Genomic DNA, 288,358 nt, shown 5'->3' with positions numbered 1-288,358 from the left:
GCATCTAATAGCCATAGTTCTTTTATGCACACATTACTAAAGAACACAGTTGTTTTGTGCTACACATTTATTTTTCGAATTGGCTGTACATGTTTTTTTTTTTTTTTTTTCTGCTGGGATTCAGACTGAACATTTCATACAAGGTCGAAAACCACTGTGTTCTGTTTTCTCACTAACGAATAGATATAATAAAGAAATCCAGCTGCTGTTTAGAACATGCAATTCTTATCATATAAGCTGGGACTTGCCTTTTTGAAAGAAGGAGAGGACACATTTTCCAAGAGCAAATGTCCAGAGACCAGATAGAGCACCTCCACCTGAGATGTAGAACAACTTCCCTTGTATGGCAGGTATGGAGTCCCTCGCTAATTGCAGAGATATATAATATAACACTGTGTTTTTCTATAATGAGGGTAGGTTTAGGCATATCTGTCTTTCAATATGACATGATTTTTCATTCTGTACAGTGTGTTGATTTTGATAATCAAATTTCTGACCTTTATATGTGTTTTAATTGCATCACTTTTATTAAAGAATAGAGCATGATAGTTGCAATAAATATTGTAAGTTCATGCGTGTTTTTTTTCTGTTTATTGTGAAAACGTATAAGCGAGAGAACAAAAGGTGATGGCCTGCTACAGCGATCCCTGAGAGGGTCTAGATCATGGATACTCACAAACTTTCTGCCGGGGGCCAAAATTACTGTGTGGTTTGTGGCCGAGGGGTGGGGTCAGCGCAGGGCGTGGAATTCCAACACAGTCTCTCTCTCTCTCTCTCTCTCTCTCTCTCTCTCTCTCTCTCTCTGAATCAGTCAGTCTCTCTCTCTTAGTCGGTCAGTCTTTCTCTCTCTTTCTCTTAGTCAGTCTCTCTGTCAGTCAGTCTCTCTCTCTCTCAGTCAGTCTCTCCCCGTCAGTCAGTCAGCCAGTCTCTCTCTCTGCAAGTCAGTCTTTCTTTCTCTGTAAGTCAGTCTCTCTGTCAGTCTCTCTCTGTCAGTCAGTCAGTCTCTCTCTCTTAGTCAGTCAGACCTCGAACAGCCTCGAACAATACGTGCACTAAATGGGAGAACAAAACAGGATAAGCCCGCCAACTGCACGTATATTTACTCCTGCTCAAGTTCGATCCTGGACTATACAATAGTTACTCACCCCCTTTTAGGGTAAATCAAGAGGTTTCAAATTAAATGCTCATCCGACAGTGAACATTCAGCCCAGCATATCAAACTAAAAGTAACACCATTAACCATCAAGAAGCCCCAATAATAGAGGGGGAAACATCAACAATCAATTTGAAATGTTTAAGGTGGACATGTACTACATTACCACAGATAGCTCAAAATGCTAAAAACTTAATGTTAACTTTCGAGTCAGAAAACCAAATGACTATAGAAACATGGACCACCGTCTTGGCAAAGCTACCCAATGCAGGAGCGTCCACCAAAAAGACAAATAACGGAGATAACAACAGCCATCTTAGTCGGGCATCTCAAAGCTTAAGAAGGCTCCTGAGAAAAACCCTCAGGAGGGCTCAAAATCATAGCCCACAGTCAAAAGTATGGGAGGAAATATGTTCTTTAAAGAAACAATACAAGAAACAAATTTGGATTGACAAAAAAATCGAGGAGAACAACTTCTGGACAAAAATAGTTCATAATGCAGAAAAAATCTGACCCCAGAGCATTCTGGGCTCAGGTGAACTCAATGAACAGAACCTCAAACATCATAAGCACGACCTGCGTTCCGGAGAATGCATGGGTACAGCATCTAATCGCCACATTTTCTATAAACAACTTGGAACAGCTGCCATCAGCTGCAACTTCCGTGCATGAAAGGAAAAATAAAGATTTTCCTCAACCTACTCTCGTCCACTCGGAAGTAGAAATCTTGCAAATTATAAGGAAAAGTCGGCTTGATAGTGCACCAGGACCGAATGGTGTCCCACAGGCAATTTACAAGCAATATCCCCACTACTCGACATGTAAGCTCAATAGTCTGTTTCAGATGATCAGCATCACCAGTCGCATTCCTGAAAGCTGGAGAGGCGCGATTATTAATGCGATATACAAGGGCAGGAATCGTACAGATCCAGGAAATTATCGCCTGATCGCGTTGATAGATGCGGAGACCAAATATTATGCATCGCTTATTCTAACCGATCTAGTAGATTGGTCCGATGAGAATAAAAAAATCCCCACAAACCAGTCAGGATTTCGGCGTGGCACGTGCACAATTGCGAACGTATTAGCAATAGGCTTAATTACAGAGAAAAGTCTACGACAGCGATAGGCACTTCATCTATGTTTCATGGTCTTTAAGGCGGCCTTTGACCGTGTCAGCCAACACACACTATTGGCTACATTAAAATTACAGGGCTTACCGGATACGGAGGGTTAAAGCAAAGCTGCGTCCTGGCCCCGCACCTGTTTAATCTATTCATGGCCGATTTGACACCAAGGCTAGACGGGGTCAATGCACACCCACCATGGCTAGGCACATTGCCTTTAACACACCTATCTTATGCAGATGATATTGTTCTTCTTAGTCAGACAAGAATAGGACTGCAACGTCTAATCCATGAGCTATCTGATTTCTCCAAAGAGAACCTGATGGAAATAAACATTAAAAAAGCAAAGGTCATAACCATAATACGCTGTCGCCCCAAACAGCCGAAATTCACAATCGACGACATCAGGTTGGAAGTAGTTGATAGCTACAAATATCTGGGGATACACGTGGATCGAAGGTTTTCATTCACCACGCATTTTGAAACAATTGAAAAGAAGGGAACTGCTTTACTGCATGCATTCTGCGGTATATCAAAACAGCTAAAAGGCCCTTTGTTTACCCCTGTTCTGGCAGTCATCAAAGCTAAATTACTTCCAACGATAGCCTATGGAAGTGTGGTTCATCATGGAAGAAGTGCTCCAATACTAGATAAAATTCAGACGCGAGTGTACAAACGAGTATTTGCTTACCGTATGATGCTTCACCAGCTCAGGTACGTCTCGAGTTTGGATTACAGAACCAAATACTCCACAAAAGGTACGAGTCAATCAAATTCTGGTACAATATATGACTAAATCGTTACTTAGAAATTAACTCGGCACTCTGGGCAGCCTTGCAAAATGATCCTAAATCACACTATGTGAAGTACCTAAACACCTCTCTGAAAATCACCGAGATGACAGATGTTTGGCAAAGGAAACTACCAGTATTATCATTCAAGCAGATTGTGAAAAAAGCGGCCAACTCGCACTCATTGATTGAAGACAAAACAACCTTAAGACAACGTGCACATGCATGGATGGTTTTACAATCCTATACAAGGCTGGAGTCAGCAGTTTATCTAGGCCTTGCATTCCCTCCCCATTTGAAATCAAAGTACTTGGAGCTGCGCATGGGGAAATTGCAAACAAATTCCGATCATCCTGACTTTAGGACCCCGGGCCCAAAGGATTGTAACCTCTGTGGAGCAGCAGTTCAAGATTTTATGCACCTGGTATGCATCTGCCTGGTGTTAGAGTGCGATCGCCGGAATTTACTTAGGAGGAAGTTCAATGAAAAAGGCATTTGCACCTGTCAATCAGCAATACTAACAACTCTGGACTCAGTAAATCCACAATTCATTTGTCAAATAATCAAATTTGTAACCAATTTTGAGAATTTATTGAAAGGAGAACATAGGTTACAGTTATAATTCAGCAATTTTTGCTTGGTTTTAAAAATATGTTTTAAAATGTATCAATAGCTTATATCTAATTTATTATAGCACGTGAAGGAAATGTATTTTATGTTTTGGAACATTGTAATGGTTTTAATTACCTAAACAATAAAAAACATTCCAGTCAGTAATTCAGTCTCTCTCTCAGTCAGTCTCAGTCAGTCAGTCTCTCTCTCTCTCTCTCAGTCAGTCTGTGTCAGTCAGTGAGTCAGTCTCTCTCTATCTCTGTCAGCCTCTCTCTCTGTCAGTCAGTCTCCCTCTGTCAGTCAGTCAGTCAGTCTCTCTCTCTCAGTCAGTCAGTCTCTCTCTAAGGCAGTCTCAGTCAGTCAGTCTCTCTCTCCCAGTCAGTCAGTCTATCTCTCAGTCAGTCTCTCTCTCTCTGTGTCAGTCAGTCTCTCTCTCTCAGTCAGTCACTTAGACTCTCTCTCTCCCTCTCTCTCTCTCTCTGTCAGTCTCTCTTTCAGTAAGTCAGTCTCTCTCTCCCTGTCAGTCTCTCTCTCTCTCTCACTCTCTCTCTCTCTCCGTGTCTCTCTCTCTCTCTATCTGTCAGTCTCTCTCTCTGTCAGTCAGTCTCTCTCTCTCAGTCAGTCAGCCTCTCTTTCCCTCAGTTAGTTTCTCTCTCTCTCTCTTTCAGTCTCTCTAGCCCTTTCAGTCTCTCTCTATCTCTCTCTCTCTCTGTCATTCTCTCTCTCTCACTCCCCCTCTGTCTTTCTCTCTCTCTCTGAGTCAGTCAGTCAGTCTCTCCCTCTCTCTCTCTCTCTCAAATAGTCTCTCTTTCCCTTAGTCAGTCAGTCTCTCTCTTTCTCTCTCTATCTCTTAGTCAGTCTCTCTCTCTCTTTATCAGTCAGTCAGTCTGTCTCTCTCTCAGTCAGCCTCTCTCTCTCTGTCAGTCTCTCTCTATCAGTCAGTCTCTCAACCAGTCAGTAACTCAGTCAATCAGTCTCTCTCTATATTCTCTTTCCACTCTCTCTCCACTCTCTCTCCACTGTCTGTCTCTCTTTACTCTCTCCCTCTTTCTCTCTCTCTCTCTAGGGCCCATGAGAACATTACCTGAAATGTCCGTGGGCCACCAAGTAAGGCCTGCCGGGCCGCTGGTGGCACGTGGGCCGTACTGTGAGTACCACGGGTCTAGAGTGTTATGTTCTGGAGTGCCAATTTACCTGTTTCTCTGGAAAGGTTAGGAGAGCAAGTAAGGCACTATGAACTGGTCTGGAATTGGTTGCATAGGTACTGATGTGGTATGGTGACTCAGTTCCACCCTACTGATGTTCTGTGGTTCCAGGCATAGTTCTGTTTCGAAGCAAAATACAGCAACAGCTGTAGAACTCTGGTCACCAAATCTGCAAAGTTTAATTAAACTATAGTTTTTAAATACCTCTGGATCATTTTCAGAGCAACAAGAAGAAATATAGCCAAAATATGTCCACATACGTAAGTAAAGTGATAAGTGCAGGTACCAGACGGTAAGGATATACCGCATGCCTATTGAGTAATTCCTTGGATCGGTGAAATAATTATAACAGCACATTTGAAAGAATAAGAACAGATCAATTAATTGAAAGGGAAAGTTGCCGTTATGCAAGAGTCCCATCTCCATTTTCAGTAAATGAGGATTCCCTCTTCAAATATGAAAAACAGATGACCATTTAGTTGGCACGTTTCTCTGCCTACATTTGATATGTTAATCCCACACAGGTCCTTTCTTTAGAATGTTTCCCGGTAACCATGACATTTTCACTGCAGGTTATAAGGCATTACACTGAGGTTGTTAATATTAAACTACAATAATATCAGACCTACTACGTCGACCTAAAACATCATTGTAAGATTTATATTTACTATTCTTAACTCCAGGCATTCATACCTGTGAGATAAGTAAATAGAGTATTATCAATTGACATGATATTTACCTTACAATGTAGTGGTAGGCCGATGTAGTGGGTGAAATATTATTGCAATGCAATATATTTCACAAGATACAGTTGCCCTACATGCCCATTCATTGCAACCCAGAGTTCAATATTACTAAGACAGATCCATCTGCAGCTCTACACCCTTAGCGTCCTGACGGAGCAGTATTCTTGGCCAACCCTTAGTGCAGGCAGTATTGTCCCATTAGTTCTAGCAGTCAGTATCTTATGGACTGATTTAGATGCTAACCATAAACAAAAAAGCCCTTTGCAGGGGTCAAATTAATATTATATGCATTTTTCAATCTACAATTCACAAAGCCACAAAAAATCTGAAGAACACCCTGAAAGAACCTACATGCCTTGTTAATACTTTCCTCGAGTTGAGTACTAAGGCTGTCCCTTCTTAACAGTGCTGAGTGGTGCCGCCATCTTACCCTGTAATTCAAATATTGGCTGAGAAGCAGCGTTATTGTATAAGGCTTATGTTTGCAAATTTGCACACTCCCGCGAAAACACTGTCAAGTTGAGGAAATCGCAATTTTATGCATTACATTTTGCAAAGGATTGAAAAGGATCTTCCTTCAATTGCGCAAAGTGTTAACTAAAGCCATGAGGGTTGATGAAGATCAATCATATGAATAACATTTATAACACATATTGGCCCTCATTACAAGTTTGTCTGAATAGGGTGGGGTATTTACTGTGCTTGGGCTCTCATTACAAATTGTTGGAATAGCAAGGAATATTCAACACATGTGGTAAATACCCTTACCCCTCGGTGAGTTATTCAGCACAGGTGGTAAATATCTCCTATTTCGAGCTTTCAATCAATTTTCTAACCTACCGAATTCTGCATACTTTCTTTTGTAGCCAAGCCTTTTACCAAGATAAATTGCACGAGGTTTAACCTACTGGAATTGATCAGGGAAAAACTGTGTAGGTGTATTAATTATCACACAATTCCTATTCACCCCCAGGGCCTACTTGTCCTCATCCCCTTCATCACTAATGAGGTGTATTCAACTCGCTAGACAAAACAATAAGACAAGAAGAATGTGCTAAGTGTGCCCATCCCTCCTAGAAGGGAGCCAATAAAAACTATACCTACCCATCATTCCTCCTGGTTTTTTTTCTGTCTCGCGTCAGAAGAGGACGCAGAGATGGCAGGTCCTGTGTGACTTGGTTCATGGTGTGGAGTGCTTCTTCTCCAGGGGGACAGGAGGGAAAGGGCGGATGGAGGTACTCTCTCTCCTTGCTGGGCTGGGATTCGGGAGAGTTGGAGATGCCGAAAAGAAATGGCCACGGGCTAGTTGAGCTACGTCTTTTCCGATGGAGCCACTTTTGGGTTAGAGGCCTGGGCTGGTGCATACTTGGGAAACTGTCTGAGCTATGAATCAGACCATACCAGACTTTGTGCCTACTGAGTCTTCTGTTGCTAGCCTGTCGGGCAGAGTCTCTTTAATGGAGGATGCCATTTTCAAGATGCTGTTGACAAAAACATTGATTCTGCACTGCAAAAGGTTTATTCAGAGACGCTTTTGGCTTTTCAAGCAGGGGTTTATGGTTTTTATGTTTCACAATCTCTCATAACAGACATCAAGAAGATGTTTAGTGCTACTGAGAATTTTTCAGACTGTGCTGCTTCATTGTAACATATTGATTGACTAGTAGAATTTGTGTCTGGTATTGTGTTTGATGTGGTCAGATCCACTGCTTTGTCATAATGAGCATGTTTTTACGACAAGGAGCAATCTGGTTTTGAGAGATTGGCGCACAGACACTGCACAGAAATAGTCTGTCTTACAACTACCTTTTCAAGGTTCTCAGTTGTTTGGTGCAGAGGTAGTGGAGAAACTGCATACGTTATTCAAAGAGAAAAGGCAGTCTTCCTCTTTCAAACAATCTGTTCCAGAGTAGCAGGGGGCACCAAATAAGTCCTCCTTTCACCAGCCTTCTAGGAGACATCAATAGCAGTTACAGAGCAAAGGTTGTTCCAAAAGAGGTGGGACAAGAAAGCCAGGTCTCCTCCATTGCCTACATCCTGACTATATATTCCTTCTCTCTGGATTTGTGGTTGGAGGTAGAATTCTGAATATTTCGAACATCTTGGAGGCATCTACTAAAGATGAGTGGGTGCTGCGAATCAACAGGAAAGGCTACAGATAGAATTTGAGACTCATCCGAGGGATTCCAGAGGGAGGCCAACTCCATGGCCTCTGAATAATGAAAAGAGGCTGGCATTGTCTCAGGGAATAGAGACTCTCCTCAACAAACATGCCATTGTGGATGTCCCTTCTTTAGAGAAGGGCAAGGGATTCTACTCCATAATATTTCTAGCGGAGAAGGCAACAGGAGGGTTCTAGGTAATGCTGGATTTAAAGGCACTCAACAAGTTTGTGAGGACTTTAGCATTGGAAATGGAGACCTTAAAAGGGTGACTCCTTTGGCGGCCAGGGATCATTCAATGTGCACTCTTGATTTGCAGGATGCATACTATCATGTGCTCATTCACACTTTTGACCAAAAGTATCTGAGATTTTGCCTCAAGAGGAGGCATTTTCAGTTTCTGGTGCTTCACTTTGGGCTGAAGATGCTGCCCAGAGTGTTTACTGAGGTGGTGGCTCCCTTGATAGCCTCTTTCCCTCTTCAGGGGATGCAAATATATCCTTACCTGGACAACTTGTTTCTCCTTGCCCCATCCTAGGAGCAGCTTTTGCGACAGATGGTGGTGGTGTGCAAAAACATTCGGGATCATGGTTTCCCACTCAATGTGGCCAAATGCAGGATGCTACCTACAAGTGAGTTGACATTCATTGGGTTTCAATTCCGTACGGATGTGAACAAAGCTTGCCTGTCAGAGCCGGAAGATCAGATATTGGGGAAACTGGCTCTTTGTGTGATCAACAGCCAGTATTTGCTTGTGAGTCAATGGTTGAATCTACAGGGGCATGTGGCGGCAGTGGTTTTCATGGTACATTGGGCCAGGGTTCATCTATGGCCCCTATGAACTCATTTTCATGCATTCTGACGTCCCTCCTAGGGGGGGTTCAAAATCAGGCTGCCAGTAACTCAGGACATAAGGAGAGAGTTACTCTGGTGGACTCTTGTGGACTATTTGCCAAAAGAAGTGTTTCTGTAGTCAGATCCCCCACAGGTTCTAGCAAAGAATACCAGCTACCTAGGTTTGGGAGCCACTCTAGGGTTGCTGTCAATTCAGCTGAAGTGGTCACTAGTGGAAAGCCAATGCTTCTCCAATTGGAGAGAAATCACTGTTGTCCTTCATGCAGTTATGAGGTTCCAACTGGAGTTAAAGGGATGTCATTTGCTGATTCAGACAGAGAATATGGTTGCATTAAATATCAAGAGTGAGAGAGATAGAAGTAGGTTCAGCAGGTTAACTTGGCCTCCCAACGTTGATACCTGTCATGAAAAAAATGAACTGCAATGTCAATGCTCTAAAGGTTCATAGAGGACTTTCTTGAAGACCCTCATCCATGAATTCATCCCCAATGTGGTATGTTATCTCCGCTGGGGTGATATCATGGGGAGAATCGTCATAGGGTCGCTTTCACTTGAGTGTCCCATTCTCCATGTTTCTCGTTTTTTAACAGGCCCTCTTTAAATATGTGGAAGCTACTGACAACACACAATTTCAGCCTTTCCACAACAAAGAAAGAACAACAAGCCCTCCGAGAACTGAAAGAAAACCCAAACCTAATCATAAAACTAGCCGATAAAGGTGGAGGGATTGTCCTGATAAACAACTTTGACTACCAAACACAATGTATCAAATCAAATCAAATCAGGAATATTTATTTAGCGCACATATCACCCAGAAGTCTCATGGTGCTTGCGGAATACTCAGGAGTTGGTTTGTACGCGGAGAGCCAATTAATTGTCAAACAGACATGTTTTTAGCTCCCTGCGAAAACGACTGTGGAGATAATACATAAGTGTAGAGGCAGTTTATTACAAAGAGCGGGAGCAAGAAAGGAAAAAAATCTTCCTCCCTTTCTTATGGCACGAATTTTGACGGGTATTAGAAGAGATTTGTTGCTGGATCTTAGAGCCCTGCAAGGCCGGTGCCAACTGAGCTTCTTTTTCCAGTAATCAAGACCACTGCCATACATGTTCTTATGCGTTAGGCAGAGAATCTTGAAACAAGTCCGGTTCCTAACAAGAAGCCAGTGAAGAAGTCTCAAGTTGGGTGCTGAAGGGGATCCCGACCTGAGATTCAAAGCTAGCCTGGCAGCAGTATTTTGCCGAACCTGGAGCCTAGTGAGAAGATCTACATTTATTGAAGAAAACAAAGCGTTTCCATAGTCTATGCGGTTGATAATCAGTCCCTGGACTAATGACTTCCTGGCTTCCATCAGGAGCCATTTAAAAACTTTGGGCAAATTTTGCATGATGCCAAAACAGGAGCCAATTAGGTGGTTGACCTGGTCTTTCATTGACAATTGATTGTCCATTTGAAGACCTAAGTTCCGAACTGACTGTCATGGCACTGGGAAAGGGCCGAGGATTTGAGGCCACCAGTCACTAGACCAGTGTTCATGTGCCTTGCCAAAGAGAACTATTTCAGTTTTTCCTCCGTTTAGTTGTAAGTGATTTGAGTTCATCCACCTATCAATATGGATCATGCAGTCTTTAAAATGTGATTTCGTGTCTGTTGGATCTGGGCCAAGGGTGATCAGAACCTGAGTATTATCGGCATATGACACTACATCGAAGCCATAGGATCTGATCATCTTTGCCAGTGGGGTCACGTATAGAATAAAGAGCGTCGGGCTCAAAATGGAGCCCTGCGGCACTCCCATCCTGACTGGCCTATTACAGGAAACGATGTCACCAATCTGAACAGTGGTGACTCGATCCGATAGATAGCTCCTGAGCCATTTTTGGGCCTTCCCTCAGACACCAATCTTCCAGAGCCTTAGTTCTAAAATGCTGTGGGAGATGGTGTTGAAAGCAGCAGATAGATCTAGCAGGACGAGAATAAATGATTGTCCTCTATCCAATGCTAGCCTGATGATGTCTGTGACCTCTACCAATGGTGTTTTGGTGCTATGGGTGGCCCTGAAAGCAGACTGTGATGGTTCCAGTAACCCATGGCTCTCCAGATGAGTGATGAGCTGTCTGTTGACCAATGATTTAAACATCTTCCCTAAGTAGGGGAGTAGTGAGATTGGGCAATAGTTAGTTAGATGTTTAAGGTTTGCAGTGGATTTTTTTAGGATGGGACTGACTCTAGCGGCCTTCCATATCATTGGGACGACAGATTGTGACAGTGAGCTATTAAATAGGTCTGGGAGATGATTAAGAAACACTGGCGCAATGGTTGAAAGAAAACACAATGGTACAGGATCCACAGGTGATCCGGATGTGATATTTAGCATACTCTGGCCACATCTTCCGAGTTGCACAAAGAGAATTCTTCTAGGATGGGAGGAGGGCCCGTGGAAACTGTGGAATGATTTTCCGGGATGTTTATGTCTTCTTGGGACGGAAAATAACTATGAATTACACTGATTTTGTCATCAAAATACTTGGAAAGGGAATCCGCCCAGTTCTGTGAGATTGGGCCGGAGGCGACGTGAATTCTTTTAAGATTTTATAAAGCTCCTTATTGGAGTTTGCTGCCTTTTCTATCTGATTTCGGAAAAACTATTTTTTTTAGCTTGTCTGATGTTCAGACAATGTACAGACTAACTTTCTGATATCAGATATTACAGACCCTTAACAGAGGACCCAACACAAAGACTACGAAGAATGATCAAAAACCTGGTAGAAGAAGCAGAAACCATCTGCAGGATATCACCAAAGTAAGCTGATTTTTTACTTACAAAGAATGCTAAAGCACCCTACTTTTATTCTCTTCCTAAAATGCAGAAAAACAGGATAGCACCACCAGGGCACCCCATCATCTCGGGTATTGGTTCAATTCTGGAACCCCTATCACAATTCATTGATTTATTTTTATGACCTATAGTTCAAAAAACCCTTACTTACTCGAAAGACACTAGAGACCTCCTAGTCCATCTAAAAGATCAAGAACATGACCAAAACAACAGTCCATTGGTCGCTCTTGATATTGAACGTCTGTACATAAGACTGCCACAAGATGCCACACTACAAACTATCAAAGAAATTCTATCCTAAGAAGACTGGCAATTCAACAATACCAGACAATTTGTGTTAGAATGCTGTAGAATCGCACTAACTGATTTTGTTTTTAGTTTCAGGGCATGCTATATCTTCAGAACCATGGGACATTAATGGACAGCACCTTTGCCCTGAGTCTGGCAGGCATTCATGCCAGCTCCTTCGAAGACACCCATGTGTTGGACACATCCAATCCATACAATCAGAGGATTTTACTTTGGAAACAATACATAGACGGTATTATGATTATCTGGAAGTGTGACACATATACATTACCAGAATTCCTTTAATGGTTAAACACTCCTGATAATCACCTCCGGTTCACATGCACCACGCACAAAACAACTTTGAATTTCCTTGACCTCACTATTTTTGCAGAAAACGTGACCCTAAAAATTAAGGGCCTCATTTATGAAGGCCTTGCTCCACCAGTTCGTCACTTTTTCCCATGTTAAAAGTGACGCACCGGTGGCGCAAGGCCTTCATAAATAAGGCCCGAATACTTTCTACAAACCAACAGCCATGAATAGTCAACTTCCATTTGACAGTTTTCATCTGTGTTCCTTGAAAGAGAATCTTCCTTACAGTTAATTTCTTAGGATTTGCTGGAATTACAGTAGCATTAAGGACTACAAGACACAGGCAATGGACCTCACCAAGAAACTCAGAGGGAGAAAATAACCCACAAACATCATTCAGAATGCTGTAAATGAGCAAGGAAGCAAACGAGGAACGCCTCTTAGAACCATTTCAAAGAGCAAAGGATGATAATATTCTCATGTATGTCACCACTTTTTGCCCAGCTACATCAAGAAAGCCATCAACAAATGCTGGAACATCTTAACATTAGGTCCACTGAACTGGTCTAAACCACGATTTGCCACAAAAGGAACAAAAACATACAACACAATCTTGTCCATACACACCCACATATGACCACCACTGTGCTATCCGCCTGAAGTTTGCAACCTGTTGTGTGCCATTATCCATGCGGGTCTTGCACTGTATGCATCTAAGAAAAGCAACAAAGGTTCTCCAACTGAATGGCCACCTAAGATGGACGTTGATGACACATACAAAATGCAATTCAATGCACATGATCTATATGATCACCTGCCCCAGCAACTCAATAGGCATGACATGCAGGAAAATAAAAATACGCATAGGTGAACATCATAGCAATTCCAGAAGCCAAAATATCACAACAAAAATGAGTAGCCACTATCTGTCAGCCAAATAAACAGAGAATTAACTTGAATGCATAGTCCTGGAGACACTGGATGATAAAAAAGATACAGACCACATTCTCTTTTACAAGGAACAACGATGGGTCTACTTCCTCTGAACCTTTGACAGGGGAGTTAATGATATTATTCCTTGGCAATCAGTTACTAACTAATAGCATACAATGTTTCTCCAGGATGCCCAAGTAGCCTCCAAAGACCCTTTTATTACTGCTATTCTGTTCCCTTATATCATCTATATGACAATATACATTTACAAAGAATAACCCCTCTTCTCTCCACCTATTTCCACTCCAAATGTTACCACTACTTATGATTCCTTTTGTGTCAAGACACATTTATGATATCTTTATCTATTTCATGAATATGAAAAAACAGACGTCTGTTTAAAATTCAATGTTTAAAATTCATACAATAAGAAATTTCCTTTTTCCTATGGAAAAAACCCAGTGACACAATATTTCGTTTAAAAGTCTTTCATCTATGAAGACACACGCCATACAATCTGCATTGTTTTATGATTGCGAGCTTACATTGAGCCAAAACACATTTTTACATGGTCCCTATATTTTTCTTACCTATGAGAAACAGTCGCTCCATACTTAACATCAGATCGATGACTGTCTAAAACTCACACAATAGTTTTTTCTTTTTTCGACGAAGAATATCCGAAGTGTGCTATTCTAGTAATGAAAGTATTTCCTCCATGAAATCACCCTCCTTGAAGGTACACTCAGTACTATTAGTGTCTTTTTTTGATGATGTGCTCACATTGAGTCTTCTTTATGTATCCTCTGGCACTTTCCAATCAGGAATGCCTACACGGGACAGACACCTGTGACAAGTCGAAGTGTGTGAATAAGTTTATATATATACCTCAGCTCTCCCATCTCCATTCCGAATTCGGGACGGGAGGGACACGGAGAACAACCCTTTGCGACCTTTTCACAAGTAAGTGAAATAATCTTTTTGACAGAAAGCTTGAAACTCCCCTTTCCTTTTCAGTTATCCTTGATCTGGTTCCTCTATTTTGTTTTTGTGTTTTTCCTCATTTTTATTTAGATGTGAACTGACCATATCTGGTTCTCCCAAACCCCATGAGGCAATACTCAACCCTACAATAAGCTATTTCTGTACCCGTACTTACTGTTTATTGCTTGTCCCTATTTTAAGAATACCCCTTTTCAAAGAATATCCTTTGGGTAAGAGATCACTGTACACTGCCTAAGTTTGTTGTCTCTAGTATTCTTCTTCTCCCCACTCTTTTTGCTTTCCTTATAGATTTTGATAAAGAGTATTTTCCAGTATGCATGCTTAGGAGGCTTTACTATTCCACATGTATGCACCTCAATAAAGTGTTTTTCAGCATGTTCAGCATCTTCTTAGATTTTGATAAAGAGTATTTTCCAATATGCATGTTTAGGAGGCTTTAATGTTCCACAGGTAAGAACCGAAATAAAGTGTTTTCACCATCTTCTCTCTGGGTCATTAAGGAGGAACCCATAACAAAGAAATGAAGGATGCTAATTATAATATTCCCTCTTTTCTCTTAAAGATCACTCTGTACTCTTTTCTTACATTTAGGCTACAAATTGTGCCTCTAACATTGATGTGTCCAGACAGAAACTGCTACCTGGACAAGGTACATGTAAGTTAGAAACTTACAGGGGTTCCCTCAAAAAAAGAGGTTAACCATCTCACTCGGTCCTGATGAAAGCCTTAGACTTGAATGGGCTGCATACAGCTGAAATATGTCGACCTGACCTTATCACCAGATGGGTAGGCCCAGTAAGTCTTCCTTACAACATGGCTTGAAAGAAACCATATGATGATGCTACCTACGATCTCACCCTAGTGGAGATTTGAAGCATTGCCATTGCAGTTCACGTTTTGTGATGATTAATATTGATGCAGTGGCATACCTGGGATGAACCAGTTCCCGGTCTCTGACTCAGATAGCAGCGCAGATTTTTCAATAGGATGAGAGTCATCTATTTTTTCTCCTGGCACTGCATATCAGGGGGATTGATAATGTGGTGGTGGTTTTTCCACCAGATAGTTTATTCCCGCTCAGGAAATGTCTCTCACCCATCCGGTAGTTCTTCAGATTTGGGGTCCCTACCCTGTATCTTTTTGCATCAAGGCACATTAATCAGCTCCCCAAAATTTGCTCCAGCGGTCCTTAGCAAGGTGCATGGGGAGTGGATGCATTGGCAATTCCTTGGCTTCCCCTCCTTCTTCATGTTTTTCCTCCAATATCTCTGATTCCCAAGCTGTTGGCCCGGTTATTGGGGGAGTGCAGGGAGATGATTGTAGTAGTTCCTTTTTGGAAAATATGGGCATTGTTTCCCCTTCCGAAGTCCTTGGGAATTCAAGGTCTGCGGTTCCTTCCACTGTGTCCCTCACCTCTGACAGTATCCAATGCTTTTTCTAAACGGAGTCTTCATCTGTCAGTGTGGAAATTGGTAGGTGGGGGTTACAGCAAAAAGACCTTCCTAGACATCTGACGGTTGCCATTCAGCAGTCCCGAAAGCCTTCTACCTTAAATTCCTATGGAAGGCACTAAGGTAGTTTTCAGAAATGGCGTACTCTTATCCAACTCCTGCCTCTGAAATGCAGTTTAAATAACGTTCATCAATTTCTTTGGGAAGTATTTGAGAAGCATCTCTCAGTGTCTAGCTGAGGTCAATGGGCAGCTATTAGAGCTTTTTGGACTCCTTTGGTAAATCTTTTAGACTCAGACGATCTGGCAGATTGATTGTGGAAGAGTTTTTCTATTTCCAGGCCTGTTTAGCCCCCTCTCTGTACTTTGTGGAACCTACCTTTGGTTCTGAAAGTGTTGATAGCTCACTCTTATGAGCCCTTGGAGTCTGTGGGTTCTAAATGTTTGACTCTCAAAGCAGTCTTCCTTGTGGCAATCACTTCAGAAAGGAACATCGGGGAATTGGATGTGTTGTTGGTTTCAGAGCCCTTTCTATTCATTGATGAGTATGGGGTGGTGCTCAAATGGGATCCTTCTTTTGTTTCAAAGGTAACTTCTCAATTTCACAAAGACCATGACATTATTCTCCCTTCTTTTTCAAATGAGATAGATTATCTTTCAGGTTCTCAGTGGCATTTATTGGATGTGAAGAAAGCTCTGTTGGTTTGTGTGGAAAAATGTAACATCTTTGTGTCCTTCAGGGCATCTAACAAAGGGGAAAAAGCTTCTTTGTTGTCCATCAATCGAAGGCTTAAACAAGCTATTTCTTTGGCTTATTCTTTAACAGGCACTTCCCCTCTGGCAGGAATTCAAGGTCATTCAACCAGGGGAATTCCCGCTACTTGGGCGGAGCTCAAGGGAGTGTCTAATGCCAAGATTTAGTTGCATGACAGTACTAACTTTGGAATGGGGAACAGAGTTTGGTTGTCTCATAAGCCAGTTGTGTTGTTCTTTATCAAAACACTATTTGGTGTTTCAGTCGATGGTGGTTTCATTTGATTTCTTTTCTGGGCCTGTTTTCCTATATAGGCCAATCTAGATGGCTTCAATATTCCTTATTAGTGAGGAAGGGGTCGAGGAAAAGGCGGATCTGGGCATAATGCCTCATTACTTACTGGTAATCTTCATTACCCCTGGTCCTGTAGTCTTAGTCCCATTTATCATGCCCCTCCCTCCCTCTCTGACTTTCAGCCTTCATGGAGGCTTGGTAATTCTGGAGGAAGGCTGGTTAAGTATAGCTTTTTTTTGGCTCCCTCCTAGGAGGAATGTGCATCCTAGGTCTGGGCGGAGGTTATAGAGTTTCACTCCCCTGAATTCCACGGAGTAACCAAAAAACTCCACCGAATTCCGTGGAGTTCAGTGAGCGGACAGAGAATTGCATTTTCTCTTCAATACACTAGCAGCAAGGGGTAATTGGGCATTTTTTTCTTTCAGCTTCAATGCAATACCAGTGTCGCATTGAACAATGAGAACTGCGTAGCCACGATAAATCATTATCAGCATCACCATGATGATCGTGTGCACAGTGCCAGCAGTACACAATGCAGTCACAAAAGGCAGCCCAAGAATGGATGAAGTAACAGCGCCACCCCCTACCTTTTGACTTCTAGGTCTGACTTCCCTTGAATAAGATTGGCTGGTTTATTAAAGTGAAGGACTTGAACAACGTGGTGGGAGTGTGGGGGAGTTCACTTTGAATATCTCATCAACCATGTATATAGCGCGTGCCGCAAAACAAGAGTGTGCCTCAGCCCTTTATTAATGTTATAACTTATTAACACCATGCAATGTAACATTTATCAGCATAAACAGGATGAAATGCCCTGTTAGAGGTTTAAACTTGTGACTTGATGCTTAAATGCTCATTTCTCTAAAGGGTGACAGACTGCCAGTTGATTCTCTGACTTGTCACACTGTTTGTGAGTACACTGGAGCACAGGTGACAACTCGCTGCTACATGCACAATAGCGTGAAGACAGTCTAGACTAGATAGATGAACATAATGGTACATGGAATTAGGGGAGTCTCCAGGAGGTCCACATATAAACAGTGTTATGTTACTGGGTGTCTTTATAGCGGAGCACTTGGCAATTACTTAGCCTCTTGGCGCTGTGTGTAGTCTGTGGTTTCAGTTCATCCAGTAGAGGCTCTCTCTTCATAGGAGCCTTGCAGTCTCATTCTCCAATGGTGAATCAATGAAGATGGATCAGAAGGTGTAAGTGAACACCTTCTGCATGAACAGCATGAATGTTGAGTGTGTAGTGGCTGGCTCTGGGTGCTATTATGCAGGGGTTCCAATCTGGTGCAAAGTTGAGATGGGACTGGGAGTCATGTGCTGCAGTGATATGGTGCCTTATATGGGACATATTCAGAGGAAGACCAATGACAGCCAGAGATCATGCTATCAGGATGAAGGGGGCACACAAGAAAGACACAGAAGAACAATAGTGAAAGCACAAGGATTAGGCTGGAGACGATGAGGGTATATATAAAGAGTGGACAAAGGAAGGACCAGTAATTAATTAATGTCTGTGTTTGGAGTTGTCATTGCATGGATAAATTCTGTTAACTGTGCACTCAAACACAGCTCAAATGCTGCTTGAATGTTGTTAGCTGTGCACTCAAACATAACTCAAATCACTGGACCATCCAGAAGGTCTCATTGCACCTCTTCTGCAGTCAGGAAGGCAGAGAGATTACTACTTCTTTTATCAGCATTCAATAGAAGCCCCATGTCCTAAGCTAGAATTACGACATGGCTTCTCTGTCTTTTATTCTTCTGAAGGTGATACGACCCGGAGGTGACTCTCTGCCTTTAATGCCTCCAGACACAGGTAGTCAGAACCACAGGGTGTCTCTGCCTCTCATGCTTCCAGAGGTGATCAAACCGGGCAGCAGGGTGCATCTTCCTCTAATGCTTCCAGAGATACTCAGATCCGGCAGGGTGTCTCTGCCTCTCATGCTTCCAGAGGTAATCAGGCTCCAGCCCCCTCTGGATTGACAACTTTGATAATCAGAGATCTGTCAGTTAACCTCGCTCTCTGGAGAGGGTGATGGATTCACTGAAAGTTCACAAAAAGGTGTCACCAATGGCGGTGTCTGAACTGCAGCACTGGACCATTCTTTGTAGGCTGTAAATCATGTTAAGAGCTGCTAAATACATTCCCGCTACATCATGGCGTGGTAACTGAATGAAGAGACACCAGATGAAAAGGATATGAGCCAGCATGCCACATCCTCACAAGATAATTCCATAAAACTATTGCCATCTCCAGCCCACCACGACACACATGTGCCGGATAATGAAATAGCTTGCATGCATAATATGTCCCGCAACTGCCTCACCAACAAGCAGCCTTAGCACTCCTGGGAGGCAAGCTGGCAGGGTGGGAGTAGGGGAGAGAGGACCAGCTATTGAACAATAGAAAAGGGGGAAGCATGCACTGCTTTATTAACTTAGGAGAAAGGATGAGCAAGGCAGGCACCACCCATAAGGAGCACACATGCTGGACAGGGAAGGGCATGTGCGGAGGGGTGGTGCCCCCGTGCCATGGGGCCACCAGGCACTAGCTAGGGAAAAAAACAGGCCAATGTCTTTTTATCAGCATTAATGTAGCACAAACACTAGGTGGTGCTGGATAGGGTATGAAACGTGCGGTAAGAGAGCAGCAGGCAAGGCTGGTGGATGTGGAAGGGCAAGAGCAAGATCAAGGCCTGGGCTGCACCGCAAAGAGGCCCGCAAGGGCAAAACGAGGGGGTGCATGCTGTAAACAGATCGTGCTATCAAACACGCACCTGCTTTGCTGCCAAAATGTAAGCATGTTAATTTCTGAATGTACCATTCCGCAGAACTAATGACAGAGGGAGTTTCTTGCTAATTTGCACAATTTCAGAGGTGGGCACCGGTTAAACTCCGCCAAGCGGAACGCAGAACAGCAAACATTGAGGAAATCCCACCAGCATAGCGGAGTTATGGTGGCAAAGTTAGACACCATCCTACAAGCCATTGCAGAAACCAGGTCTAGCCTTGGGTGCAGAGTTTACGCCGTGGCACTTGAGATGGGGCTCCTGCAGGAGGATCAACGCAAACCCTTAGAGAGAGTAAAATTATATGAGACTGCTAGCCATGAGTTACAACCCTTCACCAAAGCTCTCAGCAACCAGGTTGAGAAACTTACAACTATGGTGCAATGCTTGGAAAGGAAGCTGGATGACATGGCAAGTATTGAATTTATTGGTGGAGTGGACCAACGGTAATAATCCCAATATCTACTTTGAAAACTGGCTCTCCACAGGTATCTCAATGGGAGACCTTTAGCCACATGTTGTCCACAGAGTGCCATCCTGGAGGCCTCCACCTGGCAGTCCATTGAGGCTTGGTGTGGCCAGAATACTGATTTACAGAGGCAAACACAAATTTCTCCAAGCTACCAGGAGAATGGAATGCATCACCTTCGAAAATGCACAGATGCTAATCTTCCCAGATGACACCATTGCCGTGCATTAGAAAGGGGCATTTTTCATGGGAGTAAAACGCAATTCGCGTGAGGCAGGCCTTAAGTAATCACTGTTGTTCACCGCAAGGCTGAAGGTGATCGCCAATGAGAAATCTTCTTCTTCATGGAGCCTGGCGATGCATGGGACTGGTTCAAAAGTCAGAGACATGAATCGTCAGAATCAAATGGCTCAGAAACCTCCAAGTAGCGAAACGTGAGCCATGCAATGGATCCCTTACAACCTTAGAAACAACTAACGCAGATGTGTGCCAAAAAAAAGTGGAGGAGGAGCAAGATGGCGGCTGACACCGCCACGGAGCACACCGCATGAGGAAAGCCTCTCCACACTCGGCGGCGTATTGAACTGTGTTTAACCCGGAGTGGGGGAAATAGCTGCGGAGCAATGGATTAAAAACTGACTTCTTTACTTATCTGCTCCAAAAGCTCCGAAAGCTGACTTGACCGCAATATTCCGGGAACAGAGAAACCTTGAGGACTCGAGGACGTATGTAAGTGATTGGCGCTGCTAGAGGCAGACATGGGCTGCTGGCCTTCAGGCTGCTACGCTGGCTGTCTGGCTGCCGCTCGACACACAACTGGCCAGGGCTGCCTTTCGGCTTTCCAACAACGCTGCTTATGAAGTGGGACATGGCTCCTCCAAAGAATCCTCTGAGGGGAACTCGGGCTGGCCTTGCCCTTGCCAATACCAAAACAGGAGGGGATACAAGTGAGGCTGCTGCTGCTGGAAGTAAGGCTGGAGGCTTAGCTGTTGGTAAGCCAATACTGCGTCTATTACTAACAGGCAAAGCTGCTGAGCTGCTTGCAACCGGGTCGGTGAGTCAGATGGATAATAGCAACAAACTATCCGAGACATTGTTGGAGGCTATACCAATGTGTCAGAGTGTGATTAAAAATGTCTCACAGCAGGGATACAATGTAGCATGGAGACTGGTGCTGGGACTAAAAACGGGACACAAAGAGAAGCAGAGACTGATCTGTCTATAGAGGGTAGCCAGGCTACTCCGACGTCAGTGAGCTCGCCGAACATGGGTAATTTAATGAGTCAGTCCGTAATGGAGTTGAGAGGCGGAAATTCTGAGAACAATAATAAAATAAATAAATGCCGGCATTTGTAAAGCGCACAGCTACCTCCAACGGAAGTGTCCCGGCGCTGTCCGTATACCGCTTAGGAACCCTTCCTAGCTTTTTTCCTGTGAAATGTCCACTCCTGGGCACCCCCAAGGTGAAGCCAGGCATCCCAGCGCTGTTGGGGCCGTTGTGGAGATTAAGCAAGCTATTGCCCAGAGTTGCAGAGTGGGACATGATTAGAATAGGCACCGAGGCGAGAATTATCAGGTCCGAGGAAATTGAGCCCAAGACCCACCGAGGCGGGTATTGAACCCTGGTCCCGGACCAGACCTCTGCATCAGGGTTTGCCGCTCTAACCATTTGAGCCACACTTCTCCACTATACCAACAATCTGGGGCTTGCAACTAGTAACGTAATTAATAATGATGGTGTTGACAGTGGAGAGACACATGATAATGCCTTAGAGGAATGGGAAGAGCTGGCATCTTATAGCGATGATACTTTAGCAGCTACAGCAGCTTCAACAGTGGGAGTAGGAGCTGGTGACAGATTTATTAAGACTCCTCCTGGGAAGAAAACTAAGGTTAAAGTAAAAAATAAGAAGACACCCCAGAGGCAGGACAATTTACAGCAGAGCTTATCTCAAAATAACATGTATGGGAAATGTAACTCAGAAAATAGTTCTCTCCGCAAATGGGTTTAAGCAAAGGGAGGAGTGAAAAGTATGGTCTCCCGGATTACTGGCAATAGTCCTAATGAAGATAATACAGTAAGCAATACGGCAAACAATAATCTAGTTGGAAAACGAGTGGAGAAAGGGGACTGCTCCACTGAAAAACGAATGGAGACGGGTGCCAGTACTCAATTAGCATCTATCACAGCAGCAGTCACAGTAGCATCGCTTCCAGAAGAAACAACTCAGCAGATTTCAACCCGACACTTGCCTCGATAATGCAGTTCTTGAGAGATTAACAAACTGAAGCTCAAGATCACTATATACAGGCGAAATCAGATACAGATAAGGTGTCACAACTGCTGCAGGAGATGTCAGTAAAAGTTTATGGTCTTTCTAATGACGTATCGGATTTACAACAGAGAGTTGGAGAGACGGAACAAACTGTTAGTCTCACAGACACTACGGTACGGAAACAGGCCACCCAAATTTCAACCCTTCAGCTTAAGCTTCAGGATTTAGAAAACCACCAACGCCACCACAATCTGTGCATATTTGGTATTCCTGAAGGAGTGGAAGGGGCGGACCACAGGGCTTACCTTGTACAGCTTTTCCAGTGGGCTTTCCCTGAACTATCTGACTGGGACTGGGATTCTCAGCTGCGGAGAGTACATAGGCTCCCAACTGTTAAACGTAACCAGGAAAACAGAAACCCTCGTCTGTTCATATCCTTTTTCGGGAACTTTTTATTAAGGCAGACAGTTGCTCTTAAAGCTCGACCCAATACACCGGTTACTGTGGAATCTGTTACTTTTTTTGTTAGATCAGATCTCTGTAAAATCACTATGGACAGGCGTTTACAGCTCCGTCAGTCAATCGATCGACCCGCTTAAAGTTCTTGGGGCCCAAGTGTTTCTACAAGAACCGGCACGCCTGAAGGTCTTTGAAAATGGACGGTCTTAATTTTTTAATGGTGATCATGATGTTAAGTTGGCTGTTTTTAAATGGCAAATGGAAGCTGCTCAGATTTCTGATTTTTTTTTAAAATGATATATACTTCTTAATAGTAATATGGTAGCTAGTTTTTGGATTAGGGTAAATGATATTGCTCATCTTATGTTTCCTCTTTTCATTTGGGGTGCGTTCGGGTGTGGTGAGGCTAACTTTGCAGGGGTGGCTCTGGAGTGCTCCCCATTCTGCGACAGCTGATTAAAAGGAGGATTCCTCATTCAAGTAACAGGGAGGGGGTGGGGTTTTCCAGGGCCTCTCGGGTCAGAGGGAGGACTGGATGTGGTATGGGGGCGGGTGTGCAAAAATTAAAAAAGGACAATACTAAGGTGAAATGTAGTTATTACAAGAGATCACTAATGAGTCATCAGGTTTTGTTTTGTTTTAAATTTTACTTTAGGTTAATATTTCTTGAAGGGGAATATTGATAAGGAAATGTAATTCAGTATGGCTAAGATAAAATGTATGGTATGGAATGTGTCCAGACTTAATAGTGCTAATAAACGACAATTGCTGCAGGAAGAGTTAAAATTGCATCAACCGCATTTGGTTTTTATAACTGAAACTCATTTGACCTATAAAGACCATCATTTGTTTAAACATCTGGGATATGAAACAATTGTCTGTACTTCCCAAACAATAGCTATGAAAGGGACTGCTATATTAAGAGATAAAAGTTTTTTTGGTAAAATAACCAAGACAATGGCTGAGTCAAAAGGTCATTGGGCATTAGCTCAAATAGAAATTTGCGGCAAGAAATATGTATTTGGCTCAATATATGGACCAAATATTGACGACCCTGCTATATTTGATTTCCCTAATTTAGACTTGTTGAATTGGGATGGGGAACGTCTGATAATGGGTATTTTAACTGTGTCATTGATTACAACATCGGTTCTACTAAAAGAGGGGGTACAAGTAGCATGCGAAAAGTCAGGGCAGCTATGCTTGAAATGGCCCGATTACAATCTTTGCAGGATGCTTGGTGGCAGATATATCCAATTATTCCAGGTTATACTTATTACTCCGCCCGCTTAAATCTTATTTAAGAATTGATATGGCCTGGGTTTCTGATAGTCTGGTGTTAGGACTAGACATTGCAATATGTCCTCGAATGACACCAGACCATAACCCTATTCTGCTATCTTTTATAGTTCTCCTTGAAACTAAAAATGTAAGACCATTTTCTATTCCTGGATATTTGCTTACTGATGGGGAATATGTATCAAGCATGAGGCAACAACTTGAGATATTTTTTTTAGGAAAATGCAGGGACAGCTTTCCCTTGATCGTTAGAGGAATGATCCAACAGTACATTTGGCATCAGAATAAGCAAAGGAAAAGCAATATAGAGAAACTGATCATGGTCTTAAAAAATAGGGGAAAACAACACGTCGAGGCGGTAATACGAGGTCAACTAGACCAGGATCAGCTTTTTCTTCTTTTATTAGATGAAAAAAATGTTTAGGGGGAAAATAGCTGAGAGGTATAATAAACACCGTCAGGAGCAGTATGAATATGGTGAACATATTGATGAAGTGTTAGGTTTTCAATCCGCAGAAGCTAAGGCCCAAACTAAAATTAAGGCTATTATAAGTGCATATGGTACTTCACATAATCATACCTCAGCCATTTTGGAGCAGTTCTCACTTTTTTACCAGAAACTTTACTCGCCTTCTGCTATAGCTGATAAGGGGGACATTACACAATATATTGTAGAAAGTAATCTACCAGTTCTGAGCGCTGATGAGGTAGCATCATTAGATAATACTATTTTGTTGGAAGAAATAGGAACAGCTATTTCTGCACCACCTTCAGGCAAAGCTGCAGGGGTAGATTTACTACCAATTGAATTTTACAAGGTCTTCAAAAGCACTTTGCTTGTACCACTTAGTGCAGTTATTCAATATATTGGTATAGATAGCAAGATGCCGGAGTCATGGAATATGACCCAGGTTGTTTTTTTTCTTAAAAAGGGTAAAATACCTACTGATTGTGGATCATACCGACCCATCTCCCTCATAAATATAGACTCAAAGAGTTTTGGGGAAAATCCTCGCAAATCGTCTTGCCCCAATGATGTCAGGCTTGGTGTCCGATATCCAACATGGGTTTATACCTGTCAGAGATACTACATCTTATATCAAAATGGCGATTGGGGCATTCGATTATGGGAAGAAAGAGGGAGTGGGTCTGGGTATGATTCTTTTAGACGCTGAAAAAGCTTTTGACAAGGTCGGGTGGGAATTTTTATGGGCTACATTGAGTGCATTCAGCCTTAGGAGGCAGTTCAGACAGTGGGTGCATGCTTTATATTATAAATCCACAGCTAAGCTCTCATACTCTGGATCATATTCAGCGTCATTTGACATTTTGTGCGGGACAAGGCAGGGCTGACCTCTTTCCCCATTGCTATTCGCTCTTTATATAGAGCCGTTTATACATACCCTACAAGCTGACAAACATAGCAAACCATTAAGGAGTACTTCTAGCAGTCTGAAGATAACCGTATACGCGGATGATTTGGCAATTTTTTCTACTAATCCTGTAGAAGCTGTTCCAGTTATTGAGAGGGCTGCAATAAAATTTGGATTAACTTCGGGATATAAACTAAACATTGATAAAACTCAGGTGCTTATTAATTTTAAACCCAGCTCTCCAATTTTGAGGAGTTGTACTACTACAGCTACGTATTTGGGGGTCAAGGTTTCTGCTAAAGTAGGCCAAATAAGTTCTTTAAACTATACTCCTTTATTAGCCGAAACTATTAAAATTCTAAAAAAAATGGCATGAACTCCCTAAAGGGCTTTGGGAGATGCAATTTAGTGAAGATGAAAATACTCCCCAAACTCCTATATTTGTTTAGATCTATTCCCTTACGTCTTCCTAATATATATATTTTTTAATTAGATGGAGTCCTGAGTAGTTTTATCTGGGAGTTTAAGAAGGCTCGGCGGGCTTTTGACTTACTTAAATCACCCTATAAACAAGGTGGCCTTGGTTTATCAGACTTTAGATTTTATTTTTGGGTAGTGTTCGTCGGGCGCTTCCGTAGTCTTCTGGGGATCGATCAGAAAGACTCTCTATATAGACTGATCTTGTTTGAGGATAGTTTATTTCTTCTATATCACATCAACGATCCAAACTATTTGAAACGTGTGAAATTTAAGACAGTTAGAGACAGTGTTTTTATATGGCGGGCTATGGCTGCCAAAAGTAATCTGTCGTTAATCCACACCAAGTGCCCACTCTGGGGAAACCCAGTGCTTCCTGAAAGTTTTCAAGATTATAGAGGCAGATCGTGGTCTAAGTGTGGGATGCTATGTTTGGGCGATCTGTACGAGGCAAGAGGAATTAAATCATTTGAAGTTTTACAACTTCAATATAAATTGCCTACTAACCTCCTGTTCAACTACTTACAGGTAAGGGATTATTTACAGAAGAATGTGGACTCAAATATGATTACTCAATCTCATAGGTAACATGTATAAATTGCTGACTAGCTTCAAAGCAGATGGGTGCGTAAAATTAGCAGTACAATGGAGCCAAACATTGAATTTGGCGATAACACCTGGTATGACCACTCAGCTTTGGGCAATATTGGTGACTCAGTCCACTCTGTGAGTCTGCAATTATAACTATTTCGTACAATCGGTATGTTGTATTATACACATGAAAGGGTTAATAAATGGGCAGGAGGTAATAGTGGTGGGGAAAAGACTAAATCCCCTAAATGTGGGACTGAGGCTTCAAATCTTATTCATATGTTCATAGAATGTTCAAAATTGCAATCTTATTGGCAGAAGATCAGTCAAGTGTTTTATAGTAAACTTGGAGTGGGACCTACATTTACGGCTTTAGAAATTATGTTAGGTTATAAGGTAGATAAATCAGCTTAGAGACGGTCTTTTTCAATCATGATGGTAACAGCTCAGTTGGTTATCGCTCGGATGTGGGTCTCCACGCTGCCGCCAACTATCTGTGACTGATGGTCTATTATTAAAGGAACTTACGACATGGAATTCACCCTGGCCAAGGCTAGGGGTATAGGCTCTATGGTTAAGAATGAAAACATTTGGGGTCCTATGGATCTTGCGATATAGTCTACCCTAGATAAAGAAACTTATTTTTATTATTTAAATATTGGAATATCCCAGATCAGATACACCAGTCGATGATTATGATTATTTTTAAATACTTGGATATGTTTAATGTATTCTTATGATGACTATTTGTATGTATCTTGATTTATGTTATGTATCTTGATTTATGTTATAATCTGATGTATATTACCCTTATGTGATGTCGATAAAAAAATTTTTTTTAAATGAAACAATTAACACGCCATTGCAGGTGCAGGTTCAGCCCGTAAGATACTCAGCTCTTGCCATGGCGGATCCAGCTTTGACTGGGTCAGCAGAGAGCACAGATGATGCTTTCTCAGACAGGGGGTCAGATGACTCCCAGGTCAGCATGTCCTCAATCCTGACCCCCACCGTCTTGCCCCAGACAGTTGATGAAAAGCTGTGGCCACTTCCTGTGTCAATCAGGGGGCCTCCTGGACTTTGTGGCATCGCCTGGTGTGGCCGGCCTCAATGTCACTCCCACACATGCATGATGGACCACCTCTAGTTAGGATGTTCCGGACATTAACTACATATGTGATGCCCCCTCTCTGTGTGGCTCCACTTACCCGCACACACTAACATGGCTCTTTTCATCAGACCTTTCCGGCCCCATGATGATACACCTGAAGCATTGTTGTTATTTTAAGAAACTGTTTGTTCTAATTGTTTGGGCATCCATATGTTGCTCTGACGCTCTTGGGGTTTGGGAGTTGGGATATTTCAGTTGCTGAGCCTTTCAAGTCTTGTGATGTTTGGGATGTCTCAGGAGGGTATGGGCCATGCACTATTGATAGTTCTTCCCCTATTGCCCCCCTGACATTCCCAATGGCTGCATTATGTCACTTCATACAATGGGTAGATTAACACTACGGACATGGAATGTCCATGGTATGAACACAGCAAGGTAACAGTTCTCAGTTTACCAGTATTTGGAGTGGTGGGTTGCTTATAATGTATTCTTGCAAGAAACTCACCTTCCCGGGGGGGAGGACATGACACTCCAAACGTTTTAGAAGTATGGAGCTTATGTGCAGAGAGCGCTCTTATGGATCCAACTTGGGGTCTCATTCTGCCTCTTCGCAAAGCAGATGCTCCCATAGAGACGCTATGTTCTGGTGGAGGGACTGTTGGACAAAACAGCAATGCTGTTGGTTAGCTTGTATTCACTTAATACTGGTAAAGTTCAATTCTTAGCCACAACATTGGCCCAGCTAGAGCAATGATATCACTTACCCTGGATACTGGGGGCATATTTTAATTGTGTTCCAGACACCATGCTGGATCACTCGCGCCCCACTCCCGTGGGGTCTTCCAGGGCTTACCTGTAACAGTGGGTTGCCCAGTGGTCACTGGTCAACACCTGGAAAGTGATGCACCCTGAGGTTAGAGAACACTCCTTTTATTACCCTCTCCATGACCTCCACGTTCGTCTTGACCGTTTCTCTGTTACCCAACCATACAATTGATGATATTAGACTCTTAGTATTTGGGTAAAACCCATTCATACGACAATTACTTTGAATCCTTGAAAAGACCCTTTCGCATTGGCCCTACTCTGCCTCCCTGGTTCTGGGTCTTGAAAAAGCTTTTGTTATGCTAAATTGGGGCTATATATCTGTGTTACCATGTCGAAAGGGCATTGGGAACAAGATCACATGCCTGACTAACCTGCAATAATCAGAGCTGGTGGCAAGGGTTAAAGTTGTCCGGATGATATCCACCCTTTTCCCAGTAGGCTAGAAAACACGTCAGGGTTACTGACAATCACCACTCTTTTTTGCCCTGGCCATGAAAGCTTTGACACAACACCTGCACCACTACTTCAGGGTTTGGGGTATACCCCTATGGGGCAAAACTCATGTAGTGGTATTATACGCCGATGATGTGCTTTTATATAGCCAGGATGTCCATAACCTCGTGGATGATGTCACACGTGAACTGGGAGCTTTCAACACCCCGTCAGGTCTATGTCTCAACTGGTCTAAAACATGCTTGTTTAGAGAAAGAGTCCCCTGGCAACCTCATTTATAAAGTCAATCTCTTCTCAATCAATCACTCTAATACATGTGTGGGCAATACGAGAAAAAAGGATCAACCTTATGGTGAAGTATCTTTTTAGTATTAGTGGACACTGATATATTTATTGTTAAATTGTCTCCAAAGTTAAATATCACTCATAGTTTATTCCTAGTTCATTTTACTTCTACATATGAATCGAGATCCCTTGAACAACAAGCAGGCCATGTTTCTCCCCAGCACACCATTGCCTTGGGCCACCAATGCCCTACTCTGAGTGGTGCTCACCAGCTACCAGTGAGCTTTGTGTGCTTCTCCAGATTTGGTGCCCTGTATGCCAGAAATCCCCCTACAGTTGAAGCCAGACTTCCAGATAATGATGGGCTGGGAGGGAACGTAGTTGTGTGAGTCACTGGGATTTTTTGCAGTGGGTGACCTATTCCAAGAAGGCAACCTGATCCAGTTTGATCTATTGTTGGAGAAGACAGGCCTCTGGGCAGTACAGTTCTTAGCACAATGACGTGTGGTCTTCACACTGGACCACCTCTGGGGCTTCACAACAATAGAACCTCTTGCACACCCACTAACCCAAGTGCTCTACACGTTAGGCTCAGGGTAAAGACTCATATCCTGAATTGCAAATGCTAATCCTGACAAGACTACTGACTCCCTTGTTGGCTTCCGTTGGCAGTGGGAGCAAGAATAAACAGCCCCTGATTAATAAAGACTGGCAAAGAACACTGATATACCCATGTAAATTCTCTTCCCCTGCCCATTCTAGTATATACAGAATCACATTCTTCATAGGGTCTATCTGACCTCACCTTGACCCCACAGACTACACCCCACAGGTGATACCTGCATCCCCTCACTACCAAACTCCATAAGCTGTTCTCCTACACATATTCTGGAGTTGTCTACTTTCTAAAGACTTTTGCGATGCTGGAGTTTCTGTGAATTAAGATGATTACAGTTACACTTCATGTACATATGAGATGAATCATATGAAGAATGAAATTGATTGAAATTATACCATCGAAATATATGATGAATAAATTAGTTTTGAAAATCACCAAGTAAATTATAATTTTGTAGAAGCTACACGTTCCCAAGGAGTGCTAATTGAGAACGTACTTCCCTTGTTGGAGGACGCTTTCGAAAATTTACAGTACACACCTCAGGATCAGGAGGTGATAATCAACAGCACCCAAGAAGGAGTACTATCTTACAATTACTAAACTTTTTTGAATGAGGAGGGCGACCGCAATCTAGTTTGTTTAAAGTAATTCTTTGCTGATCAAATCAGCCTGCACCCAATTGGTTGAAAATGTCATATGAAGGTATTGCGAACTTAACTGCAAATAAAGCTGACACATTTGGCTTTTCATTGGAAGGCACATATAGAATTTACTCTTTAATCCAAGAACCTGGATGCATTACCTCAAGTACAGGATCAGTACAGTCCAAAATCAAGCAATTACTATTTGCAGCGAAAAGAGAAATTAATCAACAACTCCATGCCAGTACTCTATTATGATACCACAAAGTTCAACAGATACCAAGGGGTTTACGTATACCACTTAAGTCTCCCTTGTGCAAAAATAATACACAATTTACCGAATACTGGGATGCTATTTTAAACAAATGCTCACTTGATTTAATTCTTTTAATTGTGGAGGAATTGTCAAAATTATTGGAGGAAATCAATAAAGAGGTGATACAACTCAAACAAGAATTGAGTGAAAAAATGACCAGCAACAAATGGATTAAAAACACTTGAGGATATACATTCTCAGCTTGAGAAATATGCTAAAGAAATAAATGGAAGAAAATTGTGGAAATTTAATCGAGATACTGTGGACTATAAATTGGGAGAGGTCTACAGTTGGGCCAAGGTTTATGCCTCCCGGAGACAACAAAGACCCTTTGCTAATAGATCCACAGAGGGAGGAACATCCTCATCAGATGAGTCACAACAGAGAGGATTACCATCCAGAAATAGTAACCTTAACAAAGAAAGCAGACCTTCCACCTCGAGTGCAGCAAACACAGAAACCAGGATATACTTGCCGAACCAGGAGGGCAAAGTTCAATGGAAAAAGACATACCAGTGGCCAAAACCACCAGGAGCCAGAGAGTTTAGTCATCAACATTAAAAACCTGAGCTATCTCCTTTTCAAATCCAAACCCTACAAAAAGCCATGTCTTTCGTTTCCACCTATGAATCAAATGAACTGGAATCTCAAATTTGTTGGTTTAAATTTATGAGATTTATGAGAATTTTGCAGTTGAAGCATTTCTTCAGGAATATCATTGAACCTAAACCAAGAGAAGAAAAAGGAACTTTGCTAGACCTCAAACCCAAAAGTACATTTATGGCAACTTTGAGTCATAAAGTATTAGATTTATTTGAGACAGTAGTACAAAGAGAATTGCATGACATATTTAGAGAAAAAGAACGGAGAAGACCAAATTTAACGACACAGGAATGCAATACCATCTCACAATTGGCTGCTAACGACAAAATCATTTGTTGCAAGGCGGACAAAGGAGGAGCCTTGGGTATTTTAGATACATATTTTTACCTCCATAACGAGGAATAACATGTTACAGACAACACCATCTACATGGAACTGAGCTCAAACCAGACTAAAGCAGGGTATTGAATAGTAATATTGACACAGCGTTGAACATGGGAACCATCAATGAACAGGATAAAAAGTTTTTAAAATCAAGCACACCTTATCTATACATGATTCCCAAAATTCATAAAAGTCTAGAACAACCACCCTTCAGACCCATCGTCAGTACCCAGAATTCAATACATGAAGCCATAGGCAAATACATTGACCGACACCTACAACCCCGTGCTCAGAAAATGTCAGCATATTTGAAAGATACTACAGAATTTTTAGTCAAAATCAACAACATTAAGATTGATGAGAACATTCAACCGATACTGTGCACTATTGACGTGAAGTCGTTGTATACCTCCATTCCCCATGATTTTGGGCTTCAGGCAATGGAATCCTTCCTTATTGACAGTGACAAAAGAGAGATCTCTAAGTATTCTGGTTAGAACTAATGCATTTTACGATGTATCACAGCTATTTTACATGGCATGAGAGATATTAATCCCAACTGTAAGGGATGTCCATGGGAAATTGCGAAGCTACTGGGTATGCAAATCTTTTTATGCACTGGTTCGAATTGGATCACATTTTATCTAATACTATCTGGTAGGACAACCTGATTACCTATTACAGGTATATCAATGACTTTTTTCTAATTTGGAAAGGAGCACAAAGTAACATATTGTAGGTCAAAAGTCAGATGAATACAATTGATGAAAGAATCCAATTCACATACACCATTAGCATGGAAAGAATTTCCTTACTATATGTTAATATTATGCTACAAGATCAAAAATTGATCACCTCAGTGTTAACCAAGCCCACAGACCGTTAAACCTATTGCATTTTTTCAGTTTTCACCAAACAAGTCTGAAAAAACATCTCCCTTACTCGCAAATTCTTAGAGTGAAACACATCTCTTCACTGAGGAAATATACAGTGAGAACAGCAAAAAAATCATACTCAAATTCAAACAAAGAGCATATCCAGTACCTATCCTAGAGTAAGCGGAGGACAGAGTTAAACAGAAAGGGCACAGTTACTCAAACCCAAAATCCAAATTGCCACTAAGGAGGAGAGAATGTGTTTGTGTCAAAATTTTCCACAAAGAGCACTAAAATCAAACAAGTTAGTCGTAAATATTGGCTATTACTCCAAGCTGAAACAAATTTCAGGAGAATATTTCAACAACTTCCCATTTTTGCTTACCAACGCACTATTATTTGAAACACTTGCTCAATAATAATACCAACACATTCGACCAAAAGCATACAGGCACTGTTCCGGGTCACAATTGTGGAAATTGTAACAACATCATAAGAGGCACTACCGTCATGTATCCCACTCAAGGCACTCGAATTAAATTGAGGGTGACAGCAACCTGCGGCACCAGTAATGTTGTGTACCTTTTAAAGTGTCTGTGTGGACTACCTTACATAGGAAAGACTGAATGCAAAATTAAAACACTCCTGATTGAACACGAAGTAACATACGCACGCGATTTTTTTTGTTGCCAGAATTAGCGCTCCTGAGGCGGAAGCCGGGAGCTAGGGCACTTATTCTGAATTGTAGCTCCAGCTTTTTTAATATCGCCGCACTTTAAAAAATCACGTATTTTTTTTCTCTGTGCAACTGCTACACTCTTACTCGACTGCATTTATACCTTCTTGGTTGCTCTCCCCTCTTGGGACCTCTGCTATCATTTCTGAGCCGATTTAGGGCTCGATAGGCTGACGGTCCTCTCCCCCCCCAGGTGCAGACATCGGGCGCCATCTTGTGTGAGGAGCAGGGCAGCGCTCTAGTGCTACGGCCGATTTGGGGCTCTCGCACTATAAAATGAACGGCATTCCCCGTCCGCGCAGCAGGCGGGCGCACCAATGGCGCGCCGGAGGAGCGCCAGAGGCAAGCCCGTATGTGCCTGTCTGTGCCGAGCTGTGCCTTGGGCCAGAACTTATGCCCGTTTCTGCTGACGTTCATATCTGTTACTCACGGAAGGATCTTCTCCTACTGAGACCCCCCAAGAATACACTCTGTCACTATGTGCATAAGCAGGAAGACACATATACTCATTGTGGTCTCTGTAGCCCACATTCTTGGGGATTAAATCATAGTCCTCCAGCTCCCACTCATTTGCGCATGGCCCTATTGAACTGTAGGTCCCTCCACAAGCACTCTCTGGAGATCAATTTTATGCTACAGGACCACGACTTAGATATCTTGTTCCTTACGGAAACGTGGTTAACCTCTAACTCAGAGGCTGACATTGTCCGTGCACTCCCCCCCGGGGTTTTTAATTCATTCTCAGACCAGGCCCTCTGGTAGAGGGGGCGGCCTGGCCATACTGTACAGAGATTATTTCGTCTGTAGAGTGAAGAATGGCAGCATCGCGGAGTCTGAAAGCTGGCACTTCTACTTTCAATTATCTTCTACCACCTCTTTTATAGGCCTCTTAGTGTATCGCCCTCCAGGGAATTCCAGCCACTTTGTTAACTCTCTCCTGGAAACAGTTACTGTCCTGGCGTCCTCCGCCCCCAATTTTACCATTCTAGGGGATCTCAATCTCCACTTTACTGACCCCCTAGACATAGTGGCGGAGGACCTCCAACTCGATTTTAGATCATACGAGCTTCAATTAGTTAATACGGGTGCCACACATAATAAAGGCCACCTCCTTGACCCGGTTTTTACCAATATTCGGTCATTTCAGGCTAGCCCCCCCTTCCCCCTCCCCTGGTCAGATCATTTTTTGGTCCCTTTCTCCTGGCAGGGCGAGTTCGAAATACCACAAACCCCTAGTACTTGCACTTTTGAGAGGGCTTGGTCTAAGCTCTCCGTCAAAAATTGGACTCGCAGACTTGAACATTCCATCCATCCACATGACCCGGACCCCGTGGTAGCTGATACCAACCTTAAAAACTGGCTCACGAGCTCACTGGACCTAGTCTTGCCAAAAGAAATAAGACTGGGAAAAAAGATTGGGAGAGTAGGCTCTGCCCCCTGGTATACTCCCGAGCTCAGAATCTTAAGGAAAGGCTGTAAGAAGCTCGAGCGCACCTGGAGGAAAGACTGGAACAATGCAAATAAAGATACATGCCATGCCGCTATTAGAGCGTATAAAGTCGCCCTCAGAAACGCCAAGACAGTATTCTTTGACAAAAGAATTAAAAGTTCTTCTAATTCTACCAGAGAAACCTATCAGATTGTCAAAGAACTACTGAAGGTCCCTGATCCCCCATTGTCTCAAAACACGTCAGGAGCCAAATGTAATGAACTTGCCAACTATTTCGACTCAAAAATTAAAAATATATTAACTACCCTGCCTCAATCGGACAGCCATGCAAATGCCGGTTGCTCCCTGCCTTGGGCCCTTAGCTCAATGCTTTCAATCCAGTCTCAGTTGAGGAATTTCTTAAAGTCCTAGCCGTTATGAAAAGCGGTTCCCCTAGTGACCCGGTCCCTATGCGGTTTCTCAAACAGATTGCCACTACCATTGCTACACCGGCAACTGAGCTTATTAACACCTCACTTTCCCAGGGCATTGTTTCGGCCAGCTGGAAAGGGGCCATTGTGAAGGCCCTTTTAAAGAAACCGCATCTTGACCCACTGGAGATGGCAAATTTTAGGTCAATTTAACTACTCCCAGGACTCAGTAAGATCACAGAAAGACTGGTGAATTACCAACTCTCCCACTTTCTGGAGTCGAATGAGCTACTGCGGAGCTCTCAAACCGGATTCCGCCCAGGCCAGGGCACGGATACGGCCCTCCTCTCTGTCATCGAGGAGGCAAGGTGCATCTTGGATTCAGGAGGATCAGTGGCACTGATCCTCCTGGATCTGAGTGCAGCCTTTGATACGGTTAATCACCATGTCCTTATCCAGCACCTGGCTGAGGTGGGAGTAAGGGGGTCCTCCCTGGCATGGTTAACATCATATCTGAATAATCGCACCTTTCAAGTTTGGGAAGGCAATTCACAATCTGCCTCAATCCCCCTCCAGTGTGGCGTGCCGCAGGGCTCGTCTTTAAGCCCCACATTGTTTAATGTGTACATGGCCCCCCTGGAGGATGTGGTTGTCCCGTTTGGGATCAAAATTGTAAGTTACGCAGACGACACCCAACTGGTCGTCTCACTCTCCCAACTTGATCTACGCCCGGACAGTCTTCGTTCATGCTTGATGAAAATACATGCCTGGATGTGTGATTCCTCCCTCAAACTGAACGGGTCGAAAACCAAAATCATGTTACTAGGTCACAAGGGGACCTCAATACCCACCACCATCTGGCCTGCTTGTCTGGAGGATCTTCAAAGCCCAAAAAAAAGAAATTAAAAGCTTAGGGGTCAGGTTGGAACAGGATCTCTCGTTCAATACACAAGCAAAAAAACGGCAGGAATCTGTTTTGGCCTTCTTCGGTCTGCCCGGAAAGTCCTTCCCCTCCTCCCGCAGCATTCTAGGAAGCTGCTAGTACAAGGACTGGTTTTGTCCAGATTAGATTATAGCAATGCTATTTTTTTGGGGTCCCTGGAAGCCACAATTAATAAACTACAACAGACTCAAAATGCCGCAGCTAGGCTATTGATGGGTACCTCAGCTAGGACGTCAGTAAAACCAGCACTCAAATCGCTCCACTGGCTCCCCATACGTGAAAGGATTAAGTTTAAATCTTTATGTATCGCCCATAAACTTCTTCAAGGTAAGGGACCCTCTATTATGAAGAGTCTAGTTACGCCCTACAAGGCTAATAGGCCCCTGTGCTCCGATAATGAGTGCCTGGCGAGAGTGCCAAGATTCAAGAAGGCACGCACAGGAGGCCGCCGCTTCTCCGTGAATGCGGCCTCACGGTGGAACTCCCTCCCCTCGAAACTGCGTGCGGAACCCTGCCATTCGCGTTTCCGGAAGCTCCTGAAAACTTTCCTTTTCCCCAAGTGACCTTCTGTTTTCCTTTCTCCCTCGCGAGCCTGATTCTAGTGCAGCGCTGGGATGCCTCCGGGTAACCATGCGCTTTATAAAACCGGTTACATTACATTACATTACGTGAAACCAGAAATCGACAGTAGCTGCGCACTTTTCCAATATGAACCACAACATCAGAGAAGGAAGGAATAGATAATAAGAAATTTCTTCTTCAGAGTGAAACTTATTGGATCAACAGACTTGGGGCATATTATCAAGACAGGTGTTAAAATTATCGCCGCTTTGGCGGCAGAAAACTGCAGCTAAAACGGCGATGATGGGCTTGATAATATGCTCTATGGAATTCCAATTGAAATCCATGTTAGATGTCCTTCATATCTAACATGGGCTTCAATTGGAATTCCATAGAGCACTTTAACAAGCCCATTATCGACATTTTAGAAGCGGCGATAATTTTATCGCTTGTCTTGATAATATGCCCCCCAATTCTTTTCACCCGAAGGGGTTAAATGAACATTTAGAGTTCAGCTGTAGTTTGTAAATGACTTAATTGTACTGTGATGATGTTTACCATGTAAGCTTTGTTTTAAATATTTGCCTCACCGAATACCCTTTAGTTAGTTCACTTCACTATTATATGATACAATAAGATATATTTCTTATTATTTGTTTTTACACCACTTTACATAGGGAGGCGGGTTTTGATCCCCTTGGTTAAGTGTTACGAGTTCACTTATTTTTGCATTGGACACCTTTAATTATGCTTCTATATCAGAGCCAAGAATTTATTTTCCACCACCATGCTAGCCCGCAGCTGCGGCCCCTTATCTTTTTATTCTCTGTATTCTTTTTTACTCTCGGTATTCGTATTGTGACATATTGCGGATTTGGTTTTTTGAACGATAACACATGTGTTTATCATTGTCATGGCAACAGGGGAGTCTGTTGTCGCTGACTATGGATACGGGTGGTTTACTTCCTGATATTCAATATATTTACTTCTTTGGCACTAGTGCTCCCCGCATGAAAGCTTTTTCGAAGTGAAACACTGCGGCTTTCACATCGAGTTTGCAGGTCTAGAGATTATTTTTCACTAAGTCTGAACTGTAGATTTATTGTCTCGATTCACTTCTAGGTTACGTTGAATATCGTAATGTAACGGCTGGTGTATGCACTTTGGCGTACCCTTTTTCGTCACAAGTTATACCAGCACGGAATAGCGGGTTTACGCACTTTGCTCAATTCTTTTTTTTTTTAATTCATCACTTTCGCTGAACAACTGCATGTAACGGCGGGCGCACACACTTCTGTGTTCACTTTTCCGACACGGAATGGCGGGTGTACGCACTTTGGTTTACTCCTTTCTAATCGTCTCTATTGTGCACCAAATCACCAGTGGTCGGTTTAGACTTGGACATGATTTATCACAGGGTACCATCACTATCACAATGTACACTTTGTGTACAACCCCATGTTATTAGCAGGTCTTTTTTAAAATAGGCATTCATCAGTTCTTGGATTATAAAGTATGTATTATTTTCCCTGTAGGAATTACCCCCTGATGAAGGGCAGTGCCCAAAATGCATTGGGGTCCCTGGAGTTTCTGTGAATTAAGATGATTACAGTTACACTTCAAGTACATATGAGATGAATCATGTGAAGCATGAAATTGATTGAATTTATACCATCGAAATATATGATGAATAAATCAGTTTTAAAAATCACTAAATTTCAGAGAAGCGACACGTTCGCAAGGATTGCTAATTGAGTACTTCCTTCCCTTGTTGGTGGCCGTTTTCGCAAAACGTACAGTACACACCTCAGGATCAGGAGGTGATACTCAATAGCACCCAGTACTACCTTACAATCACTAAACTTTTTTGAATGAGGAATGCAACCGCAATCTAGGTTGTTTTAAGTTTGCAAGATACTCTCATGAGTCACTGGTCGACAAAACCAGAACAATGTATATAGCTGCCTCCTGGGTCTTTAGAGACGATGATTGATTGTTTTGGCCCTGATATTGGCTAGATGAGTAATTGCGATTAAGTGAGAAGGGTTGTCGCCCCCTGGAGTTCTACACTGGCAGGCTGTACTGCGTCAGTGGACTGAGGTGGAATCTGTGGCGCTGCGCAGAAAGGAATTTCTGTGTCTTCGCAAACGTGCAATGGCAGCTGCATGGGACGACCTTATTGATACAATCAAAATTAGCTTAATAATACCACAAGGGAAAGGTAGCTACTTTCAGGACCACTAAAATATCCGAAAATAGACTATAGTGCAGAGCATTCCTATGTCCCCAATACACTACTTTTAACACAACTAGCATGGGAAGAGCACTTCCAACCGGGACCCTGAACACACCACAGATCACAATTGATATCAACTAGCACATAAGATAAGGTATTGGCTTTGAGTATAGATCGTTGGCCAGTTTCGTTTTATTTGGGTTTTTAGGGTTTTACCTTTCTCTTTTTTCCTTCTAACTAGTGCTTTCCCGCAGATGTAGAATCCTGAGCAGTTTACTGCTTGCCATTGGTACTTAAGAGACACATGTGTGAATGATGACAAAGCAAATTAATGATGTTTTTATGGATGCATTAGTACTTTTTCATGCACAAATTACATACAAAGTACATCCTTGTATATCTCTATGATTACTTAAACGTACAATGTGCTAACGTTGTCGAGTGCAAAAATAAGCTTGCCATATTTTGCTCCGTTACATTTTTCAGTGTAAATCTGACTTTAAATAATATATGTTTAATAACTAAGTTTATGAAATGTAAAAAATATTATCTATCAAATAGCACTGTGTTTACCAAAATGCAATTATAATAGCCAGTGCACATTACCTTAGCTTCTATGAAGGGCATAAATAAGCATACAACATACAATCTGACTCCAAGATTTTAAAATATTTACGAATGAGAAGGAAATTTCAATAGCATAGAAGCCCATAGAAAGTTCAGAATGACTACAAACCTGACGATCCCTGTCTTACTCAGTTCACCCTAAGTGAGTGTTTTGACATTTAGGCTATTAATGGTAGAGACAAAAGGATGCTTTGATGCTATCAATCCATAAATCAACATTATCTGCAATGGCTTGAAATTGCAATCCTGACTGCAGATGAAACATGTCATGAGTAGGAGATAGTCATTTGAAAGAACCGTGCATCTTTGCCAACATGAATTATTGATCTCCGTCACATGGAAAAACCCTGGCCCTTATTTATGAAGGGCTTCCGCCGCCATTGCGTCACTTTTTTGTAGCGCTGCGGCGGCATAATCAATGCACCACAGTGCGCCCTATTTACAAAGTGACATATCTAGGCAGATGCATCACTTTGTAAAACTGTGCGCTACATTATACTTGAGCTAGGTAAACTGCATGGTGGGCATTTCCCCGTAAGAAAAGGCTCATTGAAGTGGTGCAAGGAAATCTATGCAATTAGAAAAGACTTTGTAGAAGGGGCGCAGTGAAATCTATAAGATTTCACTCCGCCACTTCTGCGACTTCACTGCTTCAAATCCTTATGTCTGCTTTAAGCCGGCATAAGGACTAATGCAGGGCCTTTCACATGGGACATAACCCATATGTAAGGACACATTGCTGTATTTGTGTATGTTTTTTGACACACTCCAGCAATGCGTGATCACTGCACCAACAGATACGTCAGGATACCTGACGTATCTGTTCAGTCCTTGTGACATGGAGCGCCATAGTGTAAACACAGTGCTTTCAATGTGTCTCAAGGAGGGTGCAATGAAAAGTGTTGCATCGCTGTTTTCTACCAGCAATGCGCCACTTTTCATAAATGAGGCCCCCTGAGTTTTCCTTGTTAGATGTGCGTGTATGTGTGTGCGTGTTTTTACAGTTATAGACTCCTCTAATTTCACTTTTGCTGGATCATGGTGGTGTGCAGTGTTTGGTACACCAAACGCGAGTTTCTTAAATCTTCCTACTGTTTGAATAGATTTACATAGGCTTGGTGCACATTTAAGTTAAGAGGACACAGGTGTTGGAAGGAGGTGGCTAAAGAGAGATGGCTAATTATTTTCATAATGAAGATAAATACCATTGAACACTTTTGATATAGAGGTTTGAGTCTAGAGTATTTCCTAATATCTTTGGTCTAGATGACTAATGTCCAGGGCAAAGACTCAAACAACGATAACTGCTACAAAAAGTAAAAGAGAACAAATAGCACACCATTACCCTATGTAACAAAGTAGCACCACTTTTGCTCTACTTTTTCTCATCCCTTTCTATTGTTGTGTGACATTCATACTTTTGATATATCTATGTAATCAGGCACCACTTTTGTCAAAGTCAGCTCATCATAAATATATTCTAAGTCATCTTTAAATAAATATATATGTGCCCTCTTTGTCACGTGGAGGATCATACTTATGCTCAGTGTTTGTGGTCTTCTGCTTGTGTGATATTTAAAGTAAAACAGGACATAGACTGAAAGTAAAAGTACATCGTTATGAAAGATATGTGATTCTGTAGTAATGAAGCCCATGCAAGTAGGATGTAGTTTAGGTAGATTTATTGAAGTAAGTTACATGTAGAAGAGTTCTAGTGTACCAGCCCCACCAGGAGCAGCCTGCCTGCTGCGCAGCCCGTTCTCCCAACTGTCACACTTCACCTTACAGGCACCCAACATTCCAATCCGCATCATCACTCCAACATTCCATGCAGCACGCAACACATTCACACTGGCTGAGCAGGTAGAGCGATAATGGCAGGACATTCACATGAACAGGGTACTACAGATTACTTCCTCCAGGTTCTAAGGGAAGATTTTCTATGGATTCACAAACAGTTTCCCATTATACCTTACAGGCCTCAACATACACGCAAATGTCGAACAGATCATTAGATTAGGTTCCCAACTGTCCATGCTGTTCACCAATAAAGCAGAACATGTGGTTGCTTGTCCTATGACTTCCACACTGCTCTTTGAAATTTCTAGCACCTAGTGTATAAAATACTGTGATGTGTTTGTAGCAGATTTATACATATACACATTTTTCCTTTAATAAAATGCAATGTGCTATTTGCATAAGACTAAGGGCAGGTCGTGTAATAAAACACTAAATAAGCATTGCCTTTCAGCAGAATTGAAATAGGAGATTAATGTATTTTCCAGGAAATATTAATCCATTTTCTATTATTGTTGTGGTGCCCTTTCCTTTCAGTGTCAATGACTGATACATACATGAAGTCAGACAAAGCAGTGATTCATGCACTGATCTTAGGATGGTCTAGTATTTCCTGTTCAAAAACAAAAACAGAAATGCGTTCAATGATTACGGCACTGACTGGTTTTCAAGCTGTCTTAAAATGTGTAGTGCGTGAAAGAAAATGGTTTATGTAAATAAAGCTATAAGAGACCTAAGATTTAATAACACTCAGTGTCAATACACACAGCATGATGTTTGAAAATCTGCATTAAAATATATTGTTGGAATATTACCAGTGGGGCTGCGCATATTTTTATGGTGATGAACATATGTTTTGAAATCATTCTAATACCTAGGAGAGATGTAAAAGAAAAATACACGTTATGTCTAATAGTTGTTCACATTCCTGGCAACAGGGTGTATGCTCATGTGCCACATGGTAATTCTATCCTTATTGGCATTCTAAACAAATCTAAATGCCAATAACAATATTTAGAAGCAATGTTTCTGCAATGCCAATTTCAGAAGATAGTATGAGAAATACTATTTTCAGGGAGTGTTTAGAAAATATTAAATTATACTCAGTGATGTGAAGCAGCAAATGCAGTGCAAAATTTGACAGGTCTGCTCACCTTTCTATTCCATGTCCATTCCTGTCAAACTGCCATGTTTTGCCCTATTTTGATTTCTCCTAACTGACATGTTTTAGAATGCCCCCAGAAACTTCTTCCAGGAGTATCTTGGTGCTCTATAAGATATCAAAATAACAATTCATGAAAGTATGGCTATTGGGTTATAGCACCTGCTTTTTGTGATGAATAAAATGAGTGTGTCACACTTTACCTTGGAGATTTTCTTGACATTTTCCAAACTTGCATCACTATTTTCCTACTTTTCTGCTCACCTGCTCAGTCTTACCAGCTCAAGAGTTGGATTCAGATTTGCTATCTGATCTCCTCTGAAGTATTACCTAGTCATTTTGAAAAACAAGCATCTGCAAAGAAATGTCTTTTCTTTAATATGTGTGATTTGTGTAGAAGGTGTGTAATTTTTTTAAAGCTAGTGTGGATATCATTTTTAAAGATCATGGTTACGGGTGTCATAAACGACCCCCCTCAGCTATGTGTCAGGTTAGGAAGTTTCCACATTAGGAGGGCAGACTTTGATTTTTGTATGTTGATTGCAAATACGTTGATAACACTGAGTTGTAAATCAGTCTCCTCTCTCAGGCATTTTTGGGTTAAAAAAGATGCATCAAGTTTTCAGCAACGTAGAACATTGTTTTAGATCTAAGAAACTGGCCAGTGATAGTTGCATCTGGACATGTCTTGATGCATTTATTAAATGATGTTTCATGCTTTTAAAAAGTGAACCATTTAGCATGAAATCTAATTACATGGTCACATGTATTTACAGTGCAATTACAGTGCAGGACGTGAGAGTGGGTGGGGTAAGCAACGACCTGGAGCTGGAGGGAGAGTGGGGTCAAACAACAAAACGGAGCGGGATGGTAGACTAGGTGGGGGCAAACAATGATGAACTAAGGAATGTGTGTGGGTGGTGGTAAACAACAACACAGAGCAGGATGGGAGGGTGAGGACAAGCAACAACGTGGAGCTGAGCAGGATAGGAGAGGAGGAATTGGTAAAGCAGTAACAAGGAATGGTGTGGCAAGGAGAGTGGGGAAATTAACAACATAAAGTAGGAAGGGACGGTGGGAGGGGCAAAAAACAACAATGAACAATGAGTGGGATAGGAGGAAAAATGGGGCATTCAACAACATGGAGTGAGATGCAAGCAACAACACCGAGCAAGATTGGAGGAAGGATGAGTAAACAACAACATGGATTGTTCGAGGAGTGTGGGTGGGGTTAAAAATAACATGGACAGGAGGGTGGGGCAAGCAATAACGTGCGAGGGTGGGAGCAAGCAACAACATGGAGGGGATTGGGAAGTTGGGTGGCAGCAAGCAGTGGAAAAGGGAAGCACATGGACAAGAAAGGGGACTATGAGTGCATGTGGGGAACAAAAGCATACAGGTGAGAGAGAGCTGCATGAGGAGTGGGCATATGAGGTAACATGCAGCAAACACATGCACTCGGAGGGATTGCTTCAACAAAAGTAAAAACAGCTCCCACGAGGCAGGTGAGGTTTAAGCAGATGAAGAGAAAGTGAAGCTGGCATGCGCTGGACAATGTGTGATGAAGAAGCCAACAAATGGTAAGCAATGGATTGGGCAGGCTCTAAACCCTTATAAGCTAACAAAATGTCTTGCACACGACTGGACAAATGCTTTCTAGTGACTTTAGCACTATGTCTTTTAATCACTTAAGATTTATTTAATAAAAGTATTCCCAGAGCTAAAGCAGACCAATAACTTTTTTCATTATGTGTTTAATTTCCCTTAATATATTATACAACAGTAAGATCCTATTTTCAGGGAGCATCACTGTTGACTGTTGACTAATGAATCTGATATTTAACAGTGGTTGGCATGTGCTTTCAGATTTCTTATTTACAGCATTAGCAACGTGTTCTGTATCAAGAATATTTCACGCTGGAAGCTTAAAAGTGCTCTGCAATCCCACGTTGCAGGGCACATCGGAAGCCTTCTTGGTGGTATACTACCCCACCTGACTTCAATGATCACTGGTGACTCACTTCCCCATCCAACAAGACGCCAGGAGTGCAGTCTCTCCTCCCATCACCGAGGGCTCACTCCCCCATTCAAAAATGCACCACGAGGTGCAACTGTAGTCTCTACTTCAAGGGGGCGGCCCCTCTATGTAGGAGAGTAGAATCTGCTTACTATGGTTACCCAACCTTTTTGCTGGTGTTCCACTGTTTTTCGACTTTAGTCTGGATGGGGCCCTGCTAACAAGGACCCCAGTCTAGCTGCTTCCTCTCTAAATTGATTGCATGTACTTTAGGTAAACTCCAGATTGGTTATTGGGTCACCCTTATGAGTCCCTAGTATATGGTACCTTAGGTACTAAGGGCATAGGTACCCCAGAGGCCTACCAGGGGCTGAAGCATGTATTATGCGCCATCCCTGGGACTCCTTCCAAAATGGCACCACAGGTCTGCCACTGCAGTCTGGGTAAGGTGGTGCATGCACCCCTTACTAAGATATAGGTTACCTATATCTACCCTAATCATTGACACATATAAACCTATCAGACACTCCTATGGCAGGCCTTATCAATCCCGAAGGCAGAGTGCTTGGTTTTGTGAGGGTTTTGAGAGGGTGCCATGAATCTCTTTTCTGTGACTGTCCTGTGGTGCAGCCAGACCATATACTCTTAAGTGCATTATAACTTTGTGGTTAATGCTAACTTTGGAATAGCTGCATGTAAACATGTCGTGTTTGGTGTCAAACACTATTGGAATCTTACCCCTGCCAGTCCTGGCGGCGGGGGTAGTATTCCACCCTTCTAGAGGGAGAAGACATGTACACACTTACCTTACCGGTGATAGTTTAAAAGGGCCCGAGCATCACAAAATGGATGCTACAGCCACAGACACAAGTCTGACCTCCTGCTGCTGGACGAAACCCCGGGCAGGAGAGGCCTGGACAATACGTTTCCTGTCACAGGGAGGTGTAACCACCTCCCAGACAGGTTTTAGTGTATTGAGGCTGGGTGGGTGCATTCAGAGAATGCTTTTCAGACAGTGCTTGGGGCACACTTGGTGTCCCTGTGCATATCCCAGTTCAAACCGGTTGCAGGGGCACTCAGCCCCTGCTTTGGCATGAAACTGGACAAAGGGAAAGGGGTGTAACCACCCCCTCCCTGGATCCACCCATAGGTGGGTCCCTAGAGTGAGTCCAACCCCCATCTTCGTATAAGTATAGTAACCCTGGGCCATATTATCAAGAATGGGAGATACATTATTGCCGCTTTTATGGGCAGGAAACTGCTGATAAAGCGGCGATAATGGTCTGGACAATATGCCCTTGTAAACCCCCATAGAAGCCCAGGTTAGCACCATAACCTGGGCTTCTATGGGAATTTACAAGGGCTTATTATCAAGCCCAATATTGCCGCTTTATCTGCAGTTTCCTGCTGATAAAAGCGGCGATAATGTATCGCCCTTTCTTGATAATATGGCCCCCAGTCCTTAGGACTTTAGATTACCCTGGACGAAACTCTGCAACATATATCCTGGAACTTTGACATTCTATTTCGACTAGAAGACAGAAGAATCTCCCTTGGGGTGAAGGAGTGACTCCCCTGTTCAAACAGGCACCAAAGAAGCATCTTGCCGGTCTACATTTCCAAGGCTGCCGCCGGATCCCAATGGATTTGCGACACAGAACATAGACTTTCAGACTTCTCAGAGGCCAACATGAGATTTCATCAAAGCTGAGAATCGCAGCCCTCACGAGTGGCATGGGACCGGAACTCCTGGACACTGTGCACATTTGCAAGTGCATCAACTTCTCTAGCTTTCCCGAAGTTGTGCATTGAGCTAATTGCAGTCCGAGCCCCGAGCATTATCTGCACCGAAGATTGTGTTCCTACACTCCACGAGTTTTCCGTGGGCCCTCTTCTAGCATTTCCACTTGAGGCTCCTTTGCGTTCCCTAGTCCATCAACTGCTGGGTCACTACAAAAGTAACTCTTCTGTTTCTTCGGCTTTCCTGGTTGCTCCAGATGTGCCCTGACTCCCCTCCAAAGGGTGCGTCTCTCAGACCTTGCTGGTCTGCACCGAAGACAATCTTTGCTTTCTGCATGGGTTGCTGTTGCCAAGGCTTGTTGGGTCCAATATGGATACCGACACCAGAGCACTTGACATCCTTTGTTTGACAGTTCGAATCCAGCTCCTGGTCATAGTCGACACCTCCTGGTCTTCGTAGCTGAAGAGTCACGCTACAGCTTCTTCACGTGAAATCACCCAACATCGGTTGGCATCTTCTGATCACCTTCCTGGTCACTGGCTAGTGACCCAGACTCTGTCCCCTCTGCTATCAGGTTGTTAAGATCTTCGATCCACCCTTGGATCCACCCAGACACTTTCGACTTGGTCGCCAGCAGCACTTTGCAGCAGGTCACCATTGAAAACGGCGACGAAACCCGACACCAAAAGACACCTATGCACCCGGCTTCCATGGGTGAGGTAATTCGAGTACTCCGGTGCTCCCGTGGGTGTTGACTCTTGAACCTCCTTCTTCTAAAGGGGTTTGCTCCAAGTCCTTTTCTAAGTGTCCTTAATCTGTAATTTTCCAACCGTGACTTTCCCCATAGATGTTAAGGGTGAGTTGTGGATGTGTTTAGACACCACACGTGTCCCCAGTGGGTTACCTGTGTCACTACCTTGGGTGGCTCCTGGTGGCCCCAGCGGTTCTAAAGGCTCTAAGCCTTGTATCTATGTCAGTCGTGGTTCTTATACCACTTTCTTAGTGTATGGATTGGTACGCCCCTAGGGATAACCATATATTGTGCTAATTTACTGTGTGCTAAATAGGTTTACTGAATGTACTTTTGCCTCTACCCTCATCAAGAGACTAGAGGGATGTGTTTAGAATAAATACATATATTTTATATATATATACCTGGTGTGCTTCTCCTTTCATTTGGTCATTCATGAGGTTAAAGAATGGTAAAACAAGCTGCTTTATATTCCTTCAAGACTTAGCCTAAAAGCTGCTCTCCACAGCTACCACTAGGATATCTTTTTATATAGGCTGTCTTTAAACCTACCATCAATAAGGGTAGTTTGGACTGGTGCAAGGTGCCCACTAGAATAGTGGGCAGCATATGTCAAGCCAACTTCTCACACTTTATCACTGTGCTTGAAAGTTCTCTGCAATCTGGCAGAGCCCGGGTCAAGAGCAGGCCCACCTTGTACCGGTCAGAGCTAGGAAGAGGCAGGGCTGGACCACCCCCCTTTGGATTTCCGCTTTTGAGACTTTAACCATTGTTTTATGCTGTGGTCATCGCTTTCTCCCTATCAAGGTACTTTCTTTTATCGCAGGTTCCATATTCTGTTTACATCCTTACAAGAGGAGAGTATGGGTGGAATGGTTCTCTTCAGAAGCCATTGACTTTTGACACTGGACAGATCAATATTGTCTTCCTCCACCCCCCATCTCATTCTTGTGTATTTGGGAGTGGAGATGATGGGAGGGAGTGGACCCTTGTGAGCTTTATCTCATTGTCTCAGTCTGGGAAATGATGAAAGTTTAGTGCACGCACAGGCCCCTAATTTTATCACAAGTTAAACCCTTGTCAGGGGTGGATACGGTTAATGTAATTGTTGTATATTAATCATGATTTTATTGTGTTTGTGCTATTGGTTGCCTACACCCCTCACTCTTATAATGGGTAAAAGGAATGCAGCGGAATGGGTTTCGGTATCCTTTAAAGCAAAAAAGAAGTATTTATCCTCGGCAGAAGGTAACTGCATAATGGACAGGAGGAAAGAACCTCTTATACGAATGTGAGTCCATTATTAATCCCAACCCTTCCTCTAGCAGTAATACTGCTAAACCCCTTACAGCGGTGTCTACTAAGAACATACCTCAAATGTTTAGTAAACCCCAGGTGTGTGTTGGAACACAGTCTGGGGGGAAATATTGAGCACTCCATGAAGGGTGTCAGTGAGAGGCCCTTTTCTGTTTGTAATAATGGAGTAATTAAGTGTCGTAATCGAAGAAGGCCTTGGAGAGCTATGAAGGGATGGAACGTGGGAAGCCAATCCCTAATGTTGCTAATTTCAACACAATTGAGGGAGGTGAAAGGGTGGGGAAACCTAGTGAAATGAGGAGCCCCACATTCCGACCCATACTGTCTAACACAACAGTCCCCATTGGGAAACACTCCCAAATTTCACCAGATCTCCTCTAAACCCTTCCCCAGTCAAAGTAACAGCTCTCTGTGTGTGTAGGATATCAGTCTGGTTTTCCCAGAATAGGACCTCTAAGGAAGGAGATGAGAGAAGGAGTAGATTGGAGACCAAGAGCTCTGGGTTTGAGTTAATGTCCCATGAAGAGCTTCCATATGGTGCAGTCCAGAGGGCTGGTGCAATATGAGTTCTATATTCTGAGGCAAAAAGAGTCTCATCAGGTTGCTATTTACCATACCCAGATTACCAAGTTGACTGCAGGAGCTGGGAAGATCATGATTCATTTACTAACAAAGTCACACATTGGCTCTAAGAGATCTGTCACTGCTTCTCTATTATCAGTGACATCGTGGGTATAGAAAGGCTCTCCAACCCAGAGGAATAATACAACAGGGTGAAGGTTTTCTTTTCTCATAAGACCATAGTTGCTGGTCCTATGGCTATAGATTCACGTACCATTTCCCAAGCTAATACCCGCACTTTGATCAAATATAGTGCCTTGGCAGTTGATGCTATTCTGGACATAGGTGGAGTCCCTCACCCAGCAGAGGATGTAGATAGTGGGACCCCTAAGGTGTTTCCTTGACTGAGCTCTGACAATAATTTTTTAACACCTCCTGGGCTGTCTGTTATGAATAGTGGACAGGATGTGCTCAAGAATACAATTCCTGTTGGTGAGGTCTTTTTACTATATCCTCTACCTGCCAGCCTTCGCTCAAACCTTTGTTGCAGAATGTAGCAGGAATCTCCAAGCTGCTCCCTGAGATGGATTGGGGCCACTCTATAGACTCCTAAGACATCTGACTCTCCCAAGAAATATATTGTCTAACCCCCTTTCACAGGAACAGGAGGGGATTCACTTCTTTTAGTGACAATGCGATTCAGCGTGGAAGGGGTAGACCCTCAGGGGGCAAGGGATTGGGATCAAGCAGCCCTGCAGTGTAAAATGAGGACAATTCCTATTGATTCCCTTGATGTTTTGTCAGTAAGTCTGGTGCACCGATCAGAGCTGTTCCAAAAAGTTTGTAATGTTTACAATACATTTGGAACAGGCAGTGTGGAGACCAGAAATATAATTGTATTAGAGCAATCTTTATTCGAACGCAGGGGAATGGTTCCCTTTTGATGGCTGGAGATTTAATCACCACATTTGAACCTTTAATAGGTACTCCCTCTGACCTGACATTGGTCTTGGGCAATCAGTGGTATGCTCTGCAATTATATGTGCCAAGTGTGAGATGGACATCCAGAGCAGCCCAGGCACTAGCACTAAGGCTTAACTATGAGCTAGAGCTACAAATGATAGGACTCCCTCAGGACAATTAAGTAAAATGACAGTTAACAGAACGGTCTGATGCAGTAGAATTGACTATTTCTTGGTTGATGTGAAGCTCCTGCCAGCTGATTCTGATATGATAGTAGTGGATAGATCTGATGGCAACCACCACGCCTTAACCTGACACTTTTCGACAACTCATGTCTAAAACCATCACTTTGGGGTAACACAGATATAGGTGGCCTTTCTCAAACCAACAATACGAAGACCGTTAGGTGGAATCTGGTGAAAAGAATCCTGCAGCCCTAGAGGCAGTCAAAGACAGAGTTGAGAAATGAGGTTTCACGCCTATACCAACCCAGGAGGGTAGAGGTAAGTTCTAGCCATGTCTCCCTATTTTCCGAAGTCAGGGATTTGTTAGAAAAGGACGCACAAGGGGGGGGGGGGGGAAGAAGGGGCTCAAGAAGATCAATGGTTGGTATAACCATGAATGTAGGCTAGCCAAAAGCAAGCTTTTAACTGCAGTAAAGACTAAGTAATATTCCAGATATATATTGAGGTGCAAGACCAGGTATAGGCAGGTTTTGGCTTCAGCTATAAAAGAGTTGGAGACTTCCTTGTGTACTTCTTTACATGTAGCCATGACTGTGACTGTTAAAGACAGCAAACATTTCTGGAAGACTGTATCAGTCTACCTAAATGGCCCTAAAACTGAGCTAGAGTTGTGTGTTTAACTCGACAAGTGGGTGGGCCACTTTAACTTGTATGCAAACAAGAGTATTGTCTAGGAAGACATTAGGGTGTCATTAGACAAGGATGGTTTAGATAGTTCAAACACCCTTGTGTTCACATTAAAAGAGACTTTGGCAGCATCTTGGATCTCTGCCTATGCCCCTGGTTGCGATAGGATTTCAAATGACTTGTAAAAGTGAACCCAGAAGTGTAGGACCCATATATAAATATCTCATCCAATGCCATCCTTTCCAGACTAGATATTTGCACTTAATAGTAACTAGAGGAGATTTTCCCAATATACAAGGAGTGGGATTGGGCAATTCCAAGGAACTACAGACCTATCAGCCTGAATGATTCCATAAAAAATCTTTTTGCAAACAAGTGCTCATACATCTGCCAGACTGGATAGTAGAAGAGGGTGTCCTGCCTAGTTACCAGCTGGGCTTTAGATTTAATGTTAGTTCCTCTGATCAGGTTTCCGTTTCTCTTGTTTCTCTTGCATTTACTGGAGAGAGGCACTAACCAATAAGGGCAAGCTTTTTGTTGCATTAGTAGACCTATGCACAAGCTTTAATTAGGCCCCCAGTGGGAAGTCCTGGAAAGTGTTGGAGAAAATGGGCATTTCTGCTCCCCTCTTGAACATCTTTGTAAGGTTGCATGTTGTTTATATAAGTTAGATGGGAGTGGGACAGGTAGGTGACCAAACCCTTCAAGATAGATCATGGAGTTAGGCAAGGGTTCATCCTCGACTCCACCCTCTTTTCCCTGAATATCAATGGGGTGATAAAGTAATTAAAGAAGGATGGGTGTGATGCATCCAAACTTGGGGGGAGGAGGTTCCTGGCCCTCCTTGTCCCTGGTTTCAAAATCCCGGCAAGGGAACCAGATGCTGCTTGACCTCTTTCACTCTTTTTGTGATGAGACGGCCTGGGTGCTCAATGGTGCCAAGACCAAGAGTATGTTCTTTTCCATTCGTAAGGTGCGCCACTGTCAAAGATGCATGCTAGTGGGTAAGACCCCCCTTCGACCAGGTAGTTGCTTCAATTACTTAGGAATCAAACTAACACCCAATCTGAGCTTGGCTCCCCAGTTGGAAAAGGTTCACATGTCCCCAATCCACCAGACCGTAAATATAGCCAAGATGCTCTGGAGAACTTCATCCAGAAGAATTGTCCCAGGACTGGAAATGTATAATGCAAAGGCAATAGGGGCTGTTTTATATGGGGCCAAAGTGTGGGGAAGTTCAGCAGTAGTGTAGATACTGTGGAGCGGATATTTTAAGATTATATTAAATCTTCCCCAAAGTACTCTGCTTTTGCCAGTATATTTAGCTCTAGCACAGAGAAAGATCTTGCATAGAATAAAATTTAGGCTTCCAACTGTCTGGCATTGGCCGTGGACTACTCCAGCTCTTGAATCGTATCAAGGGGGTATCAGAGATCTTATGGGCCAGCAGTGCGCAGAGAAGATCTCCTGTTTCCGAACCCTAAAGGCACTCTTAAAGAGACTGGGGCATGTTCACTATTGTTCCTCCCCAGAATTGATGAGCTTAATCCCACAAGATGCGATCAAAGGACACTACTCGGAGTTTGTAGCCATAGATATGGTGAAACAGGGCAAATGAACATTAACATTAGCTTTCATTGATTTAAAACCATATGCTCTATGAGCTGACAATTGATGCTACTGTTCCAACCCTAGCATTCAAGTTATACCGCCAATTTAGGTATTGCACCTTACCTATTAAAGTGTTTAGCTCCAAATGGTATGGAAGGGAAGGTTGATGATCAGTGTCCAATATATGCTACGGGGTACAGAATTGCTGGAACATATATTATTTTTTTCCTAACAAATATAACCTTGAGATCAAATGAGTTGTGCTCCTTTAAAAGAATTTGGGCACCAGGATGTATCTAGATGCTCTGAGAATCTTGAGAAGTGTCACAAGTAGGGTAATCATGTTAGGTATGGCCAAGCATCTCATGGCAATATATTTGAGGCGCACCAATCTAAAAGTTGGTGGGAGGTTGAGCACCTGAATTGTGCCTACGGTTTAACTACAATAATAATCCCAGAGCGATGGGGGGAGCGGATGGATGCTTTTTATCACAATAAATGCACCAGTCCACAAATATTCTACCTACTGTAATGTGTTTGTCTGTGCTGTTCAGTTTTTAACCCCTTCTCATTATGGAATTATCAAAGAGTCATTATTATTTTTAGCACATTCTGGGAAATCAGTTACTCTGTATTACTATAGCTTTTCAATGCTAGGAAATTTGGCTTTGCAGTGGACACTTTTTCTTATACAAAAACAGTGATCTGTTATTTACCAAAACTGGGTACTGAGCAAGAATTTGTCAAGAAACACTTTACCTTTTATATTGCATTTTGAGTCTCTTGATAATTAGACTTTTTATTATTTAAAACTGTGATTGTATTCTTTTGTGTTTTACGCTACTGTATTTCTACTTGTAGTTGATTGTGGGATATCTTATGGAAATGTAATATTATTTTTAAAGTTTGTACTTTTTATGATCCTAGTGATCGAAAATAAAGTTAAAATCAAAATGAATATTTCAATTTTTGAAAGCTATATTAGATTGCTCTGGAACTTCTATTTTCATGTTGAGGCAATGGTTGGATTAGGTACTCTTAGCCAATGCATGAGAATAATTTCCACAGATGTTGTTGTTTCTTTTAAGCCTGGATCTTTTAATCCATTAATGTATATTTGGGTTTTAGTTACATAGAGTACAGCAACACATTTGTAATCTAAATCAACACTTCATTCCAAAACTCTGGAAATTGTCAGGACATGATACAAGTTGTGCATTATCTTATAGAAAATGTCCTCATCTATGAAATACACAAAACATTTGTTATTGGTTCTCCACAATTGCGCCAATTCCTTTATTCTTGTGGAATGAGCATCATAGGTCCCCATGTTCTTGCGCGACATGTATATCTTTGAAATAAATACATACTAAAAAATCATGCTTGATGACTCATGATACTGAATATACTTTCATTCTTTTCTCAAGTGACAATTTTGATCTCTCGATGCCTATACAATGACAATGTAGATGTTCTCTTCTATCGTGCTTCTCTCTCTTTCTATCTCTATCTCTTCCTCTCTATTATCTGAAATGTTTGAAAATGTCAATGTATATTTTTGTTCCAACATTACCTCGAGCCTATTAAACCATTTGAAAAGATTTCTGTGGATGTAAAACCGTTCAACCAGCTCTTAAAGTCTAGATTGTGCAACAGGGGAAGATTATGGGTTATATTCAAACCCACTGAAAGTAAGTAATTCTGCAGCAGCAGCATTTTTCTCATAATTGTGGATTTGCAATACTTGCCACGTTATACAACGTGTTGCATAATTTGTAAATTTCAACTGTAAACATTTTTTAGTTAAAATGCACCAAAGTTCATTTAACATGCATAAGAGATGAGGCAATACAGTGCCAGATAGTGCAAAGGTTAACTTGTCACCTTTTAGCTGTTGACGGGCGAATTCAGAAATATTGTCACCTTTGCAAACGTCTAGCTTCTGCAGGGCTCTCTCCCTTTTCTTTCTGTGTTATTACCATTATGAGGTGCTTACTATTAAGCCAGTTAAATACACCTCTAGATACTGTACACATGTTTTGGGTCACCGGTATTGCTGTAATACCATAATTATTTTGACCTATTGTTACCGAGTGGTAAGTTTAAGATTCCTTAGGTCATTCATCTTAAAAGACGACCTCCTTTTCTGAAATGTTGGGGCATATTATCAAGGAACAGCGTTAAAATTATTGCCGCTTTAGCAGCAGGAAACTGCCGCAAAAACTGCGATAATGGGCTTCATAATATGCCATAGAGAATTCCAATAGAAGCCCATGTTAACACCAGAACATGGGCTTCTATTGGAATTATTAAGGGTATATTATCAAGCCCATTATTGCCGCTTGATAATATGGCCCTTAATTATTTTGTAATTTAAATTTTCAGAGTGAATATGAAACCTTTGTAGAAGAAGCCCTTTAAACTTTGTGTTATTAACGTGTTTATGGTTTGTTATAATTGTCTTGCGATTGGTTGATCTAATTGTTGCTTTTCCACTCTTTGATTATTAGTGGAATGTAGTTCGTCCAATAAATCTTTTAATTTGTGTGCTTCTTTATTATTTATGTATAACAATTTCTAAAGTGCATACATTTCATGCTTCTAGTACAAAGAGTTTTATTGGGTTTTATGCAAAGAAGCAGTAAATAAAAGATAACAGAAATATCAAACTAGATACATGGTAAAATAAACTGGTACAGTGCACATTCACTGGACAAGATTATTTAGCATAGTAAAGAAAAATCAACTAAGTCTTAAATAGGAACTAAAACACAAAAATTATAATGCTGGTCAAGAAGGTTACAATTGTAGGTATGACAGGTCTGTGGAACGAGGAAGAAATATACATATTCTAAGAAGGAGTTGTTCTGTCGATGTACAAGGAAAGTATACAGGGTAAGTAATGAGTATAAGGCCATATCATTGTATACGAAGAGGTTCATGGAGGTTTGTTAGTGGCATAGTTGTTGAGTGACTGCCAAACAGATATAATCTGTGATCTTCAGGGAGAGTTTTGGAGAGTTATATTATCGGCACCTAGTAGATACGAGACCCAGTTCAGCCAGGATCGAAAGTAGCACAGTGAGCACCGGACACATATTTGTGCATACCCTTGCCTCCTAGTGGGGTACATCAAATACACAAAAGATGATGGGAAGAATGCTTGCAATATATCTAACCACTGGAATCACTCAGTTAGCATTGCAACACATTGTTCCGTCTCCCACCGTACCATCTCAGTTTGGACCCAGCCATATGCAAATTAGTCTTGACCCTGGTCCATAAGGAACATTCCATCCCTGAACTGAAATACTGGTAACTCAAGACTGGTTTGATCTAACCCTGGACGTTGTTTGCATAGTAGCACTACACATAGCTTCACGTAGTATACTTTGAACTACATGTAACTGTGTAGCTGATAGCACTGTGTACTTGTCTGCACTGTGAAATAATTGCAAATGGCATCCTTCACAGTGCCAGTTATGATAAAATAAGTATCTCTCTCTTTATATGCCAAAGAGCATGTTGTACTTTCACAAAAGTGAAACTGAAAAATTAGCACGCAGTGAGAGAGATGATGATTTTGGGATCCTCCCTAACCTAGGGAGAGAACCAAGCAGATGCCTTGAAAACAAAAAGCACATCTTATTGAACGATTAGGTGGTGGTCCCATCCACTTAGGACCATCCCAAGTACAGTTATTGGCAAAAAAACAATCCAAACAAAAGGCCCTGAAAAGCAATATGAGATGAGATTTGCAGTGGGCAATGAATATTATGTAGTATCCAATATCAAAATAATTCTACAAAGAGCTGCAGTTCAACTGGTGGTTACTAGATGTCCCTCACGAGTCAAATGCAAATGCTTGATGAAAGGGTTTCAATGGTTTTGCATTTGACTCGTGAGGGACATCTAGTAATGACTAATAGAACTGCAGCTCTTTGTAGAATTATTTTGATATTGGATACTATAATATTCACTGCCCACTGCTAATCTCGTCCTACAACGCTTTGCAGGGCCTTTGGTTGGGATTGTTTTTTTTGCCAATAACTGTGCTTGGGGTGGTCCTAAGAGGATGGGACCACTAGCGAAGTTCAACAAGATGTTCTTTTTGTTTATGCTCTTTGTGTTCAAGGCATCTGCTTCGTCCTCCCCCTAGGTTAGGGGGGATCCCAAAATCATCACCTCTCTCATTGCCTAATGTTTTCGTTGAAAAAGTTCACTTTTGTGAATTGGGTATATGCTTTTTCGCATGTAAAATTACTTTATCAAAGCTTCTGATGATGTTGTTTATTTAGCTGCTATGCTAGGTGATTAAGCACAGTTTTTTACTGTGCTACGTGCAATTTGCGGAATGCGAACTAGTACAAACTACATATGCTCCGTTAGCGTAGTACTATGCCCAGGGTTAGTTTCACCCTGATTCTGCCTCGTCAGTTAGGTGTAGCTTGGTTCTTATGGCAGAGTAAGCACAGGACCCATGTCTAGGCATACCCTTTCCACCTAGTACGGTAAATCAAACACACAGACAATGATGAAAGGAATTCTTGCAGTAGGTTTGACCACTGGCAATCGCTCAATGTAGCATGTTTTAACCCATCATTCTCATGCCCAGCATACAACCATATTTTGGACCCAGTCATATGAAAATCAGTCTGCACCCTCCTCAGGGTTCTCCCTGAATAGGAACACAAAACCCAAGATCTGTTTCATCCTGATTTGGACTCTTCAGTCAGGTGTAGCTTCGTTCCAGTGGCACAGTGACCATAGGACACCGGTGTGAGCATTACATTTAGAGTTCTCAGGTTTTTTTACATAACATGGTGGCACCCTTGTTTTTTTTTTTTTTTTTAAGGAACAGAGCCACAAGAAAGATTTTTTTTTCTTCTGAAAACCGAAAAAGGGTTCCCGTGAACACACACAGTGTTATCCCAACATGAGGGAATGGTTATGTTATTTCCTTTCTTGATCTGACATGCCACAGATTTCTGATTTTCAGAAGCTGTTATCTCTTTGGTGAATGGGCCTACAGAAAGTGGCTACCTACAGCAAAGTCAATGGACGTTTTGTCATTGGTAACCTCATAGCTCTTTCGTCTCTGATTGAAGTGGGAGAATCACAACTCTAGTGAGGTGAAAATCAATTGGTTTCTAGTAATGTCCTACATCTCCCAGCCTTAAGAAAATCCCTTAAATGTTTTAAATCTTTAGCTACTTATGTTGCATTATTAGTGTTCAATTTGTAATGAAAGCGGACGCGCATGAGGTAGTGGTGCTGCTGCATTTTTCTATTCTGCCCAGCGCTAGTTGTTGACGCTCAGTACGCTTTTGGAAATAATTTTAAAAAACAAATTTTTACTCTTGGGGCACATTACTTTGTTGTGGTGTTTAAAATATGAGGAATCACTCACTTCCCTGCTGCTCGTCGCCTAGCTCCATCTCCGGCTCTCTTCCCCGGTCCACCGCGGGTCCTAATCCCATTTGGGTGGAGGGAAGCAGTCACTTCTAGTTGGTCGGCGGTCTAGTGCTCAGCCTGATTTAACCATGAATAACCCTGCAAAGTGGAGCGCGCAGCGGACGGGCATGAGCTAGTGGTGCTCCTGCATTTTACTTTTCGGCCCAGCGCTAGTTGTTGACGCTCAGTACGCTTTTGGAAATTATTAAAAAATGCTATTTTTTACTCTTGGAGCACATTACTTTGTTGTTGTGTTTAAAATATGAGGAATCACTCACTTCCCTGCTGCTCTTCGCCTAGCCCCACCTCCGGCTCTCTTCCCCGGTCCACCGCGGGTCCTAATCCCGTTTGAGTGGAGGGAAGCAGTCACTTCTTGTTGGTCGGCGGTCTAGTGCTCAGCCTGCTTTTACCATAAATTACCCTGCAAAGAGGAGCGCGCAGCGGGCACACCGGCAGCACGCCTAAGGCTAGCCAAAGGCAAGCCCGTCTGCGCCCGTCCGCGCCAGGACGTCGCCAGTAGCCAGAGATTCTGGCCAATTTTTCATAAACCATAGTTCCCCCATGCTATTAGGCTACACTAGACAAGAACTTCTTAAACTTCAGACCAAGGCACTCTGTCTGCCAACCGGAATCCTGGCCATGTATAGAAGGCCCGTTCTCTAGTTGAACATGCCGGTTTCAGGCATCCTCTATTCTTCCGGGTCGATCCATTAATTCTCCTGTGGACATCTTACAGAGAGGGTGGAAAAACATGTTATGCAACATTCGCTCCCTGCCCATACACTCCACAGAGGTATGGGACTTAGTGGCCTCAGCGCAGCCAGAGCTGGGATTTTTTACTGAAACCTGGCTAAAAACTCATTCGGTGCCGGCCATCACATTAGGTATTCCAGAAGGATACAAAATGATTAGATTGGATAGGCCCACTAAGACTGGGGGTGGTATTGCTATTGTTTACAAAGATGGAATTATCATCTCAGTCTTAGACCAACGTAGTGACGTCGCTATGGAAGTGCTAGTTTTTAGGATAGATGCTCCCTCACACGCTAGTTGGAAAGGGGCACTAATCTACCACCCCCCAGGACCCATAGCAAATTTTTACTTGCAACTGGTTGAACTGTTAGCCCCTCATAGGAGCACAGGCAATGATTTCCTATTGCTAGGAGATTTCAATGAAAGTGATGTCATTTCAGATGCTGAGACACTCTTGGCTGATTTATCTTTACTAGGTCTAACCCAGCTTAACGAAGGGCCAACACATGTAGCTGACCACACTTTGGACATTATATTCTCGAAGTCTTCTAATATTAAATGCGAACCTCCCAAACAAGTTAATTGGTCAGATCACTCAGTTATTGAATTTTATATTCAGGACCTCACAGATCCAAAAAAAACTCTAACTTTGCCACAGCCTATCTGCGTAGGCAATGGCAGAAAGTCTCTGCGGATAACTTTCAAAATGTCTTTATAAAAACCACCAATTTGCTGCATCTGACAATACTGAGGAGGCATTATTTAAGTACAACTCGGCTATTGACCATATTGCGCCTATTGAATCCTGTATGAGTCGCCCCAATCGCCCACAGGCAGCTTGGTTTATGGTTCATCTGCGAGCTCAAAAACAACTCTGTAGAAAGTTGGAAAGAGTTTGGCGTGCCTCACATAATGAGATGGACAGAAACCAATATTATTCCTCCTTGACAAGTTATCACAAAAACATAAAAATTGCACGCAAAATGCATATATCATCACAGTTAACACAGGCTGGGAACTCTTTAAAAACTTTATATCAAATTCTCCAGTCCTTTATTAGTCCAAAGGCATGTGAAAGCCTTGAGACCCCTTCCCAACAGCTGTGCGATGATATTTCCCTATATTTCTCTCAAAAGATATAGCTTATATATGGTAAAATCATGGCAGCAGGCAGTTTGCAGCAAAATCCTATTTTCCTGGATATACCCAAACCTGTGGCTGAGGTTGAAATACTGATCCATCAGATAAAGTCTGGATCCCCTTCCGATCACATTCCTGCCAAAGTTATTTAATCTCTGACTAAACAGCTTGCCCCCATGGTACAATCTCTTGTCAATCTCTCCATTACAGAGGGCCTAGTTCCGCAGGAGTGGAAGATTGCCCAGGTCAGACCCATCCATAAGAACTCTAAAATTCCGTGGACGGATTTTTCCCAACCTCCACCCCATCTCACTTATCCATTCTTGAGCAATCTAATGGGGAAACATGTTAACACCCATCTTTCTAACTTTGTCAAACTGACTGGATGTTTAGATCATTCCCATTCTGGTTTTAGGCCCAAATACATAACCAAATCTGCATTACTTGCAGTTACAGATAACATCAGAATGTCCCTAGCTAAGGGCCATTCTATGATTCTGGTGCTGTTGGACCTATCCGCAGTGTTCGACACAGTTTCTCATAGTGTCTTTCTCAGAAGATTGGAAGAGGTGGGGCTAAGAAAATCAGCCTTATCATGGATGAAGAGTTTTTTGTCTGATCGCTCCCAGAGTATTAATCTTGGCTTGTATTGTTTGGCTCCTATAGAATTGACCAAGGGAGTACCTCAGGGCTCATGCTTGAGCCCAACGTTATTTAACATATATGTTGCTGCCCTGGCCAACCTCCTAAGGACATATGGGTTTATTACCATATCATATGTCGACGATACGCAGCTCCTTTTTCCATTCAACAAATTTACAGTTGCAGTCCAGTCGGCCTTCTCCAATGGGATGAGGGCTATATCACAATGGATGGTAAATAATTTCGGCGTCCAACTTACGAGCACAACATTTTAAAACAGTCTTTAATCTGTACCACACACCGGCTAAATTATTTGCTTGGGGTGTTAGGAATGATGATTGCTGCCCGAGATGCAATAAGAGACAAGCTGACCTACTACATATGTTCTTTAGCTGTGAACGATTGACGCCCGCCCTGGATAGAATAACAAAATTCTGGGAGGGGCTGCTAGGTCATAAGATCGATCTATCCCCAACACTAATGTTATTTGGCTCAGACTCTAAATTGGTTTTAACAGATGACGAGGCTGCTTTGGTTTTTATGTCGGTCGCCGTGCTTAGAATCATGATTTCAGCCGGTTGGAAAGATGTAACAGCCCCGTCTTTTCAAATGTGGATGTCCAGATTCTTGGCCATTTACAATATTGAGTCTGGCCTCTATGAATTTAAAGGTGTTAAAAAACAAGAAATGGGAAGACGATTATGGGCCCCGGTTAAGAAATGGATGGACGATAGAATAAGAAATTGAAATGCACTGTATTGCTATATTTATTGACAGATCTTTATATAATTTTTTTACCCCCATATGAAATATTGTGTCCTTTAATGGTTTACATATGTATCAGATGTTTTTAAACCTTGCTTATGGTTATGTACTTATGTATTTTCTTATTGCACCATGAACTCCTATAAAAAAAAAAAAAAGTAAAAAAAAAGGATGGTAAATAATTTCTTACAATGCAACATGGAAAAAACAGAGGTAATGCTTTTTGGAGGGGCTCCCCTCTTATGGACTCCTGACTGGTGGCCATCTGATTTGGGCCCCTATCCTGTTCCCCAGCTTATAGTTAAAAATCTGGGCATTCGCTTAGATTGAGCCCTCAGCCTAAAGGAGCATGTTACCCAAACAGCTGGCTCTTGTTTCCATGTAATAGGCCTACTCCATTGAGTCTTCCTGTTACTTCCTGATTCTACTTGTAAAACTCTAGTCCAGGCTTTGGTACTAAGCCGCCTGGACTATTGTAACGGTCTGCTGATCTCGGCCAATGATACATTACGCAGCAGACTACAGGTAGTCCAAAACACAGCTGCACGGCTGGTCCTGAATGTTCCATCCAGGACTCTCTCCCATCCCCTCCTTGTAAAGCTCCATTGGCTTCCCATCCGCCAATGGATTACGTTTAAAACCTATTGCATTATCCCTAAGGCACTCCAGAACCTTGACCCTTCCTATCTTTTGGAGAAATTTCTACCTTATGCACCCTCTCGATCTCTCAGTTCCAGTGGTAAACATCTTCTGGCAGTACCTTGTATAAGGAAGGCTAGATTAGGAGGGAAAGCTCTTTCTTTCTTGGCCCGCGCCTTTGGAATGAGCTCCCCCTCTCTCTTAGACAGTGTTCAGAACATCTGATATTCAGGAAACTGCTTAAAACCTTCTTGTTCGGTATCTGTTAAACTTGCCAGGAACCACTGCCTCTCCTGACAGTCTAATTAAGCGCAGAGATACCCCTTTGGGGGTCGATTCTAGCGCTATACAAACAATTAAATAAATAAATGCTTTTATTCTGATGATTATTACTGTGAAACAAACCTAACTAAACTGAAGTTTGTGGTATCTACATAGTAGGTAGCTTCTTGCAAATATATAATTTGTCAGATTATACATTCAATATAAATCAATGAAGGATAAGTAGTTCCTCACTTTCAGGTGTTTCTCAGTTTACGTAATTTTGTATAAATGCCTTCCGTTAGTCAATCAATCAATCAATCAGGGATTTATGAAGCACGCTACTCAGCCACGAGGGTCTCAAGGGGCTGGGTGGGAGGTATGTCGGGCAGCTCTGAGTTATCCGAAGAGCCAAGTCTTGAGGCTCTTCCTGAATGCTTGCAGTGTGGGGTTATTTAACAACAAGGGGTGGTGATGGACAGAGTTTCTGAATTAAGCAGAATACTCTCACCCAGTCAAGAGATCAGGGCTAGATCCAACACCATTTTTTAGCTCACTGCACCATCCCAGTTCAGAACCTGGCTATATGCAAATTAGTCTGTTCCTGTCCCAGTGCATGATGGGAACAGGGCAAACCAAACTACCAAGCCAATTCTTACACTGGGAAGGAAACAAGCTTCCGGGGACCGGTTTCTGGTATTTCAGCCGTCGTCGGCCCGGCTTGCTTGAATCCTGATGGTGCAATGAGCAAGGGACTCACATCTGAGTATGCCCTTCCACGCTTAGGGTGGACAAAATATTTAACAACAAGGGGTGGTGATGGACAGAGTTTCTGAATTAAGCAGAATACTCTCACCCAGTCAAGAGATCAGGGCTAGATCCAACACCGTTTTTTAGCTCACTGCACCATCCCAGTTCAGAACCTGGCTATATGCAAATTAGTCTGTTCCTGTCCCAGTGCATGATGGGAACAGGGCAAACCAAACTACCAAGCCAATTCTTACACTGGGAAGGAAACAAGCTTCCGGGGACCGGTTTCTGGCATTTCAGCCGTCGTCGGCCCGGCTTGCTTGAATCCTGATGGTGCAATGAGCAAGGGACTCACATCTGAGTATGCCCTTCCACGCTTAGGGTGGACAAAATATTTAACAACAAGGGGTGGTGATGGACAGAGTTTCTGAATTAAGCAGAATACTCTCACCCAGTCAAGAGATCAGGGCTAGATCCAACACCGTTTTTTAGCTCACTGCACCATCCCAGTTCAGAACCTGGCTATATGCAAATTAGTCTGTTCCTGTCCCAGTGCATGATGGGAACAGGGCAAACCAAACTACCAAGCCAATTCTTACACTGGGAAGGAAACAAGCTTCCGGGGACCGGTTTCTGGTATTTCAGCCGTCGTCGGCCCGGCTTGCTTGAATCCTGATGGTGCAATGAGCAAGGGACTCACATCTGAGTATGCCCTTCCACGCTTAGGGTGGACAAAATATTTAACAACAAGGGGTGGTGATGGACAGAGTTTCTGAATTAAGCAGAATACTCTCACCCAGTCAAGAGATCAGGGCTAGATCCAACACCGTTTTTTAGCTCACTGCACCATCCCAGTTCAGAACCTGGCTATATGCAAATTAGTCTGTTCCTGTCCCAGTGCATGATGGGAACAGGGCAAACCAAACTACCAAGCCAATTCTTACACTGGGAAGGAAACAAGCTTCCGGGGACCGGTTTCTGGCATTTCAGCCGTCGTCGGCCCGGCTTGCTTGAATCCTGATGGTGCAATGAGCAAGGGACTCACATCTGAGTATGCTCTTCCACGCTTAGGGTGGACACAATATTTAACAACAAGGGGTGGTGATGGACAGAGTTTCTGAATTAAGCAGAATACTCTTCTTGTTCGGTATCTGTTAAACTTGCCAGGAACCACTGCCTCTCCTGACAGTCTAATTAAGCGCAGAGATACCCCTTTGGGGGTCGATTCTAGCGCTATACAAACAATTAAATAAATAAATGCTTTTATTCTGATGATTATTACTGTGAAACAAACCTAACTAAACTGAAGTTTGTGGTATCTACATAGTAGGTAGCTTCTTGCAAATATATAATTTGTCAGATTATACATTCAATATAAATCAATGAAGGATAAGTAGTTCCTCACTTTCAGGTGTTTCTCAGTTTACGTAATTTTGTATAAATGTCTTCCGTTAGTCAATCAATCAATCAATCAGGGATTTATGAAGCACGCTACTCACCCGCGAGGGTCTCAAGGGGCTGGGTGGGAGGGATGTTGGGCAGCTCTGAGTTATCCGAAAAGCCAAGTCTTGAGGCTCTTCCTGAATGCCTGCAGTGTGGGGTTAGGCCTGATGCTGAGGCGGAGTTCATTACAGGTCTTTTCCCCTCGTTCTGGCTCTCCGGATGTGCAGGATTTCAGCCAGGGTGAGGTCGGCGGAGTGAAGGTTTCTCTTGGGGGCGTGGAAGGAGATTCTTTCGTTGAGGTATTGGGGTCCAGTGTTGTGGAGGGATTTGTAAGTGTGAATGAGCAGCTTGAAGGTCACTCTCTTATTGACAAGGAGTCAGTGGAGGTCTCATAGGTGCTGGGTGATGTGGTCTTTTCGAGGGATGATGAGGACAAGTCTTGCTACATCATTTTGGACGGTCTGGAGTTTGTGGAGTAGAGATTTGTTGATTCAGGTGTAGAGGGCGTTCCCGTAGTCCAGTCTGCTGGTTATGAATGCATGGGGGACGGTCTTCCTGGATTCAGGGGGATCCACTTGAAGGTTTTGGCCACCCAATTTAATCTTTGGTGGAGGGTGGAGGTTACCTTGTAGCCTCTATTCAAGGTTTTGCTTCCCAGTTTCCAACTCAAAGATCTGAAAGGGGTGGCCATATCTCCACGCTCTCTCCATAGTCCTTTCAAACTCCTTTCTTAAATTAATTGGTTGACTATCCTCATCACACAATTTTACCATTACCTGGTTGACAGAAGGGTGGAGGTGGTTTTATTTTGGGGGAAAAGCTCACAGCTAGTAGTAGGCTGATTTCCTCCCTCTCTTTGGATCAGGCAACCTCTCGGAGTTTCCTGACCCCTAAGGTTTTGAAAGATGGCTCTGGCTACCCTTTGTACAAAGACACTAAAACAAATGTTAGCATTACATCCCTTGGGTTGTGCAAGAAACCCTGACAAAAGGAGACTAATGGAATTTCTTTTTATAATGTCACACATGCATATAAAACCAACAAGGGATTTTCTGGGATATTCTTTTGTAATGGAATGCTTGTGTGTGCCAGGAAAAGTAAGGCACATGAGAAGAGCAGGGTGGGGATCCTCAATATCCCCTTTCTCTCACAATAGTCATGTCTCCAATTTGATATAATGCAATTGTAAATGTTGGTGTGGTGACAGTTGGAATTAGGCTTCTCCAAGGTCTAAATTGATGTCTAATTTCATTTCCAGGTGAAGTGTTTTGAAATGACTCACTAATTAAATTGAAACCTTATGCCATCAAAGTGTTCCTTTACCCCACTCTTTAGGCATTTTTAAGAATTCTTCCTGGGAGGCCGTCAGGTCATATATTCAGGACTATATTTTCGATCCCTGTTCTGACCATTTTGTATTTGCATATTGAATGCTTGGATAAAGCAGAAGCCACCAGTTCAGCTGCCCCCCTAATGTGAGTATGCCTGCTTAACCCAGGCAAGATCTTTTTTCCCTGTTGCCCTTCGGATCAGAAAATAAACCTGTTCTCCCTAGATCGTGGAAGGTGGATTACATATATATATAAGTTAGCCGTGGTATGTGATATGTGTTGTCCAGAGTGCTTATATGCCGACTGTAAGCCTGTGTACCTCTGAATGTTTAGAATAAATTTCAAAAGGGAATTGCCCTCTTCCCTTCCTGAGTGAGCTCAATTATATGATATCTGGGGGATCCTTGGAGTGAAAAAGGGATGCCTGGAGTCAAGAGTCCACGGGCTTAGACCCCCCCCCCGGCTGATCTTATATATATATATATACGTGCAAAACTGAATATGCTGTCTACGTGCTTCAGTGTCCATGTGGCCTGAGGTACGTAGGCAGCACAATCAACCCTGCCTACATGAGGATCTTACAACATTTAAGGGCCATTAGGAATGCAGACCAGACATACCCTGTCGCCCGCCATTTTGAGATGAACACAACAGGATGACTCAGGACTGAGGTATTTTGTAATAGACCAGGTACCACAGAGTGTACGAGGCGGAGACAGGGAGAAAAAGCTTAGGCGCCTTGAATCACGCTATATTGTATAGCTAAACACTAAGGCACCAATGGGGTTGAATGTTGAAGAAGACCTTCTGACTCACTTGTAATACGCTGTAAGAAAATTGAGTTTTTTTTTTAAATAATGATGGTATATCAGTAAAATGAAGGGCAGGTCCGCATAAGTTCGGTTTTTAGAGTTTTAAGTAAGATATGTTTATTTTTTTATTTGATATATTGTAGCACTACACGATAGGGGTTATAGGGGATTTTTCACTTGAATAAGAAGACCTACTTGACAGGATAAATTTATTGAGCCTACTGGGGCAGGATATAAGGAACAGTAACAAGACACACAGCTCTGCATGAAATGGGGAGGAACTAATTTGGGTCTCCTGAGTAGGAGTGGAATAGGGTAAAAGCGCACTATGCGCAGTATTTAGCACCACCTAGGGCACCTGGACCACACCACAAGGAAGGCACACAAGCAGTCAATGCGAGCCTAGGATTGTCTCAATAAAGTTTTTAAAAAAACACGTAATACTGTAAAATGTTCGCAATGTGGTATATCAAACCTGTATTCCAAATGTAATGCAGTTTTTCAGTTTTTTGTTGAGACCCCAAAGAAGTCCTCATTTCACAAGAATTACAATGTTCAGATTGATTTTTAATGCGATGCGCTGTGGTAATGCACTGTGAACTACGAGTATTTTATCCATGTCTACGATTTTGTAGTTCTTGTGTCACGTGATGAGGTGTATGTTGCACTGCATTTTTAATGGCCGCGAACAAGCATAAAACTTCGGTGAGCAAGCCTGCGGGTCAGGCGAAACATGTCCGAGGGGCTGAATTGAAATAAAATCTTTTGGCCAGCACACGTATCGTCATTGCGTGGTAATTTACTGCGGAAGTGAGCTACATATATATATTTAAAATAAGCTTCCGTGTTTCACTGCGGTGAACACATTGATAAAGGGGTTTCCCGAAACGCGTCTGTGTGAAGCGTAAAATAAATTGAATCTTGTGAAAAACCACCCCGCGAGTGCCGCTTCCTTCCTTCCCGGCTGGGAGAGGGGGCGTTTTGGAGCGGAAAAAAAAAATATATATATATATATAAATATATTCACTGAAAAAACCATAGGTTATAGACCATATATAGTTAGGAATTAGCATTTACAAAACCTTGAAAATTCACAGAAAAAACCATAGGTTAGAGACCATATATAGTTAGGAATTAGCATTTAAGAAACCTTTTTTTACTCACACAAAACCATTGAAATTCCATATATAGTTAGTTGTACTAACTATATATCGCGCACCCGCAATCCACTGCTGATCATGTCACATATTACATCATTCATGACATGGTCAGTGACATCACTGATGACATCACTGATGACATCTCAAATGACATCACTGATGACATCACTGATGACATCTCAAATGACATCACTGATGACATCACTGATGACATCACTGATGACATCTCAAATGACATCACTGATGACATCTCATTTGACATTACTGATCACATCACTGATGATATCATTCATGTGATAATACGATGAACCTCTTCAGACTCTAATATAACCTTAGATACACTGAGTGTAAACAGACACTCACAGACTGTCACTCATCCATGGAGTTACTCACACACCTAGTCACTCATGCAAAGAATCAATCACACCTCCATTTCCTCAACTATACAGTTATACACACCTTACTTATTCAAACATATACTTACATATATTTACTCTCTTATACAATCCGTGATACAAGTTCACAATGATCCATACAGCCACTCACACATTCACTGGCTGTTATGCACAGTTATTTATATATGTCAACTCTCACATGTACTGTGTTTTACATATGTACTTACTTTGACATGTAGCACTGAGATATCCATTCACTCACCAATACACTCATGCACACAGTTAACCGCCCATACAGTTGTTTCCATATGCACTTTTGAACCCATACATCTAGTGAATCAACTGCTCACACATGTATGCACAGAGTCATACACCTCCCAGCCACCCACACACACACTCAGTCTCCCATACAAATACTTGGGCAAACAATCAATAATCCATATAGTTACTCATATAGCTAATGATCAACACATGCAGCAGATTACAGAACAACAGACACAATGATGCACAAATTAAGACAGTTTAGTCACTAACCCATGCACTCAGTAAGACACATTTAATCACTCACTCATACAGTCAGTCATGCACCTACTAAATCCTTCATCCAGACACTTATGCATCCACTCATTCTTCAATATGTAAGACATATTTTAACTTTACAGAATTATACAGTCACTGGATGTTGTCATCAGTGATGTCATCAGTGATGTCATTTGAGATGTCATCAGTGATGTCATCAGTGATGTCATTTGAGATGTCATCAGTGATGTCATCAGTGATGTCATTTGAGATGTCATCAGTGATGTCATCAGTGATGTCATTTGAGATGTCATCAGTGATGTCATCAGTGATGTCATTTGAGATGTCATCAGTGATGTCATCAGTGATGTCACTGACCATGTCATGAATGATGTAATATGTGACATGATCAGCAGTGGGTTGCGGGTGCGCGATATATAGTTAGTACAACTAACTATATATGGAATTTCAATGGTTTTGTGTGAGTAAAAAAAGGTTTCTTAAATGCTAATTCCTAACTATATATGGTCTCTAACCTATGGTTTTTTCTGTGAATTTTCAAGGTTTTGTAAATGCTAATTCCTAACTATATATGGTCTATAACCTATGGTTTTTTCAGTGAATTTCAATGGTTTTTTAATAGCAAATATCAAAAGGTTTAAAATGTATTCTTCTTTAAATCAAAAAATATATTTTATATGTTTTTAATAAAAAAAATGTATGTATATATATTTTTTTTTTATTTTTTTTTGTTTCGCTACCGGTCCGCGCACCGGGTAGCTTCCCGTTAGCTCAATTTGGTGCCGCGACCCGGTCCGCGAACCGGTAAAGTTCAGTTTGCGCAACTGCCGCGTAAGAAAACAACATCGTGACGCGTCACGTCAGCGTGACGTATCGCGTTGTCGCGTGATACGTCATATGACGTGCCGCGTTAGCGTACCCGGAAGTGAACCGGTACGCGAAGCGAGGCGCGAAGCGCAGCTTCCCGGAAGCGATCCGGGACGCGGCGCAAAGCGCGTAACGTAAACACAACAGGTCATGTGACTTGTTAATAACACTTTTCATTGGTTCATTTCACTTTTGGTTTCCTAATGATGTAAGACTAGGTCATGTGACCTAAAAGTAACACTTTTCATTGGTTTAGAACTATTGTTTTTCCCAAATGATGAAAACCCCTCCTTGTTTCCTCACTCTGACTTTCATCTTTGTGAGAGGAAGACCTTTTGTCATCACTGAGCAATGGCTTCATTAGTAGCTTCAGCTGGTGCTTCCCCACCACCTCCACCACCTCCAAGGAAGAGAGGACCACCTGCTGAAGTTATCATTCAGCAAGAGGAGGAAGAAGAGGAAGAAGAGGAACAGAAGGAAGAGAGGCATTTTTTGCCTGAGGAGCCCAGGAGGTCTCATGTCAAAGAAAATTATATTTGGCAATTTTTTAAATATCCCTGGGGCCAAAAAAAAGTCAATGCCCGGTACGTAACTTGCCTTATCTGTAAGAAAGATTTGTACAGAGGGACAGATAAAAAATATAGTTATGGCAATTATACAATGCATCGCCATATGGAGAGGTGGCACCCTATCAACTACAGTGCTGCGCAGTTACGTGACCAGCAAGATAATCCCCCTTCTGTGGCCAGAAGATCAGTTGTAGAGGAAGTGACGGGACCAGAGGCGAGGGAGACGGTCCCAAATATACAGATGAGGTTCGGGGAAGTCAAACAAGTGTGCGTGCGTTGCCGTCAGTTGATTTGCTACAGAGAAAGTAGCATCAATTTAATCAACAGAGCTATCGACAATCATGATTGTCCAAAACACCCCAGAAAATAAATTATCTTTTTTTTTGTTGCTCCTGTTGAGCCCTTTACAATGAATCGTTTTCGTTTCCCCCCCCCCAAAAAAACAAAAAAAATATAAAACCGTTCAAAAAATACAAAAAAAGTAAAAAAATGTTCAGAAAAATAATAAAAAATATAAAACAACAAAAATAATAAAAAAAAAGTTCTTTTCAGAACTACCTCCCCTTTATAAAAAAATTGCTAGAATTTTTAGCACTCTGGCAACCTCTATTTCTTTTGGTTCGCTTCCCTCGCCGGTAAGCGAACCGGGAGCGAACCAAAAAAAAAAAAAAAAAAGAGTAAGTATAAGGGAAGGAAACAGAGAGTAATGTTAAAAGAAATACAGCTATAGGGACTAAACCAAAGATACTGTTTAATAGATCTATTTACCGAAGAAAAGATGGAAGAGGGTATAATTGTGAAAAACAAAATAGATAAGGAAGTGAAAGAAAAAAAGGAGAGTAGAAGAATAACAAACAAGAGTTTCTTAGAGAATGTGACTGAATGATCAAATTAAGATTAAAACATTGGAATAACAGAGAGAAAAAACAGAATGCAGAAAAGAAGAAGTAACAGAAAAGGAATGATTGAAACAGCAAAGAAATGTAAATAACATAGGGGCATATTATCAACATAGGCGATAAAAGTTTCGCTGCTTTTATCGGCAGAAATCTGCTGCTAAAGCCGCTTTTGCGGCAGTTTTCTGCCGATAATGACTGCTTTTATCGGCAGAAAACTGCTGCTAAAGCCGCCTTTGCGGAAGAAATCTGCCGCTGGAGCCACTTTTGCGGCAGTTTTCTGCCGATAAAAGCAGCGATAATTTTATTGCCTGTGTTGATAATATGCCCCTTAGTGTGCTTGAACTACAGAGAGAAAGCATAATGAACAAGTAGTGAAAGAGTGAACAGTCAGAGACAGTGAGAGTAATAGAGACGGAGTGAGTGAACAAGAGTGAGGAAGTATGAGAAGAGAGGGACTGAGAAAAAGAGTGGAAGGAGTAGAGTAAGTAAGTAATAGAGAAAGGAATGAGGGAAGTAGCAAAGGAAAGTGAGGGTTAAAGAAATGAAGTAGTGGAACTAATAGAAGTTAAATGTGATAGAAATGTAACGAAAAGAGTACAAAACATTTACCTTATAATTGTCGTTAACTTAGTCACTTGTTATTTTTATACTTTCAATCTGTGAAAGAGAGAACAAACATTTGAAAAATATTAAAACATGTATTTAAAAATTAGAAAAGACAAGGGAAAAGATTGAAGGACAAACAGTTTTTCAACAACTTTGACACTTACAGAAGCCTCTGCTTCTCCATGCCCCCTACACAGTCCTAAAGATATACATTTTAAACTAACAGTATCTTGATGCAGATGAAGTGAGGCCTATCTTGCAACATGGTGCATCTTTTGCACTGCTGCTGTCTCACAAAAGTGACGCAACGGCAGCGCAAAAGAGATGCACAGCCATCATAAAACTGTCCCTAACATTTTAAATGATTGTTTCAGGATGCCAATAAGCTGTGTCCTATCCAGAGGTTTGTTTGAGGTGAGGCCTACTCAGGGTTGCAGATGAAATTTAGAGTTGTTGAAGAGTACAGAGGAGATAATACATGTGCAGACCTACCAATGAAGTGAGTCATGTCCACTGCACTCTTGAACAAAGGCCAGACCTCCTCTGTTTCCCTGGACGGGCCTAAACTTGATCTGCACAATGTGATTCGTAATATTAGGAAACACAGGTGATGTAATTGAAAAACGTGCAATTTCTTTTGCTCATTTCACAATCACATCACTTGTGTTTCCTTTGCTTAGGTATCTCATTGTGCAGATGTAGTCCAGCATATGAAAGAGTACGCAGAAGTGCAGCACTGCATGCAACAACTTTGACACTTACTGAAGCCTCAGCTTCTGCATGCCCCCTACACAGTCCTAATTATATACATTTTAAACTGACGGTATCTTGCTGGAGATGAACTGAGGCCTATCTTGCAACATGGTGCATCTTTTACACTGCTGCTGCGTCACAAAAGTGACGGAACAGCGGCGCAAAAGAGGCGCACGGCCATCATAAATCTGCCCTTAACATTTTAAATGATTGTTTCTGATTGCTGATAAGGTGTGGCCTATCCACAGATTTGTTTCAGGTGAGTCCTACTCAGGGTTGCAGATGAAATTTAGGCTTGTTGAAGAGTACAGAGGAGATAATACATGTGCAGGCCTACCAACGAAGTGAGTCATGTCCACTGCACTCTTGAACAAATGTCAGACCTCCTCTGTCTCCTGGAACAGGCCTAAACCTCATCTACACAATGTGATGTGTAATGTTAGGAAACACAGGTAATGTAATTGAAAAACTTGCAATTTTTTTTGCTCATTCCACAATCACATCACCTGTGTTTCCTTTGCTTAGGTATCTCATTGTGCAGATGTAGTCTATCATATGAAAGACTACGTAGAATGTGAGCACTGTATGCAACAACTTTGACACTTACAGAAGCCTCAGCTTCTCCATGCCTACTACACAGTTCTAAATGTATATCATAAATACAAAAAGTACAGAATTAATTATACATGTTAAATGGTTTATTTTTGCTGTTCTCAGAATTTATCAAATTTCACTAAAAACAGTGACTTGAAGGTATTCATCATATAACAGCGGGGGAAAAAAAACACAATCAAAATGATTGTGTTTAAAAAACCCATATAACATAACCAATCAGAAATCAGAACTCCTGAAAAGTAACTTACTTTCCATGACGTCGAAGGATATCCTATGAACAGCTTACACTCTGTTGTGCTGTTATTATTTTCAGCCCGCCACTTTCTGAAAGAAAAGCTCCATCGTTTTGACAAATATGTTACATACAATAAAGGACTTCTCGCTCTCTACCGCACTTTTCCACAAGGCCAAATCGTGTAAGAGCCATTTCTAACTCTTGGAATTCTTCTAAGCAAATCCCATCATTTTGTATTTCCGCAACTTTCAGAAAGAAAACGTTCAAGATCACTTTCACAATCCTGTACTAGTAATATCTCACCCTTCTTGCTCACTCATATTCCACATTTCCTATGACACTGATACTGCTTACTATGAAGCAGACTTACACTACCTCTATGACTACTACAATTATTTAATTCTCTACATCACTTTTAATCACAAAGCAATTTAAAACAGTAGATACAATTATATCAACCCCTAGAATCATTATAGGCCAGTTACCTACCCTAAATTCTCTTTTCTGAAAACAGAAAGTAAGAATATTTTTAAGTAAAAAGGCAACAGTGTATCGTAGTCAAATGGGAATCATTTCCGAAACAGCAGCTTTTTTTACATTTTCAATAAGCTGTGTAATAAGCGGATCTTGTCAAAGGACCATCATGTCATATAATAGCTGCAGTTACAAATGTTCTTCCTAAAATCAATGACTGTGTAGCCACAACATTTGTAATTAAAGTTGAAGACTTACTTTCATCAGGTTTATATAGTTGGAATTTTAAAATGACATTATAACCAAAAGTTTGGTCAAATAATCTAGACAGCATTGCAGACTTACATTACCTCTACTCCATGTTTTCATTGGCTGCTTGAATTAGCTTATAAAAAGAAACAGTTTTTCTGAACTCATTCAAAGTGCAGTTATTTTTCCATGACGTTAAGTGTTATCGTAAGAACACCGTTTGCTTTGGGAAATACTCTGTTGTCCTTTAACTAATCCGTGCCCACCACTTTCTGTAAGAAAACCTTCTTTTTTTCCAGAAACTATTTAAAACTCAAAAATAACTTTTGACTCTGTACTACACTTATCCTCAAGGCCAAATAGTGTAGGAGCCATTAGAACCTCTTGAAATTCCTCAGAGCAAATCCCGAGATTCCTTCCCTAAAATTTTGGTTTTAAAAACACCAGGTAAGAATTTTTAAGGTCAAAAGGCAATTTTTTTTTTAAAGTTAAAACAGAATCATTGCAGAATGACCAGCCGTTTCTAGACTTTAAATAAGCTGTGTAATGTCCTGATGTTGTTAAAGGACCGTCATGATATATAATTGCTGCAGTTACAAAAGTCCTTCCTGATATTGACAACTGCGAAGCCACAAAATTTTTAATTAAAGTTGTCAATTTTGTTCCATCAGGCCTACATCGTTGGAACATTAAAATGACATACTGGCCATATGTTCGTATAAATAATGTTGACAACATTTCAGACTTACATTGGCTACACTCCATGTTGTGATCAGCTGCTTTTACTAGCTTATTAAAGGACACTGATTTACTGTCTGGCAAAGTTAAATATATACATTTTTCTGAGTCTACACTAGTAGTACTTGATACCCTACAGTTCTCGCAGTCATGCTGCCATTGATAAGAAAGCCCAAACAGGTGATCTACATCTACACCTTCATCATGCAATACATCAAGCATATACATTAAAAACTCCTGACAATCTTGCTGAATATTTTGAGAGAATTGTGTTTGACCTGAACATCTGTCTAACAGATTTCGAATTTCAGACACACTTTCTATTTTTGTTCTATCGGTGCTACATTTCTCTAACACAGAATTCAACAAACTGCAAAATCTTTGATCCGAATTGACCACAATCTCTTCTTTTACATTTTCTAGAGAAAACAAAACATTAACCACTACATTAGCATAGCAGTTGACACCAGAACTGTTTTCAAATTGAAAACCAACAACATCTTCAACAAAATCCTTTTTCTTTCTGCTTATAATTTCTGGTTCATCGACTTTTCGTCTTTTTGCTACAACCTCCCTACTATTGGTCACATTTCTTCGTTTCCGGCCTACCACACGTTTCTCAAACAAAGGATATTGAGGCAAATGTGGCGCATACTCTCTTCTTAACCTATTGTATTCCTTAACACAATCTAGATCCGCACAAATGTTTGTGACATCACACTCAATCAAGTACAATCCCGATAAAGTTCTGACTCGTGACAATGCCACATATGCCATACCCTCCTTGAACACAGAACTGCCAATATTCACCAATGCACTGTCTACACTTAAAACTTGCGATTTATGGATTGTCACCGCATATGCCAAGCAAACAGGAAACTGCTTACGGCGAACATATAAGTCTTTCACAAGCAAAAACCTAGCAGAGCAACGACCAATTAGCTGTACTTCCTCAATGCCATCAAATTTAATTTTTAAAAATTCAATTCCATCTCTATTTCTGTATTTCACAAAATCAACAACATTACCCATTGATCCATTTACCAGACCTCTTTCAACATGGAAATTCCTTCTTAAAATTATACGGCAATTTAAGCACACAGTCAGAGTCTTTTCAAAACCTGCAGTTTTAGATATAGTCTTCTCTAATGAATCCAATTTTGATTTCAAATTCTCAGACAAAATAATTGTTGATCCCATATGCTCTACTCTGTCAATAGCTTCCAGTTTCACAATCTCTTGGTTTTCTAAATGCAACATTTTGTTGTTGAAGATGGCACATTCTGCAAGAGTTGGCATCAAACATATTCCAGATTTCTTCTCAGTAATTTTCTGAAAAATATTCTCAGGCACAACGTCTTGTTCTGGATACAAATTTGACAGTAATCGTGCATGTAAAGCTTCTTTCCCATGCTCGGTCACTTTTCCGATTCTAACATCTTGTAGAATATTCTTCTAATCTTCATCCTTCGCCTGACGCATATTTTCACGCAGTTCAGCATAATTGAAGTTTAACCATATATTAACGTTGCCAATGCTCCCTAGGCACTTCCTGGTATCTTCATGCGTGAGCATTTTGAACACAGGTTGTCCTTTCACTGGTGTCAGCTGCAGAAGATCACCGAAAACAATGATGTGTTTGCCACCAAATAACACATCATACTCTGTTTTGAGAACTTCTTGCATTCTCAAATGCACAAAGGCAAGCATGACATTGGAAACCATGCTTACTTCGTCAATGATAAGAAGTTTCATTTTCTTCAAGACTCTTGAAACTTCACAACAAGCATCTCCAGATAACTTGTGGTATTGTAATTTGTTATCATGCTCCACTGGCAGCATCAGTAGACGATGCAAAGTAATACCTTTAATGTTATGTGCTGCCAGTCCAGTTGGAGCGGTGACAACACAAGACAGCGATGACTCAGTCCTTTTCTGCAAATAACATGAAATTGCTTTAATGAGGAAACTTTTTCCAGTTCCCGCTTCTCCACTCACGTACAGTCGGACAGGCTTCAATGACGTACATGAGCACTCTTTCTTCTCATGACTTAATCCATGATCAATTTGGTTGGTAACTTCGTCATATATATTCCTCTGCTCAACGTTGAGCTGTCTTTCCAAGTCTTCTAAGTTAACCGCATCCTCCTGAGCATGTGCCATGGCTCTTTCCACTTCAATCATGGCAGTGGCAGCTTCATTTTCGATAACTGGTCCTCCTAGTGGATCCTGACTCAATGAAACATAACTCTGACTGTCCTGAGAACTGTCTCTAGCAATCTCGGCTGCAATCGTTGCTTCCTGCTCGATTTCCGCATTCAACATTTCTAGATATTTGGGAAAAACAGGACATTCTATGGTCTCCTTGGCGACATTGAAAGAGTCTTCGTAACAGAGGAAATCTCCAAGCAGTTCCTCTTCTGCACGCCAAGGCTTGAAAAGTTGCAAAAGTGCTAAATAGAAAAACTCTTTTTTTTCAGGAGATTCGCCACTCAATTTTAGATGGTTTACCAAGTGCCATTTTCTTTGCTTGACCAGACATCCCTCACTTCCAATTACAGCATACACTCCTTTATCAATATCTTCTTTGATGTTCCTCTTGAATATGTAATTTTGTAGAACCTCATACAGACAAACATTCTCGAGGTGACTGCTTCTATTTGGATAATATGTATCCAACATGTTGGTCTTCAAAATATCGGTACTGTTTGGCTCCTTTTCCGCCAAATACTCAATTTCCCGCACAGGTTTCAGAACTCGATTACGCGTTGCAGCAAGACTAAAACTCGCCCAAATGATACTCCTGGATTTGGCATAGAGACTTGCTGAAGATAACTGGTCAGAACATTCGTAAGCTCCGATTTCTCGATGCGACAACATCTTCAGACTGAAACTGTACAACTTCTTACTGAGGCTCTTTTCATGGGAAATGTCCTCCCACATATCCTTCAATTCTGTCTTTTCTTTTTTGGTGATGTAAGATGTCACATACCGAGCCACGGCCATACAGTTATCAGCCACAAACTGTATATCCATGTTAGCATTCCACATGGACAAAATCACTGGGTTGTAGTCGTTGATGTACTTGGACTCTTCGTTCCTTTTCAAATTGTATGTGTTTTTAGGTGATTTCTTCATCACATTATGTCGCAGTGAAGACATCAAACTTTTCACTCTTCCTTTAGAAATCACCGGTCGTGGAAAGGCGAAACGACATTTGGTGTAGAACTTGTCCTTGTTTCTGAATTTACGACGACAGTACTTTCCACAACGATGGCTTTGGAAGCGTAAAACTTGTTCTCTTAGGCTTTTGTCTTCCTTTGCGTTTGGAACAGCACATGTAGAATACTGTTCTATGAAACTCATCACTAAGTCTTCTGGATCTGTTCCAAATTTAGGTGCATCCTTGATCCACAGCAGCATATGTATATGAGGAGCACCTCTTGCTTGGTACTCCTTTCTCCAGAAGAAATCCAACACCTCTCCAAGAGGTGGATTTTTCTTGTTCATGATGCAAGACATCATAGCTTCAAATCTATGATTGAAGTACCTGCATACATTCACTGGATCCAAAGAGCACAGTTCTCCGGGTGTCTTGAATTCGATATTTTCAATGTTTCCATTAGCCTCTCGTAGAAATTCAAGTAAGTCTTCCCAGCCATACTCGGCACAGCTGAGAGTGAGGAACCATGTGGGAGTTCCTAAGTTCCTCAGCATACATTTTAAATCACCATGACGACGGTACCAGTACTCATTAGTACCTCGCTGACACGCCATGAGATTAATCAGGTGAGAATCCAAAATACTGTCTTGCACATTGACTTTATCCATAAAGTCACTTGCTGAGATGTTTTGCATCTGTATACCACTTTTCAAGATGTGGTTCACTGCATATGACAGTCCAGACAGATCGCTTTCAAACAGGAGATGAAACAAATACGGAATGCATTGTCGAAACCTAGGATCTTCTGCATACAATCGTAAAGTCCGGTATTCAGAAGCAGGAATTTGATGAGGTCGCTCATCATATCTTCCTCCTTGACCTGTTGGAAATAGCTGTGGGAAACACCGAGCTTCCAAACTTTCCTACCACACACTAATGGGACTCCCTTTGGCTTGTTTCATTTGAAACAACTCAATAGCATTCCCCATGACTTCCTTGGAATGCAAAGGATGAACACTATAATGTTCATATATTTCTTCACTTTTAGAGGGTTCTACTTTCTCAATTTGACCAGCACACAAATCGCTATCCTCTTCTTCACTTACTTCCTCTTCTGCAACATATACATTCTTATAGTACTTATTGCTTTTTTTCAAATACAATGTTGCCTTTTTGACTTTCCTAACATCCACTAAATCTTGCCATATTTTCTTACTCTTTGTCGGAACCCCATTAACTAAGATAACCAGAGGTTCCTCTTCCACTTTTTCTACTCCAATTGTATTAATATTTTTCTTCAAATCTAGAGGCAAATAAACAACTCTTCCCTTTAATCCTCTCTGTAAATCTGATGGAGGCAATTTCCCTGTCTTTGGCTCCATTCTTACAATAGCCTGAAAGGGATGGATACTTTGAATCAAAATAGATTCATAAGTATTTAAATCCTTCAATTCAGAAGGAATCTCAACCAATTCCAGATTATTATGAACCGCTCTAGCAGGCATCCGGTTTTGATTTAATTTGTTACAACAATAAGTACACACACGTTGATCCAATCCCAAATCAAAACAATTTTCTACCATCAAGTATGTTACGAAATCCTTCCATTCACTATTATTTTCCCTTTCACTTTTCGCATATAAATCCACTAACTTAGTCTGATTCTTATAATAAGTGCGTCGACAACACACACAAGTGAAATTAGGCCTCTCACTTCATTTCACCTGAAACGTGGCAATTTCCTTCTGAAAATTATCTGTACTGGAAACCTGTACACTATCTTCCACATTACCCTCTTCTTCTGGGTCAATTTCAACATTCTCCTCTTTACTTCCAAAGTAACAAAACTCAATTTCTTCACAAATATTCTTCACATCTATTTCAGAACCATGCAAAAGACCAGTGCATAATTGTTTAAGCATAATTGCTGGACTCTTAGCATAATACAACATTCTAACTAATTTCCTCACTTTATTATGATGCACTGCTAGCATCCTGAAATGAGGAAAAACACTCTGGCATACTCTCCTGGAAAGACAAGCCAGTGAATGACCATGCAAACCTGTCACTTCTCTCACTCTGCAAGGATCTAATTCTTGCAACAACATCATTTTCTGCTTCAAACTTTTCTTATTAAATGTCCGTACAAAATCACAAAGCAAATTGATGGAATCCTGTCGCACACTGCAAATACTACTACACTTCCAGGTGTACACAGGTCCCTTAGGACGTCTTCCTAAAACCTCATTACCTAACACATCTTCTGCCTCTGTTGTCACAAGTTTTTCTTTTTCAACTGGACAACCATCTTTCACCTCATAAGCTCGACCACTGGTGTCAACTGCATGCACCAAATCATTATCCTGGAAATAACTCTCCTCATTAAAAAATGCCTCACAACTTGAACTATGCATCCATTCTCCTGAAAAAACTTCACAAAAATTACTACGATTAACTGTTCTCTTCCATCTACTATTTCTTTTGAAATCATAAATTGCCTTGTTTAGCTTCCTAATTCTATTGATTATCAAAATAAATAACTTTCGCTTAATTTCAAATTCCTGATCAATAACTTTCTCAATTTTTTTTTCTCTTATAAAAAAACACTTTCTGTTGACCTTTCTTAATATTTTTTAACAAATTGCCAATTATCCTGTTGCGGAACATTCGTCTATGAATGTCCCTAAATTGATTTTTCCTTCTACTACCATGCACAGAGTTATCTCCTGCTCTAGCAGTAACATTTTTGATTGGCCTTTCCTTTCCGTTTAAATTGCTTCTCTTTTTCTGGACTAAAACATTTTCTGTAGTACTACTTTTTTTTCTACAAATGTTTCTTATGAATGATTTCGTTGTCTTACCCGGAGCTTTCTTGGTGACTTGACGAGTTTTTATTGTAGAGGACTGCTGCAAGAATTTATTAAGCTGCTGTCTTTGACGTTTTGTAGCCTTTCGGTTTCGTTCTTTAGACGGCATTCTCTAATTTTGAAATGATCTGCAGTTGAATCTGTGGTAAAATATAATAAAAAATGTTATTAACCACTATTAGCAAACAGTAAATCAATAACAGTCGTCAAAAATGTAACACACTACTTGTCATTTTTTCATATATAATAATTTTTAGTGCATTGGCAAATTTAGTAGTCACAAATAGTAGCAAAGAAATTGAATACTTCTACATTTCACCTGTGCTGTTTTATATGTGAATCTGAACTAATTTTATTAGCATATTTGACTATTTTATTAAAGACACTACACACAACCTGTTTTTGAAGTTGTGTTTATTTTTAAATGAAACGGTTTACATGTTTACTTTTCATTTCCAGTAACTTTTAAAAATAAATGTTTATAGTTCCATAGGCTCAAGCAGGTCAGCTTCCCACCCTATGTCATACAATTCTGACAAATCGGCATCCTCATCATGTTCTTCATCATCCTCAGGATTTAAATCATCCAAGGGATCTACTTCCACTGATGTTTCAATCACAATTTCAATGATAATATCGAGATCAACAGATTGCTCATTATCACTCATGGTTGATGTTGTTATCTTTAAAGAAAGAGAACAACAATGAGATGTTGCAGAGTAAGCGCAAAAGAGGCACACGGCTATTATAAGTCTGTCCCTAACATTTTAAATGATTGATTCAGGATGACAATAAGGTGTGGCATATCCAGAGGTTTGTTTGAGGTGAGGCCTACTCAGGGTTGCAGATGAAATTTAGGCTTGTTGAAGACTACAGAGGAGATAATACATGTGCAGGCCTACCAATGAAGTGAGTCATGTCCACTGCACTCTTGAACAAAGGTCAAATCTCTTCTGTGTCCGTGAACAGGCATAAACCTCATCTGCACAATGTGATTCGTAAAGTTAGGAAACACAGGTGATGTAATTGAAAAATGTGGAATTTCTTTTGCTCATTTCACAATCACATCACCTGTGTTTCCTTTGCTTAGATATCTCATTGTGCAGATGGAGTCTAGCATATCAAAGACTACGCAGAAGGTGAGCACTGTATGGAACATGGCTATGTTACTCAAAGAATCAAAATCTAAATTTGCCAAGCACACATGGGGGTGTATTTACAAGGACCTTCCACCACGGGGAAATGTCTTTAATTAAAATGGGAAAAATAACATCAAAGGGACTCAAATGCCTTTTAATATACCCCAAGCAACCTATGAAACTCTAGCACTACATATCCAGAAATCTAATTGATTTCAAAAAACGTTTTTAAACACATCATGTAAAGCAATTATATACCTACATTCATCGGGAAGTGACTTAAAATACCCTAAGACACATGAAATCGTTTTTTTAAGGCCCTTGCACCATTTTTGGGTCACTTTTAACATGGCTATGTAACATGGCTATGTAACTCAAAGAAACAAAATCTAAATTTGCCAAGCACAGATGGGGGCGTATTTACAAGGACCTTGCACCACGGAGAAAGGTCTTAAATTAAAATGGGAAAAATAACATCAGAGAGACTCAAATGCCTTATAAATATGCCCCAAGCAACCTATGAAACTCTAGCAGTACATATCCAGAAATCTAATTGATTTCAAAAAACGTTTTTAAACACATCATGTAAAGCAATTATATACCTACATTCATCGGGAAGTGACTTAAAATACCCTAAGACACATGAAATCGTTTTTTTAAGGCCCTTGCATCATTTTTGCGTTACTTTTAACATGGCTATGTAACTCAAAAAATCAAAATCTAAATTTGCCAAGCACACATGGGGGCGTATTTACAAGGACCTTGCACCACAAGGAAATGTCTTAAAATAAAATGGGAAAAATTACATCAAAGGTACTCAAAGCCTTTTAAATATACCCCAAGCAACCTATGAAACTCTAGCACTACATATCAAGAAAACTAATTGATTTCAAAAAACGTTTTTAAACACATCATGTAAATCAATTATATACATACATTCAAGGGGAAATGACTTAAAATACCCTAAGACACATGAAAGCGTTTTTTTAAGGCCCTTGCACCATTTTTGGGTCATTTTTAACATGGCTATGTAACTCAAATAATCAAAATCTAAATTTGCCAAGCACAGATTGGGGCGTATTTACAAGGACCTTGCACCACAGGGAAAGGTCTTAAATTAAAATGGGAAAAATAACATCAGAGAGACTCAATGGCCTTATAAATATGCCCCAAGCAACCTATGAAACTCTAGCAGTACATATCCAGAAATCTAATTGATTTCAAAAAACGTTTTTAAACACATCTTGTAAAGCAATTATATTCATACATTCATGGGGAAGTGAGTTAAAATGCCCTAAGACACATGAAAGCATTTTTGTAAGACCCTTGCACTATTTTTGCGTCACTTTTAACATGGCTATGTAACTCAAAGAAACAAAATCTATTTGTAAAACACTTGACACAAAGCAACATTTTAAATACACAACTTTCTTCATAATTTTCTCCCTAAAGCATACTATTCTCTATCTAAATTAAATGAATCTTTTCTCACCTTAGCAAATACTTTATGAGTTTCAAAACAGTCTCAGACACACACCAATTTGTCTTTAGCAGAGCAAAAGGTATGCACTCCAGAGTCTGCAAGCAACAATGCCACAGAAATGCTGTAATTCATCACACATATCTCTCATGTCACCCAATCAAAACTCTTCCCTCACTTTTTTCAAATCAACACCCTTCCCCCCTCTGCCCTTTCTGCCTTTTTTTCCATAGCAACCACCTCCTGAAAGACCTCTGATGTTTGCAAGTTCACACAACAATGTTTCAATTGAACTCTGAACTCTCAGTACACCTGCATATCCAGTGCAATCTTTCATAAAATGATTTTTTCTTGACCATTCAAATTACATCTTTCAAAGAACTCATCCATGCACCCTAACTTTCTGTTTTCAGCAATCAAAATCCACCAATCACTGCTACTGCTTCATTAACACAGAAACTCCACAGTTTTTTTCATTTTAAACTCTTATTTTTTCAACTGCCATTTCATTGCCACACTTCATCTGACTGCAGCAGAACCTTCTCTCACCATGTTTTCTGTCTGGATTGTTGGACATAGTTACATCTACTGGGCTCAAAGGTATGCTGATAACAGAAATTTACCTAACCTCAATTTACAAAATGTGGAAATTAAGTGGATTGGCCACAGAGGATTAAAATGTCACCAATTGATACCATTGGTGAAAACCTTTATGCATTTGCCAAAACTTGACCTGTTAATTGTGCACTGTGGAGGAAATGACTTGGGCACTTCGACTGGGGTAGGTCTGGAAATGCTTTTAAAAGACACCTTTGACCAATTGATGGCACTTTTTCCTCAAACTGCCTTGGTATATTCAAATATATGCCAAAGACAGAAATGGAGGTGGTCGAACCAATTTTGTCCACAAATTGAGAAATCGAGGAAGCATGTAAATAAGTCTGTTTCAGCTTACATGAGAGACCATGGAATGGGCTCCATGTACAACAATAACTTGCGTTACTACATGCAAGATATCTACAGAGGAGATGGAGTTCACTTCTCAGATGAGGGGAACAGAATTTTCATTCTGAATTTAAGACTGTGCATCGGTACCTTCTTATAAGTACCTAAATCTACCAAAAACCCAAAAGCTGTTCTCAGAGCTACCCTAACTATGATCACCATAAACAAATTTTTCAATGTAAATTTTTTTTTACTAATTTTCACAATTTACGCTTTCTGGAGCGCTACCCGGTACGCGCACCAGACGCTAACCGGGCGAAAATTTGAAAAAAAATGGTTTTTTTCGCACATATGGGCCTCCTCAGCCACCCTCAGAAAACCTAGGGGGTCAGGATACATCTACCATGCCCCCTTCTACCCATTCTGAACATTATTTGCCCTCCATCTTGTATCTCAATTCTATCGAAACACAAAATGGAGGACTCCCGTAACGCTGCCGGTTTGCGTACCGGGGCGCTCACCGGGAAGCGCTCGATTAAAAAAGGTGGGAAAGTAATTTACAGAAAAACCACTGGAGACAATTTCACCAAATATAGATTAGCTCATACTACATACCAATCCCTACCATTTTCACAAATTTGATTGGAATTCCATTTAGCCATTTAGCCTGTAGACCTCTCTAAATACCCTGAGGTAAATTACTTCACAAAACACATCTGAAGTGTTGGAATTGACAACCAATTAAAATGTTACTTTCATTTTCTACTTTTTTTACCTGACATTTGATTGGTTATGTACCTGAATATATACAAAAAAAGAGAGAGAAACACAGCCATTTTGACTACTACTTCCTGAACTACATTGCAAGATAATTTTCACTCACAACTTAAACTTGTTTTTAAAAGGTAAGATATTATTTTATAAATTTGAAAACATTTTCAGATAGTTATATACTATCCCTCTGTAAGAGTTACACATTGAGAAAGGCTTGTTTATTATAATTATGGATTGATTTAGGTTTCTGTGGTATAATTATGAATTTACTTTGGCTTTTTCACAGGCACTTTTTAATAGTACTACTTCACGCCTCAAAAGTACCTGTCTGAACTTAAACCCAACAGTGCCCTATCTCTACTGATATATTTATTTTTTATTCAAATTTCAGCACAAAAATGCAAGGAGAACAGAACGTTTCCTTTGAAATTGTCCTAGACATGAACAATGAGGAAATCATTGAACCCATTGACTTGGAATTCATGGATGAATCACGAGACCATGAACTTCTACAATGTGTAGAATCTGTGGATTTCTTACTTCAATATGAGGACGGTCAAATGTGGGAAGTTATGTTCAGTCAAAAAGAAGACATATCGGACAGTCAAATGTTAGACGTTCTATTAAATTTTGAAAAAGAATCAGAAAAATAAAATTATATTTAATATTAAAAAATTGTTTGAGTCTTTAATCATTTTTATATGTAATTCATAAACTAGTACCAAATTGATTATAATGTAAAGTCAGACTTATAGTATACTGTGCACAATCCCAAAAATAAATTTATATTTAATAATCATAAATACTGCTACTTAAATAAAAAAAATTAAAAAAAAAACAACAAAAAGAACAATCAATAAACATACAATATTTCAAAATATCATAGTCTATCATTCTTTTTTCCTTATAGTACGCTCCCCAGACCGCTTCCCGGTGCGCGTACCGGGCGCTCCCCACGCAAAAAAAACATTTTTTTTTTTTTTTACCCCGCGGGGCCCTTTTAAAGCCTCCACATCAAACCTAGGGGGTCAGGGAGGATCTACTATGCCCCCTTATGGTCATTTCCCCCTTTGTTTTGGCCTCCTCTTGTCTCTCGATCCTACCGAGAGACAAGATGGCGGCCGCTCCGGACTGTTTAGAATGTTGACAGACACCGGAGAGCCAATCAGCTTCGCTTCGCGAAGTTCCGTTACGCGTCAGGTACGCGAACCGGGGCGCTGCCCGGAGCGCGCTTACAGATATATATATTTATTTGAACGTTAATTTCTCAAAATCCACTGGAGCACATATATTGAGACCTAGCAAAGGCACATCGGACTAACAGTCCCTACAATTTTGCCAAGTTTCGTGCAAATCCATTCAGCCGTTCAGGCTAAAAGTGAGGCCAACCGCCCTATGGAAATTAACATGGGAAAAACGCGTTTTGGGACCCCCCTTTTTTTTCGGCCCCCCCTTGACAAACCCCCCCCCAAATTTTCAGGGGCTGCTCAGAAACAAAATGTTCCATTTTCCTGAAAATGTCAGCCAATTCCGTCCACAAACGCCAAAGTTATTAGACATAGAATTTTCAAAAATCCCATAGAGAAAAAATCCTAACTATATATACCTACTGGCGACCGCCAGTAGGTAATATATATATATATATATATATATATATATATATATATATATATATATATATATATATATATATATATATATATATATATATGTATATATATATATATATATATTTATATATATGTTCAGCAAAGTGCGCAAGCGCTTTGGCAAGGGCTCACCACATCCTTCCAACCATCCGGTCTTTGCTTTGGCTCCCGAAGCGATGCACCAAGACTCCCTCTTGTTGATACTGAACGTCCGACGCGTTTCGGGGCCAAAATCCGCCCCTTATTCATGGACTTGCTGAGGGAAGCGCCAAATTCTACTCACACTTCTCAAGCGCTTAGATACCTGAGAGGGGCGTCGTCCGCCCTGAGTGGGTGGGGTTACGACGTCGGGGCTTGTGGTACATGCAGTCCTGTGAGTAAAATAATTCATAAACCCTTAAGTAGGGTGGCTCAAACCTTCTGTTTAATGTCATTTAAAACCTTCAAATTACAGGCGAGGATATTTCTTGGCACACCGCTGATTTGTTCACTGGAATTCTGTGCTGACAGGCGACCCCGTTTTGGACCGCCTCAGTCCTCTGTTGCTCGGATCCTTGTTCCGCACTAGAAGCGGAGCCCCTTGCCACGACCCAGGCAGGCCGTTAGAAAAATGTTCAGCAAAGTGCGCAAGCGCTTTGGCAAGGGCTCACCACATCCTTCCAACCATCCGGTCTTTGCTTTGGCTCCCAAAGCGATGCACCAAGACTCCCTCTTGTTGATACTGAACGTCCGACGCGTTTCGGGGCCAAAACCCGCCCCTTATTCATGGACTTGCTGAGCGAAGCGCCAAATTCTACTCACACTTCTCAAGCGCTTAGATACCTGAGAGGGGCGTCGTCTGCCCTGAGTGGGTGGGGTTACGACGTCGGGGCTTGTGGTACATGCAGTCCTGTGAGTAAAATAATTCATAAACCCTTAAGTAGGGTGGCTCAAACCTTCTGTTTAATGTCATTTAAAACCTTCAAATTACAGGCGAGGATATTTCTTGGCACACCGCTGATTTGTTCACTGGAATTCTGTGCTGACAGGCGACCCCGTTTTGGACCGCCTCAGTCCTCTGTTGCTCGGATCCTTGTTCCGCACTAGAAGCGGAGCCCCTTGCCACGACCCAGGCAGGCCGTTAGAAAAATGTTCAGCAAAGTGCGCAAGCGCTTTGGCAAGGGCTCACCACATCCTTCCAACCATCCGGTCTTTGCTTTGGCTCCCAAAGCGATGCACCAAGACTCCTTCTTGTTGATACTGAACGTCCGACGCGTTTCGGGGCCAAAACCCGCCCCTTATTCATGGACTTGCTGAGGGAAGCGCCAAATTCTACTCACACTTCTCAAGCGCTTAGATACCTGAGAGGGGCGTCGTCCGCCCTGAGTGGGTGGGGTTACGACGTCGGGGCTTGTGGTACATGCAGTCCTGTGAGTAAAATAATTCATAAACCCTTAAGTAGGGTGGCTCAAACCTTCTGTTTAATGTCATTTAAAACCTTCAAATTACAGGCGAGGATATTTCTTGGCACACCGCTGATTTGTTCACTGGAATTCTGTGCTGACAGGCGACCCCGTTTTGGACCGCCTCAGTCCTCTGTTGCTCGGATCCTTGTTCGGCACTAGAAGCGGAGCCCCGAAACGCGTCGGACGTTCAGTATCAACAAGAGGGAGTCTTGGTGCATCGCTTTGGGAGCCAAAGCAAAGACCGGATGGTTGGAAGGATGTGGTGAGCCCTTGCCAAAGCGCTTGCGCACTTTGCTGAACATATTTATATATATATATATATATATATATATATTCACTGAAAAAACCATAGGTTTAACACTCGTTATAGTTAGGAATTAGCATTTAAAAAACCTTTGAAATTCATTAAATAAACATAGGTTTCACACCAGTTATAGTTAGCTGGACATTTTACTCATACCAAACCATTGAAATTCCCACGTTATAGTTAGTTGGACTCACTATAACTCGCGCGCCCGCAATCCACTGCTGATGATGTCACATATTACATCATTCATGATATGGTCAGTGACATCACTGATGACATCACTGATGACATCTCAAATGACATCACTGATGACATCTCAAATGACATCACTGATGACATCACTGATTACATCATCCATGTGATAATACGATGCACCTCCTTACACTCTAATCTAACCTTTGATACACCGAGTGTTAAATACAAACTACCATTCCTGAAATTATTGACACACCAATACCAGTAACTACATACACACTCACTGATTTCTAGGTCTACACACACATCCACTCATTCACCCATACAATCACTCATACATAGAGTCACTCATCAACACACTCAGGAACACAATTTTGGAAAATTACACACAAATTCCTCCAACGGCGCCAAAGTTATTCCCAATAGAATGTTGCGGATTTCCTATGGTAGCCAATCCTAACTATAACTACCTACTGGCGACCGCAAGTAGGTAATATATATATATATATATAGATATATATATATGAGCGAAGGTTTCCCCGTTCAGGTTCGGTCACAGGAAAAGATAAGACTCCCACTCCACGCTGACTGAAATTTCAAGGTTGTTTATTAGGCTGACCCGTTTCGAGCAAAAGCTCTTTATCACAAGCCAAAGATTCACTGCCAGTGATCACCATTTTAAACAGTGTATTTACAAAACATAGAGGTAGGACCATTGCATTTCATTAGGATAAACAAAAGACTCAAATAATTCATTTGTAGAAGACAGACGCATTGCCCCTACGTAAATGAACAGAGTAAAAAAATTAAAAAGTTTCTGCAATGTATACATTTAAACATAAAAATACATTTATACATTTTGTAAACAATCATATCGGTTATTTTGAGCATTTTAGACAACTTAATTACATTGCCCAGCAGGGTTAAAGATTTTGTAATACTCTTGCATCTGTATAATGGAGGCCAAGTGGCCGTTACTCTGTGACTTTAAACTTACTTTGGTTTACAGCAGCAATGGTTCATTATTATTTACTATTTACAAAAACAAAGAATAAAACTAAAAATAAAATCAGAATAGGGGGATGTTTTCCAACGTGTCCTGTACCCAATGAGACAAAACAGTGCTCATACTTGGGGTGGGAGGGGCGGAAGAGTGAGTGACGGCAAGTGCCCGTCGTGTTGGGTAGGTGCAGGTGAACAGAGAAGTTATTTACAAAAAAGAAAAAGGGAACTTATTTACAATAAGATGCAGGCTAAGTTAGGTTGCTGGGGCAGGAGGGGTTTCATGTATACATGATGCGGGCAAAAACTGTAATCATGGTAGGAGATAAAGGAGGAAAATATAAAGGGGATCTACCCATTCTTGGGAGGTCTAGTGACCCTAGCATGTACGAGGCCTTACGTGAAAGTTTTCCAACCTGCTGACACTGTGTTGCGGGTGAGAGCCCTCCCCGCCACACGGTATGTACAGAGAAATCATGTATCACTTATACAAGGCGAAGCAGAGTCCAGATATCTCAGTTGTACTCATCCAATGTGGACTGAGAGTTCCTCGTCCTCATTAAGACCGAAGGGGTTCTTGGTGTCGAGAAGGAAGATGTACCTAGACTCCAGCACTCGCAGTTGTTTCTCCCGGTTCCCCCCTCGGGGACTTGCTGCCACCCTGTCAACACCAAAGAAAGATAGACTATTAGCATTTTTATCATGATGTTTTAACCAATGTTTAGCAGTGGAGTAACTCAGATCACAATTTTTGATCCCTCTGATGTGTTCAAGGATTCTCTTCTTCACAGGGAAGATCGTGCTTCCTACGTACATTTTACCACATGGACAAACAATGGCATATACACAATAGTCAGAGTTACAGTTTATGAATCTGGATATGTCGCCTGTTTTACCGGTAGGCAAGGGGTATGTTCTTCTGTTTTTACTTGTGCTGCAGGCCTTGCACCTGCTGCACTTGAAGAAACCCTTTTGTTGTTGTATCCAACTCTGTTGTTTACTCCCACCCATGTAGCTGTCAACTAACATGTTTTTCAGGGATTTGGATTTTCGGTAGGTCACCAAGGGGACTTTGCTGACTGTAGCTCCTATTATCGGGTCATTCTTAACAATATGCCAATGTTTCCTCAGAGTTTCCCGGACCCTGTCTGACTCAATGTTGTACTCTGTTATCAATCGGATCTCACTCCCTCCCTGTTTGGGTCCTGGTCTTTTTACTAGCAGGGAAGCCCTAACTCTGGATTCTGCTCTTTTGGTTGCTGCACTTAAGATTCTGTCGGGATAGCCTCGCTTCCTGAATCTGTGGGTCATAACCTTTCTCTCCTTTTCATAACTCATCTCGGTGTTGCAATTGCGTTTAGCCCTTATGAGCTCCCCATACGGGATGCTCCATTTCAGTTTAGGGGTGTGATGGCTGTTAGCATGGAGGAAGCTGTTCCCCGCTGTGGCTTTCCTATGTAAGGATGTAGATAGGTTCCCATTTTCCACCCTCACATGCACATCTAGGAAATCCATTTCCCCTTTGTCAATCTTGTGTGTGAAGCGTAGGCTGACTTTGTTGGAGTTCAGTCCCGTGAGGAACTGGTCTATTCAGGTTCGCTGCCCCCCCAAATCATAAAAACATCATCGATGTAGCGGGTCCAGAAGACCACATGTTGTGTCAGATGTTCATTCGCATCGCTCCACACAATCTGTTCCTCCCACCATCCCATCATCATGCATGCGTAGCTTGGCAAAAAGCAACTTCCCATAGTGGTACCAACCACTAGCTTGTACAACTTGTCGTGAAATAGAAAAAAGTTGTTATTGAGGCATAGGGTCAACATTTCAATTAGCATATTTGTCTGTTCATAAACAAAAACTGACCTGCCTCTGAAAAAATGTTTGCATGCATTAATACCATCCTCATGTTTTATACAGGAGTAAAGGGACACCACATCAATTGTCACTAGTACAAAATATTCCTGCAAGGTGATCCCTTCAATTTTATTTATATAATCTGTACTATCCCTGCAATATGATGGTAGGCATAGCACATAGGGAAAAAGAAATGAGTCTAAGAATATTGAGGTGTTCTCTAGAAGACTTCCATTTGCCGAAACAATAGGCCTCCCCGGGGGATTAATGTTGTCTTTGTGGATTTTTGGTAGCATGTAAAAACATGCTACCGTTGGAAGTTTTTCATACAGGAATTTGTGTTCCTGATCACCCAGTAACTTCTGTTCTTTCCACTGGTCAATCTTACTGTAAAAGTAAGTAGCCGCTTCATCATATGCAGTTCTACTGGACCTCTCATAGTTGCCTGAGAGAGTAAGTTGTTTCATGGACTCCCACAAGACTACATTCCCCCCTTTACCTGATGGCTTGATAATGATATTGGGATCTTTGTTTAGTGTACCTAGCGCTGTCCTTTGCTGAGGCGTGAGATTGTGTGCGTGTTTGTTTGAAGTTTGATTCCAGATCCTCATGAGGTCTTTTATAACTACCTCATGAAAGGTATCCAGGTTATCATGTGGCAAATTTGGGTTGAAAGTGGACCTAGGTCTGAATTTGGTTCGGACTGTTCCCCTGGTTTCCAGACCCATCTGTTCTATGATGTCCCTTTCATTCTAACCAAAAAGTTGTACAAAGTTCCCCTGAGAGTAATACTAATTTTGCAACGGAGTCTCTCTCTCTGAATTGACATGTGAAATCGACAGTCAGGGAACCAGGCAGGTCCCTTGTCGGAACTAGGAAACCTCACACAACTAATAAGATGGATGACTTGTTTCATTCAGCCCTATGGTTGTCTTGTCTCATCATCGGCTTCCTGCTCCAACGTCAAGCTGGCGCTGCAATGCCTGACGGGTAACACAGAGTGTTACACTTTTGTGGAGATCTTTTGTTCCTTGCCGTAGTTGATAGCGTGTGAGGGACCTAGAAAAGTGAAGTAGTGAGCAAGGTGTATTAAAAAAGGTTGGTTAATCCACTAAGTATCCTTTATTCGCGTGGTTAACCGCCTTATTAAAAAGTGAAGTGAGGGGTACCGAGAACCAAAGTTAAATTAATATGGCCTCATTCAACCCTCATGTGTGGTCAACATGTTTCATGCCCTATAGGCAATTCTTCAGGACCGGATTGTGCTCATAAACTAGTCAGGGGCCCAGGGTGGGCTAAAGTGTATATAGTATACAACCTGGTGGGTCAATAACCAGAGCAGGCTGGTGATCCTGCGTCGAAGTCAGACCTCGGGGTAATAAAGAAGGTATTATATACAACATAGTACACGCTCATTTCTTGCATGTCATAGCCTTTCAAAACCTAGACACATCACCCGGGCAGCGGTGCTCATCCAAGTGCTAGAAGGTCTAGAAGTGCAACCGTGAGAAGGAGAGAGAGGGAGACTCAATTTGCTTACTAAGTATATGTCAACCAAGTGTTTGGTTACTAACTTTGACTAGAGGTCTGTTTCCTTTTGATACAACGGACTTCGTAGGTTAGTATAGCGTTGCTGAGGAGCCATTCTCACCCAATGCAGGGGAGGGGGAAAGATTAAAAAAATATTTTTAAAAACACTTAAAATAAATCAATAGATAGAGTAGTGTCTTACCCTAACAACCCATGTGTGAGTCCACACAGCTTGTTCTTGTGGGACCTGTGCTTGAAGGTAATTACCTACAAGGGCGAACAAGGGAGGGTTCAGACACCCCGGTATGAGCCAGAGAGGAGTGTAGGGCCGACCAGCAGGCCACATGGAGTCCTGTCCCATCAGACTGCAAGGTTCAGTGAGGCATACCGCTCGCCATGAGTCGCGACGCCGCATGCTGGCGCCGCACGAAACACCTGAACCATAGTGCACCTCCGCTAGGGACCATCGGTCCAGGGGGCCAGCACCATCGATAATGGGACCAATATACGTGGCAAGCTCAACCCCCCGGGGGGGGACAGGATAAGGTGTCCACTCGATGGTATCCAGAGCCAGCGGGTGACATGTCACGTGGTGATACCGTGAGCCCCATCAGACAGCGCCGGTAGGCCGGACGAGGGCAGTCTCCAGTGACCGCAGGGTGACGGACGACCGAGACCCATACGGCCTTGCCGGGGGGTCCGTCAGAAGTCAAACAAGGAGTATTGTTACAGACACACGGGCTTACCTGGATAGCGCGAGGCCAAAGACATTCGGAACCTACCCCCACACTTCGGCGTGTAACGACACGCAGAACAGCTGGTAGCGTTCTGGCGAACCTGCCGCCATTAAGTAAGGAGCGTTCCAGTCCAGGTGGAGGGTTTTTGGGGGCGTGTCCTAGGTGATGTCTCTGAGCGACGCAGCCAATCAGGTGCCTCAAGTGTGTTGCAACGGGAATAGCGTGATTCTATATGATATTACGCCCACAGTGGGCGCCATGTTGGAAAGGGGTTAGTGGTCTATTGTTCGATAGAACCGGGGAGCATCTTCAATTGTGTCGGGCTTCTAAGATCACCGTGTGCTAATCCCTACCAACAAGAACAAGGGGGAATACTATGGATAATACTCAAAGTTATCTAGCTAGTAGATTCCAAGGGACCAGGTAGCGTCTGTGAGTGACGCGGCCAATCAGGTGCCTCTAGTGTGTGGAAAAGGGGACTAGCGTGATTCATTATGGTATTGCGTCCACAGTGTGAGCCATGTTGGAAAGGGTTTAGTGGTCTATTGTTTGGGTGGAAACAGGGAGCCCCATCAAGTGTGTCGGGCTTCTAAGATCGCAGTGTGCTAATCCCTACCCACAGGAATAAGGGGGAATACTATGGACAATACTCTAAGTTATCTGGCTAGTAGGTTCCAAGGGACCGAATCATTAAGCCCACGGATGTCTAATTGCAGACGGTGTACCCACCTCTGTTCAATTCTGTGTAGTGCTTGCTGACTGATGGAGGGGTGCCATTCTAAGACGACCCATTTCATGCTTTCAGCTAAATGCCCACTCTGTTTGCAGTGTTCGTATAACCGTGTGTGTGTCTTGGCACAGCGAATATTGCTGTTGTGTTCAATTATGCGCACTTTGACAGTGCGCATCGTCATTCCTATATAGTTAAGACCGCAGGGGCATGTAAGCATGTAGATACATCTGCTGCTGTTGCATTTGGTATGCTTATTTAAGTGCCATGTGAATGTATCAGATAACATAATGTCTTTGCCTTGTGTTGACTGAGGACAGACAACACAATTGCCACAGCGGAAATGACCAACGACTGGTGGTAAATCCCAAAGTGTGTTCTGAGGGAGAGTGCTCTTCTTCTTTGGTCGGGTATGGATCAGTGTATCCTTCAGGTTGGCTGTTCTTTTGAAGGCAAAGCGTGGTCGTGGGATATCTAGTCCTGCTGAATTGTTGATCCCCCAATGAGTGTTTACCGTCTTTTTAATGAAGGTGGAATTCTTTGTGTAGGACGTTACACATGTAATGACATCCTCTGTATCCTTGGTATGTGTTTCCAGGAGGGCTTCTCCGTGGTTGTTGAGTGCTCTTTTGACTGATTGTTTTAGGAGTCTCGTCGGGTAGCCCCTCTCCTGGAGCTTATGTTGTAGGGTGGATGACTCTCGTTTATAGTCCATTACTGAAGTGCAGTTTCTGCGAATCCGCAGGAATTGACCAAACGGCAGGTTCTCCCTCAGAGCCCTGGTGTGATGGCTGTTGTAAAGGAGGAGACTGTTTCTGTCGGTCTCTTTCCTATAGAGAGTGGTGGTGATCTCTGTAGGGTCCAACCTAATGGTCAGGTCAAGGAAGGGTAGTGATTGTTCAGACATGGTGCCCGTGAATTTAAGGAATTGGTTCTGGAGGTTAATCCATCTGCAGAAAGCCTCACAACTGGCCCGGTCACCTTTCCAAAAAATCTAAATATCGTCAATGTAGCGACGCCATAGGGTCAACTGTTCGAGAAACGGGTTGTTGTCGGAGGAATAGATAAAGTTTTTTTCGAAAGTGGCCATGTATATACATGCCAGACTTGGCGCAAAAGTTGAACCCATAGACGTGCCACGGATCTGGTGGTACAACTGTGACTCGTATCTGAAAAAATTCTCCGTCAGAGCTATGTTAGCCAATGCCATGATGAACGAGATAGGGGTAGGGGATGTCCATTCTTCCGACCTCAAAGCAGACTCTACTGCCTCTAAAGTTGCTTGTTGGGGGATATTCGTGTATAGGGCTTCCACGTCCAATGTCAACAGGAGGTCGACATCTTCCCTACCATCCATGTCATCAATCAGACGCAGGACATCTCTGGTGTCCTGAAGGAAAGATGGAATTTTCTTAACTACAGGTTGTAGGAATACGTCACAAAATTGGGACAGTGGTTCCAGTAGGGAACCTATTCCGGAAACGATTGGCCTACCTGGCACAGGGGTGACCCCCTTGTGAATTTTTGGTAGCGTGTAAAAGTAGGGTGTTACCGGATCGGTAGTAATCAGAAATTCTGCTTCCTTTTTGGTTGGCCATTCATTTGTCTCACCCTCAATCACGAGACTCATGATGGTAGTAGGCAGGCGTTTAGTGGGGTCTACAGTAAGGGGTCTGTAATGGGTACTGTTGGACAGCTGTCGTCTACATTCCCGGTCATATTCGTCATAGTCTTGAATAACCGTCGCTCCCCCTTTGTCCGCCTGTTTGATGGCGATGGTGTTGTCGTTGCCTAAAGCGAGGGAGGCTTGTCTCTCTGCCTTGGTCAAGTTGTTGAATTGGTTGATATGGGGTTTGTTTGTAAGACTGGCTAGGACCGCTCTTTCAAATGCCAGGATCTCTGGAGGAACCATCCCATCCGTGGGAGTGAAGGTGGAGAGTTTCCGTAGTCCTGTATCTGGACTCTCTGGTTCAGGTTTGTCGTCAAAGAAAGCTCGCAGACGTATCTTTCTGAAGAATTGTTTAATTTCGATCATTTCCTGAAAGTTGTCTGGGGTAGGAGTGGGGACGAAACCAAGTCCCTTTTCCAATACTCTGTTCTCAGTTGGGGTCAGGACTCTTTTTGAGAGGTTCACCGTCAGACTCTTCTCCCCCTGGTTGTACTCCTGGTCTCCACCATGGTCTGTGGTGTTGGCTGATCTTGCCATTGAACCCCTTTCTGTCCGCCTCGCTTTCGCCCTCTTCCTCTGCCCCAACCTCTGCCTTGAAAAGGTGGCGGGTTCAAAGGGTAAAATTGCGGCGGGCCCTGTTGTTAGAAGGGGTACTGCCACGGGGGTGCCATGTGTGGGGGCCCATGGAACATAGGTCCTTGTTGGTAACCTGGTTGCCGGTTAGGGCGTTGTGGGTTCCGATTGTTCTTTGGGTTGTATCCTCCACTGGAGTCGCTACTAGTAGAGCCTCGCCTGCCGTTATTGTCCGAGTTATCGTCGGAGGAGTAGCTTGTCTTTTTGTTCTTGAAGCCATCCTTCAAGTACGGGTATACTTTCTCCTTCTCGAACTTTGAGATGTCTTTCTGAAGTTTGGCTGTTTTTTGATTCAAGAGGTATTCATGATGATCAGTCATTTCTTGATTGATATCAGCTAGTTTGCTGGTGAAGTTGGCCTTGTTGTTCTTGTTGACCGCACTCCTCATAGTGGCTTCTATGGCTGTGATTTTCTCTGATAGAGCATCAGATAATCGTTTAGCTGTTTGTACAATTAGAAAGAGTAAGTCTTTGGTGCATTTCCAAGATACTTGAACCCAATCGACCTTAAATTGTTTGTCTTCTAAGAAGAGCCTGGGTATAATGTTAACGATTAGGCCCTGTGGAGCAATATTGCTTCTCAGGTATTCGGTCATCATTGTCCCATGTATCGTGATCCTTATCAGTTCTTTCTTCATCTCGGTCAAAATGACCCAGTCATCATTGGTAGCGCCAGAGGCAGAGGCAGCCGAGGAGTTCAGTAAGTTGGGTGCTGCCCTAAGGGCTTCGGCAATGGCGTCCTCATCAAAGCTGAGACCCGGTACATCTTCCATATTTTCGTGGAGTGTGGCCAGGTTTAAAGGTGTTAGAAGCGGGTAATTAAACCACGCATGTGGTATTCTGGATAAAACCCAGTATGTGAAGGGCCAGAGAAGTGAAATAGTGTCACTCTTGGTAACCTAAGTGTCCCGTGGGGGGCAACCCACGCAATACGTGTGAACAACAGGAGGGGACTTAAAAAAGGACAATATTTATTGGGGTCCAGTGTACCTGTCCTAAGAGCATGTAACCAAAAAGTTGTACAAAGTTCCCCTGAGAGTAATACTAATTTTGCAACGGAGTCTCTCTCTCTGAATTGACATGTGAAATCGACAGTCAGGGAACCAGGCGGGTCCCTTGTCGGAACTAGGAAACCTCACACAACTAATAAGCTGGATGACTTGTTTCATTCAGCCCTATGGTTGTCTTGTCTCATCATTGGCTTCTTGCTCCAACGTCAAGCTGGCGCTGCAATGCCTGACGGGTAACACAGAGTGTTACACTTTTGTGGAGATCTTTTGTTCCTTGCCGTAGTTGATAGCGTGTGAGGGACCTAGAAAAGTGAAGTAGTGAGCAAGGTGTATTAAAAAAGGTTGGTTAATCCACTAAGTATCCTTTATTCGCGTGGTTAACCGCCTTATTAAAAAGTGAAGTGAGGGGTACCGAGAACCAAAGTTAAATTAATATGGCCTCATTCAACCCTCATGTGTGGTCAACATGTTTCATGCCCTATAGGCAATTCTTCAGGACCGGATTGTGCTCATAAACTAGTCAGGGGCCCAGGGTGGGCTAAAGTGTATATAGTATACAACCTGGTGGGTCAATAACCAGAGCAGGCTGGTGATCCTGCGTCGAAGTCAGACCTAGGGGTAATAAAGAAGGTATTATATACAACATAGTACACGCTCATTTCTTGCATGTCTTAGCCTTCCAAAACCTAGACACATCACCCGGGCAGCAGTGCTCATCCAAGTGCTAGAAGGTCTAGAAGTGCAACCGTGAGAAGGAGAGAGAGGGAGACTCAATTTGCTTACTAAGTATATGTCAACCAAGTGTTTGGTTACTAACTCTGACTAGAGGTCTGTTTCCTTTTGATACAACGGACTTCGTAGGTTAGTATAGCGTTGCTGAGGAGCCATTCTCACCCAATGCAGGGGAGGGGGAAAGATTAAAAAAATATTTTTAAAAACACTTAAATTAAATCAATAGATAGAGTAGTGTCTTACCCTAACAACCCATGTGTGAGTCCACGCAGCTTGTTCTTGTGGGACCTGTGCTTGAAGGTAATTACCTACAAGGGCGAACAAGGGAGGGTTCAGACACCCCGGTATGAGCCAGAGAGGAGTGTAGGGCCGACCAGCAGCCCACATGGAGTCCTGTCCCATCAGACTGCAAGGTTCAGTGAGGCATACCGCTCGCAATGAGTCGCGACGCCGCATGCTGGCGCAGCACGAATCACCTGAACCATAGTGCACCTCCGCTAGGGACCATCGGTCCAGGGGGCCAGCACCATCGATAATGGGACCCATATACGTGGCAAGCTCAACCCCCTGGGGGGGGACAGGATAAGGTGTCCACTCGATGGTATCCAGAGCCAGCGGGTGACATGTCACGTGGTGATACCGTGAGCCCCATCAGACAGCGCCGGTAGGCCGGACGAGGGCAGTCTCCAGTGACCGCAGGGTGACGGACGACCGAGACCCATACGGCCTTGCCGGGGGGTCCGTCAGAAGTCAAACAAGGAGTATTGTTACAGACACATGGGCTTACCTGGATAGCGCGAGGCCAAAGACATTCGGAACCTACCCCCACACTCCGGCGTGTAACGACACGCAGAACAGCTGGTAGCGTTCTGGCGAACCTGCCGCCATTAAGTAAGGAGCGTTCCAGTCCCGGTGGAGGGTTTTTAGGGGCGTGTCCTAGGTGACGTCTCTGAGCGACGCAGCTAATCAGGTGCCTTAAGTGTGTTGCAACGGGAATAGCGTGATTCTATATTTCATTCTCCCATTCATTCATCTCACCTCCCAATTCTGCTAGACAGGCTAGTGCTTTAAACAAGGAAAAGCGATCCTTAGACACGATATTGATGGGTGCCAATAGGGAGGATACACTTTCTGAACTCATTTGCCTGAGGGACGTTGAGTCCCTCAGGCAAATAAGTTCAGAAAGTGTATCCTCCCTATTGGCACCCATCGATATCCTGTCTAAGGATCGCTTTTCCTTGTTTAAAAACATTTTCATCAGTTTAATTTACGCACATATGAAAACATGTCAATTCTGGTTTTACTGTAATCAAAGTTAGCTGTAGGGCAGAATGTGAGACCAAGTTCGAGCAATGTTTTTTATGCCTCAGTTAACTCATGTGACGACAGATTTACAACAGTTAGATTTTCCTCACCCGTCATCTCCGTTTCATTTGCCTTGTTGTTCTCCCATGAGGCGTTGTGTCTTTTGTGCTTTCTTCCTCCTCTCCTTGTTGGTTTCCTCTGGCTTTTCCGCCTCTTCCTCTTCCTTTCCCCCGGTCTGGCGGTCTTGCCCTCAGTGTCATATTCGTTTGTAAAAAATGGTATTCTTCCAAGGGTTTGAAATTGAGGGGGTCTCTTCCTTGCACACTCGCCGCCTCCTCTAGGTCTGAATATATTTCAGATCCGGATTCAGATATAGTTGGCTCAAGATTTCTCATTGTGCCCATCTGCTCAAACTGTTTAATTGCCCCATCATATCATCTTTCAAATGTGAGGACACATCCACTCGCATAATCTTGCTTGTCACGCAAGAATTTGCTCTTCTTCTTTTGTTTAATTTCTATTTAATATTCATCCAGTCTTAGTTCCATCTGAGCTAAGGCTGTTTTGATCTGATCTTGCTCCGGGCGTGTATCCAGTTGTTCTTTCAGTTAATCAATGTCTTAGATCACCTCGTTAAGTTCTATAGCTGCACATTTTGACAGGAGGCCCAACATATTTTAACAGGTGCCTGCCATCAAGTCTGCCCAGTCCTCGAGTAATTTCGGGTGCGGGTTCTGGTAAGTTAGGTAATCAAAATCCTTAAGCCTCTCGGGACTCTCCCCACTTTGTCGTAGTTGTTGAGGTAGGAGACTTCACACCAACGATTAATCTCTCTTTTCTGTAATTTTTCATACTGGAACAGTAATTGTTTTAGAGTTCTGTTTCCTCCCTCTGTCGGCCCGCTCTTTCCTGCTCCGACTTCACTCTCCTCTTCCTCTGTCTCACAGAAGAGGGAACGCGCTTCATTTGATCTTCCCGCCCTCCTGTTCCTGTTGTCAGTGTTCTCGGTTGTAGATGCCGTCACGGCACTTGCCTGCTTTCCTTTACTCATTTTTTGTTTAAAATTTAGCGTTTTCAGTTTTATCAGCACGCCGCTGCCCTCCGCTTTGTTTGTATAGGGGGCACAGAACTTCTGCCAGGACACGTTACTAACACACTTTTCTCAAGCCGGGGGCCACTGCCTAACACCGCAGGGTGTCACGAAAGGCATACTTGCATCCTCCGATACACGCACACTTCTCACGTACTCACCCAAGGCGTCCAGCAGGTTTACGCTTCTCCGTTGTATGTGGTTTCCATAACGTCCGGCGGCAGGAGCCAGTTCAAAAAGGAAGGCTGCGGAAGGAAGGGTTCCGACAGCAAAGACGGCTCTCCTGCCACTCGAGGTCGGTGCAAATTCCGGGTGCACAAATTACAGTATTTTGCACAAATTATCTGTTTACATAATTAAAAAAAATATATATTTATAAATGTAGTAGGGTCATCATGTTATCCACAAAATACATTGGATACTTAAGTCACATAATGTTTTATGCATTTTTTTAAAGTATGCATATTGTATTTATATTTCATTATTTATACAATAATAATTTATTGCAATAGCCACTTTTTTCCAACTTGAAGCATTTATGCTGAATAACAATGCTATTGAAATCATCTTTTCAATGTTGTAAGGGCCAAGACAAAATGCAATGCCCTTAAAGAGTATTTTCTCTATGTCTATGAATGGGATCAAGTGACTCACAGGGGGGTTGTACACCAAGCAAATTTAGGGTGCTGGGGCTCAAAAGTAGGGTTGATAACGGGGTACCCTTCAATAGAGAAACTTGCAACTGCTGTCGGAGGAACTCTACTGATTTTCCTAGAGTTTCCACTGTGTCCTCCAAGTTTGCAATTCTAGTATTAAGAGTATCAAATGAAGCTATGATTTTGCTTTCCATCTTCTTAAGGAATTCCTGTATAATACTAGACTCTGGTGGTACAGACAGTGCACCCCTCCTTTAGTCCCACTAGCATTTTTATTGCCTATTATCTGATCATGCGAGACTGTAACGGGGCCCTTTGAAATATGCTCCTCTACTACTGTTAGGGAGTCCATCTCCTGTTGGGTTTGAGTGAGTTGCTCTTCCACACTAGAAATGTCTTCTGTACGCACCCCCACTGCATTATTGAAGGACAGAACTGTATTATTTGTTCCTTGATGTTTGCCCGTCACTTTTTGTACCTCCTCTCTCGCATTTTATCAGGTTATAAATACCTGCAAGATAACAACACCAGGAAAAGAGAATTCAGGCAGTGGTGAGTGACAAGGAGCAGAAGTTTGGACTTCTGTGGCTCAGACCAAGTGGGGCAACCCGCTTGGTTATAACTCCCAAAACAATATAGGTAAATGATGTGTGACCATATTGCCGGAAATAAGGGACGCTCAATCCTAGTACACATCACCTTAAATTAAAGTAGATACCATTCCAATATTGGGGTTCTGTCCATCTGGCATGAGAATGATAACTGAACATATGATTCAAGAAAAACTGTCTTATCGCTGGACGTGATTGACATCTCCTGAAGCAAGGAGTCTAAGACTTAAAGACCATGGGAAACCAAGCAGGGCACGGAGCAAGAGTGCCCGAGTAAGAAGCTGAAGTTCTCCCACCTTACCTTCTTGATCGCCCAATTAGCTGCCTACAGCGGAGTATGTTTGGTGGAGTAGATCTCAGACTTCTAGTCAGCTGGAATGGAAGTGAAGCATACACCGTGCCCGAGCCGATTGGAGATTCAGCTGCCTTAGTAGTGCAGTAAGGCTAGCACTCCTCGCTTCAGCTCAGGCTTTTCAGGGCCTCATTCGACTAGCTAGGGCCCTTCTTCCCTTGTTGGCATTCTGCCCAGAAAGCATGCAGGGCCGTGAAATCAAACTGCCAGCATACACAAACATGGTCAAATCCCCTCTCTTTAGCATGTCGGAAACCTGGTAAGGAGCTTAAGTATTCCAGGGGAGAAGGGGGGAAGAAAGCAGGAGAGAGTACCAATAAAGAAAAAATTGAGCCGGGTGCTCACACTTCAAACAAATCTATAACAAGACAATCAAAGGGCTGTACACGTAGCGATACTAGGATTTCACAGCCACTGATTTCAAATATGTTTTATCCTACGGATTCCAAAGCTGACTCTGGGGTAACTAATATAGGCAGCACTGTTTCCCTGGTAGAAGGTCATACCGGGGGTGTAACTTTTCTGAGTAAGCCAGAGAATGGGTGCCCACCCAAAGAAGATTGGAAGGGTTGAACCAATGAATGAGTTAACCCAAGTCCATGCAGTGCACCAGATAGTGCAGAGGACACAAGAGATTGATATTGGTGAAGAACAATACATTCAAATCTTGTCAATCAATGATGGCAGTCCAAATGAGAATTTATTAATCCTTCCAAAAAATCCCTATATCCCCAGAGGTTACCATCCAGAAGCAACCTCAGAGCTCTGTAGAAACTGCTAAGGCGGCTAAGACTCCCAACTTGGGGGAGAAATTCTTTTCCTTGACAGACTTAACTAATACCTGTAATACCTCATCATCTTCTAATGACGATATGCTATTCGACTCTTCCAACAATAGCACAAATGATCCCACAATTCTAACGCAAGAGACGCTGTCTAAGAGGAAGTAAAAGGTAGAGAAAAGTTTTTCAAGAGGGTTGAGGTGAGAGCGTAAAATGTACCTCTCTGGAGAATCTGAAAATGGATGCAACTGGAATGTACTGAGGGGAAAACCAAATCGAAACCCAAAACATCGTCGGTCGAATCCACACTTGCAGTAATCCTCCAGTCTGTTAAACAATTGCAAGAAGAAACCCGGAGTGAAGGTTGTTTAGAGTCCAAAAAATTACATAGATCTATCATAAAAGGAAATACAACGTGCTCTGATAATGAGGGGAGGATCAGGCAAGCAGAAGAAAGAATGGAGGGGCTTGAAATTTAGTTTAATCTGTGGAAAACTCAGAAATCTTCTCAGGATGCACTAATTGCAAATATGCTTTTGAAGTAAGTAAACCAGGAAAACAGACAAACAAAAAATGCCCCCTGCAGACATTGTTGCTTTCTTCTGACAGCTGTAACTGAAACGTCTTTGTGTCCATCTGGGACACACCTTTGCTATACTAACACGCTGTGTGCAGGGGGCATTTTGTTTTTTGTGTCTTGGTGTGTTGGTTTCAACACAAACTCTCCAAGGGGTTATAGGGCTTATCGATACAAAAAGGGATGATGGACGGAACGTTTGAGCAAATCAAACACTCACCTCCAGTCAACTGATCTGGGTTTAATCCATCACCATTCTTTAGCCCACTCAGCCACCCCAGTTCAGACATGGCCATATGCAAATTAGTCTGACCCTGTGCCTCATGGGAACAGTCCAGCCCGAATTGCCAAGCCATGTCTTCCCTGGACCGGAAACAATCATCCTGGGACCGGTTTCGGATTCATAATCCTCATCAGCCAGGCTTTCTTGAATCCAGTGGCAAAGTGAGCAAGGGACTCACGTCTGAGCATACCCTGCCACACTTAGGGCGAACAAAGCGATACAAAAAGGGATGATGGACGGAGCGTTTGAGCAAATCAAAAACTCACCCCCAGTCAACTGATCTGGGTTTAATCCATCACCATTCTTTAGCCCACTCAGCCACCCCAGTTCAGACATGGCCATATACAAATCAGTCTGACCCTGTGCCTCATGGGAACAGTCCAGCCCGAACTGCCAAGCCATTTCTTCCCTGGACCGGAAACAAGCATCCTGGGACCTACTTCGGATTCATAATCCTCATCAGCCAGGCAATCTTGAATCCAGTGGCCAAGTGAGCAAGGGACTCACGTCTGAGCATACCCTGCCACACTTAGGGCGAACAAAGCGATACAAAAAGGGATGATGGACGGAGCGATTGAGCAAATCAAACACTCACCCCCAGTCAACTGATCTGGGTTTAATTCATCACCATTCTTTAGCCCACTCAGCCACCCCAGTTCAGACATGGCCTTATGCAAATCAGTCTGACCCTGTGTCTCATGGGAACAGTCCAGCCCGAACTGCCAAGTCATGTTTTCCCTGGACCGGAAACAAGCATCCTGGGACCGGTTTCGGATTCATAATCCTCATCAGCCAGGCTATCTTGAATCCAGTGGCCAAGTGAGCAAGGAACTCACGTCTGAGCATACCCTGCCACACTTAGGGCGAACAAAGCGATACAAAAAGGGATGAGGGACGGAGCTTTTGAGCAAATCAAACACTCACCCCCAGTCAACTGATCTGGGTTTAATCCATCACCATTCCTTAGCCCACTCAGCCACCCCAGTTCAGACATGGCCATATGCAAATCAGTCTGACCCTGTGCCTCCTGGGAACAGCCCAGCCCGAACTGCCAAGCCATGTCTTCCCTGGACCGGAAACAAGCATCCTGGGACCGGTTTCGTATTCATCATCCTCATCAGCCAGGCTATCTTGAATCCAGTGGCCAAGTGAGCAAGGGACTCACGTCTGAGCATACCCTGCCACACTTAGGGCGAACAAAGCGATACAAAAAGGGATGATGGAAGGAGCGTTTGAGCAAATCAAACACTCACCCCCAGTCAACTGATCTGGGTTTAATCCATCACCATTCTTTAGCCCACTCAGCCACGCCAGTTCAGACATGGCCGGTGATGGATTAAACCCAGATCTTTTGACTGGGTGTGAGTGTTTGATTGGTTCAGATGCTCCGCCCATCACCACCCCCTTTTGTACCGCTTTTGGCCGCCATAAGTGTGGTAGGGTATGCTCAGACGTGAGTCCCTTGCTCACTTTGCCACTGGATTCAAGTAAGCCGGGCTGAAGACGGCTGTAATGCCAGAAACCGGTCCTCGGAAGCTTGTGTCCGGTCCAGGGAAGGCATGGCTTGGCAGTTCGGGCAGGACTGTTCCCATGAGGCACAGGGTCAGACTGATTTGCATATAGCCATGTCTGAACTGGGGTGGCAGAGTGGGCTAAAGAACGGTGATGGATTAAACCCAGATCTTTTGACTGGGTGTGAGTGTTTGATTGGTTCAGATGATCCGCCATCACCACCCCCTTTTGTACTGCTTTTGGCCACCCTAAGTGTGCTAGGGTATGCTCAGACGTGAGTCCCTTGCTCACTTTGCCACTGGATTCAAGTAAGCCGGGCTGAAGACGGCTGTAATGCCAGAAACCGGTCATCGTAAGCTTGTTTCCGGTCCAGGGAAGGCATGGCTTAGCAGTTCGGGCTGGACTGTTCCCATGAGGCACAGGGTCAGACTGATTTGCATATAGCCATGTCTGAACTGGGGTGGCAGAGTGGGCTAAAGAACGGTAATGGATTAAACCCAGATCTTTTGACTGGGTGTGAGTGTTTGATTGGTTCAGATGCTCCGTCCATCACCACCCCCTTTTGTACCGTTATAGGGCTTATCCCCTCGCCCTGTTTTGCACCACCTCATAACTAAATTTCAATTTATACTTTGTGACTTATAAATAGCTGAGCGTCCAGTATTTCCCCTTTATCCACAAAAACCCTACCTCAGTAACTTTATCCATGAAAACAGACAACACAGAAACAACTTAAGATTCTTGTGGATTCCAGAAGGGGCGGAGGGGGATGACATAATATCATTTATGGTTACTCTTCTGAAAGGGGTATTTCCATTAAAAGAAAAACAGCTGAAATTGGGACTCTGAAGTCCAACATGCCCATCGATTTCCCCTAATGGTAAAGAAACACTTGGTGGACTCCTCTTACAAACCTCGAGTCATTATAGTATATTTTGGCAACTTTTTTGTGCATCAGTTAATTTATGATTTAGCTCAACCTAATGCTAAGGGAGAATTTGAAGAGATTTCATTTTCCACCAGGCCAGATTTTGCAAATGCCACTGTTAAACGACGTTGGCGGATGCAGCAGCTCATCAGTCCTTTAAAAAAAATTGGAGCTGAAGTACCCAACACAGCTAAAAGCTATAGTAAATGGACGTGCCTGAACATTTTCCTCTGAAATAATGGCCCAGGAATACCTAAAAGAGTTGGGTGAAGGGTCCGACATTGCAGGCAATAAACGAAGAAGGGAAAGGAAACAAAAAAGAGAAGAAAAAAGAAAAGGGGGTATATGTTCTAGATATCAAGAGAATTGTATAGATACAGAGAAATATGTTTATAAGAGAAATGCACTGGAAAGGGGAAGTGATCTGAGCATGGTATGTCAGTGAAGATGGATTTTGTAGTGCCCTGGCTTTGACCAGGGGGGTGGCAGAGGGAGACTGGTAGTGTGTTTACTCTTCAGGTATCATCACAGCCATGGGGCCTGTATGCTCATGTAGTGGTGGGGGCTAGGGGCTGGGTAGTTAGGGGGTGAGAAGTACACATTTAAATGTTTCAAAACAGTATAGATTAGGCTTAAGAGTCTTCAAACGGTGTTACTATGTGGCCTTGTTCTTGGACCAGATGGTTGTCTGTGGGAAACCCTTTAACATGAAGGTTTGTACTAATATCAGAAAATGAGTAAAATATGGATAGCAACAGTTAATATCTGTGGTCTGAATGATGGGAAGAACAGAGGTAGAATTGCATTAGAGCTGCAACCCTAAATGCTGATATTATGTCTTCGGCAGACGCATATTGAGGGCTCACAACTTCAATTACTGCGTAAACTTGCTTTTAAATTAATTTGGAGGATAACACAGGGGACTTATACTTGTGAAATAGCAATATTAGCTTGTAATTCATATGACCAAATTTAAGCAAGTGTGTTTTGATAAATATGGGTATTGGGTTATTGCTGAATTTCAATCTCTAACACAAATTCACACTGATTTCCATTTATGGTCATATCTCTGACGGTCCTTAATTATTCAATTGTTTAGTAAATTAACTGGTTCTTTGGCCCTCTCCTATTATTTTTTATGGGGACCTGAATAATAATCTTCCAGTGAATTGGTCCATAGATGATCACTATGTTCATCCCTGCAGGAAGCCTAAAGTGTTCCATTCATTAAGGGGACTTTGAAAAGAGCACGGCCTGTTGGGTGTTTGGTCAGCTAAGAAGTCACCTGAATATGGGTTTACATATTTTTCCATGCCGCATCAACCCATGCACCCCTAGATTTTTTTCTAGTTCCCCATGCACGTATACACGTGTGTAGTATTGAAAGCTATCCAAGGGTCATATCTGACCATAATCCTTTAGTGCTAGAAATTAAGAAAGTCTTTAGGAGAAAACAGCCCCATTGGAGCTTCGAACGTAGTTTTTTAATTATTCAAGAGTACTGCACACATACATGAATGAATGAATACCCATTTTCCTAAGAAAGAAAATATCAGGAGAGCTCCGCTGGAGGTCATATAAAATACTCTGAAGGCTGGCATTCAGGGGAAGACTCTGCAATTCACTTTAAATAGAACCAAGAAGGAAAGACAGATACTGGATGAGTTATATGCAGTGTTAGCTGCAGAAGAAAGGAAACTTCTTATTGCAAAAGAGCTGGGCGATAGGACATCTGAAGGTCAAATGGGGTCGCAATTGCTAAAGCTGCAATTGTTAAAATCTCTGTAAAAAAAGGTGCAGATAAGTATATGTTATGGAGGGGATAAAGTGTATGAATGCAGCGAGCAGATAGGGCTCCAATTATCCATTAGGACTAGGGTGGAAAATGCATAAAGCGAGGTTCAGGAAATAAGAAACCCAATGCAGGGGTTGGTATCTGACTGTTATTAGTATTAGGGTGGCTTTTCAAATCTTTTATCAAGATCTGTACACTGAGAGCACCACAGGAGAGGAAGGCAACATAAAGTAAAATCAGGCTCCCCATGCGACCCTGCACCCCCATGCACGCTAGTTTCAGCCAGTCAGACCATTCTTCCATTGATTATGGAGCTACTGAACTTCTCCATACTGACCTGTACCGTACCATCTACCACCATCTACCTGGAAACATGCTATGGTGCGAGCTCTCCTGAAGAAGCCTACCCTCGTCCCTGGCAACCTTAACAACTACCGCCCAATCTCCTTGCTTCCCTGGATGAGCAAAATCCTCGAGAAACACATCAACATCTGTCTTACCAGATTTCTCGAGAGTAACAATCTACTGGATGTCACTCAAACAGGCTTCCGACCCAAGCATGGGACGGAGACCGCCCTGTTGGCGGTCACAGAGGAGGCCAGGCGGATCATGGATCGGGGAGGATCCGTGGCAGTTATCCACCTTGAACTAAGCGCCGCGTTTGACACAGTAAATCATGAAACCTTACTGCGCCGTCTCCATAGCTTAGGAGTGTCAAGTGAAGCTCTGGCTTGGTTCTAGTCCTTCCTAAGTGGTAGGACCTTTGAGGTCTTTGAGGGAGTCTCTGTCTCCTCAAGCAAGCCCCTGGGCTGTTGGGTGCTGCAGGGCTCATCACTGAGCCCTACGCTCTTCAATGCGTATATGAGACCGCTGGCTGAAATCGTCCGCCCATATGGCAATAAGATCGTTACATATGCGGACGATGCTCAGCTAGTGGTCTCTTTCACGCAAAAGAATTGCCAGCTGCCACAAACCAGTCTAATGGCCTGTCTGGAACAGGTCAAGAGCTGGATGACGGCGTCGCACCTCAAGCTTAATGAGGATAAAACCGAGCTTATGCTCCTCGGCTCATTAGCTTCGCCTACTATGGTCCTTTCATGGCCCATCAGCATGGGTGCGCCTCCTATGCCCAGAGACAATATCAAAAGTCTCTGGGTGTGGTTGGATAAAACCCTGACCTTTAATACCCAAGTAACTAAACTTTCAGCGACCTGCTTTGGAATCATCAGAATGATGAAGAAAACCTTCCCACTTCTACCTTTTGAAGCTAAGCAGGTTGTTACGCAGGGACTAATCCAATCCCGCCTCGATTTCAGTAATGCCCTTTATTTAGGGGCGCCTGAATACTGTCTGCAAAAACTTCAACGGGTCCAGAACTGCGCAGCACGGACTTTGCTTGGTCTTCCACGTAGAGTTCCGGTGGAGCCTGGTTTGAGAACCTTACATTGGCTCCCTGTCAGGGAGAGAATTAAATTTAAGTCCATGTGCATTTCCCATCAAGCATATTGGAAAGTCGGCCCAGAAATCAGTCACTCCCTGATTACTCCCTACCACCCCACCAAGCAGCTTCGCTCCACTCATGCTTTTCTGGAGACAGTCCCCCGCATCAGAAGATCTAGAGCAGGAGGTCGGTCATTTTCCTACAATGCAGCCAAGTTATGGAACTCACTCCCTCTCTATTTAAGATCTAATCCTAACTTGACGACCTTCCGCAGACAGCTCAAAACATTTCTATTTAACAAAGCAGACTAACCCCTGGGCTGACCACAAATGAGAGGTACTAATCTGGTTCTTAGCGCTTGGACGCCCCAGGGCAACAGTTGTGCTTAATAAAACTCCTTTTCATTTGATTTCATTTCATTTCAATACACTATATGAACTCAGTTTCCCTGGATGCATTTTGTAAAGAAGTAAAAAAATTATTGGAAGGGCCTCCAGTATGGGAAGAAATTGTGCTTGCAATGGGTACCCTTCCTAAGCAGAAAGGGGCCGGCACAGACTGTGTACCCACAGAGTTTTATACAACATTTGCATCTGTGCATAAAGAATGTTTAGTAAATCTATTTGGGCAAATAATATTGGGGCTAATCCTCCAAACTCCCTGTTCCCTAAAAAATATAAGCCAATTTTGGAGCTTGGTTCCTACTGACCAATTACACTTATTAATGGAGATACTAAGGTGTACTCAAAAATTGTGACCACCTGCCCTTCCCCTATTTAATAAGGTTGTCACTAGACAACAACATAGATTTATACCGAGGAGAGGCACAACTGATCATATTCGTGGGGCAACTACCCTGTTTGATGCCGTTTGGGTGTCAGTAGACCCTATGGCCATGATATTGTTGAATGCATTAAAGGCCTGATAGTGTCTCCTGGCAATTTTTGTGGGCCTCTTTGGAAGGAGTGGGAATCGCTCCAGGTTACTGTCAGGCCATTAAGGCTTTATATAACAACCCGGGAGCTAGTATTTATGTAGCAGGGAATATGTTTGAGTCATTTAAAATGAAGAGGGGGCCAGAAAGAGTGCCTTGCTCTCCACTGCTGTTTGCGATTTAAATCGACCCTTTAATTTAAAGGATGGAGAATAATATCTTAATTCGCCCTATGAAGTTTCAAGGGAGGGACACCATGACCCTAGCTCATGCCGATGACATTGCATCGGTAACACAAGACTCTGTTAGGAATTTAGTGGATGTTGAGCAAGAGGCCCTCAGTTTCGGGTGTATCTCAGGATATCTGTTTAAAAATAAAAAGCTCAAATTGTGGTTAATAATAATATCACTCTCTTGGACAAGTGAGCAGTAAGAAGTGCAATCCATCTTGGTGGAAGCATTTCATCAGAGCCAGAGAGGGTAGTTCAGGAGAATCTCGAACCCCTGTTGTTTTGGGATGGAGGGTAATTTAATGTAGCACAAACTCGACCTGAAGTGCTTTACATGAATACTTGCTGCATAAAAGACAGACACGTTAATTTTTGTTAGTCACGGGGAGGTTAAGTGATTTGCCCAGAATCACATGATGTTGAGCGTACTTGCAGAGACTCGAACCCTTTTCCCCAGCTTTGAGGTCGACCGCTTTAGCCGTTAGACCACAGCCTCACCCCATATCAGTAAAATACAAAGAAATCTAAACAGATTAAATAACTTGCATCTTTCCTTGTTTGGCAGGTGTAACATTCTAAACTGTTTATTCCCCTAAGATTCTCTACATCCTTTGTGCGATAATTTTGGAATTTGAAGGATATTGGTTTAAGATGTATCTGTTCTTATGCAAGACAAAGACGTGCCCTTAAATTTTTAACACTTCCAAGAGAGATAGGTGGATGGGAACTTCCCAATCTTAAATTGTATTACTGGAAGACCACCCTGTTGAAAAACTTAGGGGCATATTACCAAGGAACAGGGAAAATTAACGTTAAGGGCGCTTAGCATTAATTTTGTTAACGCCTGCTATCGCTGGATAATATCGCCTGGTTATCGCATTATTAACAACGCTAACCGCCAAGGCGATAAAAAATCCAGCGATAGCGGCATTTTAGGAGGTTTTCACTGGTAATACAGCGATAAAACTACAAGGATAGGGATATCCTGGTTGATAGCCCATGGTGGACTTAGCCATGTAATCCACCTCCCTTTGGATTATATGGCTAAGTCTGAAAATTAGCATACGTAAAAAAGCAGCGTTAACTATGGTTAGCGCTGCTTTTTTATCTCTAACAGGGTTAGCGTGAAGCTTGATAATAGGAGAAATGTCGCTTAGCGACATTTCTCCTATTATTTTGCTCTGGAACGCACACTTTGCATCTCATTAGAGATGCAAAGGGAAGCGTAGTGAAAAAGGGTGCTAACATGCGATTTTGCATGTTGGCACCCTGTTGTTGACAGGGCGATATTTTTATCTCCGCTTCTTTGGCTTTTAAAGCCAAAAATGCGGAGATAAAACCCTTATTAATATGCCCCTTAGTCTTACTACAAGAAAAAACAGAGGTGGATGTAGGAGATAATTGTCCTACTCTTATTGAATTACTAGTTGGTGATGATGCATGTGGATATCTGTGGCGGCAAATCAAATTTAGGGCCATATTATCAAGCACGGCGTTAACATTATCGCCGCTTTAGCGTAAAAAAACTGCCGCTAAACCGGCGATAATGGGCTTGATAATACGCCGTAGGGAATTCCCATAGAAGCCCATGTTCACCCCAGAACATGGGCTTCTATGGGAATTCACAAGGGCATGTTATCAAGCCCATTATCGCCGCTTTAGCAGCAATTTTCTGCCGTTAAATCGGCGATAATGTTACCGCCTTTTCTTGATAATATGCCCCTTAGTTATTACAAAAGAGTCCACTTTAAAATTCTTGAGAATATCTTTCAGCTCTAGTCTGCTGTATGCACGAAAATGGGGATTGACAGATTCAACTATTATACACCTATAGAAAAGAACAAGGCATTACCAGATATTTTTAACAACTCTTGTATATCGCGATGAAACACTGTGGGGTAAAAAAGGTTAGGGCATTTTTTTTCTATCAACGTGATTATCTTGTTTACAGACCTTAAGAATGATTACAATATAGAACATACAGACTTTTTGAGGTATCTCCAAGTTCGAGACTTCCTCTTACAGCAAGGAGGGGTTCAGTAGGTTTTCAGAGAGTTAAGTTAGTTGGCACCCTTTTCAGTAATCTGAAATGCCCCTTTGGGGTTATATATATCATTTTCGGATAGCAGAAATAAGTGATGACGTGGATAATCATTCACAGAGGTGGCAGGAGAAATTGAGTTTACCTGTAACACTTTTTTAGAAATCTTTTTTACTCGCTAGAACAATTTTATTTTCATCAAAACTGCAAGTGCAATATTATAAAACCTGTTTTAATTTATCTTATACACCCAGTCAAATTATTAAAAGCAGTTCTTAATTTGTGCTGGTGCTTTGAGGTGCTCAGCACCGGCACTTATTTCATAGGACCGGGTCTATGAATCTTAGGACACTGGATGTAACTGCCAATGCTTGATGGCCGCAAAGGTACGCTGTATGGTTTCATTGTCCGTTTTCAATCTCTCGCATTCCACTGTATTGTCTCCGCCTCGGAACGGAAGCGGAAACTGAGTGGTAACTTGCAGTGAGATTGAGAGGGAAAAACTATTTGCAGGGTCTTGCGATGTTATTTCAGCAACCTAAATGTATCTATTTCATGAGACAGGAGGCCCGGGCCTTTCTTTCCAGGAGTGGATGTGACCGGGCCTCCCTAGGTTGAGTGGATGAACTGAAGCCACAACATAGTTTCACGGATAGCTCTGTGTACCAGTCTTCACTCGAAACTGAAGAGCTGTGCTGTGCTAGTAAAGCATATGGCCTGACCTTCAGATGTTCTTTCCATTCGCACTGCACTCAGAGGTGCTGCAAGAGCTTGTGCTCCACCTTCTGGCTTTGAAATTAGGTAAATCAAAGTAGTGACGGCTCTGTCCTGCAGGCTTTATTTTTTTATTTCATGTTTCTTGACTCTGCCTAGTGTGATTAACCTTCCCAGAGAAAAGGACTGATCATCTGTTCATGTTTTAACATTCAATCAAGGCCTGGACGGGATTCTTATGAAAATCTTTGAATAAAAAGATCTCTACTAATTCTAACATGAGCTTTCTGTGTTTGTTTACTTTAATTATCAGTTGGGGTCAGTAGGGCAGTTGTAGAACACCTTTCTATGTCTGCAGAAGTAGATTCTGAGGCCACACTATTGTTTCCACTTTTGGTGGATGCTTTTTGGTTTTCAACTCACTATTACTCACATTAAAATCAATGAAAGCTTGACGTAGCACCTCAAAGATTAAACTGTGTGTCTCTTAATATGAAAGCTATGCATGAATCAGAGCAGCAAGCACATTAACCTGCTAAGCTAGCTATGATACTTGGATGATGGCGCACAACATTTTCTTTCACACTGCTCAGCAGCAGGCATGTGAACATTCCAGGGATTTTTTATGATGATGTAAACCTCTGATCAGCAGGTTCCAGTATTTGTAAAGTTCGAACAACACAGGTATCTGCAGCCTACTCCGGCTATTAAGGAGACTCTCCCCCATCCTCTCCTCCACCATGAGAACGGTGGTAGCCGCCATGATCTTGTCACGCCTGGACTATGGCAACTCGCTCTATATTGGACTACCAGACTCCCTCGCGGGCAAACTTCAGATATTCATGAATGATGCCGCCAGGTTAATTTTTAAACTACCTAGATGCACACGGGCTTCCCTCCTACTGCAACGTCTCCACTGGCTGCCCATAAAGCAGAGGGCCAAATTCAAGGGCCTCTTCATTGCTCACAATGCCCTGTACTGTCAGGCTCCAACCTATATCAAACAACGACTTCAGAAGTACGTCCCAGGACACTCTCTAAGATCCTCCTAAGAGGCCTTATTATATTTCCCTCGCTTCAAATAGCCAAGCCTATTCCATCCTCCTCCCAACACTCTGGAACAAGCTGCCCGGCCGCCTTCTCCCCTTCAGAAAAGAACTGAAACTATTCTCTTCACAGAAGCTTGGTCATAACTGTTATCACTCTCACTGTACTGCTGCTGATCTTCTTGAAGCACTTACAGACCTTCCGGTATTAAGCGTTCTACAAATAAAAATTAACAACAACAATTAACCACCCTTGCTTTCTTACCGGAAGAGAAGAGACCTGCTTCATACAAACCAGTTGCTGCAATTAGCACTTTAACCCTTTGAGCTAGTCTTCTACAGATGCATTTATGTACCAAATTGTACTGTTTGCTGAAGACAGACGACAGGGCGCACGTTTCAATCTTGTTGTGAGAGCACAACCTTTCATGCTTCTAGGATCGATAAATCTGTAATCTCATTTGGGTAATAATTAAAAAAAACTACCATTTACACTGCCACTCAACTGTGTTACCAATTACTATCACAAAGAAAAAGTAGTGCCAGTGTGTGACTCACCTATAAATGTTTGTATTTTGATTGGTTTGTTTTAGCCCATTTGCAACTTTGAAACCTACGAACCTGGTAACTAAAACTGGCTCTTGCTCCAACTTTATTAAATTCTGTTTTCCTGCCCTGGTCATCTGTGTCACTGTATCAGTGATCTGATATCTAACAAAGCTCGGAGTGCTAGAAACCGGCTAGCCTCAGACGTACTATTTTAAGTCACAGTGTGATGCCAATAGTTTAGGCTTTTTTATATTGCAAGCTTATAACAGCAGCATATGTGTGTTAGTAATGGATGCTTTTGTTCTTCATATAATGCAGCACCACTGATGATGCCCATTCAATGCATGAGTTATCTGTTAGTGAAGCTTAGTATATATCTCATCACTATACAAAGGCGAATTCACTGCCACATTAAGGGGCATATTATCAAGAGGGGCGTTAAAATTATCGCCGCTTTAGCAGCGGGAAACTGCAGCTAAAGCGGCGATAATGGGCTTGATAATATGCCCTTGTGAATTCCCATAGAAGCCCATGTTCACACCAGAACATGGGCTTCTATGGGACTTCACAAGGGCATATTATCAAGCCCATAATTGCTGCTTTAGCGGCAGTTTCCTGCCACTAAAGCGGCAATAATTTTAACGCCGTTTCTAGATAATATGCCCCTCAGTGTGTGGACTGGGGTCTGGAGTGGGGTTGACTCGAGAGCAGTTCAGGGTGTGAGGAGGACGGACCTGTGCAGGGTCCAAAGGAGATGAAAGGCGAAGCAGCTCAGGCTTAAAGATGCAGCACAGGAGAGAAGCAGAGAGAAGCAGAGAGCAGCAGCGAGGAGCAGAGAGGGCAGAGTGCAGCAGTGAGGAGCAGAGAGAGCGGCACAGAGGGCAGAAAGGAGCAGGGAAGGGCAGAGAGCGGCAGAGAAGAGCAGAGAGCAGCACAGAGGGGCAGAGATACGCAAACAGGAGCAAAGAGCAGCAGATAGAAGCAAAGGGGGCAGCAAGGAGCAGAGAGAGGGGGAGAGCTGCAGGATACCAAGAGGGCTCAAAGGGCAGACACTAGAATGGTGCAAAGATTAGCACAGGGTCTAAAGAGGATATAGAACATGGCCAGGCCTAGGACGGTGGAGGGGAGAGAACACTGCATTGTCCAGAGGGGTGGGAGTGCAGCACAGGGTGGAGATGGGGGACAGTGCCTGGCCTAGGGCAGTGGAGGGGCATGACCACTGAAGGGTCCCATTGGGTGGGAGACCAGCTGAAAAGGGAGTCAGAGAACATCGCAGGGTAAAGGAGCATTGGGGAGCAGTATGTTTAAATGGCAGGTGTTTGAATGCTTACCATGTGTGGTCATGAAGGGCCTTTGTATCTCTACTTTGAGCTCGTGGTCATAAATTTAAATCCTGGTGTAGCCACCCAGTCTTTCATCTTTGAGGTTTCTAAAATTAGTTTCATTGAGTTGGATAACAACATTTGTAATGTGGTGTCGAGACCCTTTCTGGTGAATATGTGCTTTACGACATACATGGTGTGGTAAGGACACATAAATGTATTTTAATCTTTTGGTTTTGAATTTCTTTGCAATATTACACTGTCATTATTCCCTCTGTCCATCTTTGACCCAGTACCTTTCAAACCTGTATCCATTCCCCTGACCTCCTTTCTTTCTTTTTTACCATCTTTTTCCTTTCCTTTATCCATTCCTCAGCACTTCCAGCCATGCCTCCTTTCTTCTTTTCATTCTTGCTTCCTTATATCCTCATTCATTTTCCATCTTTCCTCCCATGGTGCATTATTTCCTTCTTCCTTTATTAGTTCCTTCTTTTCTTTTTTCCTGCTCCTTCTTTCATCCCTTTTTTAATTTCTTCCATTCATATCCTCAACCCTTCCTTCTGCTTTTCTTCTTTCTATTCATCCATCACACATCGTTCACATCCTTTCTCCCTCTATCCCTTCATTTTTTCATTTCACATTCTTTTCTTAGTTCCTCCTTTTTTCATCCATTACTTAATTTCCTCACTCAAGTACTCCCCTTCCTGCCTTCTTTGATGTATCCCTTCCGTCATCACTTCCTTTCATTTAAACAGAATAGTACAAGCACATTTTCTTTAGCTTGCAAAGTTGCTTCAAGTCCTCAAATGACCTTTCCGAAAGCTGTATTTTGAGACATACACATATTCTCTAAATTGAGTTCACTTCTAGGCTGTTGTTCATATGTTATATAGTGCACTTATCAACCGAGAGGGTATTCAGGTGCTTGGGCAGGTGTGTAGGTGTGAGGTCCCCAAGGTGCTTAAACGAAGAGCTAGGTCTTCAGCTTCTTGTAGAACTCAAGAAGTGAGGAGGTGGCTCTGATGTGTTGAAGCTTGTGGATGTGGGTGGAGCCATTAAAGGTGGGTGGAGCCAGTAGAGGTAGTAGTTGAGGCGGGTGTGGCCTCCTAAAACAATTAGAGCACCTGCACTTAATATTTTACAAACTAAGAACTGATTAAAAGGGGGGACAGTAAAGGGACACAATGCCCCAGGTATCAACTGCTCAGTGCTGATAGTGTGCACATATTTGCTACTTGCAGTGTTTTAGCTGGTGTGAAAGAGGGATGATCGTTACACTTTGTAAAAGTCACTCGCGGTTAATGATTCAACTAACTCAGCATTAATACTACAGGGAAGGCAAGAAGGTAAGGGGGACAAAAGGGGTAGAGCTTTCCTTTTTATAGTTATGTCAATCTGGAAAATATGTATTGCATCTGCTTGGTTGGATCTGAATCCCCACAGCATTTCAGCAATGGATAGCCCTAGTGCTAGCGACATATAATTTAGAAAAGCCATATTCGCAAAACAAGGGGTTCGGGCAGGGGAGAAAAGTTGAGGAGATGGGCCCCCGCTGAGTTACTGGAATGAGAGGGGCTAGCATGTGGGTTATTTAAATGCAGCTAGTCAATTTAAAAGGAAAGAATAATGGTTTAAAAATCAAAACATGAATTAGGTTAAAATGATTATGCTGATAAAATTGCTGTATTGCCTTTTTATTTTATTTTTTTATCATATTATGTTGAACTGTAATAGGAAGGGCCGTTCAATGTGTAGGTTGGGTGGAGTGGGCGGGGGTGTTGTATATTAAATTTTTATATGTATATTAAAAATATTTTTTTTTTAAAGGAAAACCAAGTAGGGATAACTCCCTCAGAACAGCTGCCAAAGACTCGCTTTCAAAGTCCCCAACACCAGAGACAGGTCTTCTTACAACGACTTGGGCCTTGTGCCAGCAATCAGTAGAAATGTCCAAGAACAGGCTACCAAGTAAAGCAGTCTGAGTCTTGACGAGACGGTCAACCGAGCTGTTGACGGGGGGCCCTCACCTCCATGTATCTCGATGACTTGAAAAAGTCTGTATACAAATCTGAGTCTTATGGGTGGGAGACTAGCTCAATCAGCCGACTTGTATGCTGCACATAGGGCCCCCACTCCACTCACCATAAGGGGTGTAACACTCTGGATTCAAATACTTCCTAATAGACAATGCTAGGATGGAGAAGGTAATGCAGTACCCTGCTGTGGCCCCAAATAGTATGGAAATCCTTACCAGGCTTGCGAGTATCATCATACAAAAACCGAGGGGGTGGCACTGCCTTGCCTCTTCTTGGCACTCACAGGCGCAAGACGGGCCTACCCGTGGCCCAGACTTTGCCCAGGTGCAACCCGCACGTTTTGCACACTGGGGTAGCTGGTAGTGCTAAAAGCACTCAGTGAAAGCAGTCCCACCACCTGGGTGATTTTGCGGAGCTCACTCCTCCAGGCGCATGAGAGGCGCAGTCTCCCCCAGCGGTCTCTCACATACTGGGTTTCAGCCCCCACCAAGTCCTCGAGAGCCTCTAACGCAGCAGGGCAGCAAGCCTTGATAAAAGTACTCAGTGAAGACAACCTGTTCCCCTGCATATTGTTGTGGAGCCCGCACCTCCAGACACTTTGTATAGTGGGATGTGTAGTCTCCCCCAGTGTTCACATATGGGGTCTCAGCCCCCATCAAGTCCGCTGGGCTTACAGTACCCTTACGCAGCTTCTAAAATTGGAAAAGGCAGTAATAGAACCTAGTACTCAAGCAATTAAAGCCCTCAACCCCAAATAAGTAATACGCAATCTTTACAAATCTTCTGGAAAAAAACATGCCTATGTGTCATCTAAGAACTATGGCCATGTTGGCAGAGTAGCTAGTCTTCTAGAACAGATTAACATATGCCCAGCAATCCTAGTTTCAGTCTTTACAATTAAGACTCATTTGCAGTTGTAAAGCATAACATTTAGTGTGAGCTCCTAATAATTATGAAAAAGTAACAACCATGCAAACAGGGCTCAAGAATCATAAGAAACAATGTCAAATTACAGTCTATTCATGACAAAGCCATCTAAACATCAAACTATGCTCCTGATACCTTGTACAAAGAAACAGCACTGCAGATGATTGCATCAAAGCTCATTTATCTGCATTTATCTGGGGTCCCAAGAAAGGCCTCCAAAATTATGAATATGTTTGACTCTAGCCAGGTGGCCATCAACCAAGATATTCCGCTATACTTTCACAAGGTAGATAGCTTGTTCTTCCAAAGGACTAACATGCAAAGAACCTATTTAAGACACTTTTTCATGATGGTGTACCTTGAGGGAGCAGTCAGGGATTGGGTAAAAGTGATTAGTCAATGCTGGTAACTATGAAATATGATGGTGATATTGCTAGAACTAATGTTGTTAATAAATGTTGTGGGCCTCATTTATGAGGCCCTGCTGCCACTTTTGCGCCACCAGAACATCTTTTTTTTACATTCCGGGGCAAAATGTTCCACTGGCATATGTATAAGGCCATGTAAAGCCTTTGTTACATGGCTTTTCATGGCCTTATAAATATGCGCCCTTTCAAAAAGAAAACAGAATGAAAATGTACCCCACCCCAGGGGAGGTGTAAGAGAGGCACAATGAGGAGAAATATCTTTATTTCTCCTCATTTTTCCTTACGAGAAATGCACATGCGCGGGCGTGCCGGCATGCGTAGTTTTCTTAGCAGTATTTCTAAAGCCGAAGAATGCGCAAAGGGCGCCCGGGATGCCGCGTTTTAAAGGTAAGTCTTTTTAATATACTTTTAAGTTATATTAATAATAATGGGGTGGAGGCAGGTGGCGGGCAAAACGCTGCACACTCCACGGGCGGAGCGGAGGTCTCCACCCACAGTTAGTCATATGACAGTGCATGAGAGAACAGTATCCATGGTTTGGAGGAGACATTTCAGAGAGTTGTACATATCAATTAGGGGTCGATTACGATGTTGTTTGGAAAGCATTCTGACTAATCGTCTCAGAATGGTTTCCGACTGAATTGGATTCGGGAAGTCCCACCGACCGGTTACGATTTTTCCGAATACGATTCAGTCAACCTCCAATTAACTTCAATAGGAGCCTGTGTTCCGACTGACTACACAGGCTCGCATGGGAGAACGGGGTGGGTGTGGAAAATCGAGTAACCTGTGGCGGACACCCCATGGTTCCTGCCACACTGTGCATGGTTGTGGAGAGTGGTCCCTTGGGTACCCTGACAGGCCCCATTCGGGAGTTTCTGTGTGAAGGGGAGCCTGCTACGGGTCACCAAAGTCAGATTCTGACAGCCGATCCATCTCGGAACAACCGATTTGAAAATGCTGTCCGACCTGAGATCATAATTGTTCAGTCGGAAATGCGGACCGTTGATCTGTACGAGTCAGCTCTGAAATACTTGGTTCCTCCGAATACCATTCGGAACAGTGTCGGAACTGACTCGGAAAGTCTGAATGCTTTCCGAACATCATAATCAGTAATTCGGAAAGATTTCCGAATCAGTCGGAAAGATTGGTTCGGAATTGGATTCAGCAGACCCAAATCCAATTCTGAGACTTTCCAACAGACATCGTAATCGACCCCTTAGTCGAATCTGCATTTCTCAATTCAAAATAATGATATTAGTAAAATTTAAGTGGGTAATTGTGTGATTTCACGTTATTTGTGGCAGGGTCAGTGGCAGAGTCAGCTGCATATCAAACCTGTAAGCAGGCTTTTATTAGATTGCTGAACCGGTCTTCAGAATGGAGTGCAATAATATAGGGGGTCATTATGATGGCAGGAAGACTTATGTCTGACTGACATCATATCGGAGACGGGATCTCCCGACTTGCTGTTGCTGGTCGCGCAAATTCAATTACAATGCAACTGCCTCCCAGACTGCCTCGCAGGCGGTCGCAATGTGTATGTTTTGTATTGCTGCAGGTGCTGCGTGCTGCAGCTCACGCCAGAGTACAAAAAATAGACATAATAAATATCCCAGCACAGCATGGCAGGCACCATGCAGTGCCAGCAACATAGTTCAGGGATATGTAAGGTGCCCCCCAACATCCATAACTAAGGGCCAGGTGGGTAGTGAACCCACTACGGGCCTCCACTGTCCCTTTCCACCAGCCTTTTCATGGCATGTAAACCACCATGAAACGGCTGGTGGGGAGGGACATCATAATCCCTATGGTGTTGCCTGGTAGGCATGCCACCGTTGTAGGGATTATGGCTGCCTCTGATGCACCAACGGGCTCCTTGAGGCAGTCCGATGTGTGGCGGTCGGTCTTTCCAACCGACAACCATCCGCCCACCATTGTAATATGGCGGGTGGTAAACATTATTACGATGGCAGTGAGACAGCCACCGAGAGGCTGTCTTTAATGGTCCCACCATTATCATAATCAGGAACCATAATGGGGTCTGGTATTCAATTTTCGCCTCTGGATTTAAAAGACATAAATATCAGTCTGGGGTAAATTCAAGATTTTAAAAGGGGGATTCTGATATCGAATAAGCACTTTCTATCAATTATGCATATGTAGGACACTGGTTTATTATAAATTTGTGAGAGAGGTCTCACAATATTGCTAACGTAGTGCTTGTTTGGGTAAAAGAAGCCTTCCATGAGGAACCTTGAACTCACCACTGTTAGCTTATGGTATGAGTGTAAGGACAATACCAAAGAAAGCACGTCAATTATTAAATCAGCACAAAACAGCATTAAAGTCAAGAAACGAAGCAGAAAAATTCCCAATACCGTTGTCAAAATTGTATAAAGAGGCAGGAGATGTGATTCTTAAATTTACATGTCAAAAACTGCCAATAAGTTAAGCTACAATGGAAGTATATGGGCCTGGGTGACTGTTTCCGAGTTGGCTTTTTTTAAAACCAACTTTGAAGAAGCATATGTCAGGTAAAGATAATAGTTTCTCCATTCCACAGAGTTATTGTTTCACTGAGTAATAACATGACATTCTCAACCTTCAAGTGAACAAGCTGAGAAATTCTGGTTGAAAAGAGATCCATAATGCTGTGAGAAATTAATTTCAGGTGCAGCTGAAGCCTTTTGTTTTGGTACCAAAGCTCCAAATGGGACACAATTTAAATTATAACCACCTATTTTGCTGCATTATTGGGATATCTCTGCTTCTCACTTCCCATCGTTGTCTTCACATTTTCACCTACTTTCAATTCTGGAGTGCAAAGTCTCACAGCTTGACTGACGAGGTCCTCAAAAGTGTCCACAAAGCTGTAAACACAGGAGGCAAGTTCCACTGATGCTTTCAGTTTTGCACAAAAGCTTTGAGTGTGGCCAACTGGAAGTCATGGCTTCTGAAGCCCTATTGTCAGCATCAGGATGTCACTTTTATCCTCTCCTGCTTTAAACCTTCAGACTTTAACAATTTTTTTTAAGTTCATAGTCCACCGGAGGTATGCGGCTGAGAGACATAGCTATACGAGGCTCTACTGGGCCAAAACCATTCTTTCCATGGGTCTGCTAAAGTCTCCAACCATTGATGACAAACATTCATAGCAAAATGAACCAGGACAATTTCCCCCTGTGGTCACATCTTCCTCAAGTGACCTCAGCACCCTCCCCCGGGCCCTAGAAATTAAATTTCTTCTAAATTGCATTTTTTGATGTTGAAGTTCATCCGCCTGTTTTCTCACTCCTAAATGTCCCATACTGCAAAGGGCACCTTAAGGGGTCCTAGGCCTAAAAAAAGGAGTCAGGCAAGTTCAACTAATTTAATCAGCATAGGCTCAGCCAGAAACCAGTCCAATAGCCTGCTAGTTCTTCTGCCCTTCTTGTCCTTAATTTACCAGGGAGCACTGAGGGCCCTCTGGCATAACCCTTGAGAAGCACTTTTAAAAGCATGGGTTTAATGAAAAGCAGACCAGGCCTCAGTCCGGTCCAAGGCAAATACAGACAACAGGATCTTCTTCGTCTGCCTATATCTCCAGGTATGGTTCTGTTATAAGAGTTGTGGTGGAAGATGCATAAAATTGTGATTTCTGAATAGTGGTTCTTGGAGGACCCTAAATGTATTGCTGAAAGGATCTCATACTAGGCCATATTAAATTTTTCTCTACTTCCTCTGATATGGGTCACTCCACTGGAAGACAGTTGGAGATCTTCAAAAACGTTAGGACCATTGAGTGAAGCTTGATACTACCACCTAGGGGCTCTATTATTCTGAGTCAGCTCCGCTCTCAAATCCTGGAAAACCATTTCAGACTGGCTTGGACACAGGCTACCTCCCCAGGTAAGAGGAGTTGTCAAAGGCAAGCTTCACTTCAGAGCCATGTTCTCTATAAACATGCTACTTTCCGAGTTCCTGTATGCAATTGTTATGCACATTTTCACTTTCGCTTCTTCCCAAGATATTTCAAGACATCAGTGGTTGAATGCCTTCTAATTACCTTCCTACTGCTTTCCTGTTGGAGATCAGCTGTCCCTGTCCTACCATCTATTAGTCATGAGAGGGAGTCTGGTAGAACCACTCTTTTGCCGTACTAGGCTTCGAGCAGACATGTATAACATTTATAAAAATGCAATCACCTTTGGAGCATGTTTACCAAAGATCCATGTTCAAAAATAAATTGGATTTTGAATGCATACTAAAATGATGCAAACATGTTTTTCTCTAGCCATGTCCTAAGTCATTTTATGAAAAATATTACTTTTATTCGGTAGTCAGACGAAATATCGAAAACAAAATATCGATATACAATAATATCGATGTTTTAATATCGATGGTATAGTATATCGATGTGCCATAATATCGACAGACAGAATATCGAGATTAAGGTATGTATGTTAGTAATATCGAAATTTTGTTGTTTAGTTTTATGTATTTTATTATGTTGTTTATATGTTTGCTAAATATGTTTAGAAATGTATGTTTGAAAATTAGTAATTATGTTAACATTTTGCGTTTTAGTATTAGAGCGGGTTGTGGGTTTATAGGGGAATAGGGTGGGAAGTAATTTAATAATAATTAAATAATTAATATATTTTTTTAAATATTTTTTAATTAATAATTAATTTGTAATTAATTGAAACTAATTAGTTAATTACATTAATTAGATTTAATGTGGTGATATATTTAATTTACTGTTATTGTTAATTAATAATTAATTGGTAATTAATTAATATTAATTAGTTAATTAAATTAATTAGATTTAATGTGCTAAGATATATAATTTATTGTTATTGTTAATTAAAAATTAATTGGTAATTAATTAATGTTAATTAGTTAATTACATTAATTAGATTTATTTTTGGGTAAAGGGGTATTTTTAGGGTTCAGGGTCAGTTTTTAATTTTTGGGTAAAGGGGTATTTTTAGGGTTCAGGGTCAGTTTTTAGTTTTTGGGTAAAGGGGTATTTTTAGGGTTCAGGGTCAGTTTTGGGTTTTTGGGTAAAGGGGTATTTTTAGGGTTCAGGGTCAGTTTTTAGTTTTTGGGTAAAGGGGTATTTTTAGGGTTCAGGGTCAGTTTTTAGTTTTTGGGTAAAGGGGTATTTTTAGGGCACAGGGTCAGTTTTTAGTTTTTGGGTAAAGGGGTATTTTTAGGGCTCAGGGTCAGTTTTTAGTTTTTGGGTAAAGGGGTATTTTTAGGGTTCAGGGTCAGTTTTTAGTTTTTGGGTAAAGGGGTATTTTTAGGGTTCAGGGTCAGTTTTTAGTTTTTGGGTAAAGGGGTATTTTTAGGGTTCAGGGTCAGTTTTTAGTTTTTGGGTAAAGGGGTATTTTTAGGGCACTGGGTCAGTTTTTTGTTTTTGGGTAAAGGGGTATTTTTAGGGTTCAGGGTCAGTTTTGGGTTTTTGGGTAAAGGGGTATTTTTAGGGTTCTGGGTCAGTTTTTAGTTTTTGGGTAAAGGGGTATTTTTAGGGCACAGGGTCAGTTTTTAGTTTTTGGGTAAAGGGGTATTTTTAGGGTTCAGGGTCAGTTTTTAGTTTTTTGGTAAAGGTGTATTTTTAGGGCACAGGGTCAGTTTTTTGTTTTTGGGTAAAGGGGTATTTTTAGGGTTCAGGGTCAGTTTTTAGTTTTTGGGTAAAGGGGTATTTTTAGGGTTCAGGGTCAGTTTTGGGTTTTTGGGGTACAGGGGTACAGTGTAAAAATTAAAGTTAAATTAAATTTAAATTAAATTAATTAAATTAAATTAAATTAAATTAAATTATATTATATTTATTTTAATTAATTTACATAAAAAAATATTATATACTTACCAATACTTATGTTGTAATGGTATGCGTTGTAAAAGTATCTGCGTTGTAAAAACATGCGTTAATATTTGTAAAATTATATGTATTTTTAAATTATTTTTACATTATTATTAATACATTTAAAAAAACGATATTTTTTTATTTCGATATTTTTGTACAACGATATTATTTTTTCGATATTTTTGTACTTACCATTATGTAGATATAACTTCGATATTTTTGATTTCGATATTTTTGTGTCGATATTTTTGTATCTCGATAATGTGTCTTTCGATAATATGTCAGTGATCCCTTTTATTCTTAAATAGGCCTTTCTAATGGGGAAGTGCTGCTGAAGACTTGAATCTGGTCACTAATGTCTTTTAGGTCAATTGCTAATTCCAATATTTGGAATTGCTCCCACCCCTTTCTACATCATGCACCCCAACTTTATGGGCTTTAGGACACTACCTGCAGGTGTCTTAGCTAATGTTAAATTTAGTAGGCTTTTAGTTATTTAAAAAAATACTTTGACATGTACTTGCAGCAGCATCTGCCCACATCAGTCAGGATTGCAGAGAGAGCACTGATGTTTTAAATGTTGGTGTAAACCTACACTGAAGTCCACAGGTGAAATCTGACTTCCATGCCCTCTGTGCACTTGTTTTATGTCCTTGCCTATACGTAAGAAATGGGAGTCACCTAATCCTTATCATGCTTATTAATACCTCCACCAGGATGCTGCTTGGCCTTCTCTCAGTGCTCAGATTCAAGTATGCCAGTAAAAGCCAGTCAAAAGTTGTAAGACATTGGTCTGTTGGTTCACTGGGGTGTGAGCCCTGCTCAAGCAGCAACCAGAATCCCTGTCATTGTAAAACACAAGCAAACACACAATATTCCTGTGCTCAAACCACTGGTAACTTGGCACAAAACAAGCAGGCTTAACTTAGAGAAAATGTGTTAAGTGTTTGTGAAACACATCAAATAGTAACACAGTGAGAACGCACCACAAACAGGACCCACATCAGATTTAGAAAAATAGAATAGCTTTTAATAAACATAACAAGACCAGAATGACAAATATCCAATTAGTAGAACCAGAGATATTAAATTGTAAAGTTTTTAAAGAAAAGAACTGCAAAAAGCGCAAAGCGCCAACTGTGGCTATCTAGTTGTGCGGGACCGGGGCAAAGTCACAAGGTCAAGCCAAATGTGATGGAGCATGGGCAGCTACTGAAACCCAGTGAGGCCCACTGAGCAAAAGTTCCTACAACCGTTGCTTAAGCGTGTTGCATAGATCCATGTCGAAATGCAACAGAGGCAATGTGTCACTTCCGAGATGTGATGAGGCTACAGTGTGAGGTCTTGTTGTGTCGAAGTTGAGGATCCCGTTGACACGGCTTGTAATGTAAACACGCAGTTGGGCGATGTGCCAGTTCCAAACAGCTGCGAGGCTCAGATACAGAGTCCTTCGTCAAGTCTGCCATAGACCATTAGTTGCGAGGGCCTTTTCCAAGGATTTGCTGCTCAGTGGCATTTCTGAAGACGATGCAGACTGCAACGGCGATGTGAGTCTTTGTGGTGGGTCCAATCTACACAGCAATGTGTCAGTGCTGCTCGGGTTCGTGGTGCAAAACAAAGGAGATGTGTGCATTTCGCTGGATCAACAAAGGCTGGCAAAGCACCGTAGGCCCACTTCCAAGGGGACTGGGGTGACACCACATAGCGGGATAGACTCACAGTTTTAGAGTCCAGTCTCCAGGTGCCCTTGACTCTCTTCTCAGGCAGTCATCGACCGTGTGGTCATACAGACCCATGCAGGCACTCCAAAACATCTCCAAGTGTGACCTGAGCTCTACCTCTCTCCAGATAGTATTCTCCAGGTCATTGCCCAACAGACAATTTACAGGCATGGCAGGGCTCACAACTACTTTTAGAGAACTTGAGACCCCACCCACTAAAAGGGAACCAGAACCTCCGGTAGGTGTCTCTCACAATTGTTGGCAACAATAACTTGGTGGAATATGTTAGGGAGGAACTGCCCTGGGGACACCAGTTGACACATAATAGTATTCATGCTGGCTCCTGTGTCCCTCAGAGCCTCCACCCATTGCTCATTGATGATGACCCACTGCCTGTACCTAGAAGTATTTGCAGTCATGGGCATCATATTCTTATCCCCAGGAAAATTAGGGTCACCTCTGCCTGCTCCCTGAAGCTAACTGGGACAACCTCTTCCCCGAGTGCTACTCTCACCAACCCAGGTGTCTGCCTACCAGTGGGGGGCTGTACCCTCCTGGGACATTTGGAGCCCCACTTGGAGTGCCCATACTTGTAACACTCTGTGCATTGGGGTAAAAACCTCCCTATCTGCTTGTCAAAGGACTACTACTTCTTAGGCTCAGACTGGGGCTGGTTACCACTACTCCCTTGGAAATTGTTTTGGGGGCCTTTAGAGAATTTCTTTTATTTGTTTCTCTTTTTGGACATTCTGGGGCTAGCCAGAGGTATTCCTACTTAGCAAGCTTCCTGGGGTCATTCAGCCTGCTGTTATCTAGGTGCTCAGAAAACAAGTACTGAACATATGCTCTCTCAAAATTAGATTGTACAACCCATTCTAATCATGAGCCTTGCTACCCGCGCACCCAACAATTCAGTGCATTGCTGAATTAGACCACAAAATCTACCCAGGATTGGTTGGGGAGCTTCAGGCTGTCCTTGAACTTTTGGCTGTACTTTTCATGGGTCAACCCAAATTTAGCTATCAAGATGGCTTTCATTAGAGAATACCTGGTTTGGTCCCAAACCTTTAAAGTAAGAATTGTGTCACATCCCCCTGTAGGCATGTGCTTCCACAACTCACCCCCCCAGTTGGCTTCTGGGATCTAGTGAACACTCAGGGCTACCTCATAGGCATGAAAAACACTTGTCAATCTCATCATCCACCAGGTAATTGGGCAGCAAATCCTTAGGGATGCAGACCCTTTTGTTTTATTCAGACACTTCAGGTTTGCTGCCAACATCACTGCTGGATTCTTTCTACCTGCCTGCCTGCCTTGAGATCCAACTCTTTCAAACTTAGTTCATAAGTCAACAGTAACATTTTCTCCTCCAAGGTCCTCTCAGCATCAGCCTTCTTTTGTTACCCCTCCAGCCCGTCACGGGTTACGGTGGGTGTGTCTGCAGGACGGCCCCCGGCCATCAGAATCCCCACCCACTAATGGAAACACCTGCACAGCGAAGGAATTCCCCACGCACGGAAGGGGCTAAAAAATTGAGTTGTTGTCAAAAATAAAACAAGACCAGCACAACAAAAATCCAATTAGTAGACCCAGAAATATTGAATTGACATGTTTTTAAAGAAAACAGTGCCAAAAGGTACAAAGCGGCAAATGTGGATACCTGGTCACACCAGACCGGGATAAAGCTTCAAGGTCATGCCTGACCTTGATGAAGTGTGTATCAGCTACAGGGGTCCAATTAGGCCTGCTGAACAAAAATAGCTTCATTCCTGGTTTGCCGAGCTTTGCAAGGATGCGTGACGAAGATTCATCATGCAGCCAATGCAAGGCATCAGTTCTGAGATGCAGTGAAGCTGTGGTACAATGTCCGTGTCCATCAAGGATCCTGTCTACAGGACTTGCGGTGCAAAGTCCTGTGCCAGGGATGTGTCTCACATTCAGGGCATTGTGTCAGTTCTGAGGAGCTGCAAGGCTGTGATGAGAAGTCTGTCATTGAGGCTGCCATCAATGAGAGATGTAAGGGCCTGCGCTGAGGAGGGGTCCTGCAGTTGCAGTTCCGATGTCGATGCGGGATGCGAGTTTTGGCAATGGGTTTAATCCACGCTACGCCGCAATGCATCAGTTCTGCTCAGATTTGTGCCATTCTGCAGAAGAGATGTGTAGGTTATTGTAGATCCACAGAGGCTGGCAAGGCTCCTTAGGCCTACTATCAGGGGTCCAGGACTGGGATGGCACCACTTGGTAGGGTAAAAACCTACCCATGGCAGAGTCCACGTGTGGATGCAAGGCTGTTGGAATCCTGATGTCCCTGAGGCTTCAGATTAGTAGGCCAGACAACTATCACTTGGAGTCACTTTGAGTTCTGAGTTGAAGTGATGCAGGTCCAGTCCTTCTCACCCAGTCAAGAGGGTAGCATGCAGCAGGTCAGCACTGCAAAGTATGCACCTGGGCACCCAACTTGCCAGTTGACAGTGGCCTCCAGTTCCTGCTTTTTCTGGCCTGATCCAGTTTGACCAAGTGACACGGCTGCAGCCCAGCTTTTCCTGCTCACCGTTCTTCCCGCCAAAGGAAGCCCCATTCACACCAGGTCCTCCTCAATGCAATCCGCAGAGTGACTGCATTGGTAAGCACTTGGGCACCCAGCTTGCCACTTGACAGTGGCCTCCAGCTCCTGCTTGTTCCAGCCTGATCTAGTTGTTGTCGTTTGACTGCATGACACCATCACTGCCTGGGATTTCCTGTTCGGGTTTTCCTGCTCAGGATTCTTCCCTGCCAACGGAAGCCCCACCCACCACAGGACCAATCTAATGCAGGCCTTAGCTTGAGTGCACAGTTTATGTTTACAGGGAACACACTGCTAGCCTGTCTTTGCTTATTCATGTCTGGAATGCAAACAGCGACAGGAGCCTTGGCACCATGACCATCTAACACTACACCACAGCCAAAGCTGCCAACGGGCCCAGAGAATGCGGCAACTACTCCTACGCCATTGTCTAAGACCTCAACAACACATACCATCCAACACGCTGCTGCAGTGCATCCCCAGCACTGCAGTAGGACCTTTCTCCTGCACCCTTTGTGGTTTCACCTGCAACACCTCAGATGCCGACACCACCACTTCAAATCATCCAACACACAATACTACCAGCAGCTTACACTAACTGTCCGCTATGCTTCTCAATGTTCGAACACTCAGGAAACACTTCAGTGAAATCTGAACATCCTCAACAGAAACACATCTGACTTTCTATTCCTGACCGAAACATGGCTCAACCCTGCCTCAAACCCATACATTGCCGCAGCAATCCCACCCGCCTACAAAATCATACACCTGGACTGAACCCACAAGCCAGGTGAAGGACTTGAGATCATCTATAAAAACATGATTCGCTGCACCACCTCCATGGACTCTGAAACCAACCTCATGGAATAGGGAATAGGGACTAGCCTACTGCAAGAGCAATGTCGCTGCTTGGATGAGAAACAACTGACTCAAGCTCAACCAGACAAAACCGAAGTCATAATCTTCAGCTACCAGCACTCCCCCTGGAATGCCTATTGGTGGTCCTCCAAACCTGACCACCCTCTCACTCCTGCAGACCATGCCAAGAACGTTGCAATTATCCAGGACACCAACTTCTCCAAAAGCAGACAGATCAATGCCTTCTCCTCATCATGCTTCCAGATCCTGTGAATGCTATGCAAAATGTTCAAATGGATCCCACTTAACACTAGACATACAGTCATTCAGGCTCCTCTCACAAGTAGACTTGATTACAGAAACAACCTCTACATCGGAATCCTAGCTCTTGTCCTACACTGACTCCAAACCATCCAGAACGCAGCTGCCAGACTGATTCTGAACATCCTGTGAAAGAACCACACCTATCCACACCTCAATAGTCTCTACTGGCTACCCGTCCAGAAAATACATAAGTTCAAGCTACTCACCCACGCCTACAAAGCTCTCCATTACACTAGTCCAGCTTACTTCAACCTCTGCCTCAACTTCTACCTATCCACAAGGCACCTCTCAATCTGCATCCCAGGCAAGAGCACACCTCTCTCGCATCATGAAGACCAGATGCTGAAGACACTCCTTTTTACCTCAGAACCTCCCCCTTCTTCTTGCACTTCCAAAAGAATCTCAAGACATGGTTCTTACGAACAAAACAGGGCCTGATACTCTCATAGGTTAATAGCTACGCTCTACACACTTTCATACCATAATATAACAAAACAGGAGTCCAGCAGAGTGCAGTCTAGCAGAGTGGCAGTTGTCCTGCAGCACAGCAGTCCTTCTTCCTGGAAGAGTAATTACAAGTCCAGAAGTGTACTGAAGTGGTGGTGTCTGGGGTCCATCTTTAATATCCTGGTGCCCTGGGTCTGGAAGGTGGGGAAAGCTTCTAAACAATGGCTTTAAAGTACATGGAATTTCCTGCCTACCATACTATGGCTTCAAGCTGGGTAGATTGACATCATGAGTTAATATTTCTAATTAGGATTCCAGAGACACCAAGCATGAACTGGTTATCATAATATCATAATTCAAAGGAATATTATAGGCTACAAGAGGCTTGCATGAGGGAGAGATTTAACACCCATAACAGGTCGACACACAATGGAAACTCGAAGAGTTTTAAAGCAGGCTAAGGCGACATAACCTAAGACTCCTAGGGGTGGCGGTGGGCTTAGATAAAGATGACTTCTGGAGGTTCATTATCAGTTTGTTTAAAGATGCCTTCCTGGAACTACAAGATTTAAATTGGGAACATAGTTTCAGAGGGTGCACAGATTTCCCTGTAAACAGCATCGGTGGCAGGAGGCAGAGTTAGTATGCCCATGGTGATCCTGGTGTACATTGGCAATTTTCCTCTGCGCCAGGCCATTTTCGATAAAACTTGACCAGATGCAAAGAGAGTGGTGGACGGCTGCTCTTTCTTTTTCAGACCAGAATTTTGCCATGCTACGGTCGAAAGACGGTGGCGACTTCGGCAGTTAATTCAACCTATGTAGTCCACGGGAGCACAGGCATATTTACTCAATGTCCGCTAAGCTCAAAGTCATATCATGAGACCAAATGTATTACTTCTCATCAGAAATTAAAGCTAAAGAGTTTCTTGATAGATTAGGTTGATTTCTGATCCTAGAAGAGGGCAAGACAGAGATATAAAAGAAAGAAAAAAAAGGAATGTTCCAAAATAAGGTAAAGGAGAGCGGTGGAAAACGTATACACTTTTATTGCACATAGCACTTTTTTCACAGCACTTTATATTAGGATCTAGTTCAATACTGTATGTGTGTTGGGTTTTGAAAGATTATCCAGATGAATGTTCATAGAGAGAGGGTGGGAGAAACCTGATGGACCCTGATTTCATAATTGTACTCAAGTCTGGGTTTCAAGTTTGTTGGTAATGCATCTCTTATCTTATTTATATTTTGGGTTAATGTTGTCTTTTCGGGGGGTGATTAACAGGTGAATAAATAAATTATTTTTCTTGTTTGAATCAAGCACCAAGGGGTAGTGGGGAAGGGGGGGTGTGCATCCATCCATGGACAAGGCATGCTCCAACTGTCTCAGTGAAGTGTGGGATCGGGGAGGAAGGTGGAGAGCGGACAGTCGCTGGGGTGGGAAGAAGAGAGTTAGAAGCTAGGGAGGGGGAGGAGAAGGTTGGGGAGTATGATGCAAGGAATGTATGGGACACTCGTTTTTTGGCAATCAACAGAGAACTAAGAGGGTAAGAAACTCGAGCAGAGGCAGAATAATAATAATAAGGTAAACAATGTGGGTTTTTTAAATCAGAACATATTCAGAGGTCCTTTTAATGCAGTGTAAGATTCTTATTTGTATATTAACCCCTTCGACGCTCATGACGAGCTCAGCTCGTCATGGAGTTTCCATTGACTTCAATGGAAATTACATGGAAGAACATCAGGGAGCTTAGCATCCAAGTGGTTAAATGTATGTGGTCTAAATGGCAAGGGCAAAAGAGGAAGAATGACAATGGGTCTTAAGGTTATGAGAATAGATATTATATGTTTGCAGGAGACCCATGTCCTGTAGGAGAAAAGGAGAACACTAGAGGAATTAGGATACACATTATTAAGTGGCACAATGCAGGGGGCTACTACAAGAGGGCTGCTATACTGGCTAATCAAGCGGTGGGGTCATTAATTAGAACCAAGGTAGACAAGGCAGGGAAATGGGCTATTGTAGATATGTGCTTTGGTACGGGAAGGGTAACAATATGCTCTCTATATGGCTCAAATCTAGATGATTCAGAGATTTTACACACCCTCAATTTGTAACTGTCAACGTGGTCAGCCCATCTCATTCTTTATGAGGATTATAATTTGCATCTGTAACAATTTGGGAAAGAGACACATAGATAGGGAGGAAACCATTAGTCTATAAGGGTGTGCACCAATTGGTCTGAGATCATGGGTTGAACGGTGTATGGGAGGTCTGAAATATTCGGATACTGTTTATACCATTTTTTCTTATCCCCACAATAAGTTGATTTGTCAAGATTATTTTTTTGTGTCAGCCTCCCAAGCGGGACAGATTGGGATTGAATCTTATCTAAGGGCAATGTCAGTACATAACCTACTGATTTTTGAATGTGAAATGCTAGGTCTCGAAAAGCAACCCAGATCTTGGATGTTTAATAGGAAACTACTTAAGGATGATGATTATATGGAACATATGTGGGGGTGGCGGAAGGGGTTTCTTCTAGTAAATCAGGGTAGGGCCGCTTTGGGGATATTTTATTTATTTATTTAGGAAGCTTTTTATAGCGCTGGCGTGACCCCAGGGTTTCGGAGCGCTTTACAGCAGATACATAGTAGAGAATCACAAAACACAAAATAGAAGAGCGACACATTAAAAGTGCAGGGCAGTCTTAGTCTTCGGAGTCCTTCAAAGTCTTAGAGTTGGAGTAGTGCGCGGTGTCTGCTAGCTGATCCAATTGATTCTATCCACTCCCGGAGCGGTTGAGGAACATGATTTTGAGTTGGCTTTTCAATTTTTCCAAAGGAGAGAATGGTTCTGATGTGAGAGGGAATAGAGTTCCAGATTTTAGGAGCGCATCCGGCAAAGGATTGATCCGCAGTTTTTTGTTTTCTAGTTTTTGGTGGGATGAATAGGAGGGAGATTGAGGTTCCGAGGTTCCTGGCCTGGCCGTCTTTTTTGAGTTTGTTTGCCAGATGTATGGGTTTGCCGGTGTGTAGGGCTTAATGCGTGAGGCAGGCTGTTATGAAGCTAATCCACATTTTGACTGGAAGCCACTTAAGTTCCCTGAGTGCAGGAGAAATGTGGTCGAATTTCTTGATACCGGTGATCATTCTGGCTGCCACATGCAGCGTTGTTTTGATGGGAGCCAGATGTGATTTTGGGATTCCTGAGAGGACTGGGTTCCCATAGTCCAGTCTTGAAAATACCAGAGTTTGGGTGGCATGTTTTAGATCACTGGGCGGAATGAAGGGTTTTATTTTGTTCAGTAGTTTAAGGTTAAGGAAAGCGCTCTTGACCAAATTCTTGATGTGCCTTGTCATGTTCAGTTTCGGGTCTAGAGTGATGCCTAGTGATTTGACAGAGTCTGCTAGAGTGAGATTCCTGTTGATCACATCAACTTCCTTTAACTATACAGCAATTTGGGGGTTATCTTCCTTATTTGAGATGAGGAGTGTCTCAGTCTTGTCGGGGTTTAGTTTGAGGTGGTTGCATGACAGCCAGTGTTGGACATCTCTCAGTACGTCATTGAGTCATTGAGTCTTTGGGGGAGGTAGTTTCCAAGTAAATCTGAGTATCATCAGCATAGAGATGGAAGCGGATATTGGCTTTTTTCAGTAGTTTGGAGAGAGGTTCCATGTAGATGTTAAACATTTGCAGTGATAGCACTGAGCCTTCAGGGACACCCTTGTTCACTTGGTAGAGGTCGGAAGTGAAGTTTTTGATTAATATTTTTTGTGTGCGATTGTGTAGGAAGAAGGAGAACCATTGGAGGACCACCTTGCAAAGACCGGCTCTTTCTTGGAGAACCCTTAGGAGGAGTTTGTGATCTACTGTATCAAATGCTGCCGAGAGGTCAAAGAGAATGAGGAGGCAGCATTGGTCAGAGTCTAGTGATCCGTGGCTATCGTCCATAATGTTGAGGATCGCTGTTACTGTGCTTCAGCCTTTTCTGAAGCCAGACTGGTGGGGGTCCAGGAGATTGATGTTGTCCAGGTGTTGGGTTAGTTATTGTAGTACGCATCTTTCTAGGGTTTTGGACAGACGGTGAAGGTTCGACACGGGTCTAAAGTTGTTCAGCTCCGTAACGTCAAGACCGGGTTTTTTCAGCAAGGGTGTTACTTCTCCCATTGTAAGGAAGTCTGGAACTACTCCATTTTTCAAGGAGCTATTTATTACCGTGCACCAAAGCGGAGCTAAGGCACGCTCCCATTTTTTGGTCAGTAGGGAAGGAATGGGGTCTAGGATATGAGCTGAGGGTTTGGAGGTGGAGATCAGCGTAATGAACTAAGATTCTTGAATGGGGCGGAAATTTAGCCAGGAATTGGAAGAGGTACAGGGAGAGAAATCAAGCGTCACAGATGTGATGCTCTTAGTGGGGGGCGTATTATTGACGTCCAGTGAGAGTTCAATCTTAGTTGGCTAAGTTGGCTTAGATTTCTTTGGACGCCTGTATAGAGGAGGTCACAGGCTTGGAGGTTTGTTGCCTGATGATGCTATAGAGCTCCTTGGGTTTAATTTTTGCACTGTTCAGTGCCGAGGGGGAAAAGCTGGATTTCTTGTTTTTGATGTGATTGTTGTACTTCCTATGGGCTGTTTTGAGTTGTTCGCGGAGGATGGAGGTAGGGTTATTCCTCCAGCTTCTTTCTTTGGCTCTTAGTTTCCCCCTTTCAGAATTGAGGTCGGAGCTTTACCATGATCTGGATGGAGTGGCTCTGCTTTTTTTCAGCTTTAGGCGAGCTAGCTGGTCAAGCATGGTCACTAGCTTTGCGTTGTAACACTTTGTGAGGTAAATTGTGGAGAGGTGGTCGTTGGTGTCAGGAAGAAGCGAGCTTATCCGTTCTTCAAGGACAACGATGGGAATCTTGGAGAAGTTTCTGATCCATTTGGGGGGGGTCTTGCATAGGTGTTTGAAAGAGAGTTTGTTGGTTGATATGAAATATTATCATGTGGGGGTCCACGGGGTGTATGTGGTTGATTGTGATTGTGTTTCGTTGAGCGATGATGGCATCCAAGGTGGCTCCTTTGTAGTGCGTCCCCTCCGTGCAGTATTGGGTTAAATTGTTGTCACAGAGGAGACTGGATAGCGATTGAATTAGCCGGTTGTTAGATTCCTTCCAACGCAGGTTAAGGTCGCCAAGAATTAGATTGTTGGCATCCCCGAGTGCACCTTGAGCTATCAGGTCAGATAAGTGTTCCCCAAATGCGGCGGTGTTGCCTGGTGGATGATACAGAAGGTGGCAGAGCGAAGTTCCATTACCTTTCGTATTTATGTTGGTTGAGAGACATTCAAATGTGTTGTAATTGCATTATTCTGTTTCTGTGATGACCATGTTGTCTTTGTGAATGATAGCTACCCTCCCCCTCACTGGTCTTTTATGTCTTTGTTAATAATGGAAAAACCTGGGGGCACCAGCATGTCTAAGCATGGTAAGGAGAGCTTGTTGAGCCAGGTCTCCGAGATGAACGCAATGTTGATGTCCTGCGAGAGGATGGCTTCTGCTAGTTCAGTTGCATGCATAGAAGCCGACCTGCCGTTGATGAGCAAGCAGTTGGTGGAAAGCTCTTTGTTGCTGGACTCTCTTAAAGCAGGAATAATGGGATAGACACTGAGCTACAGCTTACCGAAACAATAGCAAAACCAACTGCAGCAGGAATTGTATGATGTACTCTTGAAATAGGAGTCCGATCTAGCTGGGGCAATTAGGTTGGGGAGGGACAGTGGAATGGTTTTGCAGAAGCTATGGATTATCAGGGCTAGAATTAATAAACAGTATAGTAAGGAGGGAGTGCTAGATATAAAAAAACACAGGGCAGAGTGCTACGAATATGGCGAGACCACTGGCAGGCTGCTGGCACATTGACTTAGGCAAAAGGAGGCCACAAGAGGGGTAGAGGCTATTCGTGATAAACAATGGAGGAGGACAGTATTTTATTGGAAGATATTGCTCATCTGCCATATTGCTATTATAATTTTCTTAGTAGAGTTAAGGGGATCCCATTAGAAATGGAAGAAAGAATGTCTTTGGGACTACCTAAATCTATAGAAGAACTCAGGGCTACGGTAAATGTCCTGGCAAGGGGATAAGCGGTTGGGCCAGACAAAATCCCCTTAAAATTTTAGCCAGCATTTCTTCTGAAGCTCATAGAAACTATATTCTATGTTTTTTGGATAGCACAATTAGAAGGGGTAATACCTTCATCATGGGAAGACACCAATATTGTTGTTTTTAAAAAGAAGGATGAACATCTACTGAACCCTGGGTCATATAGACCAGTTTCCCTTATAAATGCAGATGCTACAATTTACGCCAATCTCTTGGCAACAAGACTTGGGGCCATATGTATCAATATGTTGATTTTCAAATTGCGATTTTTAGCTAATCGCATTTTGAGAATCGCAAAACGCTACGTATGTGAGGTTTGATAATAATTTTGCGAATCCCACATATTCCTTATTTACGAATACCTTCCCATTCATTCCTATGGGCTAGGAGGCTCATAGGAATGAATGGGAAGGCATTCTCAATTTGCGATTAGCAATTAGAGAATCGCAAATTGAGAATGCAATTTCAAAGGTGCTAGGGTGTCAAAAGGACACCCTGTTGCACCCCTGAAATATGTATGTGTGCACATGTGGCGCACATACATGCCATAAGGGCATGTATGCACGCCACATGGCACTTTGAAAAATGCAAAAAATGCATTTTTCAAAGAAATCGCAAATTTGCAATTCCTTACGGCCAAATTGCACTTTTTCTGTGCTTCCTACATTGCATTTAAGGAATCACAATTTGCGATTCCTTAAATGCAATCGCTAAATAGGGAATCGCAAATTAGGCGATCCCTTATTTTGCGAGTGGTTTTCTTTCTAATACATTGCACACAGCTAAATTGCGATCGCAAATGCTGAAATTCGGCGAATTTTAGCGTTTACAATCGCAATTTAGCTTGATACATATGCACCTTAGTAAGGTAATAGCAAAACTTGCCCCCCCCAACTCTTGTGCAGGGGTACTGATGATCGTGTACGCAGGGTAATAAAGTTGTAGGATGTAGCAGAATTGCCTAATTTTCTGCTAGGGCTGGTGTTTCTGGGTGCAGAAAAAACCTTCTATTGAGTCTACAGGGGCTACCTCTTTGAGGTATTGAAATGAAAGGGTCTTGGTCTGGGCTTCACTAAATCTTTTAAGGCTTTGTATCAAGCTCCTTAAGCCAGGTTGCAGGAATTGGAAGGGGATCAAATCAAATCAATATCACACGGGGAACAAGGCGCGGGTGTCCTTGAGATAAAATGGCCCCACATAATGGGTTCTCCAAATAGGCAGGCCCAAATATAAATACATGTTCTGCCTTACCTTAGCGAAATGGCTGAGGCGGGGTTAACGGGTCCCTTAGTTGGGAGGGACAACAGGCCTACTGAAATTCATAATCAGTTTGCCTCAAAAATGTTAGAGGTATTTTTTCCAAAAAAGAGTTATAAGGAAAAATCAGTCAAGACCCACCCATTGTATAATGTAAATTGCCGCAACAAGAAAAGGGATTTGATTAAAGCGATTAAGGCCAAGGATAAAGCAAGGACCAAGGTACTCCGGGTGCAATACAAGCAGGTGATTGAGAGCGAAAGAAAGTCCTGGGAGGCGGATACGTGGGATGAACTGAGATCTGCCCTACAGCAAAGGGACTTGAAATCCTTTTGGGCGATTGTTAGTAATGGTGAGAGGGAAGAGAAGAATGCAGTAACCCCTAATATAGCTCCAGCAGTATGGGAGGAAGAGCATTTTGGAAGCCTTTATGCTCGGCCGAGCAATGATGATTACGCATCGATGTCCCCGTGCCTCCTCCACGAGTATCGACTGGGGGGGCACAGGAGATATCGATAATAGAAGTTGAATCTGCCATTGCTAAGTTACTGCCAAACAAAGCACCCGGACTAGACAAAATCCCTGGGGATCTATTTCGATCGGAACTGAAAATATGGGCCCCCTATCTCTGTGTCCTGTTTAATTCAATCCTAATGGGGATGGACCCGCCAGAGACTTGGCGTGGGGCAGAGATAGTTCCTATTTTTAAAAAAGGTTGCCCTTTGCAGCCCTCGAATTGTAGGCCCATCAGCCTGATAGATATAGCACAGAAGGTATTGGGACGAATAATTCTGGAAAGAATTCAGACCTGGGAAGTGGAAAACGAGATCCTGAGTACCTTACAGGCTGGCTTTAGAACAGACACGTCAACCATTGACCAGATATTCCGACCCCAGGTCCTTTATTGGAAATCAGTGTGGAGGGTGGCAGCCTCTACCTCATTTTTGTGGATCTGCGGGTGGCGTTTGATCTGGTCCCCAGGGACAAATTGTGGAGAGTTCTCCATGATCTTGGTATTCCCTCCTATCTTCTGGGAGTGTTGAGAAGGCTTCACACAGGTGAGATGTGGGAAATCTGGAACTTATATATAAATCTGGAGAACTGTCAGCATGATTCCCAGTACAAAGGGGGGTGCGCCAGGGATGTGTGCTGGCTCCCACTCTTTTTTGCCTTTATATCAATGGGCTTATAAACCATCTGTCAGGCATAAAGGACTCCGATGCCCCGAGATTAGCTACAGGCAGGGTGCCCGCACTAATGTTCGCGGACGACACCTTATTGCTGTCCCGAACATCCACCGGTATTCAACGTATTCTGGATGGTTTTGCAGACTTCTGTGCGTCAAGTGGCCTGGAGATTAATTTTGCTAAAACTAAATTTATGATTTTTAACCCTCCAAGGCAGACGTGCCCAAACCCAGTTCTGAATGCCATACCCCTTGAGAGAGTAAAGACCTTTGAATATCTAGGCATTACTCTTGAAGAACATCTGGGGTGGAATGCCCAGCTAGCTAAGTCTGCCCTCAAACTGACGCAGACTGCGGGTGGTTTATCTAAAATGTACAGAACATTAGTCTTCAAGCCTGCTGCACCCATGGTAGAAATATATAAGGCTCAAGCAAGATCAGCTTCCATATACGGGGCGGAACTATGGGGTCATTATAGGCCTAAAAGTTTGGCTAGGGTCGAACATTTATTTATGAGGAATTTCTTAGGCCTACCAGCCAGTACTCGGCTGTGCCCCTAAGGTTCGACCTAGGGTTACTTCCCGTGGAGGAGGAGGTGGCCTTACGGCCACCTACCTACTGGAGAAGACTCTGGTCTGTCCCGGAGCTGGTCTCATATCGTAATGAGTTCAAGGAGGTGTGGGTCGCAACCAAATCTAAGAAAATTCCATGGTTAATCCAAATCAAGGACCTTTGTGACAGGATTGTTGTTCCCGAGCTATGGGAATCGCCGGAGGTATCTTGCCTGGCCCTTTCTAGGACTGACCTAGTACATCAGTATAGATATCATAATCTGATGATCCTCCAAGCTAGTTCATCAGTTGGAAGACTGACATCGCAGTTCCTCCACATAAAAGTTGAGTACAAGAAGGAGGAATTTCTTGATCTGATCCACCCTGTCCTAGTAAGAAAGCTGTACATGCAATTAAGAATGGGTAGTTTGCCACTCAGGTCATTTACTAGTAAATGGGATGTGAATAAAAACACTGAGTGTCCTGCATGCAGACACCCGTTGGAAAATGAAATTCATGTCTTCTTTTTCTGTCCAGAATACCAATCGGTACGTAATCGTTGGGTGAAACCTATTTGTAGGAATCTGGGATATCGTAATTGTGAAAATGCCTTTAGAGTACTAAAATACGACACCCACAACCCCATTGTATTCTCTGTTTCTCGCTTTTTAAATGGCATGTGGATAAAACCTAGAACCTTTGTAATAAATTAAACTATGACTAAAGGATTCCACATACCTAAATGAATTCCTTTGATAACTACTTCTATGATTTAATACTATTTTTAGCTATGATGTAAATAGGTGTATAAATATGAATCTGTATTTTAGTGTTAATTTATGTGCTATTTAATAATGAATATTAATGTATTACTGTATGTTTTTTAACTTGCACTTTTATGGCCCGTTGTGGTCGAAATAAAGTTATCAAAGAAAGCATATAAATAAACAATAAAGGATGTCTGAGAGCACGAGTAGGACTAACACACCAGAGTCTATGGGGCATATTATCAAGGACGGGCGAAACATTATCGCCGCTTTTATCGGCAGGAAATTGCCGATAAAGCGGCGATAATGGGCTTGATAATATGCTCTATGAATTCCTATCGAAGCCCATGTTAGATGTGCAGACATCTAACATGGGCTAGAGCATATAATCAAGCCTATTATCGCCGCTTTATCGGCAGTTTCCTGCCGATAAAAGCGGCGATAATGTATCGCGCGTCCTTGATAATATGCCCCTATGTCTTTTGTTCTGGCGTAGTAGTTCTGTGCTGTAGTTAGCTGTCTGAGGGAGGGTGAAACTGATACATCCTATACAGATAATGACAGAACTTCAGCTTGAACCATCTCTCTGCCTGTTGGTTGCCATTAGGGTTGTGCAAAACTTTACATCCCTCCGGATCAACCCTAAGACCATTTTTAAAAGAAGAAAGTCAAGAATTCCATCTCTACACTAATTGATGCCACATGTCTGTTTTTGCTCGATTGACCGAAATAACTCTTGATCAAATTGTTTAATAAACAGAATAACTTGAACAAGGGATAATACTTCCTCGACCTTGTTATGATTGTCTTCAACTGTGATATTAACTTTTGAGTGAGGACTGCCGACAGGACTGGAATGGGGAATACTACGTGATAAACCATGGGGCAGGATGGGAATGTTTCTACCAGTTCCTATGTCTGTGTTCTCAGGTAGAGTTTAAGCTGTAAAAATATATTTATATATTCAAGGGCCCTATTTTCTGATAGAATACCGAGATTGCCGACATACAAGGTTACCAAGGATTGATTTCTTCATGTCCCTTTCTTCGTCCACTCTACCCTTCATTTGTCCTTATCTCACTCTTGCAGTGTTTATTTTCATCCTAGCTGACTTTCTTGCTTTTCATTATTTCGCCAACATGGCTGCATTCAATAATTGCTCCTGGAAACCAAACACATTTAACAAATATTCAGCGGAGGTCTTTATATATTAAAACACAACTGTGTAAACTCCCCCTTGAAGATAAGCACACCATAAACATTGAAACAGAGCAGCCTCAGCAGCTGGTATGAAACTCCAGGGCGTGGTTTGTTTTCCCTCGGCAAACCTCCATCATTTTCCGTGCAGTGTGTGTCGAACAAAGAGCTGGCCGTCCATCAGCGAAAAGAAAAGCATGCGCCATCACGGCTTGTGAAATATTATGATTTAACATTTATAGCCGTACGAGAGAAACAAACATTTTAAACACCCCCATGGTTAGGCTTGAGAAGAGAGCCATGGGCCTGCTGAGAATACACAGCGTTCGTGGAGGCTACGAGGTGACACATAAAATGAGACGTGTAATGTAGGCTGGAGGCAAAACACACACCGAGGATCAACAGAGGGGCCTTAACAATCTGAGGTGAGAGACCTGTCGTTGTAAGAATCTGCAGCCGATGACAGCATCTGTCATGTATACTGCACACCTCTAATGAAAACACAATGCCATGAGGAGTTCTTTCCAACGTAGCATTTTCAGGAACAAATCATTCACGTACAGTGCCAATAAAATATGAAATATGTTTTCTTTTGGCTGTTACACTACCAGGATGAAATATTGAAGCAAGAAAAAAAGGGCGACGTGTCTCGGGCTTTCAAATGTGTTTCCTGTATTTCCTCACAGATTTCGGAAATTATATTCTCTAGGTGCCTCGGTGGGCGTGGGGATAAACAAGAGGTACCCACCCTTCTCCTCCTGTAGATAGATGTAACGGATACATTACCCCCTGACTTACATTATAAGGATATTGCGAGTCACCGAGGAGTTCCATAACAATATAGAGGAACGTGGCTGAGGGTCGAGTTCCTTTATAAGGTTATGGAACTCCAATGTGTACTTCATGTACACCAGGGGGTACATTATTTCATATAGTGCATTGTCACATCATCACCATTCCTACTAACCACTTAAAACCCTGATGCACAGCTCTTTCATATGAAAAAACCAGCACATTTGCAAACGTCAAGAATAAAAATAAAACCTTTAGTGCAAAAGTAAACACATCAGAAATCTTTTGTTGCAAACAGATATTAGAAACAGTTCAACACAAGTAAGATTTTTTAAATTTGTTTGTAAAAAGCTGCACTTTTACTGAAATTGTAGAAACATGCAGTAATATTCTACCTTTGATGGCAAGACCAGAGGCTAACATTATTGAAATCTCCTTTATTGCTACTACTCAGAGCAGCCACTTTAAAGAACTTAGTACACTAATATCAAAGTTTCAACATTATAAAAGGGTAGAACCTCCAACCATCTTCCTTTTTTGCTGCTGCTCCAATTACATAAGTACAGATTTCCAATATGTAAACTTAGTTATGAAAATATATAAACTAATGATCCTATTAAAATGGTGGTGCTGTTAAATCAATATTTAACAGGTATTTGAGTAGGTTGTATGTTGATTTTGATTTGACATTCTACAATGACTGTATGACAGATTTATTTAATATATTGCAATTGTGATGTCTTATCTGCAACTTTTGCTCTTGGGAGCTTGTGAGCCAGGCAGTAGCATGAGGATTTCATTCAGGCCTGAGAGTGGCCAAGAATGTTCAGCAGCACGAGTTTCTAGTTAAAGTCGCTTGCATCTAAGCGTAGGCTGGAGCATGGACTCACTGCCAGTTGGGAAGGAGCTCCATTGATAATGTTGAGCAAGGATCCTCCCAGTTAGGAAGATGATACGTCAGACGATTGGAGTCTTCAAGGGAGATTGAGCATAACAAAGTGGGTCTCTGAGACTCTGTGCTGATTTTGCAGCGGTGTTTCATGTTTTGTATTTTTGTGCAGTGCAAAGCACAATAAAGTAAGAATAAAACTAGAACTAATAAGTTTGGGGCATGACTGCATCACATATCAGGTAACACACTGGAGGCCATTTTAGGTGTTTGGGAAATTCAAATGAAAGTGAATAGAAACTTAGATTTACAGGTTGGGAAATCTTGATAGTTAAAAACAGCTGTTGTCGCTTTGCCTTAATGAACAGCTGAGTTGAGTGTGAGTCTATCTGTTTGGAGGGAAAGAGCAGCATTTGGTTTTGGATATTGTTTGGATAGAATGATTTCTTTGAAAATTAGATTTTTTGGGGGAAAAGAAGGTTTAATGGTAATTATATTTTAGAGGAAGTAGTGATTATACTTGCTTATATTGCTTGTGAGAAAGGTGATTTATAAGAATGGTAGAATCTAGTGCTCAAAAAGAGATGCCATTAGAGGACAACATTTAATAATGTGTTACAATATTTTTCCAATTACTTTGATGACATAATAGAAAAAAAACTGGAGGCAATTTTTCTGTACAGGAGTATGTCAGAGAAGGAGATATTTTATTGTGCTGGTGAAGAATCACAGGGTACTAAAGGTGGAAAAGTGGCTAGGAAAACAACACATATTGATTCAAATTTGACACAAGCAAAGAAAAAGAAATTTGTGGAGGCAGATACTGGGTTTTTTGCACACACAAAACATGGTAGTGTCAAGGACACACATGGGATCCAACAGAAGCGTCCAGAGAAATTGAGGAAATATATTTAAGGTGCTCGAAAACATTCAGTGGTTCACTGTGGTGAAATGTCTGACAGTAAAGAATTGGAATTAAGCTGTTGTATCTCACAGGACCATCGGCTAAAATCTTTGATATGGCTAAATAGGCTGATTTGAGTAAAGGGAATTTGGATGTAGAAGAATGGAGAGAATGGATTTAGAGGGCAGGTTGCTTTCTAGGAAATGTGAATACAGCCATTTCAGTTAGCAAAAAAAGTATTTTTCTTAAGGTAGACCCAAAATTGGTGGAGGTGGCAAATAACAAAGCAGGTCAAGCTGCTAATAGGTTGTTATTTGGTCAAGAATTCACTAAAGAGATGTCGAAGTATCGGGGGGTATTTAGTCCTCTACAAAAGTCTCAAAGTGAGATCAAAAATGTATTTCACAGGTGTGTTATTTGTTGGGCTGGGAGAGCAAGAGGTCAGTTCCTCGGCTTTGGTGAGGGCATCACAAAAGTATTGTTTTCATTAGGTTTAGGGCCCAGTCAATACTAGACTTCAAACCAAGCAGGGTCTGAATAGACCCTGAGTTTACCCCATTAATATTAGGTGTCAGACTTGCAAAATTTTTTATCAACTGGACTTGGATAACAGGGATCCTTGGGTGCTAGGAACTGTACTAGGTTATAACATAGATTTTGTGAAAAAGACAGTACAGCTCCATCTCCCAGAAATGATAAGATTCAGTACAGACTAGCAGGAGTGGCAAGCAAGGAGATACCGTATTTGGTGACAAAAAGAGCAACTGTAGAAGTAAGAGAAGATTTAAAGTTATTTGTAAGTAATACATTTCTGGTAGAGAAAAAGGACTTGGGTATGAGGTCATTGATAAACCTAAGAAATCTGAACAATTGGGGCGAGTACCATCATTTCACAATGGAAGTTATGCATTATTTAGGGACATATTGCAGACAGGGGATTGGTTGACCTGGTTAGGTTTGAAAGATGCCTATTTGACAATTCCAATATGGAAGTATTGTCAGTGATTCCTGCGGTCCATGTAGGATGCAATTTCTCCTGGTGTGTGTCTAATCATGTACTGTGTATGAATCAGAAGAGATCAAAACAGTGGAATACACAATAATCGCATGGAAGTATATCAACATGGATATGTTGAATGGTCTGTGGTTTGTGCTGAACAGACAGAAGTTGTGTCTTATTCCGAATCAGGAGACATCGTTTTTAAGATTTATGATAAATACAGTAGAAAGACAATCGAAATTGCTGAAGGAAAAGTTGAAGAGGATAAGGAAGGAAATACGAAAGGTGTTGAGGTTAGTAACAATTTCTTTAAGAATGTTGGTGAGAGTGTAGGTCTGTAATCTACAACAATGCAAGCTATTTTTCCAGGGCCTTTGAATTATTGAGTGTAGGAAAGTGATCCTTTCTGACATGGTCACGCCCTCCTTTTGAATGGAATTTGATGGAATGTTGACTGAAGTGTCCTGGGCTCCTGCTAACCAGGTCCCCAGTGCCAGTGCTCTTTCCCTTAATTAAGTTGCCTGTTGAACTATTCCCCAAATGGTAAGACCATTAGCACCTCTGTAAGCTCCTAGTAAATGGTACCCTGATGCCTAGGGCATAGGTAATAAAGAAGGTTCCTAAGGGCTGCAGCATTTATTGTGCCACCCTAAGGGACCCATCACCAAACTCATGTAGATTTCCATTGCAGGCTACATGAAAAGGTACAGCCAAATGTGAAAACATGGCATGGCACACACTCTGTGTGCCCTGACCACAGACACTGCATACAATATATGTAAGACACCCTTGCAGCAGGCCTTATAACCTTAGGGCAGAGTGCATTAATTTACACATGAGGACAAATCTGCAGGAGCAGATATGCCCCTGTGCTGTCTAATTAAATTACAAGATAGTACAAGTGAACAGGGAAGCCACCTTACATATATGCACTTGGCATTGGTCATTACAACTTCCCCAGCTACATGATTGCTTCCCTGAAACCCATGCTGTTTGGTATCAAACACCTTGGCTTAATAAATACATACTAATGCCTGTGATGTATTAAGATATGCACTTAGAGGTGCCTTATGAAAACCTACTTGCCTCTTAGTGTGCTGGCTGACTGGTATCTTTCAGTCTGCTACCACAGACAAGTTTCTGACCACTTGGAGGTGAGAGGCTGTGCTTTCAGAGGTCAGAAACAATTCCTACTCTTGCAGAAGGTGTTTACATCTCCTCCAGCAGGATGGCTAGTGAATCTGCGTACCAAGGTCAAAGGCTTCATAGCCTCTACTGCCTTTCATATGCAACCCTGGCTTCCCCAAGACCTGCTAGATGCCATCATATGTCCTGGGGCCCATCTGGCACCAAGACAGATGGGAAATTAGATATGCAATTATGTGTTTTGCACCACCAGGCTCGTCACACCCTTAAGGTGGGCTGCCTGATGTGCTCCAGAAAGGAAGGATTCCACCATCTTGATTATGGTGGAATTAAAAACTCTAGGACAGGGTTATGCCCACTCCCCACCGGAAGTGGGAATATAGGGTTGTAGTGACCCCAAGGGTAGGAAGACCATTGTCTACTACCCTTTACTCCCATTAACACTACTAAATTCAATATTTTGCCAGCCCCTGACACCAGGATCTCAGATTCACCTGAGAAATGAAGAAGAAAGGCAAAAAATAGCCAAATAAATAAGAACTGCTCTAATTTAACAGTAGCTGTCCTGGGGAGTTGGGGATGTTTCTTACTTTTGGGTTAGTTAGGGCCAGGCAAGTCACTAGTGCAGTTATCAGGATGGGTTTACCGACACTTTTGGGATGGGTGCCACCAATGACTTGAAGTGTGTATCATGGAATGTGCATTCTCTGTGGCACTGACACAAACTACATGAATATTTAGTCTGCAGGAGGGTCCACATAGCACTGCTGCAAGAAACCCATTACAAGCACAGGAAGGAACAGTGTTACAATGGCGCTGGCGTGGCCAGGTGTTCTATACAGCCTATTCTGCATTTGATTGGGCGGCCCTGGTTTGGGTGTGGGTGGGGTGCCCTTTCAGCGCAGGGAAAGAATAATAGACCTGGAGGGTAGATTTTGGACTGCTCGCACCCCCCACTTCCTAATGTGCCCATTCATAAGATTGCAGAGGCGAAGCGGAATTGGCAGAGCCGATGGAGCCTAATGGACACTTTGAGGGTTCGGCATCCTGGGGAGCGGGACTACTCTTTTTGTCAGCATTGCATGACCTCCATGTGCGCTTGGATGCATTCTTATGCATTATGGATGTGCATGCAGGAGTGCCAGGCAGCGAGGATCTCACTAGGACATTGTCGGATCATAACCCCATTTTACTCTGGGTGCAATGGTCGCGTGTACGAGCCAAGATACCGACTTGGCGATTGCGCCAGGAAGCATTGGAGGACCAGGTGTTTCGGGACACGGTGGGCACCTCCATAACTCAGTTAACTCAGTACTTTGGGGACAATGACAGCTCAGCCTCAACATAATCAGTGGAAAGGGACGCCTTTAAAATGGTGATCCGAGGTCGTAGTATTGCTGAGATGGTGGGTGTACGCAGGGTGCTGTTATCTGAACAAGGGGATGCGGAACAACACCTTCGGGAAGTGGGGAGAGATCATCATGGGAAGGCGGATAAACGGGGAGCTAGAGGAGGCGCGGGAGGCGATGGTGGCACAAGTGGAGCGGTTGTGATGTTTCGATCACAATGCTTATATCACACTTATATCCATGTAGAGGGAGACAAATCTGCTACTCTACTGCCCTGTCTGGCTAACCCGTCACGCCGAGGCTCGATGATTCAGGAGATCCGGGATCTCCATGCAGGCGATTGCTATACACAAGAGGGTATAAATGAGTTGTTTTACGACTACTACAAGGATGTATATAAGAGCAAGACGACCCAGACGGAGGATGACTTGAATGGGTTTACACATGAACTCCAGCTCCCATTGTTGGATGACAATCAGGCGGAGTTAGTAGGCAGAAATATTTAAATTAGGAAAGTGAGGGTGTCCATTAAGCTTATTGCATGGAATAAAACACCTGGGACGGAGGACTTCCCAATATAATTCTATTTAACCTATACTGAACAGCTAGAGCCACGATTGGTAGTGCTCTATAATGATGCAAAGTGCCTGGGACGAATTCCAGTCTCAACACGGGAGGCAGTTATCATCCCTCTCCTTAAACCTGGTATGCCAGCATGGGACAGATCTGCGTACCGTCCGCTATCCATGCTTAATACAGATTACAAAATACTGAGTCACATATTAGCCACTCAGCTTCTGACTTTCATGTTGACCATAATACATCAGGATCAGGCTGGATTTATTCCAGCTCGGAATATGGCCTTAAATATTCAGCCCTTACAGCGGGTACTAAAAGCAGACTCCTATCCGAAAGACACAGCCGCAGTATTTGTGGTTGATATAGAAAAAGCATTTGACAGCCTGGAATGGTCCTATCTGTTTCACGTCATGGCTAAATTTGGACCTGGGGTAAAATTTATAGAGTGGACGGCTTTAATATACAAGTGCTCCATGGGACGGATTAGGATGGGTGAATTGATATCCGACGCTTGGGAGGTAGGCCTGGGTACGAGGCAGGGATGCCCGCTGTCCACACTCCTATTTTCACTGGCCATGGAACCGCTGGCGGCGAATCCCCGGGCGGGGCGATACTATGAAGGCCTACAAGTGCATGGGCAGGCTCACCACATAGCCCTATATGCAGACGATTTGCTAATGGTCTTGGACGATACGGGGCAACCACTACTAAGGGCTTAGGCATTATTACAGGAATTGGGAGTGGTGTCTAAACTTAGAGTAAATTGGGCTAAGTCATGGTTGTTCCCATGAAATAAAGACGGACCGCAAGACATTGCAGGGTGCAGTATGAACACAGGTGCCTCCCGTACTTAGGGGTTAAGATATACCAAAACCAAAGGGGATGATGGACAGAGTGTTGAACATTGCAAGCACTCACCCCGAGTCAACTGATCTGGGTTTAATCCATCATCATTCTTTAGCTTACTCTGCCACCCCAGTTCATACATGGCTATATGCAAATCAGTCTGACCCTGTGACTCATGGGACAGTACAGCCCGAACTGCCAAGCCATGTCTTCCCTGGACCGGAAACAAGCATCCTGGGAACGGTTTCTGGCTAATCAGCCGTCATCAGCCAGGCTAGCTTGAATCCAGTGGCAAAGTGAGCAAGGGACCCATGGCTGGGCATACCCTGCCAATTTAGGGCGAACAAAGCTAAACCAAAGGGAATGATGGACAGAGTGTTGAACAGTGCAAGTACTCTCCCCCAGTAAACTGATCTGGGTTTAATCCATCATCATTCTTTAGCTCACTCCGCCACCCCAGTTCAGACATGGCCATATGCAAATTAGTCTGACCCTGTGCCTCATGGGCTGTGGAAAAGATAGTGCCTAGGCATGGCGATATTTAACACATTTCAAGTATACAATTCCAGACATGTCAATACCCATCTACAATACCAAAATCAACAACTTTATATATGAAAATATTTCATTTTATTCATTTTTCCATTTCTCTTGTTATTAAAAAAAAATCTTTATATATATTTTTGATTGTCTTGTTCTTGATTTACAAAAATATTTCATCAACTATTACTTTTTTTAGAACAGTTGTCTTGTTTCTCCATTTTTATGTATTCAATTCAACCTTTATAACACATGTGAATTAATCAAATAACATTATTTATCAATGTCACAATATCTAAAGGACTAAACAGTCATCCTAAACTCTTAATTATACACACAATATTTACTTTGTTGTCAGTGTTCTAAATTATTCAAAGTGGCTGCTGTTAGTAGTGTAATAAATGAGATTGCAATAATATTAGCCTCTGTGTCTTTAATAAAACCCAGGTTTTCTGTTCATCAGAGCTTGGGAAAATCTACATTTTCTTTAATTAAGGAGTGCAAAAAGTAAACATTCTCTCTGTTTGACATTGTAAGCTGAAAAATTGAGCAGAAGAAAGAATAGCAACATTCTGTTTTCGTTGCTTTAAACAGCTGCCTTAATTATGCTCTGTGACCTGACCTGCTTTTCACCTCAGCTGCTGGCTCTAGCAGCAGGTATTGTGACACCAGAAATCAACTTTAATAACTTATAATAGACGAGTTCTGATGTTGTTTGTTCATAAACAGCAACTGGGTGCGTCACAAGTGACCGATTATAAAGGAATTAGAGACTGGCGCTTGTACAGGGATTACAGAATCCCATGAATAAAATAGTAATATTGACATGTAATTATCAGGGGAGATTGTTCTTGTGTAATTATCTTGCTTTCATACAAATAATAGTGAGCATGTTTTTCTTAGCATTTAACTTGATTTCCATTCATGGATTCAAAAATGCACTTTTTTTAATCAGGTTTTCTAATGCATGGTATGCTATTGTATTATCTTGCTTTGCATTGATATGTTTACCCTAAATTTATAGCGAACTGCATGAAGTGCTAGTCTGATCATACCATGAGAAGCAACATCAAACAAATCCGTTCTGTGTGTCACATAACGTGCCTTTCTGATAAAGATGACAAATGTGCATCCACAAAGAACTAATTCATGCCACAGCAATAAGGCAACCATTGGCTATAAAAATTAATGCTATGTTTCTGGTAGAATGTTATGTTTCTAGTTTCTGGTATGTTTCTGGTGTTTCAATAGATGTTTTGTGGATTTACTAAAACTTTGGCCCTCCTTAGCAAATCCTGATTTTAAATCCTTTTGGATTGTATTAATTATAAATCAAGGCAGTGCGTTGCAGACCGTGAAGGACTGTGTACTATACTAATGTCCTCCATATCTAATTTTTGGAAGGGTTTGAGAGTTCCTCAGTGGGCTTTGGATAGAAGTGGTAATCTGGTACCACAGATCCTCTAGCGGGGTCCTGAATGGGAGGGTGGCTGGTTAGCTACTGGAGCAGCTTATAAGCACAAATGTGTGAGGATATGTTCAAAGATGCCTAGCAGTGTTGTGAGTGTATAAAACGCTCTTAGTTCTCTTGCTTGCCTCTCAGTGCATGGACCCATTAGTACCTAAATGTGCCCTTTGTGTATGGATGCTGATTGGTCGTGCTTAGGGCCAGGAAGAAACTGCACCACATGAAGGGTGCGTCGGAAAATAAACATAATGATTGGCGGTTTCTAGAAATTGACCGCATCAGGTTCCCTGTTACAGTTTGACATAAGAACGAGGGTGACATGTTAGACTCTCCGCCGGGCCCAGATTCTATGTCCAATTTCATGACACTGTGAGACATTTTGCAACATGTCTATGCACGAAGAGCAGACCAATATAACACACAGCGCTGCGCCTTTATGTTTATTTTCTGACGCACCCTTCATGTGGTGCAGTTACACAAAGAGCCGGGCAATACTGTAAACAGCGCCGTGCTCTGTTATTTACTCTCGGCGCATCCATCATCCGTTATACTTTTTCTTTCCGGTTTTGAGTCTGACCAATCAGCGCCTTTTCCACATGACACACTGATGTCTTCCACCGTGGTCCGCATTTAAAAATGCACTTTAAGCTGAGGAGCATTACTGGTGGCTTCCGGTTGAAGCCACCATTCAAAGCACGCCTCACAGTATGCACGTTTTTGGCTAGAAAACCGGCTCCCATAGGATCCTCACTGTTTGGGCTGGACCAACCACATAGCCATTTTCTTCACATGACGACATTATTGTTGCAGCAGAATAGCGCTGACGCAGAGCCAATCATTGTTCTGTTAACTAGAGTGATAGCTCTCTCTCTGGTCCGCTTTCGAGCTTTTTAACTTCCAGCCCTGGACAGCCTCGCCACCTTCCCCTCGGCTCAGTTGCCAGACCTAGGTAACGACGGAAAGGTGAGTGTGGGCTGTTTTTGGCTGGATCAGGGGTTCATTGGTGGTTCTACCGGCGGGCCACTGTGCTCAGCTTTGTTGATGTGGTACTGGCAGCACTGGTACTGGTGGAAAACTCCCCAGATTTTTCTTATTGAAGAGCTGTACCACTTAACTATTTCCGATGTGGTACTGGCAGCACTGGTACTGGTGGAAAACTCCCCAGACTTTTCTTATTGAAGAGCTGTACCACTTAACTATTTCCCATGCAGTTTTGAAGATCTAAAATCCCAAGGCGGGATATATCTCGCCTTTTAAAAAGTACTTACATTTTAAAATTCTTTTCAAAAAATTTCTGTTTCAAGAGATTTTGTGATGTCTTCAATTCTTTTCATGAAGCAAAATGTAACCTTTTGGTATGCTGGAATCTGTCATTAAAATAGAGTCTGTCAGTCACTGGGGTCTTGCACCTGCATCTCTGCCTAGGTCTCTGCTTCCAATTCTGAAGCTTGATGTCATTAAGCCACTATACATCACATCATGACATCATTATGTCCAAGAGTACAAGGGGAGCTTGGCCCTAGTGGACAAGTGGGGAGGCTGGGCCTAGTAAATACAGTCAGAAAAAGGAGTGCCTCTCCACAACTCAGTCACACCCCTATTCATGGGCCATTGAAAACGCAAGCTGTCGTTTCCAACAAGGTACTTTTATTTATACCATTCAATTAAACGCTTATATTTAATTTGTCGAACAAAACATATTAAATGCAGACAAGACCTGTGTTAAACATAAGTTCAAACCAAAATGAGACTTTTGAATACACTACAATGTAAACACAATTTAACAAACACACAATATGTAAAAAACAATGTATGAAAAAACAGTGTATGAAAAAACAGACAGTGACATTTAAACATACATCACACTAAATAGTGAATACATTTTAACATTTGATTGAAGCAAAGCAGAAAAATGGAGAAAGAAAGAAAAAAGTTGAAAGAAGAGACGCGAAAAATGAATTCGAGAATCTTATGACACCAGTGGTAGCTGGTGTATGAATTGTCTTTTTCACATTAGCCGACGCGTTTCGAATCCTGGGAATTACTATCCGGATTCTCTTCAGGGCATGGTTATTCTGTCTGTGAAGTTATCAAAAAAACAATGTATGAGTATCTTAAAGAAGGGACAGTCTCCCTGTGTAGTGACACTAAGCATAAAAGACCTACCGCTATTTGAAGGAGGCTAAATCAGTGAACTTATGGCAGTGCAGATTGTAGAGGGGTCCAAGGAAATGGAACTACCTACAACAAAGTGAATTAACATTATACCAATTGAAACACTAATGGGTAGACTAGGAGCGCGATATGAATTGTTCAGGGTTGGACATACCGTCATCTATTTGGAGATCGATGTTGGCGGTTGTCTCTAAGTTGAGTGCAGGTTCTTCGTCGCACTTTAATGAGTGAACTGGCCTGTGGCGCTGTGTGCGAAAACAATGATGTGGGTCAAGGTGGCGGGAGTTCAAGAGAAAACTGACTGTTGGGCTAGTTTGCTAAAAACATACCTTTGGATCAAAGTTGAGTCGGGGAAGTCCTAGTTGCTAGGAAGCATTGTTAATCGTAACCGGCGTGTTAGATTTCACACGGGGTCCGTTCCCGCTAAAGAGAAAGCAGAACAATTGTCAATGTATTTAGCGCTTTTATCCGCGACTGAAACCTAGGGCGACGGCGGGCGCTACAGAAGCGCCGCTTACCTTCGTGTCTCTCGTTCTTGGCTCCCTGCGTTCTGGTGAATCCACAAGATGGATGCTATCATCGTTGTCATGGCAATAAGCCTTTGGCAAGGCGCTGAGCCTTGTGGGAATCGTAGTTGTGCGGTATCAACGCAGTGGTTGTAACTACTGCGTTGTGAACGCACGCGATGTAATGACTCGCGTAGTAAAGAGTCATAGTCCTACTAAAGCAACACATGTAGGGCATGACCTGCTACTCCTCAGACCTGTCTTATGCAGCATTTTGTGAGTGACATATGCCTGGGGTAACATGTTGAACTTTGTTATTTGGACCCTGATGTAAGTAGCATTCTTTCAGTGAGTGCCAACGGTTTCTCCCAACTGTCTACGAAGATAAGGGTTCTTTAACTTGTCTTTTGTAAATACAATGTGATATTGATTCTACACTCAGTGGTCAAATTCAGTAAGGAGAACAATAAACCCAGATGGGATTATGGGAAGGCGAAGCATGTGCAGCTCTTACAAATATTGGTTTTGACTGACATCAAAAATTGGGTTTCAGAAAATGAATAGATTCCCCCAAACATTTACAACTGCCATGTCTGCCAATGGAAGACACTTCAATAACTGATTGGGAGGGAGGGGGGCAAGTCAAACTGAGACTAATTTTGTCTGTGAAAAAGACTACTTTATTGAAACAGGTGCATATTACTAATAACAAAACTGGCAACTGCCTTAACAAAACTAACACCTCACTATACATTGAATTCCTGACCCCTGATCCCCCCGCCCCTACGATCCCCACAAACGTTCCCCCACCCTGCCATTAACCTAACAGCAACATTATACAATATTGCAGTTAAACATTATGCCCTCCAATAAAACCAAAATTACCTACCTGCCTTTCTGCAACTCTAATTAACAGAACATCTACCCTGAAACTTAGACTACCTGCCTACCCTTTCCCTGCCCCTGCTCACAAACTTCCAACTCTTAACCAAAAACCTCTGCCAACCCTGGCCAACTTGTGAAAACTCCACCAGCACCTGTTCCAAGCGACAATATACATAAACACCCCTTATGTACCTATCCTCAACAAACCTAGCCCAGGGAACAACATACCCAAAGGACCCACCCATAAACCAACTTCTTAAAAAAGGGAGATGGGACGGTGGGGAAAAAACTTTCTAAGGTACCAATACCCTGCTCTCCGCCTCCAGGCCAGCAAACCTAAAATGGTGGCTGGGAGCATCCCTCAACAACCCTTATACTATTGGGCTCTATTTGACCTGCAAACTAAAACAGCCCAAGTTATACAAAGTGGCCGGTAACTGGCCAGCCCTGCCCCTCCCAATCTGCCTGGGTGGCAGACCTCCCTGTGCTCAGCTGCCACCAAACCCCCTTGTCTAACTAAAGTGGCCAAATACCCATGTTGTGACTAGCAGACCTTGCAGATCCGTTGCGTGTCAGCTTTAATAATTGCTGCTAAATGTGAGGCTAATTTGATCAGGTGTGATGCCTTCTTAACTTACGTCATGGAGGAGAAAGGAGTGTTGCCAAGGTCACATTTCAAGCAGTACCTTTAAACAGTTCAATACTTCAAAGCTGATTTCACCTTGGAACCAGCTCCCTATGTACCCCCGTATCATGTCTAACAGAGAACAGAATGTTTGATTGAAAACGGTTTAAAAATTAAATATTTTTTTTATTTTAAGACCAAACTGCTAGCTGTGATTTAGTCCAAATTTCATTATGTTTATCAAAATGGTTGCAGGCTGCGTCCAAATGTATCCTGAGCATACACGCATTATCCCAGTACCCAATTGCAGTGTTTAATACTCTACCGTGCAGCTGGTTGCACAGGGCCATTTCAGGCCGTGTACACCGCACACCTCATTTGCAGATTTTTTATTTATAGAGATGTGCTGAGCAAGTAATACAGTACCAGAGCCAGAGGTCAAATTGCCTGACTTGGCTTAGGAAGCTGAATTGCCAGGGCAAAGAAGAGGTAGTTTGTCTTATGCAGGCCATTGCCCTATGTAATATGGTCATTTGAATATGCACATCTGGAAATGAGGTGTGTAAAAGGCAGATAGAAAAGAAAGTAGTGCAGCTGCATGGAAAGCATCTATTTTAGTTTGTGCTATTTGTAAAGCGTTAGACAAAGTGAATTCCCTGAAGATATTTTCTCACATTTTCTATGATGAACCATTATATTACTACTTTTGGTTTCACACTAGTTGCAATGTGTTGACAGCATCTGTACTCTTTAATGACCTTTTTCAAAATCAGCTTTGTACATTTGCCATGATAACTACAGTGAATGTGCTTTATACCCCTCATAATCAATGTCAAATATCAACAGAAACATTTTGCCAATTAAATAATATGTACTGAAAGCCACATTACTGCTGAAAAGTGTTCTGTGAAAAATTGCATGAAATCTAATAACGGTCAGCTCTCTGATCAAACGGGCATCATTTTGGTGTAGACATCATTTTTGGGTTGATGACATATGTAAATTGAGGAACATCATGACAATGCATTAGAGATTTTAACTACACTGTAATTGAAAAAGAATGACATCATGAATTTGATGTTGTATTAATTGTGCATTCTTCGTACCCCTGTTGCTTGTTTAAATCTTAGATTAACAAAAAAAAATGAAACAGTAGTTTCAAACTACTAACATAATAACATGCTAGTAAACAGAGAGTTGGAGGGTTTCCCAACAAATTATAACTCTTTGCCATCTTGTTTAGGGTTGTGTAAGGCCTTGTCCAAAGTGTAAGGCCATTCACTCATCCTTGTAAACAGAGAAAATACGAAAAATTGCCTTTCCTTGCCTCCTCCCAATAGCAAGACATGAGCGGTGAAAGACCACCTTCCTGTGTGTTCCACATTCTCCACCTCTCGCAGGAGATTTGCCAACACAGCACGTGCCCTCGATGGGTGTATGTAAGAGCTAAACTGAAACTACTTTATTTGCAAAGGCCATGTTGGCATGCACATAAGGGCAAATCACATTAGAACTCATCAGTAGTTAAATAGTTGCTGCTGATAAGATATTGCAGGAAGTGCTGCAAGGTCGCCTCAATTGACCACAACAAAGTTTACAATTTTGCATTATGGTGCCATCAGAGCAAGTTCAAAAATGATGGGCCTGCTTCACAAATGGCCTCCGCAGTGGCAACGGGGATACCCCATTCGTGGAGGGACCTCCATCTAGTAGTTTCCCATTGCAGAGGTTCCGTCATGAGTGTGGGACCCCCCACTGTGACTGTGAGGCCTCCGCCACAACTGTGGAGGCCGTTTGGGAATTAGGCCCATTGTTTTTAAAAAATGACTGAAAGATCTCCAATGCGTTACTGTAACTATTGTGAGAGTTGACATGCTCCCCAACTACCAGGTGGGTATTCTGATATTGGAATGATACATTAGGTCTATGTTTAGCTTTTTGTTGGAAAAAAGTTTTTTAAATAATTAAGAGCTTCTCTTATTTTGGAATCGAAAGTTACACCCATGTTTTAACCTTGGAAGTTGCCTGAATGGTTTCTCCAAAAAGCTTTGGAGGAAGAGTATTTGAAAGACCATGAGTTCCATCATACTGAATAACATGGTGCTATATGTGCCTTGTTCAAATGTAAGAACGTTTTGGACCTCTTATCTTTAAATGCAATGTTAGCAAGCACCACCTGGGGGAAACATTTTCTTACAGCTATATGCCATCCATCTATGTTCACATGAAATAGGAAATTTGAAAGAAAATCAAAGAGTAATGTGGGGTTGGGGTTGTGGGTGAGCCTCCACAATCACTTAAAAGCTGGAGATACAATACTCTACAATCACTCATTGAGAATCCCCCCACTAAAAAATAAATGGCAGCCATATAAGGCAGATTTTGAGATGTTCACTACCATAGACTGTTTCTCGAGAAAAATAAAATGGTCTATGTTATAATATTTTTACCAAGGGCCACAGTTGAACCATAACCTGAAACATACAAAGCAGATATATGCCACATCAGTCATTATCTCTAGAATATCATTAAAAGACATCGACATGACAGCAATCTCTGACTAAAGAGGCAACGTGCAGTGATGGAGACGGAGATTGTCATGGAATTATAGAACCACCATTTTCCATGAGCTTATCCAGCACTAGATAGGGCTATAATTAAATATGAACAGTCCATTGTCTGAAGGTCAATCTGAGCGATCTGCCATGTGGGTGTAACAACTCCCTCCTTGATAATTTCTGATGTCGATCCACAGGATGAACATTTGTTCAAATGTATGTCAATTAAGAGACCCACCGGAAAACACATCTTTACGTAGCAAGACTAACTGTTCCCGGCGAAGGTCATCGAGAAGATCGTCAACAGCCTACTGACACAATTCCTCGAAGACAACAACACCCTGGACTCATCCCAATCCGGATACCGCAGCAACCAAAGCACTGAAACTGCCCTCATCGCCGCCACCGACAACATAAGGGCCCTGCTGGACAACAGTGAAACCGCAGCCCTCATCCTCCTGGACCTCTCGGCCACCTTCAACACGTCTGCCACCGCACCCTGTGCACACGACTCTGCAATGCAGGGATCCGCGACAAAGCCCTGAACTGGATCACCTCCTTCCTCACCGACAGAAGCCAGAGAGTCCGCCTCCCTCCATTCCGATCCAAAGACACCAAGATCACGTGCGGCGTACCCCAAGGATCATCCCTCAGTCCGACCCTCTTCAACGTATGCATGACACTGCTCACCAACATCGTCAGATCGCACAACCTCAACATATTATCATACGCCGACGACACCCTGCTGATCCTCTCCCTTACCAGAGACCCTGCCACCGCCAAAACCAACTTCCACGCAGGGAGGAAGGCCATCGCCGAATGGATGAGGAGCAGTCGCCTGAAACTGAACTCAGACCCCTTCCGCCTGGGACGACTCCTGGTGGTCAGCTCGCTGGGAACTGCACCTACACCCTCCGACCATGCACGCATCCTGAACTCAATGCTGTCAATGACCAAACAAGTCAACGCCGTCTCCTCCTCCTGCTTCAACACCCTCCATAAGCTTCGCAAGATCTACAAATGGATCCCCACCGTAACCAGATGGACAGTCACCTAGGCCTTCGTAACCAGCAGGCTGGACTACGGCAACGCCCTCTACGCGGGAAGCATGGCCAAACTCCAGAAGACACTCCAACGCATACAAAATGCCTCAGCATGCCTCACCCTCGACATCCCATGCCGCAGCCACATCACCGCCCACCTGAAGGACCTGCACTGGCTTCCCGTCAACAAGAGTATCTCCTTCGAGCTCCTCACCCACACTCACAAAGCACTCCACCACGCAGGACCAGCATACCTCAAGAAGCAACTCACCTTCTACACCCCCAACCTCCAGCTCCGCTCCGCTGACCTCGCCACCATGCCACGCATCCACTGAACAACCACCGGCAGCAGATCCTTCTCCCACCTCGCCACCAAGACATGGAACTCCCTCCCCATCCACCTACGACAGACCCAGGACCTGCTAACCTTCAGGGACTCCTCAAGACCTGGCTGTATGATCAGTAGCTGCCCCCCAATGCCTTAAGACCCTCACGGGTGAGTAGCACGCTTTACAAATGTTGATTGATTGATTGATAATATGAAGAGTAGCCCCCACTTACCATACTCACAAGGATTTCCATACAATATTAGGAACCCCAATTTCATAGTGATATTATTTTCAACAAATAATCTAAAAAGAAATAAAACAGCAAACGACATATGATACACATAGATATTTGCTTAGGTGAGGTTCTAGTTTCTCAGTTCGTTATTGTTTAAATGTTTAAAGAAACATCTCAATCTAAAAACAATTTGTGAAACAGAAAACCACGTGATTTATAACAGAAAGCCAGTACTGCATAAACAAACACAATTTTTATTCGAACAAGAATTGGAAATAAGATTTATAAATATTATACAATAGTTTTACTGATTTTAGCCTACATATATAAATTGTCTGAGCGGGCTTGATGGGGTTGATTGACTGTCCACCAATAATTTTGCGACCGGGGACAATGGTCCTTGTAATATCCCTGAGCCACTTGAATCCGCTTTGGACAATGTTCTTGATGGAACAACTGGTGCAATATCTGGAACTGTCACCCCCCATTCTCCCATCTCCCCAACTCCGACCATCGAACAACTGAGACTAATTTGCTGGAACGTAGCCGGACCAGCCAACAAGCTGGCTGCTCAAGATTGGGAAACCTATATTGAGACTGGGGATGTTTGCATGTTCCAGGAGACCTGGGCAAGGGAAGACTATGGGCACAAAGGTTATCAGTCATTTTTCATTCCGGCCAGGTGGGAAGGCAAAGGACATCCCTCAGGAGGGCTCACAACCTGGGTGGCATCCCACCTAGGTTGTGAGGCCACACGGTTACCGGTCCCCTCCAATGACATCCTCGTGGTTCTATTGTCCTGGCCAAATCTAGCGAAACTTGTCCTAATAAACATCTATTCTAGGCCAGTTGATATGGCCAGGGAATCGTCCACTATAGATGAACTTTCGGATTATTTATCCGAATTACCAAGTGATCTACCCTTTGTAGTAGGAGGGGACCTAAATTCCCATTTCGAGCCACTACCAGGCCTGTTAGAGGGTTTCCCAATGGAAGAAGAGGCCAGGTGGTCCGTGCCTACGGTAGAAGCTCCCCCCCCGAAGGCATGGACTCCTGTAGCATTGCAGATCACAGCCCTTGCCCTGAAGTTTGGAATTAGAGCCTGTAATGGGCGTATTAGATCTGACATACCCAGCAGAACCACCTATAATAGAGTGGGAAGAGAATCTCGCTTGGATTATGTCTTGGTACAGATAGCGATCTGGCCGGCTATCCGGGACTTTAGGGTTAGGGAAAGGCTAGACAGTGATCACAATGCCCTTGAACTTGACCTCACCCACCCCGGGCGCCGAACTTATGCGGCATCAGGGGAGGGGATCCAACCTGAACTTCTCCTGGAAAACAACAGGAGAAGGATCAGGTGGGAACAACTGGCCTCAAGTGAGGAACAACTCCCGAGGCTTTACGCAGGGATAATACCCATTTTGGAAACTGTGGGAGACTTGGCTACCGAGGTGGGAATTAAGGACTCACAGGCCAAATTACACCAGGCCCATGAGGATCTCATAAAGGCTGTGGCTCCCGTCCTCTTCAGTAACGTGCCGAACTCAAGGAGGGGGAAGCCATGTAAATCCTCATGGTACAACGCAGCCTGTAGAAGAGCAAAGGGGGAACTCCTTAGAGCGATCAAGGAGGGTCTAGGTGGGGAACAGCTAAGAGAACGCAGATGGGCGTACAAAAAACTTATTGCCCACGCCAAAACTGAATGGGAAGAGAGCCAGTGGGAAGAGCTCACTAAGTCCCTAGCGACACAGGACCACCGAATGTTTTGGAGAATTGTAAGCGGGGGGTCGGGGAATCTACACTCGGCAATTGAGCCGAATATTGCACCAGAGGTGTGGCAGACACACTTTCAATCCCTTTACAGCTCTGAACCGGGAGAACCCACTACTGACACCGGTGTTGGTTGGCCTGATTATGAGGGAGATCCAATAACACTGGGCGAGGTTAGGGCTGCAATAGCAGGACTTACCTCGGGAAAGGCGCCAGGATTGGACGGCATACCCGGGGACCTGTTCAAGCAGGAGCCCAATGTTTGGGTGCCCTACCTTACCACGTTGTTCAATGGAGTCCTCAGCGGTATGGAAATCCCTAGTACTTGGCTGGGGGCGGAGGTGGTCCCCATTTTTAAAAAGGGCTCGCCTCTTCTCCCAGCCAACTACAGACCAATCAGTTTAATTGATGTGGCGCAGAAGCTGTTTGGCAGGGTATTGTTGAATCGGCTCCAAGATTGGGCAGAAGAGTTGGGTGTCCTTAGCCCGTATCAGGCGGGATTTAGAAAGGGTGTTTCCACGGTGGACCAGGTTTTTCGACTGAATATTATTTACTGGAGGGCAGCGGTATTCGAGGGCGGCAGCCTATACACAATTTTTGTGGATCTGCGGGCCGCGTTCGACTTGGTGCCCACAGGGAAACTGTGGAGCGTCTTGGCTGAGATGGGGGTTCCCCCGGACATCCTGATAATCTTGCAGAGACTGCATGAAAATAATTATGCTCGAGTGAGGTGCGGGAGGTCTGGGGCTCTGACAGATAGATTCCCCGTTGACCGAGAGGTTAGACAGGGTTGTGTGCTGGCACCGACCCTGTTCTGCCTCTTTGTCAATGGGGTGATCGCCCACCTAAATGCAACTGAATACACTGACGCCCCTAAACTAAACGGCAGTAGGGTGCCTGCAATTATGTTTGCAGATGACACCCTGCTGCTGTCCAAAACTCCAATGGGGATACAGAGGATCCTCGATTCATTTGTGGCCTTTTGCACTGACAGAGGCTTAGAAATTATTGCGGCCAAAACTAAGTTTATGGTTTTGAACCCAAGTCATAAATTGCGCCCAAATCCGCTATTGGTAGCCTCACGGCTCGAGAGAGTTTCCACTTTTGACTATCTTGGTGTAACTCTCAATGAAACTATGTCTTGGGGATCACACCAGAGCAGGGCCAATCTAAATTTGATACAGACCACAGGGGGTATCACGCGGATGTTAAATGGTTCCACATACTGACCACTGGGGTCGCTTATCCAGATCTACAAAGCGCAAGCCAGGGGTGCTACTATGTATGGGGCGGAATTGTGGGGACACACATCATGTCGTAGTCTGTCTTTGACAGAGAACAAATTCATCAGACAGATAGTCGCACTTCCACCCAGCACCCCGCTCCTCCCTCTGAGGCTAGATCTGGGCTTGCGCCCCATAGCCGACGAACTAGGCTTGAGACCTATAGCCTTCTGGCGAAGGCTGTGGAGTAGCAACGAACTTCTCGCCTATAGGGCGGAACTAATGGAGCTATTGACCCACCCGAAAGCGCTATTGATCCCCTGGATAAAATCATTCAAAATTCTTGTATGGTACTGGGGTTCCCCGACCTTTGGTCTAACCCTGCCAATGCCTCATTAAATATCTCAAGGAAAGGTCTGGCTAGCGCATATCATGAACATAAATTAGCCACGGCCTTAGACAGTCAGTCTGAAGGGTCACTAACTTCTGTCTTTGTGCAAAGCAAGGATTTGTACAGGCAGGAGAGAGTTTTAGATGCCGTCTCTCCCGTGTTGGCCAGGAAGCTGTTTCTCCAATGGAGATACGGCACACTGCCTTTACGATCCTTTACTAGTTCCTGGTCATCGCCTCCCTCCACCAAGCAGTGCCCGGCTTGCACTGCGGCAGAGGAAAGTGATTTACACGTGGTTCTGTTTTGCCCAGCTTATAAGGCAGCGAGGAAATACTGGCTCTTACCATTGATCAGAAATCTGGGTGGTAGGGAGTACCTCCCAATGTATAGAATCCTAAAAACCGATGTTTCCAGTTTAACTGTATTTGCACTAGCAAAGTTCCTCACTAATGTTTGGCACACTCGCACTCGCATTTTGAAGATGCAGGCTCCCTCTTAATCTTAAGGTTCACAGTTTTTAAAGTAGTTTTATTAGCATGTAATTTTAAGGTTTTATACTGTTATTGATTATGTATGTTGATTTTATAGTGACTATACATGTTTTACTGTATATCTTTGATGGCCAACGGCCGAAATAAAGATTGAATATATATATATATATAAATTCATAAATGCTACAACAATTAATTTAGTAAAATAGAAAATAGTGATTATCAGGGTCTACCCATTACCAGCCGCGGCCCGTGGTGGGAGTTGTGGTGGGGCAGAGAGGCGGGGCGAGGAGAGGCAGGGTGGTGGGTGCTAAAAACCGGCATATGGATAATTGGAGGTAAGTAAACTATTTAATTAATAAAACGGATTTCGTAGCGCGCTCTGCATCTCATTTTGCGATGCAGGGCATGCTACGAAATTCGTTTTATTAATTAAATTGTTTACTTACCTCCAATTATCCATATGCCGGTTTTTAGCACCTCCCACCCTGCCCCTCCTCCGCCCCGCCTCTCTGCCCCACCGCAACTCCCTCCACGGGCCGTGGCTGCCCATTACAAGATTCTTATGCAACAATTAAAAATAATGGGATCAAATCCTTTGTTACATAGAAATATAGAAATATATTAACCACCTGCCATAGGTGTATCAAAGATGGTGTATGTGTAAAATCTCCTGATTCTTTTTGGAAAATATTGTTGTGGCCAGTGCTTTTGGAATTAAAAACCATACCATAGGTTAATACTTTGTGGCAATTAAAGGCTTTTTATAGGGACCTCTGAATTTGTGTCTCTCAAGCAATATTTTCATTATGTTGTGTGGCAAATGGGGCACTTTTAAGCACATTATATGAATGGTTGCTCTCACAATAGTGTAGGACTTTTTTTTAAAGAAGTGGCAAAAAATACAAACACTGCTACAGCAATGTTCAAAATATTTCTGTTGGTGCCTTCAGAGTCCACTGCCACAGCCTCTGGGTTAGAATTCTGGGAGGTACTAGGAGAACATCTTGTAAATTGAATCAGAATATCATGGGTGCAGTGAGTGTGCAGCTGCAGCAAACGTCATTGGAAATTAATTTTATGAACACATGATGGAAAATAATTGGATGTTTATTTAGAGTCATGCAGGGAGGAACCACAGCTGTAAGTCAGGGTTGCTCCTGTCTGTCTAAATCTACAGTCTTCAGCTCTGTTTAGAGTAGGCGGTGTATCTATTTTTTCACTGGTAGAGTCTCTATTGGCTCCACCAGTGTAGAAATGTGCCCTGGCGGACCATCCGCCAAAGTGCCCTCAGGTAACAATGACAGTCACTCAACCCACTGATTCATTTTCTCTGCCTGTGTCCACCAAAAATTACATAAAAGGAGTAGAATGGCCAGTTGTGGCCAGCATGGCTTCTGGGAGGTGGGGAGGGCAGTTCGCACATGGTGGGATTAGGGTCACATATATATATATTTTAATAAAAAAAAATAAAAAAAACTTAGTTGCGCTGTATCCGCATCTTCATTGCTGCTCTTCTCCGGACGAAGCAAAGCCAAGCACCACTAACCAATCACAACACTGCAATGCAGCGGTGTTTGGTAGTCCCCAAGCCTCCCCTGACCAATCACAACACTGCAATGCAGCATTGTGATTGGTTTCGAGCGTCCTGGTTGGATGCTCAACCAGGGAATGGGAGCCTGGGCTAGTTCCCATGCAGGCTGTAATGCAGCCTGCAAGGGAAATGGGCAAAGTGTGCATGACTGACTTGGATGTCCCGTGAGTGCCGACCAAAGAGTATTTGCACACTTAGGAGTGGGCAAACCAATCCTCCCCTGCCCTGCTCTGTGAGCAGAGCAGCCCCGCCTACCTGCCTGCCCGCAAAGCAGCCGTACACGTCACGAAGCAAAAAATGATAACTTGAAGTTATTATTATTTTATGCTTCCTCTTTGCACTGCTTAAGAGCAGTGGGGGACAACGCTCCTTCACCATAGCGGAGGAGCCACCACAGAGAATGACCCCCACACACATACAGAAAACCCCTGCATAGAGGGACCATTTGTTTTTCTATTGAAAACCCAAATGACTACTTTTGGAGAATATTTTCTCAAGACAATAAAGGTTGCTGAACAGGCACTTTAAAAATATGATGTCCAATAAGCATACCCACATTGGTGTAAGAGAGACACTCTTTTTACAGCACAGAGATCCCTGACAGGCGGGAAATGTTTAAACAGGGCATACAATACAATGCCAGAGTGTTATAAGTCAGGCGGTCCCTGCTTGACAACTGTACCTCTACCACTTCCTTCAGGTTCTTGGAAATTAAAGCAGAATTTATGTTGCAGCAAACCTTAACTTACAAATACAGCAGATGAAAGCAATAAGGACAGGGGTTTGTTATATATGTTTCTCTCCTGGAATAACTGTATTTCAAATTTGTGCTATCTGCATGACAAAAGTCAGCAACAGGAGCTGTGATAGAATGCCGTAAATATCTGACCAGAGTTTTTGTTTCTAAATAAATATAGGATTTCCCTCAAATATTCACCCTCTCAAGTAAGTTGTGCAACAATCAAATGCTCTTGAGTGTCCTGGTGAAAATGACATGGAATTATTTTCTAGTTTTGCAGTCCTCCAACAGTGTGGGGTTCAATTCTAGATAACATAAAAGATTATCAATTGTTTGAGAGATCCTTTCCAAGAGTAGTCTCTCAGTGTGAATTCTGGATCCTAGCCAGGCTGGCTGTTTACAACATCCTGTGAGCTAGTAATCCCTAAGATACATACACTGTAAATAATCCATTTGGTTACATGTTTAGCTTGACATCTTTTTCTAATGGTCACTTTTACATGTTTACATTTACAGGAGAATGTGCTGAGAAGTCATTATACATGCAGTTAATTTTTAAGTAGGCCTTATTATCATGTTGTTTGTATACTCTGTCTAGGGCTAGGCACATAGAGCGTAATGCCCTTGCATTTAGTTGCAGAGTTGGAGACATCTCTAAGGCTCCAGAAAAACCATTGCATCAGCTCTGCATCTTTGACAGAGTGCAATTTTTTGGTATAAATGGCCACTGCTTTACATTTAGCAGAGAACACTTGTGCTGGGATTAACATCTCAATAGTTCATTGTTGATTAATTAAAATCTAACAGTATAAAAAAGGAATAAAAAGCATCAGGTGCAAATAAATCCTTGTCATTTAGCATTGAAGTTTTTTTCATTAAACCATTGATAGTTTTTTAAAGGCAGCTGGAGTTAAGGACCTTTCCCATAAAGAATGAATAGACAGATCTTCTATTGCCTCATTTAAATACTTCCATGTTGGCGAATTTGAGGTTGCTTGAACTTCATGCCAAAGAACTTGGTCTAACTGATTTGAAATATTTGATTTTATTCCTTTCCAGATTTTGACATATGATCCTTTTCGTGCAATGATTTGATTTAGCAGACCAAATTCTTATCTGAGCTGGCGAGGCATTGCGTGTAAGGTTCAAAAGAGATGTAAATATTTTTGTGACAGTTGTATTTAACGTTGCTGCTTCTCTAACTTGCATTGCCTCACTTCCATACAAGATAGTTGGTAGAAGTTTTGCAGATATTACTTTTAGTAGTGTATCGAGGCTATAGCCACCCAGTGACCCCTGTAATAAAAGGAATGCCAAGAATAAGGTATTTCCTTTCCTATGCAGATCCATCTGATGTTGCTGGAAGGAACGCTTCTTGTCAAATATTACTTGGAGATATTTATATGTTTTAACCTGTTCCAATTGCCGTGCTTGTAGGAACCACTTATCTTTTTTAATAAATCTTATTACTTAATTCACTTTTTTTATGACCATGCTATTAAGTACCGAATAGTTTGATATTTTATTTATTAGTCGCTGCTGTCCGACCTTTGTTTGGCTCAACAAAATCAAGTCTTCGGTGTATAGATTTAATATGTATTTGTCTCCTAACCTTGGAGGATATCCGTTAAGTTTGGCCAACACTTGAGTAAAACAAGCCAAAAATAAGAATTGCACAAGAACACAGCCTTGGGCTGGAATATGATTTTGTTCGGAAACTCTACCTACCGAATCGGTTTCATTATAGTTTGTGACTGAATCAGGTTCTGCTAGTCCGACCGACTGATTACGATGTTTCCCCACATTGTTCGGTCGGACTCGCATTGACTTCAATGGGAGCCTGTGTTCTGAACGAGAACACAGGCCCCTTTGAAAAAAGGGGTGGTTAGGGAAAACCTTGCACCCTGTGGAAGGCACCTCATGGTGCCTGCCACACTGTGGCAATACTACAGCATGAGGAATATGTAGTTTAACCAACTTTGCCAAAGAAGATGGTGCTGAACACAATCAAACGCAGATTTTAAATCTACAAAACAAAGGTAGATTGGATGTTTCCTTAATTTATATTTATCTACAATAACTGAAAGTGCTAAAATGTTAAATGACATGCCTGATCCTTGAACAAACCAAGTTTGATTAGAAGGACTAATCTGATTCTCTTCTGCCCAATATAATAGTTCTTTCAGAAGTATCCTTGCAATATGTTTGCTCCAGTATCCTGAAGTGTGACAAGGTGGTAGTTTTCTGGTTGTGACCACTCTCCTCGTTTATGTATCGGTGTTATTATAAAGCCTTTCCATGATTCAGGGATTGTTTCTGATTGAAAAACGTTATTAAAATCTTTTGCTGGGTACCCTGCCAAAAAGGTTCATCTGTTTTATACAGCGCTTGCAGGATACCGTTCGGGCGGCCAGGTGCCCCATCTTTTCCACTGCTTTTGATTAGATTGCGAACCTGATCTTCTGAGATTCCAATTGCATGTTCCCTACGTCTTTTTGTTTCAACACAGTATTACTTTCTTCTTCGCAAATAGGGTGTGGTTTAATTTCAGTTGCATGATTATAGTGCTTTATTAGGAACCCCACGCTGGCCAATTCTCCAAAAGCCCTTTTTTTCTTTGCTCAAGAACAAAGGTTTAGCCCAAAGGGATTGCTCTGTTTTCAACCTCTCTTCCCAGCTTTTCCTCTGGTAATCTTTATTTTCTTCTTGGCTTTAATTGGAAGCTCCTGGTTCTAAGGATACTTCCCTGATTGACACAAAATTCTATTGCGGTTTCTGTTTAGGATGCAACACAATACTGATGTTTTAATCCTGTTTATATACTGTTTCTGAGTTTTAAGTTGATTGTTAGTCAGTTTAGTTTCTGAGGGGAAGACATTTAATACATTTTCTATTAATTCTGTCCACTGGTCCATCAGGGATCCTGTCTCAACGGAGAAACAGTTTTTGACCAGGAGCAAAGCCACCTGACTTAATGTGTTTAGTGATACTTCCAACCTATATAATCTCCTATAATGTGTTGTTTCGATCTCGCCCGAGATTTTACTTTTTCATGATACTTTTGTTGGACTTGAATCTTGATAATTTGCTGGTGCTGATCACTTTCCTCTGTTTGATGAATCTGAAATGAAGTTATTAGTTGAAATAAGGACAGAGTTGCTACTGAAAAATCAATTATTGATGTCGAACCTGCAGCCTGATATGATCATGCAGGTGGAACATCTTTTTGAAACTTTCCGTTCCCTACCCTTAAGCTGAGGGATTCAAGATCTTTTACTAGTTCTAAACCTTTTGAAACATTGCTATCAAGGGTGTTATTTTCATTCGGGATGTACCAGACGTAATCTTGTTGTATTATATTTTCTTCTTGGGTGAATTGCTGTAGCAAGTGCATATTAAAATCACCTGATATCATAATATCCAGTGATAATTCCTCTTGTATTAGTTCTGATAGTATACTTTCTAATTTATGCTGAGGTTGTCCTGAAACGCGGGGCACTGTGGCTGAGGTGCAGCTCTGCTGACATTTATCCTGCAAATGATGATAGCCTTTTCTACACAAATCATCTTCCTGACATATCATACTCTGGTACGAGGTAGGAGTATAATGATATAGTAATGTTATAATGGTTGAACTGTTTATCTTTTTCACCTTTCTCATAATGCTGGTTACAATGCTTTGTTTCATCTGCCTAATAATTGCAGTACTCTCTTTATATACAAGAATATGATTGTTTCAATAAAAGTTTGGAAAGTCATATTTGTATATTTCATGTGTTTACCTTCGGCATGCAAAAGTAACAACAAAAGGGTAGATCTGTTCCACTATTTCCTTGGGGAATAAAGAGTGGTCATGTTTGAGGTTGCTGATACATCTAGTACCCTTATATGGTTTAGGGATGTAATGGGGCACTGTGAGGTAGCTAGGAATTGGGCCAACATTTTCTACTGATATGTGTGAACTGAGTTCCCATATTCTGTAGTTTATGTTGTCCAAATATACATTCCTACTTGATCTGTGGTACCGTACAACATGACACCACCAACGTTATCAGCCAGGTACATATTTATGGGTTTCCTGAATAGTTCTCGCATGTGCCCAAGGTCTCCTTTTCACCTTATATGGAGACGTCCGTGATGTTAAGGATTTATCCTCTTCAACTTAAAAGGAAACCCCTATTTTTGTCTGAACGGTGTTCAAGCTGGCACCTTTAAAAGGGTTACCCCTCTATAGTATTTTCTTAACTTTGAATAACATTCATTAAATATGGTGCTAGCAGCTATTATTCCTGTTAATTACAGTCATGCTGTTACAGCACTATTGCTATAAGAAGGGTTCACTGTTGGAGGGAGAGATGTTACCTTTGTGGTTGAGGCCCATGAAGCATCTAAAACAGAGGTATTCTATTCTTGGGTTTACTTTTATGCAGTCAATGGCACTTCACAGACATGTCACACATACACTTCAGCATTACTCGTCAATGCAAAGCTTATGAAGATTTAGAAATACCATTATCATATCAGGAACATTAACACTGGTTCCAAGCTGCCCTCCCACATTCACTAAACAATGTGAGACTGGGTCAGCTAAGCAATCAGGGGGTGACTTGGCAAGTCCTAGCTGACCATTTACATACACAAACTTAGCACCATTAAATGTTGCAGACCTCCATGCTCTCTACATAGATCTAGTTAGGATATATAGATGTTTAACACAGTTTGTTATGAGTACAATCACAGCTATCCCAGTGAGGGCTGTTCAAGCTGTGCAGCCACAGTTAGCTGTGCCTGCAATTAGTCCAGTCACTTTGAACGCTATTATGGGTAAAGTTCACGCCAGATGGGAGGAAATTCTGTTCTGGAATGCATAAAAAAACGAACAAGTTGAAAGCAGTGCTTCCCCATACGGTACCCCAAGACAAGCATACTTGTTATGGCTTCCCAGTAAAGGACTGTGCACCCTGGTGCACAGTTTCTACTGCCATATATAGCATAGAACATTGTACACCATCGATTGCTATTTTGCCTGAGGTGCTAAACCAGATTCAAAAGTAATGCATGGCTGCCACTGCCCTAGATTTGGGGACGAAAGTAATAAGCAAATATGCCACATTTCCCTCAATTATTTTAAGTAATATTAAAGGACAGGCAGCAGCACTGGTAGTTCCCCACCACCTCACACAGGTTCTGGTAGCAGACCAGGAGTGTGAATTACCAATAATTATTGCTGAATCCTATACTTCTATAGGTCAAGATAATTTGGGAGCTGTCATGCTTGCCGTGGCCTGCTAAGGGCAACAGGCACTGGAACACTTCATGTTCTAGATTTTTGGGATTCTTTTGGCGCTTCCTGATTACTCACCTTGGTGTTTCTGGTCCTGGTCGGAGTCGCATCATCTCCGTCTTTGGCGTGGCTCTGGTGCTCTCTGGCTCTTAGCTTCTTTGCATTTTCCTGCTCCGTTTTCTGGCTTCAGTGCTCTTTCACTCACAGCTTCTTGGGCTCCGGGCGCACCTCGCCGGCCTTGTGGCGGAGGTTCCTCCCTGATTTTGCATCCTGCTCCTGTGGTCCTCGATGGCGGTACTCACTGCAGTTCCTGGGGTTCCGTGGACGTACAGAGAAAATAAGAGCTGGTACCATTTCGGTAAAAGCGCACAATGAGCGTTATCGCTTGCCAATGAGTTTGGATTTATATAACACTTATCTATGCATTTTCCTACATCTTTGAGGATCTGTCTTATCCTGAATTTGGTTTATGGTGTTCTTGTGCAGTGAGGAATATTTCTGTTATTACTTCCTAAAGTAAGGAAGCACAAGGCAAGGCTATGGCTCAAATTAGCAAGTAGCTAATGTCCTTGTTGGTTCTCTTCAGTTCTCCATTTGTTAAAGGTCATTCCTTGCATAACATAGGTGAGTGCTACTCGTTCTTCTATGATTTCCCTTCTGCACCTAATGTTATTGGGCACTGTGACATTGCTACTTTTTTTAGCCTTATATCCCTTATAGATGAGAACCACCATATATTACCCAAACATTTTGGTTACATAGTGGAAGAGGGAAAAGATCCACATATTTACACCCCAGTCATTTAAAAAACTCTTTTAGCATTCAGACCTTTTTCACATATTATACTTTATTCTTTGTTGTCTTGTGTAGGAATCCTTCTGACTGCCTTGACTTACACCTGAGTAGGAGACATCGTAGGACATTTGTTTCTCTCATTTTCCTGTCCGCTCTTCCCCTGATTTGCCATTGTAGATTTGATGTTGTTGTGCATGATAGGTGAATCTGGGAAGTTGGGACCTCCCCAACTTGCATGTTGTTTCTGCGGTGACCTAGGTAGCAGTCTGACAGGATCTAGGCCAAAGAAGCCACCGATTAAGGGCAATTCTGAAAAAGAATACACCATACAGGCATCTAAATTTGCTGGGATAAACTGAAAAATAAAGATGGAACAAAAACAACCATTATAATTGATGTATCCTGATACACTTAAACACCCTGATATGTATCAGTAGACTGATATATGTCCTTCTCAGTCCAAATGCTCACAGAGGGGGGGCTATCTAGAGCGCAGGCAAGAAGAGTATGTGAAACTGAGAAAGGACATTGTAGTGGGGAGCGCAGGATCTACGCTCCACTCCCAGACGCACTGCGTACCTGGATACAAGATCCAACCAACTGATCACCATTTCGCTTTACTCAATATTCTACCAATTTAATCCACGGTTTTTCAAAGAATTCTTTTTCTCATTTACATGTCCACATTCATAACACAATGCATTTTTGGAAACTTCTCGTATTTACGTGTGTCCATCCGGACTTCTTCGAGACTGAGAAAGGACTCACAACCCTTAACTCACAACATCATAAAAAAAGAAAAGAGAAACTTCCACAACAAAAACCCCAATTCATAAAGGATAAAGTGGCAGGTATTTCCACTAAACATGGAAATCATATTAAGAATGCTTTTTCTGAACAAGGCGTGGGCACCAACACTGCAACACAGAAGAACAGAGGTCCCAATACTTCACCAGAATCTTCAAGAATTTCTAGTTTTGGAAGCAACTAATGAATTTATTCAAGTTAAACCACCAGATCAGGGGCTAGCCCTTCCAACAGACTGGAAGATTTGGACATCCAAATTCAGGGTGACATACCGTGTACTATTAAAGTAATATTCCTGGAAAATTTAGCAAACACCTATGACATTCTCTTGGCTGAAATGGATTGGCCACCTGAGTTTGTTAGAAAAGTCTCACAAGGGGAAGATGTCCTTATACCTCCCTTCTCAGTTCTGGTCCCTGATGTTGTCAAACAAGCATATGCCACAGAATAGGCCATTACACAAGCCCCAGCATTATATCACAATCATGTAGGCAGGGATAAAGAATCACCTCATAACATTATACTCATATTGTCCAGCCCACAAGTGCAGCCCCAATACCGAATAAAACATGAAGCAAAAAGTCTGGTTAGGCAAATTGATTGCTTGCACCACGTCTGTAACGAAAGCGAGGGAAGCCGGTCGTCTGACTCAAAAGCCACGACAAAACGATACCCCGTGGACCGATAAGAGATACATTTAGATGCAGGGTGAGGAAAATACAATTCGAAATGAAGAAAATATGCCAAGGAGTTTTACTGCAAATAGATGTGGTTCCCACGATTGCTGTAATGAACTCTGAGGGTATATTTTAAATATTACTTATATTTGTTTGGCATCAAGACGAGACCAGTGAAGGGCACTTAAACACAGCCTGAATTCCTAAACTTTGAGATAATATACCTCTTAATATACTGGGAGAATTCTCACAGATCTGCGGTTGCACAGGTGAGACAAAAACCGTTGTAAGGAGAAACAATTACCTCTGTCCTGATGAAGGTGGTTTTATTGACAATATACCACTGAAACGTGTCGACGCTTTATTTTTCTGTTAAATTTGGAAGATTCAGCAGTGGTTTGGTGACAGGGAATTAAGACCTATGCCGTCTGTTGTCTAAATAGGATTCAAATTAACATTAACAAGACAGTCTGTTGTATAGGTCGCTTCTCCTGTAGGACTATTTTAGCCGGATAATATGATTTTTCATGTATATACTTTTATGTGTTGTTTTTCAAAAAAAAATGTATGAAATATTGTGTCATGATATGTGTTTTTGACTCGGAATAAATACAACTTTTAATGACAAATATATTTTTGTGTGAATTTTTTTCTTTGTAAGTGCTTTAATACGGTTGGATTGGTTTGGGAGGTGTGTTGTATGTGTATTGACCTCTGAGGCGCTGGTGGCCTTCATATAGACTCATACCAAAGGAAAACCTTTTTTGTTTACTTTATGGTATATGGGCGCTCCATTCCTTTGGTAAAAAGAGCCCCTTCTCCTTGTTTCAAGGCAAATTCTCTTACAATTAGAGTATCAAGGTATTGTTGAGCCTTGCATTTCAGCAATGATCAATACATTATTTCTGGTAGCCAAACCTTATCATTCCTATCATTTAGTCTTAGGCCACAGACATTTAAATAGTCACACATGCACCTTTGAAATTCCAAATTGACATAGCACAGCACTAATTAACAATATAGTGCGCCAAAAACACAAAACAACTTTGGATATTTAAAATGCCATTTTCTGCCAAAATATAGGGCCTAAAAGCAGAGACTTAATGACGTTTAGCACTTTTTGAACACAGAAAATTCTGCTGACTTCCTGAGGGGTATGAGAACATCTTTGGACTGTTTTCTGCCCAAGTATCGTTAATACGATAGGACATTTACCCACGAGCGCTGTCTTATGTTGATGAAATATACCTCACAGATGGTGACTTCAACAGAAAGTTACCCAGAGTCGATCACATTGTTTTGGGATTTGCTGAAGATAGCTACAAATTCCACTTTCAAAAATCAAAAATTGTTTTTCTCAGTGTCCTCTTCTTGGGATACAAGCTGTCAAATGATGGCAAAAATCATTGCCCCACATTTCTTAGATAAATGTGGCCTCTTACAACCACTACGCATTATTGAAAAGCCACAATCACTTTTAGGCTTTCTCATCTTTGGTAGATCATACAAACCAGTCTATGCACAACGGGTTAAACCATTGTCAACTTAATTTGTTCTAATTTTTCAGACAAACATTGAACTTCAGAACACATTGATATCCTCAGAACACTGAAAACTGACAGGTTTGCATCTAGACACTTACACACTTGTGCCAACACAACTAACCTGGTGATCCGCATAATTGCAGGCTCCACTAGATATACATATGTACCTTTAATGAGGGTGATACTGTACTGATCGCATATAAATCGTATTTATATTCTAGTGCTGAAATGAGCTTTACATTGACAGAACATATATTAAATGCAGTTAAGACAGCTGTTATAAAGGAAATATTGTTGGCTCAGTGGAAACGCATATTTGTGGTTACTCCCATCCCGGTCTTAGAGGCTATCACCTAGGCAAGCGTGCCTAATGCAAAAGCTTTACCTTCAAACTTGATACACTAGGCCACCTCCTTAACAGCTACTGATGTGGACCACATCTTTGACCCTAGCTTGCAAATGCAAGAGTTCCTCCAATATAAACAAGAATACCCTGTGCACAGTGATATTTTGCCTCTTGATCAGTATGATAACATAATATATACTGACCGTTCAGCTAATCCCGCAGTAGGCACTAAGCAATGATATTCTGCTGCGTGGATCCATTGCCAATATGGACACTGTCAAAAGCATGCTTTGTGAACTAGAAACTTGTACAGTAGGTTAAACTGAAGATTTGTATTTTAAATTCTGCTAATTATGGTGAAATGTTTTGTGATCATCATTATACCTATCTTTATTTACACAGAGTTAGTACTGTAATTACAGTTTTCAATTACACGCAAAAGGTACATTGCCCAACACCACCTGTGGGTAGTTCAAAAATATTCTTGAAAAAGTCTGCATATTTTTCTGGTCACATCCTTTTAGAACCAGTTTCATTTTATTATAAACTTATCCCTTCTGCAACAAAGAAAAATATGATGACCCACACAAAATTAATCCATTCAAATTCCTTTATTTCCCAGCTGGCCATACAAGGCTATGAATATTGGGAAGAAATTATTGATTTGAAATCATTTGGGGAACACAACATTGGCAAATACAGGGCAAGGCAGCTTTATTTAGAGCTTGTCTGATCCCTACCCATATGATCTTTCTGAATAAAACAGTGCAGCAAACTCCCTGTCTAGGTTTGGCTAAGGTAACTTACATGAACACACCTAACTATCTCTCTCTGTTTCACGTTTTGACAATTGACAAATCCTTGCAAATTTCACAGAAGAACAGCTCAAACGCAAGAATCTCTAATACTGGTATCGTAGAGTTCCAATTGGCTAGCGACAGGGGCAAAGTCTCTATGACACAAGGCCTCGTGTCAGCGTGTCAGCGTTTTAGGACTCATTCCCTATTGAGCTCACCTTAACAGCATTAGAGTGACATTATTGTACCTATTAGCTATACATCGTGAATTAAAGAAAAAAGAAGAAACAACCACTTGGGAGGGGGGAGGATAGGAAGAGGATAAAGGGGGAAGGTGGTTTAATGCGACTGGGGGAAGGTAAGTTGCCCTTCCACCAATTCCGAGACAATCTGCATTACTGGAGGGTGCAGCTCCAGCTATGCCAGATACCATCTCTGGCAGCATGTGGAGCAGGGCTGAGGACGGCAACAATGGTCTAAGCATCGGGAGACAAAGTGCCTAGATCGTGAAGAGTGTATGGGGGCGGTGTGTAGTGCAGTCAGTCAGTGGGGTTCCAAAAGCCCTCTGGGTCAGTGGGGTGAACCGCATCATCAAAAAGCTGGAGTGCTCGGGGTCTTTTTGGCTGTAATCTAACGTTTTCCAGTCTCCCCAAATCATCTACCAACGATTTTCACAGTTTCGTGAATTTGGTGTCTCTAAGGTAAGCAGCTCTATTGCCACTGTGTGCCATAAGCGGGTGAACCACACGTTTATCGAAGGTGTTTCTGCTTTCTTCCAGTAGAAAACAACCGTCTGTTTTGCAGCATAAGGAGACTGAGATGGAGATCACGGCGGGTCATAGCTCGCAGGTTCACCGGCCTAAGGCCCAGAATGATTGTGAGCGAATCCTCAGACAGTGGGTATCAAAGCACCCGTTTAATATGGCTGAGGACAGTAGACAGTCAGGAGAGGGCATGCCCACCAAATGTGTATAAAATCCTCCAGTTCTTGATTGCATCGCCAACATAGGGGGGGACGCATTAGGGAACATTTTTGAAGCTGAGTGGGAGTATAGTACCATTAGGTCATTACCTTGTAGGCAGATTCTTGCTGGGGGATGCTATGGAAAGTTTTTGGAATATCGCGCCAGAGACGCGCCCACTCAGAAGAGGCAATGTCGGCATCCGAAAGTGACTGCCACCACTGCTGATATGGTTGAGGGTCCGAACGCTGTGAGTGCTGGAGAACTTGGTATATGCGAGAGATTCGTCCCTTAGAAGTGCCGAAGGTAATTGCCAGTCGCTCAAACGGTGTGAAAGGTCGCGTGGCCACCTGCGCCAAAGAGGAGCCCTGTAGCCAGTGACGGAGCTGGATATATTGAAATCTATCCTTCTCTGTTAAATGAAATTATTGCTTGCATTGAGCAAAGGTTTTGAGGTCATCCCCTATAAATAAGTTGCATATCATTCTACAATCCTTGTCTGTCCAGTTTGCAAAGTATGGTGAGCGACTTGTGGGGAAAACTGCGGGTTGCGAGCAATGGGAGTATGCGGGGACGAGAAAGAGGTAAGGCCCCTGCGGACTACCACTTTGTCCCAGATCTCAAGTACTGTTTTAGTAGAAACTGTTATGTAGGCGCTACGATGGCGCGCCTCCCGAGGCAACCAAATGTGGTCCCAAATAGTGCGTCAGGTGACCATCCGATCCATGTGGAACTAACCTTCTCACACTCCCACGCTCCCCATTCTGGAATAAAGCGAAGATGGGGCGCCCAATAGTATTCTATCAGGTTAGGGTAAGCAAGCCCACTCTTGTCTCGTGGGAGCATTAATATTCTACTAGAGAATCGTGGCCTCTTAGCACCCCATATGAATGCGATCAGCTCACGTTGTAACCCCTGTATTTGGTGTTCTGGGATGGGTGTTGGAAAAGTTTGAAATAGGTAAAGAATCTTCGGTAAGATGGACATTTTTACTGTGTTGAGGCGGCCTAACCAGGAAAGCGGCAAAGATTTCCATGCTCGCAGGTCGGTGATGACTGAGTTTTTGTATTCCTGCCAATTAGCTTGGGACCAAGTAGCTAAGTCCGGTGTTAAATTGAGACCAAGATACCTTACAGAGCTGGTCGCCCACTGATAGGGGATGAGGGACTGCAGGGTCGCAATCTTCTCGGCCGGGAGCGTGAGATTGAGGGCTCATGATTTCGTATGATTGATTTTAAGCCCTGAGACTTGCTTGAATGTCTGGAGCAGGGTATGCACCACTGGAATCAATTACAATGGATCAGATAAAGTGAGAAGTAGATTGTCAGCAAATATGGCAATCTTATGTTCAATGCCCCTGAGGGCGATACCACGAATATCAGGGGACAGGCGAATCATGATGGCGAGTGGTTCCACTAAAAGGGCGGACAATAGAGGTGACAGGGGGCAGCCCTGCCTAGTACCCCTGCGGATGTAGATAGACTGCGTAAGTTGACCGTTTATCCGTACTCTAGAAAGTGGCGAAATGTAGGGAGCCATATTGCGCACTATCATCTGCGGACCCAAACCAACTTTCCACAGAATGGCACGGAGAAATACCCAGTCCTCCCGGTCAAACACTTTTTCAGCGTCCAGCGAAAGCAGACAGGCCGGTACCCTCCAGTGCCGGGCTTTGCCAACAAGGTGCGCCACTCTGCGCACATTGTCCGCCCCTGGCATTGTTGGATAAACCCCACCTGTTAGGTTCAATGAGATTGGGCAAGTGCAGGCTAAGTCGTTTAGCAAGGATTTCAGTGTATAATTTAAGATCTGTGTTTAACAGGGCAATGGGGCTGACGGAAGAGCATAGCATGGGATCTTTTTCAGGTTTTGGGATGAGGGCAATTTCTGCCTTCGCCATGTCAGGGGAGGGCCCAACTGAATCTGTGAAGGAGTTAAAGAGGCGTAAGAGATATGGTTGCAGTTGCAGCATGAAAATGCGATAGAACAAGACCGGGAGCCCGTCAGGGCCTGGTGTTTTGCCTAGTGGAGGTTCTTTTAGGGCACTAGTTAACTCTTCTAGTGATAGGCTCTTCTAAGTGCTTGGAATGATACTCACTCAGGGGATCCCAGTCACAAGCATCAAGGGCGGCCGATATTAGGTCAGGTGCAGGCGGATCACTAGAATAGAGAGACGCTGAATAGTCGTAGAACATTTGAAGTTTAGCCGATTCTGTGTTGGCCCATGATCCGTCTCCCAACTTTAATTTCGCAATGTAAACTTTAGCCGCCCGTGTTCTCAAGCGACGTGCTAGGACAGTACCTACCGTGTCCCCACCGTCAGAGTCGCGCTGTCGCAACACAAGTAGAGCGTGTTCGGCCTTGTTTCTTCTATGCGCATGAAGCTGGCCTCTGAGAACAGCTAAGCGCCTCTTGTGGATCGCCAAAGGGCGCTCCTGGTCTAATTTCTCAAGTGTCTTAATTTCACGCGTGAGTTTATTCTCGTACAGCCTGGCCTCCCGCGATCTGGCAATGGCGATGGATGTAAGGGCCCCACAAATCGTAGCTTTGAATGCATCCCATAAGACAGGAAGAGGTGTTTCCGGGAGGTTGTTAGTTTCAAAATAGGATGAGATAGCAATTTGGACTTCTTCCCTATCCACTGGGTCTCTAAGAATGTGGGTTGGAAACTACCATCTAGTAGGCCGCTTAGGGTGGGAAGTAACTCTACATGCGCGTGGACAGAGATCGATATGTCTGAAAGAGCCACCGAAAGGGTGTCTTTATTCAAAGAATGGGACATGAAAAGGAAATCAATGTGAGAATAGGAGCGGTGTGCGTGGGAGTAATAGGTGTAATCCCGAAGCTCGGGGGAGTGATAGCACCATGCATCACCAAGGTTTAAAGCGGTGAGGGTTTTTTTGTTGCTGCCGACATAGCACCCACCCCATGGAAGGTGCCCCGACTGTGATCTAGTTCCGCATCCCATACCAAGGTAAAATTCCTCCCTACTATAAGGTCCAAATCCACCGGCACTATGTGCTCTCTTATGATCCTGGTGTAAGAAGGCATCATGACCCTGTTGTGGCGCGTATATATTACAGAGAGTGAGTGTGCGGTGCCCTCTCTGGACCTCCACCGTAAGAAGTCTGCCCTCAGTGGCACAAATTACCTTGGTATCTCCCTGCGGGATGCCTGCCCTGCAAAGGATAGCTACACCCACTGTCTTAGTGGCTGCTGAGGACCAGAACCGGTGAGGGAAACGTGGGTGAGACATGCGTGTTACATCAGCCCTGAGGAGATGGGTCTCTTGCAGAAAAATTATGTCTGGGTTTTGCAACAATAAGTACCTCCATATTTGCGGCCTTTGGTGGGGGAGTTGAGTCCCTTCACATTAAGGGAAATGATCTTTAAACAGGGTACGGAAGTCACCGTCACCCATTGTCGGGTGTAATTGCCGCCTCAAAGCTCTCCAAATGTCCCCCCCGCCGAGTGAATGGATAGGGAAGGAAAAGAGAGGGAGAAAGGTAGGTGCGGATAAAATAACTTGAATAATGTAACGGCCAACATGGCCAACAAGGCCTATTCCAGTCTAGGGAGTAGACAGGCACACCGGCACAGGCTGTCCCGGAGATGTCACTCTCCCAGGAATAGGATTGGGGGTCGTTCATCATGCTAAACAGTAAGTCAGTATCCCTGGGGTGGAGCCCCAGGCCTCTGCAACCGTAGTGCCAATGCAGTTTCCAGAGTGAAGAAAAGAGGGGCATGACAACTGCAGTCTGATAAAGCAGAGCCTATCCCCAGGTATGGGGCAAGCGTTCAGCGTATTGACAAGCATCGAGGCAGATCATTTGATGGCAGACCCTTGCGAGCCTGAGGGCGATGGTCCTCCTTCTAAAGACTTTATATTTTGTATTATGTCTTGCTTTTCTTGGGATGATCTGCTGCCGTCATGTGAAGATGGATGTCTGGAGTGATGTAGCGTAGTCCACTGAGGTTTCAACGGGACTCGGAGTTTGGAGGGCTCGCGTGAAGGAGTGGGTGTGTCTGGTATTTGAAGCAGTTGGGCCACCTCTCTGTAAGATCTCAACACACAGCGTTTGGACGCCCACTGGGACATGAGGGAAAAGGGGTGACCCCATTGATAGCGGATATTAAGTTCCCGGAGCTTGTCAGTGATGGGCCGGAAGTCTCTCTGGCGTCGAAGGGTTGTGGGAGCTAAGTCCTGAAATTGTTGAATCGACGCGTCTCTGCAACGTATCTCGGGTTTGTCTCTAGCCGCCTTGAGGATGGCTTCTTTTTCAGTAGGAATGTGGACACGGGTCAGAATATCAGGGATGAGTCCAGGTCTTCCGGGTGGTCCCGAGACCCTATGTGCATGATCCAGGGTAGGCGGTGAGGCGTCATCGTCTCCTCTGATGTCATGGAGCAGATCAGCCACGAAGTTCATTATGTCCGTGCCTTCTGCCCCGATTGGAACACCTCGTGTGCGTATGTTGTTCCGGCACCCCCTATTTTCCAAATCTTCTTGCTTTATTTGGAGCTCAATATGTTGTTCTTCCTGTGTAGCAAGCCTTTGCCATAAATGCTCCTGGTCTTCCGTGCGAGTGTCAAGGGTTTTTTCTAGGTTGTCTACTCACCCGCCCAGTTCCCCCACAACCTTCCGGAGCTCCTTTACACATGCTTGCACTTCCGTACGTAGAGACCCTATTTCAGTCTTCAGCTCTTGCATGAAGAGCGCCATAAAAGATTGCATGACCGGTTCCGAGGGGCTCCCAGCCCCCAGCACCATGGCGGTTGCTGGGGCCGAGCCTGGCTTGTTCCACGGATCCATGACAGTAGCGTCTTTGGGGTTACTTGGGGCTCTTTCCGGGTCCTGGATCGAGTCATGTTCACGGAGCGTTGATGATTTTCTCAGTAGATCGCCGGGAGATTGCTGTTGTGTTTCCGGACTCCTGCTCTCAGACACACCCGAGCTCCCTGATTCTAGGCCCCAGAGTTGTTAGAGAAGCCTTGGCAGATGGAGACCAATTCAATCAATCAATCAATCAATACATTTGTAGAGCGCGCTACTCCCCATGAGGGTCTCGAGGAGCTGAGGAGAAAGGGGGGGGTGCTGCTACTGCTCGAATAGCCAGGTCTTGAGGTGTTTCCTGAAGGTGAGATGGTCCTGGGTCACTCGTAAGCGTGCGGGGAGGGAGTTCCATGTCTTTGCTGCAAGGTAGGAGAACGATCTTCTTCCTGTGGTGGTTCTGCGAATCCGTGGGACGGTGGCAAGGGCGAGGCTGGAGGAGCGGAGTTGACGGGTGAGGGTGTGGAACGAGATGCGGTTGTTGAGGTATTCGTGGCCCATGTTGTGGAATGCTTTGTGTGCATGGGTGAGCAGGCTGAACGTGATCCTCTTGCTGACTGGGAGCCAGTGCAGGTTTCTCAGGTAGGCGGATATGTGGCTTTGGCGGGGGATGTCGAGGATGAGTCGTGTGGAGGTTTTCTGTATGCCCTGAAGGCGTTTCTGAAGTTTGGCTGTGGTTCCTACGTATAGGGCGTTCCCGTAGTCCAGTCAGCTGGTGACGAGGGCCTGGGTGACCGTCTTTCTGGTTTCGGTGGGGATCCACCGGAAGATCTTTCGGAGCATGCGCAGGGTGTTGAAACACGAGGACGAGACTGCGTTGACTTGCTTGGTCATCGTGAGAGAGGAGTCGAGGATGAATCCCAGGTTGCGTGCATGGTCAGTGGGTGTCGGTGCGGTGCCCAGCGACGTGGGCCACCAAGAGTCGTCCCAGGTGGAAGGGGATTGTCCGAGGATGAGGACCTCCGTCTTGTCTGAGTTGAGCTTCAGGCGGCTGTGCCTCATCCATTCCGTGACCTCTTTCATTCCGTCCTGGAAGTTGGCTTTGGCGGTGAGAGGGTCTTTGGTGAGGGAGAGTATGAGTTGGGTGTCATCGGCGTAGGAGATGATGTTGATGTTGCGTTTGTGGGCGATGGTGGCGAGGGGGCTCATGTAGATATTGAAGAGAGTTGGGCTGAGTGAGGAGTCCTGGGGTATGCGGCAGATGATCTTGGTGGCCTCAGAGCAGAAGGGAGGGAGGCGGACTCTCTGGGTTCTGTCGGAGAGGAACAATATGATTCAGTCCAGGGCCTTTCCTTGGATCCCAGTGTTGTAGAGGTGGGTTATTAGGGTACAGTGGCAGACGGTGTCAAAGGCCGCCGAGAGGTCCAGGAGGATGAGAGCGGCTGTCTCTCCGTTGTCCATCAGGGTCCTAATGTCATCGGTGGCTGCGATGAGGGCGGTCTCGGTGCTGTGGTTGGCTCGGAATCCAGACTGGGATGGGTCGAGCGAGCTGTTTTTTTCGAGGAATGCAGTCAGCTGTTTATTGACGGTCTTCTCGATGACTTTAGCCGGGAAGGGGAGAAGAGAGATGGGGCGGAAGTTCTTGAGGTCTTTGGGGTCCGCTGTTGGTTTTTTCAGAAGGGCGTTGATTTATGCGTGTTTCCAGCTTCCCGGGAAGGTGGCTGATGTGAAGGAGCTGTTAATGATGTTCCGGAGGTGGGGTGCGATGATGGTGTCGACTTTGTTGAAGATATGATGAGGGCATGGGTCGGAGGGGGAGCCGAAGTGTATGGTGTTCATGATGCGGGTGGTGTCTTCAGTGCAGACGGGGGTCCATGCGCTGAGGCTGGTGTTGGGGGTCGTTGGTGTGGTGGTTGGAGGCGGAGTCTGGGGTCCGACGCTGTTGTGAATATCTGCGATCTTGCGGTGGAAGAATGTGGCGAGGGAGTTGCAGATGTCTTGCGATGGTGTGATGTCGTTGTTGCTGGCGTTGGAGAGCTCTTTGACGATGCTGAATAGTTCCTTTGCTGTTGTGCGCATTGCTGTCCAGCCGCTCTTTAAATGATGTCCTTTTGGTGGTGCGGATCATCTGGTGGTATTCGCGGGTGGCGTTCTTGAGGGCTGTCATGTTTTCTGATGTCCGTTTGTGGCGTAATGCTTTTTCGAGGGTTCGGCATGATTTCTTTGCGATTTTGAGGGCGTCTTTGAACCAGGGGGGTTTTCTGTTGCTCGTCTTGCCTGGGGGTTTCTTCAGAGGAGCGAGGTCGTCGGCGCAGTTGGTGATCCACTGTGCGAGATTGTGTGCTGCATCGTTGGCGTCGGGGGTGTTGACAGGTGGGTTCTGGCTCAGTGATGTGGTCAGCTCGTCTGTGGTGACTTTGCTCCAGCATCTGCGGTGGATCTATAGCGTCTGGTGTTGGTAGGTGGTCTTCTTGAAGGTGAAGTGGATGCAGCTGTGGTGGCTCCAGTGTGGTCTAGTGGAGTGGCTGAAGGAGACGTGGTTGCTGGCGGAGAAGATGGGGTTGAGCGTGTGGCCGGCGAGGTGGGTGGGCGTGTCCACTAGTTGCTTGAGTCCGAGGTTGGCGAGGTTGTTGAGCAGGGTGGCGGTGTTGTTGTCGTTGTTTTTCTCCAGGTGGAAGTTCAGGTCCCCTAGGAGGATGTACTCTGGTGAGGCTAGGGCGTTCGGGCTGATGAAGTCGGCGATGGTTTCGCTGAATTGTGTCCGTGGGCCCGGGGGTCTGTAGATGAGTGTTCCTCTGAGGGTGGTCTGGGGGTCGGTGTGGATCTGGAAGTGTAGGTGTTCGGCAGCGGTGAGTGTGTCTTCGGTGTTGGTCGTGACGCTGATGGTGTTCCAGTAGATGATGGCGATTCCTCCTCCAGGTTTGTGGACGCGGTCCTTCCGGGTGATTTTGTAGCCGTTCGGGAGGGCTATGGCGATGTCGGGGGCCGTGGAGGCGTTCATCCAGGTTTCCATGAGGAAGGCGACGTCTGGTGCTGTAGTATCAAGGAGTTCCCAGAGCTCTATGGCGTGTTTGTGGACGGAGCGGGTGTTGAGGAGGATGCACTTGAGGTGGTTGTTGTTGTCGTTGCTGTGTTCGGTGGGCGGCGTGCAGGTTCGGAGGCTGGTGAATTTGCAGGCTTGGCAGGTGAAGGGTCCATGGGTGCGCCTCGGGGTGGCTCAGTGGCAGGCGACTGGTCGTCCGGTGTTGAGAGCGATGAGGGTGGTAGTGTCGTATCTCAGTTCGGTGCCCTGGCAATGGCTGGGGCCAGGGGTTTTGGCGCTGGGCGCGGTCCAGGCGCGTACGGGCGCAGACGGGCTTGCCTCAGGTGCGCCTTTGGCGCGCCAGTGACGCGCCCGCTGCGGGCGTTCGCTGCGCGACCGTGCAGCGGCCGCCATATAAGGGTAGCTGGGGAGGAGGGGTCAGCTGGGATGAGGGAGGTCAGGGCAGCGAATGGGCGCGGGGGGGCGGGGCGGCAGGGGAGTCAGCGGTGGGAAAAAATTGGAGGGCAGCGACGAAGGCGAGAAAATTAGGAGAAATGAGGGAGGGAGGGACACAGGTCAGGATAGCGCACACACACAGGGGTACAAAAAGGAAGACGGCACGCAGGCACACGGGGGCACACGGGGGCACAGGCAGTCAAGTGAGGTCCCCCAGGTGAGACCATGAGCGGGGCAATACGAGGCGGCAGGAATCAGCCGCTCATCAGGAGACAGGTAGGCAGGGCGGGCACAGCCACAGGTGGAGCAGCAGTGGTGGGGAAGCGACCTACCGAGGAGGGTCAAGAGTCACTTCCAGCAACACAGAGGTATGACACATTGTTCCAGGAGTCCTATTGAGGTTGTTCGCCATGAGAGTGGGGCGCAATGTCTCAAAGTTCCTGGCGCTGATGTGAGGGTAATGCAGATCTTCAGGTTGCTGAGGTAACTCAGAGCCTCCGGGTAGACAACTGATCACTAGCCACCTCGGGGCTGTCCTCTGGCACTAGTGTCCCCCTGCGCCTGGTGATACCTGATAGCCCAGGCCTGGTTCTTGAATGAGTGCGCAGGGAGGGCAAGCCAATGCGTAGGGGGCCGCAGCACAGCTCGTGTGTGGCCAGGGGTGCAGCGTCAAAGCACCCGGGGATGTAGCAGACCAGCTCATGCCCTACGCGGGTAGTGCAGTTCAGCAGGGAAGGGGTGCAACCGCCGGGGTGTATACTATGCCCCAGGATTGCAGGCAGATGGGGTCGCAGATGGCATAAGTCTCAAAGGAAGCCCCCCCAGCGGCGACGTTAATGCCCCCCGCCTTCATACCTGGCTGTATTTCAAAATGTCACTGCTGGTGGCTGGTCAGCATTATTCATACGAGGCCTGCAAGTCGCCCCTCCAGGAAAATTGCGGCCACAATCTCTCTCCTCAGTGCCAGCTCCTATCACCGGTAGGGCGCGATATCAGGCTTACAAGTCAAGGCTCTCCCCTGGGGTCTCCCATTGAGCCGGGATGCTGGCAGTGCGCTGTGCTTTGTAACAGCCACCCAGGGGGCCTCAAAAGCAGACCCTGGGAGGACCAGCAGCGTTTAAAATGGTGGTGGGCACCGCACGGTCGGTGTGGCAGGCGGTGTCCCAGCACTGTGCGTGAGCTGTCTGCAAGAGACTTAAGCCACCATGCACCCCCCAAGGCTCATGAGGGTCCAAGGCGACCGGCACGCTACCTATGGCTTAGCGGTAGAGCAGCAGCTCCCCGCGCCCCGTCGCGGAGAAGCCAAATTCCCAAGGTGAATCAGCGGGCCACCCCAAGAAAGCAACCACATGCGGGAGGGTCCGCTTTGAGAGCCGGGGAATAAGCCAGTGTCGCTGTGACACCCCGGTGCACAGCTCTTGTTGCCCCCCGGCAGCGTCAGCAGGGGTGCCCCAGGATCTAGCCACTGTCCGAGGGGCCGTGCCAAGGTAGGACAGCCATGTGACCACACAGGTCCAGAGCAGAAGGGCGGGTAAAGACAGCAGATGTTGGACAGGCCTAGTCTGGTCGCAGAGGGCCACTGGAAGACCCCTCACAGCCTGCAGCATAGCTCCAACGACCAGAGGCGTGCAAGGTGCCCGGAGGTCAAACTGGATGGAAGGCGCCTCCGCTTAGGGGCAATCAACAGGCGTCTGACCCGGCAGGGACCCGGTGTGCTAGGGCCCAAAATGGCGGCAATGCAGGTGATCATCTGACAGTGCACTCCCAGATTATTGGGGCCAGCACTCCCCAGCCCCCACAGATCTGCAGCCCACGCTGACCTGATAATCTCTGCAGTTCTCAGCCCGGGCCCCGCTCCCAGCCGGTCATCACTCAGCGGACAGGGGGCGTAAGATGGCGGGTGCTTCCCCGCCGAGCGCCTCAGGCAATCTCCCTCCAGGGTGCCGCCAGCTGAAGTACAGGGAAAGCAGCACCAGTCTGGCTCAGTCCTCTTACCCCTTCAGAGGCTCAAGGGCCGCTCCTCTGATACTCTCTGTTCCACTAGTGTGAGGCCACAGCAGGGATCACACACCCGGGAACGCGCAGAGCCAGTCACCACGGGCGTGTTCCCACGGGCCGAGCGCTCGCTTTCCACCGCTTCATACGCTGCAATCTGCCGCTATGGGGGGTCGCCAAGCCCCCGAGCATGAGCTCGAGCCTCTCCGTCAACCAGTCATCCCCAGGTAAGGCACCACCGGTGTTGATGAAAAGCCTAAAACGCTAATTACACCAGCAGCGGCTCGGAGCTCCACAAGCGTGCGTTTCACTTCATCTGCACCGAGACCGCACCCCTTGTACTTATTCTTTGAATAATATTATAACATTCGATATAATACAGAATGACATGTCCAGAACGTGCAAAGTCAGCTGAGATAGATTATGCAATGGAGATGGACATTGCAGGTTTTAAAATCAAACCGTGTGCCTTGGAAATACTTGAATACAACAACATTATTTTGCACACAAAGGTTAATGACAAAGAAAGAGGTGACATACACATTGATAAACATATAGCATTTAGAGAAACTGCCATTCAGTGTAGACAAGACACCATCTGCTGTGTGGTTAATTCACATCTTTATTTAATTGTCTATATGCACATTTCATTTTACATCTTGTCTGAAATGCTTATAAGTATGCAGAAATTAGGCTTTAGGGACAGGTTTGTTTCACAAAACCTGTGGTTTACCTTTGATTACAAATGATGGAGTAGGGAAACTGAAGTATTCCTTAGCGGAAACAAATGTGAAACTCTACTTGGCCATTCATTAGTTTGCAAGGAGAGAACACTTCATGGAGAATGCAATGCATCCATGGCTAGATCGGTGTGTTATCTGAAGGGTGTCACTATCTCCTTAATTCGACTAGTGTTAAATTTACTTTCAAATGGAGTTATTTGATCCTGAATGACCAAGGGTGTTGTGGGATGAAACAAGGAGTGCCATATGTGTTGACGGTTTCCAGGGTCGTGACTTGCTGTATTACCATGTTATTTCCACCTACACGGAAGATTCGGGAAGTTTCAATTTGGCCCTCAATTAAAATGTGAAATAATAACTTTGAGAAATTAAGCCGACTAAAAAACCTTATTGTTTCAGAAGGAAATTGCCTTAACATCTGCTCGATAAAACGTTTGATCTTGAAGTCTTCCTCTGAAGTGCAATCGCTATTGTGCACCTTTCTGCCACAGCATTTTGGTGAACTTGCACATCACATATTTAATGGTTCACATACCATGTGAGTGGGTCTAGTTTTCTCAGCACTTTTTAGACAGTATTCAGAATGATTCTGTCCTTTTGACACTCTTTGATTGCCAGCATATTAGGAGCCCTACCACTAGTGTTATTCCTGCTCATTGCTGTGTTGGTCTTATTTTTGTCACTCTGCAATTGATGTTCCACCTCGAGGCAAAATGGTAATGGACTTACCACACGTTGTGCTGTGTCGTGAATGCATGATACAGTACCTTGAAATGTCGTTACTTCAGTAGGTCCTTGTTCTTTAGACCTGTGTGGTTTCAATGCATGCATTTTCATTGCTGACCTATGAGACTGCAATTGCTGCAGGATGTTTATTATGAGCTATTTTCTCAAGCCAACATGGCATACTTTGGCTCATGAAATTCTGGAATCTGGCCCACTTGCTGTGGGTACACCATCGGCTGTCACACAATCAGTATTTGCTGATTGGATTCATTAGGACCATGTTAGTACCTTAGAATTTGCTCCCCTGCCAAAGTGGATAAACCGTCTGTGGAGGTGGGTTCCTTCCAGGATCCTTCTGACTATCTGACTATCTGAACAGGGAAAAATTTTTGGGAGCTTCTCAGCTTTTTAATTCGGCCCCTTGTTTTTCAAATATAAATAGGCTTTTACTCATTTTTTTATTAGTTGCTCTCTTTTAAATTGGCATTTAATTTTTAATGGTGTTCATTTGCTGTATTAATAAAATATATTTAATAACATTTTAGCTGACATTTTAGGCTAGCTTTACATTTTTAGCTGAGTCTCCCTCCAGCCAAGTAGTTGGTGTTGTACGGCTCACCACGGCCTGCTCTAGGCCTCCATTTTGGTTTCACATTTTTTGCTTGAAATCGTTTTCTAATAGTGACATTTTACATGCTTTGGGTTTACACACTAGAGTATTGAAATTGTTATACATGCTGTTAATTTCTTATCATGAATCATTTTCATGTTATGTGTACACTCTGTCCAAGGCAAGGCACATAGAAAGTAATTCCCTTGTATTGTTCTAATGTAGACAGCTTTACAGCTCCAGACTGACCATTGCATCAGCTCTGCACCTTTGATACAGTGCGATTAGAACAGTGTTTTTTTTGTATAAACAACCTCGACATTACATCTGCTGGAGTTGTCCTGGATTATGATACAATGTGACTGAGATGCAGTCCTGTTGACTCTGACCTCTATCCTGCAAAAGATGATAGCCTGTTCTGCACAGGCCGACTTCCGGATACATCATGCTCATGTATGGGGGGTTAGGCTATGCCAAGGGATCTGGCAGTGGGTACCACAGTATGCTCTAGATAGTATAGGTATTGTTAAGTTGGAGTATAATCATATAAATATATACTAATGTTATAATGGTTGAACTGTTTATATTTGTCACCATTCTTGTAATGCTGGTTATAATGCTTTGTTTCTTCTGCCTAATAATTGCAGCACACTCTTTCTATACAAGAATACAATTGTTTCAATAAATGTTTGAAAGGCCAAAGCAAATCTTTCTTGGGCATACAATTTTAAACAATAAAAGGGTACATCTGTTTCAGCGTTTTCCTTGGGGAGTAAAAAGTGGTCATATTCAAGGTTTCGGATACCATATGGTACCCTGATAAGTTTAGGGATTCAGATGGAACACTGTGAGCTAGCTTGGAACTAGGCCATCATACTCTGATGTTATTTGTGAACTGAGTTCCCATGTTCTGAAGCTTATGTTGTCCAGATAAGCAGTCCTACTTATTTCATAGGAACCATATCATAAGACAGGATATGACTCTGTAATGTCAACAGAATGCCCACACACCCCCACCCTGCATATTCTATTAAGCTCAGATGAGTCATCTCTGCCTATTCAGGCCCGCCTATTGTGGGCTCTTGGGATACATATCACACCTCTTATTGGGCTGAGCATGTGCCAGATGTTGCTGGAGAGTTAGTGTAAATTAGGTTCCAGGAACAACAGGCAGGAAGAAGATAACTTTTTAAAAATTATGTTACCTAATATTTATTAAAAATTTGTCTTCACCATTGAATTGGATTTTTAGTTACAATTTAAAAAAGTAGTTGAATTTTATTTAAATCTAATCCCTTTACCTCGTCATCAGTATTGGTATTTTAATCTGCATTCTGGTTTCTGCATTGGGCAGCTACGCCATCCACAGTGAAAATTGTGTTTTGAGCCTTGTCACTGTAGGAAAAAGGTAATATTTTGCTACATGTCATGCTTTCAAATACTGTGCACAATGTCTTGTGGGATACAAGGCCTACAGAGCAGTGTTTTACTAATATTTATAAGAGATAGCTGTAATAAGGGTGGGCAAAATATTCATTTCTGCCCATGGAATTGGTATAATTTTGGCCATTTTGCATTACTCTTTAACCTGGAGTTTGGGCCAAATGCCACTGGTCCCGCGTGGTGCAATTTTTCCATGAGGCTCCAACATATGCGAGCTGGTGACCGAGATTTAGTATCACATAACACTAATTTCTGTAGTGGCTAGTCATCAGCATTTACAAGCAGTTGCAGTTGGAGGGCTGCCATTCGAATATTCAACCCGAGCAGCAGCAAAATAAACTCAAACAAAAGTGCGCTCTTGAGCAACGCATGGTGCTGTTCATGTTGACTTTCAGTTCTGCTCGCACTACCAGTGCTAAATTGCAGTTTGAGCTGCATATTTTCCACTGGGTGTTGGAATTCTGCAGAATCTCATGAAGATTTCTGCAATGTTGTGCAATTCCGCAAAGTGAAACTCCATGGGTTCTGCCCACCCATAGTCTTTACTTCTCAAAAAGTCTTATTTAGACAGGTTGCCCTGCAGGTTTTGCACTGCAATAGTCAAGCTATACTTGGAAAGCCTGTAGCCATTAATGCACTGCCACTGTAGTGAATAGCATAATAGCTGCTATATTCAACTTGCTGCATTTCACTTCAAGGCAGTGGGTGCCCTTTCTACAGCATATACTAAGAAATTACAGACAGGTTGAATGTACCAATCAGGCATAAACCAGTTTAACCATGTTTAAAGGGAGAGCGCAGGCACTTTACTCCTAATTAGTAGGGCTAAAGTGCTCAGCATTTTTTTGTTTTTTGCAGAGTTTTATATAGCGCAAATTAGACCCGAACCGAATCAGGTATCAGAGCGCTTTACATAGCACCAGTTACGTTACATGAGGACGGACACACATTCAGGGACGGACTGGCTACCGGGCAGTTGTGTGTGCTGCAGAGCAGGGGGATGATTTCTCCGTGGTATGGGCGTATTTCGTTGATGGGGACCTGCGTGCGCTTTGAAAAAAAAAAAGCAAAACGAATTTCGTTTTGCACACACAGGTCCCCATCAACGAAAGCATCCACCTGCTCGGCAGCACACACAACTGCCCGGTAGCCAGTCCGGCCCTGCACACATTCATTTTAGGCTCGGGGAGATTAAGTGATTTGCCCAGAATCACAGGAGGATTTTGGCGTCGTTACCGAGATTCAAACCCAGTTCTCCAGGTCCGAGGTCGAGCGCCCTAGCCGTTAGGTCAACTCCTAATTCTAAAGCCAGCAAAAATAGGGTCCAAGATAAGGTGAAAAATCTGGGGGGACCACAAAGAAAATCCAGATTTTCTACAATGCAGCACAAATTTCTTAGAATATCCCCAACAAGAAATGGACAAGCCCTACTTGTAACATACAGTTACATTTTTTCTCCCCTCCAGTTACATAAAACTTCAATTAAAACTTTCTGGCACCAAGGTTGAAGTCGTTTTATTTGTGTCATAAGTCTGGTCCTTCCCAAGAGAGACATGGTTAACTTACCTCATGTCATATTAGGTAGGAGATCAGGATTGGTAAGAACTAAAATCAGGATTCTTAGCCATTTCCAACATTTACAATTAATCCATAGCTTGATACTGAAGCCCAATCTTGACACTGGGTTTTCAAACATACCTTTCATGTCTTATTATAAAATTATGCTTGTCTTTTGTTATTATTTGTCATAGAAAATGTGGTAAACAACTGTAGGATAATATAAAAAATGACGTTCATAGCCATCCCTTTGTAAAGAGTGCAAAATCAGACTAGACAATAACAGCACACAAACCAGTCACCTGAGCTGAAATGATAATTAAAGTAATGCATCAGTGTGCATCGCTGAATTTGTTTAATGATTCTTGCTCAGAAAAGCAGAAAACAATCAGCACACAGTGATTTTAGGCGAAAGTGTATTGCAGTCTGACCTTGCTCTGCAGAACAAAACTAATCAACAGTTACATTCCAGGCATTAAGATACAGCAGTAAAATGTACGGACAACGTTAGATGCCATAACTTTGTACAGGTAAGATTAAAAGTACAAGTTAAATATATTGATGCTCTTTTGTACAGTGTGACTTCTTTTCATCCTGTCTCACAGGTAGTGGTGGCTCCACAAGTAAGGAGAGCATCAGAATTAATGGCATTGTGGTGGCAGATGGGAACATTTTAAGCTACCAGGTTTCTTGTGGTAGTTCAAATTGGCAGTATTATATTTTACGAGAGAGCTACGTGTATAAAGTGCGAGTTTCCTTGCTTCGATGGGAAAATGCGTGGCCTAATTCATACCTCAAAATTGTCATCCTCCCTGAAAGCGACGTGGGATTAAAGCATACATTTTATGTTGTCAGCCATCATTTGTTTCGCTCTTGGAAAAATACCCATTTCACATCTTTTGAACCCTCAGTTTTCAAATATTTTACTGTGCACATTAGAAAATAGATCTTGTGGGAAAATTTAGGGAGGACTAGAAAAACAGATGTTTTAACTTTTTTTCCCATGGCTCTCCGCCTTTCGGTTTTTTAGGAAAGTACACGCCCAAGTGATGAATTTTAGATAATTCCTAACTTGGCATTAAAACGAGTGCTATTAGAAAGATATTGTTTTAAGTAATAGAAAATGGATTTAATGAACCATAGACAAGTTAATAAATACTTGCATACATTAATTCGGATAGTAGTTATATATCCATTATTTCATTGCTCCAGGGCGACAATTGTAAGTAATTCGCTTAAGAAATTAACTGTCAATGTATTTTGAACCATTGAATCCTGCCAAATTTCCTTACTCTCGCTATTACCCCGTGCCCCTAGTTCACAGTACACTTCTGTCGAAAAGGTAAACGTGCCAGTTGCCCAAATGAACTCTCAGAACAACTTAAACAATAATAATAATTGAAAAAAATAATCCTAACTTCCTTAGGGTAGAAAAAACCTCGGCTGCCACTGTGCAACAGATTGAACTAGAGACAGATTAGCTCCCTCGGCAGGCTCATGTTTTCCAAATTTTTCCTAATAAAAATCCACACGTAGATATATGCGTCCAGGGGCTTTGGTCAGCTCTTCTATCCACTAGTCTATTCAAATGTCATTCACATTTTGCTTCCGCCTTCATATATACAGCAAGGGGCAGAGGGTCCGTGCATTTCATCAATTGGTTGTATTGTACTGAGAGTGATGGCATTTTGTGCCAAGCCACTTGAAAAGGAGAATTCTTCATTGCCAGAGCTGATGTATCTGGGCTGCTGGATTGCTACTTTATTTACATTGTTCAAGCATTTGCAAAAATATACATCAATATAAAAAGTCATGTTTGCCCAGGCACGACCAATTGGCTTTGCAAATGCTTATTTAAAAATGTGAAAGCCTGAACCCCAGAATTGAGTGAGATTGTACCAAAATGTATTCAGAGCAGTCATCTAAATAAAGGCTATTCTGGCATATTTTCGTTTGGATGATTTTGTGGCATCTTTTTCAGATGATTCGCAAAACAAATACCCTTACTACAAAATTTCCAGGAAAAATGTACTCAAAATTAGACCAAACGAATAAAAGCAGGTAAAAGTAGATGTGCTTTAAAATAGCACATCAAGGGGGAGATTGACCAAATCTCCATGCAACTCAGCGCAGTCTCCCACGAGGCTGCGCTGCATTGCGCGACAGGGAAGGAGTGGGAGAGCACCATATTTTCAAAGATATGGCTCTCTCCTCCCCTTTCCCTTGCGCTGATGCTGATTACAGCTGCTGTTCACCACTCACCACCTTAGCGTCATAGCGCTAGGGTGTGTGTGTGAGTCTAGCATAGGTTTTTTATAGGAAGGGTACCCTTCCTGTACCAAATGTTATGCCTAGACAAGGCAGAAAGCTTTTCCCACTTTGTATGGTTGCTGCACAGTGCAGCACGCATGCAAAGTCGGAAATGGTAGGAGAATTAAAAGCATTTCTCCATCCTAGTGCCTAGTTTAACCCCTTCGACGCTCATGACGAGCTGGGCTCGTCATGCAGTAGCCTCCTGCTACGCTCATGACGAGCCCAGCTCGTCATGTAAAGTGCATCTGCTGCTTTTCCAGCACAGGGGAAAAATCCCCATAGCGTTCAAGGTGTTAAAAAGGCACAGTTTTCTCACGCTAAACCCAATTTATTACAGAGGCATGACTAGAGGCAAATATCGGGGGGGCTACTAAAAATTTCGGGGGGCTGGGCTGATTCTCCCAGCAAAATGTAGAGTGGAGATGGAGGGGCTCTAAGAAGAGGTGAAAAACAACAAAGCCTCATTAATAAGCAAATGGTCTTTTAAAGACCTGTGAAGTACTCGGTGCGGCTGTGTGTGTGCCCAGGAAGCTGTCTCAGCCCGGGTTGACACACACGACAGGGGGGTCTAAAGCCCTTTCAGCCCAATGGGCATTCCGCGCCTAATCTATTATATTTAGTAAATTGGGTTTAGTGTGAGAAACCTTTGGTGGTTGCATAGGAACGCCCTTGCACCACTCTTGGCATGCTCCCATGGCTCAAAGAAGTGTGAAGCAGAGTTATGCGCTGCTTCACATTACTTTCACGTTATTTCCAGCAAGTTTAGCGCTGGAAAGTATGTTAGGAAAAAAAGATTTTGCGCCATTTTCCATCACTTTTGTAACGCAAACATGGCGTAAAATATTTGTAAATCTTCCCCAAAGTGTACATATTAGATGATTCAGCAGCTTTACTTTACCTAAATACTTATCATGCAAATTACAAATACATGGTTAAAAAAATTATTTATGCAAGTATAATCTTGATTAATAACATACAATTTCTATTTTTCATAATCTATTCACTTAAGGGCAGATTTACTAACATTTTGAGTCAGGGATCCACCACTTTTTTTGGCGCAGCAACAATGCAAAATGTTTTTGGGGATTTACAAAGCCACACAAATCAGATTTGTGTAGCTTTGTGTGAGATTTTCACAAAAAGTAATGCAAGGCAGCGCAGAGTGTTAAGGTGGTGTTCCATGGGTGGAGCATGGGCATTCCCGATGCATTCACCAATAGATTTTGGCACAATCCCAGATTTACTAAAGCTCATGAATCTGGGAATGCATCAAAATGCTATGCCTCCCTTAACCAGGTGCAATGAGGAGAAATATATTTATTTCTCCTTGTTACTTCTTCTTTCTATCCATGCTGCATTCGCAGCACACATACAAAGAGTAAAAACAAGTATTTGCAATGCAATAGGTCTCGCATTTACGAGAGTTTGAGCTATTGGCAATGCAATAGCTTAAACTCTCTCAAATGCGAGACCTATTGCATTGCAAATTACTAGCACAAATGCAGCACTTTCACATTCATGGAGGCCACACCCCTTTCTTCAGACAAGCCTCGTTTTGAGAAATGGGCGTGGCTGACATCAAAGTGAAACTGCGGCATGGTACGCTTTGACGAAAAAAGCATTGGTTTGTCGAGTTGACAAACAGATTGTTTGTTTTGTAAAAGTGTCCATGCTGCATTGTGTGCCTCTGGTCAAGGTCATAGTAGGTCATTCAAGTCATACCTGAACTCAATGTCCACAATTTTAAAATTGAGAAAATCAAGATAGCATTGATCCTAAACGTTACGGACCTCATACTCAAAGGCAGTCATAAATCTACATTTGGAGAGTGACTGCCTTGGATGGGTGGTGATTTGCTACTGTGAAATTTACAAAACCTAGAAACCTGCACCAGTCACTCTGCTCTAAGCATAATCTTTTGAAAGTTTTTGTGAATACCCTTTCTCAGGCAAAAATGTACGTGCATGTTTTCACACAAGCATATGAACCAGTAAGTAAGAATTAGATGTGCAAATATATTTCTGAATACCAGGATACCGTTGTAAGTAGGTTTGAAACGTACATTGAGAGACTCTGAAAACTCTCTTAGGTGTCTTCTTATCCCCACTGGCTGAACATTAAGCTCTTGTCCAAGTAGTGGAAACGTCTGTGCTAATCATCCTAAAGATAACTGACTATCTCTCTGCCAATCCCTTGAACCAATTTAGCCATAAAAAGCCAGGTTCCATGAGCCTGGTCAATGCCATGTGCCCGGCCAGTCCCAGTGTTGAGAGGCTGTGTATGCCTGTGCCAGTCTCCAGAGCCACCTAGTCCCAGTGGTGGCAGGTTCTGTGCCAGCCCAGTCCTCTCAACGAGAAGCTTTTTATTCCGCCCCATCTCTCGCATTAGCATCTCTGCACTCGAGAGGCACAGCACATGAAAAGCCCAGAGAAAGGCACAGGGCCTGTTCCCAGCAAGGAGGCGATGGCTCTGAAATGAGCTCCCGAAATGAGCAAGCATAAGCAGTGCAGAAATAGGCCCGGTGGTGTTGGGCAACTAAACCAGCTGGCAAGCAGAAACCTAACGGGAGCATTACGGCGCCACAGCGGCGCAGCCAATGAGAAGATTATTTGTATTATCGCGTTGCAGGCAAGGTGCGGTAGTGAATGAGCCAACTTGCAATAAACGAGTGTCGGCACAAGACGCTGTACGCGTGCACATTTCCTGTCCGGTCCTGTACGCAAAACTGAGAGCGCAGTGAGAGCACGTGAAGGCTACCATCGCCCGCGTCGCAGGCAAGAGCGGTAATAATTAAGTTGTACGCGTGCACATGTCCTGTCCGGTCCTGTCCGTGAAACTGAGAGGGCAGTGGGAGCGCGTGAAAGCTAACATCGCCAGAGAGGAGAGGCCGTGCGCATGCACACTGGCTGTCCAGGCAAGTGCACATATCCTGTCCCCCTTGACCCACCAAACCGACAACGATAGGTCTCACCAAGGCAATCAGCGCATGCGCTGCGTCACTAAGCGAGACCTAAAAACCCTAAGCATTCTTTTTGTGCAGGAAGGGACAAACCATGCTACCACAGTGCAAGACTGCCTGTGTTGGTGCTTATAAGCACACAGAGTACCTGAGCTAGGAAACAGCAGAAATGCACCATATCTTGCTAGTGTGCCTCATCCATGTGTGCTACAATATCAAGGTTCACGGTATAACTTTAGAAACGGTATTAACTTTGTACCTCGCATGACTTTCATAGGTGGTCATACCTCACATACAGCTATCGCAAAGATGACCACCTGAGCACCTGAGAAAAATTCACATAATGAACGTAATTGTTGTAATGCGTATACATTGCTAATTTGCTACCTTTGTTCTTGCCGGCAAATTGAAGATTATTCACAAACAGGTGAACACACTTTTATCTCAATGGAAGGACTAGAACATCCAGAAGACATCTGACCACATTTAATGGAGGGATTTTCCCCCAATTAAGACTTTTATTCCTTTTTAATAAATCTGGTTTATTTCTACTACTACTGATTCATTCATTCAATGATTATGGAACTCTTTCGAGTCGCTTTCAAAAATGTACTTGAAAATATGTTCTTAAAGCTAGTGAATATACGTTCATTTCTCTATATATGTCAATACATTTGCAAAGAATATAGCTATTTCAGTTATTCTGCTACCATGGGAACTGCAGATTGCATACATTGCTGCAACAGTTGTAAGTATCACAATCACGCACAAACATATTTGGATTAATTTGAGGTCTCAACGTCGTTCATTTGAATTAGTGATTTGGGATCTGTGGCCTGTGAACCTGTTGTCTGGGTCACCAAACAGCATAATTACCCTGCAGTCTAATATCCGTTCACAGGTTGACTGTACATCTGCTAACACAGATGGTATTCTAATAATGTGTGATGTGGAGAATAATAATGCAATCCATATAAGAAAAAAAGAGAGCCTACATAATCCCTTCACATTATTGTCTTATTTGTAAAATAATATTCTGAGACTTACAGCTGAACCATAGCAGTGTCACTAAACGAAATTGTTCTCAAAGCTCACTTATCGACCAGAGGTATGCCTGTACACCATCCACAACAACGTGACAATTTGAGTTAAAAGGTCCAGTGCAGCACAGAGCTTGAAAGAAGAATACTTTGAAATATGATCTTGTGAGCATTCATGTGCTTGTTGTATTATTACTATGCAATCTTTGCATGTGACATACACTGTGTAATCATTCTCCACATTCCAGCAGTGGAAGCAGCACAGAAATATTAATAAAAAACTGGTTAGAATTTAAGGCTAAAACACGGAAATAATTTGCAAGTAATTTTTGTGATAAACTGTAAATTGCACAAAAGGTATGTAACCCATGTCTCACAGACCAAATGCACTATTTATGACCACACACTTGATATGACAGATGCAAATACAGATTATTTAAACAATGCTACAAAGCAGATTACTGATCAGATTAGGATTAGCACTACAAATGAAAGAACAATAAATAGATTTTTTGTGAGTTCATGAACATTGCATATGGTGTGTGAGTTATGGTTTGCATAACTGTTCTGCAAGGTATTGATTGCTAAAGTGACCATTATTTGTGAATTTCACTGGACTTTTGGCTTAATGCGTAACCATATCTTTTCTTTAATCTGCCCCACTCAAATCCAAAACCGCGCGTCCCACTCCAATCCAAAACAATCTGCCCCACTCAATCCAGAATAATCTGCCCCACTCCAACCTGCCCCACTCCAATCTGCCTCACTCTAATCCACCCAACTCCAATCTTCCCAACTCCAATCCACCCCACTCCAGTCTGCCCCATTTCAAACCAAAATAATCTACCCACTCTAAACTGCCCCACCCAATCTGCCCTACTCCAACTCAAAACAATCTGTCCCACTCCAATCCATCCCACTAAAGTCTGCCCCACTTCAATCCAAAACAATCTTCCCCACTCCAGTTCACCCCACTCCAGCCTCCCCACTACAGTCTGTCACACTTCAGTCCACCCCATTCCAATACAAAACAGTCTGTCCCACTTTAGTCACCCTACTAATCTGTACCACTCCAATCCAAAACAATCTGGCCTCGCCAATCAGCCCCACTCCAATCCAAAACAATCTGCCCCACCTCAATATGCCTCACTCCAATCTGCCTCAATCCAATCCAAAACAATCTGCCCCAATCCAATCCACCCCCTCCAATCCAACACAATGCACCCCAGTCCAATCCATTCCACCTCACCCCAATTCAATCTACCCCACTCCCATCCTAATCCACTACACTCAATTCAATTCATCACACTCAAATCCAAAACAATCTAACCCACACAATCTGCCCCACCCCAATCCAAAACAATCTACTACGCTCCGATCAAATCCACCTCACCCCAATTCAATCAACCAAAACGATCTCTCCATCTCCAATCTAAAACTATCTTTCTCACTCCAATCCAACACAACCTGTCCCTATCTATCAAAAACATTCTTCCCTACTCAGTCCAAAAACATTTGCCCCACTCAAAACAGCCTCCTCCAATTCACCCCATTCCAATCCAATCCATCTCCCTACTCTAATCCACCGCAATCCATCCCACTCCAATCCACTCCACCTCACCAAATCCAAGTAGCCCACTCCTCCCAATCCACCCTACTCCAATCCAATCCACCTCACTCCAATCAAAAGCAATTTGCACCACACCAATACGCCCCACCCCAATCCAAATCAATCTGCACTATTTCAATTCAAAACAATCTGCCCCACCCAGTCCAAAACAATCCGCCCCATTCCAATCCAAAACAATTTGCCCCACTCCAACTCAAAACAATGTGCCCCACTCAATCCAAAACAATCTGCCCCACTCCAATTGGCCACTCTCCAATCCTAATTAATCTGCCCCACTTCAATCCATTCCACCCAATCCGATCCACCTCACCCCAATCCAATCCACCTCAGCCAAATACAATCTACCCAATTCCAATCCACCCCACCTCAATCCACCTCACCCTAATCCACTTCAATCCAATCTACCCACGTCAAAACCACCTCAATACAATCTACCCCACCCCAATTCATTTTGTCCCACCACAATCCAATATACCTCAATACAATACAATCCACCCCAATACAATCCAACCCACCCAATCTAATCCACCTCATTCCAATACAATCCACATTATTCCGATCCAATCCACTCCACTGCGATAACAATCTACTCCACTCCATTCTACCACCACACCCCATGCAAATCCAATTCACCCCACTCCATTCCAACCCACTCTATTCCCCCTCACTCCATTCTATCCCACCTCACGCCATACCACCCCCACTCTATTCCATCCCACACCATTCCACCCCACCCCAATTCACCCCACTCCACTCCACCCCAACCCTCCCCCACCATGCCATATCAATCCAACCCATTCCAATCTAATCCACTCCATCCAGTCTACCCCACTCCAATCCACACCACTCCACTGCAGTCCAATCCACCCCACTCTACTCCAATCAACCCACCCCACTGTACTCCAATCTAATAACCCACCCCAGTTCAATCCACCCTACTTCAATCCACTTCAGTACAGTTTACCCCACTCCAATCCAATCCACCCCATCTAGTCCACCCCACCTCAATCCACCCCACTTCAGTGCTGTCAACTCCACCCCACTCTACTCCAATTAACCCCACTCTACCCCAGTCCAATAACCCACCCCAGTTCAATCTACTCAACTCAATCCATTCAATTCATCCAGCCCACCACACTCAAATCTACCCCACTGCAATCCAATCCACTCCACTCCAGTCCAGTCCACCCCACTTCAATTAAATCCACTCAACTCCAGTCCAATCTACCCCACTCCAATCCACCCCCTCAAGACCAGTCCAATCCACCCTCTCCACTCCACTTTAATTCACCTCACTTCATACTACCCTACTCTAATCCAATCCAATCCACCCGACCCCAAACCAATCTAATCCACCCCACCCCACTCCAATCCACCCCAATCCAATTCACCTCATCCCATTTCAATCCACGACATTCAAGTCCAATGCACCCCACTCCACTCAATCCAGCCCCCTTTGCCCCAATCCAATCTGCCCCAATTTACTCCAATCCACCCAACTACACCCTATTCAACTCCACTCCACTCTACTCTACGCCACCCCATTTCACTCTATGACACTGCACTCTATGCAGTTGCAATCTGTGACTTTCTCTGCCACGGAACTACTGAACTCTACTCTCATCCCTGCAAATCTACAAGACTCTACTCTCCCTACTCCAATCAGCGACCCTCTTCTCCATCAAATCCAGTCAACGGCATTCTACTCCCCCAACTCCACTCTAAGAAACTCCATGCCAATAACGTTTATCCATGCAGAACAGCAGCTATACTGGTGTACAACAGAGCAAAAACACATTGCCAAAGCCAATAGCTCTTGTACAGAGGATACCTATTGGCTTTGCCAATGCTTGTTTAGTGTTGCATTTGATTAAAACATATATGATGGTGTTGTAACCAAATCTAACCATAACATGACTTTAGCAACGTTATTAATGAATTTCTGTGCTTTTTATCACATACCATAAGCAAAATGCAGCAATTGGTCACAGGCTCTGCACACAACCTGCAGCAAATGTCCAACTCCCACTGAGCACGGATGCAAAGTGGAGGATGGCTGCCAGGCCTGAAGGACAAGCCCAGCACCCAACTTGCTGGGGATGTTCAACCCCTGCGACCCATGGCACATGGCTGTGCGAAGCATGGGGTTGACTACATGACCTTGGCTTTGGCCATTCTCTGCTCCCAAACCGTTTGGCTCAGAGAACCACAATGCGAGGCCTGTTAACCACATGGCAAAAACTGCCAGGATTTCAAGGGTTAGTCCCTGAAAAACCTTAAGATTCAAAGCCTTCATTTTTAATTTTCAGGATGCAGGGGGTGAGACCCCAATTCCAGTAATGGTGATCTTGACATTTTTCTCCAATCCATCCAATTATAGAGCTTCAGGTATGCGAACCTGGCTTTTCTTCCTCGGATCTGACATGAAAGAAAAAACTCCCTCATCGAATCAGATTTTTTTTTTATTTGGTTCTATTGGTGGTCCACAAGCACAGAATTGCAGACCTCCATGAACTAACAGCCCAGGTATCTATACGTTTCTTAAATGCAAATTTCTCAAAAATACTGAACTACTGATCATATTTACACCAAGCAAATGTACTTCCTTCTGCAAAGTTCTTACTTTCATTCTAAGTTTGATGTCAATCCATTCAGCATTTCTTTCTGTACTTGGGAGCAAAAATTCCAATGGGAGTTAAAATGGAAATGTCACTTTTGTGACTACCCCAAACACTTTTGACAGATCTGCACAAAACTTGCCATGCCAAATGCAAATCGGTTGAAAAATAAAAAAACTAAATCATGCACACTTGTTGAACAGTACCAAAGTTATTAGAAAAACAAAAAAATGCCTTTTCAGTGGAAAATCTGAGCTATCCCTAACTATGGTGTTATCCCAGACTCGTTAATACTTCTTTCTCAATCCTGAACCTACATGAACATCTGTCACTGCTAGACAATGAGCGGCAGCTACAACGCTTTGTTTGCTTTTTGCACCACAGGCACCGCCCTATCTAACGCTGGCCAACGTTGGTGAAGGAAGCAGCAGCAACAGAAATCAAAAGGAGCAGGTAGCCTTCTTGCAGTGCTTACGCATTGTTCTGCCCAAGTCCAAAAGACAATCAAGGGGAAACTGATAGATGAAGTCTAGGACAAGTCAAACTGTAATGGTCAAAGGATGCAATATATCACTTCCAAATTCTTTGGCGTCAATGTTGCCTGATATTCACATTGCACAATTAAGGTACATAGTTTCAAAATAGTTGTTAAATTGTCAAATCCCAGTATGTGAGAGCTAGATTAGCCTGTAGATCCAGACAACACAAAAAGAGATATAGGGGCATATGTACAAGGGGATTGCACCGCTGGAATGTCCGTTTTACCGTTGATCCAGATGCGCAATGACCTGCTTCATATTTGCAAAGTGGAGTTAAGCCAACCTTTGTGGCTTAATGCCGCTTTGTAAATATGGTACCCTGACATGGATGCATGAAAGGGGCGTGCAGTGGGTGCTGCTGTGAGCATTCCACCGCAACACCCATTGCTTTTTTATGCTGACCCAGGTTTAGAAGGATCTGTAATTCTGAGGCACTGTCAAAAAACGAACTCCATGCAAAAACAGGTGCTAGATTGGTGCAACGAGGAGAAATACTTTTATTTTTCCCTGTTTTTGCTTTTTCTATGTTTGCTGCATTCTTGTAAATACGGCGCATCCCCGCTTTTTGGAAATCGTGCAGCACGGCGCTGCAAGATTTGCTGCAGTACCATTTCCTTGTACATATGCCCCACAGTGTTATGTTAAAGGAAGTAAGGGCACACTACTCTGGGTAATGAACATTGTATATGGTGGGCATGAAGTGTGAGCTGTGCATATTCAAGGATGCCTATTGAGATCAGAATACAACAGCCACACAGATGCTGGAATATGAATTGACTAAAAATCGAGAACACACAAAGGCATTGAGAGAAAATGGCAACTTTGATTGTTAAATGCTTTTCTATGTATTGGTCTGGTGTAATAGTAATTTTGAAAATATGACAACGTGCACAATGATGTGAAAAAGATTTCTTATAATTAGGGGCCATATGTATCAAGCTTATTTTTTGTTGCAAATGCTGCGAATTGCAAAAAACAGCGTTTGCGATAATACATTCGCTATTTCCAATGTATGATGCACAATCGCATCGCAAAATGAGAAATCGCTAAAATAGTGTTTCCTTCCGTTGCAAGACCCTGAATTCTGTGAATTCCTTTGCGATTCCTTATTTTGCTATTTTCTCAGTTAGTGAAATTCGCAAACGGGAAATTGCTAAATAAGAAATCGCTATGGAATGTATGATAAAATCGCAATTAGCGAATTCATGAAATTCGCAATTTAGAGAATCGCAATTACCATCAGGTAGGAGCAGGTGGTAACCAGGTGTAAACTATTTAAGGAGTCCCACAATGCAACAGACTTTTTCCACAATGGCTGGGCTGTACGTGATAGCCAGGAGACTGCTACTCAGAGCTGCTGCACAGAGGAGGAGACGCCAGGAGTGGATATTTCGTGCGCGCATAACCATGTTCCAGCGGACTGAGGAGGACATCACAACACACTACAGACTGGATGAAGAGAGCATCCTTGATATAATTGAGGAACTCAAACATTTTCTTGAACACCCCACACGCAGGACACACTCAATCCCCACCCACATCAAGGTCCTGTGCTCACTGCACCTCTTGGCATCAGGTAGTTTCCAGGGGGTGATTGCCTCAGCAGGAGGGGTGTCACAGAGTGCACTTTTGTGCTTTTTCCACGCGTTCCTTGATGCAATGGTACAGAGGCTGCATCACCACATTCACTTCCCAAGCACCCCACGGGCATTAGACCAGACCAAGCAGGACTTTTATCAAATAGCCCAATTTCCGCACATCATTGGATGCATAGATGGGACGCATGTGTCAATATCCCCCCCTCCCAGAATGAGTACGTGTTCACGAATCGCAAATCCTACCATTCCCTGAACATACAGGTGATTTGTGATGCCCAACGCATCATCATGGACATTGTCGCACGCCACTGCCTGGTCCCATGTAGTGCACCTCAAATATGGCGCTGTCGGGAGGAAGACCCTGTTCGGGGTTGCACAGTGCCCTCCTCACTTGGCCCACTAGGCCTACTGGTACGGCCACTACGGTGCCTATCCATGTTGTGCGGGGGGTGATGCTGCTCCTTCCTGATTGTGAGTCCTCATCTGTGGGAGTTAGGACTCCTGGCCCAGTAGTGCCAACGGCCCACAGCTCATCTATAGCAGATGTTATTTGGACCAGGGCCCTTGCAACGTCCTGGCTGTTGTGTACATTGGTAGCAGAGGACAGGCGGTTCACCGCACGTGTGTACAGGTGTAGGCGCTGCATCTCCCTGCACCTAACAGCACGGTTGGCCTTAAGTTCGGCACAGAGTGCCTCCGGGGCACCAGTCATGCCCCTGGAGCATGCCCTGACTTCCCTCTGTAATTCTTTTATATTTTTGGCCTGCAGGCACTGTACTTGAAACATGTGCCTCTCCAGTCCGCCGAACACTGTGTCATACCCTGGGTCTGCAGCACTGCTGGATGCACGAGACCGGCGCCTGGTTGGACTGTTGGGATGAGATCAGCACGTGCACGGTGTTGTGGCTCTGGCTGTGTTGCGTCAGTTTGGACATTGCTATCGGTGTCCTGCCCTCGTCCTCCAATGGGGGTAGTTGTGGCACTACATTTCTCCTGCGGTTCTATGGAGGGTGTACTGGGCTGTCCTCCTCCTCTGTTGCCTCCTCTTTTCCTGATGATTGTCTGTTAGGGGAATCGCCCTGTCTTCCACTGCCTGTTGCCTGTGTTCCAGATGGTGGTGTGGACGTAAAAGCACACATTTATTTACTGTTCTGACTTGCACTTGTCAATTATTAAATATCACTGTTTGGGATTACATGTGTCTTGTATTTGCCTTTCCTGATGTGCACATCCTATTGGGGACTGGCTTGGTGTAAATGCACCACTGTAATGTGTATGTGACTACATCTCCCATAATGCATTGCAGTGTGTGCTTGTGTACCTGCACTCGACTTCTAGTTTTGTCCTGCCCCTGGGTCGCTGCTGGGTGTGTGGGGGTAGTTGGGGGGTCTCCTTTACCAGTTCCTCTAGAGGTGTGGAGTCAGTGACAGTGGAGGTCCCTCCACCAGTCTTTCTGGACTGCTCCAACCTGGCAGCCACCTTCTCCTTGGAGCGCTGGCGCATATCGTACCAGCGCTTTCTTAAGTCTTTCATACTCCTGTGTGTGACACCAACAGCATTCACTTTCTGCTGGATTTCTGCCAATTTATGCCGCTTGTGTGTCTCAGGCTCCCGGAGTGATTTCTTCCCAAATAGGAGCTCATGGCTTGTCACCATTTCTTGTATGAGCACCTCCAACTCAGCTTCAGAAAACTTCTCTTTTCTTTTCCTCTGGGTTTCCCCCTGATGCTACTGCTGCTGCTGCTGTGTGTCCTGGCTGGCCATGTCTCCAGTGTCTTCCATTGTTTTCACCACGGCAGAGTGCCCTCTCCACCACTCCTTCTCTCTGACTGTGCTTCAGAAACTCAGGTGCAGCATTGGTAGCCACACTCCCTGATTGTGATGTCATCAAGCTGCACCTGAGTTTCTGATTCTCAGATTTGCGAAATTCTCAATTTTCCGTTTTTTTCCGTTAAGGAATCGCTATTTGTGGTGTCGCAATGAAAATAGCAATTTTTACAGAATCGCAATTTTTTTGCGATTTTTTACATACAGACCATTTTGCGATTCTGAAATTGCGATTCGCTAAAAATTGCAAATTGAGAATCGCAAAAGGGGAGCTTGATACATATGGCCAAGATAACTATAATAAATTATACAAGTAATTTCGAAGTGTAGCTAATAAGACTTTTGTGTGAGACACCACAATTTATAATATGGATGTCGTTTCTGATGGTCTGATCAGTCTGCTCCCGCTCACTCCCCCTCCCATCAATGTTCCGTTGAATAGCCAGCTCTCCTTTTGTCTCACTGGAACACCAAGTGAATGATATAAATGTGATAGTAATGGATAATGTTATTAGAAAGATTGTATTGTGAATTAAGCTTCCACCATGTTCCCAAAGTGCGATTTTCAAGGACTTCCATTGGAAATGAGAAGTAAACATGCAGAATCTATGAGCCATTGTTAGTGAGATGTTTCATTTTGTGCTGATTGTCCACAGAGGGAGAAGATAGAAGATTTATCTTACCTTAAGATATGGGTTAATGCTAATTTATTTTTTAATTACGTAAATGCATCTAATTACACAATCCAACTCCAAGCATGGTCATGTCATGCTGAAATTGCAGAATCTATTTTTAGAAAGTGTGTATAACATTTGTTGTACTTTAGCACTTCAAGTTTAGTCTGGGCTTAGCTATTGATCAGTTTGGACTTAGTTATTGATCAGGCTTGGGTGACATGAGATTTTGCAGACTGCTATTACTGGAGACTGTATTTTCTTTGTCCATTTCCCTTAGACTCTTTATTGGATGTGTCTATATACTGTTTGAGTCTGACACAAAACGTTCTTGAATTTTGTTAACTAGGGACTAATATGTTCTATGAATTTGCATTTATTTGTTTTTGTGTATTGTGATTTTTCATAGTGTTTTATGTATGTTTTCTCTATAACACATTTAACCTTTTCTGTAAGAAAAACCCACGTTTTACTTTTTTTTGGCTTATAACTTTGTTCATTAGGCTTCCAATATTTATTTCTATTTTAACCTCCTAAATTGTGTTATTCTGATGAGGAGTGTAGTCTCTAAATGCAGAATCAAATGGGGTCACTGGAGTCAAATCATTTAGGTACAATTCCATGGAATCCAAATATGGGGGTTCAGATGATTATTGGGGTTCGACTCCCACACAGGGAAGTTGATTTAATGCAACATAAGAGGGTGCTATACATTAAATTGCAACTACCATTATGAGTTTCTTTGTTCTTTTATCTTCAGTTCACTTACTAGCTCATGTAGTTACCAGTTGTGTAAGTATTGCAAACAGCACAATCCCATTGAAAACAGACGCATGGTGAGTGGCTTAATGATATGTCCCTAGATTTATTTTCAGACAACACAGTTGTGATGCGCTTGTCTGTGAAAGTTTGTATACATGTATAAGCAAGTGAAGTTGGGGAAATCATGGTGTTAACATTTCTAGTGCCCTTAGGGGGAAATAAGTTAAAACTGTGCATCTTAAATTGCAGTGTGAGAGTAAAGAGTTCCAAATCTCAGGCATTCAAAGACATTCCTTCAGGGCAGTGAGAGTTCTCCTCTAGAACAAGGTTTATGATTTTAGTAGTACAGTTTAAAAACACATTGGAAATAAATCAGAATAAATTGTGTTAAGCATTTAAATGCTTAATTTTCTTTTTATATTCACATGCTATTGTTCCTTCACTTTTCATCCCTATGCATGTGCTGCAAAAATTAAAATTTTCTTTTCTTACACTCAGCACTTGCTTCAAGCTCATCTACAAGATTGCCTCACTGATATACAGCATTGAATTGTACTTCATTCTCTCATGCTAGCACACAAGGCATTTGTTATCTATCGAAAACTGCACCTATGTATTTTACACCCCATATTATTTAACAAGACATTCTCACCCTGACACCATCAGTCAGAAAGCTTGCTGTGTACTTCCACTGTACTGTGGTTTGTAGCCTTCACAACTACTTCGGCCATGGATGCTGAGTGACAATTACTCAACATCCAGACATTGTGACCTAATAATGTCTTTCATACTGCAAAACTATTAATGTCAACACAAGACCTCAATAAAATAGACTACTTTATTAGTGTATAAATCAGTCTCGCCCTGCTCTCACTTACAATACTGGGCAAGGTTTTAAACTTCTTACAAGTACTTTCTACAACCTACCTAGAGATACTTCTACCTCACCCTACTGTCATGAGGCTGTCATAGACAGAGCTCTGTGTAAATTACTGTTGGTCTTCAGAACTATGAATTGTCTAGCACTCAAACACTTAGTGCCTGATTATGAGGTTGGTTGTCTGACTGCCCGAGTGCTGCTTCCGCGTTCTCTACAGCACTGCTGCACCAGTGGTCTACTACCCGCCACATTACAAGTTGTGCTGTCTGTAATGCCGGCCACAGGGTTTATTCTGCCGGGACCGCGGTGGTCTGCAATGTTGGTGTTGCGTTCACTGACGCCATCAGGTCCCCAGTCTACCCGCTGAGCGTATTATGACTACAGAGTCCCAGCGGCGCCTAACAAACAGAGGATCCTCAAAGGCTGTAGATCACCCAAAAATACACCACAACAGTGACCATTGGAAGGATTTAAAAGCAAAACAGCTGACGTGCTATGGCCCAGTGGAAATGCTGCAAATGTCACTATGAAACACACATCATCCCTGATTAGCATTCTTTGCTTCCCATTTGCAGCCCACAAGACAGGCACCACTGTTTTGTGCATTTTGAGATAAGGCACCCCTTTTTTCATCTTCCCATTTAGCACTCTCTACCACCTGTAATTTTTATTTTGCAACTTTTTACCTTTATCACTTGTTGGTTTTTCCTATTATATAGTCACTCACATTAAATTGTTTCATCATGCCTGTGAAAAAAACATGCTTCACTGAGCTTGTGTTGACAGTCATGGTGGATGAAATTATTAGAATAATACAACACATTTTTGGTTCCCAAGTCCAGCATACTCCTCTCAGTGGGAAAACTGAAATGTGGGCCAGGATAGTCAACAGAAAGCTGTTGGTACCACCCTGCGCATACAGGCCAACATTAGGAAGAGGTAGAATGACCTCACGTTGAGGGTGTGTACCCGGTACAACAACAACCACCGGACGCTCAGAGGACTAGCTGTGGCAGTCCCAGCACAACATTACAATTTTGTTCCTGGAAGGAGATTGTCGTGCCCATCCTGCATTCTGTTGACTTGACAGGAATAGCTGAGGATGTGGACACTGGTAAGTTACACTTTTATAACTGGCATGTTTGCTTTCAACTCTGCTTTTGGTATTGTGTTTTTTATATAGATTCCTAACATGCAATACTCAAAGTATCTGAGATGTTTTTTTGCCTGTGTCAATGTGTAATGTTGCATATAAGAGCACATGTAGCCAACTCCATGATATGCCACATGTTGCAATGCTGTCTGTAAGTGAATTAGCATAAACATATCAATTCAGGACCCATGATATGTGTGAATATTTAAAAGTATGGTCCATCCCAAATGCATGTTGCCAACAGGTATGCTACACTAAGCGTTTTTCAAGTATTGGTAAAGTGAGATTTAAGTGACTACAACTGCCATGTTACAATGCTCCACTCAGATATATGTCTGAATACTTTGTTAGATGGTGTCTTTGTCTCATTAGCTGAAACTATTGATGGTATGAGTGACACCCTAACAGTGGTATACCCTAATATATGTAAGCGATTAATGGAACTCAGCTGATTGGCTGTGCCAGGTTACCCCTTGACTCTGTACACCTCACAAGATGAACAATGCTAAAAATACAACCAAACTGTGTGTTTGCCTCTATTATACACTGTTATATTCTAGGCACAATGTTTATGGTAGTTAATGCTTTATGTATTAGATTAGTCCTATCAGTCAATATTACTGATGTCAGGTCACTGCTGTCACTGGGTTTCTGATGTCATTGCATATGGAATGTTATGTTTCAATGCTGGAGTATAACTGTACAGGAGTGGACTTGATCAGCAGATGATTTGCTGTGTAGAAATCTATGACTTCAATAAATCCACAACTACAATTTCACCTGTTTCCAATATTCATTGAGATTACCACAAAATTTGGCGTCGAGGACTCTACACAGCAGAACCCACGCAGCGGTTTGTTTCAATTTTTAATCATCTGCTACAAAGAAATTTTCCACCATCTACTCGGTCATAGGATTGTTTTCATCTTTTGATTACTCTATCAACATCCAGTATACATCGATCATCATCTAGTGGACATCGAGATAAGTCTGTTTTCATATTTGACTTTCATTTCATTCTTTACTGCCGTGTATTTTCGGCATAAGTGACACTACATTTACCACTTTTAATTTTGTTGGGTGTGGTATTTGTTTTATATCTTCAAGCACTGCGTAGATCTGCTCAGTTTTTCTTCAGTCATTCATTTTTTTTTTTTTAAACCTTTATTTCAATCGCAGTATTACATTTGCGGGCCTACAACCACAGGGGCCGGCCATCGCTAAAACAATAGAAAACAGTTGAAATTGCACATTTACACAGCTTCCAGCCGACAGCCTGGAGGCCCGGCAGCGATTCAACATATCATTTCGACAGAGCAGAATAGTGGCGTAGGAGAAGGTGAAGTTTTTACTATTTTAATTAGTTATATAAACAGAAAAACAACAATAACAAACTAAAACAAGAGGCAATGCAGCGGACGTCCGTCTCATGGGGGGGAGTCATATTAAACAGATATACAGTAATAAGGATAAAATGAAAAGTGGGAGGGGGGGCCCCAGGGCAATCGAACATGTAGTACGAAAATCTGTATAATATAGGAACGTCAGGTCATGGGGATTGTGGTATCACCGGAACCTCTACAAACGGGGGGCACAAATCTCCCCACGATACGAATTCCATTGGTTCCAGACTCTACCCCACTTCTTGGGTTTACCACGTGCAACATATACATTTTTTTCCCTGAACATGCACCAGTCCATATTGTGTTCCCATGCTGAAGTCGTAGGTGCCCTCTGAGACCCCCATAGCTGTGCTATGTCTCTTTTAGCCACCATGTTTCCAAGAGTAGCCCATTGTGTCTGTGTCACAGTGTAGTCATTCAGTTCCCATATATTCAGCAGACAACGGCGGGCCTCAGGCAGCAAAGCAACTCCCGTGACTTCTTCCATAATCATATGCACACGGTTCCAGAACATAGCCACAGCCGGGCATTCCCATATGATATGTAGGAAGGTACCCAGCGCACCACAGCCACGCCTACACACTCCATCCGCAGAGAGACCCATACGAATCAGACGGGGACCAGTTACATAGATACGGTGTAGGATCTTTAGTTGCACCAGTCGGACACGAGCCGGGATCGCGACCTCTTTCGTGGAGGATACCGCTGCCTGCCAATCTTCATCGTCCAATTCCAGTCCATCGCCGGTCCACGCCTCACGGAGCTGCAGGAGCAGATCCGTTCGGTTGTTAATCAGCTTTTTGTATATTAGAGATATGGTGCTATCAGGAACATGGCCATCAAGCACCCTATCTTCGAGGGGGGAGGATTCCGGAATGACAGTTCCGATCGGGAAGACCGAGTGGAGCGCATGCCGGATCTGCATATAGCAAAAATGCTCCCTATTACTAAGTGCATAGTCCGACTGCTACTCCTCAAAGGTCTTGATCCTATCTTTGACCCATAGATCCCCAACAGTGCTGATACCGATAAGGTCCCACTTCTCGAAGCCCTTCGTCGTCCATAGGCTACCCAGTCTCTCTGCCGCATAGAGCGGGGTCGCCCTGGTCAGTCTGTCCGACCATCCCAGTACCCTGCAAGTCGATTTAGAATAGATTGCCCTGTTATAATTCCCTCCTGGTAACTGCGATTTATCCATTTCAAACGCGGGATTTGGCGTTGGGCCATATATGGCATGGTTGATTGCACTCAATTGGGACGCCCAATAGTAGCGCCTGATGTCCGGCAATGCAATGCCCCCGTCGTACCAAGGCAGAGTCAATTTTGCTAAGGCGATACGAGGACGCCCGCCCCAAACTAATTGCCTCTGCAGACTCTCTACCTCGCGGAAGTATCGAGCCGGTACGAGATCGAGTGTATTCTGGAGGGCGTATAGGAATCGGGGCAGGGACATCATCTTAAAAAGGGCAGCCCTTCCGAGTGGGGACAACGGTAGGCTACTCCAGGCCGCCACATCAGATTTAAGCCGGAGCAGCGGGGGAAGCAGGTTGCGTTCATATCGTACCGCGGGGTCTAATGATATAAAAATCCCTAAATATTTAAATCCGATCTGCGTTATCTGTATCGGGCATGTGGGCGGTAGAAGGGGCACATCACCAGTGAGTGCATAGACGCTAGATTTAGCCCAATTAATCACCAGGCCGGAGTTTTTGCCAAACGAGCTGAGGACATCGAACACCACTCCCAGCGATTTCCGTGGGGAAGTGAGGTACAGCAAAATATCGTCCGCATAGAGCGATACGCGATCTTCAAAGTCAGGGGTCCACCTGATTCCCTTAAGTGACGGTTCCCACCGTAGCCAGGCAGCCAGGGGTTCCAGGGCGAGCGCGAACAGCAAAGGAGATAATGGGCATCCCTGTCGTGGACCCCTCCTGAGCACAAAGGACCTCGAGACCCTACCGTTGACCACGACCCGGGCCAGCGGCTCCTCATACAGAAGTCTAACCCAACCGATGAACCCGGGGCCGAACCCAAAATTAGCGAGGGTGGCCCACAAATACGGCCATTCCACGGTGTCAAAGGCCATCGTGGCATCTAAGGACACCAAGATGGCCGGTTCACGTAAGGACCCCGCCCTCGCCAGGATGCCATGAAGACGACACAAGTTGAGCGCGGTGTTGCGGTGCGGAATAAAAACAGACTGATCCGGGTGTATCAAGTCGCCGATCACCTTTATCAGCTGATTAGCCAATAGTTTTGCCAAGATTTTGGGTTCGGCGTTTAAAAGTGATATCGGTCTATATGAGGCACATGAGTCCCGGGGTTTACCTTCTTTGTGGATCAGTTCGCGATGCTTGGAGAATGGCGTCCCTGTCCCTGAAGTTGAAAATCCTAGCTATTATGGGTCTTGGCGGAGTGCCTGGCTTATGAGCACCACCCGGAACACGGTGGGTGCGCTCAACTGCAAAAATGTTACTGAGGCCTTTGGGGGCCAAATGGTTCAATATCAGGTCCTCCACGAGGAGATCTGTTGTCATCTCAGAGGACTTCTCCGAAACCCCGATAATGCGGACATTGTTGCGCCTTGCACGACTCTCGGAGTCCTCCAGCCGGCGGGCGAACAAGTCGTTAGTGGAGCGTAGATTACGGACCTCGGTTTGAAGATCTGACATGTCGGTTGTAAGACTGGCGGTCTTGATGTCCAAAGATTTGACCCGTTCATTGGTCTTCGCCAGGTCGGTCCTGATCAAGTTAACGTCGATAGCCACCATGTCCAACTTCAAGGCCAGCGTCTCATACTGCTGGCCCATGGAAGTCTTAATCCCTGCAATGGCGCTCATGACGTCTTGCAAGGTCAGCTCCTCCGTCGACGCAGAACCATCTTCGGTCTCGTCCGGTGTTTTGCCCGCACCACAGGGGGATCCTTTAGGACGGGTGTAGCGGTCCATGACGTTCGATTGAGTGGCACCCCCTCGGTGCGTGACCTTGGTCGTCCGCCTATCGCTTTCAGGCTTGCCCGCCATTGTGTGCAACGTCCCCCTGAGGGCCCTTTGAGACCTGGTGTGAATGGCTTCTCTTCAGGTCAATATCAGAAAAGTCTAAAACACAAAGAATGGCGGGCCAGCGTACAAGCCAAGCGCAGACCCTGGGAGACTGAAGCGAGATGGAGACTGGGTTCAGCCCAGAGAGTCTAAAAACGAAACCGAAAGTACCTCGAGGGCACAAGACAGCCTCCACTGGCCGTTGTTGTTCAATTACCACCCGGGTACTTCGGGGACCAGAGTCCCAGGCTGCTCCCCGGTGTAGGCCGTCAACTTTCAAACGGAGTAAGTCCGGTTCCCGGCATCCAAATCAAATTCGGAAAAGAGCATTTAGGTCAGCAGGGTCATATCTTCAATAACCCGTCATCTGTGGTAGGATTAGTTGCAGGATATATGCGGGAGGCGGCGAGGGTCTCGGGAGCTCTGCGCTCACGCGACCATCTTGGATGCGCGCTAAGCTCCTCCCCTCTTCAGTCATTCTTAAGTATAGTGCGAACTGTGAGATTTTCTGACTTGTGAAGTTACCTTTATCAAGCACAGAGCACCAACTACTAGGTGCTTTTTCTGAAGGGTTTATGCAGATCTGATCTATCGATTTAATCTACACCGCAGCTGTTGAAGTTTTTGTTCTTCGAGCACAGTGCGGATTTGTTAATCTATTCATTTAATCTACACCGCGGCTGTTGAAGTTTACGCGCTTCAAGCACAGCGCGGTCTTATTTCATCTTTTGGCTGAAGATTGTGTCATTTTCCGGTTGCAGTGGTTATTTTATTTGAACTCCTTATTTTGTGCTAACATTGCTTTTGGACTTTGAAACACTACATGTTTTTATTTGAAGATCTTCCTACCTGTGTTCGTTGGAAATTTGAACACGTCTTTTCTAAATCTGAACGCGCCATTTCCCTCGGGCACTGAGCACCGAACAGCTTTCTTTCTGCTAGCGTCCATAATATAACCACGAGACTTGAACAACCAGTTACCGCACATGCGCGCTAATTCAGTAACGCTTTCCGTTTTTTTTTACACTGAACCAACACTGCCAACCACGCTAACGCTGACAACCAATACCTTTGATAGTGCCAACCAGAATGTACTATTGCCAACCATGATGTCACAATAGTCTTCCTGCCTGGGAAACTAGATTTTCAACATTCTCCTCCTTTGTTTCAACATCCTTTTGGATTTTTTTAGATTGTTTATGACATCACAAGGTTGCATTGAAAGCCTTAATTTTTTTTTTAATCTTAATAGAATCCTTCATCAAGAGGATCACAGTGGTTCACACACTTTTCAATACTCAACAGAGTACAAATTTTGCATCAAGCGGATCACAGTGATTCGCACACTTATCATTACTCAACAAAGTACAGTTTTTGTTCTATTTTTTCGCACACTTATCAATACTCAACAAAGTACAGTTTTTGGTTTTTTTTTGTTTTTTTGTATCAACATTTACAGTGAATAACAAATTACAATTTTTCAGGTCTTGGTGTCAGTGTTCATCAATCAATCAATCAATCATGCCATTTGTATAGCGCACTACTCACCCGGGAGGGTCTCAAGGCGCTTGGGGGGAGGGGTATGCTACTGCTCGAACAGCCAGGTCTTGAGTTGTTTCCTGAAGGCGAGATGGTCCTGGGTCAGCCAAAGGTGGATGGGGAGGGAGTTCCAAGTCTTGGCAGCCAGGTAAGAGAAGGATCTTGCTCCGGCGGTGGCCCTTCGGATGCGTGGTACGACTGTGAGGGCAAGGCTGGTGGACCGTAGCTGGCGGGTGGGCGTGTAGAAGGTCAGGCGGTCGTTGAGGTACTTGGGGCCCAGGTCGTGGAGAGACTTGTGTGCGTGGGTGAGGAGCTGGAACGTGATCCTCTTGTCGACGGGGAGCCAGTGCAGGTTCCTCAGGTGGCTGGAGATGTGGCTGCGTCGGGGGACATCCAGGATGAGTCGGGCGGAGGCGTTCTGGATGCGCTGGAGTCTTTTCTGTAGCTTGGCTGTGGTTCCGGTGTAGAGGGCGTTTCCGTAGTCCAGTCGGCTGGTGACGAGTGCCTGGGTGACAGTCTTCCTGGTCTCGGTCGGGATCCAGCATGCACTTCATGCTACAGTTACTTACAATTTATTTATTGTTTATTCGCGGATTTCAATTTTATTTGTTCTGACATTTTATTACATATTTTATGGTACCATGTCATCTTTACAATCTGTTAATGCTCCTCCTTCTTTCCTTGAGACTCCAAGGGAGCCTCCTGTAAAGTGGGATGTTTGGTTCGATGCATTTAAGACTTATTTAGGTGCCATTGGTGCATTAAGATATCGTCCAGAGAGAAAGAAATGGTTATTGTTACACTCGTTAGGACTTGAAGGCAGATCGATTTTCACACATTTACCTGAGTTACCTGACAATGGTGATATTTTAGATGAGTATCAATGCACTGTTGCGAAACTTAAAGTACGTTTTGCTAAACAACCTAATTTGATTGTACATAGACACTAATTTTTTAAGAGGAAGCAGTCTGAGAATGAAGATGTGGATGGCTATATCTCTGTTCTGAGAAAACTTGCCTCCGTATGTCTTTTTGATAATTTCACAGAACAATTGATCCGTGATCAATTTGTGGGAAATTGTAAGGATAAACAGATTAGACAGAAACTGTTATCCATGGATAATCCATTACTGGATGAAACAATTAAAGTTACAAAAAGTATTGAAACTTCCCATACATCTCTTAAGGAGTGACAAGACAAGCCAGCTGAAGGAATCAATTTTGTGGGTTCTTTTAAAAAGACAAATAATAAGGTTGCAAAAAAAGGGAACTCCAACTCTTCAAAATCCGAAAATTCTATACCTAGCAATGTTTGATTACGATGCGGCAGTTCCTCTCATGGGTAGGGATCCAAATGTCCAGCACTGAATTCAACATGTAATTACTGTAAGAAGGTTGGACATTTTGCTGCTGTCTGAAAACGAAGTTTCAAAAGAAATCTATAGCCTGTGTTTTAGAATCTGATGACAATGACTCAGGAGGGGAGATAGTTTCTATTGTACAGGTTCAACTTGTGCCTAATGAAACTGATATACCACTTACGGGAGATCCATCATCTTGTGTTGACCCTATTGTTGAGGTCACTGTAGGTGATAAGAATCTTAATCTACTGGTGCCAAAATTACCATGATAACACAGAAACTATTTTATGACACATGGGGTGAAAGAAAACTTTTTCCGCCTGATAGGTCTCCAGTCTCTTATGAGGGACGTAAGATTGAGTTACTTGGGTTTATAGAAGATTTTCTTGTCTTTAAAGGAAGGAAAATTAGAGGCAAGATCTATGTAGCTGTCAAGGGACTATGGGGCATATGTAGGTAATTTCCATTTTGCGATTCCCAAATAGCGATGTTTAAGGAATCGCTATTTGAGAATAGCAAAATAGATTGTAGGTAAGAATTCACAATTTTTTTGCGAATCTGTAACATTCCTTATTTGCGATTCGCAAATTGCGAATCGCAATTAAGGAATGAGTGTCCCATTCATTCCTATGGGCCAGAAGGCCCATAGGAATGAATGGGGAAACATTCTCAAATTGCGATTTTCAGTGTGAAAATCGCAATTTGAGAATCGCAATTCCAAGGGTGCCAGGGTGTCCAAAGGACACCTGTTGCGCCCCTGGAATGTGCCTGTAAGTACATGTGGCGCACAGACATGCCCTAAGGGCATGTCTGTGCGCCACATGGCACTTTGAATTTTTAAAAAAAAATGCATTTTTGAAGGAAATCGCAAAATACCATCTACTTGAAGTAGGTGGTATTTTGCGATTCCTTATGCAAAAATCGCAATTTTCAAAGCACCCCTACATAGCATTTAAGGAATCGCAAAATTGCGATCCCTTAAATGCTGTAAGCAAAATAAGGAATCACAATTTTTGCGATTCCTTATTTTGCTAAGTGGCACCTACATATCAAAACGCTGTTTGCGATTCGCAAACACCGAAATTCGCCGAATTTCAGCATTTGCGAATCGCAAACGGCTACCTACATATGCCCCTATATATATTAGGCTGGTTTCATCAGGGTTTTGTTTGGCATGAAACTGAAACCAGGGACAAAAGAACAAGTTATGCTTGTCACTTGCAAAGAAGAGAGTTCTAGAAGGATTAATGAGTTTCCAACTGAGTTTAGCAATGAGTTGGGAAAAGTTGTTGGTTTCAAGCATAAAATAATTGTAAAGAAAGGAGCAACACTTATCCAACATAAACTCAGGGTTGCCCGTTCAGCATTAGAGAGGACCTTAACAAAGAACTCTCCTCTCTGTGTGATATTGGAATCATCGAACCTACGGATTCATCCCTTTGGTTGTCGCCTTTAGTAGTGGCACGTAAACGAGATGGGAAGTTGAGAGTGGATTCCGTCCAGGGCAGGGCACTGACATCGCCCTTCTCGCAGCGGTGGAGGAGGCCAGAGCAATTCTGGACGCAGGGGGATCAGTGGCAGTGATCCTCCTGGACCTCAGTGCAGCCTTCGACACCGTCAACCATCAGCTCCTTATTCACCGACTCAGGAATATCGGGGTGGAGGGAACTGCGCTTACCTTGGTCACTTCCTTCTTGACCCAACCTTCTTATCAGATCTGGGAGAATGACACCCGCTCCCCCGAAGCACCCCTCCAATGCGGCGTGCCTCAGGGTTCTTCCCTGAGCCCGACATTATTTAATGTCTACATGTCCCCATTGGAGGAGGTTGTCAACCCGTTTGGAGTGAGTATCGTCAGCTACGCTGATGACACTCAATTAGTGGTGTCCCTATCTCACCCAAGTCAAGAACCAGCGGACTTATATAACTGTCTCACGCAAATACAAGGATGGATGAACAGCTCATCTTTGAAACTTAACGGTTCAAAGACAGACATTCTCCTCCTTGGCCAGAAGGGGCTGTCCCTTTCACAGAACATCTGGCCCCCCTGCCTGGGTGCACCTCCTGACCCGAAGTCCGAGATTAAAAGCCTCGGCATTTGGCTAGAAAAAGATCTGTCTTTCAAGACACAAGCCAAAAAAGTTGCCGGGATGTGCTTTGGTCTCCTCAAGTCGATCAGGAAAATTCTGCCTCTACTTCCTTCCACCTCCCAAAAACTGTTAATCCAAGGCCTTATTTTATCAAGGTTGGATTACAGTAATATCATCTATCTAGGCGCCCCTGAGGCAACCCTGAACACATTACAAAGGATCCAGAATTCCGCGGCTCGGATCCTTACCAACACCCCGGCCAGAGCTTCGGCCAAACCAGCCTTGAAGCTCCTCCACTGGCTCCCAGTGAGAGAGCGAGTGAAGTTCAAGGCCTTATGTCTAGCTCACAGACTTCTACAAGACAAAGGCCCACCTATTTTAAGGAAATTTATCAGACCTTACAAAGCCCCAAGACCCTTACGATCCGATCAGGAATATTTCATCACCATTCCTAGAGTCAAGAAGGCGCGTACGGGAGGAAGGCGCTTCTCTGTCCACACTGCTCGCCTTTGGAACTCGTTACCCCGTGACCTCAGAACAGAACTAGATTATCTATGATTCAGGAAGCGGTTGAAGACTTACCTCTTTCCCTAATCTGACTCCACCCCTTGCCCCACTGCCCCTCAGATGTACGGATCTTAGCGCTGGGATACTCACGGGTGACTACGCGCTTTATAAAAATGTAATAATAATAATAATAAGAGTATATGTGAATCTCAGATCACTTAACAAGGAGATCAGGATTGACTCTCATCCTTTACCCAAAATAACAGACTTATTTTCAAGTATCAAAGGTGCTTACATTTTTTCAAAGTTAGACCTGGCTAGCGCCTACCACCAAATTGAACTTCATCCTGATTTGCGATCCTTAACAGCTTTTGTTTCACCACTTGGAACCTTTCGTTATAAGAGGATGCCTTTCGGGTTAGCCTCTGCAGCGTCAGTGTTCCAAAGGGTTATGCAGAATATGTTGAGAGGTGTAGAAGGGGTCCTAGTATTTCAGGATGATGTACTTATTTATGGTAAGGATAATGTGTCTCATGACAACATCATCAGAGATGTATTAGAATTTTTGTTTTTAAACGGTGTGGTACTAAAAAATGAAAAATGCGAGTTTTCATGCGACAAAATTGAATAATTAGGACATCTTTTATCCCATGAGGGAGTCAAATCCAGACAAGGTCTCATTGATGCCATTATGAATGCAACTGTACCTAATGACAAGACCGGTGTTAAGTCACTATTGGGGTTACTGGAGTATTACTCTAGATTTATCCATAATTATGCTTCTATGGTCAGACCCATCAGCAATCTTCTTAAAACCTCCACTAAGTTCATATGGTCATCAGAGTGTGACCGTGCTTTTAGGGAAGTTAAAGAAGCTCTTAAGAAAAGTGATGCTCTTACACCTTTTGACCCAGAATTGCCATGTTGTATTACAGTTGATGCAAGCAAAGTGGGTTTAGGTGCAATACTTACTCAGCAGTCTGGGAAACAAGAAGTCACGGTTGCTTTTTCATCAAGGGTTCTCAAGAGCGCAGAGAAACAATACTCTGTTATTGAAAGAGAACTGTTAGCATGCTTGTGGGCTATTGATAAATACAGTCCATATGTTTGGGGCAAACATTTTGATCTAGTCACAGATCACAAACCTTTGGTCTCGATATTGTCTTCTAGTCCTAGCAAATGTTGTACGCCGAGGATCACAAGGATAGTTAGCAAACTGTTACAGTATCAATTCAATATTACACATATTGCTGGTGGCAAAAACATCACAGCTGATTATCTTTCACGTTTTCCTCAATGTTCAGATATTAGCGAGGGGACAAGTTTTCATGAGTTGAATGATGAGGATGATGAAAATTGTTTCGTATCATCTGTAGATGTTCCCATTTTGGCTGTTGGATCTGAGGAAGAGTGGAGATTGGCTTTTTCGGAGGATAGTATATTACAAGATGTTTGTGTGTATGTGAAGAATGGTTGGCCGAAGGAAAGGGTTCCTTCTTGTGAACTTTAACCTTATTGGAAGGTTGAGTCAGAATTATCAATTGAAGACAATTTATTGATGAGGTGTGACAAATTGGTTCCTCCACATTCGCTTAGGCCTGTTATAGTCAAAGAGTCTCATGAAGGGCATTTAGGGATATCTCTTACTATAAGAAGGGTCAGTGAAAACTTTTGGTGGCCAAGAATGGACAGTGAGATCAGAACAGCTGTGGAAAATTGTCTTTTGTGTTCTTCATCAGAGAAAACACTCAAAGTCAACACACCACCTTTATCTCCCGTTGAGTGTCCCTCTGGACCATGGGTTAAAGTAGGGATCGACATGATGGGACCTTATGAGGTTTTACCGGTGAATATGAGATTTATCATAGTTTTGATCGACTATTCGTCAAAGTGGCCAGTGATCAAGGTTGTCAGAGAGGCTAGTTCTGCTAGTGTCATCAAGTTTGTGAAGGAAGTTTTTTTGAGGGAGGGGTTTCCTCAATTTCTGGTTTCAGATAATGGTTCTCAGTTTGTGAGTCAAGAGTTCCAGTGTTTTATTAGAGCTAGTGGAATAAAACACCTCAAGAGTCCATTATATTATCCACAGGGAAATGGTTTGGTGGAGAGAATGAACAGAGTCGCTGGTGAATGTATAAAGTGGGCAGTCAGAGGAAAACATGATGTTTTGTCCTCTTTGGAAAGTATGCTGTGGTTCTACAGGACTATACCACATTCTACCACTAAATGCTCTCCTTTTGAGGTTCTAAGAGGAAGGAAAGCTAATACCAGTTTCCGTCCCGGAGGGATGAACAAATGGATTGACTCATTGGTTGACATTGAGTCTGTTATGCAAAGTGTGAAGTCTAATGTAGCCATCATGCAAAGTAAAGAGAAAAAATGGTTTGACAGAAAGAAAAATGTTAAAATAGTTCATTTGTGTGTGTGTGGTTTTGTAAGAATCAGGAATCCTGTGCACACTAAGAAAGGAAAAGGAAAATTCAGTGATCCACTGAAAGTTATCAGAATTGGGAACAATTGTGTTCAAGTGGAAGGTGGGAGTTGGTGGAATGTTTCAAAGATAGTCAAAGTTAAATCTGATGGTTCAAAAATACAGATCAATCATGACACAGATCATTCTACCTCTTCTGTACTAAGAAGGAAAAGTTCTAGAGTTTCTATAATTCCTAGTAGATTTCGTGATTAAGATTTTTAGAGTTTTAGCAATTTTATTTTTGAGACTATTATTTAATATTGTACTTCGTTTTATGTTTTATTATTTGTAGAAAAGGAGGTATGTTATATTCTAGGCACAATGTTTATGGTAGTTAATGCTTTATGTATTAGATTAGTCCTATTAGTCAATATTACTGATGTCAGGTCACTGCTGTCACTGGGTTTCTGATGTCATTGCAAATGGAATGTTATGTTTCATACCTGGAGTATAACTGTACTGGAGTGGACTTGATCAGCAGATGATGTGCTGTGTAGAGATCTATGACTTCAATAAATCCACAACTACAAGTTCACCTGTTTCCAGTATTCATTGAGATTACCACATACACAACTAGGCCTTGGAATACACAAATTCAAATGTTTCGACTACTTTGTGTTTGCAGCACAGTTTTGGAGATGTCATGTCTATCCCTAATGCCAAAGTAGCACATATCTATACCGTTAATGAGCTGATGAAATATACTACATCTATTAAATGTTTTCCCCAGACTGCTGCTGACTCAAGGGTCTGTGCCGCCCTGACTCTCAGGAATCAGACTGCGATCGGGGCATCGGGCTCACGTTCCGGATGGAGCGCTGTGCATCTGAATTCTTTCAGCGCTTGACTGATTCACCAGACTGATTTGTCACCCCGAGTGGGACGGGTATGCTCAGACATGTGTCCCCTGCTCTCCACGCCGCTGGAGATAAGCTATCCTGGCTGAAGACTGCTGATAGCCAGAAACCGGTCCTAGGATGCTTGATTCCGGTCCAGGGAAGACATTCGGGCTGGACTGTTCCATGAGGCTCAGGATCAAGGCTGATTTGCAAATGGCCATGTCTGAACTAAGGTGTTGTGGTGAGCAAGAAAACGATGGATTTAGAAAACAGATCTCTGTACTGGGGTGAATGTATGACATTGTTCTGCATTCTGTCCATCAACTGTTGTTTTTGCATGATTCACCAGAGAAGCAAAATTTCCGCCTACTCTCACTGAGGTGATGTATAACAACATCAAGAACGGCGATACCGTGAAAGCTGCAATGAAAAGGAGTGCCTTTCCGTGTACCTACTATTGACAGGCAAATTGGCTTAATTTTTCTTCACAAAGGTACATTATTTCTGCTGCAATCTTGTCTTATGGGATATCGTTTCAGCCTCTCATTAGTTTTTAAGCTGCCTGACCCTAAGATGGCATCCACTTGAGAAGTACTGTGAGCTTTATCACCGTCCCCTGCGGGCCGCACGCTGAAACCCTATTACTCGCTCAAAGCCTGATGAGGCGGTGTTTATTATTCTTTACAAGTGCATTTTTACAATACTGATCACTCCTACACGATGACGCTCATGTCTGCTGAGCCTGACCCTAAGATGGCGCCCGTACTCAGATCCAGGCGACTTTATTGACTTATATGTTATTTAGTCTCAAATCAGCTTCTCGATTGTCCCTATGTATTCCTGATGCAAATCCTATTGACTTGAAGGAGCACTTCATTGTAAGGCTGTCATCTTCACCACAGTGATTTTCATGATATCAATGCCTGTCCCTAAAATGGCGCCCGGTTTTCAGACCTTACCTCATATCAAAAAGCATTATCGCAGTTAATGGTGTATTATTGAAATTGGGGCAACCACTTCTCCTTTACTTCAAGCTGGGGTCTTTTCCATACTCTACCAGCTTCTGATTAGTCTAACCTGCAGAGTCCTGGTGCCCTCTACAACACTTATACAGCCCATACTGTCTCAGCCTATCCCTAAGTCCTCCATTGGCTAATATAACCTCCAATTAGTGAAAGCAAAACAGGCTCTCACCTACCTCAACCCCGGCACTCCCTCAGGATCCAACGCACTCATTATTAATTACCTACCCAACCTATCGAAAAATGCCGCCAAAAAACACAAGCATCACATACTCAGGGCTGTTTTTGTGCGAACAATGGAAGTAGAGTTAATGATGTTAGTTTCTACACCATGAAAAGAGCTTATTGGCGAAAAGTCTTCTACTCTATGCTCCAAATATCAGCTAACAAGAAAACACCTCATGGTCTCAAATTAACAACAGCGCCTTCAGCCACACTCAACGCCAATGCCGCCATCTCCCTCTACAACAAAGGTATCATCCTAATCCATGCTTCCAATGCTAACCTAATGAAGATAGCCAATATCTTCCAATTTCTAAAAAATGCAGCTTCGGTGAAATCCAATGACACCTACACTCACCCTACCATTACTCGGGACACAACAGTTCTCCCCATACCACATCTGGGAGGCTCTCACTCTATCTAAATCACTCTTACCCTTTAGATGATCACAGAGCGACCCCTTCCCCTGTAGATGGGTCCCACCCCCTAGACCTCTGACTCAGAAGGCAAGAGATTTTTCAGCTCACTAGCTGCACAGCTCGCTAGCCCGACTCTATCCGTTCCTCAAGCGGAGAGAACCCCTTGCGACCTACTGTCATTGCCTTCAACGATCAATCTCTCTTCACTCATCTCATTCTCCATGCCACCTACCACGCTGGAGTCAGGGCCAATGCCCTCCACCAACCAGGATCGGTCAAACCCATTCACTCCGGTTGGGACCGTACCTGACCCCCAGCTTAATGGGCATAACTCCCTCACTAATGTACCAACTTTGTTATCTAAAGACCAGGAAACCCCTCTAGTCCCAAATAATCAACTCCCCCCCCCGATACTACACATCATCACTTCGGACCCCACAAGTCTACAGCAAGACCCCCTTCTCCATCTGCTTTCCTAACACACCCTTTACCCCTCTACCAACGCCCAGACTTGGTGGCGTGCCTGGATGATTTATCTCTCCAGCTGCACCTCCTTACTACCAAAATACATGACTTGAAATCCCTTTCAAATGATCTTTTTCCCTTGATCCGCTCCATCCTCACCTCTGCAAATTTGCCCAGAGCCTCTCCCAGGGTTAGTGATCACTTGGGGCAGCACCTTGCCTCCTCCGTTTCAAAAACCATACCTCTGCCTAACGCTCCCTCCCGCCCCAAAAGATCTAAGTCCTACCTGCCGTCCAACGATCTAAATGACCTTCACAACGCTTACTCTCCTAGGCCCAACACCAACACGATCCCTCCGGGACAAATACAAACCATCTACTCTAACCCAAACAGAGAACCCCCGCACATTCTTAGAGTCATCAATAAAGACAATCTCACAAGAGTGAACCTCATCCAGACTCCTTCCCCACTTAATCTGATATGACTGAAATGTTTTCTACTCAATTGCAGGTCTCCCAGTAATCACGCCTCCGATATCTTCAACCTCATCCAACAAAATGATTTACACATTATCATCCTCACTGAAACATGGCTACATCCCGCCTCCACTCCTATCCTAGACCTCCTTGTACCTCCTACACACAACATTATTAGGATAGACAGAGCTCGGAAGCTGTATTCATATTAACACATTCTCAATCTTGATCTTAGAGTCCTCTACGCCTTCCTCCTACGAATACCTTGGTCTCAGCATCTCAAGTAATAACTTGGTGGTGTGTAAACTCCACACTTCTCCGGGAGACAATCTCCCCTTCATCGAGCAACTAATAGAAATCATCTCTTGCAATGTTGACTCATCAGTGTCTCAAATCTTCCTGGATGACTTCAACCTTCACTGGTCTAACGCCAATGACCACCCTGTAACTTGCCTCAAATCATTCTAAATTGACCAATAATTGATTCAGCACTGTGACCAACCAACTCATAATGAAAGGGAAATTCTAGACCTCATCATCTCGAACGGTTAGACCATCACATTGGACACCATTACCCCTTGTGATTGGTCTGACTATCACTGCATCCTCTTTTATATTAACAGGGAGGTGTCTGGGAGGAAGGCTCAACCAAAGAAATCAAAGTTCTGGAAAATGGACCTCAGATCAATAAATGCAGATGAACTAGCAGCCCACTGTAAATCTGCCCTTTCCTCCCAAGCTGACCTGGTTGAGGTTCAGTTTCTCACAGACTCATAGAACTCGACCATATCCAACATCATGGATGACATTGCACCACTCCAACAAAAAATGCCTCGACAAAAATATCCAAACCGTGGTATAAAGCCAATTTAAACATGGAACGCCACATCCTTAGGGCAGCTGAAAGTTCCTGGAGATCCAAAACCTCCTCGGACCAACTAAAACTCCTCAGAGATGTTAGGAGCTTCTACAACAAACAAATCACGAGCGCTAAGGCAGACTACTTCAGGCACCAACTTGATCAAGCTGCAAACCGCCCCAAGAAACTTTTTGAATTGGTTAAACAGCAATCAGTGGTAGCTCCAATCAACCTGGTTTCCGGAGGCAGCCCACCCTCATGTGACGAACTGGCTGCTTTTTTCAGTGACAAAATCAAGACTCATCAACATTGTACTCGCCTCTAAGAAGGCGCTTCTGCCATCTTCCAGACCCGCACCACCCCTTGACCCCGAAGAAAACCGCAAACATATCAGTCTGAACACCAAAAACAATGCATCATGGGGCACCTTTATCCCTTTCAGTGAAATAGACATCAACAAGATTCTTCAGATTTTCAACCCTTCTAACCATTTCAGCGAACCTCTGCCCCCGGCCATCTTTAAAGAAATCAAGAAATTCCTCATCCCCACCTGGACAAGGATTTTAAATGCTTCACTGTCACAAGGCGCAATCCCCGAATGTCTAAAAGCAGCTCAGGTATCACCGATAATAAAAAAAACTAACGCAGATAGAGCTGACCTCAATAACTTCCGTCCTATTTCCAACATCCCCACACTGGCCAAACTCCGAGAAAAATGCGTACAATCCCAACTTTGTGCTCACATTATGAATTTCCAACTCCTGGACCAGCATGAATCAGGCTTTCGGAAGGGGCACAGTACTGAATCGGCTCTCACTCACGTTATATATGGCATTTTAAAAATGCTTGACCAAAATGAATCCTGCCTCCTAATCCTCCTTGACCTTTCTTCCGCATTCGACATGATCAATTACGACAACCTCCTATCAATATTGAAGCACAGGATGGGTTTCTCTGGTCGGGTATTGCAATGGTTCTCATCCTTCCTCCATCACAGATCACTAAGAGTAAAGGCAAACCACGCTCACTCCCAGTTCTCCCCAGTTCTCATGGGTATATCGCAAGGGTCCTCCCTATCTCCTATACTCTTCAACCTTTATCTGGAACCATTAGCTAACTCACTAAACTCCAAAAACATGTTCTTCCATAAGTATGCAGACGATACGCAACTCTATTTAAAAATTTCCTCCGCGGATAATAACATCTCACTCAATTCTACCCTATCGTCTACTCAAAACTGGCTAACTGAGAACCATCTCCTGCTCAACACCTCCACAACTGAATTCCTTCTCATCTCTCTTCCGAACCACATCCCCAAGCTAGACCTATGGTTCAATTACCTCACGGCTTTCAACTGCACCCCCCTCATTATAGATTCAGCCAAATTTCTCTGAATCACCCTGGACAAGCACCTGAACATGAATAATCATATCAGCAATGTGTGTAGAGAAGCAAATCACTTGATGAGAACACTTAGAAATATCAAACCATTCCTTTCACAAACTGATGTCAAGCAAGTGATGTAAGCGCTCATCTTACTGAGATTAGACTATGGCAGCGCTACTCTCTGTGGCCTTCCCAAATACGTCTTGGCTCCATTAAGGGCATCTATGAATGCTGTGGCCAAACTGGTTACAGGTACCAAACAAAATGTGCACATATCCCCAGTCCTAAAATCTCTTAAATGGTTGCCCAATGAAGCTCAAATCCATTTTAAGATTGCCATTCTGTTGCACAAAGCCCTCCACTTGAAAACTCCATGGTACTTAGCACAAAAACCTGAGATATCCAGCGGGGGTAGAGCCTCAAGAAGCGCTAATAATTTCCTCCTGAAACCATAAATCTTTAGGTAAAAGAGAACTTGCCAGCAAGCCTTCTCCGGCACTGCCCCAAAGATACAGAACTCTCTTCCACTGGAAATACACAGAATCTCCTCAATATTTGCTTTCAAACTGGAAGTCAAAAGATTCTTAATGAACAAATTCCTACCTTAATTGGGCTAGGTTCACCTGCTCAAGATCATTGATCCTACAACAATTGAACCATCATTGAATGCTGCTCTTCTTTATCTCATAGTGTGCCCCCCGTTTAGTCCACTATGTACCTGCTTATTGTATTACTCTCCTTTGACCCATGCGTCTTGTAATTATGTGATTATTCTTGCTTTTATTCCTACTTAATGTCGATATTGTATATGTTACCCTCCTTCCATCCTTTTTGTAAAGTGCTCTGATATCCTTCGGGATCTTGTTTGCGATATATAAATCTTAAGCTATCTATATATATAAAAACAAATGTATGTCTGTCTGTTTGTCCTTTATGCATTACTACACCATTCATCCGATCGCCATGAAACTTTAGGAAGTTGTTGAGTACAATCCCGCGAAGGTTTCTGGCATAAAAATGTTTTAAATATCGATGAAAGATTAGAAGCTGTTCGAATACAAACTGATCAAGCCCGTTCTTCTCAAACGAACGACCATCGAGAATCGCTCCGAAGGAGAATTCCTCTAATGTAACCCGGCCCTCCTCGACCGCAGCTACGCACGTTGAGGGGGGCTGGAAAAGCTGCCCAAACATGTCAAACCAGTCTTCGTTGTGCCGAGACGGAGTGTTGGGGAGACGGTATGGGATCGGGAATGAACCCGAGTAGTGATGGGGGCGCAAGGTATGACCGTGTAAGTGCTGTGCTCTCGCGCTCGTGTTCAAAAGTATACCAAATGCGATGAGGCCTAATCTGGTTCGAAATAGAACCGGAGGGGAAGTAGTCTAGGGTGAAAGACACAGGGGCCAATATCGAGTGCGGCACACAAGTATCATTAGAAAGCGTACACAAACCAGAGAAAAAAGTTAAAATTTCACCTAAAAAGGCCATTCTGAGGTATTCAGAAGATATAGGCCAATCCCAGAAAACATAGGAAACTGAGATCATTATCTTTCTGAGCAGCAGCAACATTCCTTTCTTCTGGGATCGCAGCAACGCACGACGGGTAAGCTAGTAAATAAAACAAAAATAAAATAAAAAATAAATGGCTAGTAAGCAAATTCAACTCCATACAAACAGATGACAATACTAATCTCTATCTATTTTGTTCCATTTTAGGTCCCCATTTACTTTGACACAAACAACCACCAGTAAAAAGGTTCTCTATTTCTCAACAGATCGATCCGCCACAGCACCTGCACAGATGTTTGAAACCGAACACAGCTCCTCTCCATCCCAGGATGAATTCCTCAGTGACGTCAACACTCCTCAAGAGGTGGACGTGGATGATGATCCTGGCCCATCTGGTCAGCCTGGGCAGACTTCAAAAGTTGGGCTCACTGTGCCCACACCTCCCACAATAGCAGCAGCAACACAGCTATTAACAGCACCCGAAACGTGCGTAACTAGCACAGTCAGTACAATTGTATGCCCCCTGTTCCAGATTCTGAGCCGGCTATCACCTCCCCAGCCACTGAGGAACCAGGACCCAGTGGGAGGATGCAGTCTGTGCCAACGGCCCAGGCTCTTCAGGGTACGCATAGTAGTAAAGTAACTATGGGCCTGCATAATGAGCCCACTGGGATCATGGACATCCATGCTGCCATCACCCTAGTCATGGGAGTCTACCACTTCTTCCAAAGTGTCATTGTCCAGGTACTGATCAAAGTCCAGAAAAAGAAGGAGCTGCTTAGGGAGACATACCAGGTGGTTGCCGGCATACACCCTGTCATAGCCAGGATATACACTGATGTGACCGGCATCAGCACCAACATGGCCTCCCTGGTTGAGGTGCTGCTGCACATCACCACAACCCCTTGCAGGGTTTTTCCACCAGCCTCTACATCTTCTTGTAGTCAATAAACCTCAGGCTGTCAACATATGCTGCAGCCACAGATAGATGGCAGCCTGCACAGACCCCTGTCTCAGCAGCTGCAGATCCCCCTTCTGACAAAAAGAAGGGACTTCCACCCAAAAATCAAGGCGGTGGGAATATCAAGACCCATACCACCTCCAGGAAGAAAGCTTGCCCCTTTTGTCCTCATGTGTGTACTACACAATACTTTGTGGACTATTCCTGCCCACTTTTCCATATCTGGTGAGAGGAGTATGTTAGTTGTTGGACTCCAGACAATGTGGGCTCTGCTACAATAGTTTCATCCATCATGAAGACATCACTTTTTGTTTTCACTGTGTCATTTTTTGTAACTTTCTTCATGTCATCCTTATTTACTTAATTTAAAACACGTCACTGTAATTCTCACATATAACAATGTGAATTTACTATCATGTGAACTTTGCAATGTCGAAACTAGGGACTTCTGGAAGCATGGATATGTTGTATGTAAACAATGTCCAACAGAGAATCACTGCCATGCCACAAACACATGTCAGTGATGTTCCTGAAGCCCTTTGACCTCCAATGAGGAAACACATCAGCAGCTACATACAGTTCATACAAAATGAATAGCATGAATAGGGCCCAACACAACATAAGTTGGATCCTATGATGGCACACATATTACATTAGGACCAACACACCACAATGGAAGCCAGGTAACTTTTGTACTATCGCTGTGCAAGCTGTCTTGGTACTGGCTTTGTACACCCAAACTCTGTGACAGACTACCCCAGGCCCAATCCAAGTCCACTTCATATGTCTAAACAGCATCCTTTACCTGCTAATGTCACAACTCTTAAATGTTCAAATGCCATGGTGAAGGTACCTAAAACAGACCAACACAGAGAAATTATCTAAGAAACCATACATGTGGCACACATCACATTGTTAACTTCTGGAGAACTCAGTCCAAGACAGCATTTACAGCTGAACAAAGCTACACTTACAAGACAAACACCTTTCCCCAGATATTTCCAGACCCATATATTCTTAGTATGCAGCATTAACATTCTCCTCACATCCCTAGAAGAGTTGCAATAATAGCAAAAATCATTACATCTCACACCATACTTACATATACTTTCGGATGAGATCTTGACACTAGTCAGCTCCTTCCTCTTCACCACTATCATAATCATCACTTGGCATTTCAGGTTCCTCACTCGGTGGCTCTTCATGGCCTGCATCCTTTGCAATGTAAGGAATGTTCAGTTGCAGGGCAATGTTGTTGAGCATGCAGAAGGCCACAGTGATCCTACACACCTTCAAGAGTGAGTAGAGGAGGGCTCCCCCTGTTTTGTCCAGATATCTGAATCTGTCTTTAATGAGCCCAAAAACCTCTCCAGTGGCTGCCGTATTCTTCCATGGGCCTCATTGAAGAGGACTTCCCCTGGCGTAGTAGGAATCCTCAGCGGTTCCAGAAAACATGGCTGGTTGGGATAAGCTGAGTCTCCTAGATGGAAGCCAGACAGAAGTGCAATAATGATTTGTACACTTTAAGATCTGACTACCTGACATCACCCACACTTATCTATAAGCCAGGCCCTCTCTGGTAGCAGTTGTGACATCAGCTGGAGTATGGTGCTGTTCCACATTATGAAGGAATCATTGATAGATCTTGGTGGCACAGTCGTTTAAGGTGTACAAATCAGCCAAGCAGACAACTTGCACGTTAATAGAATGATCAATCAATCAATCAATCAATCAGAACAATTTGTAAAGCGCGCTACTCACACGGAAGGGTCTCAAGGCGCTGGGGGGGTGGTGTCCGTTACTGCTCGAAAAGCCAGGTCTTGAGTTACTTCCTGAAGGAGAGGTGGTCCTGGGTCAGTCGTAGGTGGATGGGGAGGGAGTTCCATGTCTTGGCCGCCAGGTAGGAGAAGGATCTTCCTCCGGCGGTGGCTCTGCGGATGCGTGGTACGGTGGCGAGGGAGAGGCTGGTCGATCGCAGCTGGCGGGTGGGCGTGTAGAAAGTGAGGCGGTTGTTGAGGTATTTGGGGCCCAGGTCGTGGAGAGCTTTGTGTGCGTGGGTGAGGAGTCTGAACGTGATCCTCTTGCTGACGGGGAGCCAGTGCAGGTCTCTCAGGTGGGCGGGGATGTGGTTGTGGCGGGGGATGTCCAGGACGAGTCGTGCGGAGGCGTTCTGTATGCGTTGAAGTATTTTCTGTAGTTTGGCAGTGGTTCCCGCGTAGAGGGTGTTCCCGTAGTCCATTCGGCTGGTGACGAGTGCCTGGGTGACCGTCTTCCTGGTTTCGGTGGGGATCCATCGGAAGATCTTACGGAGCATGCGCAGGGTGTTGAAGCAGGATGACGATACGGCATTGACTTGTCTGGTCATTGCGAGGGCGGAGTCCAGGATGAAGCCCAGGTTTTGTGTGTGGTCCGTTGGCTTGGGGGTGGGGCCCAGGGCAGGGGGCCACCAGGAGTCGTCTCAGGCGGAGGGGGATGATCCCAGGATGAGGACTTCCGTCTTGTCTGAGTTCAGCTTCAGGCGGCTGTTCTTCATCCATTCGGCGACGTCCTTCATTCCCTCGTGTAGGCTGGCTCTGGCGTTGGCCGGGTCGTTGGTGAGGGAGAGGATCAGCTGGGTGTCGTCGGACTATGAGATGATGTTAAGGTTGTGTTGGCGTGCGATGGCTGCGAGGGGGCTCATGTAGACGTTGAAGAGGGTGGGGCTGAGCGAGGATCCTTGAGGTACGCCGCAGATGACTTCGGTGGCCGCGGAACGGAACGTGGGGAGGCGGACTCTCTGAGTTCTTCCGGCGAGGAACGAGGTGATCCACTCCAGTGCTTTCCCTTGGATTCCGATGTTGCTGAGGCACTGTATTAGAGTGTGGTGGCAGGCTGTGTCGAATGCTGCAGAGAGGTCCAGGAGGATGAGGGCAGCTGTTTCCCCGTTGTCAAGCAGGGATCTGATGTCATCGGTGGCTGCGATGAGGGCGGTCTCGGTGCTGTGGTTGGCCCCTGAACCGGACTGTGAGGGGTCGAGGGATCCGTTCGTCTCGAGGAAGGCAGTGAGCTGTATGTTGACGGTCTTCTCGATGACTTTAGCAGGAAAAGGGAGGAGCGAGATGGGGCGGAAGTTCTTGAGGTCGGTGGGGTCCGCTGTCGGTTTCTTCAGGAGGGCGCTGAGCTCGGCATGCTTCCAGCTCTACGGGAAGGTGGCGGTGTTGAAGGAGATGTTGATGATGTTCCGGAGTTGGGGTGCGATGATGGAGCCGGCCTTGTTGAAGACGTGGTGGGGGCAGGGGTCGGTAGGGATCCGGAGTGGATGGTGTTCATCGTGGTGTCTTCGGTGCTGACCGGGGTCCAGTTGCAGAGCGTGGTGGTGGGGGGCGTCGTTTTGGTGGTTGGGTGCGTGGATGGTGCGTTGAAGCTGTTGTGTATGTCGGCGATCTTGCGGTGGAAGAAGGAGGTGAGTGAGTCGCAGAGGTCTTGCGAGGGTGTGATGTCGTTGCTTCCGGCGCTGGGGTTGGAGAGCTCCTTGACGATGCTGAAGAGTTCCTTGCTGTTGTGGGTGTTGTTGTCCAAGCGTTTTGGTGGTGCGGATAGGCTGGTGGTGTGTGCGGGTGGCGTTCTTGAGGGCGGTCATGTTTTCTGTGGTCTGGTCGTGGCGCCAGGCTTTTTCGAGGGTGCGGCAGTTTTTCTTGGATGTTTTGAGTTCATTGGTGAACCATGAGGCTTTTTTTTGCTGCCGTGTCTGCTGGTTGTTCAGTGGTGCGAGGTCGTCGGTGCAGTTGGTGAGCCACTGTGTGAAGATGCGGGCTGCTTCGTTGGGGTCCGTCGTGTTGGTGGGAGGGTTCTGGCTGAGGGAGGTGGTGAGCTGGTCGGCGGTGATCTTGCTCCAGCTCCTGCGGGAAACTTTTTGCGGGTGGTGGTGGGTCGTGGTTCTCTTAAAGCTGAAGTGGAGGCATCTGTTATTGGTCCAGTGAAGTCCGGTGGAGTGGCTGAAGGCGATGTGCTTGCTGGAGGAGAAGACGAGGTCAAGCGTGTGGCCGGCGTAGTGGGTGGGGGTGTTCACCAGTTGCTTGAGTCCGAGGTTGGCGAGGTTGTTCAGCCGGATAGTGGTGTTGCTGTCGTTGTTGTTCTCCAGGTGGAAGTTGAGGTCCCCTAGGAGGATGTAGTCAGAGGAGGCGAGGGCGTGCGGGCTGATGAAGTCTGCGATGGCTTCGCTGAATTGTGTGCGAGGGCCCGGGGATCTGTAGATGAGAGTGCCTCTTTTGGTGGTCTTGGGGTCGGTGTGTATCTGGAAGTGGAGGTGCTCGGCGGCGGTGAGGGTGTCGTCGGAGTTGGTCGTGATGCGGATTGTGTTCCTGTGGAGGATGGCGATGCCTCCTCCGGTCTGGTTGACGCGGTCCTTCCGGGTGATCTTGTGTCCGTCCAGGATGGCTATGGTGATGTCGGGTGCTGAGGAGGCGTCCATCCATGTTTCCGTGAGGAAGGCGACGTCTGGAGATGTTGAGTCGAGCAGGTTCCAGAGTTCGACGGCGTGTCTGTGGACGCAGCGGGTGTTGAGCAGGATGCACTTGAGGTGGTTGTTGCTGGTGCCTGACCTTTTGGGTGCAGTGATGGTCCGGAGGCAGGTGAACTTGCAGGCTTGGCAGGTGAAGGGTCCGTGGGTGCGTTTCGGTGTGGCTCGTTAGCAGGCGGGGTTACGGTCGGGTTTGAGTGCGTTGAGGGTGGCGGCGTCGTACGTCCATCGTGTTGGCTGGCATCTTCGGGGGCCAGGGGTCCTGGCGCTGGGCGCGGTCCAGGTGCGGACGGGCGCAGACGGGCTTGCCTTTGGCGTGCCAGCGGCGCGCCCATTGCGCGCGGTCGCTGCGCGGTCTCCATAAGTGGGAGGGGGAGGAGGGGTCAGCTGGGAGGCGGGAGGGCAGGCTGCCAATGGGCATGGGGGGCGGGGCCGCAGGGGGGGTCAGTGGCGGGAAAAAACGGCAGGGGTCAGCAGCGGGAAAAGCGGTGGCGCGGGGTCAGGGGCTGCTGGCACACGGAGGGGGGTGCAGGAGAAGGCTGGCAGGCTGAGGAGGTGGCTGGCTGGCATGGCGAGGAGGCGCTGTAGCAGCGGGGAAGCGACCTACCTGAGGGTCAAGGGTCGCTGTCTCCGTCGCGCAGCAGCCTCCCTTTAACTGGGGTCAGCTGGGAGGCGGGAGGGCAGGCTGCCAATGGGCACGGGGGCGGGGCCGCAGGGGGGTCAGTGGCGGGGAAAAACGGTGGGGGTCAGCAGCGGGAAAAGCGGTGGCGCGGGGTCAGGGGATGTTGGCACACGGGGGGTGCAGGAGCAGGCTGGCAGGCTGAGAAGGCGGCTGGCTGGCAGGCTGAGGAGGCGCTGTAGTGGCGGGGAAGCGACCTACCCGAGGGCCAAGGGTCGCTGTCTCCGTCGTGCAGCAGCCTCCCTTTAACTGGGGACAGCTGGGAGGCGGGAGGGCAGGCTGTCAATGGGCAATGGGGGGGCGGGCCACAGGGGGGGTCAGTGGCGGGGAAAAACGGCGGGGGTCAGCAGCGGGAAAAGCGGTGCCGCGGGGTCAGGGGCTGTTGGCACACGGGGGTGCAGGAGAAGGCTGGCAGGCTGAGAAGGCGGCTGGCTGGCAGACTGAGGAGGCGCTGTAGTGGCGGGGAAGCGACCTACCCGAGGGTCAAGGGTCGCTGTCTCCGTCGTGCAGCAGCCTCCCTTTAACTGGGGTCAGCTGGGAGGCGGGAGGGCAGGCTGCTAATGGGCACGTGGGGGCAGGGCCGCAGGGGGGGTCAGTGGCGGGAAAAAACAGCAGGGGTCAGCAGCGGGAAAAGCGGTGGCACAGGGTCAGGGGCTGCTGGCACACGGGGGATGTAGGAGAAGGCTGGAAGGCTGAGGAGGCGCTGTAGCGGCGGGGAAGCAACCTCCCCGAGGGTCAAGGGTGATAGTGCTTCTTTTTGTTGTACATATGTTCCCTGGTATGCGGAGGTACTAAGGTAGTATGTGTGCCATCAATGGATCCAATCATATGTAAGATGTGACGAAAAACATAGAAATTTGCCTTCAGAGTGGCTAAACCCTGACGTTTAGGCAACAGGATGTAGCTGCCCATGTGTCTCAAAAGTGCATGTAGCACCTCTTGGAGTACCTGACTGAATATAGGTTGTTACATTCCACCTGAAATAGTGACAGCGAATTGAAACAGGACTGTGGCCAAAACATGCAATACAGACATGATTTTCACAAGTGATGGGACTGATGTAGAATATATTATGTGAGGTATGAGGTCAGGCTCCAACTGATAACACAAATCCAGTGCTGTGTGATGATTCAAACAAAACTTATGGACCACATGCCGCTCTTCCATGGTCTGAAGGTTTGGAAATGCGTGGTACACTGGGGTCTGGCATCTCCTTGCTCTCCAGGGTACCTTTGTGAGGAGTAAACCAAAAATGTATTTTGGTCGCAGTGTGCAGAGTAAGAGTAAGGCAAAACTCATGTGTCTGCACATTAATGCTTCATGAAGCACATCATCATTGAAAAATCTTGAACATCCACCAGCCAACCCCATGGTGGTCTTCACAGGTCTGTAACAAAACTGTGCACATCATCAATTCAGAAATTGTAAATTGCCACTGTAGTGAGGTTAGCACAACATTTCATGTGAAATACTTCCAACTGCAATATACAGTGCATCGCACACATTTTGCCCATGTGCACAGTAATGCGCTACACAAATGAAGTTTTGCACTGGACATGACATGGGAACATAGCATTTCAAATGTAAAAATGTTTGTTCTGATTTTTAGATGTGGTGACGCACTTAACTGTCACTAATACAGTTTTCACAACCGCTAACATGTCAGATTTCTGACCTAATAATAATAATAATAAGATACATCAAACGTACGCCGTAGGGGGGAGTCAAATTGTGCGATGGGCGGTCGCATGCATGGCGAATACATCCATAGGCTAACATCAGGGATAGTGACAGTTAGATTTCAATGACTGTGTATGCCGACGCTGATGACCACGTATGTAGCGTATATGTACGCAGCAATTGGAAAAATAGCTCACTTCCCTTCTGACACTGCAGCTTTCAGCACCTCCTCCATTTAGATGCTGTTTGCCACCTCTAGGATCAATTATGGCATGCAGTGCAGGGGAGAGGGCTTGTCCTTTCACTCTAGAGGAGCTGGATTCCCTGGTGGATGAGGATCTTCCCCTGCATGCTCAGTTCTATGGCTCACCAGAGAAACATGTAATTATGTCAAATACATATTTGACTCTATTTAAATGCTGCCTCTCTATTCCTTTAGGCTGCATTTTGCCTCTGAGTGTCAGGGTGTAAGCATTATGTTGATTGCATACATTGTGTGGCCCCTACAGAGGACACCCATGTAATGGATTATGGGACCCTGTACTTTGTGGAGAGAAGGCCACAATTGGAATGTGTGATAAGGGTGATTTCTACTTCAGTTATGTGCTTATGTCAATGCAGGGCTCAAGTTCAAAGTAGTGACAATTACATCTCAAATCACATCATAGTAAGTATGCATATTTATGTATAGGCTTCACACCATGAGCCATGCCTGTATAGTGTTATAAGCATTTGAGGATGGTGTTAGCCAGGTGTACAAGCCCACAGATCACTCAGCCCACATCAGACTTTGTAAAACAGTTGTCTGGGAGGTAGCTATACTTCACAGACCCCTTCATAGTGCCACACAACTGTATGTTCACATATGAAATGGGCAGAATTTTCACTTTTATGTTTTAAATTGGTGGAAATGTGAGGTCCATGTGGGATAAGTGGCCTCAGCCTGAAGAGAGCGAGGCCTGACATTGATATTTGTGCAGTCTTGGCAATTGCCCAGCCTGTGCCAGAGTTACTGTGGCAGGAGAACTGACACACAGAGTAATGTCCCTGTAGACCTGCTTATTCATGGATGTTCTCAGAAATAGATATCTGTACCACTAGTAGCCCAGATAGCTGTTACATGGATAATATTAGGCATGGTGGCTGAGGTGACCCATTACCTGATACTTCATTCCATTTACACACTGTGTCAATGTGTGTCTGTCACGGACTGTCCCCTTACTCATACAGGTCTGTTGACACTTTTATAATAGTGTTGATTCCACTGTAAAGGCCTATAGCACATCTGAACATAAACAGTGTAGATATTGGGTTACTTTTGATTAGATTTAGAAATGTGAATAATATGCTTGGCTACAATATTCCCTATCACACAACACATACAATGGTATGTTGATTAGCAACTCGGTTGCAGTGCCACAAATGGCAAAACGTGTGTCTTGTGATAGCAGTACAAACCACACAAACCTATTTTGAATTGCTAAGATAGTCTAATAAGTAATCCACATGTACATACATCTACCAGATAGGTAGCTCTCACTGTCACACATACCAGCCCTTACTTTGTGACCTTAATCTTGGGATGTTGTGTATACTATGGTACTAACCTCTGTGGATCATATGCATCACTGCAATGGGCCTGGCAGTAAAGGTGGCTTGACAGTCATGCATAGGCAGTTTACCAGTAAGAAGGTCTAAATGTTTTTCTGTGTCTCATGGTACCTCACATCACATCCATGTAAGATGGCTCTTGCCTACATGATGTTAGTGGGATGCCTCAGTCAGTGTATGACATGATCAGAGTTGAGGTTAGTCATCAGATTACCACAAAAGTGTATACTTGTGCTTTTATACTGCTTAGCATGTGACATGGTCACATGCAATATGTTGACATTTGGTGAATACTTGTGCTAGATGTCAATAAAATGTGTATCAAGCTGACAGTTATCCTCAAACTTCCACTTGCAATCTGTTTCTACATTTACTGCATCCATACAGGTCAACACCCATCAGAAGAGCCATCGCCTGGAAGCTGCCAACTCAGGGGGTCTTCAACCGGTGTGCTCCCCACTGCAGAAAGAGGTGGGAGGACCTGTGGTGCTGGACCCAGAACATCACAGAGGTCTAGCTGGGGAAGTCCTCCCAACATGGACGGGGCACACACTGGACCCTGACTGCATACTGGTGGTGGCCTGCCTGGAGCTTCACCCTTTCAGTGCTCATGACAGAATGGTTCCGTCCTGAGCACCAGTGCCCCTGTGCTCATGACGGAACCATTCCCGCATGAGTAGAGGGGAACTGAATCCCTCTGCTACAGACAGCAGTGAGATTTCCTTTTTTTGTTGGCTTCAGGAGGTGGGGAAGAGCTTCCCCAACCTTCCGAATCCTTTTTTCCCCAATTCAATGATGATTGTGCGCATTGCATTGAAAATGAACCTGAAACTTAGTTTCAATGTTTTGGTGCTCCTGGGCAATTATGTTTTTATAGGCCGAGGGTGGGGGATGCCCAGAATATGCATTCCAGAGCCCCCACTCTACCCCCCCAAAAAAGGCAAAATACTTTCTGCCCCCCAAAAGGCAGATGGGGGCAGTAGCCCATGATCTGCCCGAGGGGAGCAGATACCCACTAGGCATGAGGGGTGTTGTTTTTTTATACATAGGGGTGGGGGCTGCCCAGAATGGGCGTGCCAATGCCCAACCCCCCAAATAATTCCAGAGTCTTTATGCCTCCCCCGGAAGACAGATGGGGGCAATAGCCCCTTATTTGCCCCCTCGGGGCGACAGAAAGCCCACTAGACAGCAGGGATACATATTGTTCAAAATTCAGGGGTGGGGGCTACCCTAAAAAAATGCCACATTATTTCTGCTCTCCCCAGGAGGCAGATGAGGGCAGAAGCCCCTGATCTGCCCCCAGGGTGCAGAGAGCCCACAAGGCACCAGCGATAGTGCAGGCCTTCTTATACGTAGAGGTGGGGGCTGCTCTGAATGGGCATCCCAATACCCCACCCCCTCCAAAAATAGCCACAGTCTTTATGCCCCCCTTGGAGGCATACCGACAATAAGAGATGTGGCGCAGCGGCAGGGGTGCATGACTCCGGACCACGGGGTTCACAGTTCGATCCCCGGTGCCTGTGGCAGGTTAGCCCAGCACCATGTGACTCTGGGCAACAGCTTGCTTAATCTTCCAGAGGGCCCCCAGCTCCAGGGCACCTCTTTGGAGGTAGCTGTGTGCTTTACAAAGGCGGAGAATTCATTTCATTCCAATAGCCCCCAATTCCCCTCTCCCCAGGCGGCAGAAAGCCCACTAGGCAATGACTTTTTTTAAAATGTGCCTACCTGAGATTTGGGTCCTAGCGGAGCCGCACCTAGGGAAACATAGCAAACCTGTATATTTCTGAAAACTAGACACCAAGGGGAATCCAGGATGGGGTGACTTGTGTGCCTCTCACCCGCTTCTGTTACCCAGAATTCCTTGCAAATCTCAAACTTAGTTGAAAAAACACATTTTCCTGACATTTATGGAATCTAAGGGGAGCAACAAACTTCCACAAACTTCCACAAACCAAGCATTCACCCAAGATTCACGATAAAAATGGTAACACACTCGTGTAGGTAGGACTAGTACCAGCACCAGGAAACAACTCAAAACACAATGTGGACACATCACATCTTTCCAGTGAAAACAGACCCTTTTTTGGAAATGTACCTAGCTGTGGATTGTGGACCCTAGCTCAGCTGGCACCTAAGGAAACCTAGCAAACCTGTAAATTTTTCAAAACTAGACACCCAGGGAAATCCAGGATGTGGTCACTTGTGTGGTTCTCACTAGGTTCTGTTACCCAGAATCCCTTGCAATCTTTAAACTTTGTAAAAGAAAACAAATATTCCTCACATTTCTGTGACGGAAAGTTCTGGCATCTGTACGGATCCACAAAATTCCACCCACGAAGAATTCCCCAAAGTCTCCTGATACAAATGGTACCTAACTTGTTTGGGCAGGCCTACTACCCACAAAAGGAAAAAAAAAACGCCTCGCTGTAGATTTAGAACACTAGTTCTGCCGGCAGCTAGGGAAACCTAGCTGACCTATACATTGTTTAACATTAGACACCCAGGGGCATCCAGGATGGGGTGACTTGTGTGGCTCTCACCAGGTTTTGTTACCCAGAATCCCTAGCAAAGCTTAAACTTTGTAAAAAAAAAACACATTTCCCCCACATTTCTGTGAAGCAAAGTTCTGGAATCTGTATTGGTCCACAAACTTCCACCCACCCCGCATTCTTCAAAGTCTCCCGATAAAAATGGTACTTCACTCGTGTGGGTGGGTCAAATACCCATGAAACCAAGGGCCCAAATCTTATTGTGGAGACATCAAAATGAACTATCACAAAACAACCTGGTTTTGCAAGGGGGGCAGCTGGGTTTTTGGCCCCGGGCTCAGCGGCCATCTAATTAAACCAACCAAACCCAGACATTTCTAAAAACTAGAAACTCTGGGGAGTCCAGTATGGCTTGCGTGGATCCCCTAATTTTTCCCTAACCAGAATCCCCTGAAAACCTCAAATTTAGCTGAAAAATAATCACATTTTCTTCACTTTTCTGTGTGGGAAAGTTGTGGGATCACCGGGCTGACGCACATTTTCTACCACCTAGCATTTCCTCAGTTCTCCCAATAAAAAAAGGTACTTCATTTGTGTGGGTAGGCATTTTGGCTGCAACAGGAAATGGCCCAAATCGTACTGTGGAGACTTCAAAATGACCTATCCTAAAATGACCTGGTTTTGCGGGGGGGAACTAATTTTTGGCCTCAGGCTGGCGCCCATCTAGGAGAACATACTTGAATGAGGTACCATTTTTGTCAGGAGACCTATGGAAACACTGTGTGGTAGGAAATTTGTGTCAGCCCGTGACCCTACAACTTTCCTACACAAAAATCGGAGAACTATTTAATTTTTCAGCAAAATTTGTGGTTTGCAGGGCATTCTGGGTATGGGAACGTATGGGAATCCACACAAGCTATACCTTACTGGCCTCTATGGCAATGGATGCCCCTTTGTGAGGAGGTTCCCTGGCAGTGTCATGAAGGGCAAGTTTGGTGGCACAGCATTGTGGTGCGGCACATGTACACTGAATGGACTGGCCATTGGCCTTCATTTAGAATCCTGTTGTAACATACTGTCATTGAAATCTTTTCATAGTTTTGAAGCTATTGGTTCTGCCATTACATTTCTAACTATTTGATGTCATTCTATAGCTAGTGATGTGTGACTACAATTGTGTTTGTTTCATCTCTGATTGCTGATTCTGTTGAAGTGGTTTGTATGATGTGACTTTTGAGCGAGTGCTGGAGTTACACAAGACAAGGGGAAATGTTGGATGGATGTCTCTGTAGGATGAAATCCAAATGGGGCAGACATTGCATTGGGGTACTTGTTATATTGTAAGTATTTCAGCTTGTCCTGGCCACTGTCAATGTCATTTAGGTTGCACTTCTCCCTATGATGTATGTAGCATATGTGTTAGGTGTGTTGAAGTTAGATATTTGTTTAAACATACATGCAGGGTGTTAACCTGTCATCCCTTTGTGAAGTTCAACATGGACATGTGTCTATTTTCCTGTGTGTACCTTACAGCTATTTTATCTACATGGATGGCAAACGCTCTTAGTGCTGTGTTTGCTTTAATGAGTTGCATGTACATATTCCCTACACATGCAAGGCACTTGGCTATGCTATTGGTTGTCCCTGATATACTTCAATTCCCAGGTCCAGTGCACATTGAGTTTGTCAGGGATGTGAAAAATGTACTGTGCCCCAACCTTTCAGGGTTGCCCTGATAGGGGCATAGCTATCCTACAGAGAGTATTTCCATTGAGCCCTTAGAATGATTCTCATGCTGATTCTATGTAATCCTATGTACTGACATTGCATTTTCATGTGGGTGATGGGTGAGAGTCCAATACAGAGTTGTAGCAGAGAAGGCATGTTTCACTGTAATGACACCGCCATACAGATGTTTCTCTGACTTCACAACAGGACCTGGGATGTGTGCAATGTGAGTGTGTCACATTCACCATAGCTTCTTGGTTAGAGGTGCAGTGTAAGGGCCTCATGGTAGTTGTAGTCACTTCATTCTCACTTTACCAGCACCTAAGAAATGGTAAGCGGCATTAAATGTGAAGCTCAGTAATGACATGGCAGACAAATGAGATGGGGCAAAAGGAGTCTAGCATCTTGGTTAGAGTTGCAGTGACAGGGCCTCATGGTAGTTGTAGTCACTGCAATCTCACTTTAGCAAGACTTGAGGAATGGTACGTTGCATAATGTGTGAAGATCAGTTGTAGCATGGCAGACAAGTGACAAAGGGCAAAGTATGTGTGACACATATTAATAGGTGTGATATTAATGAGGAGGTGCTGTCGTGGAACACACAATAATTCACACATCACTATCATTGGATATAATTTGCAAACACATGTCTATAAGTGTGCAATGTGCCTGTGCTCTACCGGTGTTTTGACCTAGGAGGGCATCCTACTTATGTATATTTGATTATTTTTATGAAACAATCCCAGACAGGCTTCCTGTCAATGAGTAAATTACTTAGGGGCCCCAACTCACTTGCCTGGTTTATGGCAGAGCATCATTTTGCCGAGCAGTCTATGGAAACTGGTAGTAGCAGCGGCAAGATGTGTCCGATGGGTTCCATGATGGTAGAAAACGCGTAGAGGTGAGTAGAGTGAGTTTCTGTCTTAAATATCTCTGCCGTCTCAGATTTGGTGGTTGGACCGCCACGGTCATGCCGGCTGTAAAGCAACTTATAACTGGGTTGACATTTCCAGTTGCGGTCCTTGCCTCCCACAGCCTCATTGTCCCATTCCTCAGCCGCCAAGGTCGGAGTTGGCCAGCGGTGTTGCTGGTTTAGCGGCAGCCTTTCAAACTGCAGTCTCCCCATCTTATTATTCAGCGATTGGAGCGACAAGATCTCGGGGGTTAGACCACCACTGGGGGTATGGAAATTCATGGACCATCCGACTCATAATAAGGCCCTTAATGAAAATCCTTTTGAGTTACACATGTCTCTGCAATCTTCACACAGCTTACCAAAACCTATTACTACTTAAACCTTCATGCATGATCTCATGGTGCTGGTCATTTAACCTGCTTGAACCTCCTCACTGAGCTCCTTTCATAATGAGATACATTCTTTCTTCTCACTTCATGCTTTCAAACTACCTTAAAAGGTATGTTCTCACACAAGGAGATAAGCCTTACCATCTGCAGACTACTACTTCATCATCTAACCATGCCATGTACATTCAACCATGTCCCAGTGTAAATCTGTATGTATAAGATTATTGCATGTAATAATATCCTCTATTGTGGTACAGTCAGCAATTATCATTACATTTATTTAGCCTAACCTCTGCATGAACTGTGTGTCATGTACCTTGTACATTGTACAATATTTCTAGTCAAAATATGTATTTTCTTCTGTCTGTAAATAAATAAAGGTTGTGTATGATTTGTTTATTTTTTGTATTGACATTCTAGGACTAGGATAGATCCAAGGGTTTGAGGCAAAAGAGGAGAACACTTGTTAAAGAGAGAGAGGGAGAAAAAGAGAGAGAGATAGACCTGACAGTCCAGCTTACTTCATCTTCCTAAAGTAGTCATGAATCGCTGCTTATGATCCTATTATTCCAATGTCCCCACAGAAACTTTAATGAGAGTTGGCCCCTGGGAATTTGTCTCATTACTTTGAATCACTGTAGATATTGGACCCTTACAGATAGCACAAAGGTCTAGATTCATGAAGTAAAGTTGCAACGGATGACACAGCAGTTCCATGCCTGTTTACAGATAAATAAAGTGCTTATAAATAAAGAAGCTAAATGTATAATTGATAATTTTAAAATGTAAATGTGAAGCAATTTAAAATTGGATGCTTACAATTAAATTAGTATCCTCAGATTGATTTGTGGGAGCAATGCAGGTGCAACAAACAGAATATAGTATGGACGATGAGTGGCCTCAATTTAATTTAAAAAAGCTCTAATCCTTCTATTAAAATTAAAAACTTTATTTTATTTTTATTTATAGGTGTTTTGCGAATTAAAGCAAATGTGTCATAATATGAGTGTTTGATGAATGCTTTTTTTCTGTTTTTTTTGTGTATTGTTTTTCGGTTCAAATCGTTGACTATGGTTAGGCCAGTGTCCCTAGCTTCCGATAATGATTCAGTGGGGGGGTCTCCAGATTCTAGTAGTGATTCAGTGGGGTCCCCGGGTTCCAGTAATGATTAAGTAGGGGGCCCCCGGAAGTCATAAGGTTGAGATTCACCCCACAGTCCATTTCCACCATGTGCTTGGAACCACTGATAGCATAACTGTGGAACTTCAGCCACCACATGGCGAACCAGTGCCGTGAATACAGCTGTCACTTCATCAATGTACTTGCTATCTGCAGTGTTAATGATAACTTCACACTTGTGTACCCTATCTTTTCTTGCACAGCACTATAGACAAACTAATGCTCACCTGACTGTTAACATACATCTTCAAACAAAGGAAATACATTCACATGCAAACAATATTTCTTTTACTTTTTAAAAATGGCCATTGACTCAGACCAGTGCAGATTAGGTAGGAGGCTGTTCCATAATTTAGAACAGTTAATGAACTACCCCACAGCATGATTTCAAGAATTTTGGAATTCGTAGAAAGAAGCTATTGCTAGACTTGAGTACTTTCTCTTGTATGTACGGGGCAAGTCTGTATTCAAATAATAGTGAGGGTATCTCAATGGAAAGCTCTGAAAGCCACAGTCAGATATTTATATTGAATGCGCTGTTCCACTTGGAGCCGGTGCAGATGTCTCATATTTAGAGATGTGATTATGGCAAGGGACTTTCCTAATGAGTCTGGCTGCTGTGTTTTGGATTAGTTCAAGTATGTGTATCAGATATGCAGGGAGACCAAGGAAGAGACTTTCAAGTAGCCCGGGTGAGAGGTAACTAAAGAATAAACTAGAGTTTTTCTAGTCGCCTCCGGAACCAGATGAAGAAACTTCTTTAAAGTTTTCATCTTCAAGCAGCAGACTGATTAAATGTGTTTATTTTGAGTCTTAAAGGAAAGCGTGGAGTCAAAAAATATGCTGAGGTTTCTGTCCGAAGGGGTCGTAGTTGGGGGGGCTTTACCTTTAGAAGGCTTCAAGAGGAAGGGCGATGAGGGTCCACTTTGAGTGAAAACCAAACCTTATATTTTATTGGAGTTTCATTATAGGTGATTTACCTCCATCCAAGCTGCGACTCCTCTAGGGCACTCCTTAAAATTGTAAAATGCTGCTTCCGACTTGTCTTGGAAGGAAAAGAGCAGAAGGGTGTCATCAGCATACAACACTACCTTAACACCTCAGGATTCAATTAAATCCACTAGGGGGGAGGTATAGATTAAACAAGAGCAGACTTTTTAGGGCAGATCCCTTCAGGACACCACACCACACCACAGTGGTTTAGAATGATAAAAAATAAGGGTGTAAATTCACCTAATCCAGGAAAGATTAGCCCTACAACGAGCCTTGCCCTGATTGCCAAGGTGACTAAGTCTGTTCAACAGGATGGAATGTGATACCTTGTTGTAGGCCGCTGTCAAGTCAAGTAGAAGAACCATAACAGATGTGCTCTTACCCAGATTCTCCCTGATAAGCTCCGACACCTCCAGGAGAGCTGCCTCCGATGTATAAATTGTGGATATCATTGATACTCAGTGGTAGAATAATTTCCATACCTACAGAACTCAATCTTTCAAAAGACAGCGAAGCCCTACTGTCACATCTAAGACTGTGAGTGCTAGGTGACTAAAGATGATCAACAACTGTATGTACCTGAGAAGGAACTGGGGGTTCACTGTAATAACTGTTGTCTTCCCTCCGGTGACACCACAGCCCCATACTGTGCACTGCCAAACATAGAACCACGTGTTTTCTTTTTCTCAAACTTGACTCTCAGGGTAGGGAGGCAGAGCAGTCTAAAGCCTATTCAGGGCAGGTGCTTTGATGCAACAGAGACTCAATAAATTGCTGTAAAGCTGGCAGAGACACTTGGTCCCAAATAGGGATTCCATAGTATGGAGGCACACTAGATACAAGAGGCAAATGGAACCAGTTGCTAAAGCAGTGATGAAAGACCCCAGTTGGTACAATTAGGACCAAGTATCTGATATCTTCCCAGAACGCTCTGATCTATATTTCGAACAGCTTGTGATCGAAGTGTATGTGATGTTGAACATGAGAGTGTCATGTGAGCATGAAAGAATGTGGCCTAATGGCTAGAGCAGTCAACCTCAACGCTGGGGAACCAGGTTCGAGCCTCGGCAGGGACACTCAACATATTGTGATTCTGGGCAAATCACTTAATCTCCCTGTGCCTAACCAAATGAATGTGTCTGTCTGTAACGTGTAACACAATTGCTGCTCATTTAAAGTGCTCTGATACCTTCGGATTGATTTCACGCTATATAACGTAACGCCCCCCCCCGCCCCCAAAATGGCATTTTGCAAATTTCCCAAAAATAATTAAATGTTCATATTGGCTTATGCAAGCCACCCCAAGTTCTCATAGTACTGTGTCACCCTAAGTACAAAAAATTGATGAGACAACAGTTGCCACATGTATATTCGATTCAGAAAAGGGGGTGGTGATGGACAGAGCATCTGAATTAAGCAGAACACTCATACCCAGTCATGTATATTGATAAAATATCTTTGACATCAATCTCAGATATTTCCAATATGCAATGTTTCTATCATAGCTTCTCCTTTCAAGTCCATAGGAGACAAGCTGACATCATGTGGTGCGTCCACATAGGGAAACCATTACATTGACAGATAAGACATGTTATTGTAAAGTGTAGTATTTCAAAGTATATTGATGACAGAAGTAAGAAGCTTGACGTAATGATAATCCAAACAAAAGGATTTTAATCATCAAATCCGATATCCAGCATTTCACGGGAGTGCCGCTGTTCTCCTGAAGACAAAACTGCTGAATGACTAAAGGTCCGCACCTGAGCCAACAGGAGAAGAGCAAGCACGAGAGATGCATCTTCAAACATAAACATGTCCTCTTCTGGAGAAACTTCACTGGCTGCCTATTCGTCAGCTGATTAAGTTCAAGATTTGTTGCACTATACACAAAAGCCTTTTTGGCTCAGGGCCACAATACCTGACTGAAAAATTTAAGCTATACAAACCTGAGCGCTCTCTGAACTCTAGCAATCAATCTCTGTTAAAAATTCCATCTATCAGAAGAGCAAGGCAAGGTGGCCGAGCACTTTCGTACATGTGCCCCACCCTATGGAGGAAACTTCCCCTCAATCTGAGACAAAACTCGAATGATCTTATCTTCAGAAAGACATTAAAAACACATCTGTTTCTGACAGCATAAACCTTTCCCACACCCCTAAAGCTCTGTTTTAGACGCATATGGCGAACCAAGCGCGGAGATACCCCTACGGGGGTCGAGTCCTGCGCTATACAAGCAAATAAATAAATAAAATAAATAAGATACACTCTTTACAACTTATCTTTCACATGGAACTTAGGTTCGAGCACAGGTTCTGAATTACGTAATAATGGAAATCGAAATAATACTTAAATAACACACATGTAAAACAAAGCACATTACATCATCTCTCTTCTTATAAAAGAAATGAAAACATTAAAGAGAACAAGTTTTTTAAGACAAATAGTAATCTTTGAATCTCACAGGAATGGAACAGTTGCGAGAAGACTTGTGTGACTCACAAACTGAAGATGAAGCAGGAACTGACGGATAACTCACTGGTGACACTACTGACGGATGAATCACTGGTAACACTTGTGATGAAGTAGATGTTGCCAAATAAGAAGATGAAACAGGACTGTGAGCATCGTCAGAAGCAGAACCTAAAGGAAAGTGTGAGCAATCATGGTCACATGAAGTTGACTTTAGCATTAGCATTCTTTTTGCTTGTTCATCAGAAATTTAAACAACTGCTCTCTTACTCTACCACCCTTTCCCTTCCAGAAAAAGAGAACCTTAAGCAGTTTTGATGACTTGAATTGGTGGGGAAAATTTTGAAAGAACTTTTTTAACCTTGTTTGGATTTTTGAGTAAAACCCAACCACCAATTTGAAAATCCTTAGAGAGCAGAGTAAATGGCAAATTAAAATGTCTCTTTTGAGTATCTTGTTTTGTCGACACGTTCCTCTTGAGAGTAAGTTTATCTCTACAAGCCATGCAGGAGGTATCCTCTTTTCTCATCACTTTTATCCAATTAGGACAGACAACACCATTTGGATTTCTCTTTTTCAAAAGTCTGAACGGAGAAATTCCCGTTGTGGAATGAGGTGTGACTAAATAGGACCAAATCTTTTTCCTTAAAAAGGATTCAACATAAAGATTACATGCTATGGCTGTCTGAATACCCTCTTTGATGAATCTGTTAAATCTTTCAATAAGACCATTCGAAGAAGGGGAGTAGAGAGCTACTTTGAGATGTTTTATGTCATGCCTTTTAAAGTACTCCAGTAAGGCTGTTGAACAGAAATGTGACCCATTGTCTGTGACAATTTCTCTTGGAGATCCTTCGCTTTGAAACACTCGATCCAGAAATGTTATCACAGTAAAGGAGTTAGGTGAGTCACAAAAGTCAAAGTCCACCCATTTCGAATGGTAATCGATGAGAGCCCACGATGTAGCGCTCATTGCTTGACAGAATGTCAAATGGACCTGCAAAGTCAATTGCAATTTTGAACCATGCCTCCTCAGGCATAGGCACACAATGAAGGGGAAACTTGTTTAACTTCCAACGTTTATCTGAAAAAAGGCAAGTATCACATTTGTCAACACAAATAGCAACATCTTTATCTAAAGAAGGCCACCAGAAGTCCTCTTTGAGTTTCCCAGAAGTTCCACCAATGCTTAGATGACCCTCATGTGCGGAATCAACTAACTTCTTGCGAAAGGAAAATGGAGGAATAATTTGACCCCCCCGCATTAAAACATCATTCACAATGGACAAATCTTCTGCGACTTGAGCGAAAGATTTAAGAGAAGCAGGCAATGACCGTTCTCTTGGCCACCCACAAATAATCACATTTTTACAGCTTGAAGAACCTGATCATTCTCATACTCTTTAAACCAATCAGATTTAGACAAAAAAGGAAAAAGAGAAATGGAATCATCAATAGACGAGACCTCATCATTTTTAGCTTCATTCAAGTTTTCTTTTCAGGAAAGCCTGGACAGGCAGTCCGCCCTCACATTCAGCCCTCCTTTAATATAGCAAATGGTGAAATTAAACTGATGTAACCTTGAAAGAATACTTACCAACCTTGCTGATGCCTTACCTGTTCCATTACCATTTAACAAGTTCAGCAAAGGTTTATGATCACTCTGCAACACAAAATGTGAACCCCAAATATAACTCTTACATTTTTCTACTGCCCATGAGCATGCGAGTGCCTCTCTTTCTATTGTGCTGTAATTCTTTTCTGCTGATGAAAGAGATCTTGATGCGAAGCCTATGGTCTTTTCAGACGTACTAAACCACTGACACAGAACTGCACCCAGACCTGATTGACTCGCATCAACAGAGATGGTACATCTCACACCAGGTGTGAAAGAGGAAAGTGCATGAGAATTGAGAATGGATTCTTTGATTAAATTGAAAGAATTATTCTTTTCAGGAGACCAAATACATTTAACATTTTTCTTCAAGAGATCACGTAAGGGTTGAATGATCTGTGAATAACCCTGTACGAATCTGGAATAATATTTGGTCATTCCTAGAAAAGATTTTAACGGGTCTTTATTAACTGGAACCTGTACATTAGAGATTGCTTGGGTAAGAGAACATTTAGGTTTTATGCCTGCTTCAGAAATGGAGTGACTTAAATAATCTTCTTCCGACATAAAAAATTTGCACTTATCTTCCCCAAGAGTGACTCCTGCATCTCTAAAACGAGACAAAACCTCCTTAAGAGTTTTCACATGTGCAACCCTATCTTTTGAGAAACATAGGACATCGTCCTGATAATCCTGAACGTATTTTATGTTTTTCAGCAAAGAATCCATAAATTTCTGAAAAACGCTAGCTGCTGAGGCCAACCCAAACGTAATCTAAGATATTTATACGCCCCAAATGGCGTAATGAAAGTTGTCAAGTCTGTGGAATGGACAGAAAGGGGAATCTGGTGATGTGCACTGCGTAAATCAAGTAAGGTGAACATTTTTGATCCCTCAATTCCAGTTAAAAGGTCCTGAATTTGTGGTAGGGGATGGCAGTCTATGAGAATATTTTGGTTAAGAGAGCGCAGATCCGCACAGAGGCGAATGCTGGAGTCCTTTTTCCTAACGATGACGATGAGACTAACCCACTGCGAAGAATCAGTGGGTATAAGTATACCATCTGTAACCATCTTATCCAATAATTTCTTTAAATCCTCTCTTATACTAAGAGGGGTAGACCTCAATTTATGTACAACTGGAACTGCCCCTGGCTTAAGTTTAAGAATGTCACTAACACAAGTGTTAAAGTTATCATCTAATGATGACATTTCAATTTCATTAATCTGTACTGGGTTCTTAGATCCTGGAACAAGTTTCAAGCCCATCTTTGCTAGGTCTTGCCACCCCACTATATTCTTACCTTCCACAGCAACATAAAACTTTGTGTAAGTGGTCCTACCCAGACAAGAAATATGGGACATGAAAAAAACCAAGCATTTCTATATCTTTCCCTCCATATGCTTTTGGAATTATATCAATACCAGAAAGAAACGTACGAGATGACCATGCTTCATTATATAAGCTGTCAGAAATGATGGTGACAGGCGCACCTGAATCTGCCATCATCTCTACTGACCTGTTGCCATTACTACCATGCATGTAGGCTCTGCTGCACGTTGCTCTACTGAATTTCCACAAGAATCAATTGCCAACATTCCTCTACTTTCAGAAATATTCTTAGACAACACTATAGTATTAATGTTAAGATCTTTTAAGTTGGTTTCTAAAGGGGCAACGTCAAAAGATGAAACATTAAATTCATGGTCACACAAATCATGCATTGCGATTGATCTGACATGAACAGTACATTTAGCCCTACATACTGTTCCAAAATGGCCAATTTAATGACAATTTGTGCATTTTTCCCCCAATGCTGCTCAAACAGGACTATAACTCAAATGTGATTTTGAACCACACCTAAAACAATAAGTAGAGAATTTTCTCTTTGGAGTTTTGATAAATTTGTTCTTAAAAGACACACTATTGACAGACAAATCACTTTGAATGGAATTATTAGGACAACATTATTATTTGTGATACACTCTGAAGAAACAATACTTCTTTCTATACTTTTTGCCATGTCAATAACCTCTTGTAAAGTAGGATCCCTGCAACTTAAAATACGTTCCTGCATTTTTTTTGTGAAAGCATCCATAAACATATTGATCCCTAATAGACATGTATAAAGATGTTCCAAAATTGCATTCTGCAGACATGTTCCTGAGAACAGAAATACATTCTTCTACACTTTCTTCTGATTTTTGTTTCCGCTTCACAAAATTAAAACGTTCCAACATAATGTTTGGTTGTTCCAAACATTTTTTGTTTAGTTTCAAAACTGCCTCACAGTAGACAATCCAACTTTCTCCAGTCCCTGATGCAGGTAAAGACAAGGGTAAATTATTGTAAATTTCTCTTCCGGCGCGTCCTAGGTGACTGTAAAGCAGGGCCAACCTCCTTTTTGCTGAATATTCCTCTGCATCTATAGCAACAAGGTAGTTCTGAAAGCTGCAAAACCACGTTCCCCATGGTTCAGCTGGTTTACCATTCGTCGGTAAGAAATGGTTCAATTGTATAATTTGCTGATTGCTAGCCATGTGAAAACCAAAATTTATAACAGAAAATGTCTTTTAAAATGCGCCCCTTTTGTTTTTTTTTTGTTTTTTATAGTAAACCAATATAGTAAAATTCCATGTAAATATGTATCTTGCTGTCTTTAAAAACCACTTCTTTAGTTTGAAGAAATGCACCAATATTTATTTAAATTCCTTTGAATATATTGTTTGCAGTCTTTAAACGCCCTTATTTAGGTTGTAAAAGTAAGCCAATGTCTATTAAATGATAAGTGTTACCTGCAGTTTATTTTTTTTATATTCTTTAAATAATATAATTGAAAGTACATACCAATAAATCTTTTACATAAAAGTAGAGGGTAATATCCAGTTGAAAGCACTGTTCCTTGAATGCTTTCCGATGCACTGCTTCAGGAAGAAACTTCAGTTGAGTATAAGCAACCTTTGCGCTCAATATCGCAAAAAAACTAGAGCGCATAATGATTTCCTCGCATTAAAATGTGGAAAGGCATAAACTCACTCAATACGGCCTCCCACGCTTTGCGATGACGTCATCGCGTTCCCGGCATTCTTAGCTGATTGACGAGAAGCTGAGCAGAGACGGAGAGGTAACTTGTTAAAAAGCTTTTAAATCCGTAGCTTTTAAAGTACAACTTGCAGACGTCTAGCAAGGGAATGAAAATTAATCCTTTTTGAAGCGTTATAAACAGGGCAGCAAAACAAAAGCAAAGCTCCTTATACTTTACTTTTTGAAAAAATGGTGAAATGCTGAAAAATCTTGAGATCCCGTCGCCAAATGTAAAGTGTAGTATTTCAAAGTATATTGATGACAGAAGTAAGAAGCTTGACGAAATGGTAATCCAAACAAAAGGATTTTAATAATTAAATCTGATATCCAGCATTTCACGGGAGTGCCGCTGTTCTCCTGCAGACTCAACTGCTGAATGACTAAACGTCCGCACCTGAGCCAACAGGAGAAGAGCAAGCACGAGAGATGCATCTTCAAACATAAACATGTTTGAAGATACACTCTTTACAACTTATCTTTCACGTGGAACTTAGGTTCGAGCACAGGTTCTGAATTACTTAATAATGGAAATAGAAATAATACTTAAATAACACACATGTAAAACAAAGCACATTACAGTTATTGGACTCATTTTAATTTTAAGCTGTAGCTATCACTGGCTCACCTACTATTGCAATATCATGTTAATTATGTATGTAAAAATGACTTTATATACATCCCCTCTCTACCACATGTTTATGCACCAACAAAAGTCCCTCCCTCAATCACTATGGTTAGGAAACAGTGGTTCTCACGAGCAATGTAAAAATGCTCAAATATATGTAGGCACAACTGCAAAATTAAACTGAAATAGGATGCCAAAGGAGACATTTTATACAGAACTCAATAAGGAGACCGAATAATATTTTGCAAACAAATGATGTCTGTATTGAAAACATGCAGACTGTGCTTGGTGTCCCATGTGAAAAAGAACCAATATAACAAGAGTGACAAATGTTTACATTAGATAAGGTTTCTTAATACATATAAACAACCATTTTTTATCAAACAATGTCCTACAACAGGCCTCCCTGCAATTTGGAGAGGCCAGAAATGGTTCGTAATGGTATTAGTCAATGACACTTCGACCCTTCAACCAATAGGGGGTCTCATTAGGACCTTGAAGATGGGGGACACCTGATGACACAATGAGCAGTACTAGTGGCGTGCACACCAAATAAGTCATAAGGAAGGGTTGGAAAGGGTTTACTCATGTAGGACCCGGATGGGTGTCTAGTGAGGGGAATGCCTCAAACTAGCACTTAAATATAGAGCTTTAACGTGATATCATGTGACGCACTAGTGAAACAGATAGCGAGAAGACACGTGATAGCATGTCTGGAGGGGAAGACATGGTCCACCTGGATTAGGACGCCACAGTCTGGCGGAGAAACAAGTATGCTCCGTAAAATGGCGAAATGCGCTCATTGCCAGGTGTAAAAGGACCTTGGCAGCCCTCATTACCATTTTTGACATGGACCAGCTGGGTCCTAAGTGAGTATTAGTTTGCCATTGTGCCTACATATCATTGAGTAGTTTTACATTACACACGAGAATTACTGTTTCCTAAATATATTGTAAGCCCTGGTTCCCTGTGAATAGGGTCGCCCTTGTTCCTTTGATACAAAACCTCCCTCAATCACTGCAGCTGAAGAAGAGGAGACTCAGAATAATGCTCCATCCATAAAGGAAGATGATTTGCATTTTGGAGACAACCCCTTGCTCCTGAAGACTGGAATCACGAGAGACACACTATTTCAGAAGACAACAAAATCCCATATCATTGCCGATCACCAGTCTATCTTCTTGGAGTGGGCTTTCTTATGGAATGCAGGTCCCCAGGTGCAAGATTCAAGGCTAAGAATGTTTGTGTCTGCCATGAAGGATTAGTATATAAAAGTGCCCCAGATGACTCCCCAGTTCTCACTTCATTCTAGGTGCAGCATTCTCTGTCATGTATGTTGTGTGTCAGATTAAAGTCATGACTAGCCTGTGGATTCGAATATTACTGCAGGAACATTGTTGAACCTATCAGACTCCTTCCCTGTCAACAGTTCCGTACATGCCCAGGGCTGCACTTGCCACTAGCAGTGAAGAAAGGGAAATGAGAATAGAAATGGGAGCGAAGGCAGACAAGAAATGTTGATGGTTTGAAATTACTTAGCTCATATCGTCAAATGGATTGATGGATTGAGTGATGGATTTTCTATAGTAAAATTAACATGTGATTACCATTCTTTCCATTCTTACATCAACATAAAATACACATAGTTTTTTTTACTTTACATGGATTTGGCATAAATAGTAACATTGTTTAGGAAATTAGACATATGCATCATTTACTCTAGTAATTGGTGCACTATGGTAACCATTCAATCAACATCACAGTACCTTTATCTTGTTAGAGCCAAAAGAATCATTATGAGATCGTTCTTGTTTCGATATCCTTTAGCAGTTGTTAATGCTCGACAACTTGAATACTAATTAGAACACAGTTACACAGACAATCTGCACATAACTCTGTGGATGCACAAGAAAGTTGCTATGGCACAATTTTAAGAAAGGCCAGAATCCCTGTAAGTGGGTCTAGGGAGTAGTACAATGGCCAAAAACAAGTCTCACAAGCAAGTATCTAATTCTCCCTAGCTATCTCTAACCTGAGGCCTCAGAAGAAAATGATGGGAGAGATTAATCATTCAAAGAATGCAAGGAACGTCTTTGAGGTGATGCTGGACATGGAATTTTAAGAAGCACTGCAAACACAAAATGTCTGGGAAGATATTCTTGTTGTTTTGCTTGACTATTTGACTTGAGAGCTGGAACACAAATGAATAGCTAAGCCCAAGCAGAGGAACACAGATGAAAAGCCGATCTCAAGCAGGTGCATCCTCTCATGAACAGGGAGGAAAGCCAAGGACCTGGCCACACCCTAGGTGTGGCTTTTATAGGCTGTGGAATCCACAAATCCTACAGTAGATAGTCAGAACCTGGGGTCCTTAAATCCTGCTGTAGACCCTCGCAATAAAGCGATGATTCTTGAATCGTAGCCTGTGACTAAGGTGGGGCCTGAGACACAATGTTTCATGTGTCAGCAAGCAAAAATGTCTTGTGAGCCTGTGAAACTGGATGAGTGAATGATGTGCTGCACTAACAGCCTTCACTGCATATCTTTAAAAAAATGGATAAACAAAACATTGAGCATACCTTGCTGCCAGTCTCTTATGAGCTTTTTGTCTGCGGGTGCGTATGCTGCCCCATGACTTTCTAGTTAGTGGACACTTCTGAGCAAAATCTACTTCAGGTCCTTTATACTCAAAAGCAGGGGGTGATAAAAGCATTGCAAAACTAAAGTAGACACCCTACCATCTGTGCACCATTAAAAAACAAAGGGGGTTATTTGTAAGAGGCTTGTGCCGCTGGAGTGTCACTTTTTCTGACGCTCCGGCAGCTCGAACCTCTCAACCATATTTTCATGTGTTTCTTGTACGGCCTGTGTCATTTTTCCTATGTTAGCCTAACTGTGCACGTTGTGGGGCGCTTTTATTTTGCACATGTTACTAAATATCATGCTTGCTTTTGTGCCACATTGTGTTTTCACTCAGAACCAGCACACTTTTACGCTTTTTTATTATTTTCCTGTGATTTAGCCTGAACAGCCTAGGCAAGGTAAAACATAATTGTGCCTTGTTATTCTTTCTAGTCAAACACTAGCACCTACACATATTAAAAGAATGTAGTTGCTGTTTTCAATACACATATCTTGTCATATAATTGAGGACTAGGGTTCTGAAAAATCCCACACTCCCAGAGCGAAGATCCTGAGGCAAGAGTGCTACAGCAGCTGAGATTTAGAACATCTACCTATGTATGCTAAGCTACGGGGTCTGCCACTAAGATCTATAATTTATAACCACTTAGCTTTAGTCGTACGGGAGGGTTTAGGCAGATCTGTCAGAGAACACGACAGGGCTCTTTATTGTATATGGTTTATTAACCATACTGATGACATTATTGACATGTATTTGTTTTCTAATTGTGGGCAATTATTGCATCTTCGAGCACAATAGTTTAAATAAACATTGAAAAACTTCCTTTGTGTCTCTTTTTTCTCTTATTGTGGACAAGTACGAGTGAGAGAGTGAAAGGGTAAGTCCTGTTACCGTGATCTCTTAGAGGGTTGGTAGTGTTGTGCCCCGGGTTGCCAAAGCACTTGTCTCTCTGGAAAGGTTAGGAGGGCAAGTGAGGCACTATAACTAGTGGGACTCAGGCTCATAGAAACTAATTTGGTATGCTGACTCAGTCCCCTACATACTGATGTTCTATGGTCCCCTACATAGTTCTTTTCCTGAGCAGAATCTCTGCAACAATATCTATGAGGCCACGCAAAGCCATTTTGCATGGCTCTGCATGGCTTCATAGATAATGAGTAAGTCAAAGCTGCGCAAGACGCTGCATTTTCTTACTCTGTGCCAGGGAGGTGTTCCAGGGGCCTTGCAGTGGGTTTTAATAATGTGAACCTCCTAAAGCGACAAAATCGTATGCCTCTCTATAGAAAGTGCAATGAGGAGAAATATCTTTATTTCTTCTCATTTTTCCCTCTTTCCGTGTGTGATGCATCATGCAGCACAGATAGAAAGAGGAACACGCTTCTCACAATTGTTTTTGTGCAGGAAGGTGCACAAAAACAATCCTGCATGCAACACATTATCCCTTGCTCCATGGTGCAAGGGTGCCTGCAATGGCGCTAGCCAACAAATTGTGCCCCAGGATAGGGGGGGATAAATATCGTGCATTCTTGCCCTTTCACATAAGTGTAGGACACTGCAGCAAGAAGACTTGCGGCTCTTCTTTACACTAATTCTCCATAAATGTGGCCCTCAGATCTCACAAGATAAATGCATAAAAACATCTTCATAAAACCTACTCCAACTTCACTTCTCCAAAATCTTCAATTCCCTCCCTTTTTTTGTTTAATAATTTGTATTGAGTTTTAGAGAAAAGAACATTAACAATAATATCAATACAATTTTGTTATAAAATAACACGTATAGCGAAATAGAACATAGTCAAATAATTTAGAGAAAAAAACATGATACCAGTCAATAAACAAATATCATATTATGTTGTAAAACTATGAAGTATGAAAGAAGAAGGAAAGAAGAAGAGCAAAAGGAAGGGAAAAGAGAGAAAGAAAGAAAAAGAAAAAAGAAAGACAAAATAAATAAATAATATAGTAGCTAAGATGTAGGTGTATGCACGGAGAGATATGAAGTAAAAGGAAGCTACAATAGATCATATTTAATTCTCTGGGATAATGAGAGAGAAGAAACATTGCATTTCTGTGTTCATCACACATAAAATTTCACCATGTTAATGTTGATAATTTAGGGGTATTTTTTCAACAGGACAGGATCAATTTAAATGCAATAGCAATGAAAAGATCAAGTAACATAGGTTTAAGGGAAATATTGTCAAAATCTAGTGAAGCAGTACCAAGGAAAACTTTTTGCGTGAATAATGGAATACTACATTGAAATATTTCTACATATTTTGCCCAAGTTGATTCCCAAAATCTCAACACATAGGAACATTCATATAATTGCTGAATTAAAGTCCCTGTAAAAGAAGAGCAAGACCAGCATATGGATGAGGAGGTGGGAGAGAACTTGGATATACATTCAGGAATAATAGGGGCTCTGTTATAAATGATAAATAAGGATTGTGTAATATGAGGTGTTTTAGATGTTTTGAAAAACTTAAGCTGAAATGTATGCCAAGTAGGGCTTTGGAGTGGCATGGATAAATCAGATTCCCAAAGTAACTCATTAGGGGTTTTGGACCTTTCAGTGACAGCTGACAACATCTTATAAAGAAATGCAGCCTTGGGTAGAGAGTCATAAGAATTGTTCTTTATTGGTGTAGTGGGAATAAGTGAGGGAGAGGTTGGGGGAAAGTTATTAGTTGTTAAGTGAGACTTCAAAGAAGACGATATTAAAAGGTACTCATGGAGAAAAGAATTTGGAAAGTAATATTGTGATGGCAATTGGGAGAAGGGAATGACAGAATTATGTTGGACAATCTGATAAATAAACAGAATACCCTTTTCTGTTTGTAGTAAAACGATTTACGCCTAAATGTAATACATTTATTTTACCAAATACAGGAAGTCAAAAAATATTGATGAGGGTCAAAACCTATAGGAAATATATTGTGTAACAATTGTTGGGAGTATTTCACTGTAGGATTATTTGATATAAAAGTTCAGTTAGACACACAGAATATATTTTTCAAATGAAAAATCTTTCAATAAGGAGCGATCAAATATTATCCATCGTGGCATGTGGCATGTGGGTATCACCAAATTCATGAGTTAAGGCAAAAAAATTGCCGAATTAAAAATGCAGAATGATATAATTTTATATCAGGAAAACGAACACCACCCTTTTTCTTGGGACATTGGAGTTTCACTAGGGCAATACAGGGATGATTATTATTCTATAAATAGTTGATGCAGATTAAATTAATTTGAGAAAAATAAGTAACAGTAATCCTAAAAGGTAACAAAGGTAATGTATAATGGGCATGGGGAACAATTATCATCTTAATAGTATCCAGTCTGCTTTACCATGGTAAGTGGAGAGGGGACCAAGCGGGAAGAATTCTCTGGAGTGTGGTTATTAAGGCTGTAAAAGAACAACTAATTGTGTTTGAAACAGTACAGGAGAACCATATTCCAAGATATTTTATTTTGGTAGGACACCAAGTGAAATTAGTGTTAGCGAACATATATTGGTAACATAAAGAGTTTAAGGGTAATACTTCTGTTTTGGAAAAATTCTATTTATCTCCAGAGGTACTAGAGTATAATTGAATTTCGTGTAAAAAGGGAAGAAGGGAGGAGAGGGGGTTAGACATATAAACCAAAATATCATCAGTATAAGATAACATAGAGTTATGTACAGAAGCTGAAATAAGTAAATTAACACTGATGTGTTCAAGGAAAGGTTCCAAACACAAAGCAAATAACAAAGGTGAAAGAGGACATCCTTACCAGGTACCTCTATGCAACCCAAACTATTTGGAAAAATGGTTATTAACAAAACTACTGCCACATGGGGCAGAATATAATAATTTTGATTGATTGATTGATTGATTGCTTTATTTCGATATGCATATATCATAAAAGCAGTACAAAAAGATAAAAACAGCATGTCGAAATAAGTAAGACTGTACAAGTAATATGAAAATTAAAAACACGTTAGGTCAACATAAATTAGATAAAAAAAGAATTAAATTGATGTGGACAGTCTTCTAAGTCTAATCAACCAAGCCCATTTTAAAAACTTAGCAACAGCACAAACAATAGAAGGGGCTGTATTAGTTAAAAGAATCCGAAGGGCAACGGAGTGCTGACGAGTCCCCAATTCTCTACAGATGGGACCAAGCCAACGTGATCTGGGGCGGCCATAGTCCGGGCATTCGAAAAGGAAATGTGGCACCGTCTCTGGCTTGTCCTGGCAAAGAGCACAGAAGCGTGATGTGGGCTGGGCTTTATTCCACCTCGAACAGAGGTCGGCCAAGGGCAAGGTTCCTAGCCGAAATTTGATATACAAGGACCTATCCATAGCAACTGATATAATATCCATGTATGGCTCGTACAAGACAGAGTCTTTGAACAGCAGGAAAGCTGCGGTGGTTTTGCAGTGCTGCTGACTTCTAGAGCGCTTCACACAAACCCACTCCCAGAAAAGTTTTTTTAAAATCTTCTTTGGAGGAGCGGAGTGACTATGCCAGCAAGAGTCCAAACCTAGTTCCCCTAAGAGATGTTTTATGTCCTTCAGCCATTTGATGCTACTCCAACCATCAGCGTGCATCACTTCTGCCAAGCCATTGGCATAGGATTGTAACTCCGGGACCCTCCACAAGCGTGCCCAGAGCAGAAGGGGACGAAGCCGAGCCTGGTCCCTTATGGCTTTACAGCCAGTGTCCATGAGCACTGGGATGGTCGGGCTGCTCGATGGAATGGCAAGGAGATCCTTGATAAATTTGTTTTCGGCCTTGCTTAATGAGTCAACTTTGCCCAAGCCCCACAGTTCCGATCCATAGAGTGACGCTGGGACCGCACGTGCTTTGTAAATCTCAAGTATAGGAGCAACACAGTGTTTTGTAGAGTTATTGTACTCCTTAAGAAGGGCGCCCCCCACCCTTTTGTGGGCCAAAGTCATTTTATCAATGTGGGCAGTCCAGCTCATCGCATCATTCAGTCGGATTCCCAGATAATCAAATTCTGCCACTCTTTCTAGGGGTATGGAGTTCAGAATTGGAGGGCGGCCAAGTTTGCGAGGTGGATGCATGACTAGGTACTTCGTCTTGTCTATGTTGATGACAAGGCCCTTGGTGGTACAGAAGTCCTGGAAGCGGTTCAGCAGTGTCTGTAGACCTTGGGGGGTTTTAGAGATGAGGAGGGTGTCGTCGGCGAACAACAGAGTTGGAATTTTTACTCCTCCCAAAATGGGAGCGTCTGATGGTTCGCCCAGTAGGTGATCTACCACCCCGTTAATATAGAGGGAGAATAAGGTAGGGGCCAAGACACAGCCCTGTCTTACTCCCCTCTCGACCCTGATCTTATCGGTCTTTTCCCCATTCAACCCCCATCTAACCTGGGCATAGGTGTTGGTGTGCAGGTTAATAAGGAGGTTTAGTAAGTACGGGGGCATCCCTAAACCGTGAAGCACCCTCCAAAGTTCCTCCCTTGGTACCAGGTCAAAGGCAGTCTTAAGGTCAATAAAGGCCAAGTAAAGACTACCCTTGCCCAGTACCACCACCTTCCAGTGTAATAACAAAAGCCTGAAGACCTGTTCAATAGTTCCTGTACCCGAACGGAACCCAGCCTGCATGTCGGACAGAATGTGGTTGTCGTCCACCCATTGAGTGATTCTCCCCAAGATGGTTTTCCCAGCCAATTTCTGGCTTGAGTCTATTAGGCTTATAGGCCTATAGTTCCCGGGTAAGTCCCGACTGCCCTTTTTGAAAATGGGGACCACCTCCGCACCTCTCCAGGAGTCAGGCACAGGGCCTCCCCCCATGATTGCGTTGAGGAGTGCAGAAATTAGTACCCCCCATTCTTCCGGGTAAGCACGGAGGATATCCCCCGGTAGGCCATCCGGACCAGCTGCTTTCAAAGGGACCAAGGTTTTGATCTGCTTTGTTACATCCATGGGAGAAAACAGTTCCAGGTCACGAACTAGAGTAAAGGGAGGGAGTTTAAAGGAATCATTAAGTGGGCCTTCGACAGCAGAATAAAGATTTTGGAAATGGGAGAACCAAGTCTGGGCGTTGATGGTGCACGTCCTCCGGGAGTCGTCAGGACGATTCCTTTTGCCCACCATGTCCCAAAAACCTTTGGCATCTTTCCCACGACTGGCAGCCAGGAGGTCCTGCCAGAAATTAACCTCCCACTCCATCCTTGCATTTTTCTGGCAGAGTGCATAGTATCTCCTGGCCTCCCTAGTCCTAGACGGTGATTTGGACTTGACTGCCTCGATGAGAAATGACTTCGCCTCCCTACACTTCTGATTGTACCAGCCCTGGCCCGATCGTAAGCTTGGTTTTCTTCCACTCGGGTAAGCTGGAACTACAAAGAGGTCACCAATGGCCTGAATTATGGCACAGAACCTGGGTGCCACCTCCATCAGCCCTTCCTCTTGGCAATCAAGATTGGCTAGGGCTAAGACCAGAAGCTGCCTAATCGCAGAAGTTTTCTCCTCCGAAAGAGCTAGCTTCGCCCATTTTAACCTTCGACCACAGTTTGTAACCACTGACGGGTCCGGGGCAGGGTTACAAGGAGATCTACTCACGGTGCTATTGAAGCACCTGTGGGACAGGGTGAGGGACAGGAGATTGTGGTCACTCTCTACAGAAGGTACAATTGCCATGTCCTCCACCAGGCTCCACAGATGTATGTCAAGGAGAAAATAATCAATCCGTGACATATGCCCTGGCCTATTATAGGTGTGCGCCCCTACTTTGTCGGACCTAGTCCTGCCGTTGGCAGCTCTAAGACCAAACTCCATAGCTAGTGAGTTGATCTGGAGGGCCACTTCTGTCCACTTTTTGATAGGACTAAGCTCGAGGGGCGGAATCCCCCACCCATTATCAAGTTCCTCTTGGTCTGCTAGGATATCCAGGTCCAGGGGCTCAAAAGTGCAGTTCAGGTCACCTGCCAGCAAGGTACAGGACCTATGGGGAGATGAGCGGAGTTGGGCTTCCAGACAAGCTATTACTGGGGATTCTCTTCCCCCCTTAGTGCCACGGGCGTAGATGTTAAAAATGTTTAGAATAACTCTGCCCTGGGAATTTCTCAACAAAATATTTAGGAGATCAGGGCAGTTAGTGTCCCTCTCCTCCACCCTACAGTTGAGTTCAGTGGCTACCCAGATTAACAGACCACCGGAAGGGCGGCCCCTGCCAGTTGCACTTTCTACTGCCGGCAAAAAGTGGGTGGAATAGCCCGCCTTATGTAGGGGCACCCAACTCCAGGTTTCCTGGAACAGGCATATGGAGTATTGCTCCACACGCTCGTTCCAGTCCGGCAGCGCCAGCTTCCTCTCGAGTCCCGCCACATTCCAGCTGAAAACCCTAATCTGGGGGTCCGTTACAGCCGCAATGCTACAATCCTCGACAGGGGGTAATAAGACCACAGGACCCACACCAGGGGGACTAGCCAGAAGATTATAGGATGCCCCGGTCTCCCCCTTCTCCTCTACAAGCTCGGCCGTAGCCTGAATTTGCGCTGAGGAGGGAGAGCCATTGGATTTGAGGTAAGGTGATGACTCAGCAACAAAATTTGGAGCCACAGCGACCTCCCCGGGAACATAACTGAGTCAACAGCTCCAGGGTCCCCAGTTTGGTATCACTGGAGCTAGGCATAGCTGCTGGGGAAAAACTCCCGGGGTGGAAAGGCCGTGGGCGGTATTCTCCACAGAGAATTGGCCCCCAGGACTGCTGATATAGGTGGGTTGTCCAAGGTGGAAGGTGGGAGTGGTCATAATAGACCGTGGGTAGAAGAATGTCAAGTCGACAATGTCGATACCCGTTCCAACCGTGGGTTGGCCTTGAGAGCATATTAGATGGGCGACCCTAGCATCTTGGAAGTTTACCACCACACAATCCCCTTCAAGCGATTTTTTCCCGTTTCCAATCCATCCCACCCTGCGTACACCAAGAATAATACCGTCCACTCCCGCAGGCAAGGGCCTGTTGGCTTTCAGCCAGTGGATGACCTTATTCTTGAGTGCCTGATGGTTTTCCCGCTGGGTACTCCCAATAGGGGGGACCTTGGTAAGAATAACAACATACGGGTGACACTCAGGAGGGAGGTTAACTGGGGGGCACTTTCGTCTACTATTCTGAGGAGGACCTAAAGGGGAACGGTTTATAGGTGGGACGGGGATAGATGCAACCTTAGGAGTTGATGCTACACCGCCAGTTGTAGCAGATAAAACGGCCCCAGGTTGCGAAGTAGAGCCCGTCCCTCCCTTCTGATGTTGCCTTGGGCCCTGGGTAGACACCAGGGTTGTTACTACTGGGGGAGGGGTAGCATGCACTTGAGCAGCATGAGTGGAAGGATTCAGCTTTAACTGCCTAGGACCAGCCTTAGGAGCAGCCAAGATAGAATTCCCAGGGGCTGGTTGCTTGGGCGGCTGCGTCAGCTGATCTCCCAAGGGGGGTCTCACTGGAACCTCTATCCTACTGGTCTTGTCTGACCTATCTGTCCTCACTGAGCTTTGGCTGAAGCTTGAGCAGGGTTTTCAGGGCAAAAAAATTGTCCCTGGTAACCTGTTCAAAGCGGTCAAGCCTGTCCCCCAACCTCTTGACCTGGTCTATAAGTGGCAACACAAGAGACTTGACCAGCTTCTCGATCGACTCCAAGGAGGGACCCACGTTGGCCTGGTCAGGCGTTGGTGGGGCCAGCAAGGAAGGTAGTACTATATCAATAGCAGTTGGAGCGCAAATAGATGTCCCTATAGATACAGGTCCTGCGGCACCCAGGGGGGAAGAACCCCTCTGGGGCGGGTACCTGGAAAGGTTAGTACTCTTGGATGGACAGCCCTTTCGAGTGTAAATTGCCCTTTTCCCCTTCCTTTTGTTAGGCTCCTGGTTAGGTCGAGTTTTAGGCGGAGGTTGTGGGACAAGAGCAGGAACCTCGGGGCAGTGTTGGGACTGAATGCCAGGGGAGCCTGCTAAAGAAGACTCAGTGCATGGATCTATAAGCACGGCACAGGAGCTAGTACCGTGATTACCGGTCAGTGAGCTTTCTACCCCTTCTATACCACCCTCTAATGGTGCAATATAAGAATCCCCAGGTAGATCCCCAGGCAAGGATGCAGGGGAAATAGAATTTTGTGGGGACAACACTATTGCTGGAGATGGGCTTTTAGAAGGAGGAAAGTCAAAAGAAAGACGCCGTTCGGATATGGCAAGTTCATTGTCGATGACAGCCGCCACCCTAGTCAGGAATTTGTCCATAGAGCCGAACATAGTGCCCCCGGGGGCACTTTCCCCGCCACCCCTCAAGGCCTTACCGGAGCGAGTTGACATGCTGAGTTGCGGAACCACAGTGAAGCACCACAAGTTGAAACCGGTACGGTGGATGAAAATGAGGTGGCCCTGCCCTGCCCCGGACGGCCACAGACGGCCCGCCCTCTGCCCGGGCTCCGCCCGGCGCTGCCCGCGCGCGTCCCGCGACGCGGAGGGAGTGCCTGGACTTTATAGCGCCTCCGGGCGCGAAGACAGCGGGAAACCGGAAGTGCGCGCTGAGCCCGCTGGGAGCTGTAGTCTCCAGCCGCGCTGATGGAGTGATGGCGGCGAGACCTACAGCGTTCCCCACCCAGGGACTGGCGCTGCGTGCAGGCGTGCTGGCAGGTAAGGTCCTCCTAGCTTGTCCCCCGCTCCACCGAGGGAGTGCCTGGACTTTATAGCGCCTCCGGGCGCGAAGACAGCGGGAAACCGGAAGTGCGCGCTGAGCCCGCTGGGAGCTGTAGTCTCCAGCCGCGCTGATGGAGTGATGGCGGCGAGACCTACAGCGTTCCCCACCCAGGGACTGGCGCTGCGTGCAGGCGTGCTGGCAGGTAAGGTCCTCCTAGCTTGTCTAGAGGTACTAGAGTATAATTGAATTTCGTGTAAAAAGGGAAGAAGGGAGGAGAGGGGGTTAGACATATAAACCAAAATATCATCAGTATAAGATAACATAGAGTTATGTAAAGTAAATTAACACTGATGTGTTCAAGGAAAGGTTCCAAACACAAAGCAAATAACAAAGGTGAAAGAGGACATCCTTACCAGGTACCTCTATGCAACCCAAACTATTTGGAAAAATGGTTATTAACAAAACTACTGCCACATGGGGCAGAATATAATAATTTTACAAATCAGATGAAATTTGGACCGAAATCATACCATTAAAGAGTAGTAAACATGAATTGCCAATTAATACGATCGAAGGCCTTTTCGGCATTGAGAGACACTGCAGCCAGAGGAGATTGATATTTACTACCAAAAGCGATGACATTAGATAGCACTATCAGCAGCCAGTGTGCCCTTAACAAAACTAGACTGATCGGTGTTGACCAGTAATAGCACAATAGTCTCTATAATTATTTAATGAAATAAGACAATAGTTTTTACAAAGGGAGTGATCTTTATCGGGTTTGGGAAGAAGGACAATCAGGGCTTCCAGAAGGAATCAGTGGCCTTAGAATCTACGAGGAAAGAGTTGGAAAGTTAAAGAAGTTTAGGGGCAAAAATGGAGGAAAAACCGGAAACAAATTCAACAGAAAAGTCATCATGACCAGGGGCCTTAGATTTTTTTGAGGATCTGATGACATCTGTTATTTCTTGGAGAGGGGAGTTAGGTAGATCATTAAAAAAAGGTGTACATACGTTGATCTGAGGGGTTTTTGTCATTAGAGTACAACTGATAATACTCTTGAAAAGTGGTAGAAATATCTGTATCAGAGGACGCCATTTTGTTGGTAAGCTCATTTAGAATGGGACCAATGTTTTTACTTTCAGATTTGGTTTTTAAAAAATTGAACAGCATCTTGCACGCTTTATTTTGACCTCCATGATATTTATGGTTCAAATATTTATTTATTTATTGAGTGTAATGCAGTCAAAAATAACACACCCACCTACAACCACTGACCGGTGGGTAACATCAGATTCAAAGTCAAACTAAACTCTATTGGAGAGAAAGGAAGAGGACAAGAGACGAAGAAAACAAGACCAGGACGAGAATCAGAGAATAAGAGAAGAAAGGGGACTGATATCCACCCTCTGAATAACTTAAGACATGGTAGGGGACTAAGGTTGGTGGTCCTTTGGTGGAGGCAGTGGGTTCATTAGTGGCGCTGTGGGGAATTGTAGGACTCGTAGGTAGTGAGGGGAGGTGAGCTCAATGAACTCGGAAGATAAGTATGCCACTGTGGCACCCTAGGTCCTGTCGAATTTTGGCAATGTATGGTGGATCCCCGCTGTAATCCTTTCCATTCCAACAACCTTCCACAGTCTGTGTAACCAGTCTAATTTCGCTGGGACGTTGGGTATACCCCACCTTGCCAGGAGAACCAGTTTGGCAGCCCCCAGTGCTAGAGTTATTGCCCTGCCCCTGCAAGACCGGAGGGGATACGTGAGAGGATTGGGTAGACCCAGCAGGATATAACTAGGGAACCTGGGGAGCTCAATCTGACATATTTAGTCAATTACGGGCAAGATCGACTTCCAAAACGCCTGTATCTTTGGACAATGCCACAAAATATGAGACAGTGTACCCTGCTGGCCATACTGGCACAAGCAGAGGTCGCTGCAGCGGGGCTTCTATTTTGCAACCCGCGCCGCAGTGTAATACCAATGATGTGCACTTTTCAGGAGCATCTATTTCCCTGAGGTACTGCACGATGACGCCCGGGCTCTGTGTATAATATCATCCCATTCCTTGGGGGAGAACTCCCGACTCAGATCCGCCTCCCACCTATGCTGCACCGAGGATTTGGCCGGTGTTCGTGCCTTGTTGAGGAAGCCATAAATATGGGACAAGAGACGCTTATTGGAAGTGCGGGTGACGAACCAGAGTTCAAATTTCATGAGGAGCCGACCCACATGCGGACGGATCTGCGGCTAAGTGACCCAGTGGAGCAGCACCAAGTATTGCCAATACGCTCCCTTGGGTATCCCGTAAAGAGCCACCAATATGGGGTAGTCCATGATACCCCGCTCATCAAAGAGGTCGCCAATATGCTTACAGTTCGCTTCCTACCATTATAAATAGATGTTGCCCATGTCGGCTGGGGGGAAGTCTGGGTTTCCAATGAAGGGGGTCCGGGGTGACTTCGCTGTAGACAGCTAGCACCTCTCTTGGACTCTATCCCACGCTTGCATGGTGGCCCATAAGACCGGCATAACCGGCCAGCAGACGGTGTCGCCTAGGGAGCCATGGAATCTTCCAGATGTGGTTCCCCGCCATCCCCCTGTCCATGAAGCAGCAATGCTTTTCGGACTCCAGTTGGTACCATTCAACCATCCATCGCAGTTGCACCACCTCGTAGTATTGCCGGAGGTGGGGGACCCCAGTCCACCGTCATCCTGCCGCTGGTAGGTAAGATGCACCGTGATATTTAGATTTAATTTTAAGAAGAATATTGCAGACATCAATGGTGGCAAGTTTGCCAAGAGCAGACTAAACTTTAATTAACTCATGAAGTACCAAGGAGGATTTAGATGAAAAGTAAGTATGTTTCAGTGTTTTGAGTTGTTGTAGTAGAGTTGAATACTTGGCATGGTTGTTTTTTTTCTTTCTTGCTGTGTATGTTATAGTGAAGGCACGGAAAGAGCCTTAAAGGCATCCCTAGTATTAGGGATAGATGTATCCGAAGGTTGGGTATTTTTAAAAAATGTGTTCATAAAGTAGTAGCTTCAGATATAAAGATATTATTGGATAAGAGCAAATTATCAAATTTCCATTGGCCAGTTTTAGGATTGTTCAAGGAGAGGTCAAATGAAGAAAAAACAGGAGCATGGTCAAAAATAAAAATTAAGCCAATCTCAGAAGATTGGATGGAGGGAAGTAAGGGTTTACTGACCAAAATATAATCAATTCTAGAATGAGTAGGGTGGGCATCGGAGAAAAATGTGAATTCAAAATAGTCAGAATTAGAGGTTTTCCAAATGTCAAATAATGGAAGGGTGCCATGGCAGATTGAAATGCTCTGTGAGATCTGTCGGGATTAAATTTACGTTTAGATTGTCTGTCTGTAAATGGGTCTAACCACTGTTTGATATCACCTGCAACAATTATGTTAGGGTTATCAAAAGAGTGTAATAAAATCTTGATGTTATTCCAAAAATCAGGATCCAGTTTAACAGGACCGTAAATATTAAAAAAAATAATTTCCCTGTTATGAATGACAACCTTAGCCATTACCCAACGTCCATCACTATCCCATTGAGTTGATAAAATGTGTACATGCAACGATTTATGAAAAAGAATAGCAACACCACCTTTACGATTGGTCGCAGGGAATAAACAATTTGGCCCACCCACTGTTGTTTTAATTTAAGAGATTCTAAATCATTGCAGAGAGTTTCCTGCAAAAAAGATACATGTGAGTTCAATCTGGACAAATGAGAGAGTAACTTTAGTCTTTTAACAGGATGTCCCAGACAACGAATCTTCCACGAGACAATGTTACATATATGGGGAAGTGGGGTGAGGAATACATGGATACAGGTGGTACACTGCATAAACACTGCTGAAAACAGAAAGACACCATTTATTAACAAAATATGCAACACAATTTGAACAACAACAAGTAAAAAAGAAAAGAACATTCATCATACAGTATAGAAAAAAAGAACGAACAACTAATAGAATAGGAAGAAAAAGTGATACGAAGAAATGAGATAGTTTAAGGATAAAGATCAAGATCTAAGACGAAGAGTAGAAGAAATAAGCATGGGACGTAACAGCACCAAGAGCAAGAAGAGCAGCAGAGACAAATAACCTAAGATAAACATGAGTTAACAGCGATATAGAACATCATGGAGAAAGGAAGAGAGATGGTAAAAGTAACAGAACTTAGTTAAGATAAATTAGTAGCGCTGGGTAGAAGCATCCACAGAGTTTGGAAAGATACTTTGGAGAAAGGACTTTAGTTTAACAGGATCGTCAAAAGAACGAGTAGTGCCCGCATGAGTAATTTTCCATAGACAAGGATGTAAAATGCCATAACAAATATGCAAATGTCTCAGTGGGCGAAGAGCAAGAAATTCCTTCCTTCTGGCATTGGTGGCATTAGAGAGACCTTGAGAGAGATAAATGGTGTAGCCAAACCATATGATACGACATTGTACTTTTGCTGCCTTCAGCACATGGATGCAATCTGTGAATTCCATAAATAACATTATAATTCCTCTAGGTCTAGTATAATGAGGTTGAAGGCAACCAAGATGGTGTGCAAGTTGAATGTTCAGTGGAGGCTCAAATGGAAGGTCCAGGAGCTCAGGTAGGAACTTCTTCAAGAAGAGGAGAACGTCCGGGCCCTACACATTTTCTGGTAAGCCATATGGACAGAGGTCATTACGTCTATTACGCTTTTGAAGATCCTCAGTATGCAACATGAGTCATTGTATCTCGTGCTTCAGGATAGGAATCTTGGTGGTAGCATCATTCAAGTCACTTATACGTTGCTCCATATTGAACACCTTTGCTTTCATATTAATTCATCTGTCCTCGATTTGTTGGAGTTCCTCATTAGTAGTGGACATAAAAGATTTTAATCCCCTCACCTCATCGAGGATAGTGTGGGGAACAGGGTTGTGAAATAACAAATTGGGTGAGGACAGTCATTTTTCACCCTCTTAGGTTTTCTGCCAGAAGACAAAGGCTTGACGGAGGCTAAAATATCACTGGCCATAGTAGTGTGACGAAGAGGACGATGCACCGACTTTAGTGACGGTCTGAGCCTTCCCATATGCTGTATAAGAAATATGTAGTATGCAGACATGAATGAAAAATTTGTGTGACCAATATCCAGAGTGAAGGAAAAATTTAAAAACAGTAAAATATTCAAACCCAGCATGTGACATAAAAGGCAATGTAAATGTAGAAAATGCTGTGTGAAAACCGCATATGGGAAAAGAGGAAAAAAGAGTCCTTATATGGCAAGAAGAAGAAAAACAGTTAGATTAAATGCCATAATAAGCACAGCAAATATGTTGCAATGGGAGTAATTGCTGTGTAGGAACAGGAAAGAGAAGTGTTGCCTGGCGTTTAGTTAGTGAGACACAGGTATTTGCTCACCAGGAGGCCATGGAATGTGAGCGGCAGGCTTGTGTCATGGTGGGCGCTCGCATCTGAGGCTAGGAATCTAACCGTTGCGACTCCGGGTCAACATGGTTTCCAAACAGAGCGGCTCAAAATGTCACTCTGACCTTCAGGAACATCATAGGAGGATGCAGAGGCTCCCAACCACGACTAAAACAGCCTGCAAACAGGAAAAGGAGCTCCACACTTGAGCGGAGCTCAGCCGAGTGCCGTTATCTTCTCCGCTCTGGTGCAAAACCACTCCCCCCCTTCATTTCCCTCTCTAACTGAGCTGTTTATCTTCAAGGCTTAAGGTGACTGTGATACTGGATTGGCAGCATTCCTTGAGCATTACGGGCTATACCCAGGTCAGCAAGTCAGTCAATGCCTCCTCACATCTGTGATAAACATGCATGAGCAGTCTCCAGAAAGGACATACACTGGATATTAAGCTCCTGGCTCAGTGGTAGTCTCTGCTTGCTCTACACAGGGAATATGGGGCAGGGGGAAGGTCATCCAGTGGGTCTCAATCATCTCCTACGGAAGGCAGTAAGTGCTAAAATGCTGTAGTGTGGAAACCTGTAAATATATCAGATGCATCCAGCTAACCCCTCACTACCTTCCAGCCATGCAGATATCCTATTTGGGCATGGCAAGTCAGCATAATGCAGAGTTTCCTTTTTCAAAAAGTTAGCATGATGCAAAGTTACATTCACAAGAGGTCAGCATGATGCAAAGTTGCCTTCACAAGAGGTCGGCGTGATGCAAAGTTGCCTTCACAAGAGGTCAGCATGATGCAAAGTTGCATTCACAAGAGGTCAGCATTATGCAAAGTTGCATGCGCAAGAGGTCAGCATGATGCCAAGTTGCATTCACAAGTGGTCATCATGATGCAAAGTTGCCTTCGCAAGAGGTCCGCATGGTGCAAAGTTGCCTTCGCAAGAGGTCAGCATGACACAAAGTTGCATTCACAAGAGGTCAGCATGATGTAAAGTTGCCTTCGCAAGAGGTCAGCATGATGCAATGTTGCATTCACAAGAGGTCAGCATGATGCAAAGTTGCCCTAGCAAGAGGTCAGCATGATGCAAAGTTGTCTCCACAAGCAATAAGTGAAAAAGAGCTACAGTTAGATGCTCTGTGAGCCTTTTCTTGGTTCTTGCAAAGGCCTGAGACATACAAGTGTCTGAGTGAAGAAAAAGCTGAGAATATTACAAAGCCTTTATTTATTACATTAACAGTATTTGATAGATGGCAAACAAAAAATATGAAAGAGACCCTTTTTGAAAAATCTCTCTATATGTAGATCTATACTTTGGGTTATGTCACAGGCAAAAGTTAACATGGATATTATAAAATCATTAATCTGAACCTACATTTATAGCAATAAGTATTCCCCCCCAGTATCTAGTTTTCACATTAAAGTCTTCTTAATATTTCCAACAACAGATGTTCAACTTTCTCATATGATACAACACCAGTCAGATTCCTGCACAAGGCCAGTGAGGAAATCACTATTATTCTGTAAGTTGTGAAATTGTCCCTTGATCAAAATATTTTCTCTGCATACCTGAATCAAGGTTTCTCTCCTACACTTTTCACCCCTTAAGGAAATGAAGCCCTGTCTGCAAGTGGTCCTCTCAGCCCCCAGTCACCTATGCCAAGACACATGATGGTCTCCCATAACAGTGCCAGTGGATTTCAATTCCCACTCAAAGGGTGTGTACAAATGCACCCTGGATATCCTTGCAAATGTGGGCCACGACTTGCCCACTATGTCAGCAGTCTGTGGCTACATATCAATGACACAAGAGTAGAGGGCAGTCCCAGATCCGTCAAGATGCCTTTCTCCATGCCTTTGTTCCGTATTTGATCAAGCACAAAGACAATTATTTGTGGGTAAACATCACTTACAACGAAACTTTTACAACGCACTACCATTACAACGCGGTCATTACAACACAAACCATTACAACGCATTGCGCTGGGGGGCGCTCTAGGATAGGGAATAAGTTTAATTTACTATCCAACACCTTCCCTAGTGTCCACGGGGACTGGAGTTGGAATAGTAAATTAAACTATTCACTATCCAGCACCCAAAAGCGCTATGCGTTGTAATGGTATGCGATGTAAAAACCGCGTTGTAAAGGCAGGCGTTGTAATAGCCTGCGTTGTAACGTCATACATCCTTATTTGTGCAGTGTCATGTCATCATAAAACTGACGGGTCTCCTTCTTGAATCTACAACTTCCGTAATTATGTGCTCGCATTTTGATATTACAAAAAAATGAGTGGAATGTGTTTCTCTAATGTGAATTTAGACAACAGGTAATGGAAACAAGAGAGATCCTTTTTGCCTAGTGGCTCAAGGATCGATCCTAATGATGTATCCTCTGGATAGTCCCACCACACATTTTTCAGAGTTACTTTTTAAATTTCAGGGAATATCCTAAAAAAAATTCTTGAAATGTGAAAATATTTTTCTTTGAATAAAAGTAAAATTTAAAAAAATGCTTGGCTTCAAACAACTGACGAATTGTGCTGGAGAAAGAATAAAGATGGGGTGCAACCATTCTGCCAAATTTAAACTCTTTTGATTTTGACTTTTCAAAATATACAACACACATGCTAACCTTTAAATTGCTTAATCTAAAACGTGTCTCACACTATCTCAGTTGCTGCTTATACATTAATAAAGGATACTTTACAGATCCTGACACGCATGAACATATATTATATATATTATCCTATAACCTAAGGGGATCTATCTTATAACAGCTGTTAGATCAAAATGGCTTCAGCTCAAAACATACAGGATATACTTTTACAAAGCTAAGGTTTTTACATTCTAGTCATTCAGGCGCTCAGAGCAAAACTAGTAACACAAGATCAGAGTCAGTCATATCATTTCCAAAAAGCCTACAACTGGAGAATGTAAATATTTATACCACACAGTTTACTGGTTAGAGAAGGAGGCTTAAACTGCTGTACTTCAAACACAATCTCGCTTTGGAAGTTGTCTTTAAACTGCACTAAGGGATGTCAGGTTGCCTAGCAATCCATACGGATTGTCAATATTACTGGGAGTTTACATTAGATTAGGCAACGCTGGGGCTGCATCCAGTTAGTAGAGATGCACCGAAAACACATATTGCCTTGAGATTTGCATCCCTGTTAAACGCAGTGGAGGGCAGGGTGGAAGATATTACATACCCAAAGCTCAAATCAGAAAGAAAAACATTGGCAATACGCGTGACACGTGTACTGATCAGGTTTAGCACATGCTCAGTGAAGGATTTCAACCATATAGCATTTGCAACACATACACTGTCAGCAATTGCTGAAGACAGGGATTCCTGCTATGACCTTTGAAAATGACATTCAATGACATTATATCTTCAAGTGTAGCTGATTCTTGCCAAAAAGGACAAGCTGTTAGATGGGTAGATTTAGAAGAGGGTAGGACATTTCTGTTGTAGTTTGCAAAATAGAACATTCTAACACACGTTATAAATAAGTTGAGCTAAACAGGATGTATTTTAGAGAAGCTGTTCTAAAGAGGGCCCTGAAGGGCTTGAAAATGAAAAGTTATTGAGTCACAAACCAGCCTCAACTCCGTTGGATAGCTACATATTGTGCTGTTCATGTACAAACAGTCCCTAATGGTGTTGTTTTTTAAACTGTACCTTGTACCAAATAATGAGCAATTTCTCAATTTTGTGAAAGAAAATAAATAAAAGCTATTTGGCTGCGGCCCAATGTCATCTTGATGCCACCTTCTTCTTGGTGTGGGAACACAGGATCTACTATATCATCCTGATTTCTTCCACAGAGCTTCTGGAGATACCCACAGCATTTAGCCTTTGCTGTATCCTGGTACAAATTTCTTTTTTGTCACCTCAGAACAGACATGGAATTTTTTCCAAACAGCTTCCTGTATCCTGAAACACACTCCTCCACAAGGATTTACAGCGTTTGGTCGCTAGATGTGCACTTCCTCTTCCTGTCAGCTTCCTCTTGTGGCTCCTGGCTGAACTAGGTGGTTTCTTATCCTCCTGTGATGGGAAAGAACTTTTCTTTTTGCTGAAAGTAAATGTACTACCCGAAATGGGTGAGGTCATCATTCGCTTTTGGTGCTACATTGCCTTTCTACGATTCCTTAGGATTTGCAGTTTGTAGATCTGTATAGTTCTGTATTTAAAACTTTTGAATGCTTATGAATCACTGTTTGCTGAAAGTGAAGGGAAGGGACTTAAATCATATTTAGAGATTACTCAATCACGTTTCGGTATTTGTTGCTATTTAGGAATTGCTAAATATCATTTTTGTATATGAAACCCCAAATCTGTGCATTAGCACGTCTTGTATACAATGTAAAATTCCACTAGGGTAGACAATCAATGTGAAGACAGCACCACTACTTTCACACATATTGTCCTACTTTTGTTACATAAAAAGGATGTAAGGCGCAGATGTATAAAACCATTTTGCGTTCACAAACGATGTGAATAGCAAAAATAGGCTGTTGGCAACACAAATTGGCCTTTCCCAATGTATGCATGGGTTCTCATTCGCAAAATTTGTAATCGCAATAAAAGTGAATCCTTAGTTTGCGAATACCAATGTTACGGATCACAAATTACGAATTCTCAAATTGGTAATCGCAGACCAATGTATGAACCATTCGCAAATTGCGAATGATACAAAATTCACAATTTTGCATGTGCAAATTACCACCTATTCCAATCAGGTGGTAACCAGGTACAAACTATTTAAAAAGGGCCAGAAGGCCTCAAAATGTTTCACAAAAGCAGCGATGTACGTCACAGCGAGGAGGATGAGAATTCAAGCAGCAGCACAGAGAAGGAGGTGGATAAAAGACAGCATTTTCAGACTGTGCCTAAGCCTCACACAGAGGAAGAAATCCATGACAAATATAGATTAGACTCCGCTAAAATACTAGACCAGATAGCTGAACTACCTCCACTACTGCAGCATCAGACTCACAGAACCAATGCCATTCCCACACTTGTGCAGGTCCTATGTTCACTGCACCTACTAGCTTCAGGAAGGTCCCAGGGGGTGATGGCAGAAGCGGGAGGGGTCACCCAAATGCGCTTTTGTGCTTTTTCAATGCCTTCTTGGATGCATGGGTCCAGAGGATATACCATTACATTAGATTCCCACTATACCAGAGTAATTGCAGCAGACCAAATTAGATTTCTACCAGATAGCCCAATCCCCCCATGTTTTTGGGCACGTTGATGGTACACATGTAGCTATTTATCCCCCTCAGGTAATGAGTACGTGTTCAGGAACTGGAAATCCTTTCATTCAATGAACATCAATATCATATGTAATGCCTCACACATAATAACGGACAGTGACAAAATTCCCTGGCCGTACTCATGATTCATTCATATTCACACACAGTCGTATATACACATGTCTCGGTGGGGGTTAATTTGGTGAAGGGTACATTCTAGGTAAATGCATGTAACACAGTCTGGTTGACTCTCTGAATATGGTGAAACAGTACAGTGACTCATCTGTTGCGTTTTACCCTGTAGATGACAGGGCATATACTGTGTATTCCTTCTAACTCACCCTATACCTGAATCATGCAACTCAAAGTGAAAGGAAATACAATGCTGGGCATAAGTCGACACACAATGTGATAGAGAAAACCTTCGGCATTCTGAAGAGTAGTTTTCACTGCCTACACAGAAGTGGAGGTGTGTGCAGTATAGGCCAGAGATATGCTGCAATATTGTGGCCACTTCTGCCTAGTTACACAACCTTGCGACAACCAATGGCATACCATTGGACCTGACAGATTCTGAGAGAGTCTGATGAAGAGGATGAACCATGTCAACCTTACAGAGCAGTGGATGGTGCAAGGTCAGCAGATGGCAGATGGAGATGTGACAAAATAACACAGAACTTTTTATTAAGTGAGTAATAATAAGACAATGCACATCATGAATTATTTTCTACAGTGTTTTATTCACCTTAATGTCAGGTAAACTGTATGCGCATAGCATCTCTCATACTTGTCCCAGCTATAGCAGCTGTCTGTAACTGTTCTACAGCAACGGTGACGTGCACCAATGCCTCGGCTACATCAGAACTGTAGTGGGCTATTTCCACATGCATGGCCACAGTGCGCCTGGACAGGAAAGCTGTGGCATTGCTTAGATGGTTTATTGCCTTGGTGTAACAATCTAAATGGCCTAATAGGTGGGGACTTTGTGTGCGTTTTGGAGGTGCGTCACTGAAGCTTTCAGCAATTTCCCTATGGCCCTCCGCCACTGTGTTAGCCAGCTCCTTGATGCTGTCCTTATTGTCCACCATGCTGTTCTTCAGACACACCAGCTGGGTTTGCATTGACCGCATGTTTTTCAATTGCAGGTGCTGCACCTTCATCATGGTGTCCTCCACCCCAACAAAGACAGAGGAGCCCTCTGCTTCCTCAGCAGCATGCGATTGGTGTTGTGCTGCTGCAAGAGAGACTGGTCAATTTGGGTCTGTGCCTGCTCATCTCATCTGGCCTCGACTACAGCTCTTCCTAGGTGTCTTCTCCTTCATCCTCAAACTCCTGTAGTGGAGTCACAGTGTACTTGTGTGTTCTAGGTGCAGGTGTTGTTGGCACTGTGGTGACTGTCTCTTCTTCCTCTGCCTGTTCCTTTTCCTTGGTCTACTCTGGCTCATCTATTGGTGTGTCATCGCCTGTGGTACAGGGGTATCTGTGAATGTAACAGAACTGCTTCCATATTATGTGTGTACATCTTTGTGACATGTTTAACTTAAATGAAAATTGATTTGATCTACAAAAATAAGGTGTGTTTATTGGCCATTTGCATGTAGTTCTCAACTGCGCCAATGCAGCTACAAATTACTTTTTTTCTATTGTGTGTGACTGTTTATATCGCCCATTATGCATTGCTGGGTGGTAGCCAAGAAGTGGACTGTAGTGGGATTTTACAAAAATGTTTCAAAATGCATTTGGTGAGTTATGGTGGACGTGTATTTTAGCATGCATCCTACCTTGGCTGGTGGTGGGGGCGGCTGAGATGTCGATGTTTGTAACACCACTGATAGACTCAGGCTGTAGGGTCGACTCCACCAAGTCCTCAAAGGGCATAGACGCAGGCTGGGTAGATGGTCCTCCGCCAGACTTCTTGGCATCCGCAAGCCTGCTTGTCACCTTCTCCTTTGCCCTTGATCGCAAGTCATATCAGCGATTGCATAAATCTTCAATGGAGTGCTGGGTGTTCCCTACTGCATTGATTTTTACTTGTATGTCCAGCCACATTTTTCTTTTCTATGACTCTGGGACATGGAGAGATTTTTGCAAAAAAATTGTTCATGGGTCTTGACCATTTCCTCAATTAGGACCTCAAATTATTTTTCACAGAATTTTATTTTACTCTTACATCCTGCAGCCACCTCTGCCTTCTCCTGTGATGCCATGCTGGGTATTTGTGCCTGCCTCTGCACTCTAGATGTTCTCGTGAGGGGTCAATCAATCAATCAATCAATCAGGGAATTGTAAGCCCACTACTCACCCGTGAGCAGTAGCGGCCCATGGTGGGAGTGCTGCTGGGCCCTAACATGGGGCAGGGGAGGGGCAGGGTAGGGGGTAGTAAACTATGGATTATGGCCACTTAGAGGTAAGTAAACATATAGATAAATAAAACGAATTTCGTTGTGTGCGCTACATTGCCAAATGATTTCAAAAGGAAGGTTTTAAAAAAGGTAATCTTATTAATTATTGTACTATTGTGAGATCATAAGCATTGCATTTGAAATGTGAGTTATTGTTTTCATGGAAGGTATGTGAGCTATTGTTGAATCATATCTGGGCACTTCAGCAGGTTTCAGTTTTATTTTGCAGCCATGACTGCACCATAATTGTGTTTTACATATGTAAATAGACATATAGAATATATAATTTGTACCTGGGTAATAGGGTCTAGAGTTTTTGGTAGCATCACAAACCAAGATGCCTATAGCAAGTAGTTTTTTACATTTTACACACTACATATGTTTTATATTACATGCTTATTTTTGTGATTTTCTTGAAAATGCTATTCTCTTCAAAGTGTGGCAAAAAATACAACAGGTTGGAATTAGAATGTTTACGTTTTGTTTACCTCACACAAATAAAGTGCTTTATTATAAGTCTGGGGATCCACGGACTGTCAGACTCATGGTGGCGCAGTAGTGGTGGTCTTCCGACTGCCCCATTACGACCAAGTTGGTCGGGCTGCCCTGGGACCACTGCAACTGTGGCCTTGAGGCTGCAAAATACTAGGGCTGCTGCGCCCGCCGCCAAGCATAATATGAGTTTCTTCACCTCCACATTTTTCATGGTGAAAGTGAGGCAGTGAGAAAACAAAGGGGGCCCTACACACTGCCCTCTCTGACCTTACCCCACCTGCTCACCAGCCGCTGCTTGTAATCGAGTTTGATGAAAACTAGTTCTATTTAGGGGAGTGTCCTCTAAGTACTATTAAAAATATTTTCAATTCTATTAAACTTGACACCAATAGAAAGGTCGCACACTAGTTTTGCATTGCACAGGCAGACCCTCTCTTCCTATCTCCTTTCTCTTTTATAAGGTATTGCTACTTAAGAATATTGTTTAACCAAGAGTCATACTAAGTAATATTAAATTATTATGTTCAGGACCACTGTAAATTTGCACCAAGGGATGACTGAACCGGAAGGGTGGAATACATTATTTATGTGGAAAGAAAATGCAAATTATGCTGCACATTTAGTTTTAGTATTATCTAGTGACTTTGGCACTGCAACATGTCCCATGTTAGAATTCTTCCCACTTGGTAAGCAGAAAATGTTGAAGAGCAATTCATGAAATTTTACAATGCATGAAATGGCTTGCAATGATGCATAGAAATGTCCCTTCACCAACCATGTCCTTTGAAGTCAATGAATCCTCACTGTGGTACTCTGTTCAGTTTTTAGATCCATTTGTAAAGGGAAATTTGCTCAGGACTTTGCAAAGTACTGCTTCATTTTTATCTAGTTCAATAACTCTGCCATGTCGAATACATATGTTGCAGAACCTATCCCAAAGAATCAATCACAATCTGTAGGTGCACCAGTATTGAAATGGAAATCATTGTCAGTGGCCAGATTGAGCAAATGGTGTACTGGCTATTTTGGCATTGCCGTGCTCATGTGCAAATGTTGAGAGGGCCTTTTTACAGACAAAAGTGAATGGGCATGACCAAGGTCTAACGGAAGACATATTGTATAGTGCACTACAATAACTGTGATTTGTAGAAATGTATTTGGATCTCATATACACTGTATGTACACTGTCTATATATACACCATGCACTATCAGTGAGGAAAGCAATCAATAATGAAAGCAAAACATTCCATAAACACCAGAAAAACACTGGTTCCTTTGTTTTTAATGGCACAACAATGTGTAACCCAGTGGTGCCCTGTGCACATAAGAGCAGTGGGCCGGGTGGGGGGGATTTAGACAGATAATAATGAGGGAAAATGAATTATTTATTGAATTTTCCCTCTGGGTCATCTGTCACATTCCCCCCAACCAGGCCCCACTGCCCCACTGTTCTTACCTGTATTATCCGCCCCTGGTGTAACCACTGATAACACCTGTTTTTTAAGGTATTGAAATCACTGGAAAACACTGAAAAAATCTCACCAGAATGTACCAAAAATAAAAACTGAAAACAGGAAACCCTACTTATTGGATATCAAACTTTGGCTAGTCGCCTTACTACTGGTACTTGTATGGATCTGAAATATTTAGTTATATGAATGACATAAATGTCTGAACATGTCTTCAATCTTTCACACTGTACCCATTGGGATACGTATGAGAAACATATACTGCATGTACGGCCATGGTATGATGTGAACACACAATAGGAAGGCCTTTACATTGGAACAGATGTTCACTGTGTATAGTTTCCAATACACATGTATTATTGACTTTTGGTAGTATTGTCTAGGATATGTGTTACACTCCCAAACACACCTGTGACCTGATCAAAATTGGACTTGAGTAAGCATACTGTGCCTTTGTGTCTTGGAAATAGCAGCTTATCAAATTTTCTCTCACATAAATTGGGGGAAATGTTGTCACTTTCTGTCCATAGTATGGGTGAGTGACTTTTGAACTTATGACTGTCTGTTGGTCTTGGGGTTGGTGATGGTACACGTTTCAAAAGCATCCATACCATAGCTGGCCAAACATTACCACATCAGAATCTGAGCCAATCCTCTTGTGGGCCTGTAGACATTGTCAATTAATGCACATTGACATTTGTCCCAGTCTATTGCACAATCAAGTTTGTTCTACTTCTTTTGTTATTCTACATATTAGGAAAAGTTTTTTTAGCAGAATAATGAGACTCCTTGCACATGTCAATGCATCCAATATCAGAGTACACACACAATCCTTACAGAGCACAGACTACATGTAGGTGACACTCACTGGTAGCATGGAGATCCCTGAATGACTCCACCTCAGTCAAAACATGGTACATGGCTCTGTGAATTTAGAACATATGCACTGTGTACATATGAAGCGGAGTACATTGCATTCACAAATGTCTAGTATTGTCTGCACTATGGACATGTAGCATATAGCAAAGTTGATATGCCCTTATGATGGACATATGTATGCCATGTTGCAGTGTTTATGGATAATATCAGACAAATAATTTATCAAGAGCATAGGGTGCATACAAATTACCAAACCATTGTTCCTTGCTACATGGTGCAAGTGCCTCACTTTGATGGCTATGTGAACAGAATATTTTAACAGACCAGACTCAGCAAGGCATTGATTAGCTGGAGCCTTCTCAACTCAGTATGTGTCCTGAACAATTCTACACACATCAGATAGTAGCCATGCATTACTTTCTTCTTCACATAGCTTCATACATGTTACTAGTGCACTGTAAATATCCATTCGTCAATCATGCCCTGTACAGGCTCTTTCAGGAATAGTGACCATGTTTAAGAAAATATTGCCTGCAAAAAGTTTTTGGGGAGAAATACACACAGTGTCTAACCTGTGGCATGATAAAATGTGGGTGAGCTCCCCTACAACATAGATGGGGGGTGGGCCCCACAGTTTGGAGTCTGTAATGACCTACCAGGCCAGGTGACAACACTCCCTACACAGTACCGGGTGGGTCCTCCAGCACATCTGGGCCTCCCCTGCACTGCATGCTCTGCATGGGCTATTGTTATGGCAGTGTGAACAGGCCCCTGTGCCAGGTTTTTCTTATTTAACAGGTTAGTCTGTATCATGGTATACTACCACAAAAACATATCTTGCCCTACCTAGATTTTTTCTAAAGACACACAGCTACAAGCTTATGGAATATAGGTGGGTACCAATAGCCCCACCAATTTCCACATCAGCCCATCAGAGATTTACTTGGTGGACAGTGTACTATACATGGTGAGACCTGGCTCATGTGGTGATGTACCTCCTCCTCCCAGCGCTCCTTCCTATCGCGGGTAGTGTAACCCCAGCTCACCCTACTGCCCATGCCGTCATATTGGGAAGATAAGCACCTACCAAACAGAATCACCCTTATCTACACCTAAACTAAAACTAACCCTTACCCCTCCCCTGAATATAATACCCCCTAAATTGACATACACTCAACAATACAGTGGACAATACAATACAAAAGAGAAATATACTACACAAATACCAATTGTGAGATTTAACAGGGAAAGCACAGACACCAACAAGATCAAAATACATCATCAATCTGCAGAACACAAACCAAACACCTCCATCGGCCACCACAGGCAAAAACATTGCAAGTGAAAGTGAAAGACACTTCACACTTACTGGTTTGCAGCATGGCAGAGCTGTTGCGTAATTGCCTGGGTGGAGGTGTCACATTTTCTGATGATGTGTTGTTTTTTTGATGCATGGAAATAGGCAAAGCGTCATTTACTCACAACCCATGTCAATGAACAATGCATTGTCTTTGATGATTTGCCATTGATGAATGGCGTCCTACCGAATGCTCCGTGTGCTTTGATTGATGCAACTACCCTACTGTGTGTTGTACAGAGTGTTGAATTGTGCACTCCCAGGGCTCACTTTTCTTGCTAAAGTTGTCTTTGTTGACATGCTTGAAGACTTGGGATGTGTTGCATGTGTATGTTAACAGTGCACATATGTGTGATTCATTGCGTTGGAATGGAATTGGATTTGTAGAGCGCATGCCTACCCGTGGGCGTCCCAGCGTTATGAGTATAGAATTTTGACAGAGGAACAGAAGCTTTAAGGAAAGAGGAAAGTTTTCAGGAGCTTGAGGAACTTCAAAAGATTGGATTCTATCCGAATATTGAGGGGGAGGGAGTTCCAGAGTTTTGCGGTGTTGAAAGAGAATAGACGTCCACCTGTTCATGCCTTCTTTACTCTGGGGATATTTGCAAAGAAAAGGTGATCAGATCTTAGTGCTCTATTTGCTTTGTAGGGGGTGATCAGACCTCTCAGGATGGGGGGACCCTTGCCCTGAAGTGATTTGTGCATTATACACAGGGACTTAAATTTGATTCTTTCCCGTATTGGGAGCCAATGAATGGATCTAACAGCGGGTTTAGCTGAGAGTCTTTTTGAAGTTCCTGTCAACAGTCTCGCTGCAGAGTTCTGGACAAGTTGTAGTCTGTTTATGGTGGTCTCTGGGGCACCTAGGTAGAGGGCATTACTATAATCCAGCCTAGAGAGGATGAGGCCCTGCATGAGGAGTTTTCTGGAATATGGAGGTAAGAGAGGGAGGATTTTCCGTGCGGTACTAAGTAGGCCAAAGCACACGCCGGCGGTTTCTTTGCTTGGGTTCTAAAATAAAGGTCTTGGTCGAGCCAGACACCAAGGCTTTTAATTTCACTTTTTGGAATGGGAATTGATCCCACACATGTAGGCCACATGGAGTTAAGGATAGTTTTGCAGCCCAGCAGCATTAGCTCCGTTTTATCTCCGTTAAGTTTCAGGAGGCATTTATTCATCCAGCTAAAAATTTCTGATAGACAGGATCGTAGGTTCTCAGAGGAATGGTCTTACTGGTTAAGTGAGATGACCAATTGTGTGTCGTTTGCATATGTGATCAGCCTGAACCCGAAAGAGGTGATGATGTCTTCCAGTGGGGACATGTAAGCGTTAAGGAGAGTCGGGCTCAGGGACGAGCCCTGTGGAACGCCGCACTGGAGAGGGATTGTTTTGGAACGTATGCTGCCTTCAGAGACCTGGAAGGTTCTGTTGTCAATGAAGCCATGCGAGGGCTGAGCCTGAGACTCCTAAATTGCTGAGGCGTTGGATAAGGATGCGGTGATCAACCGTATCGAAGACAGCGCTTAGGTCCAGGAGGATCACTGCTGCTGTTCCTCCTGAATCCAAGATCTGCCTTGCCTCTTCAACCAAAGCTATCAGGGCTGTGTCTGTGCCCTGGCCCGGACGGAAGCCTGTCTGGAAGCTGCGAAGTAGTTCACCTGCTTCCAGGAAAGCGGACAGTTGTTGATTGGCAAATTTTTCAGCGATCTTACTAATCCTTGGTATCAGAGAGATGGGTCGGTATTTGGACATCTCTAAGGGGTCGAGCTGGGGCTTTTTTAATAGGGCTCTTACTATGGCTCTTTTCCAGCTTGGCGGGACAGTGCCTTGGGAGAAAGAGGAATTGATTAGGTCAGTAGCCAATGGAGTGATGGTTGAAGTCACTAATTTCAGGATGTTAAGTGGTGCAAGATCTACAGGGGAGCCACTTTTTACTGATCCGAGAATTGTGCGGAATCCCTCCCTAGGGATTGGAGAGAAGGAGACAAAGTGTGGCGAAACATTTGGGACACTGGGAGAACTGGGTTCTGGTAGCTGGTCTGAGATTGGGAGACTTTTTAAGATGTTTTGAATATTTGTTGAGAAAAAATTCCGGTTACATCTGAGCCCTGAGGTGTCAGTGGTGGGGGGGTGGGTATGGGACTTTAAGGAGTTCCTTAACAATATGGAAGTTCTCTCTAGATGAATTAGTGGAGGTTCGAATTTTCTCATCAAAAAAGGCAGTCTGGGTAGCTTTGAGGGAGGCTTTGTTGGACCTAATGGCTGTTCTATATTCAGTTTTCTTGTTATTGTCCCAATCTTTTCTCCATGCACGTTCTAACCTTTTGCATAGCTGTCTCTGAGTTCAGAAGTGAACCATGGAGATTTTTTTTCCTACAATTTTCATAGGTAGGACGTGGTCAAGTGAGTTTTCAATCCAAAATGAGAAATTTTTGTCCGCCACTAAAGGGTCCGGATCATGTGTAGGGGTTAAGAGCTCTAATAGGCTTTTCCAGCTATCCAGCGGAAGTTTGGACCTGGGTCTTTCTTGATTGCGTGTCGGCGGGGCTTGGGGAGTCTCAGTGAAAGTTTGCCAGGTGAACGGGATTAGAAAATGGTCAGACCTTGGGATGGGGAGTGGTTCCCTGGGTTCTAGAGCAGTAATATTGGAGAATATAGGGTCAAGGAGATGCCCTTTTATGTGTGTGGCGTGAGGGCTTTTGAGGAGAAGCTCGACTTTAGGTCGAGTGTTACCTCGCCTGCCACTTTATCTAAAGGGTCATCGAAGTGTAGATTTAAATCACCCAGCAGTGTGAAATTGGAGGAATTACTGGCTTGGGAAATGACTGTCTCTAGAAGTGAGCTGCAAAATTGCCCTAAGGCACCCGGAGGGCGGTACAAGAGGAGACCTGAGATTGTTTTTGTGGGGGAGATCTGGATAATAAAGTGAGCATTCTCACAGTCTAGGATGCAGCTGTCAACTAGCCGACAGGAGAGACTGTTTTTATGAATAACCGCTTGGTCTGTTGCGGTGCTGAATGAGGTATCCTGGAGGGAGGGCCTGGACTATGTCCGGGTCAGAGTTGGTGGATAACCAGGTTTCCGTTAAAAACAATATGTC

General features: G+C 43.5%; 1 long non-coding RNA gene across 1 annotated transcript; it reads right to left on the bottom strand.

Annotated features, from left to right (window-relative positions):
* Positions 1 to 88,785: 88,785 nt before the first annotated feature.
* LOC144776337 (uncharacterized) lies at positions 88,786 to 254,932 on the bottom strand. The gene is made up of 3 exons (XR_013600581.1): positions 254,795 to 254,932; positions 250,363 to 250,503; positions 88,786 to 89,859 (listed from the first exon to the last, which is right to left on the bottom strand). It is a non-coding gene; the product is annotated as an uncharacterized LOC144776337 (long non-coding RNA).
* Between the last annotated feature and the right edge of the window lie 33,426 nt (positions 254,933 to 288,358).

The sequence above is a fragment of the Lissotriton helveticus genome, chromosome 1_1 (assembly GCF_964261635.1).
Source record: "Lissotriton helveticus chromosome 1_1, aLisHel1.1, whole genome shotgun sequence".
NCBI classification, from domain to species: Eukaryota; Metazoa; Chordata; class Amphibia; order Caudata; family Salamandridae; genus Lissotriton; species Lissotriton helveticus.
The sequence above is the reverse complement of the archived record's forward strand: the minus strand, read 5'-3'. Positions and strand labels throughout refer to the sequence as shown.